We start from the raw sequence: 288,358 nt of genomic DNA, 5'->3' as shown, positions 1-288,358 counted from the left end.
TGGTGATCACCAACTGACACCAATCTCACATTAGATCAGCAGAAACACAACAGCACAGTACAGGCCCTTCGGCCCACAATGTAGTGCCGATATTTTACCCTGCTCTAAGATCTATCTAACCCTTCCCTCCCCACATAGGCCCCCCATTTTTCTATCATTCATGTGTCTAAGAGTCTCTTAAATGTCCCTAATGTATCTGCCCCCACAACCTCTGCCGGCAGTGCGTTCCACACACCCACCACTCTGTGTAAAAAAACTTACCCCTGACATCCCCCTTACACCTTCCTCCAATCACCTTAAAATTATGTCCCCACGTGTTAGCCATTGTCGCCCTGGGAAAAAGTCTCTGACTGTCCACTCGATCTATGCCTCTTATCATCTTCTACACCTCTATCAAGTCACCTCTCATCCTCCTCCTCTCCAAAGAGAAAAGCCCTAACTCACTCAACCTATCCTCATAAGACATGCTCTCCAATCCAGGCAACATCCTGGTAAATCTCCTCTGCACCCTCTCTAAAGCTTCCACATCCTTCCTGTAATGAGGTGACCAGAACTGAACACAATACTCCAAGTGTGGTCTAACCAGAGTTCTATAGAGCTGCAACATCACCTCACGGCTCTTGAACTCAGTACCCCGACTAATGAAGGCCAATACACCATACGCCTTCTTAACAACCCTATCAACCTGCATGCAACCCTGAGGATCTGTGGTGGACCCCAAGATCCCTCTGTTTTCTCCACACTGCTAAGAGTCCTGCCATTAACCCTGCATTCTGCCTTCAAATTTGATCTTCCAAAGTGTATCACTTCACACGTTTCTGGGTTGAACTCCATCTGCCTGTCATGGTTCCGAGTGCTGGCCCTCGATTCGGCTCCATTGATGGTGCCTCGTTGTGCAGCACATGGAGTCCATGCGCTAGTAATCGCATAACAACACACACCCGAGCCCCATCAGGAGACTAGCGTAAGAGCCCTGGTTTCACTAGCACTGGTTGCCAGAGTATTGGTCAACCTTTGGATATACTTTGTCTCCTGGCTGCTTAGAGTTGTCAACTCTAGAGCAGTCCCGGTTTCACTGTTCCTCTTAGGATATCCAGTTTTCATGTTGGGACCCCACCTCAGAGCCCCGAGGCAAGAATCCTTCCGGTTGCCGCCTGAGTTTGGTTCGGAGGAAGCATCACGACTCCAGTCTCGTACCAGTGTGCTGCATTTGGGTTCTCCGTGAGCTCGCTCTTCGCTTGACGTTGTGACACTGCCACTTCTCAGCCCAGCTCTGCATCCTATCAATGTCCTGTTGTAACCTACAGCAACCTTCTACACTAACCACAACACCACCAACCTTCGTGTCATCTGCAAACTTACTAACCCACCCTTCCACATCCTCATCCAAGTCATTTATAAAAATCACAAAGAGCAGGGGTCCCAGAACAGATCCCTGCGGAACACCACTGGTCACCGACCAGGCAGAATACGCACCATCTACCACCACCCTCTGTCTTCTATGGGTGAGCCAATTCTGAATCCACACAGTACATTTCCCTGGATCCCATGCCTCCTGACTTTCTGAATTAGCCTTCCATGAGGAACCTTATCAAACACCTTACTAAAATCCATGTACACCACATCCACTGTACCTTCATCAATGTGCTTTGTTACATTCTCAAAGAATTCAATCAGGCTCGTGAGGCACGACCTGCCCCTCACAAAGCCATGCTGACTGTCCCTAATCAGTCTGTGCTTCTCCAAATGCCCATAAATCCTGTCTCTAAGAATCTTCTCCAGTAATTTGCCCACCACTGCAGTAAGACTCACTGGTCTGTAATTCCCAGGGTTATCCCTACTCCCTTTCTTGAACAAAGGAACAATATTTGCCACCCTCCAATCACCTGGCACTATACCTATGGTCAGTGAGGATGCAAAGATTGTTGCCAAAGGCGCAGCAATCTCTTCCCGTGATAACCATAGAACCATACAGCACAAAACAGGCCCTTCGGCCCACCATGTTGTGCCATCCATCAAACCACCCTCACACTATCTAAACCCTTTCCTCCCGCATATCCCTCTATCCCACATTCCTCCATGTGCCTATCCAACAAACTCTTGAACCTGTCCAATGTATCTGCCTCCACCACCACCCCAGGCAGTGCATTCCATGCACCAACCACTCTCTGGGTGAAAAACCTCCCCCTGACATCTCCCCTGAGCCTCCCACCCATAACCTTAAAGCCATGACCCCTCGTCTTGAGCATTGGTGCCCTGGGAAGGAGGTGCTGGCTGTCTACACTATCTATTCCTCTCAATATTTTATATACCTCTATCATGTCTCCTCTCATCCTCCTCCTTTCCAGTGAATAAAGCCCTAGCACCTTAAGCCTCTCCTCATATTCCATACGCTCTAATCCAGGCAGCATCCTGGTAAATCTCCTCTGCACCCTCTGCAACACCTCCACATCCTTCCTATAATGCGGCGACCAGAACTGAACACAGTACTCTAAGTGTGGTCTAACTAGAGTTTTGTAAAGCTGCATCATCACTTCCAGGCTCTTAAACTCCATCCCACGACTTATGAAAGCTAACAACCCATTGGCCTTCTTAACTGCTCTATCCACCTGTGAGGCAACTTTGAGTGAACTGTGAATATGAACCCCCAGATCCCTCTGCTCCTCTACACTGCCAAGTACCTTGCCCTTTACCTTGTACTCAGCCCTGGAGTTTGTCCTTCTAAAGTGTACCCCCTCACACTTCTCTGGATTGAACTCCATCTGCCACTTGTCAGCCCAGCTCTGCATCCTATCAATATCCCTCTGTAAGTTCTGACAGCCCTCCACACTATCCACAACACCACCGATCTTAGTGTTGTCCGCAAACTTACTAACCCAGCCTTCCACCCCCTCATCTAAGTCATCTATAAATATCACAAAAGGTAGAGGTCCCAGAACCGATCCCTGCGGGACACCACTAGTCACTGCCCTCCAATCCGAGGGCACTCCCTCCACCACAACCCTCTGCTTTCTACAGGCAAGCCAATTCCTAATCCACACAGCCAAGCTTCTCTGGATCCCTTGGCCTCTGACCTTCTGAAGAAGCCTACCATGAGGTACCTTATAAAACACCTTACTAAAATCCATATAGACCACATCCACCGCACTACCCTCATCAATCTTCCTTATCACCTCCTCAAAGAACCCTATCAGGCTTGTGAGGCAAGATCTTCCCTTCACAAATCCATGCTGGCTGTCCCTAATCAGTCCATTATTCTCCAGGTGTTCATAGATCCTATCCCTTAGAATCCTTTCTAACAGCTTACCCACCACAGACATAAGGCTCACCGGTCTATAATTCCCTGGACTATCCCTACTACCTTTTTTGAACAAGGGGACAACATTCACCATCCTCCAATCCTCCGGCACCACCCCCGTGGACAACGAGGACTCAAAGATCCTTACCAGCAGTTCAACAATCTCCTCCCTCGCCTCTCAAAGCAGCCTGCGGAAAATCCCGTCAGGCCCCCAAGATTTATCCATCTTGATATTATTTAACAACTTCAACACATCCTCTCTCTTGATATCTACAACCTCGAGAACATTACCCTTACCAGCACTCCCTTCCGCGTCATCAAGACCCCTCTCCTCGGTGAATACCGAAGGGAAGTATTCATTGAGAACTTCTCCCACTTCCGCCACCTCCAGGCCATTCTCCCACTTTTGTCTTTAATCGGACCTACCTTTACCCTAGCCATCCTCCTACCCTTCACGTACGTGAAGAAGGCCTTGGGATTTTCCTTAACCCTACTAGCCCACGCCTTTTCATGTCCCCTTCTCGCTCTCCTCAGCCCTTTCTTAAGTTCCTTCCTCGTTACCCTATATTCCTCGTGAGCCCTGTCTGAACCTTGCTGCTTATACCTCACGTACACTACCTTCTTCTCCCTAACTAGTCGTTCCACCTCTCTCGTCACCCACGGTTCCTTCACCCTGCCATTCCTTCTCTGCCTCACCGGGACATATTTATCCCTAACATCCTGCATAAGATGCCTGAACATCGACCACATCCCCATGGTACATTTCCCTTCAAAAAGGACATCCCACTTTACACTCCCAAGTTCTCTCCTTATAGCCTCATAGTTCGCCCTTCCCCAATTCAACATCTTCTTGTCCTCTCTGCACCTGTCCCTGTCCATGACAATTTTAAAGGTTATGGAGCAATGGTCACTGTCCCCCAAATGCTCACCCACCAATAGATCCTTCACCTGTCCCGGTTCATTTCCTAAAACTAGATCTAGCATGCCATTCCCTCTAGTCGGCCTGTCAACATACTACGTCAGGAATCTCTCCTGGACACACTTAACAAATTCCGTCCCATCTAAACCTTTGGCACTAAGCAGGTTCCAGTCTATATTTGGGAAGTTGAAGTCTCCCATTATAACAACCCTGTTATTTTTGCTTTTCTCCAAACTCTGCCTGCCAATCTGCTCCTCTATATCTCTACTGCTACCGGGGGGTCTATAGAATATTCCTAGTAGAGTAACTGCTCCTTTCTTGTTCCTTAATTCCACCCATACGTACTCTAGAGATGATCCTTCTACAACATCCTTCCTTTCCACAGCCGCAACAGTGTCCCTGACCAGTATCGCCACCCCTCCACCTCTTCTCCCCCCTTCCCTATCCCTCTTAAAACACCGAAAACCAGGAATATTCAATATCCACTCCTGCCCTGACGTCAGCCACGTCTCAGTAATAGCCACGATATCATAGTCCCCCATACTTATCCAAGCCCTCAGTTCGTCCCCCTTATCCCTGACACTTCTTGCATTTAAGTAAACACACTTCAGTCCATCTACCTCACTACTTTTACAGCCTGTATTCTGCTTCTCCTTCCCCAAAGCCTCTCTACCTGTTTGATCTAACTTTTCCCCATCCCCTTCTTCCTCTGACCTACTCCTCCGGTTCCCTTCCCCCTCATAAACCCTCCCGAACCACCCTAGCAAACCTAGCCGCAAGGATATATCCCATCCGGCCCCCGGTGACTTATCTATCCTAATGTTTTTCAATAGTTCCAGCACATCCTCTTTCCTAACGTCGACATGCCCTAGCACATCAGCCTGTCATACGCCATCCTCACAAACGTCAAGCTCTCTCTCTGGTGAATACTGAAGCAAAGTATTCATTAAGGACCTCCCCTACCTCTTTCGACTCCAGGCACAGGTTTTCTCTTTTATCCCTGATCGGTCCTACCCTCACTCTAGTCATCCTCCTATTCTTCTCATACGTGTAGAACACCTTGGGGTTTTCCTTAATCCTACTCGCCAGGGACTTCTCATGCCCCCTTCTAGCTCTCCTGAGTTCATTCTTAAGCTCCCTCCTGGCTACCTTGTAACTCTCCAGAGCCCTGTCTGATCCATGCTTTCTAAACCTTGGGTAAGCTTTTTTCTTTCTCTTGACAAGATATTTTGTGTCTCGTGTCAACCACGGTTCCTTCACTCTACCATCCTTACCCTGCCTCAATGGGACAAACCTATCCAGAGCCCCATGCAAGTATTCCTTAAACAACCTCCACATTTCTGCTGTGCACTTCCCCAAGAACATCTGTTCCCAATTTACACTCCCAAGTTCCTGCTGAACAGCATCATAATTCCCCCTCCCCCAGTTAAATACTTTCCCATATCGTCTGCTCCTATCCCTCTCCAAGGCTATGGTCACTGTCTCCAAAATGGTCTCTCACCGAGAGATCAGAAACCTGATCAGGCTCATTGCCTAGTACCAGGTCCAGTATGGCCTTGCCTCTAGTCGGCCTGTCCACCTACTGTGTCAGGAATCCTTCCTGGACACTCCTAACAAACTCTGTCCCATCTATCCCCTTTACACTAAGGAGGTGCCAATCAATATTAGGGAAGTTGAAATCACCCATGACAACAACCCTGTTATTTTTGCACCTCTCCAAAATCTGCCTCCCGATCTGCTCCTCAGTGTCTCTGCTGCTATTGGGGGGTCTGTAGAATACTCCCAATAGAGTGATCGCTCCCTTCCTGTTTCTGACTTCCACCCACACTGACTTAGTGGATGATCCCTCCAGGACATCCTCCCTTTCTACAGCAGTGACACTGTCCCTGATCAGCAAAGCCACTCCCTCACCTCTTTTACATCCATCCGTCTCCCTCCTGAAACACCTAAACCCTGGAATATCCAGCAGCCATTCCTGCCCTTGTGACAGCCAATTCTCCAATAGCCACAATATTGTAGTTCCATGTACTTACCCATGGTCTAAGTTCATCAGCCTTGTTCCTGAAACTTCTCGCATTAAAGTAGACACACTTCAGCCCATCCAACTGACTGCAATTTTGCCCTTTCAACTGTCGATCCTTCCTCAGTCTTTCTACACTCTGCATCTACTTGTACACTAAATGAACCAAGCTCTGACCTATCATTCTGGCTCCCATCCCCCTGCCAAACTAGTTTAAACCCTCCCCAACAGTTCTAGCAAACCTGCCCGTAAGAATATTGGTCCCCCTCCGGTTCAGGTGTAACCCGTCCCTTTTGTACAGGTCGTACCTTCCCCAGAAGAGATCCCAATGATCAACAAATCTGAAACCCTGCTCCCTGCACCAACTCCTCAGCCACGCATTCACCTGCCAAATCAACCTATTCTTACCCTCACGGGCGCGTGGCCCAGGCAGCAATCCAGGGATTACTACCTTGAGGTCCTGCTTTTCAGCTTCCCACCTAACTCCCTATATTCCCTCTTCAGGACCTCATCTCTTTTCCTACCTACGTCATTGGTACCAATATGTACCATGACCTCTGGCTGTTCACCCTCCCCCTTCAGAATGCTGTGGATCCGATCCGAGACGTCCCTGACCCTGGCACTGGGGAGGCAACATACCATCCAGGATTCTCTGTCACGTCCACAGAATCTCCTGTCTGCCCCCCCTTACTATGGAATCCCCTATCACTACCGCTCTCCTCTTCTCCCCCCTTCCCTTCTGCTCCACACGACCAGGCTCAGTGCCAGAGACCTGGTCACTGCAGCTTTCCCCTTGTAGGTCGTCCCCCCACCCCCCCATACAACAGTATCCATAGCGGTATACCTGTTATTGAGGGGAACGGCCCAGGGATATTCTGCACTAAACGCCTGTTCTGCGTCCTTCTCCTGACGGACACCCAGCTACCTGCCTCCTGCAGCTTTGGAGTGACTGCCTCCCTGCAGCTCTTATCTATGTACTCCTTTTATCCCTTAGAAGCCGAAGGTCATCCAGTTCCCTAACGCGGTCTGTAAGGAGCTGCATCTGGATGCACCTTGTGCAGATGTAGTTATCAGGGAGACTGGAGGTCTCCCACATTTCACAAGATGAACACACCACTGACCCTGGAGCTATTTCAACTACTGTGGCCTGGCACTGAAGGAGAAATCAAATGAAGACAGAAAGGAACTTACCTTCGCCTCCGCCTCCTCTCGCTGAAGCCTCTTGAGCCAACGCCTCGGTTCCCCCCCAACCCTGGTCCACTCCCACGACAGCTACTCCACTGCTACCTGCCTTCCTTTTATTCCCTGCTGTTAATCAGCTATTAACAATTTGCCAATGTGCCTTGTTTAGACTCCTGCAAGGTGAAGGTCACAAGCGCACCCACAGAGACTCAGCTCTTTTCAAAGGTCCCGCTACAAATCTCCTGCCAGCTCCCCCAGATTCTACCCTTCACCCACACACGGGGGGCAATCTACAGGGGCCAATTACCCCACCGACCTGCATGTCGTTGGGATGTGGGAGGAAACTGGAGCATCGGGGTAAACCCACGCGGTCACGGGGAGAACGTGCAAACTCCACACAGACAGGAGGTCGGGATTGAACCTGGGTCTGTGTGTATGTATGTGTGTGTCTGTACATTGTGTGCATGAATGTGTGTGTGTGTATGTGTGTCTGTGCGCATGTGACTGTATGTGTGTGTGTTTGTGCCCGTGCATTGTGTGTGTGCGTGTGTGTGTCTGTGTGTGTGAGCCAATATTGGCCCAGACCACGACACCAGATCTGCCCCTCAGGGATGTCCATACCACAGCCCGTGGGAGCAGCACTTGGGACCATTCCGTAATGCGTGGGGAAGAACAATCACAACAAGAGCTGATGTTCTATTTAAATTGAGGCTGAGAAACTAAGATCTGAAACCAGTGTCTCAGGCAAAAACAAAGACAATCACAGAGGCACCAAGACAGAGTTGTGTGAGGTGGACTGGGGAACTCAGCTGAAGGTTAAGGCACTCACCGAGCAACCCCAGACATTTAACGAGACGCTGCATCATTCCCAACAAAGTACATTTGATTGAGAAGTAAAACCTCCTCGGGAAGGATGCACTACCTGGGGCTAACAATGGAAGGTAAATTGAAGGAGAAGGCTGCCGTGTTGTGAAGGTCAGTGGTAGGCAGGAGGCTTAGAAAAGTTAGAAGCCAACAGAGGATGATTAAAGGTAACCGAGCAAGGAAATAGCTGATGTGTGAGAAAGCTGTCAGGAAGGACATAAACAAACAATAAGAATTCTGCAGGTGTGAAGAGAGTATCAGAGGTAAACACGCTCCCTCGGAGGACGCGGCTCGGGAGGGAATGATGCAGAGACTTGAGCAAAGGTTTTCCTCTTGTCTTCTTGCCAAAGATAAACTAGAAAGAGTGCGGCAACAATTTCCCAGGATGTTGCCCGGACTGGGGGCCTGAGTTACATGGAGAGGGTGTGTAGACTGGGACTTTGTTCCCTGGGACGTAGGAGATTGAGGGGGGACCTGATGGAGGTGTACAAGATCATGAGGGGCATAGACAGGGTGAAAGCACAGAGTCTGTTTCCAGGGAGGAGATGCTGAAAACAAGCTGCCAGAAACAGTGGTTGAGGCGGGCACATTAGCAACGTTTAAAAGCCACCTAGATAAGTCCATGGATAGGAGGGGTTTAGAAGGCTGTGGGCCAAACTCAGGCAGATGGGACCAGCTCGCTGGGCAACGTGGTCAGCATGGATGAGTTGGGCCAAAGGGCCTGTTTCCGTGCTGTATGACTCCGTGACTCTATGCTAGGGATACTAAAAACATTCCAACAAAAGGTTCCAGCAGCAAAAGAAAGGAACTTAAGAAAACTCAATGTTGGCAGAGGTGAGGGTCCAGAGGTTTCCTCATTGGGAAAGTCCAGAACTGGAGGTCACTGGTCAAAAAGATTTGGTCATCAGGGGTGGGCAAGGACGTGGAACTGAGGTTACAACCAGGTCAGCTACAGTCTCATTAAATGTCAGACTGTGTTCGAGAGACTGTGACCTCCTCCTACTCTGAATTTATCCAGGCTGTGGAGACTGAGGAGAGGGTGCAGATGTTCACCAGGATGCTGCCTGGATTAGAGAGCACGAGCTGTAAGGAGAGGTTGGACAAACTTGGGTTGTTTTCTCTGGAGCATCAGAGGCTGAGGGGAGATCTGATGGAGGTTTATAAAATGATGAGAGGCAGAGACAGGTCTTTTCCCCAGGGTGGGAATGTCAAACACCAGAGGGCATACATGGTGAGGGGGGAAAGTTTAAGGGAGATGTGTGGGGCGCAGTTTTTACACAGAAAAGGCAGGGGCCGTTTATTGTTCATATCAGTGACTTGGATGAAGGGGAAGAGTGAGCTGAAACCGAAGCCACTGATGACACAGAGGTGTGTGAGGAGATCACCAAGAAGGTGCTCAGGGATGTGGATGGGTTGTTGGGGCTACAAATGGGGCTGGGCGTACAGTGTGGGGAAATGTCAGAATAGTGTATAACGGGGGGGGGAGAGGACAGAACGTGGTGTGCAGAGGGTCTGGGGTCCATGTCCCTGACACAGGGAGCATTAGTACATCGGTACAATGGAAGAGTGGCTGTTCTTGCAAAGGGAAGGGTACAGAATAGGGACGTCCTGTTGCCGTTGTACACAGTGCTGATGGGAACACACCTTGGGTGTCATCATGGAGTGATAGGGAGATACTTCAGGGAAATAGGCCCTTCTGCCCATCGAGCCTGTTCCATCCATTGAAAGTCCAGAGATCTGCAGAGATGGAGTTTGTGGACACTCTCCAGCTCAGAGTGGACATTGTCCTGGGATGGGCAATATCTGGCTCAGAGTGGACTGTGTTCTGGGATGGACACTGCCTTGGGGTTGACACAGTCCAGCTCAAAGTTGGCTCTGTCCTGGGATGGTCACTGTCCTGGGATGGACACTGTCCAGCTCAGGATGGACACTGTCCTGGGATGGTCACTGTCCTGGGTTGGACACTGTCCTGGGATGGTCTCTGTCCTGGGTTGGAAACTGTCCTGGGATGGTTACTGTCCTGGGATGGTCACTGTCCTGGGTTGGAAGCTGTCCTAGGATGGTCACTGTCCTGAGTTGGACATTGCCCTGGGATGGTCACTGTCCTGGGTTGGACACTGTCCTGGGATGGTTACTGTCCTGGGATGGTCACTGTCCTGGGTTGGAAGCTGTCCTAGGATGGTCACTGTCCTGAGTTGGGCATTGTCCTGGGATGGACACTGTCCTAGGATGGTCACTGTCCTGAGTTGGACATTGCCCTGGGATGGTCACTGTCCTGGGTTGGACACTGTCCTGGGATGGTTACTGTCCTGGGATGGTCACTGTCCTGGGTTGGAAGCTGTCCTAGGATGGTCACTGTCCTGAGTTGGGCATTGTCCTGGGATGGACACTGTCTTAGGATAGTCACTGTCCTGGGATGGACATTGTCCTGCGATGATCATTGTCCAGCTTGGGATGTGCACTGTCCTGGGAGTGCCATTGTCCTGGGATGCACACTGTCTGGCTCAGAGTGGTCACTGGTCTGTGGTGGACACTATCCTGGGATCACTGGTCTCCTGGTTCCTGTCCAACATGTCAGTCCAACACTGAGGACCCACCTTCAACCTCCTGTCCTTTTCTCCATCTCCTCCCGTCCCGATTCCCAACTCCCTGACCGAGGATTTCCCCAAACTGCCTGAATCGCCTTGGGATATTTTCCATTTTAAAGGATGTTGTTGTCTCACTGTTGTAATTTAATCTCTTCCATTTCATGTTAAATATAATCCCCCTATCAAAGCGTACCTTGCCAAAGTGAAGCTGTGTTTGGCAACGAGCTGTCTGTGTGTTGCTGCTTTATGTTGGGGTGTTGAGGGGATTTCAGTAACAGGGCGTATTCCCCTCTGGTGGCACCTGCAACCATGCAGCACCTACAACAATGCAGTGCTGCTCCAGTGCAGCGGGCCACAGCCAGGCTGCAGAATCCTCTGCGTGGATGTGGCTTCACCATCTTGCAGGTTCTGTAGTATCTGCAACTGTCTGTCAGCAGAGGCAGAGCTGTAAACACAGCGTCCTTTGGTGAAGGCAATAATACGGACTTAAAGAGCAGTAAACATAGCAAGAGTCGCAAACTCGATATAATCAGTCCTCACGCACGCACACACGCACACGCACATATGTGCATGTAAACACACACACTTGTGCACACTCACATACACATATGCATGCATGTTTGAAATACTATGTACAGTTCTGGTCGCACCATCACAGGAAGGGTGTGGAGGCTTTGGAGAGGGTGCAGAAGAGGTTCACCAGGATGCTGCCTGGATTAGAGGGCATGAGCTATAAGGAGAGGTTGGACAACCTTAGGTTGTTTTCTCTGGAGCGGTGGAGGCTGAGGGGAGACCTGACAGAGGTTTATAAAATTATGAGAGGCAGAGACAGACAGCCAGAGTCCTCTTCCCAGGGTGGGAATGTCAAATACCAGAGGACAGGCATTTAAGGTGAGAGGGGTAAAGTTTAAAGGAGATGTGTGGCGCAAGTATTGTTTACACAGAGAGTGGTGGGTGCCTGGAACTGGCTGCTGGAGGAGGTGGTGGAGGTAGATACGATCGAGGTGTTTAAGAGGCACAGGCATGTGAACAGCCGGGGACGGAGGGGTGTGGACCGTGTGCAGGGAGGTGGGACTGGCTAAGTCGGCATCATGGTCAGCACAGACATGGTGGGCCGAAGGGCCTGTTCCTGTGCTGGACTGTTCTGTGTTTTCACAGACAGACACACACACACACAAGTGCATACACACACATATGCGCACATACACATACATTCACACACATTTGCATACATGCATACACACATGCACACACAGAGACACAGAGAAACAGACACACACACACACAGGCACACAGACACACACAGAGACACACACACACCCACACACGTACACAGACACATACATACGCACACACGCACACACACACACACACACACACACAGATAGGCACACAGACACACACAGAGACACACACACACACACATGTACACATACGCACACACACACACACACACACACACACACACACACACAGAGGCACACACACACACACACATACGTACACATACGCGCGCGCGCGCACACACACACACACACACACACACACATACACACGCACTGAGGCATGGTGTTGAGGTTGCAGCGGGACCTGGGCTGTAATCTGGGACACTCCAGCTGCAGTTACTGCAGTGGTGAAGGAGGCGATTAAATCTGGGATACTGCAGCGTGTAATTCTCCTGTTCAACAAATTGACAGCAATGCTCGACAGATGAATATTTAACAAACTGTTAGCGGCATGACATGAGCTGTGTGCAGCTGAGCTGGAATTCAGAGAGGAGGAAATACGATATGAGGCTCGTTTGATGTCAAATTTCTTTTAATTCTTTATTAAATCTGTCAGCTCGTTTGTGAGCTAAGCTGCTGAAACCCTCACATTGGCTTTCAGCCTAAACAGCTCACTGCGGAGTGACGGTTTTGGGAGCGGGATCTCCTGCAGAAGCAAAGATCAGTCACCATCTCTCCTTCAGGAACATGGGCAGCAACGGGTGGAGACACGGCCAGAACCGCCTGCCTCAGGATGGCTACAGGACACTCCAGTAATGCCCCTGCGTTCAGTGGTCATTTGCTGCCACTTTACTTCGAGTCACAGAGTCACACAGCAGGCAAACAGGCCCTTTGGCCCATCTGGTCCATGCCGACCAAGATTCCCGTCCAAGCCAGTCCCATTTGCCCACGCTTGGCCCATATCCCTCTGAACCTTTCCTATCCATGTACCTGTCCAAGCGTCTTTTAAATGTTGTTATTGTACCTGCCTCAACCACTTCCTTGGGCAGCTTGTTCCATCTACAGACCACACTCTGGGTGAAGAAGTTGCCCCTCAGGTTCCCATTAAATCTCTCCCCTCTCACCTTAAACCTGTGCCCTCTCGTTCTTGATTCCTCATCCCTGGGAACACGGAACAGTACAGCACAGGAACAGGCCCTTCAGCCCACCATGTCTGTGCTGAACACGATGCCAAATTAAATTAAATCCCTTCTGCGCGTGATCTACATCCCTCCATTCCCTGCACATTCACTTGTTTATGTAACACTGTCGTATCTGCCTCCACCCCCACCTCTGGCAGCCTGTTCCAGACACCCACCACCCTGTGTATAAAACTTGCCCCACACATCTCCTTTGAACTTTCCCCCCTCACCTTAAACCTGTGCCCTCTAGTATTTGACATTTCCACCCTGGGGAAAAGACTCTGATTGCCCACCCGATCTCTGCCTCTCATAACTTTATAAACTCCTATCAGGTCTCCCCTCAGTCTCCGACGCTCCAGAGAAAACAACCCAAGTTTGTCCAACCTCTCCTTACAGCTCATGCCCTCTGATCCAGGCAGCATCCTGGTGAATCTCTTCTGCACCCTCTCCAAAGCCTCCACATCCTTCCTGTAATGGGGGTGACCAGAACGATAAACTGGACCCAACACCAGAAGGCAGCGGGGTTATTTAATCCTCCAGAACCGTTCTCTGTTCCTGGTGGGACCTCCTCCTTGTCCACGGTGCTTCCCCTGCCATGGTTTCAGGACTGTGTAACTCACAGCTCCCTGAGCCTCCCTGGCCAACCGCTGGATGACAGGGAGAGCTCGTTCCCTTTTCCCATCTCCAGGTCATCGATGACAGTGGGGAATTTCCATCGGCAACAAACCTCCCCATCCCAAGTCCCAGCCTTCTGACCAACCAGAGACCACCACACTTCCAGGAATCTCCTCCCCATCAGCTGGAGATCCCGGCTGGAACCTTGGACACCCAATGTTCAGGCATCTCAAGGAAAGACATGCTATTTGGACCATTTCCGGCCTGTTAGTTTTTCTCAATGAGCAATTAACTGCAGCTCGATGCTCATTATCCTGTCATCTCAAACTGCCTCTCTTTATTTCATTGCTGCATACATGAATGAATGGATTGCGTCACTCGGTCTGGTTCCCAGGCCACAGATGGGCTCCCACACCATTTGAAGCTTTGCCCAGTTTGACATGCCAGTCCTGTGGGCATGTCCAGGACTCAAGTCAAAATCCCTCTGCAATTCCTGGTAACCACCCTCACTGTCCACAACACCAGCTATGTTAGTGTTGTCTGCAGACTTACTCACCATGCCTTGGACATTCTCATCCAAACCACTGACATAGGTGGCATGTTCCCTGACTCCACCTCCACACCTCTGGGGGAGACAGAGTCCAAAAGATGCACCACCCTCCAAGACAAGGAAGGATTGGAACTCAGGACCAATTTCCATGCTGAATACCTGGATGACCCCCTCATCTCTGTATGAAATGGGTGGCCCCTTGTTCTGAAATGACTGGTCCCATTCTCAATACCTCCACCAGGGGAAGCACCCGTCAATGCCCCCAGAGTTTCAGATGATTTACTAACATGACTCTGAACTCCACAGCGTACAGCCCCAGCCTCCAAGTCCCTCTGCTGAGCTGGATATAAACTCACATTATACTCCACCTGCCAAACCCTCCCCCCCCCCCCCCCCAACCTGTCCATATCCCTCTGCAGACTCGTTGCAAACTCTGCACAACTTGCTTTCCCATCTCTCTTTGATCCAGCGTGTCCAGATAGCTCACTGACGCAGACAGTAAACAGCCGAGATCCTCGCAAACTGGCTTCTGGAACCCACATACACTCTCCCTCCCTTTTATCCACTTTCCTCAAAGAGTTTGAATAAAATCAGATACAATTTCCTCTCAGAAACCTGCCTGATGGTCTGGTGACATTCTCAGTGTCCTGGATCCAGCATTTTCCCAGAGCTGGAAGCCAGGCAGAGTGGAGTTTGGTTTGCCACCTTCTCTCTGCTCCTTTCTTGTATCATGGCACAGAGGAGTTAACGTGAAGGTGAATGCTGGACTCAATGGGCTGAATGGCCTCCTGGTGTGCTGTCACAACTCTAAGAAGGATTGTGATTGGTGGAAAGTGGCAGAAACCAATAAGAAGGGGCAACATGTGAGGCCAGGTACAGAGCAAAGTGTTGCTGAGCACTTGTCGAGTGACTAGCGGAACCAGAGTCTGAAAGTGTCGAACATGTCCCGGGGTTGCGATGTGCCCAGACTGAAAATGAAGAGCAGGTCCTCAAGTGTACGATGGACTTCAGTGAAACAGTGCAGGAGACCACGGGCAGAGGGGGCAGAGTGAGTGTTGGGGCAAGGTAACCCCATGGTTCCTGTGGCTGTCACTTCAAGTGTCTGTGACAGGCATCTGGTCTTCCTCTACCTCACCCTGGCAAACGAAGGTACAAAACTCTCCGCCAAGGCCACAGCAATCTCTTCCCACAACACCCTAGGACAAACCCGGTCAGGCCCTGGGCATTTCTCTACCTTTATACATTTGAAGACCTACAACACCTCCTCTGGTAATGTAGATGCACTGCAGGACATCATAGTTCTCTTCCCTGCCCTTCACCATAAATACAAATAAGAAACGTTAGAGTCATAGAGCAATACAGCACGGATACAGACCCTTCGGCCCAACCAGCCCATGCCGACCATGGTGCCCACCCAGCTAGTCCCATAACCCTCCAAGCCCCACCCCTCCATGTACCTATCCAAGTGCTTCCTAAATGACACTGTTGTACCTGCCTCACCCGCTTCCTCTGGCAGCTCGTTCCATACACTCACCACCCTCTGCATGGAAAAGTTGCCCCTCAGGTCCCTTTTAAGTTCTTCTCCTCCCACCCTCAACCTCTGTCCCTTGTTCTGGGCTCTCCCACCCTGGGGAAAAGACTGTTACTGTCCACCTTATCTGTGCCCCTCATAATCTTAAACACTTCTATAAGGTCGCTCCTATGTTCCAAGGAATAAAGTCCTAGCCTGCCCAACCTCTCCCTGTAATTCAGGCCCTCCAGTCCTGGCAACATCCTCGTAAATCTGTCTGCACTCTTTCCAGCTTAACCATGTCTTTCCTATAACAGGGTGACCAAAACTATACACGGTACTCCAAGTGTGGCCTCACCAACGACTTGTACAACTACAACATAATGTCCCAACAGCGCCAGCGACCCAGGTTCAATTCCAGCCACTGTCTGTAAGGAGTTTGTACGTTCTCCCCATGTCTGCGTGGGTTTCCTCTGGGTGCTCCGGTTTCCTCCCACATTCCAAAGACGTACGGGTTAGGAAGTTGTGGGCATGCTATGTTGGCGCCGGAAGTGTGGCGACACTTGTGAGCTGCCCCCAGAACACTACGCAAAAGGTGTATTTCACTGTGTGTTTCGATGTACATGTGACTAATAAAGATAAAGATATCTTGTACTCAGTGCCCGACTGATGAAGGCCAGCGCGCTAAACGCCTTCCTGACCATCCTGTCTACCTGTGACGCTGCTTTCAACAAGCCATGCACTTGTACTCCTGGGTCCCTCTGTTCCATTACACTCCCTAGTCCCCTACAATTCACAGTACAAGCCCTACATTGGTTTGACTTTCCAAAATGCATCACTTCACACTCCTCTGCATTGAAATCCATTTGCCACTCCTCGGCCCATTTCCCTAACTGATCAGGATCCCCCTGTAATCTGCAATAACCTTCTTCGCTATCAACAGCACCTCCTAATATTGTGTCATCCACAAACTTACTGATCAAGCCTTGTGCATTCACATCCAAATCACTATATAAATAATGAATGACAAGGGTCCCAACACCGACCCCTGCGACACACCACTAGTCACTGGCCCCCATACCGAGAAACAACCTTCAACCACCACCATCTGCTTCCTACCTCCGAGCCAATTTTGAAACCACCTAATGAGCTCTCCCTGGATTCCATGGGACCCAACCTCCCGAACCAGCCTACCATGCAGGACCTTGTCGAAGGCCTTGCTAAAGCCCAAATAGACAACATCCACTGCCCTCCCCTCATCTACCCTTTCGGTTACCTCTTCAAAAAATTCTAAAAGGTTTGTCAAGCACAAAGCCATGCTGACTCCTCCTAATCAGTTTGCAGATGATACCACTGTTGTAGGCCGTATCTCAAACAGCGATGAGTCAGAGTACAGGAAGGAGATAGAGAGCTTAGTGGAATGGTGTCATGACAACAACCTTTCCCTCAATGTCAACAAAACTAAAGAGCTGGTCATTGACTTCAGGAAAGGGGGCGGTGTACATGCACCTGTCTACATCAATGGTGCTGAGGTCGAGAGGGTTGAGAGCTTCAAGTTCCTGGGAGTGAACATCACCAACAGCCTGTCCTGGTCAAATCACGTAGATGCCACAGCCAAGAAAGCTCACCGACGCCTCTACTTCCTCAGGAGGCTAAAGAAATTTGGTTTGTCCCCTATGACTCTCACCAACTTTTACTGATACATCATAGAAAGCATCCTATCTGGATGTATCATGGCTTGGTACGGCAACTGCTCTGCCCAGGACCGCAAGAAACTGCAGAGAGTTGTGGACACAGCCCAGTGCATTATGGACACCAGTGTCCCCTCCTTGGACTCTGTCTTTACCTCTCGGAATAGATAGACATCTTTCCCAGGGCACCAATGCTCAATACAAGAGGGCATGGCTTTAAAGAAATTTCAAGGGAGATATCAGAGGGAGGTTTTTCACCCAGAGAATGGTTGGTGCATGGAATGCGCTGCCAGGGGCAGGGGTAGAAGCAGATACGTTGGTCAAATTCAAGAGATTGTTAGATAAGCATATGGAGGAATTTAAAATAGGGGGATATGTGGGAGGAAGGGGTTAGATAGTCTTAGGTGTGGTTTGAAGGTCGGTACAACATGGTGGGCCGAAGGGCCTGTATTGTGCTGCATTGTTCTATGGTTCTATGGTTGTCTAGGTGTAGCAGCCAGCATAATCAAAGACCCCACCCACCCGGGTCATTCTCTCTTCTCTCCTCTTCCATCAGGTAGAAGATACAGGAGTCTGAGGGCACGTACCACCAGACTTAAGGGCAGCTTCTACCCCACTGTGATAAGACTATCGAACGGTTTTCTTATACGATGAGATGGACTCTGACCTCATGATCTACCTTGTTGTGACCTTGCACCTTATTGCACTGCACTTTCTCTGTAGCTGTGACACTTTACTCTGTACTGTTATTGTTTTTACCTGTACTACCTCAATGCACTCTGTACTAACTCAACATAACTGCACTGTGTAATGAATTGACCTGTCTGATCGGTATGCAATACAAGCTTTTCACTGTACCTCGGTACAAGTGACAATAATAAACCAATACCAATACCCTGTCTATCCAAACACTGGTGGATCCTGTCCCTCTGAAATCCCTCTAGTAACCTCCCCACCACTGATGTCAGGGTGACCATTTACCCTTCTTAAGTGTACTCCTACCTCAAAGGATTCACCTGATCCCAGCTGCCTATAACTGACATATGCCTCCTTCTTTTTCCTGACCAGAGCCTCAATATCCCTTATCAACCAGGATTTCCTACCGCCGCCAGCCTCGCCCTTCCCTCTAACAGGAACATGCTGCCCTGTACTCCCCCTATCTCACTTTTAAAAGCCTCCCCTTTCCCAGTCTGTGGGTGTTGAGCAGAGGAGTTGGAACATAATTTGTATTGGATATTACTTTCTCAAACACAGCACTTGATGTAATTCCATCAGAGGCTGATGGTCTCTCACTGTCTGAGCTAGTAAAACAAGACATTAGTTCCCATGGTAATAGGTTCTAGGGTTCTCTTACTCTGCACCATTGAAGAGGCTTTCCACAGATGTAATGGGATTTTTGCCTTGTTCTCTGCTATGGGATTCAGTCCACTTGCAGTTGCCAATAGCAACCAAAATCATCAGCTATTGTAAGAAGCCAGTGGTAGCCCTGGGCAACAACCTTGTCAAAGCAATCGCTGTAGAATGGTTACAATAATTTTAAATTATTACATCTCTGTGCTGCAGTGGGAGATGTAAAGCTTGCCCAATATTGGGTCTGAATATTGAATTAAAATCTCCTCCTGTTTCATTACACTTTATTCCTCTGTGTCTGGGGAGAGGAGAGAGGTTTGCGGGACATAGTTAGAGAGTGCAGATCCCAACTGGTGTCACAGTTGAGTTTGAGTGTCACCTCTGGATTTCACATCTACAGGCCTGGACGTGGTGGACTTTGCACTCGTTTTAGACCTGAAATGGGTGCCCGGGTGCCCAATATAGTGGCAGTGGGCACGCCACCTCCTGGACTGGACCATGTGTCTCGGGGGGATCTGGTCTGGATCTGGACAAGCCTCGGACCACCTCCACCTTCCTGTCCTCTTGGTGTAGATGGGTGGCATGGACCGGCTGGGCCGAAGGTCCTGTTTCTGTGCTGGGTGACTGTATGGTTGTGCGAGAGGCTGAGAGGCCCAGAACCTGTATAATTCACAGTTTTTCCCGCCCCTCGATGCTGTCTGCGGAGAGTATCCCATCTCATTCTGTCTCTCCTTCAGCTCTGAAGCAATGTGTAGGGGTGTGAGGTTATCGGTACAGTGCGGAACAGTGCACTGCTGTACAGCACTGCAGAGACCGCAGACACAGCTGTGACAGAGATCCACATGGCCGTGGACACCGAGAGTTAGCAATTAGGCAGCGGATGCTGTAAGCACTCAACGGGTCAGGCAGTGGCTGTGGAGAGAGACACAGTTAACCACAGTTCAGGCTGAGGATCCTTCAGACCGAGAGCAAAGTTACTTTAAAACATAAATAAAACTTTATCTATCCAGCACGGTGACAGGTCCTTCCAGCCCAGAGAGTCTGCACTGCCCAGTTACACCCATGTTAACCTACTGACCAGTACATCTTTGGTTAGGCTCAAGCTGCAGAGAGAGGGGGGAGGGATGAAAAGATCTCGGATTGGGTAAGGCCACGATAGGCACGGTAGTGTAGCGGTTAGTGTAACACTATTACAGCACCAGCGACCCTGGTTCAATTCCCGCTGCTGTCTGTAAGGAGTTTGTATGTTCTCCCCGTGTCTGCACGGGTTTCCTCCGGGTGCTCTGGTTTCCTCCCACATTCCAAAGACATACGGGTTAGGAAGTTGTGGGCATGCTATGTTGGCGCCAGAAGCGTGGCAAAACTTGTGGGCTGTCCCCAGAACACTCCACGCGATCGATGCATTTCACTGTGTGTTTTGATGTACATGTGACTAATAGAGATATCTTATTGTGGGAATCTGTTGATGAGGTTATCTGGTTGACGGGTTAATGAGGGCAGTCGGAGAGAGAAAGGACTGGAAGAGGTGTGGAAGCAGAGCTGCGGGAGATAGCGAGGTCAGGCTGTGCCGTGGAGCTCAGCCCACGTTACAGGTGGATGAACTGTGCGTCTCAGAGACAGCTGGCTGGAGCTGTACAATTCCAGGTTGGGTCTGGACGTGCCCACATGGAACAGGAGATGTTGTTCCTCATGCTTACCTTGAGCCTCAGTGTAACGTTTCCCAGTACTAGATACGGGCCAAGTGCTGGGAAATGGGATTAGCTCAAATATAGATCTTGGTCGGCATGGAGCAGGTGGGCCGAAGGGCCTTTCCCCATGCTGTACAACTCTGTGACTCACAGTAACAGAGCAGGATGCTGCAGATGGGTCAGAACAGGAGTGGGGTGGGCAGTTAGTGACAGTCCACAGAAAGCTCAGGGCTGCTCCTGCAGACACTGGACGTGCCTGCAAGGTGATCACCCAGTCTGCATTTGGTTTCTCCACTGGGGCGGCACAGTGGTGCAGAGGATGGTGCTGCTGCTTCCCAGCACCAGAGACCCAGGTTCGAACCCGACCTCCGGCGCTGTCTGTGTGGAGTTTCCACATTCACCGTGACCCCATGGGTTTCCCCGGGTGCTCTGGTTCTCTCCCACATCCCAACGACGTGGGTTAATTGGCCGCTGTATATTGCCTCCAGAGTGTGGGTGAGGGGTAGAATGTGGGGGGAGTGGGTGGGAATGTGGGGAGAGTAAAATGGGATTAGGATCGGTGTAAGTGGGTGGTTGCTGGTCAGCACGGATTCGATGGGCCGAAGGGCTGGTTTTTTTGCGCTGGTTCTCTCTGTGACGATGACCAATGTAGAGGAGGCCACGGCAAACACCAAATGCAGTGCAGTGGTTTGGAGGAAGTGAGTTCTGTTCACTGGGAGAGGCGACCCAGGGACTGCAGACTGGGACCTGGAGCAGTGTCTGTGGGGGAACGGCAGGTCAAGGGGTGTCTGTGGGGGGAACAGCGGGTTGAGCGGCGTCTGTGGGGGGAACAGGGGGTCGAGGGGCATCTGTGGGGTAACAGGGGGTCGAGCAGCGTCTGTGGGGGGAACAGGGGGTCGAGCAGCGTCTGTGGGGGGAACAGCGGATCGAGGGGCATCTGTGGGGTAACAGGGGGTCGAGCAGCGTCTGTGGGGGGAACAGTGGGTCGAGGGGCATCTGTGGGGTAACAGCGGGTCAAAGGGCATCTGTGGGGGAACAACAGGTCGGGGGTGTCTGTGGGGGGGTCAGCAGGTCAAGGGGCATCTGTGCTGTGGTGTCTGTGGCAGGGTGGGATGTGTGGGAGGGGAAGCAATGGGGTGGAGTGTGGAGTGTGGGGTGGGGGGCAGTTCTGTAGCCAGCCCCACTTTCCCCAGCAGTACCCTGGTGGGCTCAGCTTTCAGTCGGGGCCTGGTGGCCTTGGGGTCTGTACCCGTCAGCTGAGGGGACCTCTGGCACCAGTCTGGGCTCTCGGATTCACTCCCGGGATTCAGCAGAGGCCGGATCTGATCCGGCTCGTCACTGCCTCAGGCTGTGCTGCACGTTCCAGTGCCTCCTGGTCTGGAGCTTGCAGCCGATTCTGCCTGAAATGGGATTTCTGGAGAGATGTAAACCGCCAGGGGAGGAGGTGGGGCTGAGGCCCAGCCGTGGGAGGGAGGCTCCCTCATCCCAGCCCAGCCGTGGGAGAGAGGCTCCCTCATCCTGCCTTTAAAGCGGGATGAGTTGTGCTGCTGTGTGGGAGTGAGGCAATCAAACATTACCGAGACTCTGCCTGATCCGTTGCTATTAGAAACTCGGGCAGTGGGCAATGTGAGAGGGGGGGGCTCAGGGGCAGGGGTGTCAGTGCGGTGGGGGGGTGGGTCTCAGGGCATGGTAAGGCTGTGGTCCCAGTCCCAACCCCAAACCCTGCCCCAACCCCCAACCCAACCCCTGCCCCAATCCCTACCAAACCACTGCCCCAACCCCTCCCCAACCCCTGACCCAACCCCTACCAAACCACTGCCCCAACCCCTCCCCAACCCCTACCAAACCACTGCCCCAACCCCCTCCCCAACCCCTACCAAACCACTGCCCCAACCCCAACCCTGCCCACTCCTCTGGAGAAGTTCCTGGAAGTACCAGAGCCATCGAGGACAGATCTTCAGCAAACTGCAGAGAAGCAGGAGACAAGGAGAGGGGAGGGGAGGGGACAGGGAGTAACGAGAGCGAGGGAGGGAGGGGAGGTGGGAATAGTGAGGAGGAGGGTAAGGGAGGTGGGGGGTATAGTGAGGGGGAAATGGGAAGGAGAGGGTTGTGGATGTGGGGGTGTTGGGGATTGGAAGAGAGGTGGGGGAGAGGATAGTGAGGGGGAAATGGGGAGAGGATGGGGGTTGGGAAGGATGGGGAGGGGAGGAGAGGGGAGGGGAGGAAGGGAATTGAGGTGGGGGAAGTGGGGAAGGGGAGGGGAGGATGAGGATGGGGGATGGGAGGTGGGGGAGAAGAGGAGGGGGATGGGGGTGTGGGGAAGGGGAGGTGGGGGAGGGAAAGGGGAGGAGAGGGGAGGGGAGGGGAGGCAGGATGTACAAGGGGGAGAGGAGGAGGGGAGGGGAGAGGAGGAGGGGAGGGGATGGGGAGGGGAGGTGGGGAAGGAAGGATGGGGATAGGGGAGGGGGAGAGGAGGAGAGGTGGGGTGGGGAGGGGGGAGGAGGTGGGGGAGGGGAGGGGAGGTGGGTTAGGGGAGGAGTGGGGAGGGGAGGTTGGGTAGGGGAGGAGTGGGGAGCGTTTATTCTACAGGACCTCCCAGCAGCCATTGCTCGTGTCTGGGGTCACACCCCCCACACTAGCCCCTGACCCACAGCTCATCACTCACCTCCTCAGCAGCGGGCAGCCCTGACCCTGTGTCAGACAGTTGCTGGGGGACCCACACCACAGAATGCCCACCGACACCATCCATCCTGCACAGGGAGGGGTGGGGGCACCGTCTGCCTCTGTCCCCTCCCTGCCTCAGCAGTAATGCCTGACCTGCAGTGGAGCCGTCGGCAGTTACCCCCAAACCCAGACCCTGGCTATGTCCTGAGTGATGGTGTCAGCCCACACTGGGACCTGGATCCACCGTGGGCCTTGGGAGAGCAGCCAACATAATCACGGACCCCTCCGACCTGGACACTCTCTTTCACCCCGACATACTCTCTTCACCCGTCGGGCAGAAGATACAAAAGCCTGAGAACATGTACCCCCAGGGTCAATGACAGCTTCTATCCCACTGATATCAGACTCTTGAACGGACCTCTTGTACGATAAGGGTGGACTCTTCACTTCCCAATCTACCTCGTCGTGGCCCTTGCACCTTATTGTCTGCCTGCACTGCACTTTCTCTGCAGCTGTGACATTACATTCTACGTTCTGTTTTCCTTTTTTTAACCACCTTGATGTTCTTATGTACAGAATGATTTGTGTGGCTGGCACACAGACAAAAGTTCTTCACTGTATCTCAGTACGTGACAATAATAAACCAATTCCAATTAACCCTTGACCCTGCTTCACACCCCTGACCTGCAAGTGACGGTTTAGATCCTTGCATTCCAACAGCATTGCCTGCAGGTGTGTGGATATGGTGGATATAGTCACAGAGTTACAGAGCAATACAGCACGGATACAGGCCCTTCAGCCCAACCAGTCCATGCCGACCACGGTGCCCACCCAGCTAGTCCCAATTTCCTGCGTTCGGCCCATATCCCTCCAAGCCCCACCCCTCCATGTACCTATCCAAGTGCTTCTTAAATGACACTGTTGTACCTGCCTCACCCACTTCCTCTGGCAGCTCGTTCCATACACTCACCACCCTCTGCATGAAAACGTTGCCCTTCAGGTCCCTTTTAAATCTTTCCCCTCTCACCCTAAATCTGTGCTCTCTAGTTTTGGACTCCCCTGGTACCGTCCACCTTATCCATGCCTCTCATAATTTTAAGCACTTCTATCAGGTCGCCCCTCATTCTCCTACATTCCAAGGAATAAAGACCCAGCCTGGCCAACCTCTCCCTGTAACTCAGGCCCTCGAGTCCTGGCAACATCCTCGTAAATCTTTCTGCACTCTTTCCAGCTTAACCACGTCTTTCCTATAAGAGGGTGACCCAGACTGTACACAGTACTCCAGGTGAGGCCTCACCAACGACTTGTACAACTGCAATGTAACGTCCCAACTCCCACAGTGTCAGAGCTGGGACTGTACCGGAGGAGCTGGAAATCTCCCAGTGTGAACCCTCATTCAAAAAGGATGAAGAAGTAGTCTGTATTCCAATGTTCCAATCAACTAACGACTGATTTGAGATGTGATCATCCGATCCAGTGGAGTCACATGGCTTCATGAAAGAGAAAGCATAGAACATAGATCATAGAACCTGGAACATAGACCATGGAACATGTGCTGACCTACTGTATATAAACACATGCTCCATGATCAATCCAACCCTTCCCTCCTACACGGCCCGCGACCCTCCATTTTCCTTACATCCATGTGCCTATCTAAGAGTCTCTTAAATGTCCCAATTGTATCAGCCTCTACCACCACCGCCCCCGGCAGTGTGTTCCAGGCACCCACCACCCTTTGTTGGGAGATCACACCAGGGTAGGACTTGTACAGTGAATGGAAGAGCCCTGGGGAGTGTTATGGAACAGAGGGACCTAGGAGTACAAGTGCATAGTTCACTGAAAGTGGCGTCACAGGCAGATGGCAGTGAAGAAGGTGTTTGGCACGCTGACCTTCATCAGTCAGGGCACCAAGTACAGGAGTTGGGAAGTTACGTTGCAGTTGTACGAGACATTGGTGAGGTCGCACTTGGGAGTATTGTGTACCGTTTTGGTCAGCCTGTTATTGGAAAGATGTGATTAAACTAGAAAGAGTGCAGAAGAGACTTACCAGGATGTTGCCTGGACTTGAGGGCCTGAGTTACAAGGAGAGGTTTTGTAGATGAGGACTTTATTCCCTGGAACGTAGGAGATTGAGGGGTGACCTGATAGAGGTACAGTATATAAGATCATGAGGGGCATAGATGGTGAAAGCACACACCCTTTTCCCCAGGGAGGGGGTGCTAAAAAGAGGAGGGCAGAGGTTTAATATCAGAGGAGAGAGATTTAAAAGGGACATCAGGGGAGGCTTCTTCACACAAAGGGTGGTGCGTGTTTGGAACGAGTTGCCAGAAACAGTGGTTGAGGCAGGCACATTAGCAACGTTTAAAAGCCACCCGGATAAGTCCATAAGTACACGATACTCCAATTGTGGAATAACCACAGTTTTATACAGCTGCACCATGACTTTCTGACTTTTATACTCGACTGTTATACTGACCGTTGTGTGAATTGTGACTGGTTCTGGTCAGTAGTTTGACAGTGGGTGGTAATGTGAGGAGCGCACGTACCATCACCCTCAGCTCACACACCAAACACCCGACTGGCTTCAACCTAACACAGGAGCGTCCAACGGGACCGGGGCAGGTTGTGCTGCAAGCTCGTTCCTCAAGTCTTCTTCAGTGAGTCATCAACTTCAGCTCAGTCCTTTAACGCTGTGCCTCGGAGACCCCAGCTCTCTCAGCGCCCCGCCTCACCCTGGTTGGAGCCTTCCTCTCTGTGACAATCCTGTCAGTATGGCTCCTGTTCACGCATGAGTGCCAGACACATGCCGCTTGGCAGACTGTCGTTAGGTTGTCATGTCTAAGGATGATGCAGCCTGTAATCTCTCAGATGGAGCAGATATTCAGCAGCTGCTGCCTGTTGAACTCATCATCTGATAGAAGGGGAAGTACAAACACGCTCTCATTGTGTAGGACAGCAATCGACGTCCGGGGCACAGTCACCCCTGAAGTGTGGCAACACCACGAGGTGTTGGTGTTCAGAGCGATGAGACAGGTGCAGTAAACAGGAAGGGGAATGGGGTGTTGGCCTTTACTGAGAGGATGTGAATACTGGGGTTCAACACCTCACTGCAGTTATGTGGGTACCAGCTGAGACGGCACCTGGAAGGTGGTGAAATAACAAAACTGCTGGAAACACTCAGCCGGTCAGGCAGCATCTGTGGGAAGGGAAGCAGAGTCAACAGTTCAGAACTCTGTTCTACAAAGTTTTGACAGAGGGGCTCTGACCTGAAGAATTAACTCGGTTTCTCTTCCCACAGATGCTGCCTGACCTGCTGAGTGTTCCCAGTGTTTTCTGACTTTATTTTAGATTCCCAGCATCTGCAGTTTTTTTTTGTGATTTTCACCTGGAATGTCATGTGCGGGTCTGGTCTCCGAGCCGAAGGAAGGAGAGACTGACAGTGGGAGTACAGGAAAGGTTCACCAGACTGATTCCTGGGATGTTGGTTTGTCCCAGGGGTGGGGGTTAAGCAGAGAAGGGCTGTACTTTCCAGACTTGATAAGGGGAGGTGATATCATTGAACTGTTCAAAATCGCATTGGGACCAGAGGTGGGGAGTAGGCATTCCTGGTCTGGGCGTTGAGAGCCAGGTGTCATCGTCTCAGGATTAGGGGTGAGCCATTCAGGACAGAGATAGGGAGTAAATACTTAGAATTCTCTCCTCACTGTGGAGCTCAGTTATTGATCATATTCAAAGATTTTTAGACATTAGTTGAGCTGAGGGATATTGGATATTTAAAAGACACTTGCACCGATCCATGAATAGGGAAGGTTCAGAGGGATAGGGGCCAAATGCAGGCAAATGGGACTGGCTCAGGAAGGCACCATGGACCAGTTGGGCTGAAGGGCCTGCTTCCCTGCTGTATGACCCTCTGAACCTAGTGCAGGAAAATGGTACTGTGGACGATCAGCTGTGATCACTTGGATAGCAGAGGTCACTGAGTCATTGAGCACTACAGCACAGAAACAGTCCCTTTGGCCCATTTAGGGCATGCCAGCCTGGCTTTCTGCCCAGTCCCATCTACCTGCACTCAGACCATATCCCCCCAAACCCCTCCCATCCATGGACCTATCCAAACTTCTCTTAAATGTTACAACTGAACCCACATCCACCACGTCCGCTGGCAGCTCGTTCCACACTCGCACCACCCTCTGAGGGAAGTTCCCCCTCAGATTCCCCTTAAATATTTCACCTTTCACCCTAAACCGTGACCTCCAGTTCTAGTCTCACCCAACCTGAGGGGAGAAAGACTGCATGCATTCCCCCTATCTATAGCCCTCAATTTTATATACCTCTATAAGATCTCCCCTCATTCTCCTACACTCCAGGGAATGAAGTCCTAACCAATTCAATCTTTCCCTGTAACTCAGGTCCTCAAGTCCTGGCAACATCTGTGTAAATCTGATCTTTCAAGCTGATTGATATCAGCTGTAGGTCAGTGACCAGAACTGCACACAATCCTCTGAATTCAGCCTCATCAACATCTTGTACAACTTCAACATAACATCCCAACTCCTGTACTCAGTGCCCTGATTACGAAAGGCCAAGGTGCCAAAAGCTCTCCTTACAACCCTATCCACCTGTGATGCCACTTCAAAGAATTAACGATCTGTATTTCCAGGTCCCTTTGTTCTACTGCACACCTCAGAGCCCCACCATTCACTCTGCAAGTCTTACCCTGGTTTGTCCTCCCAAAGTGCAACACCTCACACTTGTCTGCATCAAATTCCATCTGCCATTTTCCCAGCTGGCCAAGATCACACTGCAAGCTTTGATAGCTTTCCTCACTGTCCACTGCACCCCCAATCTTAGTGTCATCTGCAAATTTACTGATCCAGTTTACCACATTATCATCTAAATCATTAATATAGATAACAGACCCAGCACCGATCCCTGCAGCACACCAATGGTCACAGACCTCCAGTCAGAAAGACAACTATCTACTACCACTCACTGGCTTCTCCCACTAAGCCAACATTGAATCCAATTGACTACTTCATCCTGAATGCCAAGCAACTTAACCTTCTGGGCCAGCATCCCATGTGGGACTTTGTCAAAGTCCTTGCTAAAGGCCATGTAAACCACATCCACCTTCTCTTCATCAACCTTCCTGGTAACCTCCTCAGAAAACTGTTTGGTTAGACCTGACATGTACAAAGCCATGTTGACTATCCCCATTCAGGCCCAGTCTATCCAAATACTTATATATCCTGTCCCTCAGAATACCCTCCAATAATTTACCCACAACTGATATCAGGCTCACCAGCAACCAGCTTATTCTTAGAGCCTTTCTTAAGCAACAGATTAGCCATCCTCCAGTCATTCAGCACCTCACCCATGGGCCCCTGCAATTTCTGCACTAGAACAAAGAACATAAAACACTACAGCAGACCCTTCAGTCCATAATGTTGTGCCAACATTTTATCCTGCTTTGAGATCTATCTAACCCTTCCCTCCCACATAGCTCCCCATTTCTCTATCATGAGCCTGAGAGTCTCTTTAATGTCCTTAATGTATCTGCCCCCATAACCTCTGCTGGCAGTGATTTCACACACCCACCACTGTGTAAAGAACATATCTCTGACATCCCCCTTATACATTCCTCCAACACAATTATGCCCCTTTGTCTTAGCCATTTTCACTCAGGGGAAAAAATCTGACTGTCCACTCAAACTATGCCTCTTATCATCTTGTACACCTCCATCAAGTCACCTCTCATCCTCCTCTCCAAAGAGAAAAGCCCTAGCTCGCTCAACCTGCCCTCATGAGACATGGTCTCCAATCTAGGCAGCATCCTGGTAAATCTCCTCCACACCCTCTCTAAAGCTTCCACATCCTTCCTATAATGAGGCAACAAGAACTGAACACAATACTCCAAGTGTGGTCTGACCAGAGTTCCATAGAGATGCAACATCAGCCTCTTGGGCCAAAGCCTCAGCTCTCACTCTAACACCATTCCACTCACACAATGGCCATGCTACCTGGAGCTACCTTCCTTTTATTCGCTGCTGTTAATTAGCCAATCAGCTAGTAACAATTTGCAAATGTGCCTCATTTAGACTCTTGCAAGGTGAAACTCACAAGCACAGGCACAGAGACTCACCTCTTTTTAAAGGTCCTGCTCCAAATCTCACTCCAACTCCCGACTCTGCAAGGTGAAATTCCAACTAGCCCCCCACAAGGTCTGAGGGGACACCTCATCAGGCCCTGGGGATTTATCCGCCCTAATTTGCCTCAAAACAGCCAGCACCTCCTCTTCTGACCTCACTACTCTTCTTCCTCAGTTCTATATTCTCTGTGTCTGCCTCTCGAGTACAGACACAAAAGATTCATTTAAGATCTTCCCCATCTCTTTTGGCTGAACGCATAGGTGACCACACAAATCTTCAATTTTGTCCCTTGCTACCCTTTTGCTCTTAATATAGCTATAGAAACCCTTGGGATTCTCTTTCACCTTGTCTGCCAGAGCAACCTCACGTCCTCTCTCTGCCCTCCTGATTTCTCTCAAGTGTTCTCTTGCATTTCTCATACTCCTCAAACATCTCATTTGATCCTACCTGCCTGTACCTGATATACTCCTCCTTGTTCTTTACCAGGGCCTCAACATCCCTCGATAACCACTGTATCTCAGTACATGTGACAATAATGAACCAATTACAAGGGCAGTGGACACAGGGGAACACCACCACCCGCAGGTTCCCCTCCCTGTCACACACCATCCTGATTTGGAATTCATTGCCGTTCCTTCACCGCCACTGGGTCTAACTCCCTCCCCACCAGCACCGAGGGAGCTCCTTCACCAGGAGGACTGCAATGGCCCCATTCACCATCTCATGGGCAGTGAGGGACAGGGCATTGAGGGACAGGGCAGTGAGGGACAGGGCAGTAAGTGCTGGCCCGCTCAGTGATGTCCGGGTCCTGAGAAAGGAATAAAAATAACAGGCAGTGTTGAGGAATGTTTGGTGCATTTGTGTTGAATGTGTGTGAATGCCTCTCGCTCGGTTTGTGAACAGAGATATCCGCCTGCACTGAAGGTGAAACTATTGAACGGTTCCATACAACCTCCTTGTGTTGGTTTCCTATGCCCATGTGCGCTCCAACAGCTGCTCAGTGAGCTGCCCTCACAGACTGCACTGGTCCTGCACTCCCTTCACATGGGAGGGGGGACTTCAATGCCTCCCCTCACCCCTCCCTCGCATTGGTTAAATAACCCAGAGCGGTGAGAATCCTGTGGCCACACTAATCCACAGCCCCAAACCTTCGTTTGTTCAGCTGGCAGGAAGCTCTGGAGATGGAAACATTGTGCATGGTGCCCAGGGAGGGAGAGCGCTGTGCAAATGCCATGATGCTATTTTAGATTACTGCAAGCTTTTCTTTTTGTGTCTGATCAGATCCATGGGTCGGTGAGCTGGCTAATTTCCTCCTGCCTGTCTTTCTCTCCTGCGTTTATTTTTACGCTCTCAGGAGCTGGAGGAGAGCGATAGCCGTCTGCTGATGCAGAATTTATCGATCCTGCAGTGCAGAGAAGTGGGGATAACGCAGGGGGCCACAGCTGACAGTGAGAAGTCATTAAGAGATGTCAATCTCTTAACAACAAGGCTGTGTGTCTGAATACCCTTCTCGTCCTCCACAGGGATGAACTTAACAGATCAATTCTAAGTGAAGTGTTGGCTCTGAAGATGATCAGCCAGGATTTTATTTAATTCTGGACGGGGGACATCAACAACGAGCCCATGAGGAGTGGACTAGGGAACAGAGAGGGGCCTCACATCATGGGAGAGGTAGAGACCCTCGAACAGTTGGAGGGAGGCAGGGGAGCAAATGTGTGGGAAACATTCTGATGTAGAACAAGCTGTGGATTTCAATGACCGAACATAAGGTGGGACCGTACCAGAGAGGGGGTGGGGGTGGGTGCTGCAGAGCTCGCTAAAGGCATTCATCAGAACTTTCTCAAGCAGAGCAGTTGGAGAGGGGCGGCAGCCAATTACTGAAGCTGGGCCAGTGGAAGAGTTGGCAGAGGGGGAGCACACTGTGGACACTGATCATAATTCAGCCAGAGTTAGCAGAGTTATGGGGAAGGCCGAAGATCAGGAGCAAAAGTCCAAAATTGGGCAAAAAGAGATCCACCAGGCTAATCGAGATACCAGAGACTGCAGACACTGGAATCTGGAGCAACAAATAATCTGCTGGGAGAACTCAGTGGGTCGAGCAGCATCTGTGGGGGGAAAGGAATTACCAAAATTTCGGGTTGTAACTCTGCTTTAGGACCCTTCACCAGGCTAATTCCTTGGATGAGAAGGTTGTCCCATCAAGGGAGGCTGGCCAATTTGGGTCTGTACTCCTTGGAGTTTATTCCTTGGACCTTATTCGAACACATCAGATCCTAAGGGGATGTGACAGGGGAGATGTTGGGATGTTTCCACCAGTGGGAGAGTCACGGACAAGGGGACATGGTTACACGATAAGGGGCCGGTCATTTAAAACTGAGGAGTGTCGAAATGTCTTCTTCCAGAGGGGGGTGAATCTGTGGAATTCTCTGCCCCCCCACAGTGCACAGCACTGGGCCCCACAGTGCCTGGTATGGGACCCCCACAGTGCTCAGTACGGGACCCCCACAGTGCCCAGTACTGGACCCCCACAATGCCCTGACAGTGCCCGACACTGGGCCCCACAGTGCCCAACACTGGGCCCCCACGGTGCTCAGTACGAGACCCCCACAGTACCCGGCACTGGGACCCCAGTGGACAACAGCCGGAATTGAACCCGGGTCGCTGGTGCTGTAATAGGGTTATGCTAACTGCATCAATGCGTCACGGCTTGGTACGGAAACTGCTCTGCCCGGGACTGCAAGAAACTGCAGAGAGTTGTGGACACGGCCCAGCACATCATGGAAACCAGCCTCCCCTCCTTGGACTCTGTCTTTACCTCTCGCTGCCTTGATGAAGCAACCAGCATAATCAAAGACCCCACCCACCCGGGTCATTCTCTCTTCTCCCCCTTCCCATCAGGCAGAAGATACAAAAGCCTGAAAGCACGTACCACCAGGCTCAAGGACAGCTTCTACCCTGCTGTTATAAGACTATTGAATGGTTCCCTAGTACGATAACACAGACTCTTGACACAATCTACTCATTATGACCCTGTACTATCTCAATGCACTGTTGTAATGAATTGACCTGTACAATTGGTAGGCAAAACAAGTTTTTTCACTGGACCTCGGTACAAGTGACAACAATAAGCCAATTTACTAGTCTCCTTCAGCGTCAGGATCAGTCCAGCTCTCCCCCACCTCTCCCCGTTGCTGCCTTGGTCTCCCCCACTTCTCTCTGTTGCTGCTCTGCTGGATCCTAAATTGCAGGCTCCAGGAGCAGAGTTTCACTGATGTTCCTCCAACTCTAGGAGCCGGAAGGCAGACTACTCTGCAGGCACTGGGAAGATTGCCTTAGTCTGGCCGAGATCGGTCTGGGATCCTCCTGTGGGGTGCCTGGAGACAGGGATGTGCCCTCTGTGGAGGCTGGTCCACCACATTCCCTGTGAGCACTCACCACCCTGGCCACCAATAGGCTATCCAATTGTCAGCTGCAACACTTCCTGGTGGCTGGCAGAGTGCTGATTGTACTGTGATGGCAGAAATATTCCTCCGTGGTACAACGTGCAGAGCAGCCAGTTCCCCTCCCTCCCTCCCTCCCTCCCTCCCAGTACCTTCCTCCCTCCCACCCTCATACACAGTCCCCCTCCCTTCCTCACTCCCAGTCCCCCTCCTCTCTCCCTCCTTCATACTGTTCCCCTCTTCCCTCCCTCATTCCCAATAACATCCCTTTGATGTGTTGTCACCCATGGGGCAACTTACACTAATTAATCTCCCTGCACGTTGCTGGGATGTGGGAGGGAACCGGAGCACCCGGGGGAAACCCACACGGTCACAGGGAGAACATGCAAACTCCACACAGACAGCGCCTGAGGTCAGGATTGAACCAGGGTCTCTGGAGCTGTGAGGCAGCAGCTCTACCCGCTGCAGCACCATGCTGTCCATAGTTCCTGCCCTACGTATGACGTTTCCAGCCAGCGGTGAGCACAGAGGAATATCTAGGTCAAAGCTTTCTCCTTATTCAAAAGTCTCCATATTCCATTCTAGTTTTACAGGGTGATTAAACTGCTCTTAACTCAGGATTCTCTTTATAATCAATCAATTGCAAGTATTTTTTTTTAATCACTTGACAGCCCTAATTATAATGTTGTGTTAAAATTGTTGATAATGTTTTTACCTTATTATATAATATTGTAATATTAATAATGAATGTGATTGAATTTTATCAGATAATAAACAGGTCAAAGTCCTGTCTCCAGCACAGCAGGTGCTGAAGCATCGAGAATAGGAGCTGGAGCAGGCCTTTCGGCCCTTCAAGACTGCCCCTCGGTTCATTACATCAGGGTTGACCCTCTGTCTCAATACCAAATCCCCACTGTGTCTCCGCACACCTCTCTCAGGGTTGGTGGGAACGCAGGGAGAATAAAAACTGGGGATCATGTACCATTGGTGTAAATGGGTGGTTGATGGCTGTCATGGAGTCGATGGGACGAAGGGCCATTTGGTGACTTGGCTCACACAGCCGCTGTGGGAGAGAAGGCCACAGGTTCACCACCTCCCCCCCCCCCCACCCGGGTGAAGAGATTTCTCCCAGTCTCCGCCCTGTACCCGGAGACTGTGCTGGACCCCAGATGGAGAAACAACCTCCCTGCATCCAGCCTACTGAGCCCCATCTGAAGCTTGCACATCTCAGTGGGATCTCCTCTCATTCCTCTGAACTCCAGTGAATACAAGGCCAGTCAACCTGAAGCTGTACTGCATTCCCCCTGAGGAAACCACGTCCTTTCTCAGGGACACAATACTCCCAGCGTGGCCTCACCATGGTCAGTGCAGTTGGAGTAAGACATCCCTGCTCATGTACTTAGCTGGTGGAGGCCAGATCATTCGATATGTTAAAGGTGGAAATAGGTGAATATTTGAAGGATTGAAGAATTGAGGGTGGTGGGGAATTGGCACAGAAGAGGCCAGCATAGATCAGCCATGGTCACATTGAATGGTGGGGTGGGTTTGAGGGGCCGAATGGTCTACTATTCCTGTTTCCTTGTGTCCTCGTGACGGACTGGATGTGGGAAGGATGGTTGTCCGGCTGGGTCACAGTCGTAGAATGAGGGGTCAGATGCTGAGGACTCTTCCTTCCATCCAGCCCTACTTCACCGTGAGTTGCTTCAGGGAGGTGAACAGTATCGTCAGGGACACCTGTCCCCCCACCCTTCCCTCTTCTCTCTTCTACCTTCTGGGAGAAGATACAGGAGCTCGAAAGCCCGGATATCCAGACTCAGGAACAGCTTCTTCCCCACTGCTGTCGGACTCCTGAACCAGTCCCCTCTCACATCCCCTTCCCGGAGGTGCTGCCACGTTCTCGGACTCTGAACTCTCCCTCTCTCCGTTATTACATTATTGTCACTTTACCATTTTTTTGCTGTACCTCAGACTGCACCACAGTCTCTGCACGTTCTGTTTTGCACTCACCGCTGTATTTATCGTTGCATTTATTATTACTGTGTACACTGTTTACTCTGTGAGCTTCACACCAGCGAGGAATTTCATTGCACCCTGGTGTACATGATAATAAGCTAATTTAACTAATCTAATCTCATTGAGATAACAAGAAATGTCTTCACTCAGGGGATGATGAATCTTTGGAATCCTCTCTCCTTGGAGGCTGCAGAAGCTCAGTCACTGAGTTCATTGGAAACACAGATCAATGGATTTTGAGGGAGTTGAGGGAGAGGGGGACCATGCAGGAGGGAGGTGCTGAGGTGGAAGATCAGGTGTGATCCTGGTGAATGTTGGACGGGATCCAGGGCAGAGGGACCCACTCCCGTTCTTATGTTTACACTGTGATAAGACAACGCAGAGAGTGAAGCAGGTCAGAAATGGGAGGCAGGTGGAGGAGGTATCGAGCTCTGGAACACAGCTCTGTTGTTAATTGGCCTAAGCCGGGGATGCGTGGGGAGACGATGAATTATTAACTGCAGAAAGATGCGACAGGTAGAGATGAAAGGGTTTGCAGGGGTGGAGCTGTGGGAACAATGCAGTGAGAGATGGTCTGTGCACAGTTCCCCCAGACTTACATAAAAGAGAATTCTCAATCACCATAAAAGCCAGGAGTTGTGAAGACTCCAGAATCCTGCAGTGTATTGCTTATTCCCTCTCATTTACACAGTTGCACCTTGTTAAAATTTCAGCTCACTCTTTGAGCAGGGCTGGCAGAGAATCATCCGTCAGTGCTGAGGCAGGCTGACAGTGTCCGGGTGTGGGATGTGGGTGTGGAACCCTGAACGGGGTTCGGACACCAGCAGTGGGGCTCGGTCCTGCTGGGACAGGAAGTGCAGCCTGCCCACTACACATGTGAGCACACCTTTCCTATTGAACAGTGGCTCCTAGTTCCCAGTTCTCCCAGAGGAGGGAGCGACCTCTCCACATCCAACCTGTCGAGGCCCCTCGTGATCCCAGTTGGAGAGGATCCAATCGAGGTGCTTAGGCTGACTACGGGGCCTGACAGTGTGGAGAGGGGAACTATTTCTGACAGAGCATGTGTCCACAATGAGGAGTCAGAACATTGAACCTCGAGCCCCAACAGCTCAGGGTGAGGTGAGGAGGAGGGGTGGGCATCTGGAGGCCACCCAAATGCTGCAACGGCTGCAGAGAGTTGGGAATTGATGGAATTAGTATGGTGGGGATGGGGTGGGGGCAGGAAGGACGCAGGGCCAGGGCAAAGAAGTGGAGTTAACTGAATGGTGGGGCAGACTCTCCTAGCCCTACAGTAACCACAGTGAGGGCTGGGCACAGGAGGTCAGGGAAGCAAGGAGTCAGAGCCAGGCCAGATACAGACATCGGCACTCCAACAGCCTTCATTGTCGGGGAGCTGGTCAGTCTTCACGCAGAGTCCTTCCATCTGCAGAACACGTGTGATCTGTACACCAAAATACACCAAAATGTTTTGGATCTATTTATAACTGAAGAGTGTTAGAAACTAACAAAGTGTAAATCTTGGACCTGTCTCTGAGGTGTGGTGGATGAACAGAAACTTTGTAATAGTAAGTGGCATTGGTTGGTATTGTGCAGTTAGTGTGCAGATGAGACCAGAATGGTGGTGTGGTAGACAGTGTAGGAGGTTGTCTCAGGATCTGGATCAACTGGGGAAGTGGACAGAAGGGTGGCGGATGGAATTTAACTCGGACAAATGCAAAGTGTTACATTTTGGGAAGTTAAACCAGGACAGGACTCACACAGTGAACGGCAGGGCCCTGGGGAGTGTTGTAGAACAGAGAGACCCAGGGGTTCAGGTACACAGTTCTCTGAAAGTGCAGACACATGTAGACAGGGTAGTGAAGAAGGTGTTTGCACGCTGGCCTTTATCGGGTGGGGCATTGAGCACAGGAGTTGGGACGTCATGTTACAGTTGTACAAGATGTTGGTGAGACCACCCTTGGAGTATTGTGTACAGTTCTGGTTGCCACACTACAGGAAGGATGTGACTAAGCTGGAGAGGTTGCAGAAAAGATTCCCAGGAATGTTCCCAGGACTGGAGGGCTGGAGTTACAAGGAGAGACTGGACGGGCTGGGACTGTTTTCCCTGGAGTGAAGGAGGCTGAGGGGTGACCTGATAGCGGTTTATAAAATCAGGAGGGGCGTAGCTAGAGAGGACAGCCAGTGTCTGTTTCCCAGGGTAGGGGTATCTAACACTAGAGGGCACAGGTTCAAGGTGAGAGGGAGGAGGTTTAGAGGGGATCAGAGGGGTAAGTTTTCCACACAGAGTAGTAGGTATCTGGAACGAGCTGTCAGAGGAGATGGTGGAGACAGGAACAGGAACAACATTAAAGAGGCACCTGGGCAGGTACTTGAGTGAGCAGGGCAGAGAGAGAGATGGAATTAATGCAGGCAGGTGGGATTAGTGTAGACAGGCGTGGTGGTCAGCATAGACACGATGGGCCGAAGGGCCTGTTTCCCTGTTGTACACCACCACTCTAGGAGGGGCACTGCATTGGCAAAGTGAAGGTCTGGTGTCTGCAACGGTCTCTGGGCAGGAGCCTGAAGCCTTCGGGATCTCCTCCCTGTCTGTGCCACCCTTGTCTCTGAGAAGAAACACCAGCTTCCTGTCGGGAACTGTTATCACTGAGAACAGATTTAAATTACATTTCAAAGATTCACCATTAATTATTGGAAATTAAGTAAGTTGACCTTCTGAGAGAGTGATTGTCAGACTGCTGTTGTGCTAGTTCCGATCACTGGCTCCTCTGTGGCCAGCTCCTGGAATGACATGTTCAATAAGATGCAGTTCCTGTTTTCTGTGAGTCTCTGTGCGAGTGGAAAAGGCAAATTCTTCACATCTTGCCAAGTGCACAAAACGGCAGGGGCTGTGATCAAAGGCTCCGCTGCAGAAGAATGGGGCCATTTGTTGTGCAAGGATTTGAATGAATTGGTCTAATTGGAAGCTGGCTCCATGTGCAACGGTGATGGACGTCCTCAGAGCTCCTGTGTCTTGTCATGATTAATAAATGTCAGATGCTCTCGAGTCACAGCACAGAGACGTATTTCCCAGGTCCAAAGAGCCAGTGCCACAGATTTGCTGATGAATCAACAGTGTGAGAGCACAGTTGACTCATGAGTGAGCTGGTGCACCAGAGAGGCTGACCAGAGAGGACTGGAACCAGTGCATGGTTCCAGTCACACAGGGCCCTGGGTAACCGTACTGCTGGACACGCCACTGGGGTCTCCATAGGAAGAGGCCTTTAACCCATGCTGCCAGTGGGTATCCTTTGGTAGAGATGGTTTGTCGAGTTTGGCACCCTCCCTCCCCAGACACCAACAACTTTTCCTCCTCAAACAAGTACTTAATTCCCTTAAAAAGTTGAATCAGTTCCCCCTGCCCTCTCAGGGGCTGGGTCCCAGATCCGATCACCTCACTGTCTGAACGTTCGCCCTCCTCTCCAGAACTGCTGATCCATTCACTCCCTGACCTGGGAACAGTTGCTCCTGATTTACTCTGTCAAACTCCTTCCTGTTTTTGCAGTACAGCCCCTCCCACCGTGTGACCCTCCCTCAGTACCGCCCCTCCCACCGTGTGACCCTCCCTCAGTACCGCCCCTCCCACCGTGTGACCCTCCCTCAGTACAGCCCCTCCCACCGTGTGACCCTCCCTCAGTACCGCCCCTCCCACCGTGTGACCCTCCCTCAGTACCACCCCTCCCACCATGTGACCCTCCCTCAGTACCGCCCCTCCCACCGTGTGACCCTCCCTCAGTACCGCCCCTCCCACCGTGTGACCCTCCCTCAGTACCGCCCCTCCCACCGTGTGACCCTCCCTCAGTACCGCCCCTCCCACAGTGTGACCCTCCCTCAGTACCGCCCCTCCCACCGTGTGACCCTCCCTCAGTACCGCCCCTCCCACCGTGTGACCCTCCCTCAGTACCGCCCCTCCCACCGTGTGACCCTCCCTCCGTACCGCCCCTCCCACCGTGTGACCCTCCCTCAGTACCGCCCCTCCCACCGTGTGACCCTCCCTCAGTACCGCCCCTCCCACCGTGTGACCCTCCCTCAGTACCGCCCCTCCCACAGTGTGACCCTCCCTCAGTACCGCCCCTCCCACCGTGTGACCCTCCCTCAGTACCACCCCTCCCACCGTGTGACCCTCCCTCAGTACCACCCCTCCCACCGTGTGACCCTCCCTCAGTACCGCCCCTCCCACCGTGTGACCCTCCCTCAGTACCGCCCCTCCCACAGTGTGACCCTCCCTCAGTACCGCCCCTCCCACCGTGTGACCCTCCCTCAGTACCGCCCCTCCCACCGTGTGACCCTCCCTCAGTACCACCCCTCCCACCGTGTGACCCTCCCTCAGTACCACCCCTCCCACCGTGTGACCCTCCCTCAGTACCACCCCTCCCACCGTGTGACCCTCCCTCAGTACCTCCCCTCCCACCGTGTGACCCTCCCTCAGTACCACCCCTCCCACCGTGTGACCCTCCCTCAGTACCACCCCTCCCACCGTGTGACCCTCCCTCAGTACCGCCTCTCCCACAGTGTGACCCTCCCTCAGTACCACCCCTCCCACAGTGTGACCCTCCCTCAGTACCGCCTCTCCCACAGTGTGACCCTCCCTCAGTACTACCCCTCCCACCGTGTGACCCTCCCTCAGTACCACCTCTCCCACCGTGTGACCCTCCCTCAGTACCGCCTCTCCCACAGTGTGACCCTCCCTCAGTACCGCCTCTCCCACAGTGAGGTGCTCCCTCTATGTTGTGCACCAGGCCCTTGGCTCCCTGTGTTTTAAGGTGGAACCTTGTGCCTGATGCTTACTGTGGGAGCAGCCTGGGTGCCTGGCGGAGTTACCAGGCACTGACCCTGGGAGTGTACCTGCCCACACTCAGGTGTGATGGTTGAACTACTGCCCCCCGGCCTGAGCTCAGTGCCACTCATCGTCAGGCCAAGTTCAGGTCCCATGGTAGCAGCTGAGTGCTTCCAACTCCAGGAATGAATAAACATCTGGGATTGAAAGATTGAAGATTGTCCCAGTCACAGTAAACATCTGGATTGTAAGAAAACACATCTGGTTCACTATGTGTTTCAGGAGGGGAAATTCGGTCTCCTTGCCCCGACATAAACACAAGTTCCATTATCATTCCAAACTCTCAGGTGTTCCGGAAAGTTGAGCGCAGTGGAAATGAAAGTTCTTAGTGTGGGAGGTGAGAAGCTGGCACAGCTAAACGAATCAGAGAGTGGGCATAAACGGGTCTTTTCCTGATTGGTGAGATGTGAAGAATAGTTTGCCACGGAGATGAGCACTGGAGCTTCAACATGTTCCATTCATGTCAATGTGAAGCTACTGCAGGTCCAGTTGCTGAATTAGTGAAGTCACAGAGTGAGGTAGAAGGGTAGGATATAATGGGGTGAGGAGGAGGCTGCAGAGGGATAGGGAGAGGTGGACAAAGCTCTGGGAAATGAAGTACAGATCCCACCAGTGTGACAGAGGGGCTGTGTTTCCAGAGAACGGTCTGTGCATCCATTTTCCAGAACAGGAATCCCTAACAGAATTTGACCAAACGTGTTATTTCCTTTGGAGTTTGTGTTTAGTTATTTCTTTCCTCACATAAATACTTATCTTCTGTAAGAAAGAATTTATATTCTACCTCAGATCTTTTGGTCGTGATTTGTGAATTTTGTTGGGGTGAGTTTCCATTAGGATTGTTGTAACGTGGAGGCAGACGGTACAGTGTTGGGAAAATGGTCACGGTGACAGGAATATTGAAAAAGCAGTGAAGGAGTGCAGGCTCAGGGACGCAGAGGGGTCTGGTGGTTGAGTGTGTGATTCACAGAAGGCTGGTATGTGGGTATAGCAAGTAATTAGGGAAGCTAACAGATGCTAATGGTTATTGAAAGGGGAGTTGAATATAAAAGCATGGAGATTATGCTTCAGTTACATCAGCAATGGGTGAGACCACCTCTGGAGTACTGTGGACAGTTTGGGTTCATTATCTGAGGAGGGCATTGATGTCCTGAAAGCAGTTCAGAAACGATTCGCTGGCCTGATACCCGGAATGACCGGCTGTCTCATGAGGAGAAGTTGGATGGGCTGGGCTTGTCTCGGCTGGAGTTTGGACGAGTATCTGGGGACCCTCAGGGGTCTGAACAGGGTGGCTGTTGAGAGACTGTAATAATCAGGGCAAGAATCAGCTATCTGGTGCTTGAGCCTGCTCTGGCCTCCGCCAGGATCAAGGCTGATCTACCTCAGCACCACTTTCCTGTGGGATCTCCATACCTCCGGAACCCTGGAAACATATCCATCTCTGTTCTGAAGGAACTCAGTGACTAATTCATGAACGGCTGGCTCCCCTTTCACTGGAGCCTGGCAGGATTTGTGTGCCTTCTGTGTAAGAACAGCTGCAGGATGATACTGCCTCTGGGACTGCCTCGTTAAACCCCCGGGCTGCTCCTCATGGTCTGGGACATTACTGGCTGCTGTGCTTTCGACTCTCCAGCACTCAGAATGCGACTCTGTTGACTTTAGTTTCCCCAGTGGGTCCGTAATTTCCCACTACCTCTGGTGGGCCGGATCATGCCCACATCCGGCTGGGAATCACTGTCTGTGTGCATGTACCATGGCTGGTCTCACTGCCCATCCCTGCCCCAAGGCCGGGAGGCTGGTCTGGCTGTGACTACACTGCAGGAGTCCTGCAGATACATCGACACTGGAGACAGCGTTCCAGCTCTCCATGTTTCAAATATTTACCTGTGTCATTGACCATCTGATGCATTGCCTCATGAATCTGTTTCTGAAAACTAAATGAGTTAGAAAATAACATTTATTAAACATTAAACACAACAAAACATAAATTTAACTAAAACACAATACTTTGAAATATTAAACTAAAGCAGAAGTTTAGCAAGTAACTCCCTCCCCGTGCCTCCCAAAGCTTTCCTTCGTGGCTCTGGGGGATGACCCAAGGACGAGAGATCCTCGATGATCCTGTCCACGGATCCATGGGTTACACAGCAGAGTGAACCAACTGATTCCCTCCATTTCTGGGCTCCACTGAACATTCCGGGAAGTCCAGGATTCACTTTGGTCTCAGTGACTGAATGGGAGAAGTTGAGATCGAAACACGGACAAAAGTCAACATGATGTGGCCTAGTATGTCTGTTACCTTCTACAGGAAACTGACCTGGAGCAGCCATCTGCACAACATAGCTACAACAGCAGGCCCGAGGCTAGTCCTGTGGTTAGTAACTCACCCCCTACCTCCCCACAGCCCGTCCACCATCGACAAGGCTCAGGTCAGGAGTGTGAGGTAACACTCTCCACTCGCCTGGGAACAACACTCGAGAAGTTTGACACCACCCAGGACACAGCAGCCCACTCAATAGGCACCCCATCCACACCCACTCACTCACCCTGCCACCCACACAGCAGTGTGGACCATCTACAGGATGCACTGCAGCAACTCACCGAGACTCCTCAGACAGCACCTTCCAAACACACCACCTCTACCAGCTAGGACAAGAACCATACAGCACAACACAGGCCCTTCGGCCCACCATGTGCAGCAAAAGCCCAGGGAACACCACCACCTGGAAGTTGCGCTCCGAGACACACCCCATCCTGACTGGGAAATATATCGCCGTTCCTTCACCGTCGCTGGGTCAGAATCCTGGAACCTCCCTCCTGACAGCACTGGGGGTACACCCACACCTCAAGGACTGCAGTGGGTCAAGAAGGCAGCTCACCACCACCTTTACAAGAGAGAGACCTTGACATTTGTGAGGATGGTGTACAACAGGCTGATACGCGAGGGCATGTTGACGTGAGAAAAGAGGGTGTGCTGGAACTATTGAAAAACATTAGGATAGATAAGTCACTGGGGCCGGACGGGATATATCCAAGGTTATTACGGGAAGCGAGGGAAGAGATTGTTGTGCCTTTGGCAATGATATTTGCGTCCTCACTGACCACAGGAGTAGTGCCAGTAGTGCCACCCTCCAGTGGCAAATATTGTTCATTTGTTCAAGAAAGGGAGTAGGGATAACCCTGGGAATTACAGACCAGTGAGTCTTACTTCAGTGGTGGGAAAATTACTGGAGAAGATTCTTAGAGACAGGATTTATGGGCATTTGGAGAAGCAGAGGCTGATTAGGGACAGTCAGCATGGCTTTGTGAGGGGCAGGTCGTGCCTCACGAGCCTGATTGAATTCTTTGAGGATGTGACAAAGCACATTGATGAAGGTAGAGCAGTGGATGTAGTGTACATGGATTTTAGTAAGGTGTTTGATAAGGTTCCTCATGGAAGGTTCATTCAGAAAGCCAGGAAGCACGGGATCCAGGGAAACTTGGCTGTGTGAATTCGGAATTGGTTCGCCCATAGAAGACAGAGGGTGGTGGTAGATGGAGTGTATTCTGCCTGGAGGTCAGTGACCAGTGGTGTTCCGCAGGGATCTGTTCTGGGACCCCTGCTCTTTGTGATTTTTGTAAATGACTTGGATGAGGATGTAATGCAGGACATTGATAGGATGCAGACCTGGGCTGAGCAGTGGCAGATGGAGTTCAACCCAGAAAAATATGAAGTGATACACTTTAGAAGATTGAATATGAAGGCAGAATACAAGGTTAATGGCAGGGCTGTGTGGAGGAACAGAGGGATCTTGGGGTTCATGTTGATAGAAAAATAGGGGGCTATGTGAGAGGGAAAGGTTAGGTAGATCTTAGAGCAGGATAAAATGTCGGCACAACATTGTGGGCTGAAGGGCCTGTACTGTGCTGTAGTGTTCTATGTCCTATGTCCATCGATCCCTCAAGGTTGCCACGCAGGCTGATAGGGTTGTTAAGAAGGCGTATGGTGTGTTGGCCTTCATCAGTCGGGGCATTGAATTCAAGAGCCGCGAGGTGATGTTGCAGCTCTGTAGAACTCTGGTCAGACCACACTTGGAGTATTGTGTTCAGTTCTGGTCACCTCATTATAGGAAGGATGTGGAAGCTTTAGAGAGGGTGCAGAGGAGATTTACCAGGATGTTGCCTGGATTGGAGAGCATGGCTTATGAGGATAGGTTGAGCGAGCTGGGGCTTTTCTCTTTGGAGAGAAGGAGCATGAGAAGTGACTTGATAGAGGTGTACAAGATGATAAGAGGCATAGATCGAGTGGACAGTCAGAGACTTTTTCCCAGAGTGAAAATGGCTAACATGAGGGGATATAATTTTAAGGTGATTGGAGGAAGGTATAAGGGGGATGTCGGGGGTAAGTTTTTTACACAGAGTGGTGGGTGTGTGGAACGCACTGCCGGCAGAGGTTGTGGGGGCAGATACATTAAGAACATCTAAGAGACTCTTAGATAGACAAATGAAATGGGGGGCTATGTGGGAGGGAAGGGTTAGACAGATCTTAGAGCAGGATAAAATGTCGGCACAACATTGTGGGCCGAAGGGCATGTACTGTGCTGTAATGTTCTATCTTCCATGTTCTCAGGGCAACCCGGGACTGGCGGTTAAATGCTGGCTCAGCCTGTGAAGCTCACGTACAAAAGCACAAGGAAAGACTCGTTTAAACCCTCTGTTTTACCTTGTTTATGGTTCTGATTTCCCCTGTTGCTGCTTCTAAGGACCTACTTACTTTCACTAATCTCTTCCTCTCACCCCTTTCTCTTGCTACTTTTTACTGCTGTTCTAAACTCTCCCTCTTTATAAAGTTCTTGTTCCTCATTTGCTACTTTTGAAAGGCCTTGCTGTCAAATCATTAATCTAATTTCCCAAGCCACCTTGGCCGATCCCCCCACATCCATGTCTTTGTTTCAATTGACCAGTGGCTTCAGACAACCACCATTATTTACGCTCGTTCTTCCCCAGAGAACTGCTGGCTGTAAGAATGTGAACTGACCACCCTTCACTGTCCAATACTAGTCCTACATTAGCTGCTTTGTGGTTGGTTCCCATTGTCCCAGAAACACCCCTCATCCTCTGCCTTCCATTTGCCACCTTGGTTTGCCCAGTCTGTCCATGTGCTTGCAGTGTGACCCTCGCACTCCCTCTGGGCTGCCCTCTCATTGTACAGGAGCCAGCGATGTGCCGACAGTAATTCCCACACTGCATCTTTCACCTTTGCATTTGGCCTCCAGACTGACATCCCAGTTTTGAAATATCAACGAAAGTAAGTCACTAGGGAAACGCTTTTGATGTCACCACCTATAGCTGTGAAAGCGATTCATTACCCATAATAACCTCTGTTGTCCATGGCAACCTCACACACCTTACCCATAATAACCAAGCCGTTTATTCCCCATGGCAACCACAATCACACGTTCTCGATAATAACCAGGGGCACTCTGACACCAGCTCAATCGAAGAGAAATCAGAGCAAAGCTCCCGCTTCCTGAGATTTGAGGATCTCCCTCACTTTGTTCCAGGGATGGGGTCACTGTCTCTCCTGTCTCTCCCTCCTCACCCTTAGAGGGTGGGGATAAACCCCCCTTCCTGAACCTGTGCCCCTCCCCACCCCCTTCCTCCAGTCCCTCCCCACCTCGTCAACCTACCGCTTCAGAATGTTGAGGACAGTTCCTGTAACTGTGTGGGCTCCACGCACCCTGAAGGTTTGGGGTTCGAGGGAGAGGGGTTTGAGGGAGAGGGGTTATCAGCCTCCGCACCCGGTGTGTGGGTGAGGGGTGAACCTGGGGAGAGTTGGTGGGAATGTCTGATGGTGGTTGTGGACCACAGGACCTGTTGCTGTGCCGTGTGACACTGTGACTCAGACTGATACACAAGGAACAAAATAGCAAATGTGGGCCCCTTACAGACAGAGGCTGGAGGATTTACAACGGGGAATAAGGAGCCAGCAAGAATAACACAAATACCTAGAACAGTGCAGCACAGGAACAGGCCCTTCGGCCCACCATCTTGTGCTGAACTAATTAAACTAGTAATCAAATGCCCAACTAAACTAACCTCTTCTGCCTACACAATGTCCTTGTGTCCGTCTCCACAGAAGAAACACTGAAATACTGGGAAGCCGGGGTTCCAGTGTAAACGAGGAAGTAAGATTAGTGAAGAGCCACTGCTGGGGAAGTTAATGAGCTTGGCAGCTGATAAACCCCAGGGAGCTGACCATCCACGTCCCGTTGTGAGGGAGGAGGCTCCGGAGAGGCTGGGTGCGCTGGTTCCCATCTCCCAGGCTTCTGCAGACTCTCCAATGGTTCCTGAGGACCGGAGGTCGGCAAATGCGACCCCAGTATCCGAGGAAGGAGAGGGAACACTGAGAACGGCCAAGCGGTCAGCCTGACGTCGTAGGAGGGGAACCACTAGGGTCCACAAGGTATGAAGGTTGATTCTCTTTACAGCACAAACAAGGGCAGTCATTGGTTCTGAGGTGGTTGCTACGGCTCTGAGTCCATCGAGGTTTTGATTGGCTAGTTTAGGTGTTCAGTTGATAGGGACCAGTGGAGAGCAGCTGTGGTCCATTAGCTCCGCCTCCAACACAGCTGTTGTAGTTCATTGGTCCAACAACGAGCCAATGAACAGCGCCATTTGGCTCTTGGCACCTTGACATGGAAGCATTTCCACTCATTGGGCCCCCTCCCCCACCCCCCACCCCCCCACCAACCCCGCACCCACCCCTCACCCCCACCCCCACACCCCACCCCTCACCCACACACCCCACCCCAACCCCCACCACCACAACCCACCCGTCACCAGCACACCCAACCCCACCCCCAACCCACAACCCACCCCTCACCCCCACATCCAACCCCACCCCCACCCCCAACCCCCACCCCCACAACCCACCCCTCACCTCCACACCCAACCCCACCCCCACCCCCACAACCCCCCCTCATCCCCACACCCAACCCCACCCCCAAACCCAACCCCACAACCTACCCCTCACCCCCACACTCAACCCCATCCCCCAACCCACAATCCACCCCTCACCCCCACATCCAACACCACCCCAACCCCCACCCCCACAACCCACCCCTCACCCCCCCACCAACCCCGCACCCACCACTCACCCCCACCCCCACAACCCACCCCTCACCCCCACACCCCACCCCAACCCCCACCCCCACAACCCACCCCTCACCTCCACACCCAACCCCACCCCCCACCCCCACAACCCACCCCTCACCCCCACACCCCACCCCAACCCCCACCCCCACAACCCACCCCTCACCTCCACACCCAACCCCACCCCCACCCCCACAACCCACCCATCATCCCCACACCCCACCCCCCACCCCCAACACCCACCCCCACAACCCACTCCTCACCCCCACACCTCACCCCCATACCTCTCACACCCACACCCAACCCCACCCCAACCCCTACCCCCACACCCCACCCCCACCCACCAATCCCCACACCCACAACCCACTCCTCACCTCTCACCCCCACACCCCACCCAAGCCCAAACCCCTACCCCCACACCCCACCCCCCAACCCCCACCCCACAACCCACCACACCCCCACACCTCACCCCCACACCTCACCCCTCACCCCAACCCCTACCCCCACACCCCACCCACCCCCACCCAAACACCACACCCCACCACTCACTACCACACCTCACCCCCACAACACCCCACACCCCCATCCCCACACCCCACCACCCACCCCCACAACACACCCCCACACTCCACATCCCACCCCCACCGCCCACCCCCAGACCCCACTCCTCGCCCTCACACCTCACCCCCACACCCCACCCCACCCTCCAACCCCCACCCCCACACACCCACACACCCCACCCCTCAACCCCACCCTCACCCCCACACCCCACCACTCACTCCCACAACACACCCCACAAGACACCCCACACCCCCATCCCCACAACCCACCCCTCACCCCACACCTCTTACCCCCACACCCCACCCCAGCCCAACTCCTACCCCCACACCTCACCCCCACACCCACCTCCACCCCCATCCCCACACACCTCCCCCCACCCCCACACCTCTCACACCGACCCCCACCCCACCCCTATCCCCACACCCCACACCCTGCCCCACCACCACTACACCCCACCCCCCACTGCCCACCCCCAAACCCAACCTCTCATCCCCACACCCCACCCCCCACCACCAACCCCCAACACCCACACCCCACCCCCCCACTGCCCACCACCACCACCACTACACCCCACCGCCCACCCCCAAACCCCACCCTCACTCCCACACTGCCCACCCCCACCCCCCACCACTAACCCCCAACAGCCACACCCCACCCCTCACCCCCACAACCACACCCACACCCCAACCCCCGCACCCACACCCCACCCCTCACCCCCACACCCACCTCCACACCCCAACCCCCGCACCCACTCCCACCCCTTCACCTCCCTCCCACCCCAAAACCTCATTCCTGCCCATCCTCACACACTCCACCCTCCTCAAACCCCCTTCCTCTCACTCAAGCTATTTGCCACCTCTCTCTCCCCACCCTCAGCACCACCCTATCCCCAGCACCTTACCCTGTGTGTGTGTGTGTGAGAGAGTCGGTGTGTATGAGTCACTGTGTGTGTGAGTGTGTGTGTGTCACTGTGTGTGGGTGTCTGTGTGTGTCACTGAGTGTGTGTGTCACTGTGTGTGTGTGAGTGTGAGTGTGTGTGAGTGTGTGTGTGTCACTGTGTGTGTGTGTGAGTGTGTGTGTGAGTGTGTGTGTGTGTCACTGTGTGAGTGTGTGTGTGTGTGTCACTGCGTGTGTGTGAGTGTGTGTGTGAGTGTGTGTGTGTCACTGTGTGAGTGTGTGTGTGTGTCACTGCGTGTGTGTGAGTGTGTGTGTGTCACTGTGTGTGTGTGGGTGTGTGTGTGTGTCACTGTGTGAGTGTGAGTGTGTGAGTGTGTGTGTCACTGTGTGTGAGTGTGTGTGTGTGTGTCACTGTGTGAGTGTGAGTGTGTGCGTGTGGTTCCAGCATTTTTGCTGATTTCACTTGCCTCTGTCTGGGCCTGGAACCCAGGTTCAGTTCTTGCTCCTGAATGGGGAAAGTTATGGTGCCAACGCTGACCAGGGCGATGGTCCTGGACACTCCGTGACCGGTTGGAGGTCTGTTCTCAGCTCTCCACCCCTGTCCCTCCACCTTCAGACTCAACCTCCATTGCCCCTTTCAGCTCATTGGCTTCCATTTTCCCCAGGAGCTGGCATGGACATGAGGGAACGAATGGCCTCCTGTGTTGTAAATAAACAAGCGGTCACATACAGTGGTGGTGTGGGACAGGCAGGAAGCAGGAGAGAGTGGTGTTGTTCCCCAAAGAGTTTGTAAGAGTCTGATCAGGGACAGCCATCATGGCTTTGTGAAGGGAAGATCTTGCCTCACAAGCCTGACAGGGTTCTTTGAGAAGGTGACCAGGAAGATTGATGAGGGTAGTGCAGTAGATGTGGTCTACGTGGATTTTAGTAAGGCATTTGACAAGGTTCCACATGGCAGGCTTCTTCAGAAGGTCAGAGGCCAAGGGATCCAGGGAGGCTTGGCCGTGTGGATTCAGAATTGGCTTGCCTGTAGAAAGCAGAGGGTTGTGGTGGAGGGAGTGCATTCAGATTGGAGGGCTGTGACTAGTGGTGTCCCACAGGGATCGGTTCTGGGACCTCTACTTTTTGTGATTTTTATTAATGACGGATGAGGGGGTGGAAGGGTGGGTTAGCAAGTTGCAGACAACATAAAGGTTGGTGGTGTTGTGGATAGTGTGGAGGGCTGTCGAAGATTACAGAGGGACATTGATAGGATGCAGAGCTGGGCTGACAAGTGGCAGATGGAGTTCAATCCGGAGAAGTGTGAGGTGGTACACCTTGGAAGGACAAACTCCAAGGCGGAGTACAAGGTAAATGGCAGGATTCTGGGTAGTGTGGGGGATCAGAGGGATCTGGGGGTCCATATCCACAGATCACTGAAAGTTGCCTCACAGGTAGATAGGGTAGTTAAGAAAGCTTATTGGATGTTAGCTTTCATAAATCGTGGGATTGAGTTTAAGAGCCACGAGGTAATGATGCAGCTCTACAAAACTCTGGAGGGTATTGTGTCCAGTTCTAGTCGCCTCATTATAGGAAGGATGTGGAGGCATTGGAAAGGGTGCAGAGGAGATTTACCAGGATGCTGCCTGGATTAGAGAGTATGCATTATGAGGAGAGACTAAAGGAGCTAGGACTTTATTCTAGAGAGAAGGAGGATGAGGGGAGACATGATATAGGTGTACAAAATATTAAGAGGAATAGATAGAGTGGACAGCCAGCACCTCTTTCCCAGGGCACCAATGCTTAATACAAGAGGGCATGGCTTTAAGGTAATGGGTGGGAAGTTCAAAGGAGATATCAGAGGGAGGTTTTTCACCCAGAGAGTGGTTGGTGCATGGAATGCGCTGCCTGGGGTGGTGGAGGAGGCAGGTATGTTGGTCAAATTCAAGAGATTACTAGATAAGCATATGGAGGAATTTAAGATAGGGGGATATGTGGGAGGAAGGGGTTAGATAGTCTTAGGTGAGGTTTAAAGGTCGGCACAACATTTTGGGCTGAAGGGCCTGTATGGTGCTGTACTGTTCTATGGTTCTATGATTCTATGATTCAATATCCCTGTAGTGGGGCAGGGGTCTGTGACTGACACCAGGTCAGTGAGTTGGTCTGGGAGCTCTCAGTCGCAGTACATCATTCAGGGAATTAGTACGATGCTGGAGAATTCACTCCTCTCTGTCCAACTAACCCGCAGGCATCAACCCTCGTTCTCCCGCAGTGCCAGCAGCCCTGGATAAAGGTTTGAAATGGTTCCTTTCTTGCAGCCCTCGCCGTTCATCACTCTGACTGCATGTCAGACAAGGATTGATGTCACTGTTTAACAGATCTCTCGAAAAACAATGAGGAATTATTGCTGATGATTCACTGGAGATTTTCACATCTCGTTCTGGGACTTCATCCTCCATCAAACCTCTCAGCTGAGGAACAGGCACTAAAACCGTCAATATGCTTAGCATGATCCAGTGAGACTCCAAGGCAGATGAGTAACGCAGGGACCAGCAGATTAACTGCTCCATCTGACAGCAGCCTCATCAGCCGAGTGTTTGACCACAGAGCGCCAACACGTTGCACAACAGCAGCTCACTCACCACACAACCACTATCATTTAGTAATCACGTCCCACAGCGGTTACCGTGAGCGGACATCCATGGGACGTTCCGCTCTGTGCTACGTCAATGTGTGAACCAGTTTAATCCACAGCCTGGTGCCCAGGACTGAAACAGCAGGTCATCTACAGGAACCAGGCTGTCAGAGGAGCTCGGTCCATGTCCCAGACCTGGAATGTCTCAAATTAAAGCACTGAAGTCGCTCTTTATGGTGAACATGAGGAAGCTGCTGTTTCCTTTCCCATTCTGTCTCAGGAACCGGTCTCATTGAGAGGGAGAGGGACAGGTGAAGGTGGGTGATCTGCCTTCTTCAACTGCAGCAGTCCTGGTGAAGGGGCTCCCATGGTGCTGGTGGGGAGGGAAGGCCAGGATTTAGACCCAGCGACGATGCAGGAATGGGTGATGTATTTCCAAGTCTGGGTGGGGTGTGACCTGGATGGGAACCTGCAGATGGTGGTGTTCCCTGCACCCGCTGCCCTTGTCCTTGGGGGTTAGGTGGTGGGTTTGGGAGGTGCTGTCGGAGTAGCCTGAGCGAGTGAGTGCCGTGCAGTTTGTAGATGGTGCCCGGGAGGGGGTGGGTGGACGGGGAGGCGATTGAGCTGCTGTGTTACCCGGGGTGGTGTTGAGTTGTTGGACCGCACTCACCCAGGCTAGTGGGGAGTGTCCCATCACACTCCTGATGTGCCCTGTAGATGGGGGAGAGGCCTTGGGGTGTCAGGAGGTGAGTCCCTCACAGCGGGATCGCCTGCCCCTGACCTGCTCCCATCGCCATGGGAAATCTGTGGCTCTGGTCAGCGGTGATCCACTGGATGTTGGTGGTGGGGACTGGGCTGTGGTGAAGCCATGGAGAGGGAGGATTATGTCACATGGTGGGTGCAGGGGCTTGAGTGAAGGCATCGAAGGCATGGATGCTAAATGTTGATGACACAAGGGTGGGAAAGCCAGTCGTGACAAGGTACAGAGGCTACAGAGAGATACCGACGGGTTACATGAGTGGGCAAAGATCTGACAAATGGAGACCGATGTGGGAGGATGTGTTCTATTTCAGTGGAGAACATGAAAAGTGGCTCATTATCTCAATGGAGAGAGGTTGCAGGCCTTGGGGAAGCAGAAGGGTCTGAGGGTGCAGGAGGTAGGCCAGCAGTCAGCTACAGCAATGAGGAGAGGTTACAGGATGTCAGTGGTCATTGTGTAGGGAATTGTAATCAAAAGTCAGGAGGCTGTACCGCACGCTGGTGGGACCACATCTGGAGGACTGTCGAACTACACACTGGTGGGACCACATCTGGAGGGCTGTTGAACCGCACACTGGTGAGACCACATCTGGAGGACTGTCGTACTGCACGCTGGTGGGACCACATCTGGGGCACTGTCGAACCGTACACTGGTGGGACCACATCTGGGGCACTGTCATACCACATCTGGAGCACTGTGTGCCATCTCGGTCTCCTTGTTTAAGGAAGGATGTTAATGCGGTGGGAACAGTTCAAAGGAGGTTTACAGGACATGAACTGACAGGGAGTTTGTCTTACAGACAGGGTGAGTTCGTATCTCCCGGAGACGAGAAGAGCGAGAGGGAACTGGATTGAAAGAGATCTCAAAGGGTGGGTGTGGATAGGACGTTTCTTCTGGGACTCACTGCCCGAGGGACCAAGGGAAGCAGATTCTGCAGGAACTGGACAAATCAGAGGAGCGCACAGGGAGGGTGAGGGACCTGTGGTGACAAGGGAGTTCTGTCTGAGAACCAGTAATGAGGGGCAGAAGGAGGGTGAATCCCCAGGGCTGGGCAATCAAGAACTGGAGGGCACAGGCTTTGAGAGGGGGGAGATTTAATAGGAACCTGAGGGGCAACGTTTTCACCCAAAGTGTGGTCCATACGTGGAACGACCTGCCAGAGGAAGTGGGTGAAGCAGGGACATTAACAACATTTAAAAGGCACTTGGACAGGTCCGTGGATGGTATTGGTATTAGTTTATTATTGTCACTTGCACCGAGATACAGTGCAAAGCTTGTCTTACAAACCCATCGTACAAATCAATTCATTACACAGTGCAGTTACATTGGGTTAGTACAAAGTCCATTGATGCAGTGCAGATAAAAACAGTAACAGTACAGAGTAAAGCGTCACAGCTACAGAGAAAGTGCAGTGCAATAAGCTGCAAGGTCACAACAAGGTAGATCGTGAGGTCAGAGTCCATCTCATTGTATAAGGGAACCATTCAATAGTCTTATCACAGTGGGGTAGAAGCTGTCCTTAAGTCTGGTGGTACGTGCCCTCAGGCTCCTGTATCTTCTACCCGATGGAAGAGGTTTAGAGGGATATGGGCCAAACGCAGGCACGTGGGACTGGCTCAGATGGACACCTTGGTCGGCACAGACCGGATGGGCTGAAGGGCCTGTTTCTGAGCTGTGTGAGTCTGTGAGTGGAGCAGCTCCCTTCTGTGTTGTTACCCAATTTCTCCAGTGCGGCGGGTAGTGCCGCTGCCTCACGGCGCCAGAGACCCGGGTTTAATCCCAGCCTCCAGCGCTGCCTGCGTGGAGTTTGCAGGTGTTCCGGCTGCTCCGGTTTCCTCCCACGTCCCAGCGACGTGCGGGCCAGGTAGCTAAGTGGCTGCTGTAAATTGCCCCCAGTGTGTGGGTGAGGGGTAGAATGTGGGGAGAAGGGTTACAGGGAAAACGAGTGGGGAATGGGATGGCTCCATGAGCTGGCATAGACTTGATGGGCCAAATGGTCTCCTCCTCTACCGTAAAGAATATGGAATAAAAACCTGGGATCCCTGCGAGTTGGTGCAGGGCGACTAGATGAACACCGGCTGCACAGGCGGTGACTGATGTATCATCACAGAGTCACACAGCATGGAAACAGGCCCTTCGGCCCAATGCGTCCGTACTGACCAAGGTGTCCACTGAACCAGTCCCATTTGCCCGTGCTTGGCCCGTATCCCTCTGAACCTTTCCCACCCACGGACCTATCCAAGTGTCTTTTAAGCACTGTAACTGTACCCGCCTCTACCACTTCCTCTGGCAGCTCGTTCTACACCCCCACCTCCCTCTGTGTGAAAATCTTGCCCCTCAGGTCCCCTTTAAATCTTCCCCCTCTCACCTTACACCCCTGCCCCCTAGTTTCAGACAGGTGTGCAGGTTACGCTCCCAGTAAGTTCGGTGAGTGACCTCAGACCTCGCCAGCCGAGAGGATCACACTGGGATCGGTGTGATGGATCTGACAGCTGTGGTGAACTTCTCACTGCAGTGGGCACTACAGACTGGGTCCATGGGAACCTTACGCACATTTAAAGGATTATTGTTCATCCTGACTAATTAAGTGCGGCACATTATCATCAAAAATAATGGCAGTGAAGATGATCCATTGGACGTTATTCAGAGAATGTTTTGCATAATTAAGATGGTGGTTAATATCCAATAACCGTTAATTTGTTTGGCTAGGTCCAGAGCTGTAAAAGCGAGGATTATACCCTCTGCAATCACCGTGGAATCTGGGTCATTCCCCAGAGACAGAAGGTGCCACTGATCTGAACTAACTCAGGAGCAGCAGGAACGGCAGCACAGACTGAATGGGCTAAATGGCCTGGCTGTGTGTTTTGTGTCAGTCAATGCAGAGCAGCTGTGGGTAGTGGTCAGTTTGCCATTTGGTAGTCGTGGGAATAATGTCCTGTCTCCACCCTGGGGTGGTGGTACACGGCCCCTGGGGTGCTGGTACACGGCCCCTGGGGTGATGGTACACAGACCCTGGGGTGCTGGTACACGGCCCCTGGGGTGCTGGTACACAGACCCTGGGACAATGGTAGGCGGGCCCTGACTTGGTGACATGTGGACCCTGGCCACCAGTCTCACCACGGTCGGCTGGCAGAGTTCTGCGGGGGAGCAGCAGTGGGGCATCTGGTGTCACTGCCCGGCTCACGGTTCACCCGTCAGTGGGGCATCTAGCATCACTGCCTGGCACATGGTTCACCTATCAGTGGGGCATCTGGTGTCACTGCCCAGCTTACGGTTCACCCGTGAGTGGGTGGGGAAGCTCTGGACCCCAGGGAGGAGAAACGTCGACTGTTGTCTGCAGCTGGGTGAGGGTCAGCGAGACCTGGGTTCTACAGGAAGGGACTTATGGGCAGGAGTTTCCATACCAACCCCAGGAGAGCCACACACCCTGTCTGCCTCAGAAACAGGCCATCCAGCCCCTTGGGCTGACGTTAGCCCTCGTTACAAGAGTGCAGGAGGCCACAGACAGACAGGTCTGGGAGATGAATGTTTACAGTTTGGGCAACAGGGAGCTCAGAGCTGGAGACTCCATGACCCACTTCCCTCCCACCAACCACTGCCTCACTCAGCACTTGCGCACACACCCAGGGAGGTGCCACATCTGCTCATCCCCCCCTTCCCCTCCCACCATCCCGGGACACAATCAGTCCTGCCTGCTGAGGTAGTGATTCACTTCAAGCGGAGTTCTGTGTGTCCTCCCGCAGTCTTTCCCCTGTCCCCACAAGATCCATCTCTGTACCGCACCCTTCAATGTTCTCTCCAACATTTCAAGTACCTGACTTGCTCTGTGATATTGATGCATCAACCCTATCATGTTGTTCAACACATTTCCCTCCAGAAATTCCACCCACCTGAACCTCAGTCATCCACTTTCTGAGGCTTCGGAGAGAATTCAGGGAAAGTTGGCGGGGGAATGGGCTTGCACTGTGAGCCCACATAGAATTGATGGGCCAAACAATCTCTGAGTGGAAGAAGTCAACACCCCCACCAACTCCTGGGAACCTCTGACCCATAACCGCCCAGAGTGGAGAAGGGGTAATCCAGGTGGGATTCAGGTCATGCACTGGGAGCACAGAGAGGTCCTGTAGAAGGTCACGACCTGCCCACCCAAACCATCCCAGCAGGCACCTTGGACCCCACCTGTGGAGGAGTCTGTGCAAGAGGCGTCCTCAGCCACAGAACGTCCTCCTCCATCCTCAGGGACTGTTGTAACGAAAGGAAACAAACGATTGAGGTATATAACCTGACGAGGGCACAGATAGGGTGGTCTGCGAGAGACTGTTCCCCATGGCAGAGGCAGATAAAACAAGAGGATGTGGGTTCAGGGAGATGCCGAGGGGATCTGCGGGGGACCTTCCTCACCCAGAGGGTGGGGAGTACCTGGAACACACTGCCAGAGGGAGCCCACTGCCTGAGGGTGGACGCACAGTCACTGACGGCATTGAAGAGGTGGCTAGACCCACACTCAACGATTCAGGACCAGCTTCTTCCCCTCCGCCATCAGATTTCTGAACGACCCATGAACCCGTGAACACCACCTCGTTATTCCTCTTTTTTACATCATTTATTTATTTTTGTAATTTATAGATGTTTATGCCTTGCACCGTACTGCTGCCGCAAAACAACACATTTCACCTCACATGTCAGTGATAATAAATCTGATTCTGATTCTTGGATCACCCGGGGGAGAGGGGATGGGCCAAATGCTGGGAGATGGGGTTAGTGCAGTGCCCACTGCTCAGTGTGGACATGATGGGCCAAATGGCCTGTTTCCATGCTCAATGACTCTGAGCTCTCCGACTCTGTAGTTACCAATCTCCTTTCCACAATAATCGAAGTGTGCTCTTTGCAAAGGTCTCTCATTGGCCACTTCCAACTCTGAAAGGGTTTCTTCACTGACTTGGCTCGGTAATTTGGCAGATAGGGTCAGCTGCTCAGGATCATTATCCAAATTGGGCCAATGCCTCAAGTTCTGGCAGTTGCCTGCATGCGCACAATACCAGAATGTTCAGTGTGAAACTCTTCCAGAATTTGTCTCCTCAACACACTTTGTATGCCAGCCCAGTCTCCCTGTCACACACAGCCTTGCTTTGTCACAACTCACTCTGTCAGGTTGGAAATAGCCTCCAATCTTATTCTGAGCTTTTGTCTGATCTCGCTTCCACTCTGCATTTTCTCTCATGGTGGTCTGAGCCCAGTGATCTGAGTCTCTCCATTGCCTTAACTGGGAAATCATCTTCCGCTGTTTTCAGTATGACGACCCTGCTCCCACGCTGTGTCTGAATGCTCCCATGGTAACCCAGGCAGCGCATCACAACTGCATTCTGTTTGACTGAGTGATCACTTGGATGAGGGAATGCTGTACCTTTGCACACTCCATGCAGACACTATCGGTGCTTCCAACCCCGGACCAGGAATTGGTGCCATTCCGGAGGTCAATGGGATCTCTGTCCACTCTCATTCCCAATGCTCACCTCAGTGAGTGCAGTTCCTCTCGTTTACCCCGGTGTCCATGACACAGACGTGCCTGAGTTTCTGGACCATTGTCCGTGATGTGACTGACTGCAGCTCCTCGAGCAACTCCCACAACCCTCGCCCTGTCTCGGTAACTCACAGACTCCGCTCTGCACCCTCCCTCCACCTTTCACTACTTCACGAGTCTGCCTCAGGAACTGCTCAGCGGTGTCCACGGTCACAGCGGTGTCCAGGTGTCCACGGTCACAGCGGTGTCCACGGTCACAGCGGTGTCCATGGTCCCAATGGTGTCCATGGTCACAGCGGTGTCCAGGTGTCCACAGTCACAGCGGTGTCCACGGTCACAGCGGTGTCCATGGTCACAGCGGTGTCCAGGTGTCCACAGTCACAGCGGTGTCCACGGTCACAGTGGTGTCCATGGTCCCAATGGTGTCCACAGTCACAGTGGTGTCCAGGTGTCCACGGTCACAGCGGTGTCCACAGTCACAGCGGTGTCCATGGTCACAGTGGTGTCCAGGTGTCCACGGTCACCATGCTCGGTGAAGCTCCAGTGTGGTCCTGTCCCTTCCTGTGACGTTTTCCTTTGTGCTCCTGTTTATTAGCCTCTCCCCCCTCACCTCCCCCTCCCCTCCCTGGCTCCATCTGCCCATCATTCCTTTCCCCCTCCTTGGTGCAGTTCTCACCTCCCAGCCCCTCCCTCACCCTTGCCCCTCACCTCTGTACACCAGCCACCTCCCCTCTCCCCTCCCAGTCCGGGCTGCGAACTCCCTGTCGTTCTCTCGGCTGCCTGTGGAAGGGACGCTTGCCTCAGTAACCAGAACCACTTGCACCTGCGTGGGTCGGGCAGAGATACTGACGTGTTGCTTTGCGTGTTTCTGCAGCTACTCTGGTACATCCATGTGTTGTGGAGCTCAGTCCCACCGAGCTGTGTCCTGGGAAAGGTCTCCATCAGCTGGGGGGTTCACCCACCATCTGAAACCACCCTCTGCCTGCCCACACCTCTCCACGTCCTGGTTCACCTCTCAACAAAACCATCATTGTCCCATAAGAGGCAGACTCCAGCACCTAGTGAGTATCTAACGTTGGGAGCTCTGACCCTTCCCAGCCCACAAGCTCCACTGTTACACCAGCTGGCAGCTCTCTGGTACAGGTCGCCCTCACCCACAGGCCCTTCGGCCCACTGAGTCCAAGTCGACCATCACCCACCCACCCACACTGATCCCACCCTGTCCCAGACCAACTCTCCCACCCACCCACACCCTGGGGCAACTAACAGCGACCGATCATCCCACTGACCCACACGTCTCTGGGATGCGGGAGGGAACCGGAGCACCCGGGGAAAGCCCATGGGGTCGCAGAGAGAGCATGCAAACTCTGCACAGACAGCGCAGGAGGTCGGGATCGAACCCGGGTCTCTGGGGCTGGGAGGTAGCCCCTGACGACACTGCTGGAGACTTCCTCCCCGCTCTGTGTCAACAGGATCCCTCCTCACCCCCAAATCAACCAGGGTTCCGCTCCTGCATAAACCCTGACACTGAGAGTTCACTGCCCCACGTGGCTGCTGTTATCACCCACACCTGGCCAGTGTCCCTGCCTGGACAGTGTCCCAACCCACCAGCATCCCAACCCAGCCAGTTTCCCCACCCCGCCAGTGTCCCCATCCAGCCAGTGTCTCTGCCTGGCCAGTGCCCCCACCTGACGGTGTTCCTGCCCTGCCAGTGCCCCACCCTGCCAGAGCCCCCACCTGCCAGTGACACCACCACTGGTGCCTGTTTCCAGGCTGATTCCAGTCTGCGTGTCCCTTCCCATGAGAAGTTCCCTACGACCCTGTCGCCAGCTGTGATGAATGTGTGCCATTCGTTCAGTCCACACGCGGTGCCAGGAGTTTAACGTGTCACAGCCGTGGAGAACGGTTTGAACACGGGCATCTTGTTTATCCTCTCTGTGACCACGTGGTACACGGGCACACGCGTCGCAGCTGTGTGAAAAACAGATTATTTAATGAAGGAGTTAATGAATACAGAACCGTTCATGGATGAAATGGTTCGCCGATGGGGAAAGGATGGTTCCCAGAGCTGTGCGTTCACTGCAGTTCCACACACTTCTTAAATTTTGGGAGAGTCTGTACACCGTCACCCCCTCCACCGCCTGTACACCATCACCCCCTCCACCGCCTGTACACCGTCACCCCCTCCAACAGTCCGTGCACCGTCACCCCCTCCAACGGTCACCGTCACCCCCTCCAACAGTCACCATCCCAAATTCAAACCTCTCTCAGTGAAAACATTCTTCTTCAGATCCCCGTGAAACCTCTCACCCCTGCCCTCTGAAAAGTTCAGTTGTTGGTCAGACAGTATCTCTCCATAATGAAGCCACACCGATGATCTCTGACTGACCTCTGCCTTTGCAAGTGGAGATTAATCCCATCCCTCAGAATTTTTTCCAGAAATTTCCTTTCTGATGTCAGACTCAGAGCCCTGTAATTATCTGCCTTATCTCTGGTGCTGCTCGAACAGAGGAACCACATTCTCTGTCCTCCAGTCACCTGGTACCTCACTTGTGGCCAGGGAAGATTTAGAAACCTCTGTCAGTGCCCCAGCAATCTCCTCACCTGCCTCCCACAGCAGCCTGGGACACATCTCATCCTCCCCGGGACACAATTCATCCTATCCTGGGACACACCTCGTCCTGTCCTGGGACACACCTCGTCCTCCCCTGGGACACACCTCGTCCTATCCCGGGACACACCTCGTCCTCCCCCGGGACACACCTTGTCCTCCCCCGGGACACACCTCATCCTATCCTGGGACACACCTCGTCCTCCCCCGGGATACATCTCATCCTATCCTGGGACACACCTCGTCCTATCCTGGGACACACCTCGTCCTACCCTGGGACACATCTTGTCCTACCCTGGGATACACCTCGTCCTATCCCGGGACACACCTCATCCTATCCCGGGACACACCTCGTCCTCCCCTGGGACACACCTCGTCCTCCCCCGGGATACATCTCATCCTATCCTGGGACACACCTCGTCCTATCCTGGGACACACCTCGTCATCCCCCGGGATACATCTCGTCCTATCCTGGGACACACCTCGTCCTCCCCTGGGACACACCTCGTCCTATCCTGGGACACATCTCGTCCTCACCTGGGACACATCTCGTCCTATCCTGGGACACACCTCGTCCTATCCTGGGACACACTTTGTTCTACCCTGGGACACATCTTGTCCTACCCTGGGATACACCTCGTCCTATCCCGGGACACACCTCATCCTATCCCGGGACACACCTCGTCCTCCCCTGGGACACATCTCGTCCTCCCCTGGCACACATCTCGTCCTATCCTGCGCATCTACCCATCTGGCTGCTTGCTATGATATCTCATACTTTTCCATTGGTAACTTGTTTGGGAATTTCACCTCATCCCTGAATTCTCCAACTGGGATCTGCCACGGCAAACCTTCCTCTGGAACCCAAGCCATTCCAAAACACACCCGATACAATCACAGTACCAGCAAAGGAGGCCACTCCTGAGCTGGCCTTTTGTAACAGTCTCCAATCAGTCCGCCTCCCCTCCTGCTCCCCTTCCCGCTCTCCCACAACCTAGGCACAGTCTCACCCTCAAACGTCTCTCCAGTCCCTTTTGGAAGCTCCCAGTGAGCCCACTCCCACTGTCCCTTCACTACAACCTGCCATGGGAAGCATTCCCCCTCTCCCCTCTGCCTCCTTTGCCGATTCCCTTCGGTCTGTGTCCTCTGGGCACCCACCATCCTGTAACCAGGGACGGTTTCCCCTGAGTCCCCCGTCAGACCCCTTGTAGTGATGCCAGTGTTAAAGTAGCTGGACTATATTTGTGGAATGTCACAGCTCCGGTACGGTTCCTGAAACATAAATGTACATAAATGACCTGGGTGAGTATGTTGATGGGTGGGTGAGGAAGTTTGCAGATGATACCAAGATTGGTGGAGTTGTGAATAGTGTAGAAGACTGGCAATGGATAAAGTGTGATATAGATCAGCTGCAGATGTGGGCAGAGAAATGGCAGATGGAGTTTAACCTGGATAACTGTGAGGTGTTGCACCTTGGTAGGACTAATGTCAAGAGGCAGTACACTCTTAAGGGCAAGACCCTTAACAGTGTTGAAGAGCAGAGAGACCTTGGGGTGCAAGTCCATGACTCATTGAAAGTGGCTACACAGGTAGACAGGGTGGTTAAGAGGCTTATGGAATGCTTGCTTTCATTAAACGGGGTATTGAGTACAGGAGCCAAGAAGTTATGATGCATCTCTATGGTTAGGCCGCATTTAGAGTATTGCGTGCAGTTCTGGTCACCTCACTATAGGAAGGATGTCGAGGCTTTAGAGAGGGTGCAGAGGAGGTTTACTAGGATGCTGCCTGGATTAGAGGGCATGTGCTATCAGGAGAGGCTGGACAAACTTGGGCTCTTTTCTCTGGAGCGGCAGAGGCTGAGGGGTGATCTGTTGGAGGTGTATAAAATTATGAGGGGCATAGATAGGGTGGACAAGCAAAGTCTTTTTCCCATTATTGAGTGATCCAATACCAGAGGGCATGCATTGAAGGTGAGAGGGGGTAGGTTCAGAACAGACGTGAGGGGTATGTTTTTTACTCAGAGAGTGGTGGATGCCTGGAATGCGTTGCCTGATAGGGTGGTGGGGGCAAATTCATTGGGGGCTTTTAAGAGGAGCTTGGATGGGCACATGGATGAGAGGAAAATAGAGGGATATGGGCATTCTGTAGGTAGGAGGGATTAGCTATGTCAGCACAACATTGTGGGCTGAAGGGCCTGTTCTGTGCTGCACTGTTCTATGTTTTATGAAATGGATGTTCTTCCCGAGGCAATGACCAAGGTCTCACCGCCCACATTGTTCCCGGTTCTGGGATCTTGCTGAGCGGCTGTGAGGAGAACGGTGAGGTGCTGTGAACATTGGGAGAGCGATATCAGTGAGAGTTTCTGTACAAGAACAAATACATTTCTCCATTGTGGATTAGTTTGTATTAAGGTAGTATTCACAGTAATTGTGGTTAGGAGCAATAGTTCTGATTTAATCAGAACTTGAGTATAATTACTGAGTTCCTGAGAGGAAATATCACCAGCACGTTGATGTAGGGATGTGCCTTGGGTCGCTGGTTTGTTTGTTAAGTGCTTGTTTAATCAGTGAAACTGAATATTTGCTCAGGATTTACCACAGCTCCCCAGGTACCGTGAGTGACATCGAGTCAACCACAAAGAACCAGATGTTCGGCCCCTCTGTTGCTGGACAATGTTTCTGCTGCACACCAGCCTTACTCCCCTCCCCCTCCCCCTCCCCCTCCCAATTACAGAATTACCAGGGCTTTGAGTTAATAGTTACTGTCTGATTACTAAGGGCCCAAGTTATGAGGGACTAAAAACTTTTCCCCAATTTATAATTATTGCCTGATTATTCTGACACTGGATCATTAGTTGTGGTCTGATTACTGTGGTCCTGTTGTGACCTGGAGTTGTTGGAGATTGTCTGATTACACAGGCATTCAATACCAGCCCTGAGGTATTAGTTCCTGTCAGATTGTTAAGATACCAAGTGAGTAGCTATTCTCTGATTAGAGTGTCCCTGATTCATATTTATTGTCTGTTTACTAAGGCCCTGTTATTAGTTATTGTCTGTTAGGACACTGAATACTTTGACCGGTGTTGTGGCACACAACCCTTCCAACGATCATGGTGATACCTGCCCTCTCTCCACTCTCCCCCAAGGTCCTCAAACACTCTCCCGAGGTCCTTAAACACTCCCTCGATGACCTCAAAGTCTCCCCTGAGGTCCTCAAAAATCTTTCCCCGAGGTCCTCAAACACTCTCCCGAGGTCCTCAAACTCTCCCCAGAAGTCCTCAAACTGTCCTCCGAGGTCTTCAAATTCTCCCTGAAGTCCTCAAACACTCTCCAGAGGTCTACAAGTTCTCCCTGAGGTCCTCAAACTCTTCCCTGAGGTCCTCAAACTCTCCTGAGGTCCTCAAACTCTCCCCCGAGGTCCTCATACACTCTCCCAAGGTCCTCAAACTCTCCCTCGAGGTCCTCAATCTCTCCTCTAGTCTCAGCTTTGGCTCCCGTCCAGTCGTTTGGGCAGGAAGGGTTCGGGTGGGGTTTTAGTTTGACATCTGAGGAGGTCTCTGCTCCTGACAGACCCACTTATGTGGACCCCTACCCCCCACACTTTCTTCGGGTTTACTGTCAGGCCAGCACTTATTGCCCAGCCTCACGGCCCAGGACGGTGGGGGGGGGGGAGCCGCCTTCTCGAACCACTGCAGTCCTTTGGTGAAGGTGCTGCCACAGTGCAGGGGAGGGTGTTCTGGGATGTAGACCCAGTGACGGGGAAGGAACGGTGATACATTTCCAAGTCGAGGTGGTGTGTGACTGGGAGGGGAACCTGTGGGCGGTGGTGTTCCCCAGCACCTGCTGCCCCCGTCCTTCTCGGTGGGAGGGGGGTGGGTCTGGGAGGTGCTGTCAGAGAGTCCTGGGTGAGGAATTGTGGTGCATGGTGTGTGCCGGTGGTGGATGGAGGGAGGGGGTGTTGGGGGGGGGCGGATGGGGTGTCCATCCAGCAGCTGGTTTGTTCTGTGGGGTGTTGCTGGAGCCAGGAGGACAGGGTTCCTTCACACTCCTGATGTGTGCCTTGAGTCAGGAGGTGAGTCACGCACCACAGCATCCCCAGCCTCTGACCCGCTCCCCACCCTCCGGTAGTTCTTGTGGTTCAGAGCAGGTCTGTCATCAGCCTGAAGACCAAGGGTGGGGGGTGTCCCAGCAGGGCTGCTGTCGTGTGGTGATGTTGACTGGGTCTGGCACGGAAGGTACTGATGGACATGACAGTGGGAGCCTTCAGACTCTTCAGAGGCCAAGCCCAGGAATGGGACAGGGAGAGAGGGAGAAAGAACAGAGGCATGTCAGGTAATGGGGTGAGAGAACGCAATAGAGAGATCAGGAGAGAGAAAGATTGAGATAGTGATAGAGAAGTGATGGAGATATTGATATCACTGTTAAAGAGTAGTTAACTGTGGACCGAGAGATAAAGTGCTCAGAGAACTGAGCTGACTGTTCCATCCTCCTCTTCACCAACCTCCACAGTCAGTGGACCAACCTCCATCACTTCCACCCCAAGAGACCACAACAACCCCCTCCCCCCCTCAGCTTTCAGGAGAGACTGTTAGTCCATCTTCACCACCCACTCCCCCTTCTCCCGGCACCTTCCCTACACCGTCCTTTCACCTCTTCCCTTCCCACCAGGGCACCCCCTGGTTACACTGCGGACAGCCCAGTCAGCTCCAGGGGACAGATTGGTCAAACGGGGCTTCCCAATGATAGCTTCATGCCGTCACCTCCTTCATCACAGATCCTGATGTTGGGCCGATCAGGAATTGAGGGAAAAGCTGCAGATGCCAGAAGTCTGGAACGATGAAATGGAAAACGGTGGAATAACTCAGCAGGTCAGGCAGCATCTGCAGGGGAAGAAACTGTCAACAGTGAGGAGTGAACATTGCAGATGGTGGCTGGTTGTAACAGGAATGTCTGGGGTGGGGTGTGAACCAAAACTGTCAAAGCAACAGTTATTTAAATTAATGATAACTAGAGACAGGCAAAAAGGAACAAACCGAATCTGGGAGGAACAGTCTCGCTCTGGAGAGAGAGGTGGGGTCATTGAAATTGCTGGATTCACTCAGTCAGAAGATCAGGTGGTCTTCCTGGACCTTACGTTGGCCATCCGAGGAACAGTGTGCAGCTCACTGACAGAGGTCAGAGGGTGTGTGGGATAGAGAATTAAAGGGACACGAAGCTCGGAGTGACCCGCGCGGACTGAATGGAGGTGTCCTGCGAAGCAGCCGCCCAACCTAGCTTTGGTTTGGTCAGAGGCCGAGGGATCCAAGGAAGCTTGGCTGTGTGGATTAGGAATTGGCTTGCATGTAGAAAGCAGAGGGTTGTGGTGGAAGGAGTGCCCTTGGATTGGAGGGCAGTGACTAGTGGTGTCCCGCAGGGATCGGTTCTGGGACCTCTACTTTTTGTGATGTTTATAGATGACTTAGATGAGGGGGTGGAGGGCTGGGTTAGTAAGTTTGTGGACGACACTAAGATAGGCGGTGTTGTGGATAGTGTGGAGGGCTGTCGGAGCTTACAGAGGGATATTGATAGGATGCAGAGCTGGGCTGACAAGTGGCAGATGGAGTTCAATCCGGAGAAGTGTGAGGGGGTACACTTTGGAAGGACAAACTCCAGGGCAGAGTACAGGGTAAACGGCAAGGTACTTGGCAGTGTGGAGGAGCAGAGGGATCTGGGGGTTCATATTCATAGTTCGTTGAAAGTTGCCTCACAGGTGGAAAGAGCAGTTAAGAAGGCCAATGGGATGTTGGCTTTCATAAGTCGCGGGATTGAGTTTAAGAGCTGCGAGGTTATGATGCAGCTTTACAAAACTCTAGTTAAGCCACATTTAGAGTACTGTGTTCAGTTCTGGTCGCCTCATTATAGGAAGGATGTGGAGGCATTGGAGAGGGTGCAGAGGAGATTTACCAGGATGCTGCCTGGATTGGAGAGTATTGAATATGAGGAGAGGCTTAAGGTGCTAGGGCTTTATTCACTGGAAAGGAGGAGGATGAGAGGAGACATGATAGAGGTATATAAAATATTGAGAGGAATAGATAGAGTAGACAGTCAGCGCCTCCTTCCCAGGGCACCAATGCTCAAGACGAGAGGTCATGGCTTTAAGGTTATGGGTGGGAGGTTCAGGGGAGATGTCAGAGGGAGGTTTTTCACCCAGAGAGTGGTTGGTGCATGGAATGCACTGCCTGGGGTGGTGGTGGAGGCTGATACATTGAACAGGTTCAAGAGCTTGTTGGATAGGCATATGGAGGAATGTGAGATAGATGGATATGCGGGAGGAAGGGGTTAGGTAGTGTGAGGGTGGTCTGATGGACGGCACGACACGGTGGGCCGAAGGGCCTGTTTTGTGCTGTATGGTTCTATGGTTCTATGGTTTCACCAGTACTGAGCACCAAATGCAGGAGATCACCTGGGGCCGGCCTGAACTTCCAGACAAGCCCACTTCACTTGTCCATCCCTCTCCCACGCTGGCCTGTCCTGTTCCAATGATGCCCAACATCAGCAGGAGAAACCTTGTCTTCACCTGATCACATTGCAGTCCCCAGGACCCTATATTGAACGTAGAACAGTACAACAGGAACAGGACCTTCGGCCCACCATGTCTGTGCTGACACAGCGCCAGCAACCTGGGTTCAATTCCCGCCGCTGTCTGTAAGGAGTTTGTACGTTTTCCCTGTGACTGCGTGGGTTTCCTCCGGGTGCTCCGGTTTCCTCCCTCATTCTAAAGACATACGGGTTAGAGGGTTAACGTGGGTGGAAGTGGGCGGTGTGGACTTGTTGGGCCAGAAGGGCCTGTTATCCTGATGTATAAATAAAGTTTAAAAATGTAACCTAAATCCTTTCTGCCTGCACACAGTCCATATCCTCAATTCTCTGCACATTCGTGTGTCTATCTGCCTCCACCATTACCCCCAGCAGCCTGTTCCAGGCACACACCACTCTCTGTGTAAAAAACTTGCCCCGCACATCTCCTTTAAACTTTCCCCCTCTCACCTTAAATGCGTGCCCTCTAGTGTTTGACATTTCCACTCTGGGAAAAGGACTCTGACCGCCTACTCTATCTGTGCTCTCATAATCTTATAAACCTCTATCAGGTCTCCCCTCAGCCTCCGACGCTCCAGAGAAAACAAACCTTGGGTTGTCCAACCTCTCCTCATAGCTCACACCTTTTAGTCCAGGCAGCGTCCTGGTGAACCTCTCCTGCACCCTCTCCAAAGCCCCCCACATCCTTCCTGTAACGGGGCGACCAGAACTGCACACAGTACTCCAAGTGCAGCCTGACAAAGTTTTATGCAGCTGCAATGTGACTTCCCGACTCTAATACTCAACGCCCTGACCGATGAAGGTAAGCGCGCTGTACGCCTTCTTTACTACCCTGTCTACTTGCGTGGCCACTTTCTGGGAGCAATGGACTTGGACCCCGACATCCCTCTGTCCAGTTAGGCGTCAGCAATTCCAGATCAACAGCTTTGCTTTTCCTCCCCACAGATGTTGCCGAATATTTCAGTTTTAATTTGTTCTTTGTTTTTTCTCTGCTTTCTCCAGCTGCCATCATTTAAAGTAATTGTTGCTGTGACAACTGCACCCTATCACACATGTTCCCTGTTCTCTCCACCCTCCCCTCTCTATGACCTACACACTGCCTTTCCCCTTCATCCACCCCTGACTGGTCCCTAATCCTGTTCCTTCAGGTTCTCATCCTCACCAGACACTCTGTTCCCCGGCAGGTTTGCTCTATCTTTTTCTTTGAAGAGAGACGCAAAGTATTTGTTTAATTTCCCTCTTATTCCTGTCGGTCTGTGAGGGGCCCACAGTTACGCTCGCCAGTCCTTGTTGCTTGTTACGTCTCTGTTGTAGCTCTCGTACTCCTGTTCATGCCATCGACAGTTTACTCCCATATTCTATCGTGCCTTCCTTTGTCAATGTCCTAGTCCTTTGGCACATTCTAAAATGACTGCTGAAGTTCATAGAATCAGACAGAAACAGGCCCTTTCGACCCAACGTCTAAGGTGCTCGTGGTGCTGATCTACGCTAGTTCCTGCAGTAGACCCTCTACATCTTTCCTATCCAAGGACCTTTTTAAACGCTGTAATTGTACCTGCCTCCACCACCTCCTCTGGCAGCTCGTTCCACACACCCACCACCCTCTGTGTGAAGATCCCCTTTAAGGCTTTCCCCTCTCACATTAAACCTGTGCCCCCTTGTTATAGACTCCCTGACCTGGGAAGAAGACTCCATCTACCCTATCTTAATTTTATAACCTCCTATCAGGTCACCCCTCAGTTGCAGTGGGAAAAATCCCAGCCTCTCCGACCTCTCCTTATAACCACAGCCCTCCATTCCAGGCAACATCCTGGTGAGGCTCTCCCGCACCCTCCCTACTGATACCACGTCCTGTAGAAGCACGGTGACATGTGCGGGCTGCCCCCAGCACTTTCTCAGTAGCGCAAAAAGACGCATTTCACTGCGTGTTTCCATGTATGTGTGATGGATAAATAAATAAATAAAGAGTGTGGTGATCAGAGGTGTGCCGCGTGCAGGCACGGTGTAACCATGGCTTTGTACAGCTCCCCTTTTCGGCAACATTATCATCCTTTTCCTTTGATTTATCACTGTCTGAATTTATGGGTCAACTCCTGTTAAGTTTCTGTGTTGTAAAGGATACTTTTCTTGGCAAATTGTTAAGAGCTGGACGTTGCCTGTCCACAGTCAGACCTTTAAATGTTGTTTCTCAATCAAACACAGCCAACTCCCTCCTCGGACCTTCATGCTTCCCTACGGTTAGACTTGGACCTGGTTTTGGATTGAGCCACATCTCTTCAAACTCGTAAAATTCCATTGTGTTATGGTCTCTATTCCCCGAAGTGGGAAGTTGGACAAGCACAGGATTTGGAATGGAGGGAGAGGGGATGGAAGTGCCGGGCCGAATGGCCTTCTCTGTGTGGTAAAGCCAACCTCACTGGGGTTTCTTCCAGCAGATCAGCAATGGGTCAAGGAAGGTCTCCAACTTGCTGACTGGTCCTTGGGCCAGGGCTGCCCCGGACAACCTTTCCACCTCGGTGGTGACCAGAGGCACCAGTTTGCACAAGGTTTCCCGAATAACCTGAGGGTTAGTGAACAGCTTGCTCCTGGGATGTTCTGTGTTCTTGGCCGCTGTGATCCTGCAGAGATGACAAAACGATTGTGACTTGAGAGGTGTACAAGATGATAAGAGGCATAGATCGAGTGGACAGTCAGGGACTTTTTCCCAGGGCGACAATGGCTAACGTGAGGGGGCATAATTTTAAGGTGATTGGAGGAAGGTATAAGGGGGATGTCAGGGGTAAGTTTTTTACACAGAGACTGGTGGGTGCATGGAACACACTGCCGGCAGAGGTTGTGGGGGGCAGATACATTAGGGACGTTTAAGAGACTCTTAGATAGACACATGAATGATAGAGAAATGGAGGGCTATGTGGGAGGGAAGGGTTAGACAGATCTTAGAGTAGGATAAAATGTCGGCACAACATCGTGGGCCGAAGGGCCTGTTCTACGTTCTATGTTCCATGTTCCATGTTCTATGTTCTATGTTCTATGAAGCACACGTGGAAGCCATGATTCCAACTGGCTTGCTGTATGTGAGACAGTGTGTCTGAACTCAGTGATGTGATTATATTGGCTTTCATGACAGCTTCCTATAAAGAAATGCAAATTACGAAGGGAAACAAGTGTGTGTGTGATCTCTAGCTGGCTGGGAGGATGCCTGAAGTCTGCTAATGCCAGTTGAACAGGATTCATGAGGCCACAGATTGCTGGGGGCAGGAATTCACAACGAGGCCTGGAATTATGGAACGCACCGCAGAGGAGGCGGCCATTTGGCCCATCATAGTCTTACTGGCTCTTTACTCAATGCATCTTAACCCCACAACAGGAACTGCAAGGGTTAAACCAGCTCCTGGTTGTGGCTGTGTCCGTGCCTGTACTGCTGTCCAGTGTAAGACCACAGTAACCAGAGTCCAGCTGCTGACCTGCCCAAAACACAGAGCTTCACAAGTGTTTGAATCTGGAAGGAACTTGACGTTGGGAAGTATTTTCACAGTAACACGACTATGGGTCACACAGACACATGCTGAACAATATGCTAACACGAACGAAAATGTAGTTTTAATCGCTATTCACAGGACGTCCAGTTGAAGAAACCCTGAGTGATCTCTCAGTGCCATCTGGTGAAGCCTCAACGTGAACACATCCCGCTGGGGAGCTCAGAGCGAAAGGCTGTCAGATCCAATCACACTCAGACGACAGCTCTCCGCTGACAAGGAGCAGCTGGCTATTAGCTGGCAATAAAATCATTTAGCAGGAAGTTTAGAACACCGCAGTGGATCTAATCACGTGCATTGCCCTCAGTAATGAGCTCAATCCATAATTCCCAGTGGGAAGTGATATCAGGAGAGGCTGCAGATGATGCCCATTCCCAGCTTGAGAAGGGGGGGTGGGAACAGACTCCACCAACTAACTGAAGGCCATTCAGCCCATCCCCTGGGGGAGGGGTGCTGCAACTTTCCCTGTGGCTGGCGTCCTCTCCCACTCTGCTGACTGGGAGTTTACTCCAGGAAGAATTTTCCAATGCCACTTTCAGTCGGTTTGACGGTTTCCCATCAGCCCAGCCCCGGTGTTGGTAGTGGTGTGAATCAATCTTCATTAACCCTCGACAGTCCCACCACACAGTCCCTCCCCAGCATCACATCCTGCAATTCCCTCCTGGGTACCAAGAGGCTGGGGGCTGCCCTGCTCTGGCCACTGCTGGAGCTGGGATCAGTGTCACAATATTGCTGGGATCAGTGTCATAATAGTACTTGAGCTGGCAGTGTCCTGACCACACTGTGCAGTTTGGTTGTTGCCTGAATTCGCTCACAACCTGTTATTTGACATTGTGACAGATGCTGCTGATGGTCCACACTGCCTTGTAGATGGCCACGTCTGTGCTGTCGACCCCTCCCTCTAATACACCACACGACCAGACAGAAGGTGTCCTTGGCCGGGACCTTGTCTGTGAGGTGGTCACAGTCCCACCACGGCCCAGTGTGTCTGCTGCAGGGAGACCGATGATGACGGGCTCAGTCGGTTTATCCGGGGGATGGTAGATCTGGCCCTCGGGAGTCAGGCAGCTCAGTCTGACCCACTCCATGGTGGACATTGAAGTCCCCACTCAGGGGACTCTCTGTGCCCTTGTGTGTTCAATGTGGGGCTGCTGCTGATTTGCCAACTGAGGGGTGGGGGGGAGCGGAGGGGTAGATCAGGTGATCAGGTGGAGGTTTGACCAGATGTCAGGGGGTCTAGGGTCAGTGTTGGGGATTCCCGGGGTTTCCACCCCCCCCCCCCCCCCCCCCCCACCACCGTATCACTGAGCCCCTCCCTCTGGTGGGTCTGACCTGCCTCTGGGACAGGACATGAGAATGTGCCCAGGAATGTTGGGAGGAGTCAGGAGTCTGTGAGGTCTGATTCTGTCAGAGCACAATGTGGGCCATCTGTGGGCAGCTCTCCCTGCCTAGACCCCGATCCCAGAAGTCTGTGAAGAGAGTCGACAGTCTGACCGGGCTGGGAGTGACTCTGCTGTGTCTGGATCCAGCTCCTGGTCGGATCAGGCAGTTTTATTCTGTCACTGCAGGTGTGACGAACCTCTGCGGCTGGTTAGGCAGGTAACAGCTGACCAGTATTCTGCAGGTGTGGAGCTACATAGAGGCAAAGCAGGGGTGGTGAAGTCCCCACTGAAGCACTGTTTTGTGGCTTCAAGCTCATTGTCATGAACATCGGTTTTTTATTCCAGTTTTATTAATTACATTTGGTGTTGGTATTGGTTTATTATTGTCACTTGTACCGAGGTACAGTGAAAAACTTGTCTTATAAACCGATCGTACAGGTCAATTCATTACACAGTGCAGTTACATTGAGTCAGTACAGAGTGCATTGATATAGTACGGGTAAAAACAATAACAGTACAGAGTAAAGTGTCACAGCTACAGAGAAAGTGCAGTGCAATAAGGTGCAAGGTCACAACAAGGTAGATCGTGAGGTCAGAGTCCTTCTCATTGTTTAAGGGAACCGTTCAATAGTCTTATCACAGTGAGGTAGAAGCTGTCCTTAAGTCTGGTGGTACGTGCCCTCAGGCTCCTGTATCTTCTACCCGATGGAAGAGGAGAGAAGAGAGAATGTCCTGGGTGGGTGGGGTCTTTGATCATGCTGGCTGCTTCACCAAGACAACGAGAGGTAAAGACAGAGTCCAAGGAGGGGAGGCTGGTGTCCGTGATGTGCTGGGCTGTGTCCACAACTCTCTGCAGTTTCTTGCGGTCCTGGGCAGAGCAGTTGCCGTACCAAGCCGTGATACATCCAGATAGGATGCTTTCTATGGTGCATTGGTAGAAGTTGGTGAGAGTCAAAGGGGACAAACCAAATTTCTTTAGCGTCCTGAGGAAGTAGAGGCACTGGTGAGCTTTCTTGTCCGTGGCATCTACGTGATTTGACCAGGACGGGCTGTTGGTGATTTTCACTCCTAGGAACGAAGCTCTCAACCCTCTCGACCTCAGCACCATTGATGTAGACAGGTGCATGTACACGGCCCCCTTTCCTGAAGTCAATGACCAGCTCTTTTGTTTGGTTGACATTAAGGGAAAGGTTGTTGTCATGACGCCATTCCACTAAGCTCTCTATCTCCTTCCTGTACTCCGACTCATCGCTGTTAGAGATACGGCCTACAACGGTGGTATCATCTGCAAACTTGTAGATGGAGTTAGAGCAGAATCTGGCCACACAGTCGTGTGTGTATAGGGAGTAGAGTAGAGGGCTGAGGACGCAGCCTTGTGGGACACCAGTGTTGAGAATAATCGTGCTGGAGGAATTGCCGCCTATCCTCACTGATTGCGGTCTGTTTGTTAGAAAGTCAAGGATCCAGTTACAGAGGGAGGTGTTGAGTCCTAGGTGTCAGAGTTTGGTGACAAGCTTGCTTGGGATTATTGTATTGAAGGCAGAGCTGTAGTCAATAAACAATAGTCTAACGTAGGTGTCTTTACTGTCCAGATGCTCCAGAGCTGAGTGTAGGACCAGGGAGATGGAATCCGCTGTGGACCTGTTTCGGCAATAGGTGAATTGCAATGGGTCCAGGTTGTCTGGGAGGCTGGAGTTGATGCGTGCCATGACCAACCTCTCAAAGCACTTCATGATGGTGGATGTCAGAGCCACTGGTCGGTAGTCATTGAGGCATGTTACCTTGCTTTTCTTCGGCACCGGGATGGTAGTGATCTTCTTAGAACAGGTGGGAACCTGAGATTGAAGTGGGGAGAGGTTAAATAGAGATTTGACCTTGTTACCTCAGCCTCGGAGTTTCCAGCCCAATCACTAAGCACCTCTAAATGTCCCCCTGCCTTGGCTGGTTCCTGCTCTGCGTTAATTGAGCTTCCTAAATCCACTGAGACTTTCAGAGTCTGGGACAGCGTGAAGGGCGGCTGTTCCAACAGGTCACTGAGCCTGTGGACTATCCACTTGTAACCTCACCGGCAAGGAGGCAGCTTGAATCCTTTTCTGGATTCACTTCAGGAACCTGTCAAAAACCGGGCAGTGGATGGTGAATTGTTAGAGAGGAGATGGCAGTCATTTCAAAGTTCCCTGAAATAGTCAGAATTAGCTTTATTATCACAGACTTGTATGATGTGAAACATGTTGTTTTGTGGCTGCAGTTTGGTGCAAGACTTAAATTTACTATAAATTACAAAATAAATACTGCAAAAAAAGAGGAATAACGAGGTAGTGTTCATAGGTTCATGGACCGTTCAGAAATCTGATGACAGAGGGGAAGAAGCTGTTCCTGAATTGTTGGGTGTGGGTCTTCAGGCTCCTGTACCTCCTCCCTGATGGTTTTAATGAGAAGAGGGCATGTCCAGGGTGGTGAGGGTCCTCAGTGATGGATGTCACCTTCTTGAGGCACCACTTTCTTGTCTCATCGTTGACTACACAATTCTGTAAGGGTTGTGCCTATTAACTCAGGACATTATACAGTACAAGGTATCTGAACACGGAGAGGGATTTGCTGGAATCAGTGGAGACAATTCATTGGCTCCATTCAATGGAAATGATTCAATGATCTCTATTCAATGAAGATCAGCCGAGGGCCTCTATTCAAGAGTAACCAATCAATGAGCTCTGTTCACCCGGGAATGATCAATGGACTCCATCCAATGAGGATTGCTCAATGGACTCCATTCAGTTGAGATCAATCAATGTATTTCATTCAATAAAGATCAATTGATAGACTGCATTGAATCAAGATCGATCAGCACACTTCATTCAATGAGCCTGATGGCTGGGCTTGACTGAAGCTTCGGTGAGAGGTTGGTGGATCATTGGCTGCACTGTGGCTTTTGTTCCCCTGGGTGGATGGGACATCTCCAGCGGTGGGGTGGGGTGGGCTGCCTCGGTCTCTGTGTAGAGGATGGGCTGATATCCACCTTTCCTCTCTCTCTCTTTCTCTACCCAGCAGATGGTTGATATCTGCCGTAGGCAGCGATCGTTGGACTCTGCCAGTATGGACATCTGTGTGGGTGTTACACTTGTCGGTTCTGCCAGGTAAGTGACAGATGGTCCCTTACCAGTGATACGCAGACTCAGTGTGGAGCAGGGAAGAACAGAGCTCAAACGTAAACTCTCCACGTCCTGCTGAGGGACCTGGTTCACCTTTTCACCTGAACCCTGTGGGACACCATCACTGCCTTCAGTTCTATTCAGCATTCCCAAGGGAACTGATCCACAAGCTAACTCACAGTATTCTGTCTGCCTGCCCTGGATCAGGTCTCGCATTGGCCCAGACTACCCAGGCAAAGAGACGGAACATTGTGATTGGTGCTGCAGTGGATGCAGCATTCTGATAGGTCCAGAGGTCCAGGAAGATGAGCCAATGGTGGGCAGGCTGAGTGAGGGGTTGAACCGACGTTACTTCAGTGAATGAGGCAGCAACGTCTGACCTGTCAGCAGGAACCTGCTCTGGCAGAAGGTGACAGACCATGCGAACCTTTACCTATCAGACCCCAGTGATGAGGTGATGATCTGTGGAACGTGTTAAAACATAGAATACAGTCCAGTACAGCACAGGAACAGACCCTTCGGCCCACCGTGTCTGTGCCGAACACGATGCCAAATTAAACTAAATTCCTTCTGCCTGTACGTGATCCATCTCCCTCGATTCTGTTTATTCACATGCTCACCTAACAGCCTCTTACATATCTCTGGCATATCTGCATCCACCACCTCCCCTGACAGCCCGTTCCAGGCACAACTATTACGTTGCTTTGGAGACCATTCAGCCCAATGTGCCTATGCTGGCTCATTGAAAGAGCAAACCAACCAGTCCCACTACCACTACCTGTGAGGGAACCGCTGCGTCCCCTGGAAGGAGGGTTTGAGTCCCTGGGTGGTGGGAGGGGAAGGGAAGAGGTGAAAGGATCGGCAGTTCAGTGGGAAATGTTAGGAGATGACTGTGGAGATGGGAGGGCTGGGCAGTGAGGACCAGGGAAACCCTGTGCTTGCTCTGGCTGGGTGCAGGGGGCAGGAAATGAAGGGGAGCAGAGGACACCTTGTTGAGAGCCTTTAATTGCCTCAGGAGGCAAGTCACAGTTAAGGAACAAGGAAGACGCCGTAAAGGCACAGACAAGGAACACCTCATCAGTTGAGCAGGTGGAGCCGGAGAAACTGGAAGTTTGGGATGGAGTCCTTGCAGGAACCACGGTGGGAGAAGGTGGTGGTCACTGTGGCAGTCTGTGGGCATGCAGTGGATTGGTCACTGATCTTTCCCCAGGGAGGGAGCCCGGGAAGATAGGACAGGGACAGGAAGACTCAGATATGGACCGTGTGACACTGAGAGACTGTGATCATCAACACCACCACCTGCTGGTTCTCCTCAAAGTCATAGACCATCCTCTCTGGTATTCACCGTTACTGGGTCCAAACTCTGGCACTCCCTCCCCACCAGCACTGTGGCAGCTCCTTCACCAGAGGGGCTGCAGTGGTTGAAGAGGTGACCCACTCTCACCTTCTCAGGGGCTGTGAGGGATGGCCAGCAGACAGTGAGGCCCAGATCCCGTGGGTGAAGTAAACGAGAACATTCCAGCTTCAGTCTGCTGATAACACCCTGGCACACATCTTGTAACGGGACAGAATATTCTGCCTTGTCCCGTACACACCCACAACCTCCTCCATCTTGACACGTTCAGATCCTGGGCCCTTTGACAGGAGTTCAGCACAGAAAGGCCACTCAGCCCCTCTACCCATGCTGGTGTTGCTTCTCCCCACCACCCTCCTGCTTTCCCTCCTTCCCCCACCCTCCTCTCCCCCTCCTTCCCACCATCCCACTCCCTCCCTATCCTCCTCTTCCCCTCCCTCCACCACCCTCCCCCACCTCTCCCTCTCCCCCACCCTCCTACTATATCCCACCCTCATCACCAAACTCCGAGACCTAGGACTCAATACCTCTCTCTGCAGCTGGATCCTTGACTTTCTGACCAACAGACTGCAATCAGTGAGGATAGGCAGCAATACCTCTGGCACGATTATTCTCAACACTGGTGCCCCACAAGGCTGCGTCCTCAGCCCTCTACTCTACTCCCTATACACTCATGACTGTGTGGCCAGATTCTGCTCTAACTTCATCTACAAGTTTGCAGATGATACCACCGTTGTAGGCCGTATCTCAAACAGCAATGAGTCAGAGTACAGGAAGGAGATAGAGAGCTTAGTGGAATGGTGACATGACAACAACCTTTCCCTCAATGTCAACAAAACTAAAGAGCTGGTCATTGCCTTCAGGAAAGGGGGTGGTGTACATGCTCCTGTCTACATCAATGGTGCTGAGGTCGAGAGGGTTGAGAGCTTCAAGTTTCTGGGAGTGAACATCACCAATAGCCTGTCCTGGTCCAACCATGCAGACCAGCACCTTTACTTCCTCAGGAGGCTGAAGAAATTTGCCATGTCCCCTTTGACACTCACCAACTTTTATCGATGCACCATAGAAAGCATCATGGCTTGGTACGGCAACTGCTCTGCCCGGGACTGCAAGAAACTGCAGAGAGTTGTTGACACAGCTCAGCACATCATGTAAATCAGCCTCTCCTCCATGGACTGTCTGTACCTCTCACTGCCTTGGTGAAGCAGCCAGCATAATCAAAGACCCCACACACCCAGGTCATTCTCTCTTCCCCCGCCTTCCATTGGGCAGAAGATACAAAAGCCTGAAAGCACGTACCACCAGGCTTAAGGACAGCTTCTATCCCACTGTGATAAAAGGATTGAACAATTCCCTTATACAATAACACAGACTCTTGACCTCACAATCTACCTTGTTGTGACCTTGCACCTTATTGTCTACCTGCACTGCACTTCCTCTGTAGCTGTGACACTTTACTCTGCATTCTGTTATTGTTTTATCCTGTACTACCTCAATGCACTATGTAATGAATTGATCTGTAGGAAGGATGTGGAGGCCTTAGAGAGGGTGCAGAGGAGATTTACCAGGATGCTGCCTGGATTAGAGAACATGTCTTATGAGGAGCGGTTGAATGAACTAGAGCTTTTCTCTTTGGAGCGGTGCAGAATGAGAGGTGACTTGATAGAGGTGTATCAGATTATGAGGGGCATAGATAGAATGGACAGCCAGCAGCTTTTCCCCAGGGCGGCAATGGCCAATACCAGAGGACATCTGTTTAAGGTCAGAGGAGGAATGTTCAGGGGAGATGTCAGGGGTAGGTTCTTTACACAGAGAGTGGTGGGTGCCTGGAACGCACCGCCAGGGGTGGTGGTATAGGCTAATACAACAGGGACATTTAAAAGACTCTCAGGTAGACACATGAATGTAAAAAAAATGGAGGGTTATGGGCTGCGTAGGAGGGAAGGGTGAGATTGATTATGGAGTAGATTAATATCGGTCGGCACAACATTGTGGGCCGAAGGGCCTGTAACTGTGCTTTACTGTTCTATGTTCTAAATCCATACACAGAACCACGGACAAGACTTCCACGCCCTCGCACACGGCCAGGGTTTGGGATCATGGAGACCACACTGACTGCATTCACTCGCGGAGCACAGCAAATAGCTGCTTAGTGAAGCAATTAAAGGATCAGAGCGTGAGGATCTCCCGACTCACTGAGCAGATGGTGATCAGTTCAGTCCAACTCTGATGCAGAGCATCTCAACAATCGCAGAGCTTCACAGCTCACCCACCTCTGTCACCCCCAACAGTGCTCCCCCCACCATCTCTGTACACTGTGAACCCCCACACCCCCACTACCTCTGTACACTGTGAACCCCACACCCCCACTACCTCTGTACACTAACCCCCACACCCCCCACTACCTCTGTAAACTGTGAACCCCACACCCCCACTACCTCTGTACACTGTGAACCCCCACACCCCCACTACCTCCGCACACTGTGAACCACCACACCCCCCACTACCTCTGTACACTGTGAACCCCACACCCTCACTACCTCTGTACACTAACCACCACACCCCCACTACCTCTGTACACTGTGAACCCCCACACCCCCCACTACTTCTGTACACTGTGAACCCCCACACCCCCCACCACCTCTGCGACACCCTCCAGACCTCACACCCCCCAACCATCTTTGTACACTGTGAACCCCCACACCCCCAACCACTGTGACACCCTCCGGTCCCCACACCCCCAACCATCTCTGTGACCCCCCTCCAGTCCCCACACCCCCAAGCATCTCTGTGACACCCTCCAGTCACCACACCCCTCCCCGTCTCTGTGACCCCCCTCTGGCCCCCGCACTCCTCCCCATCTCTGTAATCCCCTCTGGCCCCCACACCCCTCCCCATCTCTGTGACCCCCTCTGGCCCCTACACCCCTTCCAAAAACAAACAGAGCAGGTACACGGTCCTGTTGAATGCATTGTGCTTCCTGATCTCCCTCCCCCACCAGGCATCAACTCCCCACTGACTGGGCACAAACACTTCAGTTATTGATGGTCATTTTAATTTAAATTAATTTTAAATGTTGGTGCTGTCTATCAGGAGTGAATGATGGCTCTCCTGACGTTGCGCTGGCTGCCCTGCCCATTACAGGACTCCGATCTCTGTGTTTTATTACAAGGACATATGTCGGAGACGGTTTCACAGATGCCCAGTGCAAGACAACATGAACATCTCCCACTGAATACCCACTGGGTGTGGGTGGGGGTTGGGGAGGTGTGGGGTGGGGATGGGGACGGAGGTGTGGTGGGGGTGGGGTGATGTGATGGGAGGTGGGGGAGGAGAGGAGACACTGGAGGGGGGAGGAGGCATGAGGGGGAGGAGGCACTGGCAAACAAGGATGTGAAATGAGAATAGTTTACCGAGGGAGAGCACAGGACACAGATCGGATGGAGGAAGGGAGGGCGAGGGAGGGGAGGGAGGGAGGGAGGGGAATCAGAAACATTGCATCAATTCTCCATCCTTCCCTCTTTCTCTCCCTCTGTCCCTCTGCCTCCCATCCCTCCATCCCATCCCTCCATCCATCCCTCTCTCACCTTCCCTCCCTCCATCCCTCTATCCCCACTCCCCATCCTCCCTCATCCATCTCTCCCTCCCCCTACCCCCTCCCCCCTCCACCCCTGGGATTCAGGGACTATCTTGTGTTTCGACATGGATGGAGGTTTGAGGAAGTGGTTTACTGGGCACAAGAGGAGCTGGCTTCTCATCTTCCTCTCACCCTGGATCAGTGCTGCTCCATTGTGTATAATCCGACACAGAAATCATCTTTGTACCAATTGGTTGGGAATTGACTGGAACTAATGAGATATATGCAGCCTTCCTGATAAGTTGCTAGCGTTTCCATGGAGACATCTTAGCTCTTGGTAATTCTTCACATAAACAGATGCCATTAATATTTCCTTTACAATATTCTCTCTAAAGCTGCTTTGAAGCTTTGTGGTTCGACTTGAAACTCCTTAGATGAACATTCACTTCCTTTGGCACAACATAGTGTTCAACTGCCAAAGTGCAGTGCTGGAAATAAACCCAGAACATGATGGCACTGTTCAGCAGTATGCTGTAGGTGAGGAAAGAGTTAATGTGTCAGGTCCTGACCCCACCCGCGCCCCCTCACAGCTGCGGAAAGGACAGAGGCGTCAGGGTGTAGTCAAGGGGGGGAGGGGAGAGCCAGAGGCCTGTGATTGACTGTAAGGCAGAGAGGAGAATTTTACCAATTATTCGTTGATAGGAACCTCCAGCAGTTAGTGCCCATATTAATTGCCCTGTAAAGAGGTATCTCACCAAGCTAGAGCATCATTGTGCTGGTGGGGTAGTCAGACGCCAGCTGGGCATATGACCCAGAACTCAGCTGAGATTGGTCCAGTGGTTTCAGAGTTATAGGGTCACACAGCATGGAGACAGGCCCTTTGGCCCAACTGGTCCCTGCTGACCAAGGTGCTCACCAAGATTGTCCCATTTGCCCGCGTTTGGCCCATATCCCTCTAAACCTTTCCTATCCATGTACCTGTCCAGGTGTTTTTTCAATGTTGTTAATGTACAGAATCAGAACCAGGTTTATCATCACTGATGTATGTTGTGAAATGTGTTATTTTGTGGCAGCAGTACAGTGGGAGACATCAAAATTCATAAATTACAAAAATAAATAAATAATGTGAAGAAAAAGAATAACGAGGGAGTGTTCATGGGTTCAGGGACCATTCAGAACTCTGATGATGGAGGGGAAGAAGCTGTTCCTGAATCGTTGAGTGTGGGTCTTCAGGCTCCTGTACCTCCTTCCCAGTGGTAGTAACGAGCATGACCCAGGTGGTGAGGGTCCTCAGTGATGGATGCCGCCTTCTTGAGGCACAGCCTCTTGAGGGTGTCCTTGATGGTGGGGAGGGTTGTGCCCGTGATGAAGCTGGCTGAGTCTACAACCCTCTACAGCCTCTTGTGGTCCTGTGCATTGGAGCCTCTGTACTAGGCAGAGATGCAGCCAGTCAGAATGCTCTCCACTGTACATCTGTAGAAATTTGCAGGAGTCTTTGGTGACATACCGAATCTCCTCAAACTCCTAATGAAGTAGAGCCACTAGTGTGCCTTCTTCACGACTGCATCAATGTGTTGGGCCCAGGATAGATCCTCTGAGATGTTGACACCCAGGAACTTGAAGCAGCTCACTTCCCACCGCTGACCCCTCGATGAGGTCTGTGTTCTCCTCAACCTGCCTCAACCACTTCCTCTGGCAGCTCATTCCATATACTCACCACCCTCTGAATGAAAAAGTTGCCCCTCAGGTCCCCTTTAAATCTTTCTCCTCTCACATTAAATCTGTGCCCTCTAGTTTTTGGCTCCCTTTCCCTGGGAAAAAGACTGAGTGTGTTCACCCTATCTGTGGCCCTCCTGATTTTATACACCTCTACAAGGTCACCCCTCAGTCTCCCACACTCCAAGGAATAAAGTCCTAATCTGCCCAACCTCTCTCTATAACTCAGTCCCTCGAGTGCCGGCAACATCCTCGTTTAGTGGTCCCCAATGAGCACCAGGTCAGTTTAGTTTTCCAGTGTTCTGTTGGGACTCGAACTCCTGTTTCCAGGTTTCTTGGGATTATTGACCACAAACAGTGATGGAAAAGTTAGTGGCCTCCCTCTCACCGTGTAGGAGTGAGGGACCCTCTTCACAGGGTTCAGGAGCACAGCAAACTAACGGCAAGAGTCCAGACTGTTGGAGCAGAGACTGGAGGTTTGATCCCAGCACACTGCTGGGGAATTTCAATCCAAGTTATTAAATAAATCTGGACACCAACTGCCTTGGACGTCCACACCTCAGGAGTGGAGGGAGGAAAGGAGAGCCTAACCCTAAGCCAGCGTTAGGAGTCCTCGGCAGAGACCCTCAAGAGCTGCTGCTGAGGGAGGGAACCCTGCAGGACAGCGTGGGAGGAGAAAGATCCTGAGTCTGATAATGGGAGGGGTTTCTCTGCTGAGGGTACAGACGTAATCCCAGGACGGTGAATGGCCTCCCTGTGGCCAGGTTTGCAGATGTTACTGATTGGCTGGTCTCTTGTCGATTCCCTACTGTGGGATTCCCCTTTGTTCTCTAATACAACCCCACAGCCTCATTCCGTGGCCCCTCCAACCCTCCATCCCTTCTCACAGCTCCCGTCATTTGACCAACATTTCCACTCATGTGGGGGTGGAGATGGGGAGGTGGGGGTGGGGGGTGGGTATCAGGGCCTGTGTTATTACCCACGGCAGGGACAGGACATGAGCTGGGGTCCCATGGCAGGTTGTAAGGTGGGAGGCAGGCAGTGAAGAAGCAGCTCCCAGTGGCAGCGATCTCCGGATTACTGCTGGGGCCAGGATCCAGGGAGCAGGTCAGTTTGTGGCTGGAGCAATGGCGCAGGAGGGAGGGGTTAGATCCCTGGAGCCCCGGTGGACTGGTGGGGACACCTCAACAAGCCCAGCACCAGTCCCCAGTGGGCAGAGTCGCTGGGGCTGCTGGTGAGAGTTTAAACCAACTCAGCTGTGGATGGGAACTTGAGCAATGGTAGCGAGGGAGAGAGGCAGAACTGGTGTTGTGTCTCATGGCGTCTGACCTAAGGCAAGGTGTGGAGGGAGAGCAGTGGACACAGGGAGTGTGGGGTTTTAACTCCTACTAAAACCGGGCGCAGAGACCGCAGGACTGGCAGCTTGATGCCCCTGTTCCAGGGTTCCCAGATGGGGTGGAGGGACGGAGGACTTGGGGTGAGCGGAAATGTTGGTCAAATGACGGGAGCTGTGAGAAGGGATGGAGGGTTGGAGGGGCCACGGAATGAGGCTGTGGGGTTGTATTACAGAACAAAGGGGAATCCCACAGTAGGGAATGGACAAGAGACCAGCAAACAGTCCGAGGGAGGTGGAGGAGGAAAGCCTCAGGATGTGGCTGACCAGTTCAAGACCACCAGGGCAGTAATCGTGGGGATTCAATCACCCCGACATCAGCGGGGACAGGGCAGAGAAAAGGAACTGAGGGGAACTTTCCCTTCCCAATGAGTAGCAGCTCAACAAGTGAGGGGCAATTCTGGGGTTAGTTTGAGGGGACGAAGCTCGGCGGGTGGTAGGAGCACCTTTGGGGGCGCATTTTGTGGTAGCGATCATAATCCAGTTAGATTTGGCAGCGTTATGGAAAATGCAAAGGTAAAACAAGAGTAAAGATTGTAAATTGTGGTCAGGCCGATTTTACTGGACAGAGCAGTGATTTAGCAGAAGTGCAGCAGCTACTGGTGGGTAAATCAGTCTCAGAGAAACTGGGGACATTGAGGGAGCCAAACCCAGAGTCCCCTAGGTTGCAGAGTAGCACCTAGTAGCACCTCGGGTGCAGAGCAGGTGGGACAAGGCGAGAGAAATGCCGAGGTCAGACTCTGGGAGCTCACACGGCGAAAGCTGGGGAGTGTAGGAAGTGTCAGAGGGAAAGGAAATGGGGTCAGGAAACTAAAGGAGGCATATGACAAGGTGACCTGAAAATCCCAAGGACATGAAGGGCAGGAAGGTAACGATGGAAAGACTGGGGACCTGTGTGAACTTGGGCATAAAGTGAGAGCCTCTGCGACCCAGGGAAAGGCAAATTGGATCCCAATCTGCCTCATGTGCCTCTGGGGGTGGTGGGGGTGATGGGTGCGGGTGGGGGGTGGAGGTCATAGGTTGGGGTGGGAGGTGGGGGTAAAGGGTGGAGATGGGAGTGAAGGGTGGGGGTGAGGGGTGGGGGTGAGGGGGGTATGGGGGTGAGGGGGGTATGGGGGTAGGGGTATGGGGGGGTTGGGTTTGAATGGTAAGCTGTCCTCCAGCGGGTGCAGACACGGTGGGCTGAAGATTATGACCCACCTGCACTTCTCCAGGCTCCTCCTGCAGTGATGTCCGGCACTGTGCGTTGACCCACCCGCACTTCCCCAGGCTCCTGCAGTGATGTCCGGCACTGTACGTTGAGCTAATGCACACACCACATGCATTGGGCTGGCAGTTGTGCAGCAGACAGCTCGCTCACTGCCGCAGTGGCTGCGCCTGATGGTGAGTAACACTTCAGCCAGTGAGCACCCTCCCGGTGTGGGGTTCGGCTCCCGCACCTCCCCCCTCGGAGTGCCACTGATAACACACAGAACTGGATGCTGTACACAACCCTTGTACAACAGACAGGCCCAGGTTAACTGTACCATCTGCACACGTGATCCATGGGCATCTATCTCGGCAGTTACTGATGTGCCTTTGAAAGCCTGGCATGCACCCTGTCGATGTGACGTAGCACAGCCCACGCTGTGTACTGCCGCTCGGTGCGGAAACCAGAGATCAGCCTCAGCAGGAACATGCCAGGAGTGGATGAACCTTTGCTCCACTCGTCTTTGGCCTCTGCATCTGGCATTGCCCTGTGACCTTCTGCACAACGTTTCACATCTGGCAGCAGCTGGTGTTCACTGGGGCTGCTCCTTTCCAGCTGTGCAGTTTTACACGGCCAGAACGATGGGCGAGACACTTTGAGGCTGGAACTGAGGTAAAGGAAATGGAAGTGATTAGAGAACCAGTTATAACCAGGATAACTCACAGCAGGAGGTGTGCCGGAACACAGCTGGGAGTCTTCAGGGATGTGGGGTCATCTCCTGCCCACCCCTAACTGCCCTGGAGCTGTGCCTGATGGGGCAAAGGCTGCTGTGTCTCTCCGTCACGTATCATCCCCCAAAAAGGAGCAGGGAGGCAAATCTCCTCTCCTGAAGTGACACAGGTGGTCTTCATCTCAGTCCAGTGTTTCCATGAATACCATGACTCAGACTGGAACCGCTGGAGCATCAGATGCCGAGGGATGACCTGTTAGTTCCTCTGCTGTAGAGGTGACTTGGGGACATCTGGTTTGGCATCTAAAATGGGACTGGGCCGTGCTCATCGGAGGCTGGGTCCTGACCCAGGTACCGGATGACACTGGATATCGTGCAATGGGACGTCACACTGCAAGGGTCCACACTGGAGACCAGCTCCAGCCCAGACTGTGGTGGGACAGTCTTGGGGAGCCAGGAGAACGTGATCCTGCTGTGTGCTGGGAAGATGGATTCTTGACCTCGTTATGACCTTGCATCTTATTGTCTGCCTGCACTGCACTGCCCTGTAGCTGTGACACATTATTCTGCATGCTGTATTGTTTTAAACACCCACACCCACATCCATACCCCACACCCCCTATGACTGTGTGGGTTTCCCCTGGGTGCTCCGGTTTCCTCCCACATCCCGGCGACGTGCAGGTCGGTGGGGTAATTGGTCACTGTGTTACCCCCAGTGTGCGGAGGGGGGGTGGTATTGGTGGGGGGGGGGGCACGGGGAGGTGATGGGAATGTTGAGAGGAGAGTTATCGGAAAATGACTGGAGAAGTGGGATTGCTCTGTGAGCCAGCATTGACCTTGATGGGCTGAAGGGTCTCCTTCTATGTTGGTGAAGGATTTCCCTGCTGGGAAGAGAGGGAAATATTCCCACTAACTAAGGCTGACGAGAGTGTTCCCCACCAGGGAACTTTGTGACGGACTTCACCCTTCGAATCGAGATGAGTGACACCAGTTTAATTAATGGTCGGACAGATAGGGGCAATGTGTAATTAACTTCAGTCTACACTGAGCTCTTGTTGTACTGGCCAGAGCCCTGATGCACTCATGATATTTATTTTAAATTGATTTCACTTCTGTTAAAATCGCACATTGAGGGGACTAGTTTCCCGAAGTGTCCCGTCTGCAATACCCTCCATTCCACAGACAATGTCATCACACCTCAGCACAGGCACGGACGTTCCAGCCCACTACAACTCCCACTCCCATTCCTCGCTCCTTTAAGCCCCCTCTGGTGTTGACCCAGCCGCACCCGGGGACAGACTTGCAGTCAGCTTCAACTGCCTTCACACTGCCCCCAGAGCACTTGATCGCAGGTAATGAGGGCAGATCCCTGGAGCCACTGCGGTCAGTGATGAGAAATCAGGGATATCTCTTCCCAACTTCCTATTATATGGAATGGTGATCACACCATGATCACACCATGATCATATCATGATCACACCATGATCACACCATGATCAATAGACAATAGACAATAGGAGCAGAAGTAGACAATTCGGCCCTTCGAGTCTGCACCGCCATTTTGAGATCATGGCTGATCCTCACAATCAATATCCTGTTCCTGCCTTGTCCCCATATCCCTTGATTCCCCTATCTATAAGAAACCTATCTAGCTCCTTCTTGAAAGTGCCCAGAGAATTGGCCTCCGCTGCCCTCTGAGGCAGTGCATTCCACAAATTCACAACCCTCTGGGAGAAGAAGTTTTTCCTCACCTCTGTCCTAAATGGCCTAGCCCTTATTCTTAAATCATACCCCCTGGTCCCGGACTTCCCCAACATCTGGAACATATTTCCTGTCTCTATCTTGTCCAATCCCTTAATAATCCTGTATGTTTCAATCAGATCCCCTCTCAATCTTCTCATTTCCAGCGCGTACAATCCCAGTCTCTCCAACCTCTCAGCATAAGACAGTCCCGACATCCCCAGAATTAACCTCGTAAACCTACGCTGCATGCCCTCTATAGCCAGGGTATCCTTCCTTAACCCTGGAGACCAAAACTGTATACAATACTCCAGGAGTGGTCTCACCAGGTCCCTGTACAAATGCAAAAGAATCTCTTTGCTTTTGTACTCAGTTCCTCTTGTAATACAGGCCAACATTCCATTAGCCAACACACCATGATCACACCATGATCATATCATGATCACACCATGATCACACCATGATCATATCATGATCACACCATGATCATACCATGATCACACCATGCACTTTGTCAGATGTTGGTGGTTCATCCACAAGGTGTGTAACACATCACGTGCACTTCACACATCCACAGATGGCTGATCCCAAATTTGATTGGCTGACTATGTAAGATAGTTGTAAAACACACGCACACACACGCACACACACACACACACACACACGCACGCGCGCGCGCGCACACACAGACACACATGCACACAGACACATGGATGCGCACACACATATACACACACATACAAGCAGACACACGCACAGATGAATGCAGACATACAGAGAGACACATTGTCATGGATAATTAGTTTGCTCGGGTTCCTTGTGCTGTGTATGACATTGCATTATGTTTATGAATTCAAAGCTGATTGCTGACAGCAGCTCTGTAAATTAAGCCACGTTGTTTGAGCCACTGAAGGAGAGAGCACCAGGCAAGCAGAGACCTAACAGGTTAAATATTCAAATGAATATTATTGGAACTAACAAGCACATAAATATAGAATGACTTGCCTTTCCTCTGCACCGTTTCCAGGCACAGGCTGTACCAAAGCACTTCACAGCAGTTGGCAGTGAAGCCACTCGGATAAGACATGAGAGCCGATTTGTGCAGTAGGAGCTCACCACCAATAATGAGATAAATGACCAGATAATCTCATTTTAATAACATGGCTTGAGGAATAAATGTTGGCTCTGGCCCCGGGAGACCAGTCGAGTGGATTCTCCACACCAGCCCTTTGGCAGACCTTAATTCCCGCACGGGGTAGGGAGTGGACGACACCCAGTTATTATGCAGCACTAACAGCCCCAGAGAGCGGCAATGAGCACGGGGGAGAGCGCAGACGCACAGGGAGCAGTGCCTGAGTGACTGCATCGTGAATCACTCAGTCACTCCATGTGCATCATTGCCGTCAGCAGCCGGTCCCCCCAAACTTTAGTAGATTTTAATTACCTGAATTTAAATTCCCAGCTGTCGTGGTGGGATTCAAAATTATCTCCCTGGATCAATGGGCTCAACACAGAGCGGGGAACATGACCACTGCAAACTCAGGCACAGGGTCACACTTCTGATGGTGTGGGGCTCCCTCACCGCACCCCCCCACAGTGTGACCCTCCCTCAGTACTGTCCCCCCATAGTGTGACCCTCCCTCAGTACTGCCCCTCCCATAGTGTGACCTTCCCTCAGTACTGCCCCTCCGACGGTGTGACCCTCCCTCAGTACCACCCTCCCCCATTTCTGTACCTGACTTGGAAGCTGTTTCCCTGAATGTGGCAGTGCCAACAGTGGAGATGATTTGATGGGAACCCTCTGCCCTGCCTTGGACTGGTCTCTTCCAACACCCCCACCGACCCTGCGAGATTTCTCCCCCAACACCCCTGCCAACCCTGGGAGATTTCTGCCCCAACACCCTGCCGACCCTGGGAGATTTCTTGGTGAAGTGTAGCCGAGCCCATTTCTTCACCTGCTCAGACGGCAGCGTGCCTGGGGCTGACAAGCAGCCTGAGTGTTTCTGGCTGCCGTCCCTTCCGCACCATATGGCTGGCATCCTCGCCGATGAACAGCTTTGTGTTGAAAATACAACAGAACGAGCTGAACATTTGCCCACGGTCTCCCTCCCCCCCCCCCCCCCACTAACATCCCCCCCACCCCACCGACTCACAGCCCTGGGATGTGTCCACCTTCATAGCACCCCTGAACCTCTGTGGCCCACAGCACAAGTGGGTTACAACTGCCTGCCCAGAACCCTGCTCCAGATCCACAGGCATTTCACCACCCGACCCCTCTCACCGGCAACGAGGGAGGTCACCAGGTCACTGGTCTCCAAGTGAAGAATCTGACAGGCAGAAAGGACAAGAGGTTCCAACCAAACTGTGAAATGGGCACAGAGCAGTAACGGTGCAGAGTTACAGGGTTTACAGTCATGGTGTGATATCACCCTGTACTCAGAGCACACAAACAGGCCCTTTGGCCCACAACGCCCATGCTGACCTTTCTGCCCATCTACACCAATCCCATTTGCCCACATTAGGACCATATCCTTCTACACCTTGTCTATTTAGGTGTCTGTCTAAATGCCTCTCAAACACAGCAACTGTACCTGATTCCACCCCCTCCTCTGGCAGCGAGTTCCAGATACCACCCACTCTCTGTGTAAAATCTTCACCCCTCGTGTCCTGATCCCTCTCACCTTAAACCCATGCCCTCTTGTTTTTGATACCCCTCCCACATGAAAAAGATTCTGACGATCTCCCCTATCTCTGTCTCTCATAGTCTTATAAACCTCTACCAGGTCACCCCTCAGCCTCCTTCACTCCCGGGAGAACAAGCCCAACCTGTTCAATCTCTCCCCATAACTGAAGTCCTGCATCCTGGGGAATCTCCTCTGCACCCTCTCCAACTCAACCACACCCTCCCTGTGGTGAGGTGACCAGAACTGCACCCAGTGCTCCCAGTGCGGTCTGACCAGTGTTTTGTAAAGTTACAACATAACGTCCCGACTTTTATACTCAGTGCTCCGACCTATGAAGGTAACCATACCGTACGCATCTTCACCACCCTATCCACCTGTGTGGCCACTTTCAGGGAACTATGGACTTGAACCCCAAGGTCTCTCTGTTTATCAACGTTCCTTAGTGCCCTACCATTTACTGTACATGTCCTTCCCCAATTTGACCTCCCAAAATGCATCACCTTGCACATGTTAGGATTAAATTCCACCTGCAACGCTCTGCCCAACTTTTTATCAGATCTGTACACTGCTGGAGCTTTAGACAACCTTCCTCTCGATCCACAAATCCCCATCTTTCACGTCATTCACAAACTTACTAATAATACATCCAGGTTATGTATATTACACACAGCAAAGGTCCCAGCATGATCCCTGTGGTCCACCACCGGTCCTCAGTAACAGCTGCTCCCATAGTGGGCAATCCTCAGTAACCCTCCTGTAACTGCTCCCTCTGTGTCTATGAATTGGCTGTTTTGGTAGTTTGCAGATGGTATGAACCTTGGTTCAGATGGTATGAAGCTTGGTTCATGTGGTATGAGGCTTGGTTCAGACGGTATGAAGCTTGGTTCAGATGGTATGAAGCTTGGTTCATGTGGTATGAGGCTTGGTTCAGACGGTATGAGGCTTGGTTCAGATGGTATGAAGCTTGGTTCATGTGGTATGAGGCTTGGTTCAGACGGTATGAGGCTTGGTTCAGACGGTATGAGGCTTGGTTCAGATGGTATGAAGCTTGATGTGTAGCTGCTGGTGTGAGGAGGTTCTCAGCTACAGGAAGATGACCACGGACTGAGCATAAAAATGGCAAATTACTTTCATGCCCAGGAAGTGTGAGCTGATGTGTTGGGGAGGGGGAAACGAGGCAAATAAATACACAATGAATGGTGGAGTTTTGTGAGGTGCAGAGGAACAGAGGGATCTTGGGAAGCGTATCCTGTGATGGTCATGGGGCCAGTGGATCAAATGGTTAAGAAGGCAGGTGGGATCCTTGCCTCTGAGACCAGAGTACAGGAGCAGGGTGACACACTGCAACTGTAAACAACAGCACCACTGTAGCAGGAAACCCCTGCTCCTGTACCCGAATCCTCACATCGTGGAGATCTCCTCAACCTCCTGAGGCACCCAGGTGCTCACTCAGCAACTGCGGCACAGGGATAGGCCGGTCTCACTGCACCTCCCCCTTCCACTCTCTGTCGCCATTCAGATAATAAATCAGTACTGGTAAATCAACTTCCACCCCCGCTCTGCCCCTGAGGGATAACTTCCTCCCTCACGGTGTCCCTGAGGGACAACCTCCTCCCTCACAGTGTCCCCGAGGGACATCCTCCTCGCCCGCTCTGCCCCTGAGGGTCAGGCAACCTCCTCCTCCGCTGACTGGACTTCCTCACTGTTCTCCTCTCAGTGACTTTTCCTCACCTTGAGCTCCCTGCACTGACTAACAAATTCCTGTTGATGAGTCGCCACCATTAAATGAGGTCACCACTGACCAGAAACTCAACAAGTACTGGTGCTACAGGAGGTCAGGGGCGGGGGATCTGCAGCGAGTGACTCACCTCCAGGCCTCTCCACCATCTGCAAGGCACATCAGGAGTGCGGTGAAACAGTCCCAACACCAACAGCTCACAAGAAGCTCGGTACCATCCAGGCCAAATCAGCCACTCAATCGCACACTGAAAACCCCGTCCCTCCCTCTCACCACCGCCGGCACACAACGCACTGCACTTACTCACCCAGCTCCTCCAACGGCACTGACAGAGGGTGGGGAACGTGAGGGTGGGGAACACCGGGAGGGTGGGGAACGAGGGTGGGAACACCGGGAGGGTGGGGAACACCAGGAGAGGGTGGGGAATGAGGGTGGGAACACTGGGAGGGTGGGGAACACCAGGAGAGGGTGGGGAACACCGGGAGAGGGTGGGGAACGAGGGTGGGAACACCGGGAGGGTGGGGAACACCAGGAGAGGGTGGGGAACACCGGGAGGGTGGGGAACGAGGGTAGGAAAACCGGGAGGGTGGGGAACACTGGGAGAGAGTGGGGAACGAGGGTGGGAACACTGGGAGGGTGGGGAACACCAGGAGAGGGTAGGGAATGAGGGTGGGAACACCGGGAGGGTGGGGAACACCAGGAGGGTGGGAACACCGGGAGTGGGTGGGGAACACCGGGAGGGTGGGGAACACCGGGAGAGGTGAATTGCTCATTAAGCCGAGCCGGCAGAGGATTTGCGAATTGGAAGCGATGATTGACGGCAGGAGGAGGGAAATAAAGCTGCTGGAAGTGTGGGATCTGGACCGCTGAAGGTCTGGCTGGGACACCGGGAGTGCCCACAGGTCAGGCAGCGGGTGTGGGGAGAGAAACTGAGCTACAGATGGATGAGCTTTCATTGGAACTACCTGCTGCTGCCACGCCCGGAGAGGCTGGCTATCTGTGGAACACTCTGCAGGAGGCCAAGCTCCCCGCCCCAGGACAAGCCTTGGTGTCCCAGGACCCTTCTTGTAGAAGTTTGGGAGAAATGGCCAATGTACGGTAAGACCAGGGAGAGGTGAGGGTTAACTTGCAAAGCTCCGATATGTCAGTATGAAGGACCATGCTGGTGATGAATGGGGATTGTTTAGGCCCGGGGAACTCTCTGGGATTCCCGGGGACGACTCTCAGCTTCTCTCCATGTTCAGTTTACAATGCCCAGAATTGTAGACCAGTCGGCCAGTCCTCCTGCTCTGCAAAATGACCTCTCACCCCTCTCCTCCCTCAGGGTCTGCTGTCTCTACCTGGGTCACTGCTCCCCCTTCATCCTTTCCTTGAGCAGCTCACTGACTGCTCATCCCTCTGGCACTGTGCCCTGTCCCACACTCATGCAGGGCACAGAACCGCTGGCCGATCAACGTGTGACACAGTCCTTGTGGCATCCCTCAGCAACTCAGCGATTTAATTAACCCCTGCACCCAGATTCCCCCCACTCCCTCACCCCTCAAACCAGCAGCTCCAGTCCCCACTCCTCCCCCAACTCCCTCACACCCCTGCACCCCCACTCCCCCACCCCTCAAACCACCAGCTCCAACCCCCACTCCCCCACACCCCACTCCCTCACTTCCCCACTCCCTCACTCTCTCACTGCCCTCAAACCGGCAGTTCCGGCCCCCACTCCCCACCCCCACCCCCTACTCCCTTACTCCCCCCACTCCCCCACCCCCTCACTCCCCCACTCTGCCACACCCTACCCCTCAAACCAGCAGCTCCGGCTCCCACGCCCCCACTCCCCCATTACCCCACTCCCCCAAGATGGGTCACTGTATTTGTAACGTCCCTGATAGATCTGAAGGAATAAAACCAGAAAATGCTGGAAACACTCAGCAGGTCAGGCAGCGTCTGTGGGGAGAGGTTGATGAACTGGGGAATAGTTTTAGGTGGCGGGGGTGGAGAGAGCACGATGGAGAAAGGGGGAGGGTGGTCTCTCAGTCTGCATTTAATTATCGTTCTGGGACAGCTTTCAGCTCCACACGACTCTCCACTCCAGAAGTCAGGGAGGTGGGCTTGAAGGAGCAGAGTCAAAGGGGGTTCAGAAGGGATTCCAGAGCTCGGGTCCCAGGCACGGGATGGCACAGCCCAGGGATGGGCAGGAGGCCGGAACCGGGGGATGCTTGCTTCCTTAGGTCAGGGCAGAGTACAAGCGCTGAGGCATTATGTTGCAACTTTACAAAACACTGGTTAGGCCAGACTTGAGCACTGTGTGCAGTTCTGGTCACCACACTCAGTGCTGGAGAGGGTGCAGAGGAAGTTCCCCAGGATGGTGCCTGCTCTGGAGGACTTCAGTTCTGGGGAGAGATCGGACAGGCTGGGCTTGTTCTCCCTGAGCAAAGGAGGCTGAGGGCTGACCTGATAGAGGTGTGTGAGACTATGAGAGACAGAGACAGGGTAGATCATCAGAATCCTTTTCCCAGGGTAGGGGGTAACATAAACAAGAGGACAGAGGTTTACAGTGAGAGGAAGGGGGTTTAACTGGGATCTGAGGGGAGAGTATTTTACACCGAGACTGGGTGATATCTGGAACTCGCTGCCAGAGGAGGGGGTTGACTCAGGTACAGTCACTGCGTTTAGAGACATTTAGACAGACACAAACAGACAAGATTTAGAAAGATACGATCCTAATGTGGGCAGTGGGAGTGGTGCAGATGGGCAAAAAGGTCAGCATGGACGTGGTGGGCTGAAGGGAAGTAAAGCAAGGTAACGTGCCTCAGTGACTACCGACCAGTGGCTCTGACATCCACCATCATGAAGTGCTTTGAGAGGTTGGTCATGGCACGCATCAACTCCAGCCTCCCAGACAACCTGGACCCATTGCAATTCACCTATCACCCTGGCCCTACACTCAGCTCTGGAGCATCTAACAAAAAGTAAGGACACTTACGTTAGACTACTGTTTATTGACTACAGCTCTGCCTTCAATACAATAATCCCAAGCAAGCTTGTCACCAAACTCCGAGACCTGGGACTCAACACCTCCGTCTGTAACTGGATCCTTGACTTTCTAACAAACAGACCGCAATCAGTGAGGATAGGCAACAATACCTCCGGCGCGATTATTCTCAACACTGGTGCCCCACAAGGCTGCGTCCTCAGCCCTCTACTCTACTCCCTATACACTCATGACTGTGTGGCTCTAACTCCATCTACAAGTTTGCAGATGATACCACCGTTGTAGGCCGTATCTCAAACAGCAATGAGTCGGAGTACAGGAAGGAGATAGAGAGCTTAGTGGAATGGTGTCATGACAACAACCTTTCCCTCAATGTCAACAAAACTAAAGAGCTGGTCATTGACTTCAGGAAAGGGGGCGGTGTACATGCACCTGTCTACATCAATGGTGCTGAGGTCGAGAGGGTTGAGAGCTTCAAGTTCCTGGGAGTGAACATCACCAACAGCCTGTCATGGTCAAATCTCATAGATGCCACGGCCAAGAAAGCTCACCAGCGCCTCTCCTCAGGAGGTATCATGGTGGTGGGACCACATCACGGTGGTGGTCCCTGAAACCTAAAATCAGTCCAGAGTCGTGTTCAAATCCCAGCCTGCACCATGAAATTTTTCAGTTCATTACCTGAAGCGACCAGCTGTAGTAAAAACCCATCAGTTGATGGATGTTCTTCAGAGGAGGAAACCTGCTGCCTGCACTTGCTCTGGTCTATATGTGACTCCAGGCCACCAATGTGGTCAACCTTTGTGGCCCAGCAGGGGAAATTAAGGACGGACAATAATGTCTGGCGGTGCCAGTGATACCAGACCTGCATTGTGGTGAAGGCCCAATGCTACTGTCATCCATGGGGCCACAGCAGATGCCCAGTCGAGTGAGGGCAGCCAGTTTCTGCACAGCCTCTCCTGCTGACACGACCCAGCAAGCTCACATCTGAAGATCTGAAGATGTGAGCTGGCCCACAGAAGGCAAAGAGTGGTTGTTGAAGGGTCGTATTCTGAGTGGAGGTCGGTGACCAGTGGTGTACCTCAGGGATCTGTACTGGGACCCTTACTATTTGTGATTTTTATAAATGACCTGGATGAGGAAGTGGAGGGGTGGGTTAGTAAGTTTGTGGATGATACAAAGGTTGGGGATGTTGTGGATAGTTTGGAGGGCTGTCAGAGGTTACAGAGGGACATAGATAGGATGTAAAGTTGGGCTGAGAAGTGGCCAATACAGTTCAACCCACATAAGTGTGAAGTGGTTCATTTTGGTAGGTCAAATATGTTGGCGGAATATTGTCTTAATGGTAGGACTCTTGGCAGTGTGGAGGATCAGAGGGATCTTGGGGTCTGAGTCAATAGGATGCTCAAAGCGGCTGTGCAGGTTGACTCTGTGGTTTAGAAGGCATATGGTGTATTGTCCTTCATCAATCAGGGAATTAAAATTAGGAGCCAAGAGGTATTGTTGCAGCTATACAGGTTTCTGATCAGACCCCACTTGGAGTATTGTGCTCAGTTCTGGTCGCCTCACTACAGGAAAGATGTGGAAGCCATAGAGAGGGTGCAGAGGAGATTTACAAGGATGCTGCCTGGAATGCGGAGCATGCCTTATGAAGGCAGGTTGAGGGAACTCGGCCTTTTCTCCTTGGAGCGATGGAGGATGAGGGGGGACCTGATAGAGGTGTATAAGATGATGAGAGGCATTGATTGGGTAGATAGTCAGAGGCTTTTCCCCAGGGCTGAAATGGTGGCCACAACAGGACACAGGTTTAAGGTGCTGGGGAGTAGGTACAGAGGAGATGTCAGGGGTAAGTTTTTTACTCAGAGAGTGGTGAGTGCATGGAATGGGCTGCCGGCAACGGTGCTGGAGGCGGATACGATAGGGTCTTTTAAGAGACTGTTGGATAGGTATATGGAGCTTGGAAAAATAAGAGGGCTATGGGTAAGCCTAGTAATTTCTAGGGTAGGGACATGTTCGGCACAGCTTTGTGGGCCGAAGGGCCTGAATTGTGCTGCAGGTTTTCTATGTTTACTATATTAATCTGTTCAATCCCCTGGCTTCCTACTGCTGACACTGTTCAGGTATCCAGAGTGTCTAATGTTAACTGAATGTCTGTGGATCAGTCTCAGGCACTGATGTCAATCGTTAATCCATTAGCACTGCCCTGTCAGAGCTGAATTACCTGACAGTGGCTGATGCTGTCTGGAAGTTACTTCATGACTTAACCCGTTCCAGAAGGAGATGGTGATTGGGAGCGAGATGGAGAGGAGATGGAGAGGAGGGAAGAGTATGGAGACCAGGAGACCAGTGACCTGTCCTGTCCTGTGGACTCACTCTGGGGATCCTCAGCTGCTGCCGGAGATCCTGAGGTCAATAAACAATCGTTAATCATTCATTCTCTGCTGGCTTCATTAATGGTGGCAGGAAATGTTTGTTCCTTCACATGGTAGTTAGTGTGACTCATGATTGGAGGTTGGGAGGGTTAAAGGTCACAGCTTAGCCAGTCAGAGTTAAGCTTCATTAACCCCTGAGCACTGATTGGGTAATCATTGGGTTGGTGAAGGAGTCAGACGGTGGGTCTCGGCTTGGTGACCTGTGACCAGCAGTGTGCCGCAGGGATTGGTGCTGGTCCTCTGGTATTGGTCATCTATGCTAATGATTTGGGTGAAAGTGTAGTTGGCAAATGTCGCCAGAATCGGGGGTGTGGTGGACGTGTAGAAGGTTGTCTCAGGTTACAACAGGATCTGGATCAACTGGGGAACTGCGCAAAGGAATGTAACTTAGATAAGCGAGAAGTGCTGCATTTTGGTCAGTTAAACCAGGGCAGGACTCACACAGTGAATGGCAGGGCCCTGGGCAGTGTTGTAGAACAGAGAGACCCGGGGATACAGGTACGTCGTTCACTGAAAGTGATGACCCAGGTAGACAGGGCGGTGAAGGAGGTGCAGACACAGGAGACTGCAGATGCTGGAAGCTGAAGCAACACACAAGGTGGAGGAACTCAGCGGTCGGGCAGCATCCGTGGAGGGAAATGGACAGTGGATGCTTCAGGTCGAGACCCTTCATCTGACTGAAAGTTAGAGGGGAGGTGGTCAGAGCTGGCAAGTGATAGGTGGATGCAAGTGAGGATGGGTGATAGGCAGGTAGAGGAGGGGAGAGTGGAGATATCTCCACACTCCCCTCCTCTATCTGCCTATCACCCATCCTCACTTGCATCCACCTATCACTTGCCAGAGGGTGGGAGGTGAGAGGTGGGGATGACAAAGGGCTGCAGGTGATGGGATCTGATAGGAGAGGAAGGTGGAGCCTGGAGCCAAGTGAGGAAGGTGGGGGGTGAAGAAGACGTCTGGCACATTGGCCTCCATTGGACGAGCCACTGAGTACAAGAGTTGGGACATCACGTTACCGTTGTACAGCATGTTAGTGAGACCCCACTAGGAATATTGTTGAGGGTTGGGAGCTTCAAGTTCCTAGGAGTGAACATCACCAATAGCCTGTCCTGGTCCAACCACATAGATGTCAGGCCAAGAAAGCTCACCAACACCCCAGCCCCTTTGACACTCACTAACTTTTATCGATGCACCATAGAAAGCATCCTATCTGGATGTATCACTGCTCTGCCCGTGACTGCAAGAAACTGCAGAGAGTTGCAGACACAGCTCAGCACATCACGGAAACCAGCCTCCCCTCCAATGGACTCTGCATTTCTCATGGTCTCAGTAAAGCAGCCAGCATAATCAAAGACCCACCTACCCCGGGCATTCTCTCTTCTCCCCCCTCCCATCAGGCAGGAGCTTGAAAGCACATACCACCAGGTTCAAGGACAGCTTCTATCCCACTGTTATAAGACTATTGAACAGTTCCCTACTACAATAAGATGGACTCTTGACCTCACAATCTACCTCATTACGATCTTGCACCTTATTGTCTGCCTGCACTGCACTTTCTCTGTAACTGCAATACTTCATTCTGCATTCAGTATTGTTTTACCTTGTACTACCTCACTGCACTGTGTAATGAATTGATCTGTATGAACAGTAAGTAAGACAGGTTTTTCATTATACCTCAGTGCAAGTTACAATAATAAACCAATTCCAATTCAAATTCCAATATTGTGTGCAGTTCTGGTCGCTCAGCTACAGGAAGGGTGCCATTCATTTGGAAGGGTGGAGAAATGATTCACATGGATGTAACCAGGACTGGAGGGCTTGAGTGATAAGGAGAGGTTGGATATGCTAGGCCATTTTTCCCTGGAGCAAAGGGGGACTGAGGGGTGACCTTATAGAGGTTTATAAAGTCATAGATAGGGTGGATGTCACAGTCATTGTCCCAGGATGGAGTCTAAAACTGGAGGATGTAGGTTTAAGGTGAGAGGGGAAAGATTTAAAGGATTTCTGAGGGCAAGCGTTTCACACAGAGGGTGGTGGGTGTGTGGAACAAGCTGCCAGAGGAGGTGGTAGAGGCAGGTACAATGTTTGACAGACATTTGGACATACATGGATGGGAAAGCTTTGGAGGGAGACAGGCCAAATGGTACTGGCTCAGAGGGGCACCTCGATCGGCATGGACAAGTTGGGCCGAAGGGCTTATTTCCGTGCTGCATAACTCTGTGGCTCCAGCCCTCAGCAGGAAATTGACCAGGAGATGAGGTCAGAGTTAATGAACAGTTTGATCCCAAAGTTCTCACAATATGCCGAACTAAATAATTAATGTGAAACTCAAAAATGAGCGAATTCTGCTTTAAAAAGCTGAAATGTCCAACAGCCCCAAGGTGAGAAAACAAGTGCTCTGTTTATACTGACACTTCAGGAAATTTACACATCCTGATAGATATTAACCCCACACTCCAATCGGCCTGTGCCTTTCCCACAGACAGCTCCCAGAACCTACCCTGTCACCACACTGCCCCTCCCACACACATTGGCCCAGAGGGGCTGCTTCAGGACCCTGGGTCATTTGCTGTGGTGCATAGCCAGAGGAGGAGGCTCCTTGTTGGTCAGCACTCTGGCCGATACAGGTCCTGAAGCTTTGGGCTGCAGTGGTTGATGGGGTCAGTCACAGCTGACACTGGGTATAGCTGTGGGGCCCAGTGTCAGTGCAAGTCACAGCCACATCACAAACCTGACTGGTCACAGAGGTAAAGTCTGAACACTCAGGAACGCGACGTGTTCGAGTGTTTCTGCACAAGGCCTCAGCAACACTGGAGCAGGTGTACACACCTACACACCAGCCACAGGTGAGATCCCACAAAGACAGTGGCCACTGTCTTTGTGGGATCTCACAGAATCAGAACCGAAACCATAATCAGAACCAGAACCAGAATCAGAACCAGAACCAGTTATCAGAAGGTAACATGCCTCAATGACTACCGACCAGTGGCTCTGACATCCACCCTCATGAAGTACTTTGAGAGGTTGGTCATGGCACACATCAACTCCAGTCTCCCAGACAACCTGGACCCATTGCAATTCACCTATTGCCAAAACAGGTCTACAGTGGATGCTATCTCCCTGGCCCTACACTCAGCTCTGGAGCATCTGGACAGTAAAGACACCTACGTTAGACTATTGTTTATTGACTACAGCTCTGCCTTCAATACTATAATCCCAAGCAAGCTTGTCACCAAACTCTGACACCTAGGACTCAACACCTCCCTCTGTAACTGGATCCTTGACTTTCTAACAAACAGACCGCAATCAGTGAGGATAGGCAGCAATTCCTCCAGCATGATTATTCTCAACACTGGTGCCCCACAAGGCTGCGTCCTCAGCCCTCTACTCTACTCCCTATACACTCATGACTGTGTGGCCAGATTCTGCTCTAACTCCATCTACAAGTTTGCAGATGATACCACCGTTGTAGGCCGTATCTCAAACAGCAATGAGTCGGAGTACAGGAAGGAGATAGAGAGCTTAGTCGAATGGTGTCATGACAACAATCTTTCCCTCAATGTCAACAAAACTAAAGAGCTGGTCATTGACCTCAAGAAAGGGGGTGGTGTACATACATCTGTCTACATCAATGGTGCTGAGGTCGAGAGGGTTGAGAGCTTCAAGTTCCTGGGAGTGGACATCACCAACAGCCTGTCCTGGTCAAATCACGTAGATGCCACGGCCAAGAAAGCTCAACAGCGCCTCTACTTCCTCAGGAAGCTAAAGAAATTTGGTTTGTCCCCTTTGACTCTCACCAACTTTTACCAATGCACCATAGAAAACATCCTATCTGGATGCATCATGGCTTGGTACGGCAACTGCTCTGCCCAGGACCACAAGAAGCTGCAGAGAGTTGTGGACACAGCGCAGCACATCACGGACACCAGCCTCTCCTCCTTGGACTCTTGTCTTTACCTCTCGTTGTCTTGGTGAAGCAGCCAGCATAATCAAAGACCCCACCCACCCAGGACATTCTCTCTTCTCTCCTCTTCCATTGGGTAGAAGATACAGGAGCCTGAGGGCACGTACCACCAGACTTAAGGACAGCTTCTACCCCACTGTGATAAGACTATTGAATGGTTCCCTTATACAATGAGATGCTTTGACCTCACGATCTACCTTGTTGTGACCTTGCACCTTATTGCACTGCACTTTCTCTGTAGCTGTGACACTTTACTCTGTACTGTTATTGTTTTTACCTGTACTACATCAATGCACTCTGTACCAACTCAATGTAACTGCACTGTGTAATGAATTGACCTGTATGATCGGTTTGTAAGACAAGTTTTTCACTGTACCTTGGTACAAGTGACAATAATAAACCAATACCAATACCAGAATCAGAACCAGAATCAGAACTAGAATCAGAACCTAAACCAGAACCAGAATCAAGTTTGTTATCACTGACATATGTGATGAAATGTGTTGTTTTGCGGCAGCAGTACAGTGCAAGGCATAAAATTACTATGTTACAAAAATAAATAAGTAAATAGTGCAAAAGATGAATAACAAGGCAGTGTTCATGGACCATTCAGAAATCTGATGGTGGAGGGGAAGAAACTGTTCCTGAATCATTGAGTGTGGGTCTTCAGGCTCCTGTACCCCCTCCCCGATGGTAGTAACGAGAAGAGGGCATGTCCCGGGTGGTGAGGGTCCTCAGTGATGGATGCTGCCTTCTTGAGGCACTGCCTCTTGAAGATGTCCTTGATGGTGGGGAGGGTTGTGCCCGTGATGGAGCTGGCTGAATCTACAGCCCTCTGCAGCCTCTTGCGATCCTGTGCATTGGAGCCTCCGTACCAGCGGTGATGCAACCAGTCAGAATGCTCTCCACCATACATCTGTAAAAATTTGCAAGGGTCTTTGTTGACATACCAAATCTCCTCAAACTCCTAATGAAGTAGAGCCATTGGCGTGCCGCCATCGTGATTGCATCAATGTGTTGGGCCCAGGATGGATCCTCTGAGATGTTGACACCCAGGAAGTTGAAGCTGCTCACCCTTCCCACCACTGACCCCTCAGTGAGAACTGGTGTGTGTTCTCCTGACTTCCCCTTCCTGAAGTCCACAATCAGTTCCTTCGTCTTGCTGACGTTGAGTGCAAGGTTGTTGTTGTGACAGGGTGAGTGTCTCCCTCCGGAATGGTCTGGGGAGGGAATGCTGCAATCCCACAGCCTCCCACCCCACCAGCTGGGTGACCCCATCACAGGGCACTGATCCCACAGTGACCAGGTCACATGACCCTCACAGCAGTCACGTGATGCATTCTGACATTGGGTAGCTGGGTGGACAGGGGCCAGTTTCAGGTGAATCTGGGTGTGGGACGTGCAGAGGGGGCACCGTCTTTGTCAGGGTGTGGAGGGTCCTGACACTCATTCTTCCTGCAACAGCTGGATAATCTCACAGCTGGTGGCAGCCTCCAGAACCAGCTCTCCACAGCTAATGTGAGCGGCTTCATCTAAAAACGCTTCCCACGTTGTGAAAACAAGTTGCTGGGGGGAAGCTGGGGGGGTGTGGGTGTCAACACGCATCACATTTCCCATCTGTGCCGGAGAGAACATCTGGCCACACACAGGGATGCTGTCAGCTGCTGAGAACGCACATCTGCACTGGGAGCAGGGAGCTCTCCGCACTGAAACATTAACACCACCAGCTGTGAAACGGAAGCCCTTGGGATATTCCCCGATTGTTTGGGAGGAGTGGGACTGGCAGGGACACGGGTCTCGGGACATGCCTGTCGTGGGAGCTGTGGGAATTCTCCCCATCCCCACCCACCTGTGAGAGGCAGGGTCTGCGCGCCCCCCCCTCACCCCCCAACCAGACCTCTGGTAGGGCAGTGGGGTGACTGGGCGTTTGGGGGTGATTCTGACCACCGCCCCCCCCCCCCCCCCCCCGCTCCCTCCCAGATGGAAGAGGGAAAGGTCCCTCTGAATATCAACATCTCTCACCACTGAACAGATGCCCTGTACTGTGTTTGGCTGCTGTCTTTGTGGACTTTGCACACTCCCCCGTGACCAAGTGTGCCTCCTTCCACCCACATCCTAACGATGCGCTGGGGGGGGAGGGGGGGAGCGGGAGTGGCTCCTGTACACTGCCCCCTGGCAAGAAGGGGTCAAAGGGCAGCTGATAGACTTGAGTGAATGGAGGAAGCATTGGGATTGCTGCCCTGGGAGCCAGTACACCCTGGATGGGCCAAATGGCCTCATTATATTCCACCTGCCACATTCCTGCCCACTCACCGAACCTGTCTTGTGTCCTCCTGCAGCCCCTCCTCCTCCTCCTCCTGCAGTCCCCTGCCCCTCCCCCACCTGCCCCCACCCACCAACAGCCATATCACACACAAGATCACACAAGACAAGGAAGCAAAAGTAGGCCATTCGGCCCATCAAGTCTGCTCCAAAGAAAAGGGGAAAAAGAAAAAAAATGAGAAATGGGGGGGGGGGGTCTGCTCCATGAGCAAAAAAAAACTATTCTAACCCCAGTTTCCAGCCTTATCCCCATATCCCTCGATACCCTGACTAATTAAATACCTATCTATCTCCTGCTTAAACGCCCCCAGTGATCTGGCCTCCACTGCTGTACGTGGCAAGGAATTCCATAAATTCACTACCCTCTGGCTAAAGAAATTTCTCCTCATTTCTGTTTTAAACCTGTACCCTCTAATTCTAAGATTGTGCCCTCTAGTCCTGGACTCACCCACCAAGGGAAACAGCTTAGCCACATCTACTCTGTCCAGTCCTTTCAATATTCAAAATGTTTCTATGAGGTCCCCTCTCATTCTTCTGTACTCCAGTGAGTACAGTCCAAGAGCCGACAAACACTCATCGTATGTAAGCCCTTTCATTCCTGGAATCATCCTCGTAAATCTCCTCTGAACCCTCTCCAACATCAGCACATCCTTCCTAAGATAGGGGGCCCAAAACATGGTGGGCCGAAGGGCCTGTTTTGTGCTGTATGGTTCTATGGTTCTATGGTTAAAACTGGACACAGTATTCCAAATGAGACCTCACTAGTGCCCTGTAGAGCCTCATCATCACTTCCTTACTTTTATACACTATACCTCTCAAAATGAATGCCAAAATAGCATTCGCTTTACTTACCACCAGTCCGACCTGGTGGTTAACCTTTAAGGTATCCGGCACAAGGACCCCCAAGTCCCTTTGTACTTCTGTACTTTGAATTTTCTCTCCTTCTAGATAATAATCTGCCCGTTTATTTCTGTTTCCAAAGTGTACAACGGCACATTTCTCAACATTGAATCTCATCTGCCATTTCCTTGCCCATTCTCCTAAACTATCTAGGTCTCTCTGCAATCTTCCTGTCTCCTCAATACTCCCTACTCCTCCACCTATCTTGGTGTCATCTGCAAACTTAGCCACAAAACCATTTACTCCATCATCCAAATCATTAATGTACAGGGTAAAAATTAGCAGCCTCAACACCGACCCCTGCGGATCACCACTAGTAACCGGTAGCCAACCAGAACAGGATCCTTTTATTCCCACCCTTTGCTTCCTGCCAACCAGCCAATGTTCCACCCATTCTGTTATCCTACCTGTAATTCCATGAGCTCTCATCTTATTAATCAGTCTCTTGTGCGGCACCTTGTCGAAGGCCTTTTGAAAGTCTAAATACACAACATCTACCGCCTCTCCCTCATCCACCCTAACAGATTTCTTCAAAAAACTCCAATGGGTTGGTCAGGTAGGATCTTCCCTTCACGAAACCATGCTGGCTTGGACCTATCTTGCCTTGCACCTCTAGGTATTCCATAACCTCATCCTTGAGGATCAATTCCAATAACTTTCCCACCACTGACGTCAGACTAATAGGTCTGTAATTTCCTTTATGCTGCCTCCCACCTTTCTTATACAGCGGAACTACATTTGCGACCCTCCAGTCCTCCGGAACCATGCCTGAATCTATCGATTCCTGGAAAATTATCACCAATGCCTCCGCAATCTCTAAAGCCACCTCCTTCAGAACCCGGGGATGCACCTCATCCGGTCTGGGAGACTTATCAGTCTTTAGTCCATTTAGCTTTCCTAGCACCTTCTCGCTAGTAATCTTAACTGAACTCAGTTCCATTCCTTGAGACCCCTGACTATCCGATATATTGCTGATGTCCTCCACAGTGAAGACCGATGCAAAATACTCATTTAGTTTCTCTGCCATCTCTTTATCATCCATTATAATCTTTCCCGCACCGTTAGCGATTGGTCCTATATCAACCCGTGTCTCTCTTTTACTCCTTATAAATTTTAAATAACTCTTAGTATCCTTTCGAATGTTATCCGCCAACTTCCTTTCATAATTCATCTTTTCTTTCCTAATGACCTTCTTAGTTTCTTTCTGCAGGTTTTTAAAAGTTTCCCAGTCTTCTGTTTTCCCACTAATTTTTGCTTCCTTGTACGCCCTCCCTTTTGCTTTTATTTTAGCCTTCACCTCTCTCATTATCCACATTTGTGCCTTTTTTCCATTCAAAACATTTTTTCTTGGAATATATCTATCCTGCATTTTCCTTATTTCTTGTAGAAATTCCATCCATTTCTGCTCCGCCGTCCCTCCAGCCAGCTTACTCTTCCAATCAATTTGGGCCAGCTCCTCTCTCATATCACTGTAATTTCCTTTGTTCCACTGAAATGTCGATACACCAGTTATCAGCTTCTCCTTCTCAAATTTGAAACTGAACTCAATCATATTGTGATCACTAGTTCCTAATGGTTCCTTTACCTTTAGTTCCCTAATCACCTCTGGTTCGTTACACAGCACCCAATCCAAAACAGCTGATCCCCTGGTGGGCTCATCAAGTTGCTCCAAAAAGCCATCCAGTAGACATTCCACAAACTCACTCTCCTGAGATCTACTGCCTTGCTGGTAGATCTCAGGAGACCAAGTATGCGATTTGGTCTCAGACTGATGTCGCTGGGTCCCAGCTCCACTCCCCCTATACTGCAGATCCACTAATTCCCAGTCCCTGCTCGGTCCGGTAACCAGTCCCCCGCCAGTACACTGCCCAGTTTGGTGTGCTCCCACCTCTTGAACAATCTGCTGTCTGGGACATGGTCAAAAGCCTTCTGAAATCCAAATGCACCACATTCACTGGTTCCCTGCTACCTCAGAGAACTCCAGTCGATTAGTCAAACATGATTGTCCTTTCATATATAAAATACTGACTCCATAATTCTCAGGTTGTGCTCTCTGTACATCTTTCACTGGAGTTTCAAATAGTTCCCCACCACTGACATCAATAGTTTCCATTCCTTAGATTTCAGACTTTGGTTTCAGGTTAAAGTACTTCACTTTCAGACTCTGTAAGTTTAGTGTCTCTCTTGCCGGAAGGCCTCTTCACACCACTGTCCTCCAATTAATCCTTCATCACTGCAGCACACCAGGTGTAAGACAACCTCCTCCCTTTGAACGAAGCCCATTGGCCTGGGGGTGGTCTGCAACACAACACAGCACTTCACCATCCATCAGAAACAAAACTACCAACACCTTGGCACTTCCGCACAACTATCGGCACTTCCGCCCATCAAGCACATGCTAGTTCCCGACATTCCCACCCCTCCTTTGTTCCCAGTATCCCTGCAATCCACTCTCTCTCACACTCCTTGTTTCTCTTGGTATTTACCCAGACCCAGATATTTACACTGCCATTTGGTATTGGCTTATTAATGTCGCATGTCTTGAGAAAATCATTGGACACATGTACAGTGTACACAGCACTGAACACAACACTGTACACAGCACTGAACACAACGATGTACACAGCACTGAACACAACGATGTACACAGCACTGAACACAACGGAGTACACAGCACTGAACACAACAACGGTGTACACAGCACTGAACACAATGCTGTACACAGCACTGAACACAACGGTGTACACAGCACTGAACACAAACGGTGTACACAGCGCTGAATACAACAGTGTACACAGCATGAGTAGAACAAAGTGGCGTTACTTAGGGAGTGAGGGATGTGGATCATGTGCAGGCAGAAGAGACTTAGTTGAAGTTGGCACGTGGTCAGTGCAGACATGGTGCTGCACTGTTCTGTGTTGTACGCAGAATGGAGTGTTACAGCTACAGAGAGAGTGCAGTGCAGGCAGACAATAAGGTGCAAGGTCATAACGAGGTAGGTTGGGAGATCAACAGTTTGTTTTTAGCGGATAAATTAACCAACCACACGTCTTTGGGTCACGGAAGGAAACCAGAGCACCCGGGGGAAACCCACACGGTCACAGGGAGAACGTGCAGACTCCACACAGACAGTGCCAGAGGTTGGGATCGAAGCCGGGTCTCTGGCGCTGGGAGGCAGCAGCATTACCCGCCACACCACTGCCGCCCATTATTCTGCTTTCAACTTAGTGAGATATCCCAAGATGCTTTGCAGGGCATCATCAGATAGAATCATGGGATGGGACAGAGATCAGAGAGGCCATTGAGCCCATTGATCCTGCCCTGGCCCTGTGAAGGAACTCTCCAATTAACTGATTCTCCCTGCTTTCTTACAGTAACATCATAATTCTTCCCCTAAAGCTTGAAGCAGAACCTTAACTAAGACAGAGAGGTAGTAGACAGAGGGTAGTGGTCGATGGGACTTATTCTAGCTGGAGGTCTGTGACTAGTGGCGTTCCTCAGGGATTCGTACTGGGACCTCTGCTGTTTGTGATGTATAGAAATGACCTGGATGAAAATGTACATGAGTGCGTACATTTGCAGATGATACGAAGCTTGGTGGTGTTGTGGATAGTGTAGAAAACCTGATGTAATTGGCTCGGCACAACATTGTGGGCCAAAGGGCCTGTTCCTGTGCTGGACTGTTCTATGTTCTATCAGCAGAGGGAGGGGATTCCTGAGCTTGGCATCTCGGAGGCAACCCTGGCGAGGGATCCAGGTGTGGAGGATGTTTGTGGATCGGACGGCCAGTCAATGATGGACAGATCCGAGCAGGGAGTGGAACCTTGTCAGTGGTTGGGGAAGGGAGACAGTCCCAGCCTGTGATGGGAATGGCGTGGGTCAGGAACAGGGAAGAATCTTTGATGAGCTGAGGTTTAGGAAGGAGTCTGGGAATGTTCTGGCACAATGGCTTTGGTCTTTCATTGTGTGGTTGTAAGATGCAGGGTTTTGAGCTGAAACGTTGACAATTCCTTCCACCCCACAGACATTGCTCGACCTGCTGATGAGGGAGTGAAGGGTTAAGAATTGCAACCATACCTATAACTGGTAAACAAAAAATATATATATGCATTTATATTTCTCTAGCAAGGACTAGCAAGATGCTGACCCACTAGTTAAGTTGGAACGTTAAGTATGTTAACTGCCTTTGTTTCAGGTAATGGACCATTCCGATATGTCAGACGGTGGCGATACTGGCTGTAATTAACATTGAGGTGAAGGCTTGGTCTAAACAATGCAGGGTGATACCTGCCTTTGAAAGCCTTGATTATAACTCAATTATACTAAGACAAGAGGTGTGATAGCTGTCTCGGGATCTCTATAGCTTGACTGAAACGCGCGGCGCCGTTTGCATGGGATGTGCGTGACAATTCCTGTATAAATGTCTGTCTGTCCTTTGTGCGGGGAGAACTCGGGAAGTGACTGTCAGTGAGTGCTGAAGAGAATTCTCCTAGCGGTGCACTGCTAATAAAGGTATTTGTTTGAATCGACCTCGTGGCACTGTGTTACTTACAGAGGACAGAAGGGGAAAATTAATTTCCGGATGACACTGAGCTCCTCCAGCAGATTGTGTGTTGCTCCAGATTCCAGCATCACTGATGTCTCTCTGTGATGTGTGCAGGTGTGCCTGACAGTGCAGGATTGGGGTGCAGCCCCGGGGGGGGGGGTTTAATGCTGCTGCCACAGATTGGGGGAAGGGCTTCAGTGGAGAGAAGGGCAGGGCAGGAATCACACTGGAGACCCTGGCTACATAGGGTGGAGATTGTGGAGTCCAGGACAGGAGAACCGAGAGGGGTTGGGAGGGAGGTTGTTGGTGGAACAGGCGGACAGATGTCACAGTTGGAGGGAAGTTTGTCTGTGGTGAGGCTTGAGGAATGGAAGAATAATTCAAAGTCAGGAGACAGGAACATGGCAGGAGGCAGGATGAACCAGGATTGTCTCACTGGTGTGTTGGTTCCTTCCAAACCAAAGATCAGCTTGGTCCAGGAACAGTCAACAGGAACCATTGACTGGAGGCAAGGTCCATTGTGGCTTCATGGGAGAGTTGGATCACTGTGGGGTGGGAACAGTCTGCAAGGCCACAGTGGAAGGGCAAGGGGAGGGTTGCTCTGGTGGAGAGCTGGCATGGAAACGGTTGCTGTGACCTCTGTCTGTGCTGTAACCACCCTGAGGTCACATGAAGTCTTTCTTTACCCATAGTAAAACCTAGATTGAAAGAGCAGTAGTTCAGTGGATAAGCCTATGGCAGGGACCCTTGCTGCCAGACGAGAGACAGGTCACTGCCTGAGGAAATGGTCTTTGCATAACATGAGAAAACAATTACATTCTGTAGATGAAATGATAAAAATCTGTAAACAACCGTTGCCCTGTTAGGGAGAGGTTTCAGTGTGTGGGTGAACAAGGCTGAGGGCCAAAACCTTGCTCCGAGGTACCAGGAGGCTGAGGCAGACAGTGTGCCCAGATGCTGCTGCATCGTGGAGACGGCATCTACCTCCTGTTCCTGACTGTGGTCATCCCACAGCTCAGTGACCTGCACCCACAGCTCTCAGTGTCACTGTGTCCAGAGTCACTGGGGGCTGAGTCACGTACACTGATTCACTCAGCACTGACCGTGTCCCCTCCTCACTCCCCCACCCACCACAAGGACTAGATCCCCACCTGACGAGGGTGATTCAGAGGGCAGTGTCGATCCAGGGATGTGGGTTAACCTGGGACCCTTGGGAGAGTGAGCAGGGGATGGGAGAAGTTGAAGGCAGCATGGACTCAAGGACTGAACGGCCTGCAGGATTCTACAAGAACCTGGAACCAGAGGGTGAGTGGTATTGGCTGGAGGTATTGGATCCACCTCCCGTCTCTCCGCTAGCCAGAGGGATCCCTGCTCCAGACCTGTTCCCGACCTGGGAGGTAGCAGCTCCAGATCCCGTTAGCTCCGAGGAAGGACTGGAGAGGCTGAGGAACACAGGGGCAGAGGCTGACGGTGATTGGTGGAGGGGTTGGAAGGGAGACCAGGGACAATGTTCCCCCAGAGGGGGCAGTGTGCCTGGAACAGTGCCTGATCTGGTGGGAGATGCAGAGACCCCCACTGCGTGTACCTGGGTGTGGAGCTGAAGAGCCGTGAGTGTCAGGGTACGGACCCCGTGCTGAATTAGGTACAGACCCCGTGCTGAAAGCCCTTTCTCCACCCGCATGACCACAATGGCCCAAGTGGCCTCCTCCTATCCCACAGACCCCTCTGCGTAGCAAAGCTCGTTTTCCAGGAGGCCTACAACACCCGCGCCTGCAGCTAATGAATTCTGACTCAGAGAAATACCATGGCAACGCATTGCAGCCTCAACACTGCTGTGGCAATGAAGGGCCACAAAAGATGAGGACAGAGAGTGAGTCGCCCATCTGGGGCCTCGCTCCACCCTTCAGTGCCCGGAGCCTGATCTCAACCCCAGCTTCACTGCCCTTCGTTCCCCATCACCTCCGCTCCCCGATAGAACAAGCAGTCTGTGTTCCAGCCGTGATATACTCAGTGCTCCACCAACCACTCTTGGGGCAGAGAGTTCCACAGAGTCAGCTCCTTCCCAGAGAAGGAATTCCTCCTGGGTTCTGATGGGGGGGAGTTAGGAAGTGAAAGGGGTGTCGGCGAGGGAAAGGGCAAAGGACATCCCTCCAGTTAGAGAGCGCGGGGAAACGGTTAAACATCTTTACCTCAACGCTCAAAGGATTTGTAACAAGCTGGATGAATTAAAGGCACAAGTAGAACGTGTATGATCCAAAAACTGCTGGGAACGTGTGGCTTCAAAGTGACTGAGAATTAAACATTCCAGGAATTTAACCTTTGGAATAGTGGAGTAAAACGGAAAGGTTGGTGGGGTGGCTCTGATGGTGACCGGCGAGAGGAAGGAACAGGAGGGCCAGCGTCTGAGCTCAGAGAAACAAGGAGTACAAGGGGGTTGGGTGAAGCTGAGATACAGTGAAGGACAGAGAACATTGGTGGGGTGGTCCATAGGTCTCCAAACACTGAGGTAGGGCAGACTATAAATCAGGGAATTTAGGACAAGACAGTAATGACGGGGCCTGGGGCGGCAGGAACAGCATGGGGGCAGATTCGTGGGGTGTATCGATCAACGAGGGGCAGATTCGTGGGGTGTATCGATCAACGAGGGAACAAGCTCCGTATATCCAGCATTGTTTGATGAGAAAGGGTTAATGAATGTGCTGCTAGATTAGAGGCCTTTGGGCATTTTATATAAAGATTGAAAATGAATCGGATCCAACTGAACTCAGGGCCTTCACTCTGAAGTAAACAAGTGATGAAGGTGTGAGGTGGCTTTGGTCAAATGGGGAACAACATGAAAGGAAGTGGCAGTAACCAAGCAACTGCCAACTGTTACAGAACTAGTTCACCAGTCAGATATCCATGAGACAATAGCGTAGCTGTGGTAATGGGAAGTCCAGTATTGGATGAAGGGGAAAGGCTGGTAATATTGCCAAAAGAAGCAGTAGGCCGGGGATTGGGAAGGTTCTGGAATTAGTGAAGGGGGAGGGGGGAGGCGGAAATATTGTTAAGGAACAGAAATATAGAATATGAAAGTATTCTGGCAGGGAACATCAAACCTTCTACCAATGTACAAAATGGAACAAAGCCACAAACATCAACTGAGGCAGGAGAAATGACCCTGGGGAATAAGGAAAGATCTTCAACAAATATGTTGTGCCTGTCTCCACAGACGAAGAAGCAGAAAGCCTCCAGGAACGTGCAGTCACAGATCGAGAGCAAATGAGGTTCAGGGAAATTAGCAGCAATAACTAAGTGTTATTAGAAAAATGAATGAGAGAGAAAGGTGTTAACTCCCCAGGACCTGAGCTGCAGGGTGACTCCGGACACTGTGGCTTGCTGGCTGTCCACCAAAGTCTCACCTATTCTGGAGCAGCTCCCACAGCTTAGACTTTTTGATATCAATGGATATGAGGGCACTGGTGATCGATCTGGATGTTGGACAAGGGACAGGAAGGCCCAGGTGTCTACTGCTCCTTCTTCCTGTCAAGCTTAAACTTGACCTGTTCTGTGTCTGTCCCTGCACCCCGCCTGAGTTCAGCCCGTTTATTCCTCTCGCCCATATCATCCTAAACTCTGGAACTAGAACCACACACCTCCGTGTTTAGATCATTAATATCATCAACGAAGCTGCGTCCCGGCACTGGGACGGTCCTGCCTGCCCTCCTCCACTGTCCAACTGCTCAACCAGACCTCCACTTTCTGCCCCTTCCCTGCACCTTCCTCACAGGCCTAAAGTATCTCTCCCTTGAATATTTATCCACTTCCCTTCAGAAGACCACAATCCAGACCATCAGGCAGTGAGTTCCGGATGACAGCCACTCTGTCCACAAAATACCTTTCCTAACTTGACCTGCAAATCTTTTGTTGTCACGTTGAAACTGTGACCTGGTTCTGGGACCCCTGACCAATTGGAACAGCTTTCCTTTACATGGCCTCGTCCACCTCTATCAAACTGTCAAACCATCTCTGCTGGAAGGGGAACAACCCCAGCTTCCCCGGCCTAACCCTACAGCTGAACTCCCTCCTCCCTGGAACTTTCCCTGGAGATACCTGCACACCCTCGCTGGACGTTCACCCTAAACCGTGCCTACAACTGGATGCGAGGACGGCAGCAGTGGTGGAGTCAGCTCCTGATATATGTTCAGTATAACCCATGGCTTTGACCTGGTGCCTCGATCCCGAACCCCAGGATCCCAATGTCTGGACAGTGAATATCACTAGATTTAGTTCATTACATCATCACTTATTTAGTACGGACACACAACTGGTCCCCTGTAAATAAACGGAAAATTCACTGAGAAGTACCTCAAGTGGTGTTCTGATCCTTCACACCAGGAACAAGAGCAACCAACAGGAGCTGCACGTCCTGATGGACCAAACTCGCAGGAGCACAGCTCCCCCAGGGCCTTGCTCACCAATGGGACACGGGTCTCAGCCCCAAGAGAAGACATCCTCAAGGTAGCAACACACACAGTGACTGGTGGGAAGGACAGAGAGAGGTCCAGCCCCCAGGTTTAGTGAAAGTGACACATCATTCTCATCAACAGGAGTAGGGTCCGAAGAACAGGTTCCTGGGTGACACAGGGACTGGGAGAGGTTCCTGGGTGACACCGGGGTGGGGCAGACAGGTTCCTGGGTGACACCGGGGTGGGGCAGACAGGTTCCTGGGTGACACCGGGGTGGGAGAGGTTCCTGGGTGACACAGGGACTGGAAGACCCTTCAGACCCACTGTGTGAACGGCTGGGCAGGAGGTGTCCCCAGGGTGAGGATTCCCACCGCTGAGCCCATAAATACATTTCCTGCCATCACTGAACACGTCGTGCTGAACGAGTCCCACAGCGCGGTGGTGCTGAGTTCCAGTACCTCAGGGCGAGATGGGTCATGTGCTGCTCATCCAGGGCAGCCATGTTTACTTTTGGTCCTCCAGAGAGACTGCCCCTGCTGGTAAGTCTGCACTTCAGTAGCCCAAGGTGGACAAAAAACAAAGTGCACAAACTCAGTGGGTCAGGCAGCATCTGTGGGGGCAGATGGTAAATTGGTTTATTGTTGTCACTTGTCCTGGGCTACAGTGTAAAACTTGTACAGATCAATTCATTACACAGTCCATCGAGGAAGTACAGGATAAAGCAATAATGGAATGCAGAGTGTCACAGCTACAGTGGAAGTGCAGTGTAGGTAGACAATAAGGTGCAAAGTCACAACGAGGTAGATCGTGAGGTCAAGAGCCCATCTTATCGTATAAGGGGACTGTTCAATAGTCTTATCACAGTGGGGTAGAAGCTGTCCTTGAGCCTGGTGGTACGTGCCCTCAGGCTCCTGTATCTTCTGCCTGATGGGAGAGGGGAGGAGAGAGAATGTCCTGATAGTGAGGTAGCAGAGAAAGGGAGGGGTGGAGGGAAGAGGGATCTGGGCTCCAGTGTCGGTTGTAGTCAGTCTGGGTGGATCTGCTCGGAGGTTTAGAGCACTGTTACTGGGGCACAGTGGTGGTGCAGTTGGTGAGTGAGGAGGGGGTCACTGGGGTTGCCCCAGTGGGCGACCACAATCTTCAGGTTTCCCCCTCAAGGATTCGCTCACATCCCACATGACCAGATCCTGCTCCTCTGTCCAGCCGGAGATGAGGCTGAGGGTGATGTGCAGCACATCTCCTGGGAGCTGCTGCTCCTGCTGCCCTCTGGTTCCCCCTCACATCCCTCAGGCTGCACAGCTGGGCCTGGGCTGCAGTGTTGGTGCTGCGAGGGTGCACCAGACCCTGGGCTGCAGTGTTGGTGCTGCGAGGGTGCACCAGACCCTGGGCTGCAGGGTTGGTGCTGCGAGGGTGCACCAGACCCTGGGCTGCAGGGTTGGTGCTGTGAGGGTGCACCAGATCCTGGGCTGCAGTGTTGGTGCTGCGAGGGTGCACCAGACCCTGGGCTGCAGTGTTGGTGCTGCGAGGATGCACCAGACCCTGGGCTGCAGGGTTGGTGCTGTGAGGGTGCACCAGACCCTGGGCTGCAGTGTTGGTGCTGCGAGGGTGCACCAGACCCGGGCTGCAGGGTTGCATTTTTGAGATTCACCTCAGACAGATTAATTTTTAGATCCTTATCTTCTTCCCTGAAGCCTTTACAGAAATGTTGTGCGGGGAGGGTATCCGGAGCTCAGCCTCTCCGCACAGATGGTGCTGAATATTAAACAAAGCATCAAGTTGGGAACGCAGTGGGTGGCCAGTGCTTGTCCCCTCTCCCTCACTCCCCCCACACACACCCACCTCCCATTCCCTGTACGCCTTTTCTCCACCGCTCCCCTCACACCCTCTCATAACCTCCCCTCACCCATCCCACAATACCTCCCATCCTCTCTCCTCCCTCACTCCCTCTCCACTCTCCCACTCTCTACCTCCATCCTCCCTCCCTCCACTCTCCCTCCCTTTCCCAATCTCCCTCCCTCCATCGCACTCTCCCTCTCTCCACTCACCCGCCACCCCCACTCTCCCTCCCCCTCCACCCTCCCTCCCTCCCCCTCCACCCACTCTCCCTCCCTCCCCCTCCACCCACTCTCCCTCCCTCCACCTCCCACCCTTCCTCCCCTCCACCCTCCCTCCCTCCCCCTCCACCCACCCACCCCCCCACTCTCCCTCCCTCCACCTCCCACCCTTCCTCCCCCCCACTCTCCCTCCCCTCCACCCTCCCTCCCTCCCCCCCTTCATCCATCCCCCCTCCCCCTCCCCTCCATTCTCCCTCCCTCCCCCTCCACCCTCCCTCCCTCCCTTCATCCATTTCCCCTCCCACCCTCCACTCTGACAGCACCAACCCTGCACCACCTCCACAGCTGGAGATGTCACTGTTGGGAGAAAGAGTTCAGTCACACTGACCAACCGCAGGCAAATGGAGAGAGATCAGTATAACTGGGGTGGCACCGTGGTGCAGCAGGTAGTGCCGGGTTCAAGCCTGACCTCTGGCGCTGTCTGTGTGGAGTTTGCACGTTCTCTCTGTGTCCGTGTGGGTTTCTCTCGGGTGCTCCGGTTTCCTCCCACATCCCAGCAACATGCGGGTCAGTGGGGTAATTGGCTGCTGTAAATTGCCCCCAGTGTGTGGGTGAGGGGTAGAATGTGGGGGGAGTTGGTGAATATAAAATTGGATGAATGGAGGATTGGAGTGTGGACGGTCGGCACGGACTGGGTGGGCCGAAGGGCCTATCTTTGTACTGTATCTCTCGATGGGTAGTCTGACTCGAGGAATCGAATGGCCTCCCACTGCTCCTGTGAGTTGATTCTGGGTGTCTGCACTCCATGTGTGCCTGATCCAGGGTCCTGGTCCCACCTCGAACAGAGAGCAGGTCAGTTACCTGGCCGGGGATGAGTTAGTTGAAGCAAGTGGAGAGGAGATGTCCTTGGATCAATTCCAGACTTAATTCAGTGATCTGCGGCTGCCACAGTGATGTGTCTGCAGGCTGGGGGCATTGCATTTCTCCAGCGCTGCGTGACGTTCGGTTGGATTGTACAGAGGAAGACACAGCAACAGCCAGTAAACAGGCTGCTGGCTGCTGCTCTCATCACAGAACGTAGGAGAAAGAATTCTTGGAATAACGTTATGGGAGTGTGAAGCAGCATTCCGAAACCGGGAAAACACAGAGCAACAGGCTACACCTGCCGCTTGTAGCCCCCTGCAGTTACCTCAGTTTAGAAACCAGTGGATCTTCCTGGGATCCACACATCAGCCCAGGCTGCCTGTCCCACTGTCTGTTCCACTGGCCCATGGTTCCGTGCTCTCCTCTCATGATATCTGGTCTCTTACACACTTCCAAATGTATGATTCCAACGTCGATGGGAGACACAGAGCTGGCAGTGTTGTAAAGACTGGGAAAGACACTGACAGAAATAAAACTGCTCAGTAGTCAGGCAGCATCCGTGGAGTGAGGAATGAGTCAACGTTTTGCTTTGATGACCACCACACCACACACCACACACCACTCCAGTGGTACATCTAGCCCAGGTATCCCCTCCCCTCCCCTTCAACACTCAGCTCTCTGGGACGTGTTGGTGAACTGGTTGGGTAATAGTGGCGGGTTGGGGATAGTAGTGGAGGGGTGTTCCTCTGACTGGAGGTCTGTGACCAGCGGTGTTCCGCAGGGATTGGTGCTGGGACCATTGTTTGTCATCTCTACTAATGACCTGGATGGGAATGCAGGGGTTACGATTAGTAACTGTGCAGACAACAGGAACAACTTAAAAGGCATTTATTCAGATGCCTTTTGGGTATGAAAGGCGTCGAGGGATGTGGGTATAACGTGGACAAGTGGGACTAGCACAGATAGGCATCAGGGTCAGAATGGACGGATGGGAGGAAGGGACCGTTTCTGTGCTCTGTGTCTATGTGTTTCTAAGGCACTGCAGCCAACGTAATCCTAACCCAAACCCAATCCCAATCCAATCCCAACACCCAAACCAAACCCAACCCCAGCCCACCCAACCCATCTCACCCACCTCACCCCACCCAAGCCCATCTCACACCACCCACCTCACCCCACCTCATCCCACCCCACACCACCCACTTCACCCCACTCAATCCATCTCACCCCACCCACCTCAACCTACCCAGCTCACCTCATCCCACCCCAACTAAACCGAGCCAAACCGAACAGCCCACCCAGCACAAACACACCACCCCAACTCTAGGTGAATTCCCACTCCACCCCACCCAATTACCACCCTGAACTCCACTCCACCCCCGCCCAATCACCAGCAACCACACACTGCCCCCGCCTGACTCACCTCCACCTCTGGTATGGCCAAGCTCTTCAGTGCCCCTCAAGATGCCGAGGGAAAGATTTACGTAGCTTCGAGTTCCTCGAGGTTGGTGCTGGTACTTAGCTGAATAGTGAGGGAAAGATACTGAAGAATGACGTTACAGAAAGAAAGTAATTTCCGGGCTGAGGGGATGGAGAGACCAGGTTCCTGCATGGATTCAGGATTAAATGACATTTACTGTCCTGTAACATTACTGTGATTCCATGAAATAGCTTGTGTGTTAATTTTATAAAAGGCAATGTCCATTTATAGTTCCCCAGCCTCCAACCCCTCCCTCAAACCCAGACCCTCCCATGAAAGCTCCTCCCTCCAGACCCCTACCCTCCCATTGAAGCCCCAATGACCCTGATGAAGGTGGAGTAGTAGAGGTTGTCTACATGGACTTTGGTACAGGTCCTCCCCCACTTTCAAACACTTACGTGCAGCCCGTATGTACGAGCGAGCATTTGGGAGACCGTGGGATGGATTTGCCAGCTGCTGTGGGGCTGCAGAGATCTGATGTGTGGGAACTCAGTTCACGCTGAGATTATTGTCCCTTGCAGAGAAATCTGAATGGTTGAATTAAGCGCCCTGGTTTAACTGCACCTTGTCCTTGAGTAGCCCATGTTTTTATTTAAATATATCGCAGGGCAGCTGCATTTCCGACTTGTGAACAGTTCAGGTTATGAACAGTTCTCAGGAACACAACCCTGTCGTAACCTGGGGACCTATAAAGCACACGACAAGGCCCCTCATGGTAGGCTGGTCCGTGGGATCCACAGAGACTTGGTCGATTGGATTCAAAATTGGCTTGGCGATTGAAGACAGAGGGTAGTGGCGGAGGGAGTAATTCTGACCGGAGGTCTGTGACCTGGGGCGTTCTGCAGGGATCGGTGTTGCGACCTCTGCTGTTTGTGATCTATATAAATGATATAGAAAAAGTGTAGGTGGTCTGATCAGTAAGTTTGCAGACGATATAAAATTGGTGGAATTGTGGACGGTGAGGAAAGTTGTCAAAGGAAACAACGGACCAGCTGCAAACGTGGGCAGAGAGGGCGAGTGTGAGGTCAAATGTAACAGGAAAGTGCACAGTAAATGGCAGGACCCTTAGGAGCATTGGTGTACGGGGGGATCTTGGGGTCCAAGTCCACAGCTCCTTGAAAGTGACCACGCAAGTAGACAGGGTGGTACACGGCACGCTTGCCTTCGGTGGTCGGGCGTTGAGTATAAAAGTTGGGAAGTCATGTTGCAGCTGTATAAAACTTTAGTCAGGCCACATTTGGAGCATTGTGTGCAGTTCTGGTCGCCCCATTACAGGAAGGATGTGGGGGCTTTGGAGAGGGTGCAGGAGAGGTTCACCAGGATGTTGCCTGGATTAGAGGGCATGAGCTATAAGGAGAGGTTGGACAAACTTGAGCTCTTTTAGTCCAGGTCGGAGGCTGAGGGAGACCTGATATAAGTTCATAAAATTATGAGAAGCATGGTTCAAATAGACAGACAGGGTGGAAATGTCAAATACTAGAGGGCACAGGTTTAAGGTGAGAGGGGGAAAGTTTAAAGGAGATGTGCGGGGCAAGTTTTTTTACACAGAGAGCGGTGGGTGCCTGGAACGTGCTGCCAGGGGTGGGGGTGGAAGCAGATACAACAGTGGTGTTTAAGAGACAGACACGTGAACAGGCAGCAAACAGAGGGATATGGATCACGTGCAGGCAGATGGGATTAGTCTAAATTGGCTTCATGGTCAGCACAGATATGGTGGGCTGAAGGTCCTGTTCCTGTGCTGGAATGTTCTATGTTATTCTCCCACCAGACCTCTACACACCCCTCCCCGCCCCTCCCCCCCACTGCATCAGGATTAACCTCACTGTTCACTCCATCTAACCTCGGTCCTGTGTAACTCCCTATCATGGGTCTGCTCTGAGATGAATTAGAATCAAAGACCTATGGCTTCTGGAAACCTGAAGCAGGTGAGTGACAGTGCAGGCTGCAAGGATGCAGCAACAAGCCACAAGTCCCAGGCTCACAGTTTTAATGAGGCATGATCTGCTCACTGTGGGAGAGCTGTGCTGAAACCTGAGTCTCTGCAACCTCTCAGTGGGACCGTGCCTACAGATGGTATGGGAGGGTTACCAGTGTCTCCAGAATTGGCTGGGCTTCAGGAGTAAGAACAGACCTCCCAATCTTGGCTCAACACAGAACCAGTCAGGCAGAACATAGTGAGAACATCATGGGTGATGCAGTGCACAGATGTCAGAAGAGGGTGAAACAGGGGCTTGTGTCAGACACACGAGCTTAATACGGCAGAAAGGGTCGAAAAATACTGGCAGGTAAACTCAAAGAAAACCCCAAGGTGTGTTGTAAATACAGAAAGAGCAGGAGGATAAATAAGGGGAGACTGGTGCCTGCTCAGGACCCGTGCGTGGAGGCAGAGGATGTGGGTGAGGCTCATGCCTTCCAGCGTCTGAGGCCGCCTTGCTGTTATAGGAAGGAGGGGCAGTGTGAAGCAATGGGTGGGACAGACTCAGACCTGCACCAACGTTCCCCAGGATCAGGGCACACCTCTTACCTCAGCACCACTTCCCTGCTCCGTCCTCACGTCCCGCGATTCCCCCAATGTCCAGAAACCTATCGATCTCTGTTTTAAGTGATCTCAGTGACTGAGCCTCCATATCACCCTGGGACAGAGAACTGTACCGGTTCACCACCCTCTGAGCGAGAGCAATTCTCATCTCAATGGCAAATGGTTGCGGCCTTATCCTGAGAAAATACCCCAGACCCTCCCTGCGTCTGACCTACAATACCCTCTCAATGAGGTCTCACTCATCCTTCTGAAGAGCCCCAGTGTCCTCAATCTGTCGTACAGCAAACCCGCCTTCCTGGATCCAGTCCTGTGAATCTTCGGTGAACCTCCGTGGCAAGTCTTTCCCCGCCCAGTCAGGAAACTACAGAACAGTCCCGCTGCTCCACCAGCATCCTGAAAACGGCAGTGAAAATCCCACAATCCTGATTTCAAACCCTCCGTTATAAAGGCCAACATTCCATTTACCCTTCTAATCACTTGCTTCACCTGCACTTTGTCCTTCTGTGACTCACGGACAAGCCACGCCCAAGTCCCTCGGAACATCAGCACTCTGCAGTCTCCCCGGCATTTACCGAACATCCATTCTGTTCACCAGTGCGCCACTTCTCTCCTTCCACATTGCATTCCACCCTGCCTCCCAGCTCGTACACTCGCCTCGTCCACATCTCCCTGAAGCCTCGTCACTCCCTCCTCACCCACACTCCCCCTCGTCACTCCCCCCTCGCCCACACTCCCTCTCATCACTCACTCCTCACCCACACTCCCCCCTCGCCCACACTCCCCCCTCGCCCACACTCCCCCCTCGTCACTCTCTCCTCACCCACACCCCCCTCGTCACTCCCCCCTCGCCCACACTCCCCCTCATCACTCCCTCCTCACCCACACTCCCCCTCATCACTCCCTCCTCACCCACACCCCCCCTCGCCCACACTCCCCCCTCGCCCACACCCCCCTCGTCACTCCCTCCTCACCCACACCCCCCCTCGCCCACACTCCCCCCTCGCCCACACTCCCCCTCGTCACTCCCTCCTCACCCACACCCCCCTCGTCACTCCCCCCTCGCCCACACTCCCCCTCGTCACTCCCTCCTCACCCACACCCCCCCCTCACCCACTCTCCCCCTCGTCACTCTCTCCTCACCCACACCCCCCTCGTCACTCCCCCCTCGCCCACACTCCCCCTCATCACTCACTCCTCGCCCACACTCCCCCCTCGCCCACACTCCCCCCTCGTCACTCTCTCCTCACCCACACCCCCCTCGTCACTCCCCCCTCGCCCACACTCCCCCTCATCACTCCCTCCTCACCCACACTCCCCCTCGTCACTCCATCCTCGCCCACAGCCCCACCTCATTCAGTGTCACCAGCAACCCTGGAAGTAGGACCTGTGGCTCCCTCAGCAACACGTTGATGTAGGTGGTGAACACTGGGTCCACGCACCATTCCCACAGTAGCTCCCAGGTCTCACCCTGACGACCTGTGGAGGACAGTGTTTCCACTGTGTTTCTGTATTTTCTGTCTGATTACCATCCTCAGTCTGTCAGTACAAGGAAGGGTGTGCAGAGTGCGTGGCGACAAAGTGACAGATTAATGGGGTGTGTGGAGAGTGAGGGGAGGGTGAGGGGAGATTGGGGGTTTGAAAGGGAGTGGGAGTGAGTTTGAACAGGAAGAGACATAGAAGTGTGTGGGGAAATGGGAAAGGGGGAGAATAGGGAGAGACTGGATGGGATATGAAAGGCTGTGGGAAATGAGGTGTGTGGTTAGACAGTGTGAAATTAAAAGGTGCAGTGGGAGACAGGAGGATGGGATCGGATCAGTGTTACAGGCTGCTGGGGAATTGGTTTATTACTGTCACATGTACCAAGGTACAGAGAGAAGCTTTTGTCTGCTGCCATCCAGACACATCATTCTGTACATCAGGGTTGTAAAAAGTAAATCGAGTGCAGAATATAGTGTTACAGCTACAGAGGAAGTGCAGTGCAGGCAGACAATAAGGTGCAAGGGCCACAATGAGGTAGATTGTGAGGTCAAGAGTTCATCATTTAGTGTATGAGAGGTCCATTCAAGAGTCTGATAACAGTGGGACAGAAGCTGTCCTTGAGCCTGGTGGTACGTGCTCTCAGGCTTTGGGAGAGGGGAGAAGAGAGAACATGATGACTGAGGCTCTCCAGCCCTCCAGGGTAGAGAACTCCTGCAGGTTTGTAGATGTGTTCAGGAAACACCGGAATTTTCCAGATAGGGGAGAGAGTGACCTTCCATCCCTGACCCTGGGGGTGTGGGTATCACCCAGATGTATCTGTCTACAACACATGGTGACATACGTCTACAACCCGTGCCATTCAATGTTGCCTGTAAGTGAAGGCCATTCTGCCCATCTGTGTTGTGCATTCAGCCAAGTTCCACAACCAGCTTGTCTCAGAACCTCACTCACCCTCCCCGTGAAGCTCCCAAACCTCACTGCCTGCTCCTTACTGACAGGTCCTGAGGGATGAACATGACCTGTGAGGATTGCTCCGAATGTCAGGACTTCCAGCCCAAAGTCAGACCACAGAACCCACCAGGTCTGCCCCGGTGAGGAAATGGATGCCCTTGTTTCCACCCTATCGGATCCTATTGAATCCCTCTCCCCACCCTCCCGCTTCTCCCTCTCCCCACCCCACCCTCCCCGTCACAGTTCTACCCCTCCGCTCAGACCCTTTCTCCCCTTTTCCTTCTCTCAGTCCCTCGCTCTTGTGTTGTATTTTCTCACCCCACCCTCTTCCACCTCTCCCTCTCTCCCCTTCCAACCCTCCCGCGATCCCACCATCTCACTCTCTCTGAAACCCTTCTTCTGGCTGCACCCTCCCCCACCTCCCTCCTTCCCCCCCTCCCTCCCCCCCTCCCTCCTCCTTCCCCCCTCCCTCCTCCTTCCCCCCTTCCCTCCCTCCCTCCCTCCTTCCTTCCCCCCTCGCCCCTACCTCCTTCCCCCTCCCTCCTTCCCCCCCTTCCCTCCCTCCCTCCTTCCCCCCTCCCCTCCCCCCTCCCCTCCCCCCTTCCCCCCTCCCCCCTCCTTCCCCCCCTCCCTCCCCCTCTCCCCCCTCCTTCCCCCCCTCCCCCTCCCTCCCTCCCTCCCCCCCTCCCCCTCCTTCCCCCTCCCTCCCCCTTCCCCCCTCCCTCCCCTCCCCTCCTTCCCCCCTCCCTCCCCTCCCCTCCTTCCCCCTCCCTCCCCTCCCCTCCTTCCCCCCTCCCTCCCCCTTCCCCCTCCCTCCCCCTCCTTCCTCCCCTCCCTCCCTCCCCCTTCCCCCCCTCCCTCCCTCCTTCCTCCCCTCCCTCCCTCCTTCCTCCCCTCCCCCCTCCCCCCTCCCCCCTTCCCCTCCCCCCTCCCCTCCCCTTCCCACCTCCCCCCTCCTCTCCCACCTCCCCCCTTCCCCCCTCCCCCCCTTCCCCCCTCCCCCCCCTCCCTCCCCCTTCCCCCCTCCCTCCCCCCTCCTTCCTCCCCTCCCTCCCTCCCCTTCCCCCCCTCCCTCCCTCCTTCCTCCTCTCCCTCCCTCCTTCCTCCCCTCCCCCCTCCCCCTCCCCCCTCCCCCCTCCCCCTCCCCCCTCCCCTCCCCCTTCCCACCTCCCCCCTCCTCTCCCACCTCCCCCCCTTCCCCCCTCCCCCCTCCCCTCCCCCTTCCCACCTCCCCCCTCCTCTCCCACCTCCCCTCCCCCTTCCCACCTCCCCCCTCCTCTCCCACCTCCCCCCCTTCCCCCCTCCTCTCCCACCTCCCCCCTTCCCCCCTCCTCTCCCACCTCCCCCCCTTCCCCCCTCCTCTCCCACCTCCCCCCCTTCCCCCCTCCTCTCCCACCTCCCCCCCTTCCCCTCCCTCCCACCTCCCCCCTTCCCCCCTCCCCTCCCACCTCCCCCCCTCCCCCCCTCCCCTCCCACCTCCCCCCCTCCCCCACTCCCCTCCCACCTCCCCCCCTCCCCCCCTCCCCTCCCACCTCCCCCCTCCCCTCCCACCTCCCCCCCTCCCTCCTCCTTCCCCCCTTCCCTCCCTCCTCCTTCCCCCCTTCCCTCCCTCCCTCCTTCCTTCCCCCCTCGCCCCTACCTCCTTCCCCCTCCCTCCTTCCCCCCCTTCCCTCCCTCCCTCCTTCCCCCTCCCCTCCCCCCTCCCCTCCCCCCTTCCCCCCTCCCCCCTCCTTCCCCCCCTCCCTCCCCCCTCCCCCCTCCCTCCCTCCCCCCCTCCCCCCTCCTTCCCCCTCCCTCCCCCTTCCCCCCTCCCTCCCCTCCCCTCCTTCCCCCCTCCCTCCCCCTTCCCCCCTCCCTCCCCCTTCCCCCCCTCCCTCCCCCCTCCTTCCTCCCCTCCCTCCCTCCCCCTTCCCCCCTCCCTCCCTCCCCCTTCCCCCCCTCCTCCCTCCCCCTTCCCCCCCTCCCTCCCCCTTCCCCCCTCCCTCCCTCCTTCCTCCCCTCCCTCCCACCTTCCTCCCCTCCCCCCTCCCCCTCCCCCCTTCCCCTCCCCCCTCCCCTCCCCCTTCCCACCTCCCCCCTCCTCTCCCACCTCCCCCCTTCCCCCCTCCCTCCCCCTTCCCCCCTCCCTCCCCCCTCCTTCCTCCCCTCCCTCCCTCCCCCTTCCCCCCCTCCTCCCTCCTTCCTCCCTCCCTCCCTCCTTCCTCCCCTCCCTCCCTCCTTCCTCCCCTCCCCCTCCCCCCTTCCCCTCCCCCCTCCCCCCTTCCCCTCCCCCCTCCCCTCCCCCTTCCCCTCCCCCCTCCCCTCCCCTTCCACCTCCCCCCTCCTCTCCCACCTCCCCCCTTCCCCCTCCCCCCTCCCCTCCCCCTTCCCACCTCCCCCCTCCTCTCCCACCTCCCCTCCCCCTTCCCACCTCCCCCCTCCTCTCCCACCTCCCCCCCTTCCCCCCTCCCCCCCTTCCCCCTCCTCTCCCACCTCCCCCCCTTCCCCTCCTCTCCCACCTCCCCCCCTTCCCTCCCACCTCCCCTCCCCCCTCCCCCCCCCTCCCCTCCCCCCTCCCCCCTTCCCCCCTCCCCTCCCCCCCTTCCCCCCCTCCCCCTTCCCCCCTCCCCTCCCCCCCTTCCCCCCTCCCCGCCCCCCCTCCCCTCCCCCCTTCCCGCCCCCCCTCCCCTCCCCCCCTTCCCCCCTCCCCTCCCCCCTCCCCCCCCTCCCCTCCCCCTCTCCCCCCTCCCCCTCCTCCCCTTCCCCCCTCCCCCCTCCCCCTCCTCCCCCTCCTCCCCTCCTTCCCCTCCCCCTCCCCCCCTCCTTCCCCTCCCCCCCTCCTTCCCCTCCCCCCCTCCTTCCCCTCCCCCCCTCCTTCCCCTCCCCCTCCCCCCTCCTTCCCCTCCCCCTCCCCCCCTCCTTCCCCTCCCCCTCCTCCTTCCCCTCCCCTCCCCCCCCTCCCCCCCTCCTTCCCCTCCCCCTCCCCCCCTCCTTCCCCTCCCCCTCCCCCCCCTCCCCCTCCCCCTCTTCCCCCCTCCCCTCCCTCCCCCTCTTCCCCCCTCCCCCTCCCCCCCTCTCCCCCTCTTCCCCTCTCCCCCTCTTTCCCCTCCCCCTCCCCCCCTCCTTCCCCCTCCCCTCCCCCTCCCCCTCCTCCCCCTCCCCCTCCCCCCTCCTCCCCCTCCCCCTCCCCCCTCCTTCCCCCCCCCTCCCCCCCTCCTTCCCCCCCTTCCCCTCCCCCTCCCCCCCTCCTTCCCCCCCCCCCTCCTTCCCCCCCCTCCCCCCTCCTTCCCCCCCCTCCCCCCCTCCTTCCCCCCCTCCTTCCCCCCCCTCCCCCTCTTCCCCTCTCCCCCCCTCTTCCCTCCCCCTCCCCCCTCCCCCTCCCCCTCTTCCCCCCTTCCCCCCTCCCCCTCCCCCCTCTTCCCCCCTCTCCCCCCTCCCCCTCCCCCTCTTCCCCTCTCCCCCTCCCCCCTCTTCCCCTCTCCCCCCCTCCCCCTCCCCCCTCTTCCCCTCCCCCCCTCCTCCCCTCCCCCCCTCCCCCCCTCTCCCCTCCCCCCCTCCCCCCCTCTCCCCCTTCCCCTCTCCCCCTCCCCCCCTCTCCCCCTCCCCCCCTCTCCCCCTCCCCCCCTCTCCCCCTCCCCCCCTCTCCCCCTCCCATTGACGGGACGTGCCAAGGTATAACCCCCTCTCTAGCCCCGTTCCTGTTCGGGGAGGAGGGGCTCCCGGTCAGTTGCCATGGTTACATCCGCTTCCATCCACCAGGCCCCCTGAACCATTCGGCCCCGTTCCCCTTCCGACAACCTGACCCCCGGTCCCAACTCAGGGAGACTCCCATCGACGGGACCATCCCGCGGTCCGCCCGCCGAGCAGCGGCGGCGAACGGCCAGCTCTGCGCTGGGGCCGCTCCGCCAGGGGACCGGGCTGCCGCCCAAGCACTCGACCCAACCGGCTCCGCGCTGGGGACGTGCGAGCGGCGGCTCCGCGCTGGGGACGTGCGAGCGGCGGCTCCGCGCTGGGGACGCCCAGCGATGCGTGTCAGGCGGCGCTCGCAGAGCTGCAGCAGCCTCGGCGGAGACGGCGGCTCCGCTCCAGTCGCTCATGCAGAGGCACGATGAGGCGGGCGCTGGCGGCCGTGCTGTGCTCGGGGCTCCTGGCCTGTGTCCTGGGAGCGTTCCCCAGCAGTCTGCAGATCGGTAAGGACTCGCTGCCTCCGGGGCTCCCTCCCTCCGGGGATCCCTCACCCCTCTGCCCGGAGCTCCCTCCGCTAACCGTCCTCCCTCCGCTAACCCTCTCTCCCTACCTCCCTCCCTGCCTCTCTCCGCTCACCCTCTCTCCCTCTCTCCCTCCGCTAACCCTCTCTCCCTCCGCTAACCCTCTCTCCCTCCGCTAACCCTCTCTCCCTACCTCCCTCCGCTAACCCTCTCTCCCTCCCTCCCTCCCTCCCTCCCTCCCTCCCTCCGCTAACCCTCTCTCCCTCCCTCCCTCCTTCCCTCCGCTAACCCTCTCTCCCTCCCTCCGCTAACCCTCTCTCCCTCCCTCCCTCCTTCCCTCCGCTAACCCTCCCTCCCTCCCTCCCTCCCTCCGCTAACCCTCTCTCCCTCCCTCCCTCCCTCCCTCCCTCCGCTAACCCTCCCTCCCTCCCTCCGCTAACCCTCTCTCCCTCCGCTAACCCTCTCTCCTCCGCTAACCCTCTCTCCCTCCCTCCCTCCTTCCCTCCGCTAACCCTCCCTCCCTCCCTCCCTCCGCTAACCCTCTCTCCCTCCCTCCCTCCCTCCCTCCCTCCCTCCGCTAACCCTCTCTCCCTCCCTCCCCTCTCCAGGAGCCCTCTTTCCCAAGCAGCACTCTCAGGAATATTCCGCCTTCAGACTGGGGCTGTCCTTCTACAACACGGACACGCTGTACAAACTCACCGCTCAGACCGAGAGGGTGGACATCAGTGACAGCTTCGCCGTCACCAACGCCTGTGAGTGCGGGGTCGAGCCCGGGGGTAGGAGAGGGGGAGGAGAGGGATGGGGGAGAGGGATGGAGAGGGGGCGAGGGTTGGGGGAGAGGTGGAGGGGAAGGGAAGGGAAGGAGGGGGAATGGGGAGGGGAGCGGAGAGGGACCAGCCGGGGAAATTGGAGACCAGTGCCCAGGGAGGGAGAGGGACGAGCGGGAAGGGGGAGGATGGGGGTTAGTTGGGGGGCGGGCGGAGGGAGAGGGTCGGCGATCTTTGTGAGAATGTGCGGGGCTGCGGGTGTTGCGGGGGGGGGGGGGGAGCCCGCACCGTGCGCCGGGTTTGTTGCTTGTTGCGGGGGGAGCGCAGTGTTTCGGGGGACCCCGGTGGGGGGAGTGAGAGTGGATCCGCTCCCCCCCAGGGCGGATGGGCGCCCGCGTCCCGGGAACCTTCCTGCGGGATGTTTGCGGATTGCGGATCCCGGGAGAATGCGGAGGGTTTGCCAGCGGGGTCTGGTGCTGTGACTGGGAGCGGTGCGCCCCCGCACATCCCCCCCACCTCTCCCCCCTCTCTCCCCCTCACCCTCTCTCCCCCTCACCCTCTCCTCTCTACCCCCTCAACCTCTCCTCTCCTCCCTACCCCTCACCTCATCTCCTCCCAACACACTGACCCCTCCCCACTCTGCTACTTTGGCTCACCCCTTCTTGCTCATCACTGGGGTAACAGAGAGAGGGTCCTCCCCAACCACCCCCCCATCACACACACACCCACACACACACACCCACCACCGATACCAAGGCAGACACACTGGGGGGGAGAGACAGATAGAATGTTAGGCTGACATACGTTTTGGAGAGTGTAGAACACACACACACCACACTCACAGAGACACAAACGCAAACACACTCACTCACACAGACATACAGAGACACAGACACACACACAGAAATGCGCATAGACACACACTTATTCACACACAGAAACACAAACGTGTGCACACACCCCACACACACACAGCGACTCTCACACACAGACAGAAAGAGAGACACAGGTACACAGACTCTCAGCAATAATCTGGAATTTAAAATGCAGCAATGATTGGTGGTGAAGTTCAGACAAGCAGGGATTGTGGTGAACCCAGCTGCTCCTCAGCAGGGCTGGGGGTGTGAGACGGGAGAGGGCAGAGGATATGGACGGACACTGTCGGCATTGATGGCGGATTTGGGAGGTGCCATTGGAGTCGCCTGGGTGAGTAACTGTAGTGTATGGTGTAAACGGTGCACACTGCGCCGGTGGTGCAGGGAGGGGGTGTTCAGTGGGGGGTGGATGGGGTGCCGATCATGCAGAGTAGTCAGAGTTATACAGTGTGGAAACAGGCCCTTCGGCCCAACTGGTCCATGCTGACCAAGACGCCCATCTAAGCCAGTCCCACTTCCCTGCATTTAGTCCATATTTCTCTAAACCTTTCCTATCCGTGTACCTGTACAACTGTAACACTGTAACTGCACCCACCTCCACCACTTCCTCTGGCAGCTCGTTCCACACACCCACCACCCTGTGAAGTTGCCCCTCAGGTCCCCTTTAAATCTCTCCCCTCTCACCCTAAACCTGTGCCCTCTAGTTTTGGACTCCCCTACCCTGGGGAAAAGACTGACCGTTCACCCTCATGATTTTACAAACCTCTACAAGGTCACCCCTGGGCCGCCTTCGCTCCAGGGAAAACAGTCCCGGCCTGTCCCGTCTCTCCCTATAACTCCAGCCCTCCAGTCCCGGTAACATCCTGGTGAATCTTTATGCCCCTTCTCAAGTGTAATCACATCCGTCCTGTAGCTGGGCGACCAGAACTGCACACAATGCTCCAAGTGCGGTCTCACCAACAACTTGTACAGCTGTAACCTGACATCCCAACTCCTGTACTCAATGTCCCATCTGATGAAGGCCAGCATGCAAAACGCCTTCTACACTGTGTCACCACTTTCACCCCTGGGAACTGTGTACCTGCACCGCTGGGTCTCCCTGTTCTACAACACTCCCCAGGGCCCTGCCATTCACTGTGTGAGTCCTGCCCTGGTTTAACTTCCCAAAATGCAGCACCTCACACTTGTCCGAGTTAAATTCCATCCGCCACCCCTCTGCCCACTTCCGCAGTTGATCCAGATCCTGCTGCAACCCGAGACAACCTTCCCCACTGTCCACCACATCGCCAATTCTGGGGTCATCCGCAAACTTACTAACCACAGCACCTACATTCTCATCCAGATCATTAATATAAAACATAGTGCTTTATCATAGAACAAGGAAAAACTACAGCACAATTCAGGCCCTTCAGCCCACAAAGCTGTGCCGAACCTGGATAGTCAAAGTCCAGTTTATTGTCATGTCCACGTACATGTATGTACAGGTGTAGTGAAAAACTTACTTGCAGCAGCATCACAGGCACAGAGCATCAGAGACACAACAGTCATAAGAAAAACATCAATTAAACATAAATAATCAAAACTATACAAGAAAGCATAAATTAGAACAAAAACAAGTTCATTGTCATGCAGAGCGGTCCCAGTGTTGCTGTACTGAGGCAGTGATTAGGGTTGTGCCGGTTGGTTCAAGAACCGAATGGATGAAGGGAAGTAGCTGTTCCTGAACCTGGTGGTGTGGGATTTAAGGCTTCTGTACCTCCTGCCCGATGGGAGCTGCGAGAAGATGGCACGGCCCGGATGGTGGGGATCTTTGATGATGGATGTTGCCTTCTTGAGGCAGCGCCTCCTGTAGATACTCCCGATGGTGGGGAGGGATGTGCCCGTGACGTATTGGGCTGAGTCCACTACTCTCTGTAGCTTCTTACATTCCTGTGCATTCAAATTGCCATCCCAGACTGTGATGCAACCAGTCTGGATACTTTTCAGCCAGTACAATCTGTAGAAGTTTGTTAGTGTTCGGTGACAAGCCAAACCTTCTTAACCTCCTGAGAAAGTAAAGATGCAGGAGCACCTTCCATGTGATGCATCTACGTGCTGGGCCCAGGACAGGTCATCCGATATGTTAACGCCCAGGAATTTAGAGCTGTTGTTGAGCTTCTTGAGATTTGTTGGACCTGCACTCACCCAGGCAAGGGGACAGTGTTCCATCACACCCCTGACTTGTGGCTTGTAGTTGGGGTGTTGGGAAGTGTGTCGCTTGTTGCAGGATCCCCACTGTCAGAACTACAGTAATTATGTGACTGGTCCGTGGTGACCCCAGATATTGATGGTGTGGGAATGTGAGACTGCCGATACTGGAATCTGAAGCAAAACACAAACTGCTGGAGAAACTCAATGGGTCAGGCAGCATCCGTGGAGGCAGAGGGATAGTTGACGTTCGAGTCGAGGACTGATGCAGAGTCTTGACCTGAGTGAGTTCCTCCAGCAGTTTGTTTCCTGCTGTTGATGGTGTGGGACTGGACGATGGTAATACCATTGAATGTCAGGGGTAGGTGGTTGGATTCCCCTGCTGGAGGTGGGCATTGTCTGGCACTTTGTGGTGCAGTTGTTACTTGCTGGTTATCAGCCTATTCCTGACGTTATCTTGGTCTCGTTGCGTGCAGGTGTGGGCTGCTTCATTCGGTCTCGTTGCGTGCAGGTGTCTCGGTCTCGGTCTCGTTGCGTGCAGGTGTCTCGGTCTCGGTCTCGGTCTCGTTGCGTGCAGGTGTCTCGGTCTCGGTCTCGTTGCGTGCAGGTGTCTCGGTCTCGGTCTCGTTGCGTGCAGGTGTGGGCTGCTTCATTCATCAAGGGGTTGTGAGTGGAATTGGACGTGATGCAGTCATCAGCGAAGGGCAGTCAATCCCACCTCAACTTGGAATCCGCCTCGTTGGTCCAGGTTTGGACCCAGGCTGCAATGAGGCCTGGAGCCATGAGGTCCTGGTGAAACCCGGACTGGGCCTTTGTGAACAGTTGTTGGTAATTGTCACTTGACGGCACTGTTGACCACATCCTTCCACCACTTTGCTGACGGAGGATGAACAGGTCAAGTGGTGATTACCTGGGTTGGATTTGTGCTGCTTGTTGTGAACAGGACATTCCTGGGCATTTCCCTCACTGTCAGGCTGAGGCCAGTGTTGCACTGGAACCGCCTGTGATGAGGTGCCGCGGGTTCTGGACCACAGGTCAGCACTACAGCCAGGGTGTTGTCTGGTCCCAGGACCTTCGCTGTATCCATGGCTCTCAGCCTGAACTCCAGAGAAGGAGTGAGTGACTACCCTTGGCAGTGTTTGACCAAGTGTGGCATCACGGAGACCTGGTAAACCTGAAGCCAAACGGCATCAGGGAAAGCACTCCCGTGAACGGAATCGTCTTGCACAAAGGAAGATGGTTTGGATGTTGGAGGTCAGTCTCAGCACGTCAGCGCAGGGCTTCCCTGGGGACAGCGCAGTGGTTCTTGGGAACCCGGGAACAGCGCAGCAGTTCCTCGGGGCAGGGTCCTGGGCCCAGCGTTCCTTCCTGAACTCCTGGGAGTGAATCCAGTTGTGTGGAGTCTGGAGGATGTGAGGAGGTAGCAGAGATGGATCATCCACTCAGCATTCCAGGTGAACGTCTGGGAATGCTTCACCCTGGTCTTTAGTGTTTGAGGATGGGGTGTCCTTGAGTCCCCTCACCCCATTAGCTGTGGAATTGCCCACTCCCAGTGAGAGGTGGTGGGATGGCAGAGCTCTGCTCTGATCCATTGGGTGAGCTATTGGAGATTTCTTTCCATGTCTTGGATCAGCAGCTTCTGGAGCAATCACTCAATCCCCCCAAAACATTTACCGCCCCATCCCCTCATGCACCCCCCCCCCCACACACGCACCCCCCAACACAACCCCCCCACACACGCACCCCCAACACACCCCCACAACCCCCCACACACACCTACACACACCCCCCACAACCCCCCCACAACTCCCCAGAACCACCCCCCACACACCCCTACACACACCCCCCACAACCCCCCCCACACACTCCCCCCCCCCACACACTCCCCCCCCCCACACACTCCCCCCCCCCACACACTCCCCCCCCCACACACTCCCCCCCCCACACACTCCCCCCCCACACACTCCCCCTCACACACTCCCCCCTCACACACTCCCCCCTCACACACTCACCCCTCACACACTCACTCCCCCCCACACACTCACTCCCCCCCACACACTCACTCCCCCCCACACACACACCCCCAACACAACCCCCCCCACAACTCCCCACAACCACCCCCCACACACCCCCACACACGCTCCCCACAACCCCCCACACGCACCCCCAACACAACCCCCCCACACACGCACCCCAGACACTCTCCCCACCCCCACCCCCACACACCCCACTCTCCCCCCCACACACTCACTCCCCCCCACACACACCCCCAACACAACCCCCCACACACGCTCCCCAGACACTCTTCCCACCCCCACCCCCACACACCCCACTCTCCCGCCACACACCCACACACACTGTCCCCACCCCCACACTACCCCCCACTCACTCTCCCCACACCCTCCACACACACACACACACACACACACACACACACACACACACACACACACTCTCTCCCCACCCCCACATTACCCCCCATTCTTCACCCCCCCACACACTCCCCAGGTACTCTCCGCGCCCCCACACTCTCCCCACCACTCTCCCCATCAAGCTCAAACACCATCTATAAATTGGCTGATGACACCACTGATGTCGGCAGAATCTCAGATGTCAATGAGGCAGCGTACAGGAGTGAGATAGCTCAGCTGGTTGAGTGGTGTTGCAACAACAATCTTGCACCTAACGTCAGCAAGACCAAGGAACTGATTGTGGACTTCAGGAAGGGGAAGTCGGGAGAACACACACCAGTTCTCATTGAGGGGTCAGCGGTGGGAAGGGTGAGCAGCTTCAAGTTCCTGGGTGTCAACATCTCAGAGGATCTATCCTGGGCCCAACACATTGATGCAGTGGTGAAGAAGGCACACCAGCAGCTCTACTTCGTTAGGAGTTTGAGGAGATTCTGTATGTCACCAAAGACCCTTGCAAATTTCTACAGATGTACAGTGGGGAGCATTCTGACTGGTTGCATCACCGCCTGGTACAGAGGCTCCAATGTACAGGATTGCAAGAGGCTGCAGAGGGTTGTAGACTCAGCCAGCTCCATCACGGGCACAACCCTCCCCACCATCGAGGACATCTTCAAGAGGCAGTGCCTCAAGAAGGCAGCATCCATCACTGAGGACCCTCACCACCCGGGACATGCCTTCTTCTCGTTACTGCCATTGGGGAGGAGATACAGGAGCCTGAAGACCCACACTCAACAATTTCAGAACAGCTTCTTCCCCTCCACCATCAGATCTCTGGTCCATGAACTCGTGAACACTACCTCGTTATTCCTTTCTTGCACTATGTATGTATGTATGTATGTATGTATGTATGTAACTTATAGTAATTTTCTGTCTGCACTGTACGGCTGCCGCAAAACAACACGTTTCACGACAGATGTCAGTGATAATAAACCTGGTTCTGGTTTTGATCACACTTCCTCCACCCCCTCTCACACACACACTCCCTCACGTGCACACGTGCTCGCGCGCACACACACAAACACTCCCTCCCGTGCACACACGCTCTCGCGCACACACACACACTCCCTCACGGGCACACGCACTCTCGCGCACACACACACACTCCCTCTCTCTCACACGTACACAAAATCTCTCTCACACACACACCCATGAACATGCACTCTCACACCTGCACTCTCAGGCACACAGATACGTGCACGTACGTGTACACACACACACACACACAGACAGTGGTTTGGCCAAGAAAGGAGATGTGATTGTGTGATTGACACCGAGTTACAGTCTGAAGACTGCACTGTGATCTCTGGGAAACAAAATTACTTGCTGAGATTAACGTGGGAATTGAAATGTATCACTGGTTCTTCTAATTTCAATGAAAATGAATTTCTGATGCTGTTCTGTTTCTTAATTTACCAGAGTGTAGAATTATGTCCCTGATTTCTGGCTCAGGATAATTAAAAGCAAGCAAGGTCAGGTTGTTTGATATTACAAATACTCTGAATATTCACACTTCTTGTGCAGTATAATAGTTCTCCTGAGAGAGGGGGACAGAGTGCTCTTCATTTTCCTGAGTAATGACTAACCCAGCAACAGACAAAGCTGCTGCCAACTTGTATCTGACACACTAAGATCATTCATTTGGTTCTGTGGGTATCTCTGGTTAGTTTGAATATTCCGGGCCATTATTTAGTGTCTTCATAAGAAGCAGCTCTGGCTTCCGAGTTGTATTCTCTCCTGTGTCTGAGCAGGAGCATCCCTGCTCTGGGTGGCTGCCAGATGTGGAAAAACTCAGAACCAGAGTCAGATTTGTTATCACCCACGTCTGTCGTGAAATGTGTTGTTTTGCGGCAGCAGTACAGTGCAAGGCACAAAAGTTACTGTTATCAAAAAATAAATAGTGCAAAAGAGGAATAACGAGGGAGTGTTCATGGGTTCACGGGCTGTTCAGAAATCTGATGGCGGAGGGGAAGAAGCTGTTCCTGAATCACTGAGTGTGGGTCTTCAGGCTCCTGTACCTCTTCCCCGATGGTAGTAACGAGAAGAGGGCATGTCCCAGATGGTGAGGGTCCTTACTAATGGATGCTGCCTTCTTGAGGAACCGCCTCTTGAAGATGTCCTCGATGGTGGGGAGGGGGGGGGGGGTGGTTGTGCCCTTGATGGAGCTGGCTGAGTCTACAACCTTCTACAGCCTCTTGTGATCCTGCACATTGGAGCCTCCATACCAGGTGGTGATGCAACCAATCAGAATGCTCTCCACCATACATCTGTAGAAATTCGCAAGGGTCTTTGGTGACGTACCAAATCTCCTCAAACTCCCAATGAAGTAGAGCTGCTGGCGTGCCGCCATCGTGATTGCATCAGTGTGTTGGGCCCAGGATAGATCCTCCAAGATGTTGGCACCCAGGAACTTGAAGCTGCTCACCCTTTCCACTGTTGACCCCTCAATGAAGACTGGTGTGTGTTCTCCTGACTTGCCCTTCCTGAAGTCCACAATCAGTTCCTTGGTCTTGCTGACGTAGGCAATGACCAGGAGCCAGATGTGGAGAGAGTGACAAACGTTGAACAGGGAGCCAGATGTGGTGGAATGCAAAGCTCAGCAAATTGCGACAATCAATATATGCAGTGAGATTGGACAGTGTACATGCAGTCTGCACCGAATGGACGGTACGCAGACGGAGAGATTGGACAGTGTACATGAAGTCTGATTGCACAGAATGGACGGTACGCAGGCGGAGAGATTGGACAGTGTACACACAGTCTGCACAGAATGGACGGTACGCAGGCGGAGAGATTGGACAGTGTACACACAGTCTGCACAGAATGGACGGTACGCAGGCGGAGAGATTGGACAGTGTACAGGTGGGGTGGACACCATCCATGGAGGATGATTGGATGTTCTACGTGCAGTTTGATTGGATAGTGTGTGCACTGTTTGATTGGATGTTGTGCAGACACAGTCCAATTGGACAGTGTCCTCGGGGCAGGCTGCACACACAGTGCAGATGGAATGTGTAATTGGATAGTGTGCACACAGGGCCATGGTTTATTGTACACACGGTTCCACAAATGGTCATGTGGTGAAGTTAATGATTGGCTGCACTGTGTAATGAATTGATCTACATGAACGGCATGACAAGTTTTTCACTGGACCCCGGAACGTGTGACAATAATAAACCAATTCCAATTCCAATTCCCACACACCCGTCCTCAGATCCAACCGAACGATACCTGTCAGCTAATCTTTCACTTGCAGAGAGAGGGACTCGCTCGGCTTCAAGGCCATTCTCCGGTTGTACAGAGCATGTTGGAGACGAGGGGCAATGGCTCCATCCATGTACAGAGGTTCATTTGTCACCTCTGCACCAACCTGAAGCAAGATCGCATGGGCAGCTGCCTCTGGCTCTGTCCCCTCTCGTGGTCATTGTGTCCCTGGGAGACCCCTGTCACTGTTCCCACACAGCACATGGTCCTGATTCCTTCCAGGAGTTCCTTCCTGGTTGCCGTGAGATCACCCCAGGAGCAAACTTTGCTCCTTCCGTCCTGGAACAGGACGAGTCTCTCCTTTCCAGCTGCTCTGCTAATTTATTCCGAACCCATCTACCTCCCGAGTAAACTGACCCATAAACGTCAGCTCATCCTCACTGGGTTAACCTCGATGTTATAGACCCATGGAAACAGGCCATTCGGCCCACCACGCCCATGCTGACCAGTGGGCATCATTCCATATTGATCCCATCTTCCAGCACTTGGTCCTTACCCCTCTCTCCCTGGGTGATTCAAGTGCTCGTTAGACACCCCTAAATGCTGCAACCGTGCTCTTGGGCTGTATGTTCCAGGTATTCAATGCTCTCTGGGTGAAGAAGGTCCCCCTCAGGACCCCTCTCAATGTATCCCCTTCCGCCTCACCCTGAATCTGTGTCCAGGTTCCGGGCAGTCTCCCCTACCTATACCCCTCATCATTTTGTATCCCAGTCATGTCCTGTCAGAACTATCTCTACTCCAAACCAAACAGACCCAGCCTCTCCTCATAATGGAACCGCTCCATCCCAGGCAACATCCTGGTGAATCTCCTCTGCACCCTCCCCAGTGCAATCACATCCCTCCACCGGGGTGGCAATGCTAACTGCCCGCAATACTCCAGCTGTGGTCCACCTGATGTTGAAGTCACACTAACATCCCGGCTCTTATATTCTACGTCCTGGCCGAGGAATGTGGGTGTCCCCCATCCTTTCTTCACCATCTTTCTACCCATCCTGCCACCTTCAGGGATCCTTGGACTTACGCCAAGATCCCTCTGTACCGAATATTCGCTATGGATCTCCCAGCCATTCTGTACTGACCAGTCCAGTGCTCTCAGCGGATCACCTTACACTTACCAGGATGAAAGTCCAACTGCCATTGCTCTGCCAATCTTCTGATCAACATCATCCTTACAGCAATGACCATCTCCTCACTATCAATAGAAACTTTTGTCATCTGTGATCTTACTGATCATACCTGCTACACCCACACATCACCAAATTGTTAATGCATGTAACAACTAGTAAGGGTCCCAGGCTTCCAGTCCCTGTGGGACACCCCCGGTCCACCCTCTGCCTCCTTTTACTGAGCTAGTTTGATTTGCCAGCTTCCCCTGGTTCCCATGGGCTCCAACCTTTGGACCAGTCATCTCACTGGGACCTTGTCAAAGACTACATCTAGTACACTGCCCCATCAGTACATTTTGTTACCTCTTCCAAAATTCGGACAGGATCCGTGCTCAGCAAAACCATACTATCGTTGATTAGTCCCAGCCTTTCCAAGTGTAGATTAAGCCTGTCCCTCATTTTTTTCCAGTAACTTTTTTACCACTGACGTTGGAGTCACAGTTTGGTAATGACCTGCCTTGTCCCTGCTGCCCTTCTTGAACAAAGGTGCCACATTTGTTGTCCTTTGGCTTCTCACTGTGGCCAGTGAAGACCCTCTGTCAGAGCCCCAACGATCTCCACACATGCTGCTGCACACAGCAACCTGGGGTACATCTCAGCAGGCCCTGGGCATCTATTTGCCTTTAACCTGTTAAGATATCCAATACCTCTTTAATGATTTAGAATTTCATCCCCCACCCCCACCCCTGAATCCTCCAACTATAATGTCTTCTCGCTGTATACAGGATAGAAATATTAACAATTCCTCATCTAAATCCTTTGGCTCCACAAACACATTGCCTCTTTGGCCCCCAACTGACTCTACTCTTTCCCTTAATGTACTCAGTGCTCTTGGACCCTCCTTAACCTAGTTCAACAGCTGCTCCATCTTTGCCCTTGTAACCTCCTTTCTCAGTAAAAGCCCCTACTTGCTGTACTCCTGCGGGGCTCCCTGTTTTCTGCTCCCTCCACCTGCCATGAGCTTCCTTTTTTTCATCCAACCCTCGACATCCGTTTATGTCCAGGGTTCTGGACACTGCCCTTGCCTTTCACCCTTATTTACAGGAACATGTTGGACAGTGTTCACACAGTGCAGTGAGACCGTGTATACACAAGGTGTACTCTCTGTGGTTTTCAATACTGTACACATGGGGCAGTTTGAAAGTGGATACACAAGGTGATGGGTCAGTGATTGAACAATAAACGGTGCAATTGGACAGTACGGCCAATGTAATCTGGGATTGACTGGGCGATGAGAGACTGTACACATCGAATGACTGGACAACGTGGACACGTTCAGAAGTTGAGTACCGTCACACAGGTCCAGGGAATGTGCACTCTGTAGATTTGGGCAACGCCTGAACAATCCAGGGAGGCTGAGTTAGATCAGAGCAGGATAAAATGTTGACACAACATCGTGGGCTGACGGGCCTGCACTGTGCTGTAGTGTTCTATGTTCAAGTGCTGGGAACACTGGGCATTTCAGGAAGGTGGAACGAGAAGAGTCTGTGCACATTGGAATGGAAAATGTAGACACACATACAGGGCAACTGAACAATGTGCACACATCCATCGGACCCAATACACACACAGTGTGATTGGATTCTGTACAGACAGAAAAATTAGACCGTGTGTGCACAAGGTGTTGGAGAACACGCAGCACAATGAGATGCTATAAATACTGTGAGATTCAACACTGTACACACCTGATTGAACAGTGTGTACACTAGTGCAGATGTACAGTGTAACTGGATAATGTAAACACTGGACAATTAGAGAGTCTACACACTGGGTGATTGGCTAGTGTTCAGACAGTTTATTTGGACAGTGCAGACAAATTAGATATGACTGTGTAAAGTGATATTGAACTCCGTTGTACAGTTGGATTGGAAAGTGTGGATACAAAGCAGCCAGAAATTGTACACAGAAACTGAGGAGTGTGTGATAACAACTGGATACAAAATACACAGGGCAGTTGGCTAGTGTACAGAGTCTGGTTGCAGTGTACACGAAGGGGAATTGGAGGGAGCACACGGTATCCACAGGCATCCTGGGTGAACTCTGCGATCGGTGGGTCCCCCAGAGGATCGCGTGTGTCGTGGATGGTGTGAACAAGATTTTGATTTGAAGTGGTGCATCTTGCGGTGGTTTGGTTAGCATCTGCTGTGGTTATGCGTCTGCATGGTTCTTGTTGCAGTGATTATTGTACTCATCGCTGTAGTTTTTGACTGTATGTCATTTTGTGGCACTTTTAGTGAATAAACTTTTGTACATTAAAGAAGGGGAACTGGACACACCTGGTGTCAGTGAGATCATCCCTGCAGTTGTTACGGGGCCACATCCCGTGCATTATCCTGTTGGGAGTTCCGATATCCGTCTGCTCTCTGTTTCTCTGATACAGAATAGGCCTTTCAGCCCAACCCTACCAGCCCCACCCCATTCCCCCTCCTGCAACTCCCCTGTGATTCTCCTGCCCCCCACCTACACACTAGGGGCCCATTACAGTGACCAAGTAACCCACCCACGTAACTTCGGGATGTGGGATGAAACCGGAGCACCCGGGCAAAGCCCACGCAGTTGCAGGGAGAACATGCGAACTCCACACAGACAGTGCCGGAGGCCGGGATCGAACCTGGGACCCTGGGAGGGTGGAGGAGCAGGTGCTCTGCGCAATGGTCTATGTGATGGTAATTACGCACTGTCCTTGTGGATGGGAATGTTGGTGTGACACTGCTTGCTCTGAAACATCAGCACCCAAGCACTCCACTCCTGAGGCTCTTGGGGTTCACGGCTGCTCGTGCCTCAGCTGTATCAGCGCCCAGGAACCATTCAGCCCGTCGATTCTGGCTCTCACAAGCTACTTGGATAAACATACATTGAGGAACCATTTGCAAGGCCACAGAGAAAGGTCTGGATTGGAAGTGGAGTTGCTCGGGTGGGGACCCAGCACAGACACAGTGGGCCAAATGTGTGCGATCATTCTAGACTCCGTTTTGTTGAGAGAACGTTGTTCAAACTCTCCCCACTGCCCCGTGAGTTTTCCCATCAAATATTTCTGCTGTCTCCTGTGGACGCTCCGGTTGAATCCGTTCCTATCACCACGTCACCTACTCCGTGAGGACACACCCTCCTCTCCCCATTGTTCATTGATCGATCCCCTTTTCTCTGGACCTGACCCTCCCAGGCCAGGAACCATTTCCCCTGATTCACTGTCACCTGAACCCTCTCTGCTCCAGGGAGAACAGCCCCGACTCTCCCAGCTCCATACCGTCCCTGCAGTAAACCCCTCCACGCCCACACTGGGCCACAGGCTGGGACTGGACACAACATGTTGCCAGCAGCTGACCAGGGTTTACATTGTGAGTGTGCAGATACCGTGAGTAATTTGGAATGTTGGCCTTTAACGCAACGGACTGAGGCATAGCAGTAGGAAGTGATGTTACTGGGTCCTGGTGAGACCACACCTGGGGTATTGCCTCAGTCTGGTCTCAGTGTCTAAGGAAGGGTGTGTCTGCATTGGAGGAAGGTGGTTCACTGGCCTGATTCCTGGGGTGAAGCAGCTGATGTAGCAGCAGAAGGTGAGCAGGATGGGTCCCTGCTCATTACAGACTAGAAGAGTGAACGGTGGCTTTACTGATACATCAACGGCACCAAGAACTGCAGACTTGTAATTCTGCGATACAATCAGAATAAGCTGGAAGCACTCAGCAAGTCAAGCAGTATCTGTGGAGAGAGAAACAGTCAGTGTTTCAGGTCACTGACCCCCCTCCCCCCATCAGAATCTAAAACACTCCCTCTTGTTCTCTCCCCGCAGACACTGACCCGCTGGGTATCTCCAGCATTCTCTAATTTTACTGAGGGGTCTGGGAGGGTGTGACCCCCCCCCCCCCCCCCACCCGTGGAGTATTGGTGCACCTGCCTCAGACAGAGATGGGAATTCCTGCTCTCGGGGGGGTAAATCTGTGGAATCGTCTCCCCCAGAGAGTCTCAGACTGTAGCCACGGAGCAGGTGGATAGGGTTCTGGAATCTGGGGGGCGGGGGGGAGGAGTCTGGGGGAGGGGTCTGGGTGGAGGGATCTGGGGCTAAAGAGTCTGGGGAGAGAGATCTGGGGCTCTGGTTTGGGGGTCAGGGGTCTGGGGGTGGAGTAGTCTGGGAATGGGTTGAGGTCAGGGGTCTAGGGGAGAGGGGTCGGGCCTGGAGGTCACTTGTTGGGGAGAAGGGTCACGGGTCTGGGGATCAGGGGTTGGTGAGAGGGTCAGAGGTCTAGGGATCTGAGGGAGAGGTGTTTGGGGTCAGGGGTCTGGGGTTTAGGTGTCAGAGGTTTAGGTGTCAGGGATTGGGGGAGAGGGGTCATGGGTCGGGGATACAGGGGTCTGGGATTTGGGGGATCGGGGTCTGGGGTGGGGGTTCTGGGGGTCAGGGATCTGGGGAAGAGGCATCAGGGGTCTGTGGGGGAGAAGGGGTCTGGGATTAAGGGGTCAGGGAGATGGGTCAGGGATCTAGGGAAGAGGATTCTGGGGGTGAAGGGTTAGTGGTCTGGAAGTTGGGACTGGGGGAGAGGGGTCTGGGGTCAGGGGTCTGTGGGGAAGGGGTCTGTGGGGAAAGGGCCTGAGGAGGAGGAATCGTCATCGGGGTCTAGCGGTCAGGGGTTGGGGAGATAGGTCAGGGGTCTGGGGTCTGCAAGTGAGGAGTTGGGAAGAGGGGCCTGGGTTCGGAGGTCTGAGGGAGAGGAGTCGGGCTGTGAGGGTCAGGTGTCTGGGGTCAGCATCTGGGGAGTGGGGCCTGGGGGAGGGGTCTGGGGGAGGGGTCTTGGGGTCAGGGGTCTGAGAGAGAGAGAGAGAGAGGGAGAGAGAGGTCCCACTGGCTCCCGACCCCTGACCGCCAACCCCCGACCCCCAGACTCGAAGAGAAAGCCCCTGGCCTCAGTTGGGAAAGTGGGCAGAGTGTTGGCTGATGGAATCTGATCCCGACGGGTGTGAGGTGATGCACTGCGGGAGGAATACTGAGGACAGAGGGAATGGCCCCAGCGGGGTGTTGAGGGGCGGAGGGTCCTTGATGTTGGGCTCAGGCGGATAAGGAGATGCAGAGGGCGTGGGGTCATCAGCCGGGACACAGGACACAATAACGGGTCATGAGGCAACTTGATGGTTCAGGTTCTCAGAGTCACGGAGACGCCCTGAAGCCCACCCGTCCCTGCTAACCACCCCATCCCCCCACCCAACACCCCACCAACGTCTCCAACCACCACCCCGTCCTCCCCTCCTCCCCTCCTCCCCTCCTCCATGCTCCTCCCCTCCCTCCTCCTCACCCAGCAACCCCTCCTCACCCCCCTCCTCCTCACCCAGCAACCCCTCCTCACCTCCCTCCTCCTCCTCACCTCCCTCCTCCTCCTCACCTCCCTCCTCCTCCTCACCTCCCTCCTCCTCCTCACCTCCCTCCTCATCACCCAGCAGCCTCCCCTCCCCCCCTCCCCCCTCCCCCCTCCTCCCCTCCCCTCCCCCCTCCCCCCTCCTCCCCTCCCCTCCCCCCCTCCCCCCTCCTCCCCTCCCCTCCCCCCCTCCCCCCTCCTCCCCTCCCCTCCCCCCCTCCCCCCTCCCTTCCTCCCTTCCTCCCCTCCTCCCCTCCCCTCCCCTCCCCCCTTCTCCCCGTTCCTTCTCCCAGTTCCTTCTCCCCGTTCCTTCTCCCCGTTCCTTCTCCCCGTTCCTTCTCCCCGTTCCTTCTCCCCGTCCCTCCTCCCCTCCTCCCCTCCTCACACCCCCTCACCTCTCCCCTATGCCATCTCCCCTCCTCACCCCCTCCTCCCTCCTCACCCCCTCCTCCCCCTCCCCCTCCCCCTCCCCCTCCCCCTCCCCCTCCCCTTCCCCTCCTCCCATCCCCCTCCCCTTCCCCTCCTCCCATCCCCTTCCCCTCCTCCCCTTCCCCTCCTCCCCTCCCCCATCCCCCCTCCCCCATCCCCCCTCCCCCATCCCCCCTCCCCCTTCCCCCACCCCCTTCCCCCACCCCCTCCCCACCTCCCCCTCCCCACCTCCCCCTCCCCACCTCCCCCTCCCCACCTCCCCCTTCCCCCACCCCCTTCCCCCACCCCCTTCCCCCACCCCCTCCCCACCTCCCCCTCCCCACCTCCCCCTCCCCACCTCCCCCTCCCCACCTCCCCCTCCCCACCTCCCCCTCCCCACCTCCCCCTCCCCACCTCCCCCCTCCACTCTCCCCTTCCCCTCCCCCCTCCACTCTCCCCTTCCCCTCCCCCCTCCACTCTCCCCTTCCCCTCTCCCCTCCACTCTCCCCTCCACTCTCCCCTTCCCCTCTCCCCTCCACTCTCCCCTTCCCCTCTCCCCTCCACTCTCCCCTTCCCCTCTCCCCTCCACTCTCCCCTTCCCCTCTCCCCTCCACTCTCCCCTTCCCCTCTCCCCTCCCCTCCCCCCTCCCCCCTCCCCCTCCCCCTCCCTCCTCTCCCCCCCCCCCCCCCCCTCCCTCCTCTCCCCCCTCCCCTCCCCTCCCCCCTCCCCTCCCCTCCCCTCCCCTTCTCTCTCTCCCCCTTGCCTCGTAAACTTTCCCCCCTCACTTTAAACCTGTGCCCTCTGGTATTTCATGTTTTCATGCCTATTTATGCTCCTTATAATTCTATAAACTTCTATCAGGTCAGCCCTCCGCTTCCACTCCCGGGAGAACAAACCCAGCCTGTCCGATCTTTCCCCAGAACTGAAGTCTCCAATCCAGGCCATGTCCTGGGGAACCTGCTCTGCACCCTCTCCAGTGCAATCGCATCCTTCCTGTCGTGTGGTGACCAGGACTGTCTGCTGCTCCAAGCCAAACCATTCTTTTGTAAAGTTGCAGCATTACGTCCCAACTTTTGTACTCCCTGCCCCGACCTACGGAGACAAGCCTGCCAGGGACACGAGCTTCTGCAAATGTGGGAATCTGGAGCAACACACAAAGTGCTGGAGGATCTCAGCAGGTCGGGCAGCATCTGTGGAGGGAAATAAACAGTTGAAGTTTTGGGTCGAGACCCTTCATCAGGACTGGAAAGGAAGAGGGCAGAAGCCAGAATAAAAAGATCAGGGGAGGGGGAGGAGCACACAGGCAGGTGATAGGTGAGTCCAGGTGAGGGGGAAGGTAGGTGGGTGGGGGAGGAAGGAGATGTAAGAAGCTGAGAGGTAGAAGAGGCCAAGGGCTGAAGAAGAAGGAATCCTGGTGTCTACTTCTGCACCAGTTCCTTCTGATGATGCTTCACTGATGTGAGTTCAATAATGGGCCTTGGACCACTGAGATCTCCACCACCCTTCCTTAAAATGTGCCGTGGGATTTCGACCGTCCCCAGAGAGCTGACTAACCGCGGAATCAGAATCAGGTTTATTATCACTGTTGTATGAGGTGAAATGTGTTGTTCTGCGGCAGCAGTTCAGTGCAAGGCATAAACTTACTATCAATTACAAAATAAATAAATCGTGCAAAAGAGAGGTATAATGAGGGAGTGTTCATGGGTTCATGGACCATTCAGAAATCTGATGGCAGAGGGGAAGAAGCTGTTCCTGAATCATTGAGTGTGGGTCTTCAGGCTCCTGTACCTCCTCCCCGATGGTAGTAACGAGAAGAGGGCATATCCTGGATGGTGAGGGTCCTTAGTGATGGATGCCGCCTTCTTGAGGCACCGCCTCTTGAAGATGCCCTCGATGGTGGGGAGGGTTGTGCCCATGATGGACTTGGATGTGTCTACAACCCTCTGCAGCCTCTTGCAACCCTGTGCATTGGAGCCTCCATACCAGCGGTGGTGCAACCAGTCAGAATGCTCTCCACTAGAAATTTGTCAGAATGTTTGGTGACATACCAAATCTCCTCAAACTCCTAACAGAGTTCATCAACACTTCATCTTAAAGATGAAAGGGGGGAGTGCAGAGATTTAGGTCAAGTTGTGTTGAGGTGCAAGACGAGGTGGGGAATGAGCTCCGCAGTGCTTGGTTGATGGGGTGGGTGCTGAACCCCATCTCAGTACAGGTGGGAATGGGCAGTGCAACAGTGGCTGTGTATCCAGACGGAACTGGAATAGCAGTCAGTGCTTCACCCACCGTCGCTCTCTGGAGCCCGAGTGTGCAGCCCAGGTGGTTCTGAGGAAGCCCTCGGCAACCACTTCCCATTACTGATCTCTCGTTTGTATGACGTCCAAACCCCTCCATGCTGTTTCTCTCTTTCAGTCTGCTCACTGTTTGCTCGTGGAGTCTACGCAATCTTCGGCTTCTATGACAGGAAGACGGTGAACACTCTCAGCTCATTTTGTGGAGCTCTGCACCTCTCCTTCATCACTCCCAGCTTCCCCGTGGATACCTCCAACCAGTTCGTTATCCAGATGAGACCAGACATCCAGAATGCTTTGCTCAGCGTCATTGAACATTACAAGTGGCAGAAGTTTGTGTATATTTACGATGCAGAGCGAGGTAAGGTTAAATACCTGCTCTTCCTCTGGGCAGCAGTTTCACAGCTGACAGTAGTGTGTCAGGAAGCACCATCACACAATTCCACATGTTGCAATGGAATCTGCAGTCAGGAACTGGGCCACAGCTTTGGAAATGTTCTCATTATCACTGGGACGGGAGTGGGAAAGAGGTCACTGCAGGCCATGAATAAAGCAGAAAATGCTCAGCGGGTCAGACCTCATCTGCAAAGAGCAAAGCCGACTCAATGTTTCAGCTCAGTGACTCAGAAAGTTAGAAAATGAGGATGTGTGAAGTTGCAGGGAAAGAAGGAGAGATCGGTCGACAGGTTCTCTGTCCCAGTCCCTCACTCACCCTCGAACTTTGATCTCGTGCATGGAAAAATTGTTAGAAATCTGCAATAGAAACAGAAAATTCCCGAAACACTCAGCAGGCCAGGCAGCATCTGTGGAGAGAGAAACAGCTAATGTCTCAGGTTCAAGAGCTTCATCAGAACTGGGGAAGAGAAAACAAGTTAGTTTTCCGTAGGACAGGGGAGTGAGGGATGGAGAGAAGGAAGGGAATATATTTGATAGGGTGAGACCAAATAATTGAATATCACCATTAAGTAGGAGCTGGGATCAGCTCGAGCTGCTTTGTTGGTGATGTTGATGGCAGGGATGTGCTGCCATCAGCAGGTCAGCCAGTACTAGTGGAGGCAGGAACATGGAGACAACATGATCAGCGGCAGAAACAGCCAGTTCTCATCCGGACAGAGTGAGTTCCCTAATGTTGGAGAGTTGGATATCGGGAGTGTGGGACACATGGGCTCCACTTACACACACTGCCAGGAGTGACTCATCCAGGGGAAACAACCCCCTCCTCTCCCCAGAGTTCGTCTGCCAATCCCCTTCACTCCGTGTCCTCTGGGCACCCACCCTCCTGCCCTGAGATTCACTCTGTTAAACCCTCAGAATGTCAAACTCATATCTTTCCTTCCCTTCCTTTGCCTTAAGGAGATCGGTGCCACATCTGGGTATCAGTGCCACATCTGGGTGGGAGGAGGAGGCGGCTGGTGCTGAGGTGCTCTGTGAGTATCACCTCACCAGAGCTGAGCTCCATGACCACCACCTTCCAGTAACATATCCCAACCTCATCTCCCTGACCTCCTGCGACTCATTCACTCTCACATTCCCATCACCTGCCCCCACATCCTACCCCTCACTCACACACTGGGGGCAACACAGTGGCCAGTGTACCTACTGACCTGCACCCTTTGGGATTGGGAAGGTTTCGGAGCACTGGAGGTGGGGGAGGCAGAGACTGTCCTGACACGTAGAGAATACTGTGGCCAACCAGGCAAGTGGGGTTAGCTGGGTACCAGGGGCGGTATGGTCAAGGTCGGCTGAAGGGCCTGTGTCTGTGTTGTATAAGTCACTGACTCTGACACCCAGGGGCAACCCACAGGGTCACAGGGAGCGTGAAAACTCCACACAGACAGTGCCCGAGGTTGGGATCGAACCCGGGTCTCTGGAGCTGGGAGGGAGCAACACTACCCGCTGCACCACCGTGCTGCCCTCAAGGACACCAGGGTTTCTTCAGACATCACTGTTTCCCTGTCCTCGCCCCCAGAGATCATAGAATCATAGAACAGTACAGCACAATACAGGCCCTTCGGTCCACCATGTTGTGCCGACCTTTAAACCTCGCCTAAGACTATCTAACCCCTTCCTCCCACATATCCCCCTATTTTAAATTCCTCCATATGCTTATTTAACAATCTCTTGAACTTGACCAACATATCTGCTTCTACCCAGGCAGCACATTCCATGCCCCAACCACTCTCTGGGTGAAAAACCTCCCTCTGATACCTCCCTTGAACTTCCTACCCATTTCTTTAAAGCCATGCCCTCTTGTATTGAGCATTGGTGCCCTGGGGAAGAGGCGCTGGCTGTCTACTCTTATCTATTCCTCTCAATATCTTGTACACCTCTATCATGTCTCCCCTCATCCTCCTCCTCTCCAAAGAGTAAAGCCCTAGCTCCCTTAGTCTCTCCTCACAATCCATACTCCCTAAACCAGGCAGCATCCTGGTAAATCTCCTCTGCACCCTTTCTAACGCTTCCACATCCTTCCTATAATGAGGTGACCAGAACTGGACACAGTACTCTAAGTGTGGTCTAACCAGAGTTTAAAGAGCTGCGTCATTACCTCGTGGCTCTTAAGCTCGATCCCACAACTTATGAAAGCTGACATCCCATAAGCTTTCTTAACTACCCTATCCACCTGTGAGGCAACTTTCAGGGATCCTAAGCAGTGCGAACCCTCACAGTTTCCCACCTTGTACTCCCTCTCCCACTCAGCTCGTCCACCTCCTCCTGAAGCCTCTGTAGCCTCCTCCCCACCCGCACCCTCCTGGGGCAAGATGGTGGCCTTGTCCCTGCAGCAGGGGTTGGGTGGGGGCATGCCCTGGGGCAGTTGGATGCTCCCGTCACTGGGTCAGGGAGCCTGCTTGGTGTTGACATTGTGGTGTTCCTGCCCAGGTCTATCAGTGTTACAGAGGGTGTTGGACACAGCAGCGGAAAAGAACTGGCAGGTGACCGCTGTCAGCATGGAGACCACCACGGAAGAAGGTTACCGGATGCTCTTCAAAGACCTGGACAAGAGGAAGGATCGGCATGTCATCATCGACTGCGAGTCTGAAAGACTCAACACCATCATGAACCAGGTAACACTGGGCAGCCACCAAAGTGCAGACCCTCTGGCAGAGCAGACAGCAGTGGGAGCCCCCGGTGCAGAGATGGTGCACACATTGTGCCTACACTGCACATTCACCGAGCATTCACCAGCCAGACACCAGATAACACTGTGCACAGCACGCGCGCGCGCGCACACACACACACACACACACACACACACACACTCAGACACACACAGTGGACATTCTGCAGATGCTGTATGCACTCTGGGTACAGACTGGGCAAAGATTGGGCTTTCAGTATTGAGACATTAGCCGTGCACTGTGCAGGCAGTGGGCGGACACCGGTTAGACACCAGACACACGGAAGTCTGTGAGCTGACACTGCAGATGGGGCAGATCTACCACATGGGGAGATCCCTCTGGCTCCGAGGGTACCCAGGCCCTGACTGATCTCCTGCTGTCTCCGGTGACTGACGACCTGCTCTACCGGGTTCCCGCAGCTCTCTCCGGCCGGGTGTGTTGTTCGGTTTCAGCAGAGAGACGGTGGGTGTGAGTGGACTCGAGCATCCCTGCCCCGTCCCTGCACCAGACCAGTCTCTGTCAGCACAGGTCAATGGGCCAAAAGGCCACATCCTGGGTCACCCAGGTCCGCAGACCCAGGGAGAGGGGAGCAGGGTGGGGTGGGTGTTGTTCGGTGACCCTGCCCCCAGCTGATCACAGGGAGCTCTGTGTGTTCCAGATCATCAACATCGGGAAGCACATCCGAGGCTATCAGTACATCTTCGCCAGTCTGGTAGGTGGGACCTCCCCGTCCCCCTCCCCCTCCCCCTCAATCACCCCCACCCTCCCCCTCAATCACCCCCACCCTCACCCTCCCTCACTCACCCTTCCCCTCCCCCTCACTCCCTCCCCTACCTCTCACCCTCACTCCCTCCCCCTCACTCCCCCACCCTCACTCCCCCATCCTCCCCTCCCTTCCCCATCACCCTCCCTCTCACACCCTCGCACTCCCCCTCCCCCCACCCTCCCCCTCCCAGTCTCTGCGGTGGGTCCCTCCCACTCTCCTCGATGGGACCCCTCCTCCCCAACCCCACCCCCCTTACACCGTGCAGGAGACGGTGAGTTACTCCTCCTCCCCTCATTGACCTCAATCCCAGCACAGCCGGTACCTCCATAGTGGTCCACGCCCCCCTGACCCCTGACCCTGCCCCTGCCCCACTGACCACCCCCCCCCCCGTCCCTGACTGACCCTCCCCCTGACTGACCCCACTCAGTCTGCTCCTCCCCCACCACCCCCCAACCCTCCCTGAGCCAGAGGGGTCACTGCCCCCAGGGTGACAGCGGTGTGGTTGTTGCCGGGTGACCGGTGTGGTTGTTGCCGGGTGACCGGTGTGGTTGTTGCCGGATGACTGGTGTGGGTGTTGCAGGGATTCCTGAATCTGGAGCTGGAGAAGTTCCGATCGGCCGGAGCCAACGTCACCGGCTTCCAGATGGTGATCCCGGAGAGTGCGCCGGTGAGCAAGTTCCTGCAGCGCTGGCGGAAGCTGGACACCAAGGAGTACCCGGGGGTGGACCTGGACAAGCTGAAGGTGAGTGTCCCTGGGCCAGACCCAGCACCGGGCAGGCAGGCCATTTGGTCCATGGGACCTGCCCCACTGCACAGCAAGAGGGTGCTGACCCCGTCCCTTGTTCCCCCGCTCCACCCCCATCTGCCCCCTTCCACACTCCCCAATCCCCTTCCCCATTGCCCCCGCTCCCCCCCCGCGCTCTCCCCCCCCGCGCTCTCCCCCCCCGCGCTCTCCCCCCCCGCGCTCTCCCCCCCCGCGCTCTCCCCCCCCGCGCTCTCCCCCCCCCGCGCTCTCCCCCCCCGCGCTCTCCCCCCCCAACACTTTTCCCCCCTCCCCCCCCCCCCAACACTCTTTTCCCCCCTCCCCCCCCCCCAACTCCCCATTCCCGGCGGTAAGAGCAGGGGAGGTGATTCCGCCCTCGATCCCGATCCCCTCGGGAAGACCACGGCTGTTTTTCCTCCTCGGCACCACGTTCCCGTGTGTCCGTGTGTCCTTGTGTCCCTGACTCCCCGAGTACCTGAGGTCTGTCCCGGGGCCCAGCTGTGGGAACAGCTGTCTCACATCTGCACCTTCACCCCTTTGCCAGTACACCACAGCCATGACCTTCGATGGAGCCCTCGTCCTGTCTGAAGCCTTCAAGTATCTGCGCAAGACACGCATTGACATCTCGCGCAGGGGCAACGCTGGAGACTGCTTGGCAAATCCAGCTGTTCCGTGGGGTCAAGGCATAGACATCCAGCGAGCACTGCAACAGGTAGGTCAGTGAGGGCACTGTCCCATCAGGGAGCACTGCTCCAACACCAGCTGGCCCAGGACCTGCCCGCCCCCAGAAACAGCTCCCCGGTCCAGAGACCATGGCGGGGTGTGGGAGACCTGTCCCTCTCTGCCTCGGGACCCGGCTCCGGATGGAGCCAGAGACATTGGGGCCAACCTTTGGCCCCACTCCTGGGGTGGAGGGGTTTCCCGTCCCAGATGGGCCCAGACCCTCGGGGGGAGGGACCACTCCGGCCTCCAGCGCAGCCTCATGTCGGTGAAGATGTTGCCGGAGCCTGTCAGCTCCTTCGATCTGGTGAACCCTCCACCTCAACTCCAGCTTCTTCACCTTGAGGTCTGGAGGAGGCAGCTCTCGAACCTTTTACAGGCGTATGTCTCTCGTGTCTCGGTGGTCTCCGTGTGACCGCTGTCGTGCTTGGTACGCCACCTGGTGTGGGTGGAGCTCGTCCCACTGCGCCTGTGGGTGGGGTCCGTGTACTCACTGTCACCACCACCAAATGCAGGATTCGTTCTGTCGGTCCTGCACCACCTAGAGAAGGAAGCAGGAGGGCTCCCCTCCTGGAGGCTATGGTGGGTTGTGGGCAAGGCTCACATCTGTCTGTCAGGAGTTCGTGAGAGTCGATCAAGAGGTGAGAGTCTGAGATCGAGCACCTTGGGAGGGAGGAGCTCGACTTGGAGTCCCATCTGGGATGAGCTGCTGAGGACCCGGTCCTGTGGCAGTCCTACCAAGAGAAGGAGGGCGTGCTGAGGGAGCTGCAGCTTGAGAGGTCCCGAGGGGCGGAGGTGAGGTCAAGGTTCAGACGCTGCAGGATTTGGATCATGTCTACACACTGGAAAAATGGCGGGTGTCGGTAAGCGGATCATGGACCTGCTGGTCAACAACGGCTCCTCCGTCACGGATCCAGAGGGAATCGGTAACTCGGTTCCCTCGTTTTACAGGACTCTGTTCTTGCCGGATCGGTCCAGAGTTTTGTGGGAGGACGTCCCAGAGGTTATTCCGGAGGTCACTGAGCGACTAGACACTCCCGACATTGGCAGAGCTGACTGGTGCCCTCCACAGGCTCAGGTGGGGCAAGTCCCCGGGCTTGGACAGGTTGAACTGCAGAGTTCCTCAGGGCTTCTGCGATGTCCTGGAGACTGATCACATGTGGGTCCTGGGGAAATGGCTGGAGACTCGCGACACAGGGCAAGAAGGGCGATCTCCTCAAGAGAAACTGGTGCCTGGTCTCCCTCCTCATTATAAGGTCTTTGCTGGGGAAGCGACCCCATCTGGGCCCTGTGCTGGCCCACGTGATCCAATCTGACCAGTCGGTCCCAGGCCAGTCTATCCAGGACAACACCCATCTGGTCTGGGACCTGATTTGCCATTCCCAGAGAGATGGTCTGTCTGTTGCCTTTCTCTTCCTAGACCAAGAGAAGATGTTTGACAGGATGGATCACAAATACCTACTCAGGACTCTGTGCACGTTTGTGGCCCCGGTCTGACTTTTGTATATGGCCACAGAGTGCCCAGTGAAGGTCTATGAGTGCTTGATGAAGCCTTGATGGAGCTTGTACATATTGGATAGGGACATGGGGATGAGAAAAATAGAGGGCTGTGTGTAAGCCTAGTAATGTCTAGGGTAGGGACATGTTCGGCACAGCTTTGTGTGTGTAGGTTTTCTATGTTTCTGAGCCCCTTCTCTTTGGGAGATACGTCAGAGACGCCCCATGTCCAGCCAGTTGTATTCCATCTGTGTGGAGCCATTTGTGTGTCTTCTGCAGAGGAAGTTGACGGGTCTGGCTCTGCACAGACTGGGTGTGGAGGTCATCCTCTCCGCTTACACTGATAGCGTTCTCCTCATGGCCACAGATCCCCTTGACCTGCAGAGGATGCGCAAGTGCCAGCAGGTCTTCACAGCCGTGTCCTCCACCAGGATCACTTGGGAGAAATGTTCTGGATTCTTGGTTATGTTGGTGGTGGGAGGGTCACTGCCAGAGGAGGTGAGACCATTTGTGAGGAGCAGCATGCACCTCCTCTATCTGGGAGGCTACACTGAGGAAGCTTGGCTGGAGTGGCAGGAGCTGGAGACAGAGGTCACCACCCGACTAGGGCGCTGGACAGGACTGATCCCAGCGCTGGTCATAGAGACATAGGGTCATACAGCACAGAAACAGGCCCTTCGCCCCAACACCCATGCCGACCAAGATGCCCATCTGAGCCAGTCCCATTTGGTGTGTGTCATGGACAGGGATGATGGTGTTTTAATTCCATGTTTTATTTTGCCTGTATAGTTGCAAAGAATGAACTGAGAATAATACAATACATTTCTTTTTGAACAAACAAAAGATATGGGTTAGACACAGGGTGAAGCTCCCTCCTCACCGTCCTGTCACACACTCCCAGGGTCAGACACAGGGTGAGGCTCCCTCCGCACTGTCCCGTCACACACTCCCAGGGTCAGACACAGGGTGAAGCTCCCTCCACACCGTCCCGTCACGCACTCCCAGGGTCAGACACAGGGTGAAGCTCCCTCCGCACCATCCCGTCGCACACTCCCAGGGTCAGACATAGGGTGAAGCTCCCTCCACACTGTCCCGTCACACACTCCCGGGGTCAGACACAGAGTGAAGCTCCCTCCGCACCGTCCCGTCACACACTCCCGGGGTCAGACACAGGGTGAAGCTCCCTCCGCACCATCCCGTCACACACTCCCAGGGTCAGACATAGGGTGAAGCTCCCTCCACACTGTCCCGTCACACACTCCCGGGGTCAGACACAGAGTGAAGCTCCCCCCGCACCGTCCCGTCACACACTCCCGGGGTCAGACACAGAGTGAAGCTCCCTCCGCACCGTCCCGTCACACACTCCCGGGGTCAGACACAGGGTGAAGCTCCCTCCGCACCGTCCTGTCACACACTCCCGGGGTCAGACACAGGGGGAAGCTCCCTCTACGCATTTGGCAGAATGAAAACGACATGACCCACCTCACGTCTGGGCTCCGTCCTGGGGATCAGGTGTGAGCTGTAGCTCTGAGCTCAGACCAGCTTGTGTTGTGTGTCCCGGCAGGTTCGCAGTGAGGGTCTGACTGGAAACATTCAGTTCAATGAATTTGGCCATCGAACCAACTACACTGTCAGTGTGCTGGAGCTAAAGACCGATGGGATGAGGAAGGTAAGCACAGCGATGGTGGCCGATCCGCTCGCCCAGCCCACCGCCCCCCGCCCAAGACCCCCCCCCCCCCCGAGCCCCATCCCAACCCCCAGCTCACCCACACCCTGCCCCCCCGAGCCCCATCCCAACCCCCAGCTCACCCACACCCTGCCCCCCCGAGCTCCATCCCAACCCCCAGCCCACCCACACCCTGCCCCCCCGAGCCCCATCCCAACCCCTAGCCCACCCACACCCTGCCCCCCCGAGCTCCATCCCAACCCCCAGCTCACCGACACTCTGCCCCCCAGGCCCACCCAACCCCCAGCTCACCCACACCCTGAACCCCCTCGAGCCCCATCCCGAGCCCCATCCCGAGCCCCAGCTCACCCACACCCTGAACCCCCCCCGAACCCCATCCCAACCCCTAGCCCACCCACACCCTGCCCCCCCGAGCTCCATCCCAACCCCCAGCTCACCGACACTCTGCCCCCCAGGCCCACCCAACCCCCAGCTCACCCACACCCTGAACCCCCTCGAGCCCCATCCCGAGCCCCATCCCAACCCCCAGCCCACCGACACCCTGAACCCCCTCGAGCCCCATCCCAACCCCTAGCCCACCCACACCCTGCCCCCCCGAGCCCCATCCCAACCCCCAGCTCACCGACACTCTGCCCCCCAGGCCCACCCAACCCCCAGCCCACCCACACCCTGAACCCCCCCCCCCCCCCGAGCCCCATCCCAACCCCCAGCTCACCGACACCCTGCCCCCCCAGGCCCACCCAACCCTCAGCTCACCCACACCCTGACCCCCCCCCCCCGAGCCCCATCCCGAGCCCCATCCCAACCCCCAGCTCACCCACACCCTGCCCCCCCGAGCCCCCTACCCCTGCCAAGCCCCATCCCGAGCCCCAGCTCAATCACACCCTGAACCCCCCCCCCCGAGCCCCATCCCAAGCTGCAGCCCACCCCACACCCTGAGCCCCCCCCGAGCCCCAGCCCACCCCACACCCTGTCCTGCCCGAGCCCCAGCCCCAGCCCATCCCACACCCTGCCCCCCCCAAGCCCCTGCCTACCGTCACCCTCCCCCCGACCCCCCAAGCCCCACCACCACCACCCTGAGTGTTAGGTCAGTGGGGTTGAGGATATGTGGGGGGGAGGGGAATTGTGTCCGTGGGGTTGGGTATGGAGTGGGACAGTACAGAAACAGGCCCTTAGGCCCACCATGTCCATGTTCACCATCATGGACTTACCCCATTTACCTGCACTTGGTCCGTATGCTACAGCTCAGTGATTCAAGTGCTCATCCAGACACCCCTTCAATGTTGTGAGAGTCTCTCCCACCCGCTCCCACCACCCCTCAGGCAGTGTGTTCCCAATTCCAATTTTGTACGCTTCAGTCAGGTTCCCCCAACTGTCCTCTGCTCTGTCCTCTGGTCCAGGGAAAACAACCCCAGTCTCTCCTTGTAACGGAACCACTCCATCCCAGGCAACATCCTGGTGAGTCTCCTCTGCACCCTCTCCAGTGCAGTCACATCCTTCCTGTAGTGTGCTGACCAGAACTGCACGCACTGCTCCAGCTGTGGCCTACCAGGTTTTATGAAGTTGTACCATAACCTCCCTGCTCATGTATTCCATGCCCCAGCTAACGAAGGCGAGTATGCTTACAACCCACGCTGCCACCTTCAGGGATCCTTGGACATTCTGTCTTTTCCTCCATATTCCATCTGGTCCTCCGATTCATTGTGTTGAAGATCTCCTTATTTGCAAGATGCATCACCTCACATTTCTCTGGAGTAAATTCCATCTGCTGTTGTCCTGTCCAACTTACCAACTTCCGGATCTCAACCTATAAACTAAGACCTTCTCTTCCCTGTCAACAGCACGATTGTCATGTTTCCTGCAAACTTACGAATCAAACCTCCCTCATTCACGTCCAAGTCATCAACAGACAGCAGGAGGTCCCCATGGTACACCACCGGTCACTGGCTGCCAATAGTTTAAAGAAAACCCTCTGTCTCCTATTACCAAGCTAATTTCAGATCCAACTTGCCAGTTTGCCCTGGATACCAAGGGCTGTACCCTTTTGGACCAGTCTCCCAAGTGAACCTCGTCGGAGGCCTGACTGAAGTCCATGTAGACTGCTCAAGCACACTGTTGTCGTCAACACCGGCACATTCTGGCCTTTAATTACCTGACATCTTTCTAGCTATCCTTGTCATCTGGCACCTGACCTGTGGCCAGTGAAGGTTTGAGACTCCATCAGGCCTTGGGAATTAATCCAACAAATCTAATTCCTCCCCAGTGCTAATTTGTTGCAGAATTCTAGTGACCCCTCCTCAAATTGTCCAGCTTCACTGGAGGAATGTTGGGTCGGTGGGGGTGGGGAGTAGGTGGGTTGGTGGGGGTGGGTCGGTGGGGGTGGGGAGTAGGTGGGTCGGTGGGGGTGGGATGGGTCAGTGGGGAGGGGATTCGGAGTGACGGCAGGGGCGGGGGAGGGTTGGGGGTGGGGTTGGGTTGGCAGGGGTGGGGGAGGGTCGGAGTGAGTGAATCCCTTGATGACAATAAAAAGATTAAGAATACTGAAGAGGGAAATCAGGAGGACAAGGAGAGGGTATGAGATAGATATGACAGGCAAGCTTAAGGAAAATCCCGAGGTTCTACAGATATATTGGGATTAAGAGGGTGGCCAGTGAGAGAGTAGGTTCCCTTGGAGATCAGCAGGGCCGCCTCTGTCTCAAGCCACAGGAGATGGGTGGGATTTTTAATGAATATTTCTCCTCTGTGTTTACTGAGGAGAAAATTATGGTTGCTCAAGGGATGAGGGAAACAAGAGGAGATATTTTGGAGAACATTTATATTACCAGGGAGGGGGTATTTGCAGCCTTACAGCACATTAAGGTGGATAAATCCCCAGGGCCTGATCGAGTGCATCCTCGGACTTTATGGGAGGTGAAAGAAGAAATTCTGGAGGCCCTTGTGGAGATATTCGCTTCATCATTAACCACTGGTGAAGATCCCAAAGACTGGAAGGTGGCTAATGTCATTCCGTTGTTTAAGAAGGGTCACAAGGACAATCCAGGGAACTACAGGCCGGTCAGCCTGACATCAGTAGTGAGGAAGTTACTGGAGGGAATTCTGAGGGACAGGATCTACCAGCATTTGGATAGAGTCTGATCAGGAGGAGTCAGCATGGCTTTGTGCACGGAAACTTGTGCTTGACGAACTTTTTCAACTTTTTTGAAGAGGTAATCAAAAAGATAGATGAGGGTAGGGCAGTGGATATTGTCTATTTGGACTTTAGCAAGGCCAAATAGACAACTGGTCTGGAAGGTTAGGTCCCTTGGAATCCAGCGAGAGCTCGTTAGGTGGATTCAAAATTGGCTTGGAGGTAGGAAGCAGAGGGTGGTGGTTGAAGGTTGTTTCTCGGTATGGGGGCCGGTGACCAGTGGTGTGTCGCAGGGGTCGGTGTTGGGCCCATGTCATTCATTATTTATATAAATGTTTTGGATGTGAATGCACAAGGTTTGATCAGTAAGTTTGTGGATGACACAAAATTAGGTGTTGTTGATAGTGAAGGAGGTTATTGCAGATTACAGGGGGATCCTGATCAGTTAGGGAAATGGGCCGAGGAGTGGCAAATGAACTTCAGTGCAGAGGAGTGTGAAGTGATGCAATTGAGAAAGTCAAACCAGTGTAGGGCTTGTACTGTGAATGTTAGGGGACTAGGGAGTGTAATGGAACAGAGGGACCTAGGAGTACAAGTGCATAGTTTGTTGAAAGCGGCGTCACAGGTAGACAGGGTGGTGAAAAAGGCGTTTAGCACGCTGGCCTTCATCAGTCAGGGCATTGAGTACAGGAGTTGGGACATTATGTTGCAGATTGTACAAGGTGTTGGTGAGGCCGCACTTGGGGCACTGTCTACAGTTTTGGTCGCCCTGTTATAGGAAAGACATGGTTAAACTGGAGAGAGTGCAGAGAAGATTTACGAGGATGTTGCCAGGACTCGAGGGCCTGAGTTTATTCCTTGGAACATAAGAGAGTGAGGGACGACCTTATAGAAATGATTAAAATTATGAGAGGCATAGATAAAGTGGACAGTCTTTTCCCCAGGGTAGGAGAGTTCAAAACTAGGGGGCATAGGTTTAGGGTGAGAGGGGAAAGATTTAAAAGGGACCCGAGGGGCAACTTCTTCAACCGGAGGGTGGTGAGTAGATCTGTAGAGAGCAGCTTGCAACGAGTTGCCATGTTCCGGCACCATCTTGCATCCGTATATGGAACGAGCTGCCAGAGGAAGTGGGTGAGGCGGGTACAATGGTATCATTTAAGAAGCACTTGGATAGGTACATGGAGGGGTGGGGCTTAGAGGAATATGGGCTAAATTCAGGAAATTGGGACTAGCTGGGTGGGCACCGTGGGCGGCATGGACTGGTTGGGCCGAAGGGCCTGTATCCGTGCTGTATTGCTCTGTGATTCTATGACCAGTCTCTCTGTAAATGTCGGGTTTTATAGATCGGTTATTGGAACGAAGATGACAAATTTGTCGCAACCACCGGTGAACTTCACGTCAGCAACGACACGAGTGGTATTCAGAACCAGACCTACATTGTCACCACAATATTGGTAAGTGAAGCCTTTGTATCAATGTGTAGCACCTGGACCATCCCCCAACAATGTATGGGCCACCCGTGGTCAGCCTAGATCCCATGCTGGGCCACAATGAGTTGAGGGACTGAGTGTTCTCTGCTGACCAGTCACTTTATGCCTTTCTGCTGCTTAGTAAACAGGTGCACCATTGATCGTCTGCAGCTCACAGCCGTAGCCACACAGTGCTGGGCGGAGATGGTCAGAATGCACACCCTTCCCTCCCTCAGTTCTGCTCAGAGGCTGCGATACATTTATCCGGGCCTGGAGATTGATCCCCATCCCTTGCTCAATCCCCTCTCTCGAGTCCACTACCAGTGACTCTCCTGATGCAGAGTTGCCCACCCTTCTGCCTCTCCCCACTCTCCAACCCTTTCACTTCCCATACTTATCGAAAACCTCGGGCCTTCCCTGATTTTCCTGCCAGGATTTCCCTGCACCCTATGCCTTCCCTACCCCACCCTGCACCTTCTGTTCCCTCATGGCTTTCGGTGTTTTTGGAGACCTGGACCTTCCCTTTTCCTTTCTCCTGTCCTTTACATTCTGTGGATGAGGCTGGGATTGGGATCTGGCCCGTTCCTCAGTGGGAACTGATCCCTTAACACGCCCATGCCACCCCACTGCTCTGACACTATTATCTTCATGTATCTGTCTCCAGCCCACGTATGGTCAACCGTACCTCAGCCTTGCCCAATTTCGGACTTTTGCTCCTGATATTCAGCCTTCTCCATAACTGTGCTAAATCTGGCTGAATTATGATCAGTGTCCACAGTATGCTCCCCCTCTGCCAACTCTGCTACTGGCCCAGCTTCAGTAATTGGCTGCCGCCCCTCTCCAACTGCTCTGCTTGAGAAAGTTCTGGTGAATGCCTATAGCGAGCTCTGCAGCCCCCCCCCCCACCCCCCGGTACAGTCCCACCATATGTTTGGTCATTGAAATCCACAGCTTGTTCTACATCAGAGCATTTCCCACATGTTTGCTTCCCTGCCTCCCTCTCTACCTCTCCCGTGATGTGAGGCCCCTCTCTGTTCCCTGCTGCACCCCAAGCTGTAGAGGCACAGGAACAGGCACTTTGGCCTCACCATCGGAAGACCCTGTTACCAGGAAGGCTCAGTGCCACTCCTGCCCTTAAAGCCTATTCCATTAGTGGCCTTTCTGTTGTCTGCCCAGGGTCATTAAACACAATGGGGAATAAAACAAGAGAGGTTGTTGCAGTGGTGCTCACCAAAGATCAACGAATGAGGCCACTGGATGGGGGCGATGGTGAGCAGAAACATGCTGGGCCGAAGGGCCTGTTTCTGTGCTGTAGGGCCTGTTCCCGGCATCCCATCACCCACTTCTCTCACAGCACCTTCCCGTGGAAGCACAGGAGGTCCGGTCCGGTCCTCCCACCACCCAGGGGCCCAACGTTCCTGCCAGGTGAGGTAGGGATTCACTCCTACTCCCTCCTACCCAGTGCACAGCACTCGAGGCTCACCATGTGGTAACCACAGCCTGGAAACCAGCTGCAGGCTGGGCCATCACCCCACTGAGAACCTGCACTCAGTCCACAGGAGTGACTCTGAGGGGAGTTCCTGACACTCCCCCTCCCCCTCCCCCTCCCCCCTCCCCCCCCCCTCCCCCTCCCCCTCCCCCCTCCCCCCCCCCCCCCTCCCCTTACCCCCCCTCCCCCCCCCTCCCCCTCCTCCCCCCCCTCCCCCTCCCCCTCCCCCCCCTTCTGTCTGTGCCCTCCTGCTCTAAATGTTCTATCATGACCAAGAGTAAGCTTGAGGAACTCCTCATCATCCACCGGGAACGTTGACCCTTGCATTTCTCCAGCTTCAGGTACCTTGCTCTATCGGTATCCCCTGTGGTATTGTCCTCTCCCCAGTGACACAGCCTGATCTGCCAGCCAGGCCCCACAGACCCACATTTCACAGCTTTTACATTCCCTTGCTCATGCCCTCTCCATAATCATCCACATTAACCCATCAACTGGATGAGATCTGTCCAGCCTCTCAGCCTGGGTTGTGGACTGCAGTCCCAGGATGGGGTCTCACTCCTGGGTGTTGTGGGGTGACTGAGGGCCCTGGGTTCAGAGCTTCACTTCACAGAGCCGGCTGTGGAGGAAACTGCGGAGGTGGTGGGAGAAGGTGGCTCACTGGCCCCCGGCTGAGGGGACTGTGTGGTGCCAGGGTGCTGGGTGGGGAGTGGGAGTAAGGTGGGTACAGTCACCCCCGCCCCTCACTGACCCTGTGATTGGATGGATACAGCTCTGCCCCATTGTCTGAGCTCTGTGATTGGATGGATATGGCCCCGCCCCATTGACTGAGCACTGTGATTGGATGGATACGGCCCCGCCCCATTGACTGTGATTGGATGGATACGGCCCCGCCCCATTGACTGAGCTCTGTGACTTTGCAGGAGCCCCCATACGTGATGCTGAAGAAGAACCAGGAGCAGCTGGAGGGGAACGATAAGTACGAGGGTTACTGCGTGGAGCTGGCAGCAGAGATTGCCAAACACGTGGGCTTCAAGTACAAACTGGCCATTGTGGCAGATGGGAAGTACGGAGCCAGGGATCCCGAGAGCAAAGTGTGGAACGGGATGGTCGGGGAGCTCGTGTATTCAGTGAGTGTCCTGTGTTGGTGAGAGCTCAGTGATGCTTCGCACATCTTGGCTAATGGCAGGCAGGTTCTGAATGTCTCACTCAATCCGAACAACAGAAGGTCCCAATAAACATCCCCCAGTGACAGCAGACCGTCTCCGGGCAACTGCTGTCTTGATGAGACCGAGCAGACCAGTGGTGTCCCACAGGGATCAGTGATGGGAAATGTACAAATGATTTAGACAAAGATGTGGCTGGGCTGATTGGTAAGTTTGCAGTCAACATGAAAATTGTCAGAGATATGGACAGTGAGGAAGGTCATCAAAGGATTTAGCGGGACACAGCTTGGTTGAAATTTGGGCGGAGAAATGGCAGATGAAGTTTAGTCTGGGCAAGTGTGAGGTGTTGCACTTTGGGAGGTCAAATCTAAGAGGAGCATTGATGTACAGGGCCTACCTTAGAGCCTCAAACGCCTCTATCGTATCTGCCTCCACCACCACCCCAGGCAGCACATTCCAGGCTCCCACTGCTCTCTGTGTAAAATACATCTCCTTTGAATTTCCCCCTCTCACCTTAAGTACATGCCCTTTGGTATTAGACATTTCGACCCTGGGGGAAAAGATACCAGCTGTCTACTCTATCTCTACCTCTCATAATCATATAAACCTCTATCAGGTCACCCCTCAGCCTCCGCTGTTCCAGAGAAAACAACCCAAGTTTGTCCAACCTCTCCACATAGCACATGCCCTCTAATCCAGGAAGCTTCCTGGTGAACCTCTCTGCACCCCCTCCAGAAGAGGTTTACCAGGATGCTGCCTGGTGGGGGCAGATACAATCGTGGCATTGAAGAGGCATTTGGACAGACACATGAACAGGCTGGGAATGGAGGGATACGGATCATGTGCAGACAGGTGGGATTAGTTTGAATTGGCATCATGGTCGGCACAGACATGATGGGCGGAAGGGCCTGTTCCTGTGCAGTATTGTCCATGTTCTCTGAGGGTAATACAGATCAGTGCCAGTGAGCCACCGATCTCTGACAGGAAGCATCTGTGTTCTGGCCCAGTGCCCCTCTGACCCCAGGAGCTGGCCAAGTCCTCTTTCCAGCCCAGTCAACATTCTGATGCAGAAGTCCAAGTGGCCATTGATGCACAGCATGATCCCAGGGAGAGCAGTGAGACTGTGAGCAGATGATATCGTTTACACGTGGCGGGGCTCTGGGGGGCTCACCTGGCATCACGAGGTGTACGTGAAGGGCTCAGGGGCTCCTGCTAACTCGCCGCATTGCTGTCTTTCAGAAAGCTGACATTGCGGTGGCCCCGTTAACCATCACCTTGGTCCGTGAGGAGGTCATCGACTTCTCCAAGCCTTTCATGAGTTTGGGGATCTCCATCATGATTAAGAAGCCACAGAAGTCCAAGCCTGGAGTCTTCTCCTTCCTGGACCCGTTGGCGTACGAGATCTGGATGTGCATCGTGTTTGCCTACATTGGTGTGAGTGTGGTACTGTTCCTGGTCAGTAGATTCAGTCCCTACGAGTGGCAGACAGAGGAGTACGAAGAGGGACCCGACACACAGAGTCTCGACCAGACCAACGAGTTTGGAATATTTAACAGTCTCTGGTTCTCCCTGGGTGCCTTCATGCAGCAAGGATGCGATATTTCACCAAGGTTGGTCACTTACACCTTCACCTTTGTGCACTTTCAGTTCCAATCTGATGCCGTGGTGCTGATTCCTTTGTTTGCTTTTTTAAAGTGGATGTTTTTATTATTCCAAAAAAGTCAATGGTTCAGAATGGGATGTTGGATTTCAGTTCAGGTAGTTGCTGTGTTCTGTGGATGGAAGTGAGCCACCGGTGTGAGGGACCCTCACTGGGCTACTTCTGGACCATTATGTACACTGTTCCAGTACCAGAAGGTGCCTGGAGCAAGTGTAGCACACAGCCCCTTTGGAGGGTTATCGTGCTTTGCTGCACAGACCCAGTGTAACAGGTGTATTCCAGTGCTCGGTTAACGCGTGTATAAATAATGCAGCATCGCACTGTGTCTTGGGCCTGAGGGAGTGTTCGGGTCTCGCCGGGCTTGGTATTTGAGAGGTGACGTGGTGTACGTCTCTGCGGTGTCTGCAGTGATGCTGTTTAACTAGGGGGTGACCAATGGGATGGTTGAGCCCTGGTAGAGAGTGAATCCAGGTGGGCAAGACCCACCCCGAGAGTATCCTGAGCGGTGTAGGGTTAAAGTCAGTCCGGAGTTGTGGAGACAGTTGGTCTCAGTCAGGAGTGTGAGTTCGGTGTCAGATTTACTGTGTGTCTGCTTCTCTTGGCCGGAGATGGGGTGTGGACCCCACCACTGATTTACTGTTCCAAGTGATCGAAGAATGACTGCAAGAAATGGCAGTCAGCAGACGCGTTTTCAAGCAGCATGCCAGAATTTTCTACGTCACCGCCAGAGTGTCAGAGTAACAATCTTCAAACCTCACACAGGAAGAGGCCATTTGGCCCATCAAGCTGGTGCTGGCTCGTGGACAGAGCCCTCCAATCCCTTCCCAAAGCCCTGTAGACTTCCCTTCAATCATTTCTGCACTTCCTTCTATAAGTTTCTCTTGAATCTGCCTCCGTCGACCTTTCTGACAGAACGCCCTGGATCACAACTCGCTGAAGGAAGGGAAATTCTCCCCATTAGTGATGGGTGAAGATCTGAATGTGCTCTGGCCACAGTCACAGGCGATGCAGTGATAGGTGGGTGACCAAGTTGTGATGGGGATCACAGTCTGCAAAGGGATGTCGTAGAGTTATAGAATGGTACAACATGGAAACAGGCCATTTGGCCCAACTCAACCAAGCTAACCATTGGGTATCTATTTATTGCCTTCTATCCCTGGGCAATTCAAGTGCTTATGTAGACACCCCTTAAATGCTGTCAGTGACTCTGCTTCTACCACTGTCTTCAGCAGTGTGGTCCAGGTCTCTGGGTGAAGATCCCCTCTAAATCTCTTCCCCCTAAATCTTATATCCTCTAATTTATCTGCCCCTGATATGGGAAAAGTTTCCTGCACTCTACCTTACCTATGCACCTCAATCATGATCCGACCTTAACCTCCGCTCCAGGGAGAACAGGCCCAGCCTCTCCAGTCGGTCCTCATCACTGACCTGCTCCATCCCAGGTACCGTCTGGTGAATGTCCTCTGCACCCTCTCCAACACTGTCACATCCTTCCTACAGTGTGGTGACCAGAACTGTACACAGCCCTGAGGCTGTGGCCTAACCAATGGTTTATGAAGTTGGAGTGTAACCTCCCTGCTCTTGGATTCAGTGCCCCGACCAATGAAAACTTGAATCCCGTATGCCTTCGTGACCATGTGACCTACAAACATTGCCACCTTCAAGGCTCCGTGGATGTACTACATCTAAGCCATTCATGTATATTACAAACAGCAAGGGTCCGCACCAATCCCTGTGGGACACCGCCAGTCACAGGCATCCAATCACAAAGCAACCCTCTACCATCATCCTCCATCTCCTATTACCAACCCAATGTTGCGTCCAGTTTGTCAACTTAAACATAGAACATAACAGCACAGTACAGGCCCTTCGGCCCACAATGTTGTGCCAACATTTTATACTGCTCTAAGATCTATCTAACCCTTCCCTCCCACATAGCCCTCCATTTCTCTATCATTCAGGTGCTTATCTAAGAGTCTCTTAAATGTCCCTAATGTATCTGCCCCCACAACCTCAGCCGGCAGTGCGTTCCACACACCCACCACTCTCTGTGTAAAAAAAACTTACCCCTGACATCTCCCTTATACCTTCCTCCAATCACCTTAAAATTATGCCCCTTCGTGTTAGCCATTGTCGCCCTGGGAAAAAGTCTCTGACTGTCCACTCGATCTATGCCTCTTATCATCTTGTACACCTCTATCAAGTCACCTCTCATCCTCCTCCTCTCCAAAGAGAAAAGCCCTAGATCACTCAACCTATCTTCATAAGACATGCTCTCCAATCCAGGCAGCATCCTGGTAAATCTCCTCTGCACCCTCTCTAAAGTCTCCACATCCTTTCTATAATGAGGCAACCAGAACTGAACACAATACTCCAAGTGTGGTCTAACCAGAGTTCTACAGAGCTGCAACATTACCTCACGGCTCTTGAACTCAGTACCCCAACTAATGAAGGCCAACACACCATACGCCTTCTTAACAACCCTATCGACCTGCGTGGCAACCTTGAGGGATCTGTGGTGGACCCCAAGATCCCTCTGTTCCTCCACACTGCTAAGAGTCCTGCCATTAACCTTGTATTCTGCCTTCAAATTCAATCTTCCAAAGTGTATCACTTCACACTTTTCTGGGTTGAACGCCATCTGCCACTTCTCAGCCCAGCTCTGCATCCTATCAATGTCCTGTTGTAACCTACAGCAACCTTCTACACTATCCACAACACCACCAACCTTTGTATCATCAGCAAACTTACTAACCCACCCTTCCACATCCTCATCCAAGTCATTTATAAAAATCACAAAGAGCAGGGGTCCCAGAACAGATCCCTGCGGAACACCACTGGTCACCGACCTCCAGGCAGAACATGCTCCATCTACAACCACCCTCTGTCTTCCATGGGTGAGCCAATACTGAATCCACAGCCAAGTTTCCCTGGATCCCATGCCTCCTGACTTTCTGAATGAAGCTTCCATAATTTTTCCAGTGTCTTCTCTACACTGACGTTAGGCTCACAGGTCAACAGTTACCAGGCTTTTCCCTGCTGCCTTTCTTGAAAAGGGGACCACACTTGTTGTTCTCTAGCCACCTGGCTCATCACTCAGGACTATAGAACATAGAACAGTACAGTACAGGAACAGGCCCTTTGGCCCATGATATATGTGCCAATTTAAACAGCACACCTCCCTCCACATGATCTATATCCCTCTCCACACTGCCTGTTCATCTGCCTGTCTAAATGACTCAAACATTGCCATTGTACCTGCTTCCATCACTTGTCCCATCAGCCCGTTTCAGGCACCCACCACTCATTGCGTAGAAAAACTTGTCTCGTAAATCTCCTTTAAACCTTCTCCCTCTCACCTCAAGATATCTTTATTAGTCACATGTACATTGAAACAGTGAAGTGCGTCTTTTTGCGTAGATTGTTCTGGGGGCAGCCCGCAAGTGTCGCCACGCTTCCAGCACCAACATAGCATGTCCACAACTTCCTAACCTGTACATGTTTGGAATGTGGGAGGAAACCGGAGCACCCAGACGAAACCCACGCAGATACAGGGAGAACTTACAAACTGCTGTCCTCTAGTATTTGACGTTTCTACCCTGGGAAAAAGACTGAGTATCTATCCATCTGTGCCTCTCGTATTTTTATAAACTTCTATCAGGTCACCCTGATGCTTCAAAGAATCCAAGTTTGTCCAATGTCTCCTTATAGGTAAAACCCTCCAGTTCCAGGCAACATCCTGCTGAACCTCTTCTGCACCCTCTCCAAACTCTCCGCATCCTTACTGTAATGGGGCGACCAGAACTGCACACCGTGCTCCAAGTGTGGCCTGACCAAAGTTTATACAGCTGGAACACAACTTCCCAACTCTTATACTCAGCACCCCGACCGATGATGCCAGTATGACGTACACCTTCTTTACCACTCTGTCTACTTGTGTTGTTACTTTGAGGGAGCTATGGACACACTCCAAGATCCCTCTGGACATCAATGCTCCTAAAAGTCCTGCCATTTACCTTACACTTTCCACTCGCATTTGACCTCCCGAAGTGCAACACCTCACATGTGTCCGGATTAAACTGCATCTGCCATTTCTCTGCCCACATTTCCAACAAATCCATATCCTGCTCTATCCTTTAAAAACTTTCCTCACTAACCACAACACCGCCAATTTTTCTGTCATCTGCAAGCTAACTTCAAGCTAATGAACCCACCTACATTTACTGTCTATGTCTTACGCCAGTTCAACTTCCAAAGTGCATCACTTCACACTTGTCTGAGTTAAACTCCATCTACCATTCCTTTGCCCATTTTGCCAGTTGATCCAGATCCTGCTGTAAGCTTAGACAACCTTCCTCACTGTGCACTACACCACCCATATTGGTGTCATCTACACACTTACTAATCATGCCACCTAAGTTTCATCCAAATCGTTAATATATATGACAAGCAACAGGGGACCCATCACCGATCCCTGCAGCACACCACTGGTCACAGGCCCCCAAGCTGAGAAGCTGTGAGATGCAGGGCTGTGGGACTCAGGGTGAGCTTTACTAAAGGAGAGAGAGGAACTGAGCCAGTGTCTACAGCAGTATTGGTGTTGGTTTATTATTGTCACTTGTACCGAGGTGCAGTGAAAATCTTGTCTTGCACACCGATCGTACGGGTCAATTCATTACACACTGAAGTTACATTGGGTTAGTACAGAGTGCCTTGAGGCAGTACAGGTAAAACAATAACAGTACAGAGTAAAGTGTCACAGCTACAGAGAAAGTGCAGTGCAATAAGGTGCAAGGTCACAACAAGGTAGATCGTGAGGTCAGAGTCCATCTCATCATATATGGGAGTGGCCGATTCTGAAACAGACTGAGAAGCAAGTTACGTGAAGCTGCAGAATTTGATGTTGGGTTCTGCCAGGCTGCAACGTACCAGACAGATGAGGTAGCGTTTCTGTGAGCTTGTCTAGGGTCTCACTGTAACAGTACAGGAGGCTACAGATCGATTGCGGGAAGTGGGAGTGGGATGAGGAATTAATGTGGGAGGTAACGGGAAGCTTGGGGTCACTCCTGCAGACTGAACACCGGTGGTCCTTAAAGTATTATCCAGTCACCCAAGTGACACGGTGTGAACATCGAATGCAGTGGACGAGATTGGAAGAAGTGCCAGTGAATCGCTGCTTCACCTGGGAGTGTTGGGTCCCTGAGTGGTGGGAAGGGAAGAGGTGAACAGACGGGTGTTACACCCCCTGAGGTTGTGTGCAGGAGTGCCACTTGAGGTGTCGTGGTTGGTAGGGATGGAAGAGTAGAAGGGAGATGGGGAAGGGGGGATGTGTCCGGTGTGGAGGCTTGTTGGAACCAGTGGAGGCTGTGGAGGATCATCTGTAAATGAGAAGGATGGGGGGTGAAAGGTGAGGACCAGGGGAACTTTGGGGAGGAGAGGGGGTGAGAATGCAGCTTTGGGCAATAGATGAATATGATCAGGGCTCTGTCCACCATGGGAGAGGGGAAGACATCATTCAGAAAGAAGGAAGAGATTTCAGAGGCACCTGTGTGAAAAGTCTCATTGTTGGAGCCAATTTGGCAGAGATGGATGAAGTGGGAATGGAATGGGGTCCGTACAGGAGGCAGGGTGGGAGGAAGTAGCTGAGAAAGTTGTGGGAGTTCCGTGAGCTTATAATGGATGTTGTTGCGAGCCCTGTGATGGAGATGGGGAGAGTCAGGGATGGACCAGGTTAAGGTGAAGGCAGGAGCCCCTGAGGTGGAGCCCTATGATGGAGATGGGGAGAGTCAGGTTGGACCAGGTTAAGGTGAGGGCACGGTGGGAACTGGCAGCAAAAGTGATGACATTTGACTTCTGTGTGAGTACAGGAAGCAGCACCGATGATTTTGTGGGGACACAGAGGCTGCAGATGCTGCAACACATACACTGCTGGAGGAAGTCAGCGGGTCGAGCAGCCTGTGTGGGAGGGGAGGAGTTGTCAATGTCTCAGTCCAACCCCTGCATCAGGACTGAGAGTGGAAGGTAGAGGTGGGCTGGTATAGAGAGGAGAGGGGGAGTGGTGAGACGGTGGGGGGGGGTGGGGGGGTGGGGGAGGTGATTAGTGGGCCGAGAGGGGTGGGGGTGAAGGATGGTGGGTAGATCCAACCGGGTGGGTGAGGGGGAGGGGAGGGGAGGAGAGGAGTTGGGCAGGTGGGTGATGGATGGAGGCAGGTGGGAGTGTCGAACTCGGTCGGAGAGAAGACTGAAAAGACCACTGTTCTCGTTCAATCTCTTTATTACTGGATCCGAGGAGAGGGCACCAAGCCAGGCACCTACGTCCCGGACTGGGTGGTCTCTGAGGTACATTGATCTACATACATTCTTATACTTTTTCAGAGATGCAAACAATACCATATAAGGAATGATCATGCATCAGTCAGGCAGCATTGCACTTATTTTCTACATGGTGATTGGTTACAGGACAAAGGAATTTACTTAAAAAAGTTACTAAAGCTATAGTTCCTTAATCTTTTCAGAACATCTTGTTGCACCGGTTATCTTTTGTTTCTCATGGTGGGCCTCAGGGTCAGTTTAGTGGAGCAAGAGTCAATTGTGCAGACTTGCTGAGACAGGAGCTGATTGTACTGGTATTATCACACCTCAAGGCTGCAGAAAACTAGCTGAAGCAAGCAAAATCTCTGGAGCAAGGCACTGCAAAGTGAAGCACAGCTGTTTCAAGCAGCCTATTACAGCCATAGTGATGTACCCTTTGATTCACGTCTCAGGGCTCACAACCTTTTGCTCTGCTAACCTTTCCTTATACACATTCTCAGGAGGAAGAGAGAATGAAGGTGGAGACAGCGAGGAGGGAGATATGAGGACACAGGCTACCTGTGCTGGGATCTGATGAGTAAGGAAGGTGAGAATTGGAACCAATGGGGAGAGGTGAAGGGCAGAGGAACCGGATGGACGAGGGAAAGGACCGTGCATCTGTGGATATATCGGACAGAGCCGAGGGAGGGGCTGTAGATCGGACTGATCCACGTATCCCACACAAAGGCAGGTATTGCTGGGCCCATGTCGGTGCCCACAGCTACACCTCTGATATGGAGAAAGTGCATCGAGCTGAAGGAGAAATTGTTCACTGTGAGGATGAGTTCAGCCAAGTTAAGGTGTGTGGTTGGTGGAGGGGAACTGGTCAGTTTCTCAGCTCCAGGGCCCTCAGCACATCCTGTGTGGGATGGAGGTGTAAAGGGATGGTATGTCCATGGTAAAGATGAACCAGTTAGGACCAGGGAATTGGAAACTGTCCAAGTGGCAGAGCACATCAGAGATGTCACGGATTAAGTGTGAAGGGACTGGACCGGGTAGTAAGAATGGAGTCAAGAATTGTCTGGTGGGGGAAGAGCAGACTGAAACGACGAGTCTGCCTGGATCTTGTGCAGGAGGTAGAGCGGGCAGTTCGGGCCTGGGGAACTACAAGGTTGTAAATCTGAGGAAAGGAGGCCTGTGACTGTTTGGAGACAAGGACAGAGCCAAGGGAGGGGCTGTAGATCGGACTGATCCACGTATCCCACACAAAGGCAGGTATTGCTGGGCCCATGTCAGTGCCCACAGTGGTCGGGTCTTGAGTCAGAGGGGGATGAGGATGTGTCTGAAAGCTAATGTTTGGTCTGCACAAGATAGTGAGTGACGGCAGTGGATAAATCAAGGCAGTGAATGTCCCACCAGCAGTTAGCAATGAATAGTAAATTGCTAAATTGGTTTATTATTGTCACTTGTACCGAGGTACAATGAAAAACTGTCTTGCATACCGATCATACAGGTCAATTCATTTGCACAGTGCATTGAGGTAGTACAGGGTAAGACAATACAGAGTGCAGAGTAAAGTGTCACAGCTACAGAGAAAGTGCAGTGCAATAAGGTGCAAGGTCACAACAAGGTAGATCGTGAGGTCAGAGTCCATCTCATCATACAAGGGAACCGTTCAATAGTCTTATCACAGTGGGGTAGAAGCTGTCCTTGTCTGGTGGTACGTGCCCTCAGGCTCCTGTATCTTCTACCTGATGGAAGAGGAGAGAAGAGAGAATGTCCCGGGTGGGTGGGGTCTTTGATTATGCTGGCTGCTTCACCGAGGCAGTGGGAAGTATAGACACAGTTCATGGAGGCTGGTTTCCGTGATGTGCTGAGCTGTGTCCACAACTCTCTGCGGTTTTTTGTGGTCCCGGGCAGAGCAGTTGCTGTACCCAAGCCATGATGCATCCAGATAGGATGCTTTCTGTGGTGCAATGATCAAAATTGGTGAGGGTCAAAGGGGACATGCTAAATTTCTCTATGAAGTAGAGGCACTGGTGAGCTTTCTTAGCCGTGGTGTCTATGTGGTTGGACCAGGACAGGCTATTGGTAATGTTCACTCCTAGGAACTTGAAGCTCTCAACCCTCTCGACCTCAGCACTATTAATGTAAACAGAAGCATGAGCACTGCCCCCTCAAATAGATCAAGGCTAGAGGGTGAGGTCCAGGTGGATTGGGAATTCTGGAGACGGGAGAGAGGGTCTGGGGTAAGGACTCTTGGCCAAAGGAATGAGCATGGAGGTGAAGGAAGAGGAGTTTGCCTGTCTAACTCTTTGCTGTATCCACACGTTGACCTTTGGGAATTCAAGTACATCCCAGGTCCCTCAGAACACTACACCTTTCAACCTCTCCTTTCAGTCCACTGCATTGGATGCACGTTATGTCCATCTGCCCATTGTGCAGCCTTCCATGTACGCCTGAAGTCACTCTGCTTCTACACCACAGCCCACACTGCCACCAGCCCTGTATTGAGGTGTGAGGCACCCAGCACCGATCTCTGCAGCACCCAAACATGACTCATTCAGTCCAACTCTGTGCAGAGACAATCCCCAATGCATGCCAATATCTCCCCTGCCTCTGGACTCGAATTTTGTTTCAAACCTCCTGTGACATCTTAAATGACATGTGAAGGTCCATTACTCTGCAGCCATTGGTTCCCCCTTATCTATTCTGGTCATTACAGCTTCACAAAACTCTCAACAAATTTGTCAAACAAGGCTTCACTTTCATGAATCCATATCGACTCAGTTCAGCCCTTTCATCATTTTCTAGGTGTGCACCATCACTACTTAGAGTCAGAGTCATAGAGTCGCAGAGAACTACAGCACAGAAACAGGCCCTTCAGCCCATCCACTCCATGCCAACCTGATCTTCTGCCCAGTCCCATCTACCTGCACCCAGACCACATCCCTCCAAAACCCCTCCCCATCCATGGACCGATCCAAACTTCTCTTAAATGTTACAATTGAACCCACATCCACCACTTCCACTGGCAGCTCATTCCACACTCGCACCACCCTCTGAGTGAAGAAGTTTCCCCTCAGATTCCCCTTAAATATTTCACCTTTCACCCTAAACCTGTGACCTCCAGTTCTAGTCTCACCCAACCTGAGGGGAGAAAGCCTGCATGCATTCCCCCTATCTGTAGCCCTCATAATTTTGTACACGTCTATAAGATCTTCCCTTATTCTCCTGCGAGGGAATAAAGTCCTGAACCTATTCAACCTTTCCCTATAACTCAGGTCCTCAAGTCCCGGACACATCATTATAAATTTTCTCTGCACTCTTTCAAGCTGATTGATATCAGCTGTAGGTAGGTGACCAGAACTGCACACAATCCTCTAAATTCAGCCTCACCAACATCTTGTGCAACTTCAACATAACATCCCAACGCCTGTACTCAATGCCCTGATTTATGAAGGCCAAAGTGCCAAAAGCTCTCTTTATGACCCTGTCTACCAGTGACGCCACTTTCAAGGAACTATGGACCTGTATTCCCAGGTCCCTTTGTTCTACCGCACACCTCACTGCCCTACCATTCACTGTGTAAGTCTTACCCTGGTTTGTCCTCCCAAAGTGCATCACCTCACACTTGTCTGCATTAAATTCCATCTGCCATTTCTCAGCCCATTTTCCCAGTTGGTTCAGATCACGCTGCAAGCTTTGATAGCCTTCCTCACTGTCCACTGCACCCCCAATCTTGGTATCATCCGTAAATTTGCTGATCCAGTTTACCACATTATCATCTAACTCATTAATATAGATGATAAACAACAACGGACCCAGCACCGATCCCTGCAGCACACAGTAGACACAGGCCTCCAGTCAGGGAGACAACCATCTACTACCTCTCTCTGGCTTCTCCCGCTAAGCCAATGTTGAATCCAATTAGGACATAGAACACTACAGCACAGTACAGGCCTTCGGCGCACAACGTTGAATCCAATTGACTACTTCATCCTAAATGCCAAGCGACTTAACCTTCTGGACCAGTATCCCATGCGGGACATTGTCAAAGGCCTTGCTAAAGTCCATGTAGGACAATGCCTTTCCCTCACTAACCTCTTGGTAACCTCCACAAAGTACTCTATAAGATTGGTTAGACATGACCTGCCATGCACAAAGCACTGTTGACTATCTCTAATCAGGTCCTGCTATCCAAATACATTGTACCTGTCCCTTAGAATACCTCCAATAATTACCCTCCTTAATAAATTTTAGCATTTTCCCTGCAGCTAACTAGTCTGTCTCTCTCTCGCTCTCTCGCTCTCCGCTCTCTCGCTCTCGCTCCTCTCGCTCTCGCTCTCTCGCTCTCTCTATGTTGTATGTGTGTCTCACCTCTCACAGGTTGTCAGATTATTGGCGATATTCCCCATTCATTTCCTTGTACAATTTTTTTTACTGTGCTAATTTCGTCAGACCCACCCTCCCTCCCTCCAGAACCTGTCCTTAACTGGTTCTTGAAACCTACTGATCTGGAAGAGGATTCCATACATTGTCCTTGCACTGTTACTGCCAATGTTCCCCTGTTCACAGGCGACACCCCTCCATGATTACTATATCACCCTGGTTACAGCCACCTAGAATCTCCTGATCTCTACCACGTCCTACATTATGATCACTGTTTGGGAACAACCATTGGACAACTCAGAAATCAGGTTTATTATCACTGACGTATGTCATGAAATGTGTTGTTTTGCATAAAGACATAAAAATTACTATAAGTTACAAAAATAAATAAATGATAGTGTTCATGGTTTCATGGACTGTTCAGAAATCTGATGGCGGAGGGGAAGAAGCTGTTTCTGGATCGTTGTGTCTTCAGGCTCCTGTACCTCCTCCCCGATGATAGTAACGAGAAGAGGGCATGTCCCGGATGGTGAGGGTCCTTAGTGATGGATGCACCAACTCTCACCAATGTTTCTGCCCCTTGCAGTTTCTTAGCTCCTCCCAGACTGATTCCTGAACTTCCGAGCTGAGACCTTTCCCCACGATGGACGTTATCAGAACTGACCCACCCTCCTTTTCCGTCTTGCCTCTCTTGTCAGAGTTGAGCATCCTGGAACATTGAATCTTCAACTTTTGTCACTTTACACCACGTGTGTGATAAGACCACAAGATATAGAGCAGAATTAGGCCATTCAGCCCATCGAGTCTGCTCCGCCATTCAATCACAGATACGTAAAGTCATACAGCACAGAAAGTTCCCTTCAGCACACTGAGTCCGCACAGACAATCAGGCACCAGTTTCCACTAATTCCAACCTCACTTGGAACATGCTGCCAGGGGAGGAGGTGGAAGCAGATACAAGAGCAAAGTTTAAGAGGTATTTAGACAGGCCCATGAACAGGCAGAGGATGGAGGGATATGGACCATGTGCAGGCAGATGGGAGTAGTTTAAATTGGCGTCATGGTTGGCTCTGAAGGTGCCTGTTCCTGTGGTGTACTGTTGTATGTTTAGTCTACCATGTGGGACCTTGTCAAAGGCCTCCCTGAACTGATGGCAGCATGGTAGACGTGGTTTACATGGACTTCAGGAAGGCCTTTAACAAGGTCCAGCGTGGTAAACTGGTCGGGAAGATTTAAGGCACAAGGGATCTGAGATATGTTGGCAAACTAGATCCAAAGTTAGCTTGGTGGTAGGAGATGGAGGGTAGTGGTGAATGGGGTGTCTGTAAAAAGTGGTGCACCACAGAGATTGGTTGTAATATAGAGATGACAGATGAGAATGTTGACATGGAAATTGCTGGAGTGGTAGATAGTGAAGAAGGTTGTCTAGGGACACAGCAGGACATAGGTCACTTGGAAAGTCAGGCAGAGCAGTGGCAGTTGGAATTCAGTCCAGACAAGTGAGAGGTGATGCACTTTGGGATGTCAAATTTTGGCAGGGCATAGAGAGTAAATGGCAGGGACATTAGGAGCTTTGATGTAGAGAGAGACCTTGGGGTGCAAGTCCATAGCTCCCTGGAAGGGGCAACACAGGTGGATTGGGTAGTGAAAAGGGCATTTGATATGCTGAGGCATTGAGTACAGGGGTTGGAACGTCATGTTGTAGTTGTACAAAACATTGGTTAGACCACACCTGGAGTATTGTGTACAGTTCTGGTCACCACACTACAGGATGTGGTAGCAAAAGAGAGAGTGCAAGATGTTGCCTGGAATGGAGGGCAGTAGTTATAAGAAGAGGTTGGGTGGGCTGGGTTTATTCTCACTGGGGCGTAGAAGGCTGAGGGGTGACCTTTTAGAGGTTTAAAAAATTATGAGAAGCATGGATAAGAAAGAAAGGGTCTTTTTCCCAGGGCAGGGGAGTCTCGAACTAGAGGGCAAAGGTTAAAGGTGAGAGGGGAAAAATTTAAAGGGGACCTGAGGGGCAAGTTTTCCCCACACAGAGGGTGGTGGGTGTGTGGAACGAGCTGCCAGAGGAAGTGGTGGAGATGGGTACAAAATCACAATGTTTAAAAGGCATTTGGAAGGTACTTAGGAAAGGTGTAGAGGGACACAGGCCTAATGCAAGCAGATGGGATTAGTGTAGGTAGACTTTGCGGTCAGCATGGATGAGATGGGCCAAACGGCCTGTTTCTGTGCTTACGGTTCCATGATTCTCTGAAGTGTAGGGACTGGGTTCTCAAACATGCATAATTCAGTCAATCCGTCCTGCCCTCCTTAATTGACCAATCCTCCAGTAGTTAATCTGAGGGGTGTGACTGCCTCCTGGAGCAAAGTGATCAGATCACCAGTCCGCCCCCCGCCCCCCCAATGAATCGCCCTGTCGGAATCTTAGACTCTAGCTCATCAGTTCTGAGCTGCAGTTCTTACTGGTGTTGTGCTCACCTTGGAGCACAAGGATTTGTATCTGCTCCCACATAATACAGTTGTCCTGCCTGCCCGTCTTCATTTATTTAGTTGTTTAATTAATTTAATTCCTTTTAAATAGTGGCACCTTTGCCTTGCTTTACCGAAGTCCCCTGGTCAAAGTCCATTTTCTGTAAACTCTTCACTCAGTGGGCACTGCAGCACCAGGTGAGACAAGCTGTGCTCCTGGACACCAACACCCCCCCCCAGGAATCTAGAACTCGGGGGTATGGTTCTGGAATGGGGTCACCCATTTAATACTGAGGTGAGGAGGAATTTCTTCTCTCAGAGGGTGACGAACCTTTAGAATTCTGTCCCCAGAGGCTTGGAGGCTCAGTCACTGAAACTGTTCAAGGAGGAGAGGAATCTTTCTTTGGTCTTAAGAGAATCCAAGGTCCTGGGGAACAGGCAGAAATGCAGAGCCGAGGCCGAGAGCAGATGAGCTGTGATCCTGTTGCTTGGCAGGAGAGATTGTAAGGCCAGCTTTTCTGGCCATCTCATTTAACCCTTGGCTACCCACCCTCCTGCCACCAGGAACAGCTTCTCAACATTTAAGATACCACGTCCCTCACAACTTTATGAAATATACCCGATGCTTTATAGAGAAGCTGTCAGCCATTCAATCAGATCCTGTGGCTGGGACCTCCAGTAAATCCCTCCACAGTGCAGGTGAACGAGGGGTTAATTAGTGCAGGTGAATGAGGGTTTATTTAGTGCAGGTGAACGAGGGGTTATTTAGTGCAGGTGAACAAGGTGTTATTTAGTGCAGGTGAGCGGGGGGTTATTCAGTGCAGGTGAGGGGGTTATTCAGTGCAGGTGAACGAGGGTTTATTCAGTGCAGGTGAACGAGGGTTTATTCAGTGCAGGTGAACGAGGGTTTATTTAGTGCAGGTGAACGAGGGGTTAATTAGTGCAAGTGAACAAGGTGTTATTTAGTGCAGGTGAGCCGGGGGTTATTCAGTGCAGGTGAACGAGGGGTTAATTAGTGCAAGTGAACAAGGTGTTATTTAGTGCAGGTGAGCCGGGGGGGGGGGGTATTCAGAGCAGGTAAATGAGGGGTTAATTAGTGCAGGTAAATGAGGGGTTATTCAGTGCAGGTGAACGAGGGTTTATTCAGTGCAGGTGAACGAGGGTTTATTCAGTGCAGGTGAGCGAGGGGTTAATTAGTGCAGGTGATTGAGACGTTATTCAGTGCAGGTGAGCGAGGGGTTATTCAGTGCAGGTGAGCGTGACGTTATTTAATGATGGTAAATGGGACGTTATCCAGAAAAACGAGGAATGAGTATTTTCTAATCTGAAGCAGTGGATGTCTAAAAGACCCAGGCTCCACGAACAGACCCAGTCCATGAGAGTGGGCATTCTTCTCTGGTGTCACAGTCCAGGAGAAGAGTGACGAGCTGGGTAGATGGACAGATGGAATTTGATCTGCATATGTATGAGGGAGTATGAGAACTACTTGGTGTGCAAGTTAAAGGAGTCCTGAAGATGGCAGCACTGATAGGTTGGTGATGTCGCAGACAGGACACTTGCCTTTATTAGCTGGGGCACAGAATATAAGAGCAGGAAGGTTCTGGTACAACTTTATAACTCATTGATTGGAGTCAGAGTTATACAGCATGGAGACAGGCCCTTTGGCCTAATCTGTCCATGCTAAACACGTTGCCTACCTGAGCTGCTTCCATTTGCCTCTGTTTGACCCATGTTCCTCTGAACCTTTCCTGTGCGTGAACCTGCCTAAATATCTTTGAAATGTTGTAACCGTACCCATCTCTACCACTTCCTCTGGCAGCTCGTTCCACACGCCCACCCCCCTCTGTGGAAAAACTTGCCCCTCAGGTCTCCTTTAAATCTTTCCCCACTCACCTTAAAACTGTGTCCTCTTGTTTTGGACTCCCCTCCCAGGGGAAAATGTCTGTGACCGTCCACCTTATCCATGTCTCTCAGGATGTTATAAACCTTTATAAGGTCACCCCTCAGCGTCCTTCGCTCCAGAGAAAGAAAGCCCTGGTCTATTTCAATGTGTTTCAATGAACATGTGACTAGTAAAGAAATCTTATCTAAATCCTTATCTATCCTGTCTCTCCTTGTAACTCAAGCCCTCCAGTCCTGGTTACATCCATGTGAATCGTTTCTCCACCCTTTCCAGCTTAATGGCACCCTTCCTATAGCTGAGCGACCAGAACTGCATACAGCACTCCCAGTGTGCTCTCACCGACGTGTACAGCTGTAACGTGATGTTCCAATTCTTGTACTCAGTACCATGACTGATGAAGGCAAATGTGCCAAATGCCTTCTTCACCAACTTGTAAACCTCTGTGTCCATTTTCAAGGAACTATTACCTGCCCCTTTAGGTCTCTCTGTTCTACAACACTCCCCAGGGCCCTGCCATTCACTGTGTGAGTCCTGCCCTGGTTTAACTTCCCAAAATGCATCACTTCATATTTGTCCAAGTTAAACTCCATCTGCCACTCCCTTGCCCACTTTCCCAGTTGATCCAGATCCTGCCGTAACCTGAGACAACCTTCCCCACTGTCCACTGTACCATCAAATTGAGTGTCATCTGCAAATTTACTGATCAAGCCATTTACTCTCTCATCCAAATCATTAGTATAGATGACAAACAATAGGGGACCCAGCTCTGATCCCTGCAGCACACCGCTGGTCACAGGCCTCCACTCTGAAGAACCACCCTCCACTACCACCCTCTAACCCTACCACTGACCAATTTTGTGTCCAGTTGGCTCACTTGCTGTGGATTCCACATGATCTGACATTCTGGACCAGCCTGCAGGATGTTCTCAAAGGCCACGCTGAAGTCTGTGTAGATAATGTCTACAACCCTGCCCTCATCAATCCTCATGATCACCTCTTCAACAAAACTCTGTGAAAGTCGTGAGACGTGATTTCCCACGCACAAAGCCATGCTGACTACTGGCCACAGCTGTGTGCAGTTCTGGTCACCACAAGAGGGCAATGATGCACTGGAGAGGTGCAGAGATTCCCCAGGGTGTTGCCTGGGATGGAGCATTTACCGTTATCAGGAAAGGCTGGGTTTGTTTTCTACGGAGCAGAGGAGGCTGAGGGGGGACCTTGTAGAGGGAGGCCATAAACAGGGCAATGGAGAGAAACCTTTCCTCATAGCAGAGGTGTGTAAAAACAGAGGCAGAGATTTGAGGCAAAGGGTAACATTTAGAGGGGGTCTGAGGAAGATTTTTGCCCTGGGGAGGGGGGTTGGAATTTGGAACGCACTGCCTGAGGAGGTGGTGGAGACAGAGAGACTCACAACATTTAAGAACTTTCTAGACAAGTACTTGAATCACCAAGGCAGAGAAGGCTATGGACTGTGCCAGTAAATAGATGAGTAAAGATGGGTTCTTGATAGCCAGCATGATATTGTGGGCCGAAGGGCCTCTGTGCCCTATGAATCAATGACTTTGTGAATACGTCCACTCTGCCCAATCCAAGATTATTCTCCAAATGAACTTTCACCATTTCCTTAATTATAGATTCCAGCATTTTCCCAGCCCCTGATGTCAGCATCACTAGTCTGCAGTTCCCCATTTCCCCTTTCTCACCTTTCCTAAATACTGGGGTGCGGATGTTCCCTTCCAATCAGTGGGAACTGTTCCGGAATCTGTGGAATTTTAGATGATGAGTGCACCCTCTGTCTCCTTCAAAGGTCCTCTCGTCCTGGGGATTTACCACCTTCAATCCTATTCATTTCTGCAATATTATTTTTTCATTAAATACTAACTTCTTTTCACCTCTGCACTTATTCTCCACAGTTACTGGGAGGTTTTCTGCTTCCTCCATGAAGTCGAATGCAGAGAGTTTCATTTCTCACTCCTCGTATGGTTTCTCCTATCTCCGTCTGTCAGGGACCCACACTGATTTTTGCTGATCTTTCATATTCCCTCACAACATACAGTATAGGCTAATTAGCCCATACCAACTATTCCATAATCTGTTCATTTTACATATCGATAGACATTTTTGCAGCCTCTTTTTGTCTTTACTGCTGGATTACTGTTGCATTGTAACTTCTCCTTCCTGATCAATTCTCTGGTCTTCCTTTTGCTGAACCTTACAACACAACTAGCCTTTTCCTTTGAACTAAAACTCTTTACCCTCCCTTGTTAGTTTTCCTGTTTTTGTGCGTAAACAAAATTATCTTTATGAAAAAGTATGCATGAATTCTTTAAATGTTTGCCATTGCCTGTTCATTGGTGCACCTTGTGATGTTATTTCCTAATCTAGAGTCAACAGATAAGATATTTATTTAATAGGCACATGTACATCAAAACACACAGTGGAATACATCTTTTAGTGTTACTGAGGATGTTCTGGGGGCAGCCCGCAAGTGTTGCCACTCTTCCAGCGCCAACATAGCATGCCCACAGCTCCTACCTAACCCATACATCTTTGGTCATGGGGAGAACGTACAAACTCCTTACGGGCAGTGGTGGGAATTGAACCTGAGCCGCTGGTGCTGTGATAGCGTTACAATCACACCGCAGGCCTTCATACTTTGCTTGTTGCAGATTTAAGACCCAGATTTCAGATTAAATTAACTCACTTTCAGTGTTGATATAAAATGTCATCAGGTTGTGTCCTCATCTCCCTAAAGAGCACAATGCTGGATCTGAGCTAACCTCCTCCATGGATGTGTCCTCTACACACTGATCTCTTCGTCCTCCACTGTTACTGCTGACGTGGCCTTGTGTAAGTTACAGTCCCACTACCAATCTTCATGTGCTTCTCATGTCTTGGTTTATACCCTGCCCTACCTGATCACGGACCTTTGGACAACTCCCACCAGTGTTTCCTGCCCCTGGCTGGTCCTCCAGGTAAACAGACTTTACACCCTGATTTCCCAGCTGAGATCTCGCCGCTGCTGCTGGCTCTCTCCCATCATGTATCATCTGAGATCCGCAGTAGGTCTCAACCCGCAATGTCAACTGTCCATTTCCCCTCCATAGATGCTGCCTGACCCGCTGAGTTCCTCCAGCGCTCTGTGTGTTGCTCCTTTTGCACCTTGCCTCTCTCTTCTCCAGTTGAGTAACCTGGAACAAATAAGAACATAAGAAACAGAGCAGGAGTCGGACATCTGGCCCGTTGAGCCTGCTCAGCCGTTCAATAAGATCATGGCTGATCTGGCCGTGGACTCAGATCCACCTACCTGCCTTTTCCCCATAACCCTCCATTATTATGCAAAAATCTATCTAACTGTGTCTTAAGTATATTTAATGAGGGAGCCTCCACTGCTTCCCTGGGCAGAGAATTCCACAGATTCACCAGTCTCTGGGAAAAGCAGTTTCTCCTCATCTCTGTCCTAAATATACTCCCCTGAATCTTGAGGTTATGTCCCCTGGTTCTAGTCGCACCTACCAGTGGAAACAACCTTCCTGCCTCCATCTTATCTATCCCTTTCATAATTTTATATGTTTCTATAAGATCCCCTCTCATTCTTTTGAATTCCAAAGCGTATAGTCCCAGGCAACTCAATCTCTCCTCATAGGCTAACCCCCTCATCTCCAGAATCAACCTGGTGAACCTCCTCTGCACCACTTCCAAAGCCAGTATCTCTTTCCTCAAGGAGACCAGAGCTGCACACAGTTCTCCAGGTGCAGCCTCCTCAGCACCCTGTACAGTTGCTGCATAACCTCCCTGCTCTTAAATTCAATCCCTCCAGCAATGAAGACCTCCTTGGATTCTGTCTTTACCTCTCGCTGACTTGGTGAAGCAGCCAGCATAATCAAAGACCCCACCCACCTGGGACATCCTCTCTTCTCTCCTCTTCATCGGGTAGAAGATACAGGAGCCTGAGGGCACGTACCACCAGGCTTAAGGACAGCTTCTACCCCACTGTGATAAGACTATTGAACGGTTCCCTGTACAATGAGATGGACTATGATCTCACGATCTACCTTGTTGTGACCTTGCACCTTATTTCACTTCACTTTCTCTGTAACTGTGACACTTTACTCTGTACTGTTATTGTTTTTACCTGTACTACATCAATGCACTCTGTACTGACCCAATGTAACTGCACTGTGTAATGAATTGACCTGTACGATCGGTTTGTAAGACAAGTTTTTCACTGTACCTCGTACAAGTGACAATAATAAACCAATACCATTTTCCTTCTTGATTTGCGAGGCAGGCACGGTAGTGTAGCGGTTAGCGTAATGCTTTCCAGCACCAGCGACCCGGGTTCAATTCCGGCCGCTGTCTGTAAGGAGTTTGTACGTTCTCCACGTGTCTGCGTGGGTTTTCTCCCACATTCCAAAGACGTACGGGTTAGGAAGTTGTGGGCATGCTATGTTGGCGCCGGAAACGTGGTGACACTTGCAGGCTGCCCCTGGATATTCCACACAAAAAAGATGCATTTCACTGTGTGTTTTGATGTACATGTGACTAATAAGGAATCTCTTAATAACGTGTTGCACCTGCAAACCATCCTTTTGTGATTCTCTGTAATAGTCATTAGATTGGACCCAGTCCTTTCTGCTTGTGCCACCTGACTTGCCTCAGATGCCGTGTGCAGTCAGACAAAGCACTTTCAGTTTTGTCCTTTCCTCCCAGCTCTGGAGCTACATCGTATCTGCCTGCACTGCCCCTTCCACACACACCCTGGTTATCACCAACCATTTTCACTTCTCTGCTTTACTGCCTTGTCCTTTAACAGTCTAACATTCACCTCACTGGAAGCTCCCCCCAACACCCCTACCCACCATTCAGAGAGAGATCAAAGGCAATTCAACCCAGACACTTCTTCAATGCCATCAGTGACCCAGATTCGACTGCTCTCTCGGGCAGTGTGTTCCAGGTACTTGCCACACTCTGGGTGAAGAAGATCCCCACAGATCCCCTCTGCATCTCTTCCCCCTGACCCTGAATGTATCTCCTGAATCTACCCCAGATACGGGGAGGAGTTTCCTGCAATTGACTCTGTCTATATCCCTCATAATACTTCACTCCTGTCTCTCCTCAGCCTCCTGCTCCAGAGAGAACAGACCCAGCTTCCTCCAGTCTCTCCTGATAACTAAAAACATTTCCTCCCAGACAACCTCGTGGTGAACCTCCGTGACATCTCCAGTGCTATCACAACCTTTCCCATGGTTTCCTAACAAGGGAGGTTGAACAGATTGGGCGCATGTTGTTTGGAGGTTAGAAGAATGAATGGTGATCTTAGTGAAACATATTAAACATAAGGGAGCATGACAGGGCAGATGTCAAGCTGTTTCTGCTGGAAGGAGCATCTCAAACAAGTGGGCATGGTTAACTGTTAAGGGACCAGTCCAACTAAACACGAGAGTGAAACTCTGGAATTCTCTGTCACAGATTTTGTGGAGGCTGGATCATTCACAGTATTTAATGTGGAAGCAGACATTGTGAAACAATTAGGGAAATCAGGGCTATGGGGATCTGGTACAGATGTCCTCTGGTCCTACACCACTCCCAGGTCTCTTCCTTACCTCTGTAACCTTCTCCAATCCTGCACTACTCCCAGAACTCTTTTCTGTAACCTTCTCGGATACAACACCACTCTCCAGAACTCTTCCTTATCTTTGTAACCTTCTCAGGTCCTACAGCACTCCCAGAACTCATCTCTGGTCCTACACAGCTCTCAGATCTGTTCCTTCTCTCTGTAACCTTCTCTTGTCCTACACCACTCCCAGGATCTCTTCCTTATCTCTGTAACCACCAGGTCCTACACCACTCCCGGAATCACTTCCTTTTCTCTGTAACTTTCCTCGATCCTATACCACTCCAGATCTCTTCCTTATCTAGAACATAGAACATTACAGCACAGTACAGGCCCTTCGGCCCACAATGTTGTGCCAACATTTTATCCTGCTCTAAGATCTATCTAACCCTTCCCTCCCACATAGCCCTCCATTTCTCTATCGTTCATGTCCCTATCTAAGAGTGTCTTAAATGTCCCTAGTGTATCTGCCCCCCACAACCTTTGCCAGCAGTGCGTTCCACACACCCACCACTCTCTGTGTAAAAAAAAACTTGCCCTGACATCCCCCCTGTGCCTTACTCCAATCACCTTAAAATTATGCCCCCTCGTGTGAACCATTTTCGCCCTAGGAAAAAGTCTCTGCTTGTCCACTCGATCTATGCCTCTTATCATCTTGTACACCTCTATCAAGTCACCTCTCATCCTCCTCCTCTCCAAAGAGAAAAACCCTAGCTTGCTCAGCCTATCCTCATAAGACATGCTCTCCAATCCAGGCAGCATCCTGGTAAATCGCTTCTTCAGCACCCTCTCTGAAGCTTTCTATAATGAGGCGACCAGAACTGAACACAATATGTACAATATGTACAAACTGAACACAGAATGTAGTCTAACCAGAGTTTTATAGAGCTGCAACATTATATCGCGGATCTTGAACTCAGTACCCCGACTAATGAAGACCAACACATCATATGCCTTCTTAACAGCCCTATCAGCCTGCGTGGCAACCTTGAGTGATCTATGGACGTGGATCCCAAGATCCCTCTGTTCCTCCACGCTGCTAAGAGTCCTGCCATTAACCTTGTATTCTGCCTTCAAATTCAATTTTCCAAAGTGTATCACTTCACACTTTTCTGGGTTGAACTCCATCTGCCACTTCTCAGCCCAGCTCTGCATTCCTATCAATGTCCTGTTGTAACCTACAGCAACCTTCTACACGATCCACAACACCACCAACCTTTGTATCATCAGCAAACTTACTAACCCACCCTTCCACATCCTCATCCAAGTCATTTATAAAAATCACAAAGAGCAGGGGTCCCAGAACAGATCCCTGCGGAACACCACTGGTCACCGACCTCCAGGCAGAATACGCTCCATCTACAACCACCCTCTGTCTTCCATGGGCGAGCCAATACTGAATCCACACAGCCAAGTTTCCCTGGATCCCGTGTCTCCTGACCTTCTGAATGAGCCTTCCATGAGGAACCTTATCAAACACCTTACTAAAATCCATGTACACCACATCCCACTGCTCTGCCTTCATCCAATGTGCTTTGTCACATCCTCAAAGAATTCAATCGGGCTCGTGAGGCACATCCTGCCCCTCACAAAGCCATGCTGACTGTCCCTAATCAGCCTCTGCTTCTCCAAATGCCCATAAATCCTGTCTCTAAGAATCTTCTCCAGTAATTTGCCCACCACTGAAGTAATGACTCACTGGTCTGTAATTCCCAGGGTTATCACTACTCCCTTTCTTGAACAAAGGAACAACATTTGCCACCCTCCAATCATCTGGCACTACTCCTGTGGCCAGTGAGGACACAAAGATCATCCCCGAAGGTGCAACAATCTCTTCCCTCACTTCCCGTTATAACCTTGGATATATCCCATCCGGCCCTGGTGACTTATCTATCCTAATGTTTTTCAAAAGTTCCAGCACATCCTCTTTTCTCACATCAACATGCCCTCGCGCATCAGCCTGTCGTACGCAATCCTCACAAACCTCAAGGTCTCTCTCTCTGGTGAATACTGAGGCAAAGTATTCATTAAGGACCTTCTGACTCCAGGCACAGGTTTCCTCTTTTATCTCTGATCGGTCCTACCCTCACTCTAACCTCCAGTGCTCCACCACTCCCCAATCTCTTCCTTTTCTGTGTTACCTTCTCCAGTCCTGCAGCAATCCCAGACCTTTTCCTCATCTCTGTAACCTTGTCCAGTCCTACACCACTCGCAGATCTCTTCCTCATCTCTGTAACTTCTCTGGTCCTACATAAATCCCAGATCTTTCCTTATTTCTGTAACTTTCTCCACTCCTGCACCACTCCAGATCCTTTCCTTATCTCTCTTAGGTCCCGTTGGAAGGCGGAGAAATGATGTGTTGGATACGTAGGCTGGTGGGATGAAATGTGAGGACAAGGGGGACCCTATCCCTGTTGGGTCTGGGAGGGGTGGGGGTGAGAACAGAGGTGCAGGAAATGGCAGAGATATGGGTGCGAGCTCTCTCGACCACAGTCGGGGGGAAGTTGGACTTCTCAAATGTCCCGGAGTGGAAAGCCTCGTCATGGGAGTGGATGTGGTGGAGGGGGAGAAATTGAGAAAAGAGATCGTGTCCTTGCAAGAGAGAGGGTGGGAGGAGCTGTAATCGAGGTAGCTGTGGGCATCAGTGGGTTTGTAGAAGATGTCAGTGGAGAAGGAATCTCCTGAGATGGAGATGGAAAGATCAAGTAAGGAGAGAGAGATGTCAAAGATGGTCCAAGTGAATTGGAGAGCAGAGTGAAAATTAGTGGTGAAATTTATTAAACTGTTGAGTTCCGCAAGAAGTGGTACCAATGCAGTTGTCGATATAGCGGAGAAAGATTTGAGGAATGGGGCCAGAGTAGGCTTGGAACAGAGACTGTTCGATGTAGCCAGTGAAGAGGCAGGCATAGCTGGGGCCCATGCGAGTGCCCATAGCTATGCCCTTGGTCTGTAAAAAGTGAGAGGAATCAAAAGTGAAGTTGGTTAGGGTGAGGACAAGTTCAGCCAGGCGAAGGAGAGTGTTAGTGCAACACTCCCAGATCTCATCCCTTATCTCTGTAAAATTTTCTGGTCCTACACCAACACCAGATCTCTTCCCTGTCTCTGTAAGCTCTCCGGTCTGACACCACTCCCAGATCACTTCCTTATCTCTGTAACCTTCTCAGGTCCAACAAACACTCCCAGATCTCTTCCCTAACTCTGTAACCCACCAGTCCTTCACACTCCCAGATCTCTTCCTTATCTCTGAAGCCTGCAGTCCTACACTCATCCAAGTGACACCTGGATTTACACACGCACAAATCATTGTAGAGGGGCAGCAGGATGTGTCAACAGATTTGTTCTCAGCGGACAGGAGGCCAGGACTTCCAACAGACTCATGGGGACCGGAGCTGAGGTTGTGTTTGAACCTGCATTGACAACTGCCGGAACTGTGCCCAATCTGTTTCCCCGCTGTTTGGGGAAGGATGTGAAGGACCCAGGGAGTGCGCGCAAGAGATTTCTTAGACTTAGGTCCTCACTTTCAGAGGGCTTCAGAGCCTGGGGTTTTTTCTTTGAGTAGAGAAGGTGTAGAGGCCATTGGGGTAAAGTTGTTTGGGGTCACCCGGGGTCCAAAGGGAGAAATTGTTCCCGTAGATTGGAGAGTAGAGTAACCTGAGGACCCGGATTTATGGTGACGGTAAATGTGTCAGCAGTGACTATTGGAACAAACTTTCCATGCAGCAAGTGGCCACAGTTGTCAGTCGCTGCCTGACTGCTGGTGGAAGCAGGGTCTGTTTCTGCTTTCAAAGGGGAAGTGGATAAACTCTGGAGGGAGAGAATATTTTGGGGTGTAGGGGAAGTGCAGGGAAAGGGACTGACTGGATTGGTTTTGCAGAGAGATAGCACAGGCTCAGTGGAGTGAATGGCCTTCTTTGGTGCTGATAGGATTCTCCCAATTCTGTGAAATGCTTGATCGGGTCACGTCTTCCCTTCCTCTGTCCCAAGAAGAACAGTTCAACCTCTCCTCAAACCTTCATTCCCTAAAACTCCCTGTAAATTTCCTCTGGATCCTGTGTCCTCACTCCTACACTTAAGGCCCAAGCTATGCTTTATAAACTTCTCACCTGATCTCCGGGTTGTTAAATTCCACTACTGCTCGACTTATTAACTCAGGTGACCCAGATGGTTTATCCACCTGATCAACTTACCAAACTTGTGCACATGGACACACTGTGCTCTGAATTATCTACTAACATCACCACTTGAGGTCAATATTAAACTCTATAATAGTGTTTTAGGATCTCTTGACTATCCTGAAGACTAGAATTCTGGGTCATTATTCCAGCTGCAGGATATTTAATCAGTGGAGAAGTGTATAAATAATACATGGGTGTTGTTCTCACGTTGAAATATCCAATGGATTTTACTAAACCTCAGTGATGTTCTGAGCCATAGACTGAAGCACATCCGGCAGTTTACAGAAAGTAATCCCTTATTGTTTTGTGTATTGAGAGGTATATCATGGTGCAGCAATTAGTCCTTCACATTTCAAGGAGCATCCGAAACTGGAAGTATTCCCTGCTATATATACCACAACTATATTAACCTCATCATTTACATCTACTGAGGCACAAACGTATCATTCACTACTTTGGCACAATGAGTCCTAAACCCAGTCGTTGACTGCCTTACGAAACTGTGGAGTATACCACAGCCTTTCTTTCAGTTTTTGTTATTTTCAGGCCAATTATTCATGGTTTGTGCAATATCGCCCACTGTAGTCTGCTGTACGTTGTTGTGTATATCAAGGAACACACCGAAGGTGTCACTGTGTGGAGAACTAAGCGATGTTTGTCCAGCTCCTGCTGTTGGTATCGAGGGGCTGGTAAAGCATTTTGTACAGTTTTGCGCATGAGTCGGTACACACAGACTGTCTCACGTCTGCACTGGATCACCCGGCCTCAGTCTTCCACTGCATTTGCCGAGTGAGAATTTATTGTAGATTTTTCACTGTTTGATCTGTCAGTGGCAAAAAATAATCTTCTCACGTGTTGTTTAAAGCACAGAGAGAGAGATTCAGCCTCTCATTCACTGCTTTATGTACTGGCATTTGCGTTGAAGCCTGTTAGACACGTCATGAATGTACTGGGGTGATTCATACAGCATTTTGCTCACTCTCTCACAGAACAAACAGTATCCTAAAGCCTATCGAAACTGACTGGTATGTTTAAAGCAAATACCCCCAGTTGTTGAATGTACAGAGGGGTGTTTCAAACCTATCGATGGCTGTGTTTCGTCATGAGTGGATACTTGTTCCAGGTACCAATGCTGTACCAAACCCTCTCGTTCTCTGTTATCTTTGCTGAGCAGAACACTAAGCAGATTATTTATAATGATGTATGCCAAGGCATAAGCAAGTACTCAATTCTGTCATTTTCCTATATCTGGGAGTCTACCAGGTTCAACTTGTTTACATTGTCCAGTCTGTCAGTCACTGCATAATGTACCATGGAATGAACTAAAATACTCTGTTGCCTGTCACATGGAAGGTACTAATAGCTGCTATTTATTGTGTAATGCATAGAGAGAGTACAGATCACCCTCACCTGTGCTTTTATATGCGGGGGAGTGTATGACAGTTAAATAGTTACTGTTATTTGTACCAGGGTATCTAGTTCACTGTGATGAATGTTTAAGCCATGATGTATTCCTGTATAAGTTTGTTGTCTTACATGGAGGAATTTATCAAAGATCATCAATCAATGTCTGATGTTCTACAGAGAGCACTGAATTCTGCCATTAACTGGGTAATTCACTTTGTTCCTCACTGACAGTTTTACTCACTGGGAAATCTAGTAAAGCTCTAAGCCACTTTATCAATGTTATGCAGAGTTGTGTTTACAGATTTTTTCATACGGTTTTATGGAATATTCCAAAACCCATCTATTGGGGGTTTTAGTGTGTGCCAAGGAATGTGCTGAAACTTCTCATTTACCATATTATGTGCAGTTTACAGTTTTATCACTGTCTATGCATGGTATACCTGTCATTCAACATTTGCGTATGAATAGTATACTTTAAAATTACCATTAAATTGATTTATGAACCTGGGAATATATATATCACTGCCGTTCGCTGACACATACCGAGGATTACTGAAAAGCTGGTATTTGCTCTGTTGAGTTCACCAGAGCTCGTTATTGACAGTTTTATGTCACAAGAGAGATATTGTCTAACTATCACTGTTTCATACACCATTGACTATACTGCAGTCTATTATCTTCGCTATGAAAGTCTATACAAAACCTATAATTCCCCGGATGAAAGTCATTGCACATGTATCACTGGGTATTCCGAGGACAATATACTATGTTCTGTATACTGAGGATCATTTAAGCCAGTAACAGTATCCACGTTTTGTAGACAGGAGGGGTGTACTAATGCCTGTAATTCCTGCTGAGTGTCTACAGAAGTATTCCAATGCCTATTGTTTTATTTGAAGAGGAGAATACTATAGCCTGTTATACATCATTCTGCACACAAGTAAATATATAAAAGTCCTTGACTCACATACTGGGGAGTATGCAATGTCTACCTTTTACTGCATTATTGATTAGTGAATTAACAAGATTTTCATTTACTGTTTTGTTGTTCAGGTGTAAAATGAAATTGGGTGGTCTCCGCTCACCTTAAGGGGTAATACACCAAAACCTCTTATTGTAAAGTACTGTGTGGATATCAGAACTTAGTCACTGTTTACGTGCAAGGGCATGTACTGATGGATCTTATTCATACTTGGGTGAGCAAGTGGTATTCTAAATGCTGTTTAGGCTGGCTGCTACATTGGAGCTGGCCTTACTTTGAGCCAGTGCATATTTAATGAGCTGAGTTGTCTCCTTCTGTGCTGTAACCTTCCGTGATTCAGCACTTTCAATTGTTTTTGAATATCTCATTTACTGTTCAATATACAGAGGATATACAAAGCTGTCATTTACTGTTCAATATACAGGGAATATACAAAGCTTTCATTTACATGCTGCAGAATATACAAAAACCTGCTATAACTTTTTAAAAAGTGGTGTGTTTAAAATATTTCTTTCAGTTTCACATCAGGCAGTTACACCAAAACTACTGTTCCCTACTGTATATATTGATGTGTATATTCAGTTCTCACATTTTTTACCATCCTGTAGTGATGTTTATTTCTAAGTTTTATGCCATGGTGTGTGTGCTGAAGCCCACGGATCACTGATTAATGTACCAAGGACTATGCTAGAGTATTATTCGCTAGTCTATGTTCTAATTAATATTCGGCACTCTATCATTTAATTCTTCACGTAACTGGATTATACAAAACCTGTCACTCGTGTCTACATAACAAAAATTGTACTAAGCCTCTCATTTGCTGCTTCTTGTTGGAATAATGAGGGCTGTTACACACATCTGAATGTGCCAATGACCACACTGAAACACTATGAGTTTGTATCAATGTGTGCACTGAATTTTATTCTTCACAGCAGGGGCATGCTAAAGGCCCGCATTGACAGTTTGAAAACTGGATGGTATACTCGGTGTCTTCTGATGCCCCGGGTTTTATTTTATGTAGTTTATTACTGAAAATGACTATACATGCCTTTATCAACCCAATGGATGTATCAAGGATTATTATTGAGCTTCATTTACAGACAGAGTCCAGTTATTCATATCTCCGTGCACCGGGGATATGTTCCCATACCTTTCCCACTGTTTTATTTACCAGTTGGATTGAAGGCTAATATTCACTGTATTCAGGGAATACACTGAAAACTCTTCATTGGCTTTTATTTAACAGGGAGAGAACCAAGGCCAATTATTCATGGTTTGTGCAATATCGCCCCACTGTAGTCTGCTGTACGTTGTTGTGTATATCAAGGAACACACCGAAGGTGTCACTGTGTGGAGAACTAAGCGATGTTTGTCCAGCTCCTGCTGTTGGTATCGAGGGGCTGGTAAAGCATTTTGTACAGTTTTTGCGCATGAGTCGGGTACACACAGACTGTCTCCACGGTCTGCACTGGATCACCGGCCTCAGTCTTCCACTGCATTGCCGAGTGACGGAATTTATTGTAGATTTTTCACTGTTTGATCTGTCAGTAGCAAAAATAATCTTCTCACGTGTTGTTTAAAGCACAGAGAGAGAGATTCAGCCTCTCATTCCACTGCTTTATATACTGGCATTTGTGTTGAAGCCTGTTAGACACGTCTATAAATGTACTGGGGTGATTCATATAGCATTTTGCTCACTCTCTCACAGAACAAAGCAGTATTCTAAAGCCTATCGAAACTGACTGGTATGTTTAAAGCAAATACCCCAAGTCGTTGAATGTACAGAGGGGTGTTTCAAACCTATCGATGGCTGTGTTTCGTCATGAATGGGTACTTGTTCCAGGTACCAATGCTGTACCAAACCCTCTCGTTCTCTGTTGTGTTTGCTATAGAAAATACTGCTAATTATTCACACTTTTATGCCTTAAGGCATATACTAATGCCTTTTTTATATCATTTTATTAGCTCGCAGTATGTACCAAAGATCATCATACATTCCTCGCACACTGAGGATTACATCCTGCACTAGACTTTCACTGTGTAATGTTTACTGTAAAAAAAAAAGTAACACTTTGAATCTGTGTTTTGGATTCTGCAACGTGCTCTGACTGACATTTGGTGTTTACAGAGGAATGTACGAACTCTCTCACTGGCAATGTAGTAAAGCCCATTGTACTATTCAAAGGTACCAAAATGTTGCACTGCAGCGTTTCCCTGTTTTTATCCAAAATGCATTATACTAAAGCTGAAGGTTTACAGTTAATGTACTCAGGAATATACTAAAGGTTGCTAGCCACAGATTCATAACCTTGGAGTGTACTAATGCCAATCGTACTACCTTTAATTTGCCTGGAAGCAGTCATTCAATGTTGGTCTACTACAGATTATCAATTATTTTGTGTACCATGGAATATACTAAACCCTTTTTATTTACAGTCCTGTGTAGCAATAAATGTTCTACATCTTACCTGCAGTCATTTTTGTTTCAGTGTGCATACAGAAACCATTTTTCACAGCTTTACGGTACTGAGGAGTTTACTAATGACTAACTTTCTTAGGATTATACAGTAAGGAAAATTTTAAAGGTTATTAATATTTTGTGGATTCATTCAATGTCTGTCTTCTGCTGTTTATGTCCCTTGCTGTACACTGAAGGCCTTTTATGCACTATTTGTGTACCGATGAGTATTCTAAAGCCAATTGTTCACTGTTTTTCACACTGAGGATTATACGATCACCTCTCTTCCTGTTGTATGTACTGTGAATATACTAGAATCTATAATTCACTGTTTAATGTGTCAATAAATTACATAATGTCTTTAATTCACTGGGGTTTTCTATGCTGAGGTATCATCAACTATTTAATCTGCTGAGTTTCCTGACAATGGCGACAAGCCCATTGCCTTTATATAGCGCCAGCAGTGTGGTCATCCATCCCGAGACACTTCACAAGGACAATTATTAAAGAAAGCAGCACAGAGAGAGCATGGCAGATGAACAGACAGCTGGAGGAAGAGGAACTTTCTGGCACAGAGGGAGATCATTCAGCCCGTCACTGATTCAGGTTAGCCCACTCCCCAGTCCTGGGTGCTGGCCCTGCAGGGCTCATCCTGGAACCTTTCCAACCCCACTGAAGTTCTCTGCGTCCACCACCCTCAGCCAGGCAGTTCCAGGCCCTTACCATTTGCTTAAACCCACTCTAAGCCTTGGACCAATTAAATCAGCTGCCCCCAGTTATTGGCCCCCCCCACCCCCACCCCCCCCCCCCCCCCCCGTTGTGGGATATGGATCCGTTCTCCGACCCACTCTAAGCCTGTAACTTCACACACCTCAGTCTAATCTCTTCTCAGCGTCCTTGTTCCAAGGAAACAAGACCAGCCCCGGGAGTGTCCCCAGAACTCTCCAGCCTCAGAAAACCCGCCATGAATCCTGCACCTTCTCCAGTGAGGACCACTGACCAGAACTGCTCAAGCTGTGGTCTAACCAATGTTGTACACAGTTCCAGAGTGGCCCTTCTGCTCTTGTAGGGTCTGTCCAGCCCATAAACACACGTCGCCTGCCTGACTTTGTAACCTCCTCATCTCCCTGTTCTCCACCTTCACGCATGGGCAATTCCTGGATCCCTCTGTTACTCCACACTCTATTATCCCATTTATGTTGTGCATCTCTCTCCACACATCTCTGGACTGAACTACTCCCACCATTCCTGTGCCGACCCTGCCATTCCATCAATATCCTCATGGTGCCTGCGGCAAGAGTGGAGGAGGGTGGATCAGGGGAGAGGGAGACTCAGACCCACCACTGGTGGAGCAATGCAGTTGTCAGTGCTGACAGAAACTTTCAGTTTTGTTATGTTTGGTTTTTGGTTTTTGGTTTTTCTCAGAGTTTTACATATTTCTGTCATTAAAAACCTTCAGTCAATAAAATGCATCAACTTTTAATCTCAGTCTCTGTAAGCACAACTCAAATTCAGCAATTTGATTGAATTTTTGAGGGGGTAGCTAAGAAGATTGGAGGCTCGGTGGTGGACGTTGTCTATATGGACTTTAGTGAGACATATGACAAGGTCCTGAATGCTAGGGTGGTTCGAAAGGTTCAGGTACATGGGATCCAAGGTGAACTGTCTAATTGGATCCAAAGTTGGCTTTGTGAGTGGTGACGGAGGGTACTGGTGGATGGATGATTCTGATCAAAACCCTGTGACCAGTGGTGTAACGCAGGGATCGGTGCTGGGACTCTTGCTGTTTCTGATATAGATTATCGACTTGGATGTGAATGTAGGAGGTATTGTTAGGAAGTTTGTGGATGACGCAAAGGTTGGTGGTGTTGTGGACAGTGAGGAAGGTTGTCCGTGGCTACAGCAGGGTATTGATCAGATGGAAAGTTGAGCAGAGCAGTGACAGATGGAATTTAATCCTGACAAGTGCAAGATGCATATTTGGAAGTCAACTAGGGGTAGGACATGTACAGTGAATGGTAGGGCATGAACGAATGTTGATGAACAGGGAGACCTTGGGGTTCAAGTCCATAGCTCCCTGAAAGTGGCCGCACAGGTGGAGAGGATGGTGAATGAAGACGTTTGGCACGTTTGCCTTCACAGGGGCGAGGGCAGAGGATACAAGAGCTGGGTCGTCATGTTGCAACTTTACAAGACACTGGTCAGACCGCGCTGGGAGCACTGGGTGCAGTTTCTGGTCACCTCACCCCAGGGAGGGTGTGGTTATGCTGGAGAGGGTGCAGAGGGAGATTCCCAGGGTGTTGCCTGGATTGGGGACTTCAGATATGAGGAGAGATCGGACAGGCTGGGCTTGTTCTCCTGGGAGTGAAGGGAGGCTGAGGGGTGACCTGGAGAGGTTTATAAAAATATAAAAGGCATAGAAAGTCAGAATCTTTTTCCCAGGATAGGGGTATCAAAAAGAAGAAGGGCATATGTTTGTGAAAAGTAGGAGTTTTAAAGGGGACCTGAGGGGTGAGTATTTTACACCGAGAGTGGGTGGTATCTGGAACTTGCTGCCAGAGGAGGGGGTGGAATCAGGTACAGTTGCTGTGTTTGAGAGGCATTTAGACAGACACCTAAATAGACAAGGTGTAGAAGGATACAGTCCTAATATGGGCAATGGGGGTGGTGTAGATGGGCAGAAAGGTCAGCACAGACATGGTGGGCCGAAGGGCCTGTTTGTGTGTTGTTCCACCCTGTCTGTGTCAGGCGGTATCTGTGGTTCAGCCATTTCATAACTTAACCTGGTTCCAGGGACTTCACCAGCTGCCTGTTACTGGCCCTCACTATTGCTTCTGCAGGGAGCTGGCATGTTTTGTCAGCTGTACTGACACTGTATTCAGATGTGTGGGAGTGGGATCTGGCTGCCGTGCAATCAGCCAGGAGATGTAATCAGCACTGAGTGTTGCCGTCAGTTGCCACGTCGCCTGGATTGTTGTTCACCAAGGCTGCTCACTGCTGTTGAGATTCCTGCCAACAAACACTCAGACTGAATACCTTCAGACTACTGAATCTCTCGTCGCTTCCCACCGACACCTCACTACTGGGACCTTTACCTCCCCTCACACCACAGAGCAGCTCGACCCTCACACCCTCGACTGGTGAAGGTCATGTCTTGAAAGCCTGTGTGGGATCCAGGGAGCAATCCTCTGCTGCTTTGCTGTTTATTCACCACACATGTGTGCTGGTGAAATAACTTTTCTTTGCGGGGCTTGGGGCATTTATCAATTAAAAGGTAGGTCGATTTTTGTAGTTCTTGTTGCTGTGGTGAGTTGATGGGCCTGTTGATTAGCTAATTGCATAATTAGGCAGCAGCTGTCAATAAAAAGAAGTCAGGGTCAAGCGGAGCGGACTTTGTGGGAGCGACCGTTGTGGGGGTGGACAGTGCTGGAGTGAACATTGTAGAAGTGGACAGTGCTGGAGTGGGGAGCTGAGGTTTAGGCTCAAGAGGCTTCGGCGTAAAGAGGCGAAGTAGGTGAGTGGAGGCTTCTGGTAGGTTCTCATTGTTTCTTTGTTATTTGTAATTTTCTTTGTATAGAACAGTGGGAATGGCAGTCAGGGCAGAGGTCTGCTCCTCCTGTAGGATGTGGGACGTCAGGGAGACCTCTAGTGTCCCTGAGGACTACACCTGCAGGAAGTGCGTCTAGCTACAGCTCCTTACAGACCACGTACAGACCAATGTCCTTGTGGGCAGGTTTTCTAGAGCTGTTGGTGAGGGTTTAAACTAGGTTGGCAGGGGATGGGAACCGGAGTGTTAGATTAGTTGATGGATCAGTTGGTGTGGAAGTAGATGCGATGTGTACAGAGAATGTGAGGAAGGATAGGCAGGGGACGGGGCATAAATGCAGTCAGTTAGATGGGTTGAAATGCGTTTAAAGTCAGAAGTGTTAAGAATAAGGGGGATGAACTTAGAGCATGGGTCAGTACATGGAATTACAGTGCTGTGGCCATTACAGAGACTTGGCTGTCACAAGGGCAGGAGTTGCTGCTTGATGTTCCGGGGTTTAGATGGTTCAAAAGAGATCGGGAGGGAGGTAGAAGGGGTGGGGGGTGGCATTGCTAATTAGGGATAGTGTCACAGCTGCAAGGAAGGGAGGATGTCATAGAGGGACCGTCTATTGAGTCAGTGTGGGTGGAAGTCAGAAACAGGAAGGGAGCGATCACTCTATTGGGAGTATTCCATAGGCCTCCAAATCACCACCGGGACATCGAGGAAGAGACAAGTCGGCAGATTTTGGAAAGGTGCAAAGATAACAGGGTTGTTGTCATGGGTGGCACCTCCTTGGTGCAAATGGTTTAGATGGGGCAGAATTTGTTAGGTGTGTCCAGGAAGAATTCCTGACACAGTATGTGGACAGGCCGACTGGAGGAGAGGCCATACTGGACCTGTTACTAGGCAATGAACCTGGTCAGGTAACAGACCTCTCGGTGGACGAGCATTTCGGGGATAGTGATCAGAACTCCCTGACCTTCAGCACAGCCATGGACAGGGATAGGAGCAGATGTTATGGGAAAGTATTTAACTGGTGGAGGGAAAATTACGACGGTACTGGGCAGGAACTTGGGAGCGTAAACTGGGAACAGATGTTCTCTGGTAAATGCACCGCAGAAGTGTGAAGATTGTTTCGGGACCACTTGCATGGGGTTCTAGATAGGTTTGTCCCACTGAGACAGGGAAAGGATGGTAGAGTGAAGCAACCATGGTTAAGAAGAGGTGGAAGATTTAGTCAAGAGGAAGAAGGAAGCATATTTAAGGTTTAGGAAGCAAAAATTAGTCAGGGCTCTTAAGGTAGCCAGGAAAGACCTTAAGAAGGGACTTAGGAGAGCTAGAAGGGGGCATGAGAAGGCCTTGGGAAGTAAGGTTCAGGAAAACCCCAAGGTGTTCTACACCTATGTGAGGAGCAAGAGGGTGACTAGGGTGAGGGTAGGACTGCTCAGAGATAAGGGGGGAAAATGTGTCTGGAGGCGAAGGAGGTAGGGGAGGTCCTAAATGAATACTTGGCTTCAGTGTTCACTGAGGAGAGGGACTTAGACGAAGGGGAGGTTAGTGCAGAACAGGCAAATGTGTTGGAGCATGTTGAGGTTAAGAAAGAAGCAGTGTTGGAGCTACGAAAAATCATTAAGATAGATAAGTCCCTGGGGTCGGATAGGATATACTCCAGGTTACTATGGTAAGCGAGGGAAGAGATTGCTGGAGCGTTAACGATGATCTTTGCGTCCTCCCTGGCCACAGGAGTGGTACCAGAGGATTGGAGGATGGCAAACATTGTTCCATTGTTCAAGAAAGGTAAAAGGGATATTCCTGGGAATTATAGACCAGTGAGACTTACATGAGTGCTGGCCAAACTATTGGAGAGGATTCTTAGGGACAAGCTTTATGAGCATTTGGAGACACATAGTCTTATATGAGATAGTCAACATGGCTTTGTGAAGGGCAGGTCGTGCCTCAGGAGCCTAATAGTTTTTCAAGAAAGTGACAAGACAAATTGATGAAGGTAGTGCAGTGGATGTGGTGTATATGGATTTCAGCAAGGCATTTGACAAGGTTCGCCATGGTAGGCTCATCCAGAAGGTCATGAGGTATGGGATCCATGGAAAATTAGCTGAGTGAATTTGGAATTGGCTTGCCCACAGAAGGCAGAGGGTGGTTAGAAAGGGAGGTATTCAACCTGGAGGTCAGTGATTAGTGGTGTTCCACAGGGATCTGTTCTGGGACCCCTGGAGGTCAGTGGTGTTCCACAGGGATCTGTTCTGGGACCCCTGGAGGTCAGTGGTGTTCCACAGGGATCTGTTCTGGGACCCCTGGAGGTCAGTGGTGTTCCACAGGGATCTGTTCTGGGACCCCTGGAGGTCAGTGGTGTTCCACAGGGATCTGTTCTGGGACCCCTGCTCTTTGTGATTTTTATAAATGGATGAAGAAGTGGAAAGGTGGGTTGGTAAGTTTGCAGATGACATGAAGGTTGGTGGTGTAGTGGATAGTGCAGAAGGTTGTCGTAGGTTGCGACAGGATATTGACAGGATGCAGAGCTGGGCAGAGAAGTGGCAGATAGAGTTCAATCTGAAGAAGTGTGAAGTGATACACTTTGGAAGATTAAACGAAGGCAGAGTAGAAGGTTAATGGCAGGATTCTTAGCAGTGTGGAGGAACAGAGAGATCTTGGGGTCCAAGTACGTAGATCCCACACAGTTGCCGTGCAAGTTGATATGGTGGTTAAGAAGGCATATGGTGTGCTAGCCTTCATTACAAGAAAGACAAAGGAGCAGAAGTAGGCCATTCGGCCCATTGAGTCTGCTCCATGAGCTAAACTAAAACTATTCCTATCTAGCCCCAATTTCCGGCCTTATCCCCATATCCCTTGATACCTTGACTAATTAGATACCTATCAAATTAGCCGGGGGATTGAGTTCAAGAGTTGAGAGGTAATTTGCAGCTCTATAAGCCTCTGGTTAGACCACATCTGGAATATTGTGTTCAGTTCTGATCACCGCACTATAGGATGTGGAAGCTTTAGAGAGGGCGTGGAGGAGATTTACAAGGATGCTGCCTGGATTGGAGAGCATGTCTTATGAGGAGAGACTGAGTAGGTTGGGCCTTTCTCCTTGGAGAGTTGGAAGATGAGTGGGTGAATATGGGGAGGATTTCACAACTGGAATGTTGCTGAGCCAGGATGTGTCCCACATCTGTCCGTGTACCACGGGGTACACTGAAGTGTGTCCCACACCGGTCCGTGTACCACGGGGTACACTGAAGTGTGTCCCACACCGGTCCGTGTACCACGGGGTACACTGAGATGTGTCCCATGTCGGTCTGTGTACCATGGGGTACACTGAGCTGTGTCCCACACCGGTCCATGTACCACAGGGTACACTGAGGTGTGTCCCATGTCAGCCTGTGTACCACGGGGTACACTGAGGTGTGTCTCACACCGGTCCGTGTACCACGGGGTACACTGAGGTGTGTCCCACACTGGTCCGTGTACCACGGGGTACACTGAGGTGTGACCCACACCGGTCTGTGTAACATGGGGTACACTGAGGTGTGACCCACACCGGTCTGTGTAGCAAAGGGTACACTGAAGTGTGTCCCACACCTGTGCGTGTACCACGGGGTACACTGAAGTGTGTCCCACACCTGTGCGTGTACCTCAGTGTACACTGAAGGTCCAGGGTCCCGGTGAGATCACATCTGGAGTATTGTGCAGTTTTAGTCTCCTTCCCAAAGGATGCTCTCTCCAGAGAGAGTGGAGGAAGGTTCACCGACTGACCCCTGTGATGGAGGGGCTGTTGTATGAGGAGAGATTGGGAAAATTCAACACAACGCGAGGAACTTGGATGGTGCAGTGGGTAGTTCTGCTTCTGCACAGCTCCAGACACCCAGGTTTGATCCTGATCTCGGGTGCTGTCTGTGTGGAGTTTGCATGTTCTCCCTGTGCTCCGGTTTCCTCCCATATCCCAATGAATTGCAAGTCAGTGGGTTAATCGGTTGCTGTAAATTGCCCCCAGTGTGTGGGTGATGGGTAGATGGGAATCTACCTCTTGATGGTAATGTGGGTAAGCTAGGTTAGAGGGAAAATTAGTGGGCAATAGGATTGCACCCATGGCATAGACTTGATGGGCTGAATGGCCTCTTTCTATGTTGTAAGGAAATATGATGAGAGATGTAGTTGAAGCTGACAAAACCCTGCCAAGGTCTGACAGGTGATTCCTCTGACCGAGGAGCCCAGGGCCACAGTCTCGGGATTTGGGCCAAGTGATTCTGGACGTTTAGGAACATGTCCTTGCTGCAGAGGGTGAACCTGTGCGACTCTCCACCAGAGGCCAAGTCACGTAATGTATTTGGAAAGGAGGGAGGTGGAGGTCAAAGGCATCAGGGGTGTGGGGAGATGGGAAACGTGACGTTGAAGCAGAACCTCTGCCACGACTGGCCAGAAGTCACTCCTGCCTCGTTTCGCCGTGGTTTGATATTTCAGGAACTGCAGGAAGGGATCGCTGCCCCACAAAAACCAAACCTGATCCATTTTTAAACTGTGCAGGTGACTTTGATTTTAAACATTCCTGAATGTGCCTTGTTTGGGTAGCAAGTCCCGAGCTTCTCTTTGGATGTGTTGTGGAGCTGCCGGGTTGAACACAAAAACCTGGCTGTTTGTGGGAGCTTCCTGTGCATCTGGGACGGCCTTTACACATACTTGAGCAGCTGTGGAGAAGGACTGACAACCAGTGCTGTAGGAACCAAGACGTTTCCTTCATGGAGAAGGTGCTCCCACGGTGTTGTTGGGGAGGAACTTCCAAGATTTGGCCCCAGTGACGATGATGGAACGGCGATGTACCTCCAAGCCAGGGTAGTGCCTGACATGGAGGTGAACCTGCAGGTGGTGGTGTTCTCCTGCCTGCTGCCCTTGTCCTTCCTCGTGGTAGATGTCATGGTGCGTGTGTAGCTGGTCCACGTGCTGCAGACATTGACCACCAGGAGGTTGATGGTGGGGACTGGGTGCCGGTGACTCCACCGAATGTCAAGGGCAGTTAGCCCTCTGCTCGGAATTGGTCAGTGTCCTCACTGAGCGCCGGGTCCGAGCGCTCCGGGTCCGAGATCTCTGGGTCCGAGTGCTCTGGGTCTGAGATCTCCGGGTCTGAGTGCAGGGTCCAAGCGCCCTGGGTCCGAGTTCTTCAGGTCCAAGCGCTCCAGGTCTGAGTTCTTCTGGTCCGAGCGCTCCGGGTCCAAGTGCAGGGCCTGAGTCTTCTGGGTTTACTCCAGGCCGGAGTTCCCTGGGTCCGAGCTCCGGGTCCATTCTGGGACCACTCTGGGACCAAGCTGCTGTGTCCATTTGTTCCTGTGCATTTGGGCAGCAGATCTGCAGTGTCCTGGATGAAACAGGAGGCCATGAAGGTGCCAACCCACTGTCCCAGCCCTGCTGCTGGTGGAGCTGATACCGCACCTCTCCCAACCCTCTCCCCCGAAACCTCCCCAACCCTCTCCCCCAAAACCTCCCCCCAACCCCCTTTCCCCCAACCCCCTCTTTTCCCCAACCCCCCCAACCATCTCCACCCCAACCATCTCCACCCCATCCCTCTCCACCCCAACCCTCTAGCCCCAACCCTCTCTCCGAAACCTCTCCCCCAACCATCTCCCCACAAACCCCAACCCCCCTACCCCGAACCCCCTCTCCCCAACCCCCTCTCCCCCAACCCACCCTCCCCCAATCCCCTCCCCCCAACTCTCTCTCCCCCCAACCCACTCCCCACAACCCTCATCCACCCTCCGTCACCTATGGGTTGCCCATCACCTGTGGACTGAGCACGCTGGGAGAAAGTCCCGTTGATGCACCGTCGAACATTCTCATCTCAAGGAATGACTGACGCCTTTGGTTGAACAGGGATTCACCAAGAAATGTCTCAAGCTCGGTTCCAATGTTGCGTGGTGATGAAGCTCACCGATCTCTGCCTGAGCTTCACACTGGAACCTGCGCAAATGACTGTTGCGAGCACTTTGTTCAAACTCACCTCCTTCGGACCATGCAGATTAACTCCAGTGGATCAGGACACACTTGGGCCGTGCTCCCGGTGAAGTTCAGAACCAGGAACATCAACTGGACAAACCACTTCAGGAACATTTCCACTGCTGAGATCGAGCTGCAGCCAGTCACGCCGTGCCTCTAGTATGGGTGAATGTCCCGACCCCGTCACTGGGACAGGGGAATGTCCCGACCCCGTCACTGGGACAGGGGACTGTACCGACCCGTCACTGGGACAGGGGAATGTCCCGACCCCGTCACTGGGACAGGGGAATGTCCCGATCCCGTCACTGGGACAGGGGAATGTCCCGACCCCGTCACTCGGACAGGGGACTGTACCGACCCCGTCACTGGGACAGGGGACTGTACCGACCCCGTCACTGGGACAGGGGAATGTACCGACCCCGTCACTGGGACAGGGGAATGTCCCGACCCCGTCACTCGGACAGGGGAATGTCCCGACCCCGTCACTGGGACAGGGGACTGTCCCGACCCCGTCACTGGGACAGGGGACTGTACCGACCCCGTCACTGGGACAGGGGACTGTCCCGACCCCGTCACTCGGACAGGGGACTGTACCGACCCCGTCACTGGGACAGGGGACTGTACCGACCCCGTCACTCGGACAGGGGACTGTCTCGACCCTGTTTCTGTGCTGTCCACTCCCTGACTGTGTGGATGGGGCAGAGGGCAGTGACTGAGGACTGTGGAAAGGTTCAGTGGGGAGGGGTCAGACCATGGACAATTTGGAATACAAGTTTGAGCGTTTTACGATGGGGGTGGTGGTGTGGGAGGCCAGTGTGGGCCAGTGAGGGAAGGTGAGGGTGACAAGGACTCGGTGTGAGAGGGTCACTTCGGTGACATTGTGGAAACCACCAGAGGAAGCCGAGGTGTCCATGAGGATGTGGTCTGATCTCGGGTGGAAGGGTCAGACTGAGAGGCTCAGCCTCTGTCACTGATGGTTGTGTGAATCCAGGACTCACCAACAGTGGGACTTAGTTCATTGAAAGGACATGCTTATAATGTGCCAGCCGTTATGTAAACTCAGGCTGTCTTCTTACCATTCAGTATTTTACGTACTGATGAGTTTGTCCTCTCATTCACTGCTTCACGTAGCCAGAGTGTACAAAGCCCTTCACTCACGGTCTGATGTTTGCATCACCCAGTAAACCCGACAACCTTCCACTTTAAAACCAGTGGTATGTCAGGAAAGATCATTCCCGAATTACAATTTGGGTTGTAATTACATTGGAATGGCCTTATCGATCATCCAAGCTGCCACATAAGTTCAAGTCTCATGTTTTGTCATTCACTGTTTTATGTACTGAGCCTTGTGCTAAAGATTATTGTTCACTATTTACAAACTCTGGTGTCTACAGCTGTTGACGTTCACTGTGTAGGTAACACAGGGACCCTGATGCATGTCACGCACTGTTTTATAGACCTTGCTTAGATTTAGCTTCTCAATTCTGGGACATCTCTTCCACCCCCCAACGGAACTACACTGGGCAACATTACAATTCACTGGACTTCACTGGAATACACAGGACTCCATTAAAATTCACTGGATCACAGTGGAATTTACTCAATCCACTGGACCACACTGGACAACCCTCAAATTCACTGGACCATGCTGGATTACACTGGAAATTACTATACCACATTGGACAGCATTGGAATTCACTGGACCACTGGATCATGCTGGGATTCATTGGACTACACTGCGATTTACCAGCCAACACTGAACTACACTGGAATTTCCTGAGCTACACTGGAATTCACTCTGGTCGGCAGTCCATCACTTTGGTTCACAGTGTCCTTATTGAACCTCCCACCCTGTGCCCATTGCTCCTGTGCCACCGACCAGTCCACCGGCCTGAACACTGGAGATGCTCATCGAGTCAGGCAGTATCTGTGGATGGAGACACAGAATTAATGATTCCCGATTCTGGGCAGTGACCCTGCCTGACCAGCCGAGCTTCTCCAGCATTTTCGGATTTTATTTTGGATTCCCAGCATCCCAAAGCCATGGGTTTGCCCCCTCCCACACCACGGGCCCATTCACTGCTGCCTCTGTCAACCTGTGACTAACCTGCCACATCTGCACCCCAGTCCCTCAGACATACACTTGCTCCACCGGTCCACCCAGCCTCCCAGCTGGGTCAGCGCGACATCTCGGTGGTCACCTGTAGCTCCGGCCTCAGCCCCTGACCAGTGGTGCCGGACCCCAGAGTGGACCCCGCAGCCTCAGAGTGGGTCGGCCTGTCTCCAACTGCACCCCACACACTCTCCGCCTTTCCACTTCATGGTGACTCCTGTCGACCCCTGGTGACCCCTGCCAACCACTGGTGACCCCTGCTGACCCTTCACCTCAGTCATTTGGTCACCTGTTACCTCCCTTTCTCTGCTCCCTCTGGATGTTGGTTGCGTTGTGAGAACCAGGTCACAGGGAAGTTCCAGCACCAGTCCCTTCAGCCCATCAGCTCCTGATAGCTCTGTGTCTGAACAGCCCAGCTGGTCCCTCTCCCACCACCCACAAACTCCCCCATTCACATCCCGTCCCTTGCCATAGCTGAGTCAGTCCCCTCATCCCCTTCCCTCCCGCCTCCCTTTCCTCCCTCCCCTCCCTCCTCCCCTCCGCCTTTCCTCCCTCCCCCCTCCTCCCCTCCCTCTCCCCCTCCCTCCCCCCTCCTGCCCTCCCCCTCCCCCCTCCCCCACCTCCTGCCCCCTCCCTCCTCCCCTCTCCCGTTCTCCCCTTTTCCCTGAGGAATAATCACCTGAAACCTCTGTCCAGCATGAGGTCAGGGACGTGCAGATGTTGGGGTTAGATGTTAGGGTGATGCACAGATGTTAAACTGCAACCATCAGTGTACATGGGGGGAGGGGGGTCTTCTCTGTACCCGATAATTTGGGTCATGTACACACCCTGCGTGGAGCTATCCTTGGACCCTCCCACTCCCCATCCAGCTGTTACTGCTCGGCAACATCGCCCACTACCATGGCAATGGTTGACCATTGCCCCGTGACCGTCGGCCTCTGGTGTCTCCCCTCCCCCCACCCGCCGCACTCTCCCTCACCTGCTGGCTTGTGTGTTGCCACATCTGGAACTGACAGTGAACCTTCCTCCAATGTGATGTTGTGGAAACTGAAGCCTTTCCCAATCCTCCCACTCCACCCCCCGTCCACGTCCCGACCCTTCGCACCCGGGGCTCAGTCTGACCCTTCGCACCCGGGGATCAGTCCGACCCTGAGGTGGGATTCATTCTCCACACCATCACTGACCATCCCCTCCATCGTGTCACCTGACCCCCCCACTGAGCCCTCCCACTATCACCTGACCCCCCCACTGAGCCCTCCCACTGTACCACTGACCCCTCCCACTGTACCACCTGACCCCCCCCTCCCCCCACCCCGAGCCCTCCCATTGTTACATCCCCTGACCCCCCACCTCTGTTGAGGGGCCGTTCTCCCTCTGTTCCCCACCCCCTGTTCCACCACTATCTACCCAGTGTCCTCTCCCAGTCCCAGTAAACATGAGGTCGTCTGTACCCTGGCTCCTGTGTCCTAACTGGGGTCGTCCTGTTCACCTACCCACAGTGCTCACTGGCCTGCCCTGGCTCCTGTTGTACTGGTTCTCCCTCTAGCCCTTCCTATGCCCCAATCATCACCAAGTTCAAATGTCCACCACTGGAAGTCTCTGCCATCAGCTGCCTGGATCTCCAGCTCCCGTTCCCTCCCAGACCCTCTCCACCTCTCCCTCCACCTTTAAGGCTCTCCTCACACCTCCCCTTTTGGTCAGACTCTTGGTTATGTGCCCTGATATCTCCTTGCATGGCTGTGTGTCAGTTTTGGTTTGGTAATGTTCCTGTGCCATAGAGTGGGACATTTAACCATGTTGAAGGTGCTTTGGAAGTGTATATTGTTATGGTATGTACCAAGGAATACACTAATCATTCAATGTTGTATGTACCCAGAAGTATACTAAACCCCATCAGTCATTGTTGTATGAACCATGGAGTATACTAATGCAATCATCTCATACTTTGTATACTGACAAATATATTAATGTACGTGTCTCATTCATTGGCTGATGTACTAAAGCTTGTCATTCCTACATTGCAGTGAGACAAGACTTCAAAAGGACCTGCTTGGCCACAGAGAGCGCTGGGAGTTCCTGAAGTTGTACAAGGTGCCATATAAATGCAAGTCTTCCTTTTATCATTTAACATTTTAAATGCAAGAGGAGCAGAGTGAAGTCAGAAAACTGGAAACACTCAGCAGGTCAGGCTGCATCTGTGGAGAGAGAATCAGTTAATGCTTCAGTTTGATGACCGTTCACCAGACTTGGAAAAGGTTAAAGATGATCCAAGGTTGTAAGGAAAGAGGGAAGGGCGAGAAGAAAAGGGAAGGTCAGTGGCAGGTTAGTAGCAGGAGGAACTGAATAACAATGGGGCATGCGCAAGGCCAGATGTGAGTGACAGGTTATTGGTTTATTATTGTCAGGTGTAACAAGTCACAGTGCAAAACGTTTGTTTGTGAGCCATTCAGTCAAATCATTCCATACGTAAGCAGATCAGGTAATATAAAGGAAAGCAGAATGCAGAATGTCGTGCTCCAGTCCCAGAGAAAGTGCAGTGCAGGTGGACAATAGAGTGATGGGACGTGCAAAACAAACCATGGGTCAGGGGGACATATAGGGAGAACAGCAGAATACTAATTTTGTTGGGGCTGGAGAGCTGTAACAAGCCTGGTCAGAGGGTGAGGTGCTGTTCCCTGAGCTTGTATCAGCTATATTGGAACAGTGTCAGAGGTGAGTGGGAGTGGGGCGGAGAATTAAAGTGACCTTTTGTGGGCTCAGCAGAGGTGTTGTGTAACCCAGTCTGTGTTTGGGTTCTCCAGTGTAGAGGAGGCCTCACTGTGAGCACCGACTGCAGTCTCTGGAGGGAGGGACTGTTTGGGCTGCTGGATGGTGGGAAGAGCAGTTAAAGAAGTTTGGTGCCAAGAGGTGGGGTGTGAACCAGGGACTCGTGCGGACAGCCTCTGTGAGAGGCTGAGAATGGGGGGAGGCGGGGGGGGGGGGCGAGGGATGTGTCTGCTGGTGTAGCAATGGGCGGGGTTTGGAGATTACCCAGGACAACCTGTTGAAGGCGGAGTGGGAGGGAATGCTGTTCCTGCTCTATGTGGGTGGGGAGTGTGAGAGCAGAGTGTGGAGAGCAGGGCAGGGAGAGGGGAAGGAAACCCTGTGTGTTGTATGTATCCGTGTGCATGTTAGCACCTGACCTTCGATGTTTCATGTACGGAGCAGCAAACAATGTGCTGGAGGAACTCAGCGGGTCGAGCAGCGCCTGCAGGGCAAAAGGAATTGTCAATGTTTCAGGTGGAAACCCTGCGAGCCCTGATGCAGGGATTCAACTCAAAACGTCGACAATTCCTGTCCCCCTACAGACACTGCTCGACCCGCCGAGTTTCTCCAGCACATTGTTTGCTGCTCCAGATTCCAGCATCTGCACTCTCTTCTGTCTCGTTCATGTGCGGGGATTTTTTTAAGCCCGTTATGCAATGCTTTACGTACAGAGGAATGCACGAATGTCTACTTTTGGTTTTGTATAATAATCATTTAGTAAACCTTTCCACACATGTTCTGTACGGTTTGAGGTGATCTCCAGTCTCCTGTGCACTGTGGACATATGGAACCCAGTCAAGGCGTTGTGTTACAGTGGTTACAGTACACAACATTGTGGGCCGAAGGGTCTGTTCCTGTGCTGTACATTCTACATTCTGTGTTCTTGGTTCCGTTCCCCACTCTCTTCCCATGGCCCAACAGGTTTTCTGAATATTTATCCAATTCTGTTTGGAAAGCCACGATTATGTGTGGCAACATGGAGGTCAGTAATACTCAGCACAGAATGGGGGAGTGCGGCAGGAAGGTGTGAAATGTTCACCTGCAGAGAAGATGAGGGACAGTGCTGGAGAGGATGGTCAGGCAGCATCTGTGGAGCGAGAATGAGACAATGCAGGCTGAATCGTCGTGTTGGGAGGGGCATGTGTGTGTGAGCAGAGGGTGCTCCTGGGCATTGAACCCTGAAGGTGGTTGGGAGACCAGTCGATGAACCTGTGGGTGGTGGGGTTCAGAGAGGGAGGGCAGATCAGCAGCTTGTTCATGAACTTGCCCTGTGGGTTTAAAGTGTGGGGTGAGGAGGGAGAGCAGTTCTGTGCAGAGACTGGTGATGAACTGGATTCACTGCCTGAGTCCGACAGAAACAGTCAGTCGGAGCTTTGTGAGGGTGGGGTGGGGGGGGGTGGTTGTGGTGTGGATCAGATCGCTCTGAGAGAGACAATAACATGCAGGGCTGCAGGTAGGAGCAGGGGCTGAGACTGATGTGATAGCAGTCCCAGGAGCCAACATGGAGGGCAGAACAGGATTCTATGAATTGAATCTGCCTACCCTCCACTTCAGGCAGTGAGCTCCAGATCATTCCCCATGTAAAATAACATTCCTGTCTGAACCCATGGACATTTAAACCCGAGCACCCACCCCCTCTCACCCCAATCCTCTCACCCCCATCCCACCCCTTCCCAACCCCTCAGTCCTCGCCCCCTCAGCTGATGGAAACCTCTTCCTCTGAACTTTCCTAACCTGTCAGATCTCCTCTCTGCTCTCATTGGTCAACAGAGATCAAACGTGCCAGCTCTCCATCAGTAACCCAAACGTTCAGTAATTCTTTCACTGACTGTTTGTTCCAAGACCATCCCTGCAGTGAGGAGACACTGACCAGCCAATCTAGGTGGGCGTTTCTAATGCTCTGACACCTCCTCTGGACATCAGGATGAAGAGATGGTCCTTCTGTGAGGTCCAGTAGGATGCACCGTACGGGGGCCAGGTCACCGAGTGTACTGAGGCCCTTCTCCCAGTGTGAAGTGCTGCAGGTGCCCATTCACTGCCTGGTTCACCAGCCCTTGCATCCATACAGGATTTAAGCCTCAATGTGTCCTCCATCACACAGTGGGGACTGAGGTATGAGGGGAGTTTGGGTCAGTGAGGCTGTGTTCACCGGAGTACAGAGAATGAGAGGGGACCTCAGGGAAACCCATCAAGTTCTAACAGGACCAGACCATGAGGTAAAGGGAGGTTCCCGATGGATGGAGTCCACAGCCAGGGTCACAGCCTCGGGTATGAGGTAAACCATTCAGATCAGGAGAAAGTTCTTCGCCCAGAGATGGTGAACCTGTGATAGTCTCCACCACCAACACCAACTCATTCAATCTGTTGGAGGAGGTGGGTATACTTCCTAATGTCAGAGGATCCTGGCACACGGAGAAGGCGGGAACAGAGGACGGAGCGTTTTGTATGGTGGGATAGGCCTCAGGCCCAAATGGCCTTATCTTGCACCTTTTTCTACATTTTCTATAAGAAACCCCACCATTCACTGTTCTGTACACTAAACACCAACACTGGGTGGGTTTGCTCCAACGCTGTCGCTGCCTGTTAACTGTGGCACACTAACAGAAGTCTTTCATTCATTGTTTACACCCAGAATCGTTGTGTGATTTATCCACTGACAACTCATTCACTATTTACATGTAGTGGAGTAACATAAACTCTGTCATTAAGGATTTGAGTTGGAGGAGTTTTTGTATTCCCAGGAATCTGGTGATGTTTCTGCTGCTGATTGACTATCATTCCCCAGCCTCTGGATTGTGTATGCAGAAGCAATCGTTCACTGCTCGATGTACTGATGAATATCCTAGGTACTAAATCACCGTTCTGTGTCCTGAGCAGTTACCACGGCACAAGTTCTATTGTTCACTGTTTCATGTCCCTGGGGTGTATCATTCACTGAAATTTCTACTCAGGAACATGCAAATTTTACAATTAAGTCTGTGTTTCAAAGGGAATGCAGCAACCATTAGACAATGCTTTATGTGTGGGGCTAAACCCATGGTTTTATGCAGTGAGGTTTTCCTGAAGCCTATCATTCAGAGGGATAGCTTTTATACCCTGGACTATGTCAAGTATTGATCACAGTGCTTTCTGCAGATGATTACTTGTACAACTGATCATGTTTCATTCAGTGGTATAAACTGTGCACCGTACTCCAGTCTGTCGAGCACTGTTGAAGGAAGTGTTTATGGAGAAGCACCCTGCAACCTCTCTTCATAGTTTGGTGTTCTAGGAATATACAAAGCCTGTTGCTCATTCTGATGTGAAGTGGGGATGTGTTACAGTCACCCATTCCCTGACTGTCTTGCCCCAAAGTGTGTCACCCTCAGTCAAAGGAAATGACAGGCAGGAGTTAAACTCCAATGTGTACTTCACGCAGGGAGCAGTGGAAGAGATTGATGTCATGATAGTCTTTAATCGTTGGACATGACCAGAGTTCACAAAAGCCTTGCATGAATTTGTTTATATGCTAGCGATGTATTATTTAATGTTGAAATGCTGATGGGAATTTGGGAATAACTTACGCAGAAAGTTGTTGGAAACAGGATTGTTCTGTGAGCTGACAAATGAACTCAGTGGGCTGAATAGCCTGCTAATGTCATAGAAATGTGAAAAGTACTGAGGGATCTACAAGTCCCTTCCATTCAATGTGATGTTTTGAAAGAGTATAATATGATTCAGTGTTTGATGTACCACAGTATTCCCACATCCACGCTTAGTGCTAAGGACTTCAAATGTCATTGTCAATCCTCAGCAATGTGACATATATTAACCCTATCCTACATTGCTCAATGTATGGAGGAGCTTCTCCTCGTTTACCTTCGTGTTCTCTGTACAGAGGAGAAAGCTGAATTTGGTTGTTCATTGTTTTCCAGCACAGGGAGTCTTACTAAAGATTATAATTCGCAGGGATCCTGAAACATGTACAACTGTCACAGACGTGATGTGGTGCATGAAGCATGGTACATGATGTGATTCATGAGGCACGGTAGTGTAGCGGTTAACATAACGCTATTACAGCGCCAGTGACCCGGTTTCAGTTCCAGCCGCTGTCTGTAAGGAGTTTGTACGTTCTCCCCGTGTCTGCGTGTGTTTCCTCCGGGTGCTCCGGTTTCCTCCCACATTCCAAAGATATACAGGTTAGGAGGCTGTGGGCATGCTATGTTGGCGCCAGAAGCGTGGCGACACTTGCGGGCTGCCCCCGGAACACTCTACGCAAAAGATGAATTTCACTGTGTTTCGATGTACGTGACTAATAAAGATATCTTATCTTATGAAAATTGTTATGTGCTGTGGAATATACTAAATCATACAAGATACTCAGTAATGTACCTTGAAATATACAAAGGCATAATAGACACTTGGAGAACTGTTCATAAAAATACCATTTATGTAGCCTGGAATATACTGAAACCCTTACACTCATTCATGTACCATGACATCTATTGAAGAACATTTTAATGTATCATTTGCTAGACTCTCGAGGTTCAAAGTGCATAAGGCTGTCATTCTTGTACCTAGAAACAGACCAAAGTATGGAAGGCATTTAGTTGTGATTCTTGGAATATACGAAAACATTTAAGGCACTTGTTCAGGTCTCGTAGAGTTATACTAATGCTTACAAGACACTGATATGTGTACTCTGAAGTATACCAAAGCATATAATACACTTATTTATCTGCTATGGAGTATAGCAAAGCAACTGAGACACGTTTTCATGGGCAGTGATGCATACCTGTTATTATCTTGAACTGACCTAAACCATATAAGTCAGCTGTTCACGTATTGAGTGGGGTCTCAAAGCATACAAGGCAATTATTTATAACCTTGCAATATACTAAAGCATTTAAGGCATTTTTTCAGATCCTGTGGCATACACTGAAGTGTACAGATATATGACTGTGGAGCACACCAGGAGTATTTACAACACCTGTGCAGACCCTGTGGTGTATACTAAAGCATATAACGCTCTCATCTATGTACTGTGGTGTAATCTCAAGGGTGCAAGACATTTGTTCATCTACCATGGCATATACTGAAGCATGTAAAATGCTCATTTTTCTTCTGAAGTGTACTAAAGTAGATGAGACAATTCTTCAGATATCATAGACTAAACTATACAAGTCATTTGTTTACATCCCAGGGGTTTGAGCACTCTGGGGTACACCAAAGCATATGAGGCACTTGGTTATGTGTCATGGGGTACAGTAAAGCATATAACGTATGTAAGTGCTCTTTTATTAGTCTGGAGTATACCAAAACATATTGGTATATGTACCAAGGATTATACTAAAGCATATAATACCTTCATTTCTAAAATCTCATGTACAACAAGGCATGAGATACATTTTATGTACCGTGGAGTATACCGACACTTGGTTATGCACCGTGTGATATACTAAAGCATATAGTACATTCTTTTATATACTCTGGCATAGAGCAAATTATATGAGACATTGGTCTATGTACTGTGGGGTGTACTAAAGCACATAAGACACTTATTTATGTCCTCTGGAGTAATCCAAAGCATACGACATACTGTTTTATCTACCCAGGAGTACACTAAAGCATGTCAGGCACTTGTTCCGGTATCGTGGTGTATACACAGACTATACTGAAGCATGTCAAGTGTGTAAAGTGCTCATGTATGTACCCTGGAGAATTCCAAAGCTACAGGACACCTGTCCATGTACTATGAGGTATACTAAAGCATAAATGATACTCAGTTATCTACCTTGGAGTATGCTAAACTTTATCATTTACTTTTTATTATGAAACAAGAAATGTTCTTAAGCCTATAGTTAACTTACTGATGTGTTGTCAAGTATTCCAATGATCATTTAACATTTACAAAGCACCGTGCATGTCTAAGGCAGTGCCTTAACCCACTCTTCACTGCTTTTTGTATCTAATGGAGACTAAAGCAATAACAGAAAATGCAGGAAATACCCAGCAGGTCAGGCAGCATCTGTGGAGAGTGAAACAGAGTTAATGTTTCAGGCTGATGACATTTCATCGATGAATTATAGCAACGCCTTTAGAAAGGCACAGGGTTCACAGTGCTTGGTGCTGAGAGTTTGACTAAAATCAGACCAGTCTCCACTTGTTCCGTTTGGTGCTTTTGCCAGGATATTGTCGGGTCAAATCTCTAATACCAGATGGTATCTTCTTATTCACTTTGTCAAAAACCCTCAGAACTATGAATACCCCTTTTAATTCACCCTTAACCTTCTCTGCTCTGAGAACAACCCCAGCTTCGCAAGTATCTCCACCCATCCTACCTCCCTCACCTGCTGGAGGCTGACTGGTGTGTGGTGTTGGAGATGTGGAGGTGATGAAAGTGGGGAAACTGCAGCACCCACTGAAATGCAAGATGGTGTAGGCTCTGACCATCAGTCCCAGTGTCTGGCCACAGGGATGGGTTCGGAGGACTGGAAGGCTTCCGGTGTGGTGATGTTGTTTATGGGCGAGGTCAGTCCGTCCGGCATTGATGGTGGACAATTGGCTGGAAGACTGTTCTGAGGTATGGGATAAATCGGCATGCAGCGAGGAGTGGGGTGATGGGAGGAGTCCACCTGGAAAGGGTATGTGTGACCACAGGAGGGAAATTTTTGAGGATGTAGTGAGGTTGCGGGCGGCAGAGTGGTGGGATCCAAATGACAAAGTCCGACGTGGCAGATTGAGCAAGAAAGTGAAAGCTCCGGGCCTCCCAGGGAAGGGATGTAGACTAGCTTGGTGGACAGGGAAAGGCCGGTGTTGGACAGCACTACCTGCAGGGTCCCACACTGGTACAACATCCCACATGTAATTTATGTGGTGACATCTGGTGATACCACACTGGCCGTGAGCGGGACGGTGTGAAGGAAGTCAAGGCTACAGGAAGAGGTCGCCGGACTGATGGGGTCAGCTCAAAGGTGGTGAATGGAGTTTGGTCCAGGAAGGTGTGAGGTGATGTGTGGGGAGGGGCTTCACCATAAATGGCAGGTAAGTGTAGAGGGACAGAGGGATCTGGGAGTGAGTAGCCACAGATCTGTGCAGGTGGGAAACAGGTGGACCTGATGATTAAGAAGGCAGACAGGAAACTTGCCTTCATCGGCCAAGATCCGGAGTTCAGGAGCCAGAGGACATGTTGGATCTGTAAACATCACCGACGTGTACAGTTCTGGTCACCGCACCAGGGCACCAGAAAGGGTGCAGATGGGTTTGACGAGAGTGTTACCAGGGCTGCAGAGTTACTGCTGCTCTGGGCTGTGGCTGTTTTCATCAGAACAGAGGAGGGTGAAGGGAAAGGGAGCCTTTGAGCTGGATAATGCTGGGAGAGGCTGTTGACTGCATGGGCACAGAGATTCATGGGTGCTGGTAAAGTTTTACTGGGGAATGGTGGAGAAAAAGTTCACCCAGAAGGTGTTGGGGTCTCACTTCCCTCAGCACGTTATGCAACTGCAGGACCGAGACTTCAGATATCACAGTTAAACAAAACTCTGGAGTGAGATAGGAATGTTCGTGAATTCCAGTAAATCTCTGCATCCTCTCTGACACCTGATATTCCTGGAGTGTGGGCCCGGATTTGCACAGTTCTCCCAGTGATCCAGGGAGCAGCAGAACTTGCTCGGCTTCTGGGAGTGCAGCCTGGGACGTCCTGCCCTCTGGGATCTGTCTGGGATCCGTCTCCCTTCCTACACCACTTCTCCCGGTAACCTCTCCGCATTCTTCACACTTGCCTGCACAAAGTCTCAGCCACCTGTCTCCGGACGGTTCAGGGGGCCGGTAGTGGAGCAGTGAGGTTACTGGACAGTGTCCAGGGGACGGGCGTTCAAATCCCACCACAGCAGCCAGGGAATTTGACAAAGTAATGAAATGAATGGAATAAAATCCCAGTCTCAGGAATGATGATCATGAAGCCACCAGACTGTGGTAAATCCGCTCTCAGGGAGAGTGAGGGCAGGATTCGGAGGGTCAGCTGGGGGTGCCCAGGGGGTCAGGCACCGTGAGACCTTGGGGCACTGCCATAGGGGAGTCGAGCTGCAGCCCTGCATAGGACTCTGTGCAGAACCAGAACCCATCCTTTCCTCCAGCAGCTTCCTCTGTTCCAGTAGGTGCTGCCCAGAGATGGGGCAACGTGTTCAGCTCCGCACTGCCATGCCCAAGGTCTCAGCACCACCAGTACAGTAACTAATGCCACTGGCCCTTGGCACCAGTGAGCCAGGTTCGATCCTGACCTCTGGTGCTGTCTGTGTGAAGTTTGCACGTTCTCCCTGTGACCATGTGCGTTTTGCAGAAGTCAGATAAGGGTAGGAAATATACAGTAAACGGTAGGGTGCTAAGGAATGTTGATGAACAGAGGGACCTTGGGGTCCCAGTCCGTAGTTCTCTGGAAGTGACGACACAGGTAGACAGGGTGGTGGAGGTGTGTGGCATCCCTCAACGCTCCCGAGGTCCCTGCCATTTACTCCATATGTCCTACCAGAATCTGCATCACCTCGCACTTGTCTGGATTAAATTCCATCTGCCAGTGCTCCTCCAGAGTGGAGGTTAAGAGGGTTCGTAACTGAGGTATATAAAATTATGAGAGGTATAGATCGGGTAGACACAGGAAACCGTTCCCCATATCAGAGAATATGTAAAACTAGATGTGTGGGGAAGAGATCTAGAGAAGGACCTTCCTCACCCAGAGAGTGGGGAGTACCCGGAACACACTGCCTGAGGGAATAGTGGAAGCACAGTCACTGACGGCATTGAAGAGGTGTTGGATTGAATTGCCTTGGCATAGAAGATGGCAGAAGAAGGGCCAAGCGAGGGGTTAATATGGATGGGTGCCTCGGGTCGGTATGGATGAGTGGGGCCGAAGGGTCTGTTTCCGTGCTGTGCAACTCTCTGCCTCTATAACATCCCAGTAAGTCCCCTCTGCCCCGTCGGTGTGATCACATCCCTCCTGTAACGTGGTGACCAGACCGGGACAGCTGTGGGCTGACTGACAGACCCAGTGTGACCTCCCTGCTCGTAGTCTGTGCCTCGGCTAATAAAGGAAGGCATGCGGTGGGATTTTTAACCCCTTATCGACTGTCCTGCTGCCTTTAAGGGTGTGAACACATGGAGCTGATGTTATCCCATACTCAGGGGTCACTCCTTCAGTCGTGATGGTGGATGGAATGTGGTGTCTGAGAGAGTGGGTCTGACCGGTCCCTTCAACACTACACAGGTCGGCTTCTCTCTCTCCCTCTCTCTCTCTCACACTCACTTGCTCTCTCTCACATTCACTCGCTCTCTATCTCACTCACTCTTGTCTCTCTGTCACTTTCACTCTCTCTATCTCTCTCTCTAGCTCTCTCTCACTCTTCTGTCTGTCTCTTGCCCTCTCTCTCTCCCTCTCTCACTCATTCACTCTCTCACTCACTCTCCCTCTCTCTCTCTCCTCTCACTCTCTCACTCTCTCTCACTCTCTCACTCTCCTGTCTCTCTCCCTCCCTCTCTCTCTCTCTCTCTCTTTCTCTCACTCTCTCTCTCTCTCTCCCTCTCTGCGGGTTAGAAGTGCACATCCTAAGAGTATGAAACAGGAGCAGGGAGAGGCCATTCAGCCCTCTCGCCTGCTGTCCCATTCGATAAGGTCACAGCTGATCTTTTCCCTCAGTGTCACTGTCCTGCACTAGGTTGCTGGAGCTCTGCAGAAGATGTGTGGGAGTGGGACAGAGCAGTGTGTTTCCCCTGGGTGGGGTAGGATTGGCAGAGGGGGTGTTTCCAGGGCTGAGTTTAGGTCCAAAGAGTCCATTATTGTGAACCATTACAGAGGGAGACCATTCAGTCCAATATCCATGGTCCTGCATTTTGTTCTCTAGGGACCAATCTAATTCCAATTCCAAGGCCCTGACTGAGCCTGTTTCGTCCACCTTCCACCTTACATGCTGAGGACTGCAGACCCACACTCTTTGTGTAATCAGCACTTGCTCTTCAGTTGTTTGCCCTTCACCTTGGGCCTGTGACCCTCCACTGGCACCAAGACCATCCACTTGTGGTCTGACCAGTGCTCTGTGCTCAGTATGACCCGTCCCCTTCCGTACACTCTGTGTATAAACCCCAGGAACTGGTGACTTCACCAACCTACTCTCAGCAGGCCTGGCCTCCTGCATACATCCCGCCTGTGTCTCTGTTCCTGCAAACATTAGTGATGATAAAACAGGTAATGTTGGGAAGTTGGTTACCCTGGTTACTGCATCTTTCCTGCTCAAGGGGAAATCCTCCACAGAGAGAATTGAACAGCATTGGCCTGCTGACTTCCTCCAGTGTTTTTCTTCTAAATATTCCAGCATCTGCAGTCCTTTGTTTCTCCAGAGAGAGAATTTTCCATGAAGTCCTCAATGGACCAGATAATGTTTCCTTTCAGAGAGAAATGGGAGGTTGGAGCTGTGGTGTTGTTGCTCACACCCTCTCTTGAGCAGCACACTGCTCCACAGAGTTGAGCACACCTTCCCCGTCGGTGTCTCAGGATTGACGATGGCTTCTCTCCTCTGGGTTATTGGCTGTGAGGCACTGTGCCATCTGGGCAGGAGGTGTCCAGGAGGACAATCCTTCTGACATCTCCACTGGATGTTCCTGACATGCAGACCAGGTTCTCAACACCACCCCAAACACCCCTGTTGTGAGCGGTCATGGGCCACGATCCCCAGGAGTCGGGAGGGGGTGTGCTGGAGGTCACCTTTTGAGAACATTCCTGTATCGTTTCCTGGAGGTCTGTTGTTCTGACAGAGACCAGACTAAAGTGAGTGTGACGGAGAATGTGGTGAACAAAGTGTCAGAGTTGTTAATTGTGGTCAGTGCTGGGATGTTGGTCTGGGAGCAGCACCCCGACGGCATACACCCAACCCTACCTCCAGCCCACCCCCCCATCCTCCATCCCCATCTCCTCAGCCTCACTCCCACCATTCCCCCACCCCACCATCCCTCATCCTCATCCCCCACCTACATCCTCCCCATCCCTCACATCCCCCCACCCCCATCTCCATCCCCCACCCTGACCTCCAACCCCCCACCCACTTCCCCCCATCCCCTGCTCCGTCCCCACCCCCATCCCCCAGGCCCTGACCCAGCCCAGGGGAGAGGCCCAGGTTCACTCCCTGCCTCTTGTCTCGGGCTCCATGAAGTTGCTGCTCCTTTCCGGCCCACGTTGGGACTGTTACATCACAGAGAAACACAGGAATGAGAAGGCCATTCAGCCCCTTGAGCCTGGCCTCCCATTGAGCTCACAGCTGATCCTCTTCATGGCCACATTACTCTCATGCCTACTGACCTCTGGGAAGCTCCAATGACCCTCAGTCTCCACAGCCGTTCGGACGTTGGTTCCAGACGGGCCCATCCCATCTTATGGATTCAGGGTCAGGCAGCCACCAGCAGCCATGTTCCCAGAAGTTGTCAGTGATTGGCTATTGGTCATTGTTGAGGCACCCAATCCCTGCTGGTCATGAGTGGATCCATTTGGTTTGCGAGGGGTTTGAGGTTTTGAGGTTTGTGATGGGTTTGAGGTATGCGAGGGGTTTGAGGTTTTGAGGTTTGTAAGGGGTTTGAGGTTTGTGAGGTTTTGAGGTTTGTGATGGGTTTGAGGTATGCGAGGGGTTTGAAGTTTGTGAGGTTTTGAGGTTTGTGATGGGTTTGAGGTATGCGAGGGGTTTGAGGTTTGTGAGGGGTTTGAGGTTTTGAGGTTTGTAAGGGGTTTGACGTTTGCGAAGTTTTGAGGTTTGTGATGGGTTTGAGGTATGCGAGGGGTTTGAAGTTTGTGAGGTTTTGAGGTTTGTGAGGTTTTGAGGTTTGTGATGGGTTTGAGGTTTGCGAGGGGTTTGAGGTTTGCGAGGGGTTTGAGGTATGCGAGGGGTTTGAGGTTTTGAGGTTTGTAAGGGGTTTGAGGTTCGCGAGGTTTTGAGGTTCGCGAGCTTTTGAGGTTTGAGGGGTGCTGTTCATCAGGACAGGGCTGGCTATCGTTTACTGGGATCTTGCTGTTTCATCTGCTGCTGTTGAGTGATTTTGTAACCCACAGCACAGGGCGTACATCTGTGTGGGGAAGAGTTCTCAAAGTCAGAGGGGTAATCGGGGAGATCAGCCGTTGGGGGAAAGGGACAGGACATCTCTCTGTACGTCACAGAACACACTGACAGAGTCTCACCATGGGCAGGGGGTGTATCTGGGAGAGGGGGTGGCTGAGAACAGCAGTGTACAGCAGTGGGACATCATGGTCTGTAACTCCCTCTGGTTAACATCTGAGCCACGTCGGGAAACGTCCTGTTGTGGAGAGAGCACTGTGGAACGTTGGGAATCCCAGTGACACCGTGGTCCACCCGCTGCTTCGATGTAGGTTCTGACCACTCAAACACCACACACGTCACCGGACGAGGACTCTGCTGCCTCTTAATGCCTTTCATTTCATGTCATCTCCCAACCCCCATGTCCTGTCTGTGTTTAGATCTCTGTCAGGTCGAATTGTTGGTGGAGTTTGGTGGTTCTTCACTTTGATCATCATCTCCTCCTACACGGCTAACCTGGCTGCCTTCCTGACTGTTGAGCGAATGGTCTCACCCATCGAGAGTGCTGAGGACCTGGCAAAGCAGACGGAGATTGCCTATGGAACCCTAGATGCGGGATCAACCAAAGAGTTCTTCAGGGTGAGCTCATGGCCTTCCTGTTGTTGAGAGGATCTTTCCCCCATCGGGGGTTCCAGAACCAGGGGCATGGTCTCAGAATTTGGGGTTATTGGGGAGCAATTTCTTCTCTTGGAAGGTGGTGAATCCCTGGAATGGGCCAGTGGACGGGAGTCAGTGAATATATTCAAGGCCGGGATAGATTTTTGGTCTGTGGGGGAGTTGAGGTTTTGGGAACGGGCAAGAACGTGGACTGGGGCTGAGATCAGGTCAGTTCCTGCTCCTGTCTCGTTTGTGCTGCCGGTAGTGAGGGGATATCACCAACACCTGCTCTTCCAGGGACATGCACTGACATCCTTGCTGCACCATCCCAGTGGGGTGTACCGATACCAACACCTGCCCTTGCAGAGATCACACACACGGGATTTAGGCAGTGCAGTCACTCTGCAGGATCCTGGCAATGAATTGTGCTCAACAAGCTCCCACAAATGAACAACATGCGCTCAATGCCAGGATTTCTGCCCTAGTGTCCTGGGCATTGGCTGGTAAGCTCAGGCCACAGCGCTGGCCACATGCTGGGTTTCAGCTTGCTGTTACCCGGGTTTCACCAACAGAGTGGTGGGACCAAGGGTTGACAATGAATAACTGAAGGGACAGTTCTGACAACCCACCAGTGTTTGTGTTGGAAGCGTGGCTTCCAGTGACAGAGGAGGCATTGCTGCACTCCCTGAGTAATCCTGACAGTTATCGTCAGTAGCCTCTCGGACATCCCAGCCCATTCCCAGGTGTGAATCCATGTGTGCTCGGCAGCCCTGAGACCCTCAGTCTTGGGCTGTCTGTCTGAAGATTTGTACCTTCAGACATGCCGGAGATATTCCCCCATTTATGCTGTACCCTATCGAGAGGTCACAACTACCACCCATGTCTCCTTTCCTCTGCTATTCATGATTTCAACCCAAACCAATTCTACATTACTATCCACTGCTTCCATATCATGACACAACACTGCTCTAATACCTTGTTTGATTAACAATGCTACTTCATTCCTTTCTCTTTAGGCTTGTTCTTTTGGAATATTTTATAACCTGGAATACCAAGCACCCATTTCTGGTCACCCTGCAACCATTTTTTATATTTTCTGCCCCACCATGTTACACTTTGCTTGTCAATTTCCCCCATGTTATCCTGTGCCAGTGCTCTCATCTCCTGATTTATTGAATATCCTGTCCTTGGAGCCTCTCCCCTCCTATTTAGTTGAAAGCTCTGTATACAGCCCTATTTATGTGATTCACTGGGATCTTGGTCCCAGCATGGATCAGGTGAAGTTCATCCCAATGGAACAAGTCTCCATTTCCCCAGTACTGGTGCCAGTGTTCCATCACTCAGAACCCATTTCTACCCCACCATATTCTGAGCTGCATATTTACCTCTCTAATCCTATTTACTCTTGGCCAAGTTGTCAGGATTTGGAGGTCCCAGAGAATGGGGTCTTGGTCAGTGCTGGGACTTAGGTTGTCCGAGACAGGAGTAAACACTAAACTCTTGAGGTGTCTGAACATTTGTGATGATTAAGCTGTGAGTGTGGTAGTTACTTTGCTCGGGAATGGGGGCCATGAGTGAGTGTTGGGGCGAAGCAATGACTGAACGCTCTTCTGGAACAGGGATGCAGAGCTGCAGGGGTGCACAGTGCTGAGGTGGACTCATGGCGCTCCTTTCTCACTGCCTCCCCAGAGATCCAAGATCGCTGTCTTTGAGAAGATGTGGGCGTACATGAAGTCTGCTGAGCCCTCAGTCTTTGTGAAGACCACTGAGGAAGGAGTAACCCGAGTGCGGAAGTCGAAAGGAAAGTATGCCTATCTCCTGGAGTCGACCATGAATGAGTACATTGAGCAGAGGAAGCCTTGTGATACCATGAAGGTGGGAGGGAACCTGGACTCCAAGGGCTACGGAGTAGCCACACCCAAAGGATCTCCCTTAAGGTGGGTAAAGCAACGAGAGAAAGGAGAATAGAACATTAGTGCAACTGTGGTAGTGAGAGAGCTAGTGCACCGACAGTGAGAACTAGTGCACTGATGGTGTAACAGTGAGAACTAGTGCACTGATGGTGTAACAGTGAGAACTAGCGCACTGATGGTGTAACAGTGAGAACTAGTGCACTGCTAGTGTAACAGTGAGAACTAGCGCACTGATGGTGTAACAGTGAGAACTAGTGCACTGCTGGTGTAACAGTGAGAACTAGTGCAGTGATGGTGTAACACTGAGAACTAGTGCACTGATAGTGTAACAGTGAGAACAAGTGCAGTGATGGTGTAACAGTGAGAACTAGTGCACTGGAGGTGTGACAGTGAGAACTAGTGCACTGGCAGTGTGACAGTAAGAACTAGTGCACTGATGGTGTAAAAGTGAGAACTAGTGCACTGATAATGTAACAGTGAGAATTGGTGCACTGATGGTGTAAAAGTCAAAACGAGTGCACTGACAGTGTAAGAGTGAGAATGTGCAGTGACAGTGTAACAGTAAGAATTAGTGCACTGACAGTATAAGAATGAGAACTAGTGCAGTGATGGTGTAACAGTGAGAACTAGTGCAGTGACGGTGTAACAGTGAGAACTAGTGCACTGACAGTGTAACGGTGAGAACTAGTGCACTGACAGTGTAACAGTGAGAAGCAGTGCACTGATGGTCTAACAGTGAGAAGTACTGCACTGATGGTGTAACAATGAGAACTAGTGCAGCGATGGTGTAACAGTGAGGAGTAGTGCACTGTGTAACAGTGAGAGCTAGTGGTGTAACAGTGTGAACCAGCCTCAGAAGGTGACGTGCGGATGTCAATGTGCTGAAATGAACCAGCAGGAGAGGGGAGTGAAGGGCTGGATCTCTACAGGTTTCTACAGGAGCTCCAGCAGAAGATTAGTCAGTACTGGTTCTGGTGTTGGGGAGGAGATGGACGAGGTGGGAGCAGTAAAGATAAGGAAGTGCCCAGATTATTGAAACCACAAGTAAATGAACTACAGAATAATGAAGGTAGATCTGGGTAAGGAAAGCCAAGGTTTTGTGACCTAGATTAGGGAAGCCACAATGTTGTTAAGGAATGTTTTAGAACAAGAAGGAACATTTCAAACACTGTTCAGCAGAACCAAGGATGATTGTATTCCACAAATGATCAAGGGGCAAACAAACAGAATAAGAGCAGCACTAGGAGAGGTTGCCAAGAGTTTAGGAATTAAATCTTAGGCAAATTCAAGGAACATAAAAAATAAAATGATTCCCCAGATATATAAATATAAGAAAGGAACATCGATGTGAATCAGGTGAGCATCAGAAGGCCGAGCAGAGACGGTGAAATATTAAATAATGTGTCTACAGTATCGACCTCCCCAAAGCAAATCAGGTGCACGTAACAGCAAGAAAGAAATAACCATATTTAAAATAGAAAGAGGAGATTATTAAGTAATAGATAAACTAATCAAAAAGTGGATGATGAGTTGATTCTGTCTGAGAAAGAATTGCCAAGGCTCGAGGCTGAGTGATGAGTAATTCATTGATAAAGGTGCATGAATCCAGGTCGTGCAATAATGCTGGATCTATAGTTCAGGGAAAATCAAAACATCCCATGATGGAAATCTGATATAAAAACAGAGAATATTGGCAATAGCCAGCAGGCCAGGCAGCAGCTGCGGACAGAGGAACACGGTAATATCTCAGGTCAGAGGCAGTTCATCAGAACCGGGAAAGAGAGAAAAGAAGTTGGTTTTAAGTTCAGAGCGGGGAGTTGCCAAGTAGCAGAAGGGGAGGAGTTGGCTCCATGAGGCTCGGGAAACTCAGTTCCCAACAGAAGTTAATCGTTTACAATTTGAAATCAAAGAGCATTTAATTTTAGGGTGACATCAAACTGGGAGATAGTCAATTCTGAGGAAGACTGAGATTAATTACAAGAAGCCATTATTCAATTTGTTAAGTGAACTTCTAATCACTAAATGGGTAATCGTGAGGAATTACAAGTTGATAAGAAAATTAAGAGGTCAAAATTATTTGAAAAATCAGAATATGATTGGTTAGAGGAGCCATGAGATCTGGGTGCACAGACTGCTGTAACCAGCATCACTGTGTGTTGACTGGATGTTTCTCCTTGGGAAATTTATAATTCAGAACAAGTGGTTGTCCATTTAAGGCAGAGATAAGGAGGGACCTCCTCTCTCAGAATGTTGAATCATTAAAATTCTCTTCCCCAAGAATTCTAGAGCCAAAGTCATTGAATACATTCAAGGCTGGGACAGGTGTATTTTTGGTCCCTAGTGGAGTCGAGGGTCACAGGGAATGGGCAGGAAATGATGTTGAGGACAGGAGCAGGCCAGCTGTGGTCTTAAGGAATGGCACAACAAGCTGGAGGGGCCAAGTGGCCAACTCCTGTGCCAATCTCTTAAGTCATATTTAAATATGAGTTAACATAAGGAAGTTCTCACCACCACCTTCTCATTCTGGAGAGGCAATAAATAGCCAGTGACACCTACATCCCAAACACAGGGAACAAAGCTCGAGTTTATCCCTTAAGGGAGAGAATTGACAACAAAGGACAGTGTATTAAGTGTCCCAACCATTGTTGAGACCACACTTGGTGCAGGGTGGACCAATCTCCTTATAATGATGATACAGAGACACTCAAGGTGGGTGTGAAGGTTGATGAACAACTTGATCCAGAGTTTTAAAAGGTTTTGATAGAGCAGACACCTGGAGAAGAACAAGTCAGTCAACAATAGCGTCACTAAGAAATACGGTCAGGAACTCAGGAGGAATGACCTTCTCCACAGAGCAGGACGAAGTGGAACCTGCTCCCACAGTTGTGTAGTAGGGATGGAGTGAAGGGAAAGTTTGGTCAACACACGAAGGAGAGAGGAATAAAAACAGCAAATACTGTAAAGGGTCAGCACTCCACAGGTTCGGTAGCATCTGCTGAGGGTGGAACAGAGAAAGATGAAACATTAGTTTTGTTCCTTTCTCTACAGACGCTGCCTGACCTGCTGAGTGTTTCCAGTTTTCTCTGTTTTTATTTCAGATTTTCAGATCTGCAGTTTTTTTTATTTTTGTTTAGGAATGTGGGTGAGACACTCCATGAAGAAGGAAGGCAAAGCGATTGTGTGGATGATAGGTGTTGGCATGGAGCACTTGTCCCAGTGCTGATCAGTCGATGTAATTTTAATCAGAAGGATAGGTCAGTGGAAGAGGAGGGTGGGGAAAAGTCAGATCTAACATGTAGAGAGGCTTTGAGGAAGGAGAAGCAGAGTACAGGGTATAAAAGTAGAAAGGTGGATGGGCTAAAGTGCATTTACTTAAATGCAAGAAGTATCAGCAATAAGGGAGATGAACTGAGATCTTGGATAGGTACATGGGACTACGATATTGTGGCTCTTGCAGACACTTGGCTGTCACCAGGGCAGGAATGGATATTGAATATTCCTGGTTTTCAGTGTTTTAAAGGGGATAGGGAGGGGGGAGAAGAGGAGGACGGGTGGCGACTCTGGTCAGGGACACTATTACAGCTGCAGAAAGGGTAGATAATGTAGAAGGATCTTCTCTAGAGTCAGTATGGGTGGAAGTTAGGAACAAGAAAGGAGCAGTTACTCTACTGGGAGTATCCTATAGGCCCCAGGTAGCAGCAGGGATACTGAGGAGCAGATTGGGAGGCAGATTTTGGAAAGATGCAAAAATAACAGGGTTGTTATCATGGGAGACTTCAACTTCCCAAATATTGATTGGCACCTGCTTAGTGCCAAAGGTTTAGACTGGGCAGAGTTTGTTAAGTGTGTCCAGGACGGATTCCCGTCACAGTACGTTGACAGGCTGACTAGAGGGAATGCCATATTAGATCTAGTATTAGGTAATGAACCGGGTCAGATGACAGATCTCTCGGTGGGTGAGCATTTGGGGGACAGTGACCACTGCTCCATAACCTTTAGCATTGTCATGGACAGGGATAGGAGCAAAGAGGATGGGAAAGTATTTAATTGGGGAAGGGCAAATTATGAGGCTATAAGGCTAGAACTTGAGAGTGTAAATTGGGATGACTTTTTGAAGGGAAATGTACTATGCCGATGTGGTCGTTGTTCAGGGATCTCTTGCAGGATGTTAGGGATAAATTTGTCCCAGTGAGGCAGAGAAGGAATGGCAGGTTGAAGGAACCATGGTTGACAAGAGAGGTGGAACATCTAGTTAGGAAGAAGGCAGCATACATAAGGTGTAAGTAGCAAGGATCGGACAGGGCTCGTGAGGAGTATAGAGTAGCAAGGAAGGAACTTAAGAAGGGGCTGAGGAGAGCAAGAAGGGGACATGAAAAGGCTTTGGTGAGTAGGGTTAAGGAGAATCCCAAGGCTTTTTACTCGTATGTGAAGAGCAGAAGGATGACGAGAGTAAAGGTAGGTCCGATTAGAGACAAAGGTGGGAAGATGTGCCTGGAAGCTGCGGAAGTGGGTGAGGTTCTCAATGAATACTTCTCTTCAGTATTCACCAAGGAGAGGGGCCTTGATGATGCTGAGGACAGTGTTGGTAAGGTTAATGTTCTAGAGTATGTAGATATCAAGAGAGAGGATGTGTTGGAGCTGTTAGAAAATATTAGGACAGCTAAATCCCCAGGGCCTGATGGAATATTCCCCAGGCTGCTCCGCTAGGCGAGGGAGATTTCTGAGCCTTTGGCTGGGATCTTTGAGTCCTCGTTGTCCACGGGGATGGTACCGGAGGATTGGAGGGTGGCAAATGTTGTCCCCTTATTCAAAAAAGGTAATAGGGATAGTCCGGGGAATTACAGACCAGTGAGCCTTACGTCTTAGAGATAGGATCTATGGGCATTTAGAGAATCATGGTCTGATCAGGGACAGTCAGCACGGCTTTGTGAAGGGAAGATCTTGCCTCACAAGCCTGATAGGGTTCTTTGAGAAGGTGACCAGGAAGATTGATGAGGGTAGTGCAGTAGATGTGGTCTACATGGATTTTAGTAAGGTGTTTGACAAGGTTCCACATGTTAAGCTTCTTCAGAAGGTCAGAGGGCAAGGGATCCAGGGAGACTTGGCCGTGTGGATTTAGAATTGGCTTGCCTGTAGAAAGCAGAGGGTTGTGGTGGAGGGAGTGCATTCAGATTGGAGGGCTGTGACTAGTGGTGTCCCACAGGGATCGGTTCTGGAACCTCTGCTTTTCGTGATATTTATTAATGACTTGGATGAGGGGGTGGAAGGCTGGGTTAGCAAGTTGCAGACGACACAAAGGTCGATGGTGTTGTGGATAGTGTGGAGGGCTGTCGAAGCTTACAGAGGGATATTGATAGGATGCAGAGCTGGGCTGACAAGTGGCAGATGGAGTTCAATCTGGAGAAGTGTGAGGTGGTACACTTTGGAAGAACTAACTCCATGGCGGACTACAAGGTTAATGGGTAGTGTGGAGGAGCAGAGGGACCTGGGGGTTCATATCCACAGATCACTGAAAGTTGCCTCACAGGTGGATAGGGTAGCTAAGAAAGCTTATGGGATGTTAGTTTTCATAAGTCGTGGGATCGAGTTTAAGAGCTGCGAGGTAATGATGCAGCTCTACAGAACTCTGGTTAGACCACGCTTGGAGTATTGTGTCCAGTTCTGGTCACCTCATTATAGGAAGGATGTGGAAGCGTTGGAAAGGGTGCAGAGGAGATTTACCAGGATGCTGCCTGGATTGGAGAGTATGGATTATGAGGAGAGACTAAGGGAGTTGGGGCTATATTTGTTGGAGAGAAGGAGGATGAGGGGAGACATGATAGAGGTGTACAAAATATTAAGAGGAATAGATAGAGTGGACAGCCAGCACCTCTTTTCCGGGGCACCAATGCTCAATACGAGAGGACATGGCTTTAAGGAAATGGGTGGGAAGTTCAAGGGAGATGTCAGAGGGAGGTTTTTCACCCAGAGAGTGGTTGGTGCATGGAATGCGCTGCCTGGGGTGGTGGTGGAGGCAGGTATATTGGTCAGATTCAAGACATTAGTAGATAAGCATATGGAGGAATTTAAAATAGAGGGATATGTGGGAGGAAGGGGTTAGATAGTGTTAGGTGTGGTTTAAAGGTTGGCACAACATGGTGGGCCGAAGGGCCTGTATTGTGCTGTGTTGTTCTATGGTTCTATGGTTCTATGGTAGCGAAGGAGTAATTGGAAAACGGACTGACATTATGGGATAACATTTTTAACCAATAATGTTACACATTAACAATGCTAACTATTGATGCTGCAATAATAGTGGTTAATTCTGCTAACTCCTGCAAGCTGAGTTGTGGACCTGAAAGCTTGGTCTGTGACCTTGTGTGAAGATGGGTCGTTCCCTTCTGAACTTGTGAAAGGTGAAGGAGTTCATTGGTTTTGTTTCCCATCTCCCTGTAAAAGCCCAGTATTCTTGCACATCCTGCCTCCATGGTTACTTCACCAGCAGATGGATTGAAGTCCACACTGTGTTGTCCAGTGACCCTGCTGCTCAACTCTCCAACCCTCACTGACAGATCAACTGGGATTGGGTTCTGGAACTAGAACGTTACCCCCTCATGTAACCCACCAAGACCCCCACACCATCAATCCCACAAGCCTTGCCCCCCCACTCTCCCTTCCCCAATCATGGTCCTCTCCAGCCCAGCAGCCCCACTCTTCCCTGCTCCCCTCCTTAGTTCCCCAAATTTATTGTGGAGATGTTTTATCTCTGTGATTACAAACCCCTGGCTATGTTCTTAATGTTACACTTATCAGTTTCCCTCACGTTATCCTGTGCCAGTGCTCTCTCATCTCCTGATTTATTGAACATCCTGTCCTTGGAGCCTCTCCCCTCCTATTTAGTTGAAAGTTCTGTATACAGCCCTATTTATGTGATTCACTGAGATACTGGTCCCAGCATGGATCAGGTGAAGTTCATCCCAATGGAACAAGTCTCCATTACCCCAGTACTGGGGCCAGTGTTCCATCACTCAGAACCCATTTCTACCTCACCACATTTTGAGCTCTTTAATCCCATTTACACTTGGCCAATTTGCATGTAGCTCGGGTAATAATCCAGAGATTATCTCCCTTGTGGTTCTGCTTTTCAATTTTGCTCTGAGGTCCTCATAATCCATCAGCAAAACCTCCTTCCTAGTCCTCCCTTTGTCATTAGTGCCTTCGTGGTCCATGACAACTGGATCTTCTCCCTCCAATGCAAGTTGTTCTCCAGCCTAGAAGAGATGTCCTTGACCTGGCACCAGGTGGACAACACAGCCTTCAGGATCTCTGCCTCTGCTACAGAGAACAGTGACTATTCACCTAACTGTGCTATCACCCACACTTCTCTACCTGTGACATGGTTCTGTTATACCAGGACTGAGACCCCTCCAGAACTAATCTCTGGATCCCTCTACCTGCCTCTTGTCCTTGACAACTGATCAAATTTGATGTACATAATTTAAGGGAGGTGACTACTTCAGAGTCTAAGTGACTCTCTGATGTATCACAGCGTCTGAAGTTCAGACTAGCTCATCAACTCTGAGCCAGTTTTCTTCAAGCAGCCAACCCTTGCTGCAGATATGGTCATTGTTACCATGATGGGTCCATATGTTACACCTATAACACCTGCCAGGCAACTCTGTTCTATGTAATTAATGTTTGATTTTAATTATTTTAACATGCACTCCCCAGCTCAGCGAGTCAGATGAGAGTGTGAAGGACCTACCTGGTCCAGTAACATCAAACTTCAGCATTAAGAGCTGAGAACAGGTTGTGACTGGACCTGTGTACCCAGCTCCCAGACACCATTCACCAGGATTGTGTGGCCTCACCGTTGGCCAATGGCTGGTCTTTCTGATACAAAACAAAGGATGGTCTTCCAATTGTCAACCAATAAACCATGTTCAAGCATTGGCCAATGGCCGGACAGCCAGTATCTACTCAGTCTTCAACTTTATCCGCAGCGGCCCTCCCATTACGTGGAATCGTCCAGCACAGAAACAGGCCCTTCCACCCATCACGTCCATACCAATCATCACGTAACTGTCTGTTCTAATCCCATTTACCAACATTTGGTCCATAGCCTTGTATATCTTGATGAATCAAGCCATTATCTCCCCTCTACACTCTCAGTCCTGATGCAGGGTCTCAACCCAAAATATCAACTAACCCTCTGCCTCCACAGATGCTGCCTGACTCACTGAATTCCTCCAGCAGTTTGTTTTCTTGATCCAGGTTCCAGCATCTGCAGTCTCCTGTGTCTCCACTTCACTGCCCAGGGCCCTCCCATTCACTCAATATATCCAACACTTGTTAGTTCTCCAAGAATGCATCATCTCACACTTAAGAGAAGTTAAAAAGCAGGACCTCAAGGGTAGTAACCTCTTAATTACTTCCAATGCCACGTGCTAGTGAGGGTAAGAATAGGCAGATATTTCAAATGAATGCATGGCTGAAAACTTGGTGCAAAGGGCAGGTATTCAGATTTTTGGACCATTGGGATCTCTTCTGGGACAAAGGTGACCTGTACAAGAGAGACAGGTTACACCTCAAATGGAGGGGCACCAATATCCTGGCAGGCAGATATGCTAGTGCTACTAGGGTGGGTTTAAACTAGATTGGCAGGGGGGTGGGATCCCGAGCATCAGGGAGGCAAATGAAAGGCTGGAAAGTGATGCAGAAGTCAGTGACGGCAAGTTGAATGGGCCTGACAGGCAGGAGAACGGCAGGGAGTGAGGAAAGTCTATTGGATTAAGTTGCATTTATTTCAATGCAAGAGGTCTGACAGATAAGGCAGGTAAGCTTAGACCTTGGATAGCTACGTGGGGCTGGAATATTATAGCCATTACAGAAACACGTTGCTGTAGATTGCAACAGGACATTGATAGGATACAGACCTGAGCTGAGAAATGGCAGATGGAGTTCAACCCGGATAAGTGTGAAGTGATACACTTCGGGAGATTGAATTTGAAGGCAGAATATAAGGTTAATGGCAGGACTCCTAGCAGTGTGGAGGAACAGAAGGATCTTGGGGTCCACGTCCATAGATCCCTCAAGTTTGCTGCGCATGTCGATAGGGTTGTTAAGAAGGCGTATGGACCGTTGGCTTTCATTAGTCGGGGTATTAAGTTCAAGAGCCGTGAGGTAATGTTGCAGCTCTATAGAATTCTGGTCAGACCACACTTGGAGTATTGTGTTCAGTTCTGGTCGCCTCATTATAGAAAGGATGTAGAAGCTTTAGAGAGGGTGCAGAGGAGATTTACCAGGATGTTGCCTGGATTGGAGAGCATGTCTTATGAGAATAGGTTGAGTGAGCTGGGGCTTTTCTCTTTGGAGAGGAGGAGGATGAGAGGTGACTTGATAGAGGTGTACAAGATGATAGGCGGCATAGATAGAGTGGACAGTCAGAGACTTTTTCCCAGGGCGACAATGGCTAACACGAGGGGACATCATTTTAAGGTGATTGGAGGAAGGTATAAGGGGGATCAGGGGTAAGCTTTTTACACAATGGTGGGTGTGTGGAATGCACTGCCGGCAGAGGTTGTGGGGGAAGATACATTAAGGACATTTAAGAGACTCTTAGATAGACACATGAATGATAGAGAAATGGGGGGCTATGTGGGAGGGAAAGGTTAGATGGATCTTAGAGCAGGGTAAAGTGCCGGAACAACATCATGGGCCAAAGGGCCTGTACTGTGCTATAATGTTCTATGTTCTATGTCTAAGGGAGGGGCAGGACTGGCAGTTTAATATTCTGGGGTACAGGTGCTTTAGGTGGGATGGAGGTGGAGAAGAGAGAGGAGGGGGAGTTGTGTTTTTGATTTTGGGGAACATCACAGCAGTGGTAAGAGATGAAGTTACTAAAGGATCATCCAGTGAGGCTTTATGGGTGAAGCTGAGAGATAAGAAAGGGGTGATCACATTGATGGGGTTGTACTATAGGCCTCCAAATAATCAAAGGGAAATCGAATAAATATGCAAGGAGATTGTGCAGAGCTGTAAGAATAAAAGGGTTGTCATAATAGGGGATTTCAACTTTCCTAACATAGTCTGGGACTGCCATAGTGTTAAGAGCTTAGATGGGGTGGAGTGTGTTCAGTGCATTCTGGGAAGTTTCCTTGGACAATATATAGAGGGCCCTACTGGGGAGAGGGCAAAGCTCAACCTGCTTGGGTAATAGGGCTGGACAAGTGACTGAGGTGTCAGTGGGGGAGCACTTTGGAACCAGTGACCATAGTTCTATTAGTTTTAAAATGGTTATTGAAAGGGACAGAACTGATCCACAGGTTCAAGTTCTCAACTGGGGCAAGGCAAATTTTGATGGTATGAGACAGGAGCTTGCAAAGGTTGATTGGAGTAGGTTGTTTGTGGGCAAAGGGACCACGAGCAAGTGGGAGGCTTTTAAAGGTGAGATAGTGAGAGCTCAGGGTCTGCACCTTCCTGTTAGGGTGAAGGGCAAGGCTGGTAGAGGTAGGGAACCCTGGATAATGAGAGATACTGAGGAAGGAAAAAGGAGGCGGCATGGGTCAGGTACAGGCAGCTGGGTTCGTGAATCCCTGCAGGAGTATAAGGGATGCAGGAGTGTACTCCTGAAGGAAATCAGGAGGGCAAAAAGGGGCAAGAGGTAGTTTTGGCACAGAAGATTAAAGAAAATCCAAAGTGATTTCAGAACCAGAATCAGGTTTATTATCACTGACGTACATCGTGAAATGTGATGTTTTGCAGCACCAGTACAGTGCAAGACATAAAGCCATAAAAATGACTATAAGTTACAAAAATAAATAAATATTGCAAACAAGAAATAACGAGATGGTGTTCATGGGTTCATGGACTGTTCAGAAATCTGATGGCGGAAGGGAAGAAGCTGTTCCTGGATCATTGAGTGTGGGTCTTCAGGCTCCTGTACCTCCTCCCCAATGGTAGTAAAATGAAAAGGGCATGTCCTGGGTGGTGAGGGTCCTTGATGATGGATGCCACCTTCTTGAGGCACCACCTCTTGAAGATGTCCTCGATGGTGGGGAGGGTTGCGCCATGATGGAGCTGGCTGAGTCTGCAACCCTTTGCAGCCTCTTTTGATCCTGCTCATTGTAACCAGGCGGTGATGTAACCAGTCAGAATGCTCTCTACCGTACCTCTGTAGAAATTTGCAAGTCTTTGATGGCATACGAAATCTCCTCGAACTCCCAATGAAGTAGAGCCACTGGTGTGCCTTCTTCACAATTACATCAATGTGTTAGGCCCAAGATAGGTCCTCTGAGATGTTGATGCCCAGGAACTTGAAGCTGCTCACCCTTTCTACCACTGACCCCTCAATGAGGACTGGTGTGTGTTCTCCCAACTTCCCCTTCCTGAAGTCCACAATCAGTTCCTTGGTCTTGCTGATGTTGAGTGCGAGGTTGTTGTTGCAACACCACTCAACCAGCCGATCTATCTCACTCCTGTACACCTCCTCATCGCCATCTGAGATTCTGCCAACAACAGTAGTGTCATCGGCAAATTTATAGATGGCATTTGAGCTGTGCCTAGCCACACAGTCATGAGTGTGGAGAGAGTAGAGCAGTGGGCTAAGCACACATCCTTGAGGTGCACCTGTGTTGATTGTCAGCAAGGAGGAGATGTTACTATCAATCCACACTGACTGTGGTCTCCCGATGAGGATCCAGTTGCAGATGGAGATACAGAGGCCCAGGTTTTGAAGCTTGTTGATTAGTACTGAGGGGATGATGGTGTTAAACGCTGCACTGTAATTGATAAACAGCAGCCTGACGTATGTTTTGCTGTCGCCTAGATGTTCCAAAACCGAATGGAGAGCCAGTGAGATTGCGTCCGCTGTAGACCTGTTGTGATTTTATAAGTATTGTGAGGGAGAAAGACTAACTAGAGAGAGAATAGGGCCCCTCAAAGACCAAAGGGAACACCTTTGTGTGAAGCCACATGAGATGGGCAAGGTCCATAATGAATATTTCTCTTCCGCTTTTACTGTGGAGAAAGACATGAAGATTTCAGAACGAGGAAAAGTAAACAAGGAGGTCTTGGGGATAGTCCGCATTACAGTAGAGGAGGTGCTAGATCACTTAAAAGGTATGAAGGTAGACAGATCTCCAGAGTCTGACTGGGTATATCCAAGAACACTGTGGGAGGCTAGAGAAGAAATTGTGGGAGCCCTGGCTGGGGTATTTGCATCATCGTTAGCCACGGGTGAGGTGCTGGTAAACTGGAGGGTGGCAAACGTTGTGCCTTTACTTAAGAAGGGCGACAAAGAAAACCTGGGAACTATAGACTAATAAGTCTAACATCTGTGGTAGACGATTCTGAGGGTTAAGATGCACATACATCTGGAAAGACAGGGTTGATTTGGGGAAGTTACTACAGCTTTGTGTGTGGGAGATCATGTCTTACGAATTTGATTAAGGTTTTTGATGAGGTGACTAAGAAAGTTGATGAGGGCAGGACAGTAGACATGGTCTATATGGAATTCAATAAGGCCCTTGATAAGGTTGCACATGGTAGGCTGCTCTGGAAGGTTAGGTTGCATTAGCTAGCTAATTGGACACACAATTGACTTGATGGTAGAAAGCAGAGGGTGGTGACAGAAGGCCCATGACTAGTGGTGTGTCTCAGGGGTCAGTGCAGGTTCCATTGTTGTTGGTCATCTATATCATCTTTTGGAGAAGAATGTATGAGGCGTGGTTAGTAAGTTTGCAGATGACACTAAAATAGGAGGTATAGCGGACAGTGAAGCAGGTTATCAAAAATTACAGGGGGACCTTGATCAGCTGAGAGAGTGGGCCAAGGAATGGCAAATGGAGTTTAATTCAGATAAGTGCAAGGTCTTGCATTTTGGGAAGTCAAATCCAGGTAGGACTTTCTCAGTGAACGGCAGGGCCCTGGGGAGTGTTGCAGAACAGAGTGACCTTGGAGTACAAGTACATGGTTCACTGAAAGTGGAGTCACAGCTTCCAATCCCTGTGGGACACCACCAGTCCCAGCACCGATCCCTGTGGGACACCGCCGGTCCCAGAACCTATCCCTATAGAACACCACCATTCACAGGCTCCCAATCCCTGTGGAACACCACTGGTCACTGGCTTCCATTTATTTTTGTCACTTATAGTAAATCTTATGTCTTGCACTGTTCTGCTGCCACGAAACAACAAATTTCATGACATATCTCTGTGATAATAAACCCGATTCTGATTCTAATTCCTGCCTGTAAAAATGTAGATTAATCCTGTCCCTCAGAACTTTTTCCAATAACTGCCCTACCATTAACATTAGACCTGCAGGCCTGTAATTACCTGGCTTATTTCTGCTGCCCTTAAAGTACCTCTGGTCATACCCAGAAAAGATTTATAAACCTCTGTGAGGAGCCCAGCATCTCCTCCCATAGATGCCTGGGATACATCATTAGGCCCTTTAAGCTTGTTAAGACCTACAATTCGTTCTACTTCCCAATGGTAACTTGTCGAAGTATTTCACCGTCCCCGTCCCCAAATTGTCCAACTACAGTGTCCACCATTGTGACCTCACCCATGTCCTCTGACACCACAGACTGCTCCCTTGGTCTCTAATGGGTCTTTCTCTAGTTACCTCTTGCCCCAAATGTAAAAAGCTTTGGGACTTTCCTTAATCTTGTCTGCCAGTGAAATTTCATGCCCCCCCTCTTGTGCTCCTAATTTCTTTCAGTACCTCCTTACACTTTCTATACCCCTGAAGGACAGCCCTTGATACCTGTTGACATCTAGGGTTCTTTTAACTTGCTGTCCATACCTTTCACGTTTACAGGACCACGTTGGCCCTGAGCTCTGCTTATTTCACGCTAGAATAACTCCCCCTGGTCACAGGTAGATCTATGAGTAGGTGCTCCCAGTCAGTTTTTGCCACATCCTTTCCCCAATTCAGGACCTTAATTCCCAGATCTTCCTTATCTTTTTAATAACTACAGTGAATCTAATGGAGTGTGGTCACTATCTCCACAATGTTCTCCCACTGACACTCCAACCACTTATCCAGCTATATTCCCCAAGATTAGCTTCAGTGCTGCCCTTTCACTAGTAGGACTATCTACATACTGGCTCAAAACGTTCCCCTGGTTGCACTTTAGGAATCCCATCCCCTTTACTCCGTCACACAGAGAAAATACCAGTTAATATTGGGATTGTTTAATTTCCCTACTATTACAACCTTATTGCTCTAACACCTCTCTGTGATCTGTCTACATACCTGCTCCAGGTCTGACCAACACATCTCCCCAGGTCTGACCTACACATCTCCGCAGGTCTGACCAACACATCTCCGCAGGTCTGACCAACACATCTCTGCAGGTCTGACCAATACATCTCCCCAGGTCTGACCTACACATCTCCCCAGATCTGACCAACACTGCTGCCCAGGTCTGACCTACACATCTCCCCAGGTCTGACCACGGCATCTCCCCAGGTCTGACCACAGCATCTCCCCAGGTCTGACCACCACATCTCCCCAGGTCTGACCACCACATCTCCCCAGGTCTGACCAACACGGCTCCCCAGGTCTGACCTACACACCTCCCCAGGTCTGACCACCGCATCTCCCCAGGTCTGACCACCGCACCTTCCCAGGTCTGACCAACACGGCTCCCCAGGTCTGACCAACGCATCTTCCCAGGTCTGACCAACACATCTCCCCAGGTCTGACCTACACATCTCCCCAGGTCTGACTAATGCATCTCCAGGTCTGACCAACACGGCTCCCCAGCTCTGACCTACACATCTCCCCAGGTCTGACCAACAAGGCTCCCCAGGTCTGACCTACAAATCTCCCCAGGTCTTACCAACACATCTCCCCAGGTCTGATGAAAGGCATCTCCCCAGGTCTGAACAAAGCATCTCCCCAGGTCTGACCAAGTCGGCTCCACAGGTCTGATCAACACATCTCCCCAGGGCTGACCTACAAATCTCCCCAGGTCTGACCAACACATCTCCCCAGGTCTGACCAATGCATCTCCACAGGTCTGACCTACACATCTCCGCAGGTCTGACCTACACATCTCCGCAGGTCTGACCAACACATCTTCACCTGGTCTGACTAACGCATCTCCACCCGGTCTGACCAACACATCTCCCCAGGTCTGACCAACACATCTCCCCAGGTCTGACCTACACATCTCCCCAGGTCTGACCAATGCATCTCCCCAGGTCTGACCCACACATCTCCCCAGGTCTGACCAACACGGCTCCCCAGGTCTGACCAGCATATCTCCCCAGGTCTGACCAACACATCTCCCCAGGTCTGACCCACACATCTCCCAAGGTCTGACCAACACATCTCCCCAGGTCTGACCAACGCTTCTCGCCAGGTCTGACCAACACGGCTCCCCAGGTCTGACCAACACGGCTCTCCAGGTCTGACCAACACATCTCCCCATACTCCGCGGTGTCAATGTTTTCCCATTTTCACCCACTTTAGCTCGTTGCAAATGAATGACTCCGATTCTGACTGACACTTTTTCTGCTCACAACTTATGAGTATGTTTTATCTTTGCAAGAAACCCAGTAAACCTGGCAGTTCTTAAACTCAACGAGCAGGGACTGTTGGACAAATTGAAAAACAAATGGTGGTACGACAAGGGAGAATGTGGCAGTGGAGGCGGTGACTCGAAGGTTAGATCCAGTGGGAAACTAGTGGGTAAAGAACACAACTGTGTAACCAGTAAACAACCAGCATGGCCCAATACACAGAGGGGAGTTACCTACAGCACAGAGGGGAATTACCCGCAGCACAGGGGGAATTGCCCCCAGCACAGAGGGGTACTGGTCGCAGCACAGAGGGGAATTATCCCCCAGCACAAGGGGGAACTGTCCCCAGCCCAGACGGGAATTACCCACAGCACAGAGGGGAACTGGTCTCAGCACAGAGGGGAATTACCGCAGCACAGGGGGGAACTACCCCCATCACAGGGGGGAACTACCCCCATCACAGGGGGGAATTGCTCCCAGCACATGGGGGAATTGCCCTCAGCACAGGGGGGAATCACCCGCAGCACAGGGGGGAACTGGCCCCAGCACAGAGGGATATTACCCGCAGCACAGGGGGGAACTGGCCCCAAAACAGAGGGGAATTTCCCCCAGCATGGGGGGAATTGCCTCCAGCACAGAAGGGAACTGGCCCCAGCACAGAGTGGAATTACCCCCAGCACAGAGGGGAACTAGCCCCAGCACAGAGGGGAATTACCCCCAGCACAGGGGGGAACTGGCCTCAGCACAGAGGGGAATTACCCCCCCAGCACAGAGGGGAATTACCCCCCCAGCACAGAGGGGAACTACCCTCCCAGCACAGAGGGGAATTACCCCCAGCACAGAGGGGAACTGGCCTCAGCACAGAGGGGAATTACCCACAGCACAGAGGGGAAACTGGCCCCTGCACAGAGGGGAAACTGGCCTCAGCACAAGAGTGGAACTGGCCCCAGCACAGAGTGGAACTGGCCCCAGCACAGGGGGGGGCTGCCCTCAGAAATCTCCCCACACCTCTTTACCAAAGCTTCTTTACTGCTCCAGCTGTCTGAAGTGAGCTGTGGTGTGACCAGCACTGGCTCACTCTGCCTCTTCAGATCCTTTGCTTCCACCTCTGTGGTTGTTGAGAATGCGATGCAGAGGCTGAGCTGGACAGTGGACTTCCCTCGGCACTGCCCTTCCAACCTCAGAGATCCACCATCCCAGGGAAGGGCTGCAGCCACCTTGGGCAATGGTGGAGCCAGAGCTTTCCGGTATTTCTTGCTGTCGACCGGAGCTGGTCTTTCTGTCTCAGTTGAGCGTATCCTTTCCTTTTCTCCGTGGATTCGTGGATTCATGGATTCACCGGGAAAATTAAACTGGGCTGGTGGAAAATGTATTAATGGAGGGAGGGAAGGGGTTAATCTCACCCTGCATTAACCACCCCGTTCCTGTCACTGATCAAAGATTGATTGGACACTGACCAGGAACTGACCAGTAGCTGACTGAACACTGACCAATAACTGACCAGTAATTGACCAGTAGCTGACCGGACACTGAGCAGAGACTGAGCAGGAATCCCGGGTCACTGAGAGACTGGCCTACAGCCTGTCCCTGGTCACAGGGCCAGACAACACACTGTGGGGTTCTCCCTGATTCCTGAGGGTGGGATTGTTGAAGAGTTCGAAAGACAAAGATCCCCCCAGCCTTGTTTCTGGAATGGTTTGTGTAACCAATTCACCTCCTGGACCTGGCTGCAGCTCACTTCGACAACCAGCTGAGACACGGTTTCTGCTTTCAGACGGGCTTGGGGCAAAGTCAAGTCCCTCTGGTCAGTCCCCAACAGTGGAGGTTCTGGAGAGGAATCACCATAGCCTCACTAACCCATCTCTGGGAGGTTGTTCCTAGCACTCTGAGCCCTGCATATGGCCAGTTGTGTATTGAGTGAAAGGTTGAGAGGTCACCTGCAGAAGCCCTGGGAGATGAGGTGCGTCCTGGCGCGAATCCCTCAGCTGATACCTGGTAGGTGGGAGGTTCCTGGAGGTGTTCCTCAAGGCCCGTGGTCCCAGGATCCCTCCGGATTTGGCTGAGGATGTATTGGCCCTACCTCCTGACGCGGCCTGGTGCAGGGTGCTGCTGGTTACACAGAGATGGAGCCGGCACATCTCGCTGGGAGTGGGGCAGTCTCCCGGCCAGACGGAGCCCTCTGTCCGAGCACTTGGAACTGTGAATCTGAAATGTGTTTTCTAATGGATAACATAAAATAACATTGATAATGTTATTTATGTTATGTTTCACGAGAAGAAATCGAGTAAACCTTGCAGTATTGAAACTCAGTGAGCAAGGCATCTTAGACAAGCTGAAAAACAAATGGTGGTACGGTAAAGGTGAATGTGGAAGGAAAGACTCCAGCAGTAAGGTTAGTTACTGCATGAAATGCACGAAACGCACGTTACCCCAGGCAGGCGAAGCCGCTGCTGATCCACACACTGTCCCCGCCCCTCCGCCACTCAGCTGAGGAGCTGGTGCAGCACGTGGTGTCGATCCAGGGTGTGGGGTCTCACTGCCAACACAGGCACGTCGGTGGGACGCAGCCCACCCATCACTGGCACTGCAGACAGAAGCGTGGGTCAGTCAGCCCTCTGCTCTGTGCCAGTGTTCCTGTTCCTCCCGAGCCACCTCACCCCCTCGCACTGTACCCCCTCCCTCCTCCCCTCTCACCCCTCCCTCCTCCCCTCACCCCCTCCCCCTCCTCCCCTCACCCCTCCCCCACCTCCCTCCTCCCCATCCCTCCCCACATCCCTCCTCCCCTCTCCCCTCTGTCCTCCCCCTCACCCAACCAATCCCCCAGTCTCCATCGAAATCCTCTCTCCCTCCAACCCCTCCCTCCCTCTCCCCTCCCTCTCCCCTCCCTCTCCCCCCTCTATCCCCCCCTCTATCCCCTTCCCTCTCCTCCCCTTTCCACTATCCCCCTCCCTCTGTACCCCGTCCTCCCTTATCTCCTCTCCTCATCCCCACCTCCCTCTGATCCCTCTCTCCCTCCTCGTCTCCCTCCATCCCCCCCACTCCCTCCCCTCACTCCCTCCCCCTCACTCCCTCCCCCTCACTCCCTCCCCTCACTCCCTCCCCCCTCACTCCCTCCCCTCACTCCCTCCCCCCTCACTCCCTCCCCCTCACTCCCTCCCCCTCACTCCCTCCCCCTCACTCTATCCCCCCTCACTCCCTCCCCTCACTCCATCCCCCCTCACTCCACCTCACTCCATCTCCCCTCACTCCCTCCCCTCACTCCATCCCCCCTCACTCCACCTCACTCCATCCCCCCTCACCCCCTCCCCTCACTCCCCCCTCACTCACTCCCCCCTCACTCCCTCCCCCCTCACTCCCTCCCCTCACTCCCTCCCCTCACTCCATCCCCCTCACTCCATCTCCCCTCACTCCATCCCCCCTCACTCCCTCCCCTCACTCCATCCCCCCTCACTCCACCTCACTCCATCCCCCCTCACTCCCTCCCCCCTCACTCCCTCCCCTCACTCCCCCCTCACTCCCTCCCCCCTCACTCCCTCCCCTCACTCCCTCCCCTCACTCCATCCCCCCTCACTCCATCCCCCCTCACTCCATCCCCCCTCACTCCATCTCCCCTCACTCCCTCCCCTCACTCCATCCCCCCTCACTCCACCTCACTCCATCTCCCCTCACTCCATCTCCCCTCACTCCCTCCCCTCACTCCATCCCCCCTCACTCCACCTCACTCCATCTCCCCTCGCTCCCTCCCCTCACTCCATCTCCCCTCACTCCCTCCCCTCACTCCATCCCCCCTCACTCCCTCCCCCCTCACCCCCTCCCCTCACTCCCCCCTCACTCCATCTCCCCTCACTCCCTCCCCTCACTCCATCCCCCCTCACTCCACCTCACTCCATCTCCCCTCACTCCACCTCCCCTCACTCCATCCCCTCACTCCGTTTCCCCTCACTCCCTCCCTCCTCACTCCATCTCCCCTCACTCCATCTCCCCCACTCCATCCCCCCTCATTCCATCCCCCTCACTAAACCTCTCTCCCCCCATGTGTTTCTCCAGCCTCTCTGATGACCTCCCAAGTCCCTTCCTCTGGAAATGGTTCACTTTCTCCCTATTCCCAACATTTATTCGTTGACCAATAAATATTGGACGTGTCCTGTTAGAGTAAACGGTTCTTACGTTCAGGCTGCTGTGTGGTGTCTCCCGAACCCCAGTTACGGCCAAACTTTCCCTTTCTAATTCTGCATGTTTCCAGTGTGTTCCTTCAGTGGCCCGGTTCCTGGGGAGGACTCCAGGCCTGGTACCCTCCCTGATGGCGGAGAGGCATGTCTCACTATGTTGTCCTGTACAGTGGAGGATCAGGGGCAACGGGTTGGTGGCTGGAGGGAAACCACTCTGGCTCCCATCTCCCCCACTGGCTGCGTCTCTCACCTGGCTCCGTGTGATGGTGAAAGGTGTTGGTGTGTGAGTTGGGTCCAGGGACCTCCTCTCACCGTCGGGTTCAGGGACCCCCCTCCCACCGTTGGGTTCAGGGACCCCCCTCCCACCGTCGGGTTCAGGGACCCCCCTCTCACCATCAGTCCCGGGACCCCCCTCCCACCGTCGGGTTCAGGGACCCCCCTCTCGCTGTCAGTCCCGAAATATCTGCACTTCCTGCTGATGTTAGACCCATCAGTCAGGGTGCGGGTCACAGTGTCCACGAAACCCCACCCCACCCCCCACCACATCACCCCTGGGTCAGTGGTGACCGGTCCCAGTGTCCACCCCCCACCCACCTACCCACCTCACCCCGCATCAGTCTGTGACAACAAGGTGGCCTTGTGTTATGGGTCACACTCCCACAGCCAGCCGGGGTGGTCAGTTCTTCCGACCTCCCGGCTAATCGTCAGGCAGGGAGGGTGGGGAGGTTGGGAGGGTGGGGAATAGGTGCTGTCAGTGCCCAGGGTTGTTTCTGGAGCAGACTCCCCTCCCACTCCATGTGCGGACAACAGCCCATTGGAGCTCGATCCCAGAGCCTCGGTTGTCTAACGGTCCAAGTGTCCCAGGGACCCTGAGGGTTATTGGTGTCTGGTGTTCTCTCCACCACCAGTTAGTGTGCTGACTGGTTCACCTCTGACCTGTCAGTCAGGAGGGGCAACTCACTCCCTGATGGAGGGAAGGTGTGAAAGGGGCAAATCCCCCCCCCCCCGATAACTGGGCCAGTGGAGGCAATGATGTGATAAGGTGGGTGGATATTTAACACTTCACCTGCACTGTGCCTCCACCCATGGGTGGGACCCTGGTGACCCACACATGAGGTGGGCACCCAGTTCCAAGCTTGGTGCCGGGCTCCCTGCCCTTCCTGTCTCCGTCTCAGCACATTCTCCAACAGACTTCTAGACTGGCCCTTCAATGTCTCTGGGGGTCTGTAAGGTCCATCCCCCAGTGGTCACCCACCCAAGGGTGACCAATGACAGCCTTGGGACATCACCAAGAAGGATGAGATTCTGAGGAACAGAGCCATCCGTTTGGTGTTCCATCCCAGAGGGAGGGAAATGGGGAGGGAAACTGGGATCTGTCCGTGCCCAGTGGGTGCTGTCCATACGCAGTGGGTGCTGTCCATGGGTGGGTGCTGTCCGTGCCCAGTGGGTGCTGTCCATGGGTGGGTGCTGTCCGTGCCCAGTGGGTGCTGTCCATGGGTGGGTGCTGTCCGTGCCCAGTGGGTGCTGTCCGTCCCCATGGGTGTTGAACGTTTCTGGAGGGTTAGCACCACTGTTTCCCAAGTGAAGCACCCAGGTGTTGGTGCAGGAAGCTCAGTCACAAGTTCAGACACAGGTCAGTGAGAGCTGCTGTGACTGAATTCCTGCAGTTGAACGTTTGCAAACCAGTGTGAGGCAGAGGAGGGGGAGTAAGTTGCCTCCTCTCCCTTGTTCTTTCCCTTTACTCTCCACTGCCCTCCCTGCTTTACACAGTGACTCAGAGTCTGTGCTCTACCTGAGCCAAGTTACACTGCCAGTGAGTGTTCTGAGCCGCTCTGTACCTCTCTGCCAGGACAAGACCAGTGCCCTGAGTCTCAGCAATGTGGCGGGAGTTTTCTACATTCTGATTGGCGGCCTTGGTCTGGCGATGCTCGTCGCTCTGGTGGAGTTCTGTTACAAGTCCAGGACTGAAGCAACAAGGATGAAGGTGACCAATAGTTCACAGCACGGGGTCCCATCAAACCTCACCAAGCCTGGGGTCAAGAAGCTGGTGAGGCAGTGAATGTGTTCACATGTTGGAGCAGGAAACAGGGCTGTGGCTCCCGGAGTGATGGCAGGAGTGGGCAGAGGTAGAGGGGCAAGTTATGTGTCATATAAGGTGGGGGTGCCTCATGCCCCCTCCCATTACCCCTACTGCCCAGGTTGTGGCTTTTGGCGGTGCTTATAACAGACCCCTGAGTCCCAACCTCAGTCCGTCCCTCCCTCTCCCACTACCGTCCTGACCTGGCCCAGAGTCAAAGGGTTCTTCCTTCATATTCAAATCAGTCCCCGCGCTTGGACGTCCAGTCTTTGTGTCTGAGCAAGGGGTATGTGAGGAGAGTGTGTTCACTAAACGGAATCTTTACAAAAGGCTTCCGTGAAGAAAAAACAGCTCCACCCCCTCAGAGACTTGGGTAAGGATTAGTGAGAATGTGGACGGGATGCAGGCTCGGAAGCAGAGTGACCAAAGCAAGTCAAGGAGTCAGACAGTCACACAGCTCAGAAACAGGCCATTCGGCCCGTCATATCCATGCCAAACACTGAGTACCCATCTGTGCTAATCCCATGTACCAGCACTTGGTCCATAGCCTCTATACCCTAGTGATTCAAGTGCTCATCCAGATACTTCTTCAATGTTGTGAGAGCTTCTGCCTCCACCACCCCTCAGGCCATGTGTTCCCGATTCCAACCCCCTCTGGGAGAAAAATGCCTTCCTCAGATCCCCTATAACCCTCCTACCCTTTTCCCTAAACCTGTGCCCTCTGTTGAACCTTTGCAAAACACTGTTTTGGTAACCACATGAATATTAGGTCCCAATCTGGTCAGCACATTAATGGGAAGCCCTGGAGAAGGTCCCAATCTGGTCAGCACATTAATGGGAAGCCCTGGGGATCTATCGAACAAGGCCAGGATTGAGGGAATGTCCTGTGGGGAGTACTGGAGCTGCTCTCAGAGCAGGGATTATTTACCAGAGGGATGTAACATCAGGAAGGGTCCTGACAGAGTAAATCAGGAGAAACTGTTCCTACCAGGAGGGTCAGTGACCAGGGACATGGAAGTGAAGGGATCAGCAGAGGATGTGGAGAGAAGGAGAATGTCCCTGTGCAGTGAGTTGTCCTCTGGAACCCACTGGCTAAAAGGGGTGGTGGAAGCAGAAACTTTCCAAAGGGAAATGCGAAAAGAGGAATGAACAGGGATGGGGGGAGAGCAGAGGGATGGGTGGGACTGACTGCACTAAGCTTGCAGAGGTTAGCATGAGCTCAATGTACTGAATGGCCTTGAGTCCTGCAACAAGTCTATGATTCTAGGTGAAGGTTAATCACCTTGTGGGGAGGACACTGGTTGGACATCCCGGGCTCCTGGTCTCCACAGAACCCATCAGACATTACACAGTCTGACGTTCTCCTGTGGCTCTCTGTCCAACTATCACTGTTTCTGTTTCATGAAGTCTTCCTCAGGAACAAGCATGTTTCAATCGTCCACCCCTCTCTTCTAAACTCTGGCAGATACAAGCCCAGCCTGCCCAACCTTTCCCTCTGAGACAACCCCATCCGTTCCAGGAATCAGTCTAGTAAACTTTCTCTGAACCACATCCAACACATTAACATCGTACCCTAAACATGGAGACTAATATCGCACACAGTTCTCCAAATGTGAACTCACCTCATGTTACAGCTGTACAAGTCATTGGTGAGACCACACTTGGGAGTTCTGAAGTTCTTGGATTGTGCAGTTCCGGTCACCCAGCTATAGGAAGGATGTCATTAAACTGGAAAGAGTGCAGGATAGATTCACAAGATGTTGCCGGGACTGGAGGGCTTGAGTTATAAGGAGAGGCTAGACAGGCCGGGACTGTTTTCCCTGGAGTGAAGGAGGCTGAGGGGTTTATAAAATCATGAGGGGCATCGATAAGGTGGGTGGTCACAGTCTTTTCTCAGGGTAGGGGAGTCTAAAACTAGAGGGCACAGGTGTAAGGTGAGAGGGGAAAGATTTAAAGGGAACCTGAGGGACAACATTTTCACACAGAGTGTGGTGGGGATATGGAACGAGGTGGTATATGATAGGTACCTCTATCACCTCCTCATCTAAAAGGCATTGGACGGGTTCATGGATAGGAAAGGTTTAGAGGGATATGGGCCAAACCCTGGCAAATGGAACTAGCTCAGTTAGGCACCTTGGTCAGCACGGACTAGTTGGGCCAAAGGGCCTGTTTCCATGCTGTATAATTCAATAACCAGAATAAGAAACAAGGCCAGTTATGCTGACCCACACTGAATATCTGAAGGTAATGAATCCTAAGGAAATGTTTCTGTAACTCTATGACTCATAATATAACATCCCTACTCTGGTATTCAATTCCACTAGGAATAAACATTAACCTTTTTTTAGCTTTCCTAATTATTTGTTGTACCTGTGTACTGACGTATTCTCTCTCCATTTAGATTATGTTTTTTTAAATTTTCTTACCAAAATGGACAATTTCACATTTTCTCACATTATGCTCCATTTATATAAGATCAGGTATCTTTATTAGTCACATGTACATCGAAACACACAGTGAAATGCATCTTTTGCGTAGAGTGTTCTGGAATGTCAAGATGGAAATGTCATATACCAGAGGGCATAGCTTTAAGATGAGAGGGGGACAGTTTAAAGGAGATGTATTTTCCACACAGAGAACGGTGGGTGCCTGGAACAGGCTGCCAGGGGTGGTGCTGGAAGCAGATACGATAGTGGGGTTTAAGAGGCATTTAGACAGACACATGAACAGGCCGGGGATGGTCAGCACAGGTATGATGGGCTGAAGGACCTGTTCCCGTGTTCCATGTTGTATGTTGTATCCCATGGTAACCTCCTCATGCCCTCCTCACAAGTTACTTCCCTTCTTGTCTTTGTGCTATCAACAAATTTAGAAGCTATACGTCAGTCCAATACATTTACATAAATTGCAGAAGTTGTATCCCCAGCACTGATCCCAATGACACACAATAATCGCCTCTCCATAACCAAACACCCAGTTATGCCAGCTTTTGTTTCCTGTCTTTTATGCCGACCAACCTACCATTCAGGTCGTATTCCCACCTCCCACACCGTGACCTCCTTTCTCCATAATTATCTTTGTTACAGCATCTTAACAAATGCCTTCTGTAAATCTACAACATCCACTGCTCCCCATTACCACAACACGTGACTTCTTCAAACAACTCCAGTAAAGTGGTTCCCTTTCACAAAACCATGTTAGCTTTGCCCAGTTACATAGAACATAGAACATTACAGCACAGTACAGGCCCTTCGGCCCACGATGTTGTGCTGACATTTTATCCTGCTCTGAGATCTATCTAACCCTTCCCCTCCCACATAGCCCTCCATTTCTCTATCATTCATGTGTCTAAGAATCTCTTAAAAGTCCGTAATGTATCTGCCCCCACAACCTCTGCCGATAGTGTGTTCCACATACCCACCACTCTCTGTATAAAAAAAACTTACCTCTGACATCCTCCCCCATACCTTCCTCCAATCACCTTAAAGTTATACCCCTTCATGTTAGCCCTTTTCACCCTGGGAAAAAGTCTCTGACTGTCCACTCGATCTATGCCTCTTATCACCTTGTACACCTCTATCAAGTCACCTCTCCTCCTCCTTCGGTCTAAAGAGAAAAGCCCTAGCTCGTTCAACCTATAAGACATGTTCTCTAATCCGGGCAGCATCCTGGTAAATCTCCTTTGCACCCTCTCTAAAGCTTCCACATCCTTATGAGGCAATCAGAACTGAACACAATACTCCAACTGTAGTCTAACCAGAGTTTTATAGAGCTGCAACATTACCTCGCGGCTCTTGAACTCAATACCCCGACCAATGAAGGCCAACACACCATACGTCTTCTTAACAACCTTATCAACCTGCGCGGCAACCTTGAGAGATCTATGGATGTGGACCCCAAGATCCCTCTGTTCCTCCACACTGCTAAGAGTCCTGCCATTAACCTTGTATTCTGCCTTCAAATTCGATCTTCCAAAGTGCATCACATCACACTTTTCTGGGTTGAACTCCATCTGCCACTTCTCAGCCCAGCTCTGCATCCTATCAATGTCCTGTTGTAATCTACAGAAACCTCCTACACTATCCACAACACCACCAACCTTCGTGTCATCTGCAAACTTACTAACCCACCCTTCCACACCCTCATCCAAGTCATTTATAAAAATCACAAAGAGCAGGGGTCCCAGAACAGATCCCTGCGGAACACCACTGGTCATCGACCTCCAGGCAGAACATGCTCCATCTACCACCACCCTCTGTCTTCTATGGGCAAGCCAATTCTCAGTCCACACAGCCAGGTATCCCTGGATCCCATGCCTCCTGACTTTCTGAATGGCCTTCCATAAGGAACCTTATCAAACGCCTTACTAAAATCCATGTACACCACATCCACGGCTCTACCTTCATCAATGTGCTTTGTCACATCCTCAAAGAATTCAATCAGGCTCGTGAGGCATGACTTGCCCCTCACAAAGCCATGCTGACTGTCCCTAATCAGCCTCTGCTTCTCATACCTTGACCTTTTCCAAGTGCCAAATTTAATATCTTTCATAATAGCTTCTAAGATAAGATAAGGTTTCTTTATCAGTCACATGTACATCGAAACACACAGTGAAGTACATCTTTTGTGTAAAGTGTTCTGGGGCAGCCCAAAAATGTCGCCACACTTCTGGTGTCAACATAGCATGCCCATAACCTCCTAACCCGTACGTCTTTAGAATGTGGGAGGAAACCGGAGCACCTGGAGGAAACCCACGCAGACACAGGGAGAACGTACAAACTCCTTACAGACAGTGGCTGGAATTGAACCCGGGTCGCTGGTGCTGTAATAGCATTATGCTAACCACTACACTACCGTGCCTGCCTAACACTGGCAGATCTTCAGTGACAGGCTTGTAGTTACCTACTTTCTGATTCCTTTTTATAATAAGTTATATTTGCTTATGTATGGATAGATATATCTAGAATATTTTCCAGATATATGGTATATATGTCATATATGGAACATCCCTGAACTAACGCATCAACTATCTCAGCAGGTCAGGCAGTATCAATCATCTGAGACATCAACCGTCCATTTTGCTCCACAGATGCTGCCTGACCCGCTGAGTTCCTCAAGCATTTTGTGTGTTGCTCCAGATTCCAACATCTGCCGTCTCCTGTGTCCAGATCAACCATCTCACTGGCCATTATTTTATGACAGCCCCTGGAAACTTGTCATACAGCAAACAGCATACAGCCCAACGTGTCCATGCCCACCTTTCTGCCCATCTACACCAATCCCATTTGCCCACATTAGGACAGTATCCGTCTACACTTTGTCTATTTAAGTGTCTGTTTAAACGTCCCTTAAACGCAGTGACTGTATCTGATTTCACCCCCTCCTCTGGCAGCGAGTTCCAGATATCACCCACTCTCTGTGTAAAAAACTTTCCCCTCAGATCCCCGTTAAAACGCCTTCCTCTCACCTTAAACCTATGCCCTCTTGTAAATCTCCAGCATGAGAAAAATTCTCTGACTTTCTACCCTGTCTCTGCCTCTCATAATCGTTACATACCTCTATCAGGTCACCCCTCAGCCTCCTTCGCTCCAGGAAAACAAGCCCAACCTGTTCAATCTCTGCCTACAACTAAAGTCCTTCAATCCAGGCAACATCCTGGTGAATCTCCTCTGCACCCTCTCCAGCACAACCACATCTTTCCTACATTGTGGTGACCAGAACTGCACCCAGTGCTCCAAGTGCAGCCTAATCGGTGTTTTGTAAAGCTGCTACATAACATCCCAACTCTTGTATTTTATCCCCCGACCCATACGCCTTCTTCATCACCCTATCTACCTGTGTTGCCACACTCAGGGAACTCTGGACTTGGAGCCCTAGGTCTCTCTGTACATCAACATTCCATAGTGCCCTACCATTTACTGTACATGTCCTTCCCCTATCCGACTTCCCAAAAGTGCATCACCTTGCACTTGTTGGGATTAAATAATACAAGATGATAAGAGGCATAGATCGAGTGGACAGTCAGAGACTTTTTTCCAGGGTGACAATGGCTAACACAAGGGGACATAATTTTAAGGTGATTGGAGGAAGGTATAAGGGGGCTGTCAGGAGTAGGTTTTTTACACAGAGTGGTGGGTGCGTGGAACGCACTACCGGCAGAGCTTGTGGGGGCAGATACATCAAAGACGTTTGAGAGACATATAGACACATGAATGATAGAAAAATGGAGGGCTATGTGGGAGGGAAGGGTTAGATAGATCTTAGAGCGGGATAAAATGTCATCAAAACATTGTGGGCTGAAAGGCCTGTACTGTGCTGTAATGTTCTACGTTCTATCTGCCAACACTCTGCCCAATTTTCCATCTGATCTATACCCTGCTGTAGACTTAGACAACCTTCCTCACTATCCACAACACCACTAACTTGTCTGTCATCCTCTAACGGTACCTGTCCTCAGCCCACAGTTCCAATAATTTACTCAGTACCTACTGGCCAGGTGATTGTAACTTGCCTCAATTACTCCCTCCCACCCATTTACAATATTTGTCTTCTAGCTGGTGAAGACCAACACAAATTACCTGTTTAATTCATCTCCCTCCTTGTTTTCCCTCAATAACTCCCCTGCATCACTTTCCACAGAAACAACACACACTTTGTTAACTCTTGTATATCTACACTATGACAACTTTGGTTTTATATTTTCGGCTAGCAATCTAAAACTCTAATCTTTTTTTCATATTAATCCTTTAGTCATTGGAAAAATGTTTATAAAATAGAAAACAATCTCTGACCTGCCTCCTGTCCTGTCTTCGTGCAGTTACAAAATTCTTCTTTAAGTCTGATTCTGTACTCAGTTCACTACGAATGGAGGGTCCTACTCATGGAATCTTTCTCTCTTGTTGCCATGTATTTGTTCTGTGTTATAGAGTCATAAAGTTATACAGAAGGAAACAGGCCCTTCGGCCCAAATGGTCCATGCCAACCAAGATGCCCCATCCAAGCTAGCCCCAAGCTAGCATTTGGCCCATTACATTCCAAACCTTTCCAATCCATGTACCTGTCCAACTGTCTTTTAAAAGTTGTTATTGTACCTGCCTCAACCACTTCCTCTGGCAGCTCATTTCACATAGATACCACCCTTTGTGTAAAAGGTTTGCCCCTCAAGTTCCTATTAAATCTTTCCCCTCTCACCTTAAACCTATGCCCTCTAGTTCTTGATTCCCTAACCCTGGGGAAAAAGATTGAGTGCATTCACCCTGTCTGTGCCCCTCATGGTTTTATACACCTCTATAAGATCACCTCTCAGTCTCCGTCGCTCTCGGGAATAAAGTCCCAGCCTGTCCACCCTCTCCCTGTAACTCAGTACAAGTCCCGGCAACATCCTGGCAGATCTTTGCTGCACTCCCTCCAGTACAATAACATCTTTCCCATAGCAGGGCGACCAAAACCGAATGCAATTCTCCAAGTGCGGCCTCACCAGCATCCTGTACAACCGCACCATGACCTTCCAAATTTTGTACTCAATGCTAATGAAGGCCAGTGTGCCAAAAGCCTTCTTCACCCTGTCTACTGTGACTCCACTTTCAGGGAACCATGTACTTGTACTCCATGGTCCTTCTGTTCTACAACACTCGCCAGGGATGTACCATTCACTGTGAAAGTTCTACCTGGATTTGACTTTCCAAAATGCAACACCTCACACTTATCCAAATTAAACTCCAAAAGGTTCCCCTTCAGTGTTCTGAAATGTTCCCCTTCTGATCCCCAGCCGAATTCTCCCATTCTCTCTAGCCACCTCTGCTGTCAGGCCTGTATACAAGTTTAAGTAAACAGTCTTTGGCCAATTCTTCTCTTCTGAATGGAAAATTCAATCATATTATGATCATTGGTCCCCAGGAATTCCTTCACAATGAGGCCATTAATTAATCTGACCTCAGCATACAATACCAGGTCCAGTATATTCACAATATCCCCAGGGTGTGTATCATTGGAACAAGATGTCTCTGCTCTTGTATTCAGATCTTGCCTGACATACCATGTTAACTTTCAACCATTGGTGTACAAGTACATCCAGCTCCCTCTGAATGGCAGCACTGTTTAGTCTCTCACCATTTCAACAGTGTTTCTGTTGAAGGACATGCCCTACATTTGCTGTATTATGTTCCATTACAGGGCCTTGCCCATTCACTTTGCCTGTCCGTATCCCCTGACATTTCTACACAACTAAAACAGAAGGAGCAGGAAATACTCAGCAGCTTAGTCCACACCTGTGGAAGTGTGTCCGTGACGACCTCCCACCCCACCCGGCGTCTAACATGGACAGACGGTGTCTACTCCTGACCATTGGTGTTGGCTGTGACCAGCTGGAGCCCCAGCGCCCATCCCTGGAACACCACTACTCACTGCTCCCAACCCAACAATCCCCTGCAGCCTTCCCGGGTAATCCTGGATTGCCTCAACTCCCAGGTGTGGGCAGTGCCGCTGACCGTTGGGCGGTGGGAGGGACTGCCTCACTGGCGGTCGTCTGGACATGTCAGGGTGACTTTGCCGTGGACAGTGAGTCTTTGACTGACCCCTGTTCTGTCTCTGCAGCTTTCCATAAGTGCAGCCATGAGGGCGACGGACAGGGTTCCAGCGCTGGGAGGAACGGGCGAGAATGGACGGATTATGACCCACGATTACACCAAGTCTGCCCACACCCTGCCCCGCATGAGCCACTCAAGTGGAGCCAGTCTTGGTGCGACTGGGATCTCATAACGAATTCATGTAGGCAAACCCAGCACAGCCCAGAGAACTGGTCAAACACGTCGCAGGAACCTTTTAATAACAAACTTCATCCTGGGAAATGTACAAGTTGTTGCAAAATATTGTAAAACTGCAATAATTGGGAGAAAGACTGAGAGAGGAGGTCTGGATCTGCGTGGGACAGAAGGGTGTCTGTTCATTGTGATTGGGTCATATCTCTCAGGCAGTGTTTAGTATTTCTGACAGCAATCTCTCTCTCACTACCTGCTGCCTCCGAATGGGTTCATCATGGGCTCGTCACCAATGTCCTTCCCAGGAGCCAGGCAGCTCCGCACAGATCAGACCTGTGGGCGCTCACACGGGGAAAGGAAGAGGCAGATTCGGTGTAAAATACCGGAGAGGAGCCGGAGAATGGAGACACCACGGGGAGAGCATCGCCACAAAATATCAACAAAATACGAATCCTGCCTTTGAAATATTAAACACCGTTTCTAAGGTCACTGTTTATTTCAAGTAACTCTTCTGATGATGATTTCTGATCACTTAAGGAGGCAAAAAAAAGTGTTTTAAGTTTTTCTCATAGCTAATGAAACAGCGTTCTGTTGCCCTGTGCGGGACCCCGTTAGATATTTGCTCTTCGCTGTTACATGCTGTGTATTGTGTACGCATCGGCCTCTTCAGCTTGTCATTGATGGTGCTTGTTTCTGTAATTCTAGAGCCTCATTTTAATAGTTAACCATCTGTTAGCAGACACAGGGACCCGAGCTGGACAACAGGCTAACAGATGTCATCAAGCATTGTACTCAGCTGCACTCAGGAGTGGGTTAAAACAGTTTTATATAATTGTTTGTACAAGAACATTAAACTAAATATACATTACTGCTGCTTCTTTCCATGTCTGAAGACAAACAAATGATTAACCTCACAGGGTTTAATAAGACCAAGGCAGCAATGTGTGCCAGCTGACTGCCAATCCCTCTCTCCTACACATCATCACAATACAGCACTGTTTGCACATTCCCAGACAACTGGTTGAGTCACAGAGTTGCATCAGTCTGTTGCACTGCTTTGGAAGGTGATCTAGTTAGTGCCTCTCACCTGCACTCCCCAAACCCATGGCATTTCTCCACACCCTTTGGAAACTCCTGTTGAATCCACCTCCACTGGCAGATCACGGCCACTCTGTGTAAGAGAAATCCACAATAATATTTGTCCTTTACAACAACACTTCATATCAAGTCTCCCTTTAAAGTTCACTCCCTCTGCTCTAAGAACAGTCCCAGATTCTCCACCACTTCCATCCAACCATCTTGAGACTGTTTCTGCAAACCTTGTCAGCTCTTGGCTGAACATGCCAGCTTTGCCTGTGCTTTATCAAACAGGAGTAAGGGATGGGGTGGATGGTTGGAACATGGTACTGAGGCAGAGTATCGACCAGCCACTGAAGGGTGGAGCAGGCTTGAAGTGTTGAACAGTTTGCTCCTGTGCCCTTTACTCCATCTTCTCTGTTTCTTTAGATATCTTCATCTGGACTATTTTTTAAAAAATGATGTGGTTTTTACAATCTACCGCCATTTCCAGGCATTGCATTGAGAGCTCCCTTTGACATCAACCAATCAGCTCTGCTCCCAAAGTTCCCATGATTTTGGCATTAATCAGGACAAAACTAAGCAGTGAGGACTGAAGGTGACCAGTTAAACCAATCTCCGGCCACACCGTTCCAACTCAGCGCCCACATCTGCATTAAAGCAAAATGCTGCAGATGCTGGAACCTGACCTAAAATGCTGGAATATTTGGGAGGTCAGGCAGTATCTGTGGAGCTTTCTCAGTGTTTAGTGGCCTTGCACAGTTTCACTAATTGGTACGTTATATCATTCAGCTGAAACCTTCACTCTGTTCCTCCCTCCACAGATGCCACTTGAGCTGGTGAGTTTCTCCAGCACTCCCACCTTTCGGTGTGTTTATCCTCCCTCTGATGTCACAGAACATTTACAGTATGGGAGGCCATTCAGCCCATTGTCTCTGCTGGCTGAGGACCACTGCAATTCACGGCTTCAACTCAACAGGCAGGTTCAGTTGAAATGAGAAGGGGGGGCTCTCTGCCCTCTCCTCCTCCCACCAGTCTCTGTGTCTCTACCCCTGGGGCCTCACCCTCTGCTTGGGGAAACACCACATTCCTACCCACTCTAATTAGACCACAAACTCTGTCTCCTTCTGCCTCTTCCGTCAGGGGGAATAACTCCAGCATCTCCAATCTTTCCTCATGGCTCCGATGCTCCATCTTGACAACATTTTTGTCAGGGGAACACGTTGGTGTAGCAGTCAGTGCCGGGACCATTGGGGGAGCGTACACCGCCATTTATCTACTTACACAGATGCCAAACCCCATAACTGTTCTCCTTACTAATCCCATCCGTCACATTCACCCTTGTCCTGTGACAAAGTCTCAACATGGGCACATTTTCTATAGTTATCCTCATGCCCTCGATGTACTTACAAACACCTTCAGATCTTTGATTGTACCTGCTGGTATTTTCCATGCACTCTCTAATGTCCTATCTGATTTCACTCCTACACTCTCTGGGGCTTTCTGCAGTATTTAACTCCCAGCACCTGACAGAAGCTTCCTTTTCTTACCTCATCCCTCGCCCTACACCAGATCTGGCAGTCTGTCCATGGAAAATACCCTGAACCCATGAATCACCTTCTTGCCTGGCCCGTTTCTCTGTGACCAGTTTACCTTCCAGGAGCTGCTCCACTTCTGCTGACACACAAGATGTCGGAGGAACTCAGCAGGTCAGTCCTGATGAAGGGTCTCGACCCGAAAAGTTGACTGTTTATTTCCTTCCATAGATGCTGCCTGACCTGCTGAGTTCATCCAGCATTTTGTGTGTTGCTCCAGATTCCAACATCTGCAGAGCCTCATGTCTCCACTTCTGCTAAATCACTTCTCTGTCCAGTAAAGTTGGCCTGACCACAATTTAGAATCTTTACCGCTGTTTAGCACATAGAAGAATACAGCACAGGAACAGGGCCTTCGGCCCACGATACTGTGCGGAACCCATCAAGCTAATGATGCGTAATTAACCTAATCCCCTCTGCCTACACAATGTCCATATCCCTCCAGTCTCTGCACTTCCATGGGCCTATCAAAGAGCCTCTTAAACACCTCTATCGTATCTGCCTCCACCACCACCCCTGGCAGTGCATTCCAGGCATCCACTGCTCTCTGTGTAAAAAACCTGCCCCACACCTCTCCTTTGAACTTATTCCCTCTCACCTTAAATACGTGTCCTCTGGTATTAGACATTACAACCCTGGGATAAAGATACTGGATGTCTACTCTATCTGTGCCTCTCATAATATTATAAACCTCTATCAGGTCTCCCCTCAGTCTCCGACGCTCCAGAGAAAACAACTCAAGTTTGTCCAACCTCTCCTTATAGTGCATACCCTCTAATCCAGACAGCATCTTTGGAACCTCCTCTGTACCCTCTCCAAAGCCTCCATATCCTTCCTGTAATGGGGCGACCAGAACTGAATGCAATACTCTGGACGCAGCCTAACCAGAGTTTTATAAAGCTGCAGCATAACTTCCTGACTCTTGCACTCAGTGCCTCGACTAATGAAGGCAACGTGCTGTATGCCACCTTTACCGCCCTATCAACCTGTGCAGCCACTTTCAGGGAGTTATGGACTTGGACCCCAAGCTCCTTCTGTACATCAACTCTGTTAAGGATTCTACTATTAACTGTGTTCTTTCCCTTAACATTTGATCTCCCAAAGTGTAAAACCTCATACTTTCCCATATTAAATTCCATCTGCCACTTCTCTGCCCTTATCTGTAACTGATCTGTAACCCACTGTATCCTTTGGCAATCTTCTACACTGTCCACAACACCACCAATCTTTGTGTCATCTGCAAACTTACTAACCCACACTTCCACGTTTTCATCCAAGTCATTTATATATATCACAAGCAGCAGAGGTCTGAATACAGCTCCCTGTGGAACACCACTGGTCACAGACCTCCAGCCAGAGTAAGAGCCATCGACCACAATCCTCTGTCTTCTATGGGCAAGCCAATTTTGAATCCAAATGGCCAATTCACCATGGATCCCCGGCATCTTAATCTTCTGGATGAGCGTCCCATGAGGGACCTTGTCAAATGCCTTACTTAAATCCATGTAGACAACATCCACAGCTCCACCTTCATCAATCACCAACACAATCTTGGTCAGACATGACTTGCCCTGCACAAAGCCATGCTGACTGTCCCTAATTAGGCCATGCTCTTCCAAATCCTCATGAATCCCATCACTAAGAATCTTCTCCAATAGCTTCCGTACCACTGATGTGAGACTCACCAATCTATAGTTTCCAGGATTATCGCTATTTCCCTTCTTGAATAACAAAACAATATTAACTACTCGCCGGTCCTCCGGGACCTCACCTGTGGCTAGAGAGGACTCAAAGTTCTTGGTCAAGACCCCAGTAATCTCATCTCTTGTCTCTCTCAATAACTGGGGGTATATCCCATCAGGCCCTGGTGATTTATCCACTCTAATATTCTTTAGGAGACCCAACACTACCTCTTTCTTTATTTCAAAATGTTCCAGCATATTAGCACACTCCCCACTGATCTCATTATCCTCCACACCCTTCTCCTTGGTAAGTACCCACACAAAGTACTCATTTAGGACCTCGCCCACGTTCTCCACCTCCAAGCACATGTTCCTTCCTTTATAAGAGATATCTATTAGTCACATGTACATCGAAACACACAGTGAAATGCATCTTTTGCGTAGACACTTATGGGGGCAAGTGTCACCATACTTTCGGCGCCAACATAGCATGCCCACAACCTCCTAACCCGTTAGTCTTTGAAATGTGGGAGGAAACTGGAGCACCCGGAGGAAACCCACGCAGTCACGGGGAGAACGTACTTACAGGCAGCAGCCGGAATTGAACCCGGGTAGCTGGCACTGTAAAGCTTTATGCTAACCGCTACACTACCGTGCCTTGAATGGTCCTACCCTCTCCCTAGTTATCCTTTTGCTCTTGACGTATGTATAGAATGCCTTGGGATTCTCTTTAATCCTACTTGCCAAGGACTTTTCATGGCCCCTCCTGGCTCTCCTATTTCCCTTCTTGGATTCTTTTCTAGTTTCTTTATATTCCTCAAGGTCACTGTTCGACTTTAGCTTCCTAAACCTTACATGTGCTTCCTTTTGGTTCTTGACTAAATTCACCATCTCTCTCAACATCCAAGGTTCTTTTACCTTTCCATCCCTGTCCATCCTTCTTACTGGAACATCCCTGTGCTGTACTCTGTGCAGTTGGTCTTTAAACACCCTCCACATGGCAGAGGTTTTATCTTTGCCTTTTTCTATAATGCTGCTAAATTGAAATTGGAATTAGTTTATTCTTGTCACTTGTGCCAAGGTACAATGAAAAACTTGTCTTGCATACCGTTCGTACAGATCAACTCATTACAGTGCTTTGAGGGTGTACAGGGTAAAACAAAACAGAATGCAGAATACAGTGAAACAGCTACAGAGAAAGTGCAGTGCAGGCAGACAATAATGTACAAGGCCATAACGAGGTAAATTGTGAGGTCAAGATTCCATCTACTCATACTAGGGAACTGTTCAATAGTAGCTGTCCTTGAGCCTGGTGGTACGTGCTTTCAGGCTTTTGTATCTTCTGCCCAATGGGAGGGGGGAGAAGAGAGAATGTCCGGGGTGGGTGGGGTCTGTGATTATGCTGGCTGCAAGGAGGGGAGGATGGTTTCCGTGATGCACTGGGCTGTGTCCACAACTCTCTGCAGTTTCTTGCGGTCCCGGGCAGAGCAGCTGCTGTACCAAGCTGTGATGCATCCAGATAGGAATCTTTCTATGGTGCATTAGTAAACATTGGTGAGGGTCAAAGGGGACATGCCAAATTGCTTTAGCCTCCTGAGGAAGCTGAGCTGACCCCCTAGATGTCCCCACTTACCTGCTGGGGCAGCCCACTCCTCTTCAGGACCTTTAGACCTGTATGGGAATAACAACGTACCTCACAGGCCAGAATCCACTCCAGGTCTTCCAGGTCTATCATTGAGCAGTCACTTGCTTCCAGTCCAGATGCAGCCACTTAACTCAAAAGTGTGATAAGAGGACTGGGCTGCAGGTGAGGCTGAAACAGTGTGTGTTCAAGTCGCCCCTCCCCAGCATACTCTCTGCTAACGTCTAGGCCATTGAGAACAAAGTTGATGAACTAAGGGCAAGACTGACCTACCAAAGTGAACTGAGGGACTGCTGTGTGCTGTCTCACCGAAATGTGGCTCACACCTGCTTCACCTGACTGTGCCATTCAACCTGAGGGCTTCTTAATCCATTGACCGTAAAGCATCCTCGGGCAAGGTTAGGGACGGAGAGGTCTGCTTCTTAATCAATAACGTGGTGCTCAGACGTGATGGTCCTGGCGAGCTCCTGCTCACCCAGCCTGGAATATCTAACAGTGAAGTGTTGACCATTCTACCTGCCATGGGAGTCCTGATGGCAGTCTACATCCCGCCCCAGACGGACATGGTTGGTCTGGTTGCTCTTCATCATTGCAGGTGACTTCAACCAGGCCAACTTCTAGAGTGTGTTACCAAAATACTATCAGCACGTCTCCTGCTCCACCAGGGGCGCCGACACCCTTGACCACTGCTATACAACCATCAAAGACCCTTCCAAGCCACCCCCACCCTTTGTTAAGTCAGACCACCAGGCTGTGCTCCTTCTCCCTGCATAAAAACAGAGACTGAAACGGGAGGATCCGGTACGGAGAGTCGTGCAGTGCTGGTCTGAGGAAGCAGATGAGTTCTTACATGACTTATTTGAGTCAGTGGACTGGTCCATGTTCAAAGACTTAGCTGCCAGCCTTGATGAGTATGTCACCACCATCACAGACTTTATCAGCAAGTGTGTGGAGGACTGTGTACCAAAGAGGACAATCCGGGTGTTCCCAAACAGGAAACCGTGGATGAACTGGGAGATCCACTCCCTACTGAAGTCCAGGACTGCAGCATTCAAATCAGGTGACCCTGACCTTTACGAGAAATCGAGATACGACCTCTGTAAAGTTATCAGAGATGCCAAGAGACAATGCCAGTCCAAAATCAAGTCCCAGACCAGCTGTCAGTTGTGCCAGGGTTTACGCTATAACGGGCTACAAAATGGTCGGGCAGCATCGTCGACAACAGAGCGTCCCTTCCCAATGAGTTTAACGCATTCTATGCACGTTTTGATCAGAAGGAGATTGGAATGTCACCACCCACCCTGACAGCCTCCAATGCACCTGAACCCGTAGTCACCATTAAGGACGTAAGATCAATCTTCAGGACAGTGAACCTGAGGAAAGCATCTGGCCCGGATGGTGTCCCTGGCCAAGTGCTCAGATATCGTGCTGATCAGCTGGTGGGGGTATTCACAGACATATTTAACCTCTTCCTGCTTCAATCTGAGGTTCCCACCTGCTTTAAGAAGAGCACTATCATTCCGGTACCTAAGAAAAACAAGGTAACATGCCTCAATGATTACCAACCAGTGGCTCTGACATCCACCATCATGAAGTGCTTTGAGAGGCTGGTCATGGCACGCATCAACTCCAGTCTCCCAGACAACCTTGACCTACTGCAATTCGCCTACCGCCAAAACAGGTCAACAGTGGACACCATCTCCCTGGCCCTACACTCAGCTCTGGAGCACCTGGACAGTAAAGACACCTATGTTAGACTTTCGTTTATGGAATGCTTGCATTTATTAATCAAGGCATTGAGTATAGGAGTCATTATGCATCTCTATAGAACTCTGGTTAGGCTGCATTTAGAGTATTGTGTGCAATTCTGGTCACCTCACTATAGGAAGGATGTGGAGGCTTTAGAGAGGGTGCAGAGGAGGTTTACCAGGATGCTGCCTGGATTAGAGGGCATGTGCTATCGGGAGAGGCTGGACAAACTTGGGCTCTTTTCTCTGGAGCAGCGAAGGCTGAGGGGTGATCTGTTGGAAGTGTATAAAATTATGAGGGGCATAGATAGGGTGGACAAACAATATCTTTTTCCCATTATTGAGCGATCCAATACCAGAGGGCATGCATTTAAGGTGAGAGGGGGTAGGTTCAGAACAGTCATGAGGGGTACTTTAGTGGTGGATGCCTGGAATGTGTTGCCTGATAGGGTGATGGAGGCAAACTCATTGGGGGCTTTTAAGAGGGGCTTGGATGGGCACATAAATGAGAGGAAAATAGAGGGATATGGGCATTCTGTAGGTAGGAGGGATCAGCTATGTCAGCACAACATTGTGGGCTGAAGGGCCTGTTCTGTGCTGCACTGTTTCATGTTCTATGTAAGAGCAGGACTGGCCTTACAATCTCTTCTGCCAAGCAACAGGATCACAGCTCATCTGCTCCCGGCCTCTGCTCTGCTTTTCTGCCTGTTCTCCAGGATTCTCAAGACCAAAGAAAGATTCTTCTCCTCCTGTTCTGTGATGTACTGTTCTATGTTTTATGTTCTATCAAGTCTCACCTCATCCTCCATCTCTCCAAGGACAAAAGCCCTAACTCGCTCAACCTCTCCTCTTAAGACATGTTCTCTAATCCAGGCAGAATCATTGTAAATCTCCTCTGCACCATCTCCAAAGCTTCTACAACCTTCCTATAATGTGGCGACCAGAACTGAACATATTTCTCCAGGTGTGGTCTAACCAGAGCCTTATAGAGCTGCAACATTATCTCACGGCTCTTGAACTCAATCCCCTGGCTAATGAAGGCCAGCACACCATACGCCTTCCTAACCCACCCTATCCACTTGTGAGGCAACTTTGAGGGATCTATGTGCTTGGACCCCAAGATCCCTCCGTTCCGCCACACTGCTAAGAATCCTGTCATTAACCATGTACTCTGCCTTCAAGTTCGTTCTTCCAAAGTGTATCACTTCACACTTCTCCAGATTGAACTCCCTCTGCCACTTCTCCGCCCAGCTCTGCATCCTGTCTATATCCCGTTGCAACCTGACAACCTTCTGTGCTATCTACTACACCACCAACCTTCGTGTCATCTGCAACTTACCAACCCACCTTTCCGCTTCTTCATCCAAATCGTTTATAAAAGTCACAGAGAGCAGGGGTCCCAGAACAGATCCCTGCAGAACACCACTAGTCACCGACCTCCAGGTCGAATACTTCCCTTTTACAACCACCCTCTTTCTTCTGTGGGCAAGCCAATTTTGAATCCACACAGACAATTTTCCACGGATCCCATACCTAATGACTTTCTGAATGAGCCTACCATGGGGAACCTTGTCAAATGCCTTGCTAAAATCCATATACACCACATCCACTGCACTACCTTCATCGATTTATCTTGTCACTTCCTCAAAAAAAAGCTCCTGAGGCCTGACCTGCCCTTCACAAAGCCATGTTGACTATCCCTAATAAGACTACCCTTCTCCAAATGCTCATAAATATAAGAGATGATAAGATAAGATAAGATTTCTTTATTAGTCACATGTACATTGAAACACACAGTGAAATGCATCTGGGGGTAGCCCACAAGTGTTGTCACACTTCCAGCGCCAACATAGCACGCCCACAGCTTCCTCGCGCGTACGTCTTTGGAATGTGGGAGGAAACCGGAGCACCCGGAGGAAACCCACACAGACACGGGGAGAACGTACAAACTCCTTACAGACAGTGGCCGGAATTGAACCCGGGTCACTGGCGCTGTAAAGCGTTACGCTAACCGCTACACTACCGTGCCTGCCCATCTTGTCCTGTCCCTAAGGATCCTCTCCAATAGTTTGCCCACCACTGATGTAAGACTCACTAGTCTATAATTCCCAGGATTATCCCTTTTACCTTTCTTGAACAATGGAACAATATTTGCCATCCTCCAACCTAGTGGATGCCATCTCCCTGGCCCTACACTCAGCTCTGAAGCATCTGGACAGTAAAGACTCCTACGTTAGATTATTGTTTATTGACTACAGCTCTGCTTTCAATACTATAATCCCAAGTAAACTCGTCACCAAAGACCTAGGACTCAACACCTCCCTCTGTAACTGGATCCTTAACTTTCTAACAAACAGACTGCAATCAGTGAGGATAGGCAGCAATTGCTCAGGCATGATTATTCTCAACACTGGTGTCCCACAAGGCTGCGTCCTCAGCCCTCTACTCTTCTCCCTATACACTCACGACTGTGTAGCCAGATCCTGCTCTAACTCCATCTACAAGTTTGCAGATGATACCACCACTGTAGGCCGTATCTCAAACAGCAATGAGTCAGAGTACAGGAAGGAGATAGCGAGCTTAGTGGAATGGTGTCATGACAACAACCTTTCCCTCAATGTCAACAAAAGAGCTGGTCATTGACTTCAGGAAAGGGGGCGGTGTACATGCACCTGTCTACATCAATGGTGCTGAGGTCAAGAGGGTTAAGAGCTTCAAGTTCCTGGGAGTGAACATCACCAACAGCCTGTCCTGGTCAAATCACGTTGATGCCACGGCCAAGAAAGCTCACCAGCGCCTCTACTTCCTCAGGAGGCTAAAGAAATTTGGTTTGTCCCCTTTGACTCTCACCAACTTTTACCAATGCACCATAGAAAGCATCCTATCTGGATGTATCACAGCTTGGTACGGCAACTGCTCTGCCCAGGACTGCAAGAAACTGCAGAGAGTTGTGGACACAGCCCAGCGCATCACGGAAGCCAGCCTCCCCTCCTTGGACTCTGTCTTTACCTCTCGCTGTCTTGGTGAAGCAGCCAGCATAATCAAAGACCCCACCCACCCGGGACATTCTCTCTTCTCTCCTCTTCCATTGGGTAGAAAATACAGGAGCCTGAGGGCACGTACCACCAGACTTAAGGACAGCTTCTACCCCACTGTGATAAGACTATTGAACGGTTCCCTTATACAATGAGATGGACTCTGACCTCACGATCTACCTTCTTGTGACCTTGCACCTTATTGCACTGCACTTTCTCTGTAGCTGTGACACTTTACTCTGTACTGTTATTGTTTTTACCTGTACTACATCAATGCACTCTGTACTAACTCAATGTAACTGCACTGTATAATGAATTGACCTGTACGATCGGTTTGTGAGACAAACTTTTCACTGCACCTCGCTACAAGTGACAATAATAAACCAATACCAATACCCTCTGGTACTACTCCTGTGGCCAGGGAGGACACAAAGGAGAGGCTGGATAGACTAGGACTCTTTTTACTCTTTATTGTTGTGTGATTGTTGACAAATCTGTCTGTGGTTTCTGGAGCCTGGCATGTCATAGATATTCTCACCTTGCTCCTGATCTCCAGCACTGCTCACCACGTCATCCCTGTTCACAGTCTCGCGGAGTTAATGCTGAATGCTCTCATTACTGGGAAAAGACTGAAGATTTTGAAGTTATGGATTGATCCACACTGATCCTCATTGGCCTCTGTGTTGGGCTGACAAGTGACAAGTAACATTCATGCCACAAAGTGCCAGACAACGTGCATCACCAACAAAGGCAAGTCCAACCACCTACCCATAACATTCCCATCGCTGCATCCTCCACCATCAACAGCCTGAGGTTAACACTGAGCAGAAAGTGAGATGGATCAGCCACATGGGTACCATATCCACAAGAACAAGGTAGGGGGCTGGGGATGCAGCAAGTGACTCACCTCCTGACACCTCCAGGCCTTTCCACCATCTACAAGCCAGAAGTCAGTGGTGTGAGGGAACACTCTCCACTTACCTGAGTGAGAGCTCCAAGTCGTCAGAAAGTTGGGTCCAACTCCTGGAACTCCCTGCCCACTCTGTGGGAGCTCCTTCACCAGAAGTCCTGCAGTGGTTCAAGAAGGAAGCTCATTACCACCCTCTGAGGTGCAACTAGGGATGGGCAATAAATGCTGGCCTTGCCAGCAATGATCAGAACCCAGGGTCAAGGAATTAAAGAAAACATATAACTTCATCTCTGGGGCCCCAGACAATATTTATCTCCCAGACAATTAATGCTCAAAACTCAGTTTATTCTGCCAGTGGAAATATACTATCTCCTGACAAGAGTCTAGGTCGCCTTTACTCCATCTCCTTTGCTCTTGTAGCGGACAGTCTTTCACCTGCAACATGTGAATCCTGGGATTGTCCAACCTTAGAATCCAAGATGTCACCCATCGTGCCCTTGACTGTTCTCGCCTGGAACTACTGCAGCACATGACACAGGCTAGGGTCCCGTCAGGATCCAGTCATTGGTGTCACTGGCTGGGACAGCATTTATTGTCCATCCATAACTGCCTCCTGACTGGAGTGGGTAGTAGTCTGGTGTAAAGAGCAGTTAAGAATCATGTGTGGGTCCAGAGTCAGGTTTAGACCTTGGTAGCCTTCCTCTCCTGAAAGACACGAGTGAACCAGATGGGTTTTTACAATAATCAGTATTTCCATGGGCACTGTACTGATTCTCGCCTCTTATTCCACAATGGGGCAGTACAACAACCTCTGGGGGCAAGAAGTTAACCATTGTACCACCAAGGTGCCAGTTAAACTGGCCTTAAGTAAAAACAGAAGATAGCAGAAACACTGAGCAGGTCGGGCAGCAGCTGTGGAAGGTGGAGGTGGGACTGGGACTCGCAGAGACAGTGTCTGAAATGCACATCTCCATCCCAGGGATGCACAGCTCAGGGACCCCACGTCTCCAACCCAGGGACACACAGCTCAGGGACCCCGCGTCTCCACCCCGGGGCACACAGCTCAGGGACCCCACGTCTCCACCACAGGGACACACAGCTCAGGGACCCCGCGTCTCCACCCCGGGGCACACAGCTCAGGGACCTCACGTCTCCACCCTGGGGCACACAGCTCAGGGACCCCACGTCTCCACCACAGGGACACACAGCTCAGGGACCCCATGTCTCCACCCCAGGGACACACAGCTCAGCAACTTACTGTTTAACTATTGGAGCTGAAGAGGGTTTGCTTCTGTTCAAAAATATCGTAACTTAGGGGTCACATACAAATCTATTGTCAACAGTGCCCAGAAATTCAGTCATCTGAGGGACAACTTCTTTTCGCAGGGGTGGTGGGTGTATGGAAGGAACTGCCAGAGGAAGTGGTTGAGGTGGGTACAGTTACAATGCTTAGACATTTGGACAGGTACATGGACAGGAAAGGTTTAGAAGGACACGGGCCAAACCTGGGCAAGTGGGACTCGCTCAGGTAGGCATCTTGATCACATGGACCAGTTGGGCCAAAGGGCCTGTGTCCGTACTGTAGAACTCTATGACTCTAAGTGAACAAATTAACAAGAGTTTGGAGATGTTGCCAACATTGGAAATGTGGTTGACAGTGACGAAGGAACAGCTCGAGTATGGGAGGCTGGTCAGTGAAGAGGCAAATGGAGACACAGATGCTGGAAACCAGAGGAAAAAATCAAACTTATGGAAGAACTCGGCGGGTTGAGCAGCATCTGTGGAGGCAGAGGGATGGTTGATGTTTTGGGTCCAGACCTTCTGTCAGGACTGAGAGCGTAGAGAGGAGATGGCCAGTACAAAGAGGAGAGAGGCAGGGGCTGATAGGTGATTGGTGGAAACAGGTGAGATGGAGGATGATGAGGAGGCAGGTGGGGGAGGGGTGGGATAGGCCAAGGGAGAGGGTAGATAGGTCTGTGGATAGGTAGATAGGTGTGTGGGTGATGGGTAGATGGAGGCAGGTTTGGGAGAGGACAGAGGGATGGAGGCCTTAGGTGAACTGGTAGGAATGGGAAAGAAACACAGGGAGTGTGTGACCTGAAACTGGATCGTTCAATGGTCATTCCATTATAGGCTTGCCCCAGTGGACCAGGAGGTACTGTTGGTCTAAATGGAGTTCCATTTGGAGGCAGGGTTTTGGAAGAGGTGGCTTTAGAGATAGTGGATGCTCTAGTTATGATCTTCCAAATGCCTTGTGGATTGGAGGGTAGCAGTTATAACCCTAAGTTTAAGAAAGGAGGCAGAATGACTGCCCTGTGAGCCTGACAGGGAAGGCACTGGAACCTGAAGAAAGAAAGTAATTTATGCAAGGAAATTGCACGAAACTGCTGGAGTTCTTTGAGGTTATTGGCCCATGGACATGTCAACTGACCAATGGCAGGAAGGCTCGGGCAAACCACGGGTGCAACAGGACACCGGTGGAGGATGGTCCTACCAGGGTTTGGGACAGGGTGACATACGATCACCTAGAATATTGATGTTTGATTTCAACCAAACCAAACCACCATCACAGCAGAATGAAACAAAATAGTTCATCATGACTGAAACTCCCCTTGAAATTAATTCCTGAACTTTTCCAACACAATCTGTGGAATTTTGTAAACACAATTCTTCTCAATGTATCTGTTGCAGCTGTGCCTCAGTTCATCACAATAATTATCTTCCAACTTCCAACGTCTATTAAAGCTGAGCAGAAATGTTCCCACCCCTGGGTTTAACTCTTCCTGACAGCAGCACCAGGAAGGTTGTACCGGGAACTGTCAGAATCAGCAAACAGACTAATGTTTCATCTGACCAGTTCAATCAAAGTGCTCAACGTTTCTAAAGCCCAGTGTGAACACTGCCTGCAGTTTGATATCAGAGGGTCAGTGCAGCTTTGAAGGAAGCCATTTGCCAAGCTAGCTCTCTGCAGCTCTATTGAGAATGATCAACCAGGCAACGGGAGGAGATCCTCACCCTTCTTGGCATCGACTCGAATTCCAGCATCCACTACCCCCCACCTCAGCTGGCACTGCTGCGGGACAGGTGGGCACAAGCAAAGACCCCAGACCCCTCGGGGCTCACAGCTGGAACCGCCCTTCACCAGATGTGGGCAGTGTGGCCAGTCGTTGGGTGTTCACCTCCCACCAGCCGGGGCTGAGGACTTCATTTGGGGTTCTAACAGGGAGACCAAACACTGTGGCAGCCCACTGCTGACAGCCAGCAGATGACCCACACCTGGCCCACCACCCAAACCTGCTCCACCGCCCACACGTGGCCCACCACCCAAACCTGCTCCACCGCCCACATGTGGCCCGCTGCCCACAACTGGTCCACCACCCACACCTGGCCCACCGCCCACACCTGGCCCACCACCCACACCTGGCCCATACTCTACACCTGGCCCACCGCCCACACCTGGCCCACCGCCCACACCTGGCCCACACTCTACACCTGGCCCACCGCCCACACCTGGCCCACACTCTACACCTGGCCCACCGCCTACACCTGGCCCAAACTCTACACCTGGCCCACCGCCCACACCTGGCCCACCACCCACACCTGGCCCACACTCTACACCTGGCCCACCGCCCACACCTGGCCCACACTCTACACCTGGCCCACCGCCCACACCTGGCCCACCACCCACACCTGGCCCACACTCTACACCTGGCCCACCGCCCACACCTGGCCCACCACCCACACCTGGCCCACTGCCTACACCTGGCCCACCACCCACACCTGGCCCACACTCTACACCTGATCCACCACCCACACCTGGCCCACCACCCACACCTGGCCCACCGCCTACACCTGGTCCACCACAGCTGGCCCACTGCCCACAGCTGGCCTGAGTGACCCGACCAAGGTAGGAGCAGACCCAAGCCCACTCCCATAGGAGAAGGTGGAGGTCACCTGGTGGAGAAAGGTCCTCACATGGATCACTCCCAATGCCCCAGACATCTCCTGGCCCTGCCCTTCACCCCCCCCTTACCCACTGCCCTCCTATCCCTTTCTCTGCCACCTTCCTTTCCATCCACCCAACCTCCTTCCCTTACACTCCACCTTCCCTTCCCCTCCCTCTGCCAACCCTGCCCCACTGCAGCAGGCTGCTAACGCGTTCTCCTCCAGGTGAAGTGGAAAACAGGAGCCATTCCGCCCTGTATCCTGCGATCCAATCACCTGCATCTCAACCAATGAACACACCTGCACCTTCCTGCCTGCACTGCACCTTCCCTGTCACTGCAACACCACCTTCCGCATTCTCAGCACCACCTCCACGTACTCAGGTGTGTGATGATCTGAGTGCACGGCAGGCAAACAAAAACAAATAACAAACTAATACGTTGCTCTGTCACCCTGTACAACCCTGGTGTTTAACCCCTTCTATTCCAGCCCACTGTAAAGTCTTTTCTTGTTTAACAAGATGGAACTGGCTTGCGTTGACGTGTTGGTGGGTTCCCCCGACTGGATCTGCTGCAGGAGGTGGTGTGATAAGGAGCGGCTCAGGGGAATGTGTACTGCCGGGGTTGTCGATAGTGTCTGGACTGGGATCTCCTGTACCGGGTGTACTGGGGGGGGGGGGTCTCTGGGCTGTGCCATCCTGTCGGCACCAGACACAGCCCTCCCCATGGGTACGAGGGCAGGTCAGAGCCAAGGGCAAGGCCATGAGCAGAGACTGGTTCACTAACCCCTGGCCGATCTCTGAGGGATAACAGAAGCTGACCGTGTGGTTACTGGTGACCGAGGGAAGCCGGGAGGGAGGGAGGGAGGGAGGAGAACCACAGATCACTCCCTGGGAGAGGGGCCGAGGGACACAGAGGGAGACATTCGCCGTGTCCACACCTCCCTTCAATGTCCATGGGTGAGGGATCACCCCCCTCCCTCCCCACCTCACCCCCTCTCCCTACCTCACCCTCTCTCACCCAACCCTCCCTCCTCACCTCATGCTCTCCCTCACCCCCTCCTTTACCCTCTACATCACTACCTCACCCCCTCCCTCACCCCCCTCACCCCCCTCCCCCACCCCCCTCCCTCACCCCCTCACCCCCCTCCCTCACCCCCTCCCTCACCCCTCCTTCACCCTCTACATCACTACCTCACCCCCCCTCACCCCCTCACCCCCTCCCTCACCCCCCTTCCTCACCACTTCCCTCACCCCCTCCCTCACCCCCTCCCTCACCCCCTCCCCCACCCCCCTCCCTCACCCCCCCTCACCCCCCTCCCCCACCACCCTCCCTCACCCCCTCCCTCACCCCCCTCCCTCACCCCCCCTCACCCCCCTCCCCCACCCCCCTCCCTCACCCCCTTCCTCACCCCCTCCCCCACCCCCCTCCCTCACCCCCTCCCTCACCCCCCTCCCTCACCCCCTCCCCCACCCCCTCCCTCACCCCCCTCCCCCCTCACCCCCTCCCTCACCCCGCTTCCTCACCCCTTCCCTCACCCCCTCCCTCCCCCCCCTCCCCCACCCCCCTCCCTCACCCCCCTCCCCCCTCACCCCCCTCCCTCACCCCCTCCCTCACCCCCCTCCCTCACCCCCCCTCACCACCCTCCCTCACCCCCTCCCTCATTGCTCCCTCACTCCCCCTCCCTCACCCAGTAATCAAAAGGTTTGATGCTTTAAATGTCTCCCAGTAATTGTCGAGAAACATTCACTGATAATTATCGAATCAGGAAGCTGCTACTGACAGCCATTGAAGATAAAATCACAGCGAAGGTTAAAATAGCTTCTCATCGCCTGCTGCAGGAGCCTTCCCACAAAACCAGCTCCGGTACAAAACCACCCCGAGTCTCCGGGGGAGCGGTCCATGTTGGGGGAGTTGTTCACCTCCCTGCAGGGAAGAGGGGACCAGCTTCCTGAGCACGAAATGTCTTCAAACTCTCAGATCTCTGCCAACCCCAGCCTCACTGACCATCGGTACACAGTCTCCAGTCACGGAGCTAACACCCACACACACCCAACACCCCTTCACACCCACCCAACACCCCTTCACACCCACATCCACCCAACAACCCCTCACACCCACCCAACACCCCTTCACACCCACACCCACCGAACACCCCCTTCAACACCCACACCCACCCAACACCCCTTTGCACCCACACCCACCCAACAACCCCTTCACACTCACCCAACACCCCTTCACACCCACCCAACACCCCTTCACACCCACACCCACCCAACACCCCCTCACACCCACACACACCCAACGCCCCTTCACACTCACACACACCCAACACCCCTTCACACCCACCCAACACCCCTTCACACCCACACACACCCAACACCCCTTCACACCCACCCAACAACCCCTTCACACCCACACCCACCCAACACCCCTTCACACCCACACCCACCCAACAACCCCTTCACACCCACCCAACCCCCTTCACACCCACCCAACACCCCCTCACACCCACACACACCCAACACCCCTTCACACCCACACACACCCAACACCACTTCACACCCACCCAACACCCCTTCACACCCACACACACCCAACACCCATTCACACCCACCCAACAACCCCTTCACACTCACCCAACACCCCTTCACACCCACACTCACCCAACACCCCTTCACACCCACACACACCCAACACCCCTTCACACCCACCCAACACCCCTTCACACCCACCCAACAACCCCTTCACACCCACCCAACAACCCCTTCACACCCACACCCACCCAACACCCCTTCACACCCACACCCACTCAACAACCCCTTCACACCCACCCAACACCCCTTCACACCCACCCAACACCCCTTCACACCCACAACCACCCAATAACCCTTCCACACCCACCCAACACCCCTTCACGCCCACACACACCCAACACCCCTTCACAGCCACACCCACCCAACACCCCTTTGCACCCACACACCCCAACAACCCCTTCACACCCACACCCACCCCAACAACCCCTTCACACCCAATACCTCACGGGAGGTGTAGGTATCTGCAGCCCCTCCTGAGCAATGTGCCCACCGCCCTCCCTGTACAGGCCACAGCACTGACTCCGAGTGGAACAACACCCACCCTCTGCTCCCCTTCAGCTCAACTGCACAGGGGGTAAGATCCACACAAGACCCAGACAAAGGGGTCTTAACCCCAATCAGACTGGACAGCGGCTGCAACGGGTGGGTTCATTCTGCCCAAATAATTGGAAACAAAAATTAGTTTCAAGGTGCGGCGAGCACAGGTAGGGAAACCTTCACCCTTGTTATAAACAGACCAGGGATCGTGGAGAATTCCAGGGACAGGATGGAACAGTGACAATTACCCATGATCTACAGCACAGACATAATGGGCCGAAGGGCCTATTCCTGTGCTGTACCATTCTACGTTCTATGTAATTTGATAGCTTGAATTTTTCCCAATAAATTCACAGATCAGATTCACAAGATCCAAAAATTGAGAAGAAAGAAATCAGAAAGACATTCTGGGTCATGGAAGTGTTCACAGACCCAAGGATCAATGGGGTTGGGAAGGTTTTCCAGATGTGCAACTGGAGGGTCCCGGTTGCCAGCTGTTGTTGCCTGGAGAGGATTGTGGTCTGGCCCTGAGGACCTACCTCAACAAGCTCCAGTGTTCCCAGTCCCACCAACCAGTCCCGCCCACCAGTCCTGCCCAGCTGCTACTGGTTCAGGAGGCAGAGACAACCCAGGGAACTATAGAACAGTGATTCTTACATCAGTGGGAGGGAAATTATTGGAGAAGATTCTTAGGGATACTCACATCTGGAAAAGCATCCTGCCTTATATCCCAACACTACCTCCTTCCTAATCACAAAATGCCCTGGCACATTAGCAGCTGCACACTGATCTCACTGTCCTCCACATCCTTTTCCTTGGTAAATACCCACACAAAGTACTCATTTAGGACCTTGCCCACATCCTCCACCTCCCAAGCCCATTCCCTCCTTTATCCTTGAGTGGCCCCACCCTCTCCCTAGTTATCCTCTTGCTCGATGTATGGATAGAATGCCTTGGGATTCCCTTTTATCCTACTTGCCAAGTAGTTTCACGGCCCCTCCTGGCTCTCCCCCCAATTCCTTCTCGAGTCCTTTTCTACTTCTTTATAATTCTCAAGGGTTCCATTTGATCTTCTGGATGACCCTACTCTGCAGGACCTTGTTAAAAACCTTAGACAATGTAGACAACATTCTCTGCCCTACCTTCCTCAATCACTTTCATCACCTCCTCAGTCACACATATCCCCCCCCAACACAAAGCCATGCTGACCGTCCCTAATTAACCCATGCTTCTGCAAACGCCCATAAATCCTATCCCTAAGAATCCTCCCCATTGGTTTCCCTACCACTGACATGAGACTTACCAATCCCTATTTCCCTTCTTGAACAAAGGAACATCAGCTACCCGCCAGTCCTCTGGGAGCTCGCCTGTAGCTAGAGAGGACATGAAGATCTTGGTCAAGCCCCAGCAATCTCATCTCTTGCCTCTCTCAGTAACCTGGGGTATATCCCATCGGGCCCTGTGGACTTATCCACCTACTTGTTCTTCAAGAGACCCAACACTACTTCTTTCCTAATCTCGAAATCCCCGTGCATCTTAGCTCAGATCTCACTATCCTCTACGTCCTTCTCCTTGGTAAGTACCGACACAAAGTACTCATTTAGGACCTCGCCCACGTCCTCTGCCTCCAAGCACATTCCCTCCTTTATCACTGAAAGGTCCCACCCTCTCCCTAGTTATCCTCTTGCTCTTGATGTCTGTACAGAATGCCCAGGGATTCTCTTTAATCCTACTTGCCAAGGACTTTTCCTGGGCCCCTTCTATCTCTCCTAAGTCCCTTCTTGAGTTCCCTTCTGGCTCTTTTATCATCCTTAAGAGCTCTGTTTGATTCCAGTTTCCTCAGCCTGACACTGGCATCCTTCTTCTTGACTAAACGTACCACCTCTCTTGTCATCCAAGGTTCCCATATTGTGTCATCCTCATCCTTCCCTCTTACTGGAACAAACTGACCCTGAAGTCTGTACAGTTGGTCTTTAAACAACCTTCCCATGTCAGATGTGGATTTGTCTGAAAACAACTGACTTGCCCTGGTGTCCAGGGAGGCTCACAGAGAATGGGTAAGGTTACAGGGTTAAACAGGTAGCAGGGAATGGGATTAACTGGATTTGACAGCTGGCACGGAGTCAATGGGCTGAATGGTTTTCATCTGTCCATCCTCTATGAGCCCAGCAGTCTCTCCTGTTCCCAGATCCCAGTCCCGTCCCTCTCTCACCCCAAGGGAGGTCGCCGTGAAACTAAACAAATTAGTGGCAGAGCCATTCATCTGTGGAGTGAGGCTGCCCTCTGGGGGCTACACTGGAATTACAAGCGGGCAGGACAAACCCACATCTCCCTGCTAGCACTAATGGTCCTAATGGAGCTGTCTCCGTGCACAACTTGGGAAGCCCCCCTCATCCCTCCTGACACCCCGGTCCACACAGGCAACACTCCCCACCCCCTGTGCTCACCCCCAGCCCCAGCCTCATCTAGCTGAATCTTCCTGGCTTCAGCTCTTGCAAAGAGCAAGCCCTCAAACTTTGACATATCACTGGTGGGGGGAGAGTAGTGGGAGTTACTCTGCCCCACCCCACCCCAAATCCCACCCCTGTACATATAAAACATAATGAGGAGGCCGTTCGGCCCCTCAGTAAGATCATGGCTGATTTTCCACCTCAGCACCACACCATTAAACAAACTCAGCCCTGAACACCCTGAGCTCCACAACCCTCCACAGGAGAGAAGTCCAAACATTTCCCTGGGTGGGGTTGGACACTGTAAGGAGGGAAACATTCCCTGGGGTGGGGTTGGACACTGTAGTGAGGGGAATTCCCTGGGGTGGGGCTGGACACTGTTGGGAGTGAACATTCCCTGGGGTGGGGTTGGACACTTTAGGGAGGTGAGCATTCCCTGGGGTGGGGTTGGACACTGTAGTGAGGGGAATTGCCTGGGGTGGGGCTGGACACTGTTGGGAGTGAACATTCCCTGGGGTGGGTTTGGACACAGTAGGGAGGGGAACATTCCCTGGGGTGGGGCTGGACACTCTCCGGAAGGGAGCAGTCCGTGGGGTTAGACATTGACTCTCACTGATACGTCACTGAGCTGGGTGTGTTGTGGGGTGTGGCAGATGATCTGAAACTCCCAAGTGTATCAGCTGTGAGGGGAGAAGACGTTTCCAACTCTGGGCACATGGGAACTGCCGATGGGCACGGTAGAGTGAAGGGAGTAGTTCTGATCCATTTCAGGATGTGGAGACCGGCAGCAATGCCAGAATTCATCACCTCAGCAAGTAGCGATCTACCCAACTCTACCCGATGTGCAGCCCTGTCATGGTGCAGCGGGTGGTGCTGCTGCCTCACGCCCCAGAGACCTGGGTTCGAGCCCCACCTCTGGTGCTGTCTGTGTGGGCTTTGCATGTTTTCCCTGTGACTGCGTGGGGTTCCTCTGTCTTCCAGCACGGAAACAGGCCCTTCAACCCAACTTGTCCATGCTGACCAACATGCCCATCTGAGCTAGAGGGGAGGGGAGAAGCCTGGACTCAGCACGCTGAATGGCCTCATACTTTGTAAGAAAGCACGGAATCTCCCGTTTCACCATGCTGGTCTAGATGTGATTCTGAACCACCCATGTGACTGGCCCCTGTGGATCGGCCGCTGGGGACAGGATGATGAATTCTGGCATTGCTGCCGGTCTCCACATCCTGAAATGGATCAGAACTACTCCCTTCACCCTACTGTGCACGTGGGCCATTCCCAGAGTTGGAAACGTCTTCTCCCCTCACACCTGCATTTGGCCCATATCCCTTCCTATCCAGACCACTTCCCCTGGAGCTCGTTCCGCACACCCACCACCCGCTGTGTGAAGAAGTTGCCACTCAAGTCCCTTTTAAATTATGCCCTCTCACGTTCAACCTGTGCCTTACTAGTTCAACCATGGAAAAAGACTGAGTGCATTTACCCTATCGATGTCCCTCATGATTTTATACGCCTCTTATCCTCAGTCTCCTATGTTCCAAGGAATGAAGTCCTAGCCTGCTCAACCTCTCCCTATAACTCAGGCCCTCAAGTACTGGCAACATCCTCAAAAATCTCCTCTGCACTCTCTCCAGCTTAATGACGTCCCTCCTATAGTAGGGTGACCCAAACTGTACACAGTACTCCAAGTGCGGCCTCACTAACATCTTGTCCAACTGAAACATAATGTCCCAACTTAGATACTCAGTGCCCTGACTGATGAAGGCCACTGTGCCAAAAGCCTTCTTCACCTCCCTGTCTACCTGTGATGCCACTTTCAGGGAACCATGTCCCTGTACTCTGAGGTTCCTCTGTCCCACAACACTCCCCAGGGCCTGACCGTTCACTGTGAAAGTCCTACCCTGGTTTGACTTCCCAAGATGCAACACCTCGCACTTATCTGAATTGAACACCATTTGCCATTTGTCACGAACCAGCAACAAAAGAAACACACTGAGCATGATTCAGTGTTAAAAACTATTTTATTAATTACTACTTATGATAATACGTAAAATAAAAGTAAAAATGTTAGTATGTTAGAATTCAAACAAAAAATGTTAAACCTTGAACGTTAACCCCTAAAACTAAACTCTTCATGTGTGTGTGGCAAGTCCCAAACTCCAAGTTCAGGAATGGTTCTTAAAGTTCAGTTCCGCAAGCCATAAGGTGAAACATGAGCAAGGGCTTCTTCAACAACCACCATTGTCTGAAGATAAGACGTAGACGTAGAGAAACATAGGGAGAGTAAATACGAAATCCAAATGTTCCACGATGGAACCCAAACGACACTCCAGTGTTTACTCGGTAGTGACTTCCTCACCCCGAAAAGCATCCGGATCGTGTCATCCACACACAAATACCTGTTTCCTTCTACAGGTCAGCAACAAAGTGAACTCCACCGGATTACTTCCAATTTCCATACATGGATTTCAGTGGCAGACACAGTTATTGTTTCTCATCCATTGATAGAGAAAACTAGCAGGCTGGTGTCTCTCTCCTTTCTCTCTCTCTTCTTCTGACTTCTTCAACAACGTCATTACGTCCTTTATCTTCTATTGACGTAAGCACGCCACACACACACACACACACACACACACACACACACACACACACACACACACACACACACACACACACACACACACACACTCTATCTAAAACGGACATTCACTGAGTCCGTAACACCTCCCACCTGAAAATAATTTTTCCCAAGAAAAATTTAACTGCGCATACAGTTAGTAATGTTAATAATTATCATTCTACACAACTACAGACTATCAGATTAGTACAGATACATGTTTCCCATTTAACATCATGGGTAATTATCGATGTTCTGTTTGGAACATCTGGGAACAGATTTTTAAATTTTAAAATTAATTCTCTCATCTGTTTTTGTGAAACTTGTAAATGGTCCAACTTTGTTTCAAGGTTCTCCAGGATATTTTGGTTTTTTAGTTTCGATGGAACAATATTTGGTCTAAATTGGCCTTCCTCAACATCAACATCAGGCATTCTAGAAACAACCTTCACATCACCCATCAAGGCCACAACTGAATCCCTTTCATAATAAGGTTTTAGCATGTTTACATGACAGAGTTGTGTTTTCTTGCGTCTATCTGGTGTTTTGATTATATATGTTAAATCAGTCACTCGAGATTCAATAACATAGGGTCCAGAAAAATGAGATTGCAATGGATTATTTTGGCTAGGGAAAAATACCAACACCTTTTGCCCCACTGCGAATGTCCTAGGCCGAGCACGTCTATCAAAATATGTCTTCATTCTTATCTGGCTGGTTTTCAAATTCTCTCTCGCTATCTGGCAGACTCTCTCCAACCGAGTTTTAAATTTTTGGACATAGTCCAACAGACTCAAATGCACTTCCTCATTAACCCATTGCTCTCTTAACAATTCCAAAGGTCCTCTCACCCTATGTCCAAATACAAGCTCAAACGGACTAAATCCTAATGACTCCTGGATTGAATCTCTAATGGCAAACAAAAGTAAATGAACGCCTTCGTCCCAATCCTTTGTGTTTTCGAAGCAATAAGTCTTCAGCATATTTTTGAGAGTAGAATGAAATCTCTCCAGAGCTCCCTGAGATTCTGGGTGATACGCAGATGATACAATCTGCTTTGCTCCCAGCTCATAGACTAGTTGTTGAAAAAAATTTGACATAAAATTACTACCTTGATCAGATTGGATTTCTTTTGGCAAACCAAACAAGGTAAAAAATTTTAAAAGAGCCTTTGACACCGTCTTGGCCTTAATATTTCTAAGGGGTATTGCCTCTGGAAATCTAGAAGTGGCACACATGATGGTTAACAAATACTGATTTCCAGTCTTAGACTTTGGTAATGGGCCAACACAGTCCACAATCACCTTCGAAAAGGGTTCACCAAAAGCAGGAATTGGTTTCAACGGAGCCACAGGGGGTTTTTGATTTGGTTTACCTACCATCTGACATGTGTGACAAGTTCGACAAAACATCACCACATCTTTTCTCAAACCAGGCCAATAGAATTGTTTCAAGATCTTCCCTACAGTTTTATTCACACCAAAATGACCACCCAAAGGCATACTATGAGCCAAATTTAAAATCTCCTCCCTATAAACTTTTGGAACAACAACCTGATGAATAACTTCCCATTCCTCAGTAACAGGAACATGAGGAGGTCTCCATTTCCTCATTAACACTCCATTTTTGACATAGTATCCAGTTGGCACTTTCTCAATCTCCTCACATGAGAGAGCTTTTTCTTTCAATTCTGTCAACTCAGGGTCCTTTGTCTGTTCCACCATAAACTCCTTCCTCGACAAAGACAAATCTTTAAATTCAGGCTCACTATAAGGATGTTGATCCTCCAGTGAAGACAGAAAAGTCTCAGATAAGGCATCATAATTTTCTTCCTGTTTAGGACTGTCACAAGGAGCAACTTCAGGCTGCACAGGACTGTCGACCTTGGCTAATTCTCTAGCTCTAGCTCGAGTCACCGCACATGATAGGTAAACATCTGGATCATTCTCAGACTCATCAATCCTTGGTTTGCTTGTTAACCGTACCACAGGAACAATTTCTCCATCTGCAAGGTCATTTCCCAATAACAAAGAAACTCCTTCCACTGGTAACCTAGGTCTTATCCCTATCTCGACTGGTCCTTCTACGAACTTTGACTTTAAAATTGCCCTGTGTAAAGGGACAGATATGGTGTCATCTGTAACGCCTCGCACTAGATTTACCTCACCAGTGTCACTTTCTTCACCAAAATTTAAAACACTGTCCAGCAAGAGAGATTGGCAAGCCCCAGTATCTCTAAGAATTTTCACTGGCACCTGGGGTGACCCATCATTCAGTGAAACAAAACCCTCTGATACATAAGAACGGAATTCCTTTCTCGCCTCCTCCAACTTTTCCGCTTTTACCTCTTGCAAGGATTGATCTTTAACAGCATCTCCTAAACCTTTTTGATTTTTAATTGCCTGAAAGCAAGCATTAGGCACAGCTTCCTTCCTTTTCTTCAAAAGGGCACAATTAGATATCACATGGCCAGGTTTCTTACAGTAATAACAAGTACGCTCAACAGGTTTCTCCAGCCCTGGCTTCTTTTCATCCTTTCCTTTTTGATTACCTCCCAATTTAATCTCCGGTTTACCTGGATTGTCCTTATAACTCCTTTGAAAGGTTTTAGGTTGTCCCCATTTGGATTTATGGGTTAAAGCATAATCATCTGCCAACCCGGCAGTTTCTTGTAAAGTTTCCACTCCCTATTCATTTAAATATGTTGTTAATTCAGCTGGAACACATCTTTTAAAGTCTTCCACTAATATCAATTCTTTCAATTTATCAAAATCCCCATCTACATTTTTAGCCATGTACCATTGTTCAAAACATATTCTCTTTCCATTGGCAAATTCCACATAAGTCTGATCTGCAGATTTCCTCAAGTCTCTAAATTTTTGTCTATAAGCTTCAGGCACCAATTCATAGGCCTTTAACACAGCTTGTTTTACCTTGGTATAATCAGCTGCATCCTCAACAGACAAAGCAGAATAAGCTTTTTGAGCTTTACCTTTAATCACACTCTGTACCATAAGAGCCCATCCTTCCTTTGGCCAGTTTGAACACAGCCACCTTTTCAAAATGTTGGAAATACTGATCAACCTGATCTTCCTCAAAAGGAGGGACTAATCGAACCTCCCTGCTGGCTGAAAAACCACCATCAGAATCAGATTCCAAACTCTTACGCTTCATTTTTAACTCATGCTGCCTCTGTTTCTCCTTCTCCTCGCTATCCAGCTCCATCCTCTTCAATTCCATCTGCTTCATTGCTAGATCAGCTTCTAATTTCATTTGCTCTCGTTCAGCCTCTAATTTCTTTTGCTCTCGTTCAGCCTCTATCTTCATCCGAGTTAGCTCTCGTTCAGCCTCTAACTTCTTTTGCTCTCGTTCAGCCTCTATCTTCATCCGAGTTAGCTCTCGTTCAGCCTCTATCTTCATTTGCGTTTGCTCTCGTTCAGCCTCTATCTTCAACTGGGTTTGCTCTTGTTCAGCCTCTATCTTTGCCAGCTGCACCTGTGCCTCAGAAATTGCTATTTCACTGCCAGGAAACTGTTTTAACACTTCCTTCTCAAACACCTTCTTTTCCACATAATGGCCAGCTATCAGTCTCTGAATATCTGCCTTTCTCATAGACTGCTTTACTTCTGTAAGGTTTAGCCTTGTAGTAATCTTTATCAGATCATCCTTTTTCGCCACCTCCAATCCCTTTAGGGTTGGTGACTCCAGAAATGCCTTAATATCCATTGCTGCTGGTTTCCACACACACAAGCCAATTAAAAAGAATTTATCAGACCTCCCTCAAAAATCTTTGGATTGAATCCCGAATGAATCTCGTCAATCTGGGGAATGATCCCAGACGACACTCGTTAATCTTTCGGTTGGATCCCGGACGAGCCCCCAATTTTGTCACGAACCAGCAACAAAAGAAACACACTGAGCATGATTCAGTGTTAAAAACTATTTTATTAATTACTACTTATGATAATACGTAAAATAAAAGTAAAAATGTTAGTATGTTAGAATTCAAACAAAAAATGTTAAACCGTGAACGTTAACCCCTAAAACTAAACTCTTCGTGTGTGTGTGGCAAGTCCCAAACTCCAAGTTCAGGAATGGTTCTTAAAGTTCAGTTCCGCAAGCCATAAGGTGAAACATGAGCAAGGGCTTCTTCAACAACCACCGTTATCTGAAGATAAGACGTAGATGTAGAGAAACATAGGGAGAGTAAATACGAAATCCAAATGTTCCACGATGGAACCCAAACGACACTTCAGTGTTTACTCGGTAGTGACTTCCTCACCCCGAAAAGCATCCGGATCGTGTCGTCCACACACAAATACCTGTTTCCTTCTACAGGTCAGCAACAAAGTGAACTCCACTGGATTACTTCCAATTTCCATACAAGGATTTCAGTGGCAGACACAGTTATTGTTTCTCATCCATTGATAGAGAAAACTAGCAGGCTGGTGTCTCTCTTCCTTCTCTCTCTCTTCTTCTGACTTCTTCAACAACGTCATTACGTCCTTTATCTTCTATTGACGTAAGCACGCCACACACACACACACACACACACACACACACACACACACACACACACACACACACACACACACACACACACACACACACACACACACACACACACAATCTATCTAAAAGGGACATTCACTGAGTCCATAACACATTCCTCAGCTCACTTACCCAGCTGAACAAGATCCCCCTGTAATTTTTGATCACCTTCTTCACTGTTGACAATACCACCTATTTTAGTATTATCCACAAACTTGCTAACCATGCTTTGTACATTCTCATCCAAATCATTTATATAAGTAATGAACAACAAGGGTCCCAGCACCGACCCCTGTGGCACACCACTGGTCACAGGCCTCCAGTCCGAGAAACAGCCTTCGACCATCGCTCTCTGCTTCCAACCATCGAGCCAATTACGAATCCAATATGCTATCCCTCCCAAGCAATCGAACCTTCGACTAGCCTGCCAAGCAGCACTGCTAAAGTCTGTACAGATAATGTTCACTGCCCTACCCTCACCTACCCTCTTGGTTACCTCTTCAAAAATCTCCAAGATTTGCAAGGCACAATCTGAAAACACAAAGCCGTGCTGATTATCCCTCATCAGTCCCTGTCTATCCAAATGCTGGTAGGTCCCGTCCCTCAGAATCCCCTCACTGACCTGTAGTTCCCTGGCTTGTTTCTGCTGCCCTCCTTACACAATGCTACAACATTAGCCACCCTCCAGTCTTCTGGAACTTCACCCAAGGCTAAAGACGAAGCAAATATCTCTGGTGCCTCTGCTGCTCCAGATTCCTCCCACATTCCAAAGACGTGCAGGTTGGTGGGTTAACTGGCAGCTGTAAATTGTCCCCAGTGTGTGGGTGAGGGGTAGATTCTGGGCAGGTTGATGAGAATGTGAGGGGAACAGGTCACAGGGAAGTACGGGAAATAGGGGACTGTGATTGATGTTATTAGTCTGAAATCTGACACTGACTCAATGGGGGGAATGGCCTCGTCTGCTGTGAGAAGATGTGGGAATATGTTCTCCGAGTATTACCTGGTTTTATTTCCAATTTACAGCTTTTACGGTATTTGGCTTTTGTTGAAAAAGTACAGACTTCTAAAGCAAGAACATTTAGTTTAAGGCTTTTCGGATTGTTGAATGATTAATTATGAGGTAAATGCAGTTTTAATTTCACTGAAACAACAGAATTATGAAATGGATCACATAAGATTACAAAATCTTCACACTCACATTCCTGTGAATCCCCCTTCCCCCCATACCCCCTCCAGTCCCACACCCTCAGATTGCAAAACTCCCCCACATGCCAAAACTGCATGAAAACTTCACCTCACCTGGCCCACCTACAGGTGGTAAACAACTGGGTAGCCCGACATCCAACAACCTGCTGACGTCTCTGCTCCGATGTGTAAAACAATGAGGGGTTTCAGTCGAATAACCAAGGTGCTTCCCCGCAGAAGTCAAATTCCAGGGGCTAAGACTCACAGAAGGGTGAGAGGGGAAGAGGAGGGAGAACGCTTTGCTCGAGGGTGGTGGGTGTGAAACTCTGTGCCTGACCGGGTGCAGAGGCAGACCCCCTCACATGTAAACAGAACCTGGATGTGTACTTGAAGAACTGCCAGGCACAGAGTCACCCCTTCAACCCACCACGTCCGTGCCCACCATCGTGAAGATCCATTTGCAAATGGGACCAGCTTAGATGGCACCTTGGTTGGCATGAGGCAGTTGGGCCGAAGGGCCTGTTTCCGTGCTGTGTGACTCTGTGACTCTGCACTGATCCCACGTCAGAAATGTCTAATGATTCTGTGACACCAGGACTCTGGGGGAGGGGGAGAAGGTAGGGAGAGTGAGGAGGGGAGAGTGAGGAGGGGATGAGGAGGGGGGAATGGGGAGAGGGGGTGAGGAGAAGGGAGAGTGAGGAGGGGGTTGAGGAGGGAGTTGAGGAGGGGGTTGAGGAGGGGGAGATAGGAGGGGGAGATAGGAGGGGGAGATAGGAGGGGGAGTGAGGAGTGGAGGAGGTGGAGTGAGGAGGGGGTTGAGGAGGGTGAGTGGGGAAATGAGGGGGAGAGGAGGGGAGGGGTGAGGGGAGGGGGTGAGGGGGGTGTGAGGAGGGGGAACAGCTGCAGGGGAGGGGGACGTCATTGTTGATGTAGGGTGAACCAACACAATCTCCAACTGCTCCAAAGTGGTTTGGAGAGGAGGGGGAGGGGGTGGGATGGGGGATGGGGATAGAGTGACGGGGTGGGGAGGGGAAGTGGGGGTAAGGAGGGGGGATGATGGGGAGGACAGAACAGAGAGATGAGGGGATGTGTGGGGTGGGGAGGGGGGACGGTGCGGTGAGGGGAGGGGATTTGGAGATGGGGGAGGGGGAGACGGAGGAGAGTGGGGAGGGGAGGTGGGGAATGGGGAGGGGGGAGGAGATAGAGAAATCCCTGCACCCGGAGCTCTCTCACACACACTTCTCCCCTCTCTCTCTGCTTTTCTCCCTTCTCCCCTTTCTCACTGCTCTCCCCCCCCACCTTCCCCCCCCCCCCCACCACCCAATTTGTTGATTTAGATTCGGCACGGCTCTGTGAGGTTCTTTAGGTTATTTTACTATGTAGAAGGCGCTAAATGAATGAGGTTGTTGTTGTTTGTCCAGACCTGTGAGTTGCTGGGAGACGTCGCAGAACATGGTCTGTAGGGCAGCAGTGAATCCCACCCTCCTGTACATCTGACATCGGGATTACCTACAACAGTGAATCCCACCCTCCTGTACATCTGACACCGGGGTTACCCACAACAGTGAATCCCACCCTCCTGTACATCTGACACCGGGATTACCCACAGCAGTGAATCCCACCCTCCTGTACATCTGACACCGGGATTACCTACAACAGTGAATCCCACCCTCCTGTACATCTGACACCGGGGTTACCCACAACAGTGAATCCCACCCTCCTGTACATCTGACACCGGGATTACCCACAACAGTGAATCCCACCCTCCTGTACATCTGACACCGGGATTACCTACAACAATGAATCCCACCCTCCTGTACATCTGACACTGGGGTTACCCACAACAGTGAATCCCACCCTCCTGTACGTCTGACACCACTTCCTCTGGCAGCTGGCTCCATACACACACCGCCCTCTGTGTGAAAAACTCGCCCCTCAGCACCTCTTTAAATCTTTCCCCCTCACCTTACACCTTTGCCCTCTAGTTTTAGACTCCCTTATCTATGGCCCTCATGGTTTTATAAACTTCTATCAGGTCACCCCTCAGCCTCCTTCACTCCAGGGAAAACAGTCCCGGCCTGTCCAGTCTCTCTCTCCTTATAACTCAAACCCTAGAGTCCCAGTAGAAAGCAGAGAGTGACAGTGGAAGGTTGATTTTGGACTGGAGGCCCGTGACTAGTGGTGTTCCCCAGGGGTCGGTGCCGGGCCCGATGCTATTTGTCATCTATATCAATGATTTGAATGAGAATGTACAAGGCACAGTTAGTAGGTTTGCAGACACACTAAAATAGGTGGTGTTGTAGGCAGTGAAGATGCTCATCAGGATTTACAGAGGGATCTCGATCATTTGAGTAAGTGGGCCGAGGAATGGCAAATGGAGTTTAATTCAGATAAGTGTGAGGTGTTGCATTTTAGGGAGACAAATGAGGGTAAGACTTTCACAATCAAAGGTCTTGTAAAGCAGAGGGATCTAGAAGTACAAGCACACAGTTCCCTGAAAGTGGTGTCACAGGTAGATAGAATGGTGAAGAAGGCTTTTGGCACACTGGCCTTCATCAGTCAGGGTACTGAGTATAGAAGTTGGGATGTAATGTTGCAGTTGTACCAGATGTTGGTGAGGCTGCATTTGGAATATTGTGTTCAGTTTTGGTCACCCTGCTATAGGAAAGATGCCATTAAGCTGGAAAGAGTGCAGAGGAGATTTATGAGGAGATTGGCGGGACTTGAGGGACTGAGTTATGGAGAGTGGTTGGACAGGTTTGGACCTTTTTCATTGGAACGTAGAAGAATGAGGCGTGATCTTATAGACATGTATAAGATCATGAGGGGCATAGATAGGGTGAATGCACACAGTGCTTTTCCCAGGGTTGAGGAATCAAGAGCCAGAGGGCACAGGTTTAAGGTGAGAGGGGAGAGATTTAAAATCAAAGTCAAAGCAGAGTTTATTGTCAGATAAGCAGCATTCACAAGAAAAACATAAATTAAACATAAATCATATACAATCTTTTACAAGAAAGAACACAATTAGAACAAAACAACACAATGTCCATTTTAGGGCAAAGTACCGAACCGAAGAAAAGCAAGGTAACGTGCCTCAATGACTACCAACCAGTGGCTCTGACATCCACCATCATGAAGTAGTTTGAGAGGTTGGTCATGGCACGCATCAACTCCAACCCCCCAGACGATCTCGACCCACTGAAATTCTCCTGTCGCCGAAACAGGTGTACAGCAGACGCCATCTCCCTGGCCCTACACTCAGCTCTGGAGCATCTGGACAGTAAAGACACCAACGTTAGACTATTGTTTATTGACCACAGCTCTGCCTTCAATACTATAATTCCAAGCAAACTTGTCACCAAACTCCGAGACCTAGGACTCAACACCTCCCTCTGTAACTGGATCCTTGACTTTCTAACCAACAGACTGCAATCAGTGAGGACAGGTAGCAATACCTCCAGCACGATTATTCTCAACACTGGGGCCCCACAAGGCTGCGTCCTCAGCCCTCTACTCTACTCCCTATACACTCATGACTGTGTGGCCAGATTCTACTATCTCTATCTACAAGTTTGCAGATGATACCACCGTTGTAGGCCGTATCTTAAACAACGAGTTGGGGTACAGGAAGGAGATAGAGAGCTTAGTGGAATGGTGTCATGACAACAACCTTTCCCTCAATGTCAACAAAACTAAAGAGCTGGTCATTGACTTCAGGAAAGGGGATGGTGTACATGCTCCTGTCTACATCAATGGTGCTGAGGTCGAGAGGGTTGACAGCTTCAAGTTCCTGGGAGTGAACATCACCAATAGCCTGTCCTGGTCGAACCACGTAGGTGCCACGGCCAAGAAAGCTCACCAGCGCCTCTACTTCCACAGACGGGTAAAGGAATTCAGTATGTCCCCTTTGACACTCATCAACTTTTATCAATGCACCATAAGAAGCATCCTATCTGGATGTATCACGGCTTGGTACGGCAACTGCTCTGCCCAGGACCGCAAGAAACTGCAGAGAGTTGTGGACACAGCCCAGCACGTCACGGAAACCAGCCTCCCCTCCTTGGACCTCTCGCTGCCTTGGTGAAGCAGCCAGCATAATCAAAGACCCCACCCACTCGGGTCATTCTCTCTTCTCTCCTCTTCCATCAGGTAGAAGATACAGGAGTCTGAGGGCACATACCACCAGGCTCAAGGACAACATCTATCTCACTGTGATAAGACTACTGAATGGTTCCCTTATACGATGAGATGGACTCTGACCTCACAATCTACCTTGTTGTGTTGTCTACCTGCACTGCACTTTCTCTGTAGCTGTGACACTTTACTCTGTACTGTTATTGTTTTTACCTGTACTACATCAATGCACTCTGTACTAACTCAATGTAACTGCACTGTGTAATGAATTGACCTGTACGATGGGTATGCAAGACAAGTTTTTCACTGTACCTCAGTACAAGTGACAATGATAAACCAATACCAATAAGGGTACAGTGATTCTGCAGCGGGGCACAGATAGATTGAGTGAGTGGGTAAAAGACTGGCAAATGGAGTTTAATGTGGGGATGTGTGAGGTCACGCACTTCGGTAAGAGAAATCAAAAGGCAGATTATCTAAATGGAGAGAGACTGCATGTGACTGAAGTCAAGAGGATCTAGATATTTGAGTACATGAATCACAAAAAGTTAACAGACAGGTCGAACAAGTAGCTAAGAAGGCAGACAGCATTTTGGCCTTCATTACAAAAGGTTTAAAAACAGGGAGGTTTTGTTTCAGTTGTACAGGGTGTTGGTGAGGCCACACCTGGAATCCTGAGCACAGTGCCTTTACCAAAACAAAGATATAGCAACATTGGAGGCGGTCCAAAGGAGATTCACCACCAATTCCTGGGATGAGAGGTTTCTCCCACCAATAGAGATAAATACTTTGGATCTGTATTCCTTGGAGTTTAGAAGAATGGGGGGTGACCTTATTCCAACTAATCAGATCCTGAGGGGGTTGACAGGGTGCATGTTGCAATGTTTTCATTGGTGGGGGAGACAAATAAGTGGATAAATATTGGAAAGATTGAGGAATAAAGGGGTTTGGGGAACTGGCACAGAAGAGGAGTTGAGGCTAGTATATATCAGCCATGAGGGTCTTGAGGGTCTGAGTGACCTACTCCTGCTCCTACCTTCTTGTGTTCTGGAGATGTTTTTGTGTCTGGAGAACCAGCTGTGGTAAAAGAAGGAGATTTTAAATATCTGGGGTTTATCCTCAAAGGCTTTCAGAATATTGATGTGAACTATTTTGTCTCAATAAAAGCGTTTGCTGGTCTTCTCACTTAAGATGTGCTCCCATTGTAAATGCATAATTCTCTGCAAATGTCTGTTCACATCCAAAAAAATTGAAGTAAATATGCATTGTGTCTATGCCACCACCTTGTTCCACGTGGCTTCTGGGTCCATCCATTTCCAGGCCTCCCAGTTCAGCTCCAGCCTGGCTCTCCAGTAGGTTCATGGCATGAGCATCGAATTCTCCCACTTTAAGTAAACCACTGCCCCCCCCCACCTCACCGCCTCAAGAGTGGTTGTTGAAGGGTCGTATTCTGCATGGAGGTTGGTGACCAGTGGTGACCCTTGGTACTGTACTGAGACCCTTACCTGTCTTTACCTCTCGCTGTCTTGGTGAAGCAGCCAGCATAATCAAAGACCCCACCCACCTGGGTCATTCTCTCTTCTCTCCTCTTCCATTGGGTAGAAGATACAGGAGCCTGAGGGCACGTCCCACCAGGCTCACAGATAGCTTCTACCCCACTGTGATAAGACTATTGAACGGTTCCCTTATACAATGAGATGGACTATGACCTCACGATCTACCTCGTTGTGACCTTGCACTTTATTGCACTGCACTTTCTCTGTAGCTGTGACACTTTACTCTGTACTGTTATTGTTTTTACCTGTACTGCCTCAATGCAGTCTGTACTAACTCAACATAACTGCACTGTGTAATGAATTGACCTGTATGATCGGTTTGTAAGACAAACTTTTCACTGTACCTTGGTACAAGTGACAATAATAAACCAATACCAATACCTTACTCTTTGTGATTTTTATCAATGAACTGGATGAGGAAGTGGAGGGGTGGGTTAGTAAGTTTGCGGATGACACAAAGGTTGGACGTGTTGTGGATAGTGTGGAGTGCTGTCAGAGGTTACAGCGGGACATAGATAGGATGCAAAACTGGGCTGAGAAGTGGCAGATGGAATTCAACCCAGATAAGTGTGAAGTGGTTCATTTTGGTAGGTCGAATATGATGGCAGAATATAGTCTTAATGGTAAGACTCTTGGCAGTGTGGAGGATCAGAGGGATCTTGGGGTCTGAGTCCAAAGGACGCTCAAAGCAGCCGCACAGGTTGACTCTGTGGTTAAGAAGGCATATGGTGTATTGTCCTTCATCAATCGGGGAATTGAATTTAGGAGCCGAGAGGTATTGTTGCAGCTATATAGGTCCCTGGTCAGACCCCACTTAGAGTATTGTGCTCAGTTCTGGTCGCCTCACTACAGAAAGGATGTGGAAGCCATAGAGACGGTGCAGAGGAGATTTACAAGGATGCTGCCTGGAATGCGGAGCATGCCTTATGAAAGCAGGTTGAGGGAACTCGGCCTTTTCTCCTTGGAGCGACAGAGGATGAGGGGGGACCCGATAGAGGTATATAAGATGATGAGAGGTATTGATAGGGTAGATAGTCAGAGGCTTTTCCCCAGGGGTGAAATGGTGGCCACAAGAGGACACAGGTTTAAGGTGCTGGGGACTAGGTATAGAGGAGATGTCAGGGGTAAGTTTTTTTACTGAGAGAGTGGTGAGTGCATGGAATGGGCTGCCGGCAACGGTGGTGGAGGCAGATAGGATAGGGCCTTTTAAGAGACTTTTGGATAGGTACATGGAGCTGAGGAAAATAGAGGGCTATGGGTCTCTAAGGTAGGGACATGTTCAGCACATCTTTGTGGGCCGAAGGGCCTGAATTGTAGGTTTTCTATGTTCTATGTTCTATGTATTTGAGGTTGGGGGGATTTTTCCACCAGATCTCTCCTGCATGTCAGCTTGTGCTGAATAAAGACCAGTTACATCTACCTCTCCGGCATCATCTAAAGTCACACTTTAAATGTGTCAGAGCTAAACATGCTCAACGGGAAGGGTGAGCAGCCAGGTGTTGTGGTGCATGTTGGTATCAATGACATAGGTAGAAAGAGGGACAAAGCCCTGCACAGTGAATATAGGGAGTTAGGAGAGAACATAAGAAGCAGGACCTCACTGGTAGTATTCTCTGGATTACTCCCAATGCCACATGCTCGTGAGGATACAAATAGAAAGATAGCTCAGATGAATGTGTGGCTGAGGAGCTGGTGCAGGGGGCAAGGATTCAGGTTCTTTGATCATTGGGATCTCTTCTGGGTTAGGGGTGACCTGTACA

At 51.3% G+C, this 288,358-nt stretch overlaps 1 protein-coding gene across 3 annotated transcripts; it reads left to right on the top strand.

The window, feature by feature from the left end:
* Positions 1–125,587: 125,587 nt before the first annotated feature.
* On the top strand, positions 125,588–252,206 carry LOC127570068 (glutamate receptor 1-like). 3 transcript variants are annotated; one of them, XM_052015320.1, is made up of 16 exons: positions 125,588–125,807; positions 126,434–126,577; positions 144,722–144,961; positions 147,481–147,665; positions 148,378–148,431; positions 149,066–149,227; positions 149,793–149,960; positions 153,030–153,134; positions 157,623–157,733; positions 160,158–160,364; positions 161,640–162,010; positions 218,692–218,890; positions 220,598–220,845; positions 238,614–238,728; positions 242,355–242,489; positions 251,175–252,206. In XM_052015320.1, exons 1-16 carry the CDS (start codon positions 125,726–125,728, stop codon positions 251,337–251,339), a joined length of 2,691 nt encoding a protein of 896 aa, XP_051871280.1. In that variant the 5' UTR covers positions 125,588–125,725; the 3' UTR covers positions 251,340–252,206. The 3 variants fall into 3 exon arrangements, with proteins under 3 accessions (XP_051871280.1, XP_051871279.1, XP_051871281.1); XM_052015319.1 differs by lacking the exon at positions 238,614–238,728 and adding an exon at positions 236,366–236,480; XM_052015321.1 differs by lacking the exons at positions 125,588–125,807; positions 126,434–126,577; positions 238,614–238,728 and adding exons at positions 127,496–127,798; positions 236,366–236,480.
* The last annotated feature ends 36,152 nt before the right edge of the window (positions 252,207–288,358 follow it).

Source organism: Pristis pectinata, chromosome 4 (genome assembly GCF_009764475.1).
Source record: "Pristis pectinata isolate sPriPec2 chromosome 4, sPriPec2.1.pri, whole genome shotgun sequence".
In the NCBI taxonomy this organism is placed as follows: Eukaryota; Metazoa; Chordata; class Chondrichthyes; order Rhinopristiformes; family Pristidae; genus Pristis; species Pristis pectinata.
The sequence above is the reverse complement of the archived record's forward strand: the minus strand, read 5'-3'. Positions and strand labels throughout refer to the sequence as shown.

Excerpts from the sequence above, each read along its gene's own strand:
- LOC127570068 (XM_052015320.1), top strand. The coding sequence starts at position 125,726 with ATGAGGCGGGCGCTGGCGGCCGTGCTGTGCTCGGGGCTCCTGGCCTGT. Across the intron at positions 126,578-144,721 it reads CTTCGCCGTCACCAACGCCT|TCTGCTCACTGTTTGCTCGT; the intron begins GTGAGTGCGGGG and ends TCTCTCTTTCAG. Across the intron at positions 218,891-220,597 it reads CAACCAAAGAGTTCTTCAGG|AGATCCAAGATCGCTGTCTT; the intron begins GTGAGCTCATGG and ends CTGCCTCCCCAG.